Below are 227,032 nucleotides of genomic sequence, written 5' to 3'. Positions count from 1 at the left end.
GATTTTAAAAAGTATGCATAAATATATATATACACACACACATACAATGCTAAATACTAAATTAAAATTAAAAACGCAATCATATTAAACTGATAAAAAATTTATAAGTACATAAATATAAATACATGAAGTGACTGTATTTTTAAAATATTTTTTAAAATATATATTATTATTATTATTTTTAATAAAATGCACTGAACATACTGGAATGTTCTTCACAAAAACATAATTTTTTGATGAAAAACAATCATAAATAATGTAAAAAGTGATTTATATACTTTTTATGTATTACGTAATGTATAAATATATATAAATATAGTGTAAATACATGGATACAGTATATACTAAATATATAATATATAAATATAATATATAAATATATATATATATATATATATATATATATATATATATACATATACACATTAATACATATATTAATACATATATACATATATAAAATATATAATGTCTTAAACATACTTAGGATGAATTTGAAAAGTCATGAGCAACAATAGGTGGTCTAAATGGGACATGGCTTTGAAGGGTGTCTTTTTTAGGTTGCCTCCCCTTTGTGGAGGTGCGAAAAGCCAGACAGGGTGGGGGGTGTGGGTGTGTGTGTGGGAGGGGGGGATCAACTGTATATAAACCCTGAGAGACTCAGTCAGTCAGTCAATCAGGACGACGACACTGGCATCAGTAGATCAAGCATGGCTTTGCTCATCCAGCTGTTCATCTGTGCCGCACTGATCTCATTCACTGAGGGATTCCACCAGGAGGATATGAAGCAGGCCATGCTCCAAAAACTTGGACTAACCGAACTTCCCAGGATTCAGAAGAGAGATTTGGAAAACCTTGTCGTCCCGGCTCACATCAAGAACAAATATCTGTCCATGCTGAAACTCCACAACAAGCGTAAGAGGAGATCTGTGCCAAGCCTGGCGGGCATTCTCAGAGGCATCCATGGCAGTGCAGGTGGGTCACATTGAAATGAAACTGAACTGCTAAAATGTTTAAAAAATTGTACTATAGAATTTCATTCTGTATTTTAATATTAGTTAAAGTATTTGGTATCATGAACAAACAACAAACAATAATACATGCCACAAATAACTGGACCATGCACTAATTAACTTAACTAGTGTTAATATATTATTGTTGCAGCATTAATGTGTAAAACTTTTAAAGATAACAATGTATTACTATGTCAAAATTAATATTAACCAAAATTAATAAATTATTTAACAGTATTAGTTGAGTTTATATTAACTATTGCATTAACTAATCGCAAAATCTTACCAGTGAAATTATTTTTAATTAACTTTATACCTTGATATTGATTTTTGACTACTCTCAATTTACTTACTGATCAAGAAAACATCAAATATAAATGATCATACCAATTTACAGTAATAAACAGTGATCTAACGTATCCTCTGTTATCCACAGATATCACAGGAGAAATCAAGTACTCGGACACGACCCGTCAGCGTCTCGTGTTCGACATGGAGGCCAGGCTGCAAGAAAACACAGAGGTCACTATGGCCGAGCTCAAACTTTTCCAGACCGCGGCACAGCATCCAGCCAAACCTGTGCGGAGGCACCACAGGCCCATTACCAACGCCAGAGTGAGCATCTACTGGGTGGAAGTGCTGGGAGACGGATCCAACAGAACATCACTCGTAGACTCAAGGTATGTCCCGTGTCCAAACATAACAGAAATAATCCCAACCTTTCATTGTGTAATGCCTGAATGGAAACTCATTAGTCTATGTTATTTCAATAGACTGGTTCCTATCCATGAGACTGGCTGGAGGAGCTTTGACGTGACCCAGGCCATTCATTACTGGTCTAAATCCCAGAAGAAGACTTCTCTGCATCTGGAGGTGTGGACTGAGGGAGAGAGACCCGGGAGCTACGCGGCTGAGATGGCCAAAAGAGTGCGCTTCGCCACACAGGACCCGAAGGAGAACACCCTGGAGAAGGATACGGGTGCGCCTGAACTTGTGTTCTACACCTTAAACCTTGATGAATACGGGTGAGCACTGTTATTATTGCTTAGATCGCATGGCTTGCATTGAACTTCATACCTGTTTATCATATATTCATGAACTAAAATCATTGTTTTCCATGTCAACAGATCCCAGGGTAACTGTAACTCCAGCCCGAACAGCAGCAAGTGTTGCCGGGAGGAGCACTTCATCAACTTCCGTGAGCTGACCTGGACTCAGTACTGGATCATTGAGCCGGCCGGGTACCAGGCGTTCAGATGCGCTGGAGGATGCAAGCAACCCAAGCGCGGTTACTACGGATACGGGCAGAGGACCTGTGCGGTGATGGAGAGCGCGCCGCTGCCCATGATGTACCTGGTCAAAAAAGGAGATTACACTGAAATCGAGGTGGCAGAATTCCCAAACATGATTGTTGAGAAGTGCGGCTGCTCCATGGACAAAATCCCCCCGGTCTGAGACTCGCTGTGGTTTGCTCTCAGATGAGAGGTGGTGATGGTGTTTTATTTTGAATGTCTCAGTTACTGAACTGAGATCCACATGCTGTCAATCCCCACTGAGCACTTGAAAATAAAATTATTTATGAATTATTAGTTTATGTGATGCATCAGAAATGGCCTGTTGAGTGATGTGTTTTCTTAAAAAAATAAAATAAGTGAATTTATATCCATCAGTCATGTTTTCATCTCTTGTTTTCATGATTCGAATTAGTTTAAGGCTATACATTTATATTTAAAAAAAATATATGATTTACTTTTATTTCAAACAACAACAAAATAATATAAAATTCATAATATATATTGAAATATGTATATGGGCATGAGTGAAGCGTGTGACCGAGCCCTCTGGTTGTTTAATTAAGCGGGTGACAGAGACCTCTGGTGGAGAGAGGAACGCACTGCTGTGGAATATTAAACCACCCGTCACTGATTCTTGAGACACGAGACAAAACATGTGCCACAACTTCACCTGCCATTAGATTTTATATTAATTTCCTCTAACCAGAGAATCACTAGAATGTTCTTAACATTTAATTAGGGGCCAAGCACTGAAGGTGCGGGCACCTATTGTATCTGTTCCCGTTCTTATTCTTCTTCTTCCGACTGGGCGTCTATGGCAGCCCATAGAAGCGTATGCGGGAAAGTTGTTTTGGTTTGACATTCTGATAGAGGACATTCCCAACATCAAATACACCAATTTTGGTGTTTCTAACTCATTCCCTCTAGCGCCACCACCTGTCCAAAGTTTCAGAAATTGTATGCTAATAACTTTTGAACCGTACGGCGTATCAACAAAATTCTTTTTTCCTCTGATTCCTGAGCTCATGCCGATTCGATTGCACTCTATGACGTCATTTTCCGTCAAAAAAATATGTCCGCCATATTGAATTGTCCAAAAAAACTACTTTTGCGAACTCGTCCTAGACGGTTTGTCCGATTCTCACCAAAATTGCACCAGATCATCTTCAGGCAGTGCCGACAAAAAGTTATGGAATTCAAGTTGATTCGCTTAACCGTTTTTGATAAACGCACAAACAAATTTTACGTAGCACTTGCGAAAATAGACGTAAGGCTGTATCTCCGCAACGCTTTATCGTATTCAGACCAAACTTGGTACATGTCATCACAAGCATGACTTGAAGCTGCATGCTGCGTTTCGGCGCAGCGCCACCTACTGGTCCGGAGATATGAAAAATTGTTATTTTGGCTTATAACTTCTGAACGGTTTGTCCAAGAATCCTAAACGTGGTCTCGTTAGATTCAGGGCTTCATGGCGAGTCGACTGATATCCAATTTTTCCAGATCGGCCATTTTGTCTGTCGGCCATTTTGAATTATGTGCTAAAATGCTGTATTTTTTGAACGCATGAACGAATTTTTACGAAACTCGGTACGGGTCATCAGTACAATGCCCTGAAGGAGCCTGAGAAGTTTCGAAACAGCGCCACCTAGTGGATAATTTTTTTTTTCAAATGCTCATAACTTTGGGTGTGGTCAACTTATTCTCACGGGAGTCATCTCCTTAGACTCCTGAATCGTTGCCGAGTCCAACGATACCAGACTTGCCAGGTTTCGGCATATGGTTTGTGCAGCGTTGTAATTTAGCGCTTAAAAAACATTTGGCGATATCTTCGAAACCGCTAGTCCGATCGAGACGAAACCACCGTCAGAAGTTTGGAAACATAGGTCGATAGCCAGACGCCAATTCCCAAATCTCAAAATATTGATCGTAAGGGGTAGTAAAATTCAATCAAAGTCACGTGTCAGTCGTTTTTGACGTGTTTTTTCACATAAATGTCTATAACGTTGAATCTAATTGAGATATTTTCACCAAAATTGACACACAGATGCATGGGCTCAGTCTGAGGACACACAAAAAAAACTGTGGGATTGAGCCTCTTGGTGGCGCTAAAACTAAACAAAACATGAAATTCCCATTGACTTCAATGCAGTTTAGTGATGTAAAATGCTATACTTAACGAATGCATTGCTGTAACATTATGAAACTCAGTATGTGCCATCAACACCATGTCCTGAAAGTACTCAACAGATTTAAAGACAGCGCCACCTTTTGGTCAAAAGTTGTAACAAATTTTCACGAAATGCTAATAACTTTTGAATAAATTTGCCTATAGTAATGAGACTGATCTCAATAGATTCCTTGGGTTATGCTGAAAACATAGATACAAATTTTGCCATAGTCAGCCAAACTTCCTGTCCGCCATCTTTATTTTCTTTTAAAACCTACTTTTTCGAACTCCTCCTAGACCGAACGTCCGATTTTCACCAAAATCGGATCGTGTCATCTCCAGACCGTGCCGAGTAAAAGTTATGGATTTCGTGTCGATAGACGAAACCGTTTTTATATACCGCAGCGGCAAAGTTGAGGCATGATGCCAAAATGACTATTCAGGCTTTATATCTGCAATGCCTTGACATATTGACACCAAACTTTGTATGTGTCATTGTCACTTCACTCTGATCACATCACATCAGTTTCGTAACTGCGCCACCTATTGGTCGAAAGTGATAATCATATTTTTAGTTAATGTATGTGATTTTTCAACCATTTTGCCAAAATTCATCTTCAAATGTCTTTAATTGCTCCTTGCTGCAGTTTGTCTCACACTTTCAGCCATGTAGGCATATCTCGTCGTCTGCTTTTGCGCTTGGCCCCGTAATGGCTGCTTGCAGCTATATTATGATTTTGTTTTCAGAACTCAATACATCATAAAAATTCAAATATTTAATCTTAATTTATAAAATAGAGAACAACAAAGATATGCATATGCCTGGTTAGTAGGCTACTATGGCTATGTATGATTTAAAAAAACGCTAGGCCCATACGCCTACTTTTTTTTAAAACAACGACCGTAAAGATTTTAAAGATTTTTAACAATTGTATAGATAAATAAACACATTTTTGTGAGAGGATACAATGAATATATAATTTTATTGGTAACTAATAAACTATTATTAACTATTAGCCTATCATTAACTTTTTATTAAAATGGCTTTCAGGATTTGGAAGCAACAGGGGGGGGGGGGGGTATATAATACATAATATGTATTATATATTATGTATAATACATAATATAATAATTATTATAAATTAATACATAATTTAAAGGGATATTCACCCAATAATTAAAACCATAATTTACTCACCGTCACGTTGTTCCAAATCATAGTGTCAAGTCACTATCCTCTCACCATCATCTGGTTCCCGTAGTCCCGGACAGTGCGGAGGCGGACTACTTGTATTTTCTGTCTGCTTGAGGTCTGCTCGGTGAATGCGTTCCACACATGCGCAGTAGATCGGCTTGGACAGTATCAAGCACTTTTTTCCAGCGCATGTGCTGTTAGCTTAGTGGCCGCGCTGTCATAAAAAATTGGAGGCGCGCGGACGTCCGCAAGGAGCCTCCGCGCACAGCCTGCGATGATGATTTTTACATCACGTGGACCCTAGCTTTAGACTCTGGCTAGGCGTCGGAAAGCAGTCTTTCGTGAATGAAAGTTAGAGATTACAGTTGGTAAAGTTTTAAATATGGACATTTCTCTTACACAAACATCGTTCGCTTCAGAAGGTCTTTTTTTAAACCCCTGGAGCCGTGTGGAGCACTTTTATCATGGATACAGTCTTAGAAGAAAAGGTTCTATATAGAACCTTAAAAGGTTCTATAGGCGCTTTATATTTGGAACCCCTAAAAGGTTCTATACAGAACCCAAGAAAGGGTTCTTTCTTGTCATTATAGAACCTTTTTAGCATAAAAGGTTCTTTGGAGTTGAGTAAAGAACCCTATGGTTCTATATAGAACCCCAATGAACCCTTTTTTTCTAAGAGTGTAGAACCTTTTAGGGGTTCCAAATACGAAGCGCCTATAGAACCTTTTAAGGTTCTATATAGAACCTTTTCTTCTAAGAGTGTAGATGCACTTTTATGGACTTCAAAACAGAAACTGCCATTCACTGCCATTATAAAGCTTGAAGAGCCAGGACATTTTAAAATATAACTCTGATTGTATTAGCGGGGCTAATCTTTAAGAACCTCACAATACATTTGTTATAGAGAAAACAATATTTATAGTAAACAACGCCAAGTGTAGTGTGAAATGTGTTTTCATCCTCGCGTGTTGGATCTTGATTGACGTGGCAACAGTAACCCAGGGAGGCGGGGCTAATCTTGTTGTTGTTGCTGTTGGAAACGGTCGCGCCAGCAATGGCTGCTCACTGCAATCATTCATGGATCCTCTACAGCAGACATGATTTGACTTCTTCGCTACATTTACGGCATATAATGTACGTTTATTTCACAGACACCCTACACTTAACAGTAGCACATGTCTAATGAAATAGAGTCGCTGAATTTTCTCGCGAGAATATCAGAAACCTGTGCGCTAGCTGTGATTTGTGTGCATTGTTTTCAGCTAGCGCGTGAGATGTAAGCCAAGCTACAACATCAACAAACACTAAACATACTCATTTAGGCATTTCTATTATTTTCATAATCGATTAACAGATGTACAGATGTATTAACAGATGATTAACAGATGTAACCAGGGTTGTTTTATTAGCTTTTAGACCAGCAATGTAACGTTAGTCGTTTATGTTATGTGGCATAGAATAGCGGGATTTTAGAGGCGTTTCTGTGTTGGCGGTCAAGTAAAATAATCTATTTAACACAAGTGCTTGTAAGTGTAACTAAACTAAACCTATTATTGGTGATTGTACCTACATAAGCGAATAAAGACTGTCTAAACTTTTCAAACACTAGTTTTAGAAACACTGTTGTTCTTTGATTCCATCGTAATCTGTAATATAATATGGGGACATTTAATATTCAACAATATTATTGATCTGCCTTCAGGTGGAGGATGATGCAATTTTATTCTAGAAAGAAACTTGTTGTATTATTTTCATGTTATCACTGTGAAGCTGCTTTGATACAATCTGTATAAAAGTGACTTGACTAATATTTTCTGTTTTAGGATTGTTGTTCCAGAATGAATCTGTCTATAGTTCATCAGAATGCCCGTAGGTGAGTAAAGATCCCTCATACTTGATATATAACTACTCATTTTCTCTCACTGATTATCATAGATGATCTTACATGCAGATTTGTCTGTAAATCTCTGTTTGACAGGTCAAAGTGATGTGAGAGCTAAGACGAAAGCTCGCTTTGACGAGGTGTTGAAGAGATACACAAACCCTCCCTCTGAGAAAAAGAAAGCCAAACAGATCGAAGACCAGTCCCAGGAAGTTATTGTGGTTAGTAATAGTGAAATTTAATCCAAAAATATATGTAGCCTAATTGATAGAAGATAATTCACTGTGTATCCCATTAACTGTTATTTGAACTCCATTCTGATTTCTTGCAGCTTCAGACCTTGAAGAAGAACCTAGATTTGAGTAAAGACACTGAAGATGATGAAGCTATCCTCCATAACACATATGATCCAGCTCAGGGCAGCCCTAGATACACCAAAAACAGGCGAAGAGAGAGAGAGACATCTGAACAGACCAACATAAACAATGCTGTAAGCGATGAGGAGCCCACGCTGACCAGCGGGAAAAAGAAAAGCAAAAGGAGGCTACCACAACCACCACCCCCTGTTCAAGATGAAGACGGCAACGACAGGAGGACTGATTCAGAAATCAATGGAAAACATGCTAGGAAGTCTAGGAGAGGGAAGGATAAAAGTGGAAATGATGTCAGTCGACAGAAAGAAGAGACCGAGACGGAAGATGATTATCTACAGGCGTACCAACATCAGATCTCACAGGAGGAAGAGACTTCTGGGAAAAAGACGGCACAGAAGAAAGCTGTGGAGAAGTTTACGGAGAGCCAGATGCTAAACAATGAGCTTGAGAAGAAAAAGAAGAAAGTGAAATCAAGCAAGCATGATGGTGATAGAAGGTAAAAGATCACAGTTAATGCCAGCTATTCTTGGAAGAATTATGTTCCAGATTATTTATTCTTTTTGCAATTCTGTTTGGAGATACAAGAGCTATAGAAATGAAATACTTCAGCTTTAATTCAAGCTTTAACGTGGCCTTAACCAGGGGTTAAGCATAGTGTGAGATGCCTCTTGTAGTGAAATGTTTTTATTTCTAAACATTTCTAAGGTAATACGCATAATGCCTTTTTATTTATTGATTTGGTTTGCCTTTTTGTCTGTAGTCAGACTGAAGTGTCCGTGGATAACCAGACAGAAAATATCCTGGATGATGTTGTGGAGGAGTTCAAGGAGGACACAGTTAAACCCAAAGTGAAGAAGAAAAAGAAACAAAAAGAAGGTGATATGCTGCCTCATGTCATCACCATAAAACCTTTTTTTTTTTTTTTCAAACACACAAGTAGAGTATCTACTCTCTTCAATTTAAAGGGATGGTCCACCCAAAAAATAGAAATCTGTTCTTTACTTTTGAGTGACAGTTTCCACAATTTTTCTGAAGTCTAATATATCTGCAATATCCATGTATTATTTTGTTTGTCACCACCATTCAAACCCAGTAACTCTTAAAAATGTGTGTATGTTGTGTTTATTTCATTGTTATTTACATGTGTTATATGTGTGATTAATTGTGGTTATGCACTTTTGGTTGTAGTGATTGTTGAGGAGGAACAGGCAGAAGAAAAACTAGCGTTTGATGACAGTCTAGTGCTGGGAGTTTACATCCACAGGACAGACAAGCTGAAGACAGACCTGATGGTGTCTCACCCCATGGTCAAAGTTCACGTGGTTGATGAGGTCAATGGACAGTATGTCAAGAAGGAGGACAGGTTTGGATTTCACTTGTTTTGTTTTTTACCTAAAACCAAAACCTACTAGAAGCCATTTGGATGAATACTATATGCTGGTCATATAATTAGAATATCATCAAAAAGTTGATTTATTTCAAGAATTCAACTTAACAGGTGAAACTAATATATTATATAGACTCATTACATGCAAAGTGAGATATTTCAAGCCTTTATTTGTTATAATTTTGATGATTATGGCTTACAGCTTATGAAACCCACGAAATCAAAATTAGAATATTACATGGAATCACACAGTAATTACACAGTAATACCATGGCCATTGAACCAGGTTTTGGTTCTTTTGGCAGTGTGGGCAGGTGCAAATCCTGCTGGAAAATGAAGGAAGCATGAAGTGCTCTGAAAATGTCCTGGTATACAGCTGCGTTGACTCTGGATTTAATAAAGCACAGTGGACCAACGTCCTCTTTTCTGATGAGAGCAAATTTTGCATCTCATTTAGAAATCGCGGTCCCAGAGTCTGGAGGAAGAGAGGAGAGGCACAGAATCCACGTAGCTTGAAGTCCAGTGTAAAGTTTCCACAGTCAGTGATGGTTTGGGGTGCCATGTCATCTGCTGGTGTTGGTCCACTGTGTTTTCTGAGGTCCAAGGTCAATGCAGCCGTCTACCAGGAAGTTTTAGAGCACTTCATGCTTCTTGCTGCTGACCAACTTTATAGAGATGCAGATTTCATTTTCCAACAGGACTTGGCACCTGCACACAGTGCCAAAGCTACCAGTACCTGGTTTAAGGACCACGGTATCCCTGTTCATAATTGGCCAGCAAACTCGCCTGACCTTAACCCTATAGAAAATCTATGGGGTATTGTGAAGAGGAAGATGTGACACGCCAGACCCAACAATGCAGAAGAGCTGAAGGCCACTATCAGAGCAACCTGAGCTCTCAAAACACCTGAGCAGTGCCACAGACTGACCAACTCCACGCCACGCCGCATTGCGGCAGTAATTCAGGCAAAAGGAGCCCCAACTAAGTATTGAGTGCTGTACATGCTCATACTTTTCATCTTTATACTTTTCAGTTGGCCAGCATTTCTAAAAATCCTTTTTTTTTTGTATTGGTCTTAAGACTTAAGTAATATTCAAATTTTCTGAGATGCTGAATTTTCATTAGTTGTCAGTTATAATCATCAAAATTAAAAGAAATAAACATTTGAAATATATCAGTCTGTGTGTAATGAATGAATATAATATACAAGTTTCACTTTTTTGAATGGAATTACTGAATTAAATCAACTTTTTCATGATATTCTAATTATATGACCAGCACCTGTATGCTCATTTGCTGCGTTTGAAATGCCATGCCGTATTATAGTAGGTACTTCAGATGGTTTGAAACCTACTTTGTGACCATTAAAAAAGTATGTTCTATATAGTATGAAGGAATATCTGACGTGCTACATCTGCCATGTTCTGTCATGTTACTTACGACATCAGTTGCGCCCATTCAGAATCTCAGTGGAAGTAGTAGGTCATCCGGGTAGATTCTGCCTAATGTTTTTTGAATACTATGTATTCGGACATACTACCCTGTTGGTGTACTGTTTGTTTTTGCATAGTGTATAGTAGAGAAGTATCTGATATCAGACGCAGTCATAGTCTTTATACCAAATGTAGTCAAATTTATTCCCAATGATTTATTTTATTCACAGCCATCGCCATGTTTCATCCTTCTATGAGCAAGAAAACATCGAGCACATCCTACCCATCATAACTCAACCCTTTGACTTCAAGAAACACAAAATAACAGTTCCTGAGTGGGAGGAACAGATCATCTTCAATGAGCGCTTCGGATATTTCCTACAAGACGATGATGAGAGTCCGCATGTGATGCTGTTTTTTGAGGTTTGTGTCCTTGAATAAGTTTACAAGTATGTTGTCATCCTCTGAGCAAAGAAAGGAATTAATAAAACACTTTATGTGATGTTACAGATTCTGGATTTCATCAGTATGGAGGAAGCACGAGCAAACGTCTCGGTTGACCGTCATGAGCGGGGTTTCCGGAAGATTGCGTGGGCTTTTTTGAAGGTACCAGCTTTGATTTTACTGTAGTCTCCATTACCTTTGGTGTATTTGTTTGATTATTTTGTTTGTTAGCTCCATCTGTTTTGTTTTTTTAATGTAACTGTATCCTTCATTCCACTGAAATCAAGCTCTTCAATTACTTCCCCAAGCTTGTAGGAACCAATGGTGTTTTGAACGTTGACACCAAACTGCGTCTACAGCTTTACTGCCCTCCTCCGCGGGCAAAGAAACTGCCACAAACAGTTGAAGTGTTTCAGTGGTGGTCAAAGTACCCAAGAAACAAATACGCCTCAACCCTCTATGTCACCGTGAAAGGCCTCAAACCACCAGAACATGTAGGTTCACTTTTTTTAAACAAAAAAAAATAACTGTGAAAATACAAAAAATTTGAAGTCAATGAAGTTTGTTCTGGTTTGGATTTGTTGCACAGGTGGACCCCGGTATCCGCTCCATGATGGCTCTACAGCAGGAACGGGGCAGCACCTCCTACAGTGAGCTCAATACTGAGATGACCAATAAAACCAGCACCCAAATACTGGAGAGCAAATCCGAAACCATGAAGTGGAGCCGCATGCCTGGACAGGTTTTAGATACTTGCTTTATTGGCGTTAATGTTGCGGAGTCAGTAGCTGTGTTTGAAATCACCTCCTATACCCTCATTCACTATTCCCTACATTAGCCCACTAACATAGTCCACTTGAAGCAGTGAATGAAATTGAGTGAGCAAATCCGAACACTGAGTGCACTATAAGGGCTTTTGCATAGTTTGTGCTGCTGTTTAATGGTAGTTCCAGTAGTAATACAAATATTTATCTTGAACTCTGTCATGGAAACCATGTATAAACCTCAGCTCAAACAATATAAAAATTGAAAAAATGATTATACCTGTATGGTATTACCTATTTTTTTACAGTCTATGGGTATTACGCTGTAGCCACCTTTGACCAGCGGTTTGGGAAATGGATGGATGAATGATTCAGCTGCGGACGGCATCTTCTTATAAGACACAGGAATTTATTCTGCACGATCTCTCACAGTGCATTATGGGTATTCTCTAGCTGTTGAGCATACAATGGTTGTACACTCGTTATTGCGGTACATTGTGGGATTGAATGAGGCAATTCGATAACGTCCACTATGGTTTCAGACACCACTTCAAATTGGCTGTTCCCTCAAATAGTGTCCTATTTTAGGGTATAGGGGGCGATTTCGAACACAGACTGTAATTCGTTTAATTAGTCCACTTTTTTTTTCTTAATGATTGTTTAAACAGGTGTGTCGCATCCCGAATAAGCCAATGCAGTCCTTTCGTGGAGGTCAGATAGGCTGTTTTACTCTGCGTTTCTCCCATGATGGACGTGCACTAGCAGCTGCATGTGCAGATAGAGATTCATTTCCTATCATTAGTAAGTCATTTGTAACTCAGTTTCTTTACATCTTGTCTTTTGTCTGTACTGTCTTTTTTATTTTTGCTTACATTTTCTCACAAAAAACATGTAGCCTACTATTTGGCTAGTTAGTTGACATAAAATAATTTTGTTGAAGTTGAAATTGTGACATGATGTAATTCATTTAAAACTAATTGAAACAGAATTTATACTTTAATTTAATTTATACATTAATTCAGTTTTGATCTCATATTAATTTAGAGACTACATGGACTATTTGAAAAATGTGTATGTCCCACCAGTTCATTACCATTAAAATAAAAATAAAAAAGGCAAAAAAACGAGATATATGCATGCATAACATATACAGTAGTGGCTAAAAGTGATGTCCAACGTGAAAAAAATTGGCTTCTTTGCATTTAAAAAAGAAACTTTTATTAAATATCTCAGGGCTCAACACTAAGGATTTTTTTCTACTGGCCCAGTCGAGCCAGTGGTTCAAATTCTTACTTGCCTTGCCAAAATGTTCACTGGCCCAACCACACACACACAAAAAAAGCCTAGTTATTGTTTTAGTTGTTTTTGATCCATGTAAGCTAAAAAAAAAAATAAGGTTATGACACCAAAACCTACTAGCTTAACTTAATTTTTGAAATGTTGTTAAAGAGATTAAGTAATAAAATAAAAATAAATATTAAAATGACAAACAATAGCACAAATAAATACAACAGAACAAACATACAAATGAAATAAACAGTTCTTTTCAGGTTGTCCATGTATAAACTAGATTTACAGGTACAAAAATAGTAATCAAATGTCAAATATCACTGCATAGTCTTCACATATAGATTAACCCTTATTACAACCCTTATTTTGGCAAAGTGGTCATACCAATCTTGCACTCATTTTTCCCAGTCTAGCCTATAATTCAATAAATCACTATGTGGCAAGTATTAGATATATATTTGTTAGATATTATTTTGTGGTTGTTAGAGGAAATGGCTAGATGGAAGAAGATGTCCTCCCCAAAAAAGGAGGACACTGTTGAAATGGCTAAATCTGGTCAATCAGTTTTGGATATTGCTCCTGTGCAGGATGTGAATGGTCACAATGTCCACAGAATTATTTCAAAGCACAGTGAGACCACCACCATGCAGAATGTAAAGTGCTGTGGCTGGTCATGGAGACAAGTGAGCATTTTGACGCAAGGATACAATCAAAACGGGTTCTAAAGGCCTCCAATATCATTTTGAAATCTTAAAGTGGCCTCCTTGAAGCCATTGAACAGTGATTACATTGTAGTCAATATATGCTTTATTTCCTATGAGCTTTTTGTTTTTCTATGCCTTTTTTTTACATAATACTAAAACCCACATTTAATTATGTGCTGGAGTTTGCCCATTAATTTTATCATTTTAATTTCTTGACCAAGTTTATTGTATTCTTCCCAATATACATTTAGATTTCTGTATAGAACCTAATAGAATCCCCTCCGGACATCACTTTTGGACACTACTGTATAAGGGAAAGTCTGTATATATAATATTATATAGAATTACCCTTTCACATTCATATACATTTTAATCTAATGTAAAAAAAAAAAAAAAAAAAAAATGCCTATTTTAACCTCAAGTAATCATTTACATTTTACAATGAATCTCTGTGTCTTATTTTTAGTATATGATATTCCATCTGGGAAAGTTCTGGCGTCCTTTAATGGCCATCTGAGTGTGGTGTATGATCTCTGCTGGTCCAGAGATGATAAAGATTTATTAACTGCATCCTCTGATGGAACAGTAAGGTAAATATTGCTTTTTTGCATATACAGAGTTAGACTATAATAATAAGCAGCCCATAATTATGCCACAAATGAGTGAAAGTGTGGACCAAAATGTTTTGTTTTCGTCTTTCAGAATGTGGAATGTTGAGCGACTGCAGAGTCTTGCACATAAGACTCTTCCTCACCCTTCATTCGTGTACTGCGCCCAGTTCCACCCGCAAGCCCAGAGTCTGGTGGTGACGGGGGGTTACGACGGGGTTCTGCGGGTGTGGAACGTGGACATACAAGACGTGAATGGGCAACTTCTGCAAGAGTTTGACGGACACAAGACTTTCATCAATTCACTGTGTTTTGACCCAGAAGGTACAGAGGAAAAGTCGTTATAACTCTCTGGATGTGACTTTAAAGCTGGGGTTTGAGATGTTAGTGATGTGTTGGTTTTCTCACAGGTAGCAGAATGTTTTCTGCAGACAATTCCGGCCTCATTATTGTGTGGGGAACCAAGGTTGTGCCTGGGTCTCGCCGTGCACTGACCAGTCAATGGAGCATTGAGAGGGTAACAGAGTTCTCAAATACTACCTGGAAGAGCTATATAAATCCCAAATTACTAAAGGCTGAAATACACTACAGGACTGTTAAAAACTGATGCGCTTTTTCGACTTTGTAAATGGTAATGGAGAAAAACTGGGAATCATACACTACTAAACGACTGAGGATCACACAATAGCAGACTTTCAAGTCGTTCCGAACTCAACAAACTGACACATGACAAGTTAAACATTATATGTTCTAAAATCATCTCAAAATATCATACATGTTTGATATCCTCTAATGGGTGGATTTGAATCTGAAGCTAAGAAAAATCAGAGCGTGTGCCCATCATAGACTATTCCATTTTCTGTGAAATCTGGATACTCTGAATGCCAAATATCTGCAGAATGGCTCTAAATTTCAACTACTAACATAGACTCCTTCAGACTCTAAATCGGGCAAATGTCGAGTAGTGTATTCCAGCCTTAAGGGAACTCTCACAGTGAGAGTTATTTCAATATTTCTCTCACCAATTCAATATTTCTCTACAGGAAATTAAAGAGGCAGATCTGAGTGGAATATCCATCAACTCGTTAGAGGTGCATCCGAATGGAAGACGACTTTTAATTCATGCCAAAGACAGTGTTTTAAGGGTCATGGATTTGAGAATGTAAGTATCTATCTGTTTATTTGTTATTTAATACTATATAATATTATTACATTCTGTTAAAAATCTATTTAATGTAAATAATTTGTAATTCAGAATTGATAACGTGCACAGATGCATTGCACAGAGTAAGACTATATGTGTATTAAGAGTAAACGGGGTCAATTTAAATTTCATGTTGACTTTAAAAAAAAGCCAAGTCAGTGCACATGCTAATAGTTCATGGTGTTGATGGTACCAGCATGACAGAAAGTAATAAAAGAAACAAAGTGCAAATATATTGAAACAAACAATTGTTTGGCCTGTTATAGTCTCGCAGTGAAGAAATACATAGGTGCCACCAACTACAGGGAGAGAATCAACAGCACGTTCACTCCCTGTGGAAGCTTCATCTTTTCCGGCAGTGAAGATGGATTGGCGTATGTGTGGAACTCTGAAACAGGTTTGGAGATTGTTTTGAGGCAATATGTGTCACGATAAATACGGATGAACCCAAACGCAAACAGGATGTATAACAAATAGTTTATTTACTAACAAACAGGGAAAACAAAACCCACGAGGGGGCAAAACGTAGACAGAACACAAAGAGAGACTAAACTAGACTATGACTAACAATAACTAGACAATACTCAGGAACAGGAAACTCACAGGATATCACAAGATCTCAAAACTCACAATGATCACAGGGATGTAAGGATCACAATGAACCGACACAAGACAGCAAACACAAGGAGACTAAATAGGAGAACTAATAAAGGGAACAGGTGATGCTAACTAGACAATCATGACAAACGAGGATAACAAGGGGGCGGGGTAAAGTAACGAGACACACAAGCACATGGCCCAAACCAAAGACCATGTGTTGTACACAAACATGGGTCTGCCATGATCCTGTCTCAGAACTAGAGAACTCAAGGACTAGAGGACAGAATCATGACAATATGAGTCATGTGCAACAAACTTCTGTATTCTGTAAAACAGGTCACATCGCTTCCGGTTAAGGTCTTGTGTATGTGCTTTGTTTCATATGGAGCTGTTTTACTCTAGATGCCTTTAAAGGATCTACCAAAAATGAGAATGTCCAATGCATATGCAGATTGATATCTAAAAGGTTTTTCTTTTCTTTTTCTAACAACTCTAAAAAAAAATGCTGACAATATAAATAACTAGCTAGTGTATCGATGGCCAGCTAGTAAGAACTGTGTGAGTAAACCTCCAAATTTTCTCCAACAGCCCAAGCATACATACAGGCCTATAGAATGGTGCATAAAACAAATTCATATGGGAAGAAAATCTGTAAATAATAAATAAGCTCCATTGCGGATTCCAAGTGATCAAGGGCTTAGGGTGTTCCCTTTAAACCCATTGCAAGGGTTCCGCCAGTAATGGGCACATGTGCAATATAAGCAGTGACGTATATCAGAGTGAACGAGATGGAGGGAAGTTAACGAGGGAAAATGAACTTAAATGCAGCTCTACTAAGAGCTGTGCGAGTAAACCTCACTCCCATGGCCTCAAGAGGTTGTTGTGGAAATTATCAATATTCAAAACCCTGGATGAAGGAGACAAAGTCGATTCTCAAAAGTTTAAACAAAGTATTTTATTTCATGCATGAAATAAGACGTTCCCACACAGACAGCGTCTGATATGAGAAGGCCCATGGCATTCTCACGCAGAGAGCATCTGACATGAGAAGGCGAAGGCTAGTCCCTTTCGCCAATGTTATATACCCTAACACATCCTGTGTAAAAAACCTTTGTTACCTTAAAGCCAGACTTCTTAGCTCATGATCTCATGTGCTCATGATCTCATGTCCAACATTTTATTTCTATCTAGACAGAACACTTGTCATGTCAGCAAAAAGTTTCCTGCTTTTAGCTACAGATCTCGTGTGCTGATCGAAACTGCGCACACACATATTGTCAGCCTTCACATGACTCAGAGAACATTTCGTTCCTGAAAGTTTGTCCTAACTTTATACTTTCTAAAAGCTTGGTTTTATATCTTTAATAATGTGCTTTTTGCTTATATGATTATATTCCTTTAAATGCTCATGAGTAAACAATACATCTTCAATGCTAATAAAAGTTGTACCCATACAAAAGTAAAAGAAACACATCTAAATGTAAAATTTCCATAACAAGGTGCACTAGCGATGGACGCTAGAGGCTGCAATCTTAAGTCAAGTTTTTGTTAGCCGGAAACCCTAGGTTTCAGTGGTGCGAGTAGAACCGTTGCGGTTACACTAGGTTAGCTGATTACCTTGAAAGTCCATAGATATCGCTGTCAGTTCATACTGCTCTTAACTCTTGCCGACAAGCAGATGCGATGTGACCTGTTTTCGTGTTTGTTCATGTGACATTAGTTTGAACACAAAAAAAAAATCTGAATTTAAATTTCTCTTCTCCAGGTGACCAAGTCGCGGTTTACTCTGAGCTGTGTTATTCATCTGCAATTCGAGCTGTTGCTTTCCACCCTCATGAGAACATGGTGGCCTTCTGCTCCTTTGGCCAAAACCAGCTCATCCATCTCTATCTGTATGACCAGAAGGGTGAGTCCTCCAAATAACTCAGAAATCCACTGATTCAGATGTTTCCAACCAAAGTTGCGAAATTAACTTCTTCGCAAAATTGGAATATCACATAAAACATTAGCGAATAAAGCACTGTTTCCATCCAGCGAAACAAAGAGAACAAAATCTTTTTTTATCTTTGTGTCTTTTTTTTTTATACATTACATCATAAATGACTTGTTCCTCAGAGTGCGCAGACAAAACGCAATAAATGTGATCATGTTATCTTGTGTTCGGAGGCGGATGCCTGCTGTTTGGAAACGCTGACGTTAAAGAGATAATTATATCGAACCAGTTTGGTGACAGACTTTGGCTTTAGGCATTTCAGAATGACCAGAACAACATTTCACATGCTGTGCAATGAGATCGGTCTGCTGCTTAGTCCAGTTATGCCGTCCCATTGGTCAAAGTCAAATAACTTTTTTGATGTGCATCGAGTAAGTTTTTTTGAAAATGTGTTTCCATCGTAGTCTATGCGCATTTTGTTATTGGATAAAAAATGTATCCGCCTCAATTGAGCGCATACGGTTTTATAATTGTTTTATATTTTCATTTATGTGCATTTTGACATTTCCATCCAGCTTTTTAAATGTAATATCCAAAAATGCCAAAATCATGGCTAGTGTTTAGAAACACAAAAGTCACGTGATTGTTTTCTGTGTAAAGATGCGTGTTTTGTGCTCATTCGCAGTGGCTCAGATGGAGGTGGAGAGTTTGAGAGGGATGAGTCGTTCAGAGAATCTGGACAGTAAGACAGGCAGGAATTCATCAGAGGTCACGACCTTTCAGAGCACCTCTGCCACCGGCATGGACCGATTCGCCAGCACAGCTCGTGTGTCCCTAAAGATGCAGCGGGTCAAACAGAAACTAGACTCTGTACTGGTAAAAATGTCATTGATTATATTTAATAAATAATTGATTATTATCAACATTATAATATTTAGTCAATAATCAATCTGTATAATACTTTAAACCATTTTCTTGCAGGAGCCCCATCGTAGTTCCCCTGGTGTGGATATGTATGAACAAGGCAAGTGATATTCATGATAATGTTTATTCGACTGTATTTCTAATGCGTGTGCAATGAATTCTGTTGTAAATGAACACAATATGTGTGTGTGTTTTATTTTTAAAGGTGGCATGTCTCACCTGGGAAGAAGCCTAGAGGTGATTATGTGTATTTTTTGCACTTGGCTATAAAAGTTATACTAGCAACATAGCTTTTAGAGTTATGTTTAAAGACTTAAACCCCCTTTTGGTTGTAATAACATATGCCACAACCCATTTATTGCAGTGGGCATGTTTTGTTTGTCTCTTTTGGAGCTTTTGAACTCATTATACAATGATTACAAAATATTTGCAATGATGTTGACAATGAAAATTTTACTCCATAACATACAACATGCACCATCCTGTGCCCTGTGACACTAATCCTCAATAATAGGCTCTTGTTTTTGTGGTTTGTTTCAGGGCCTGTCCTCATATCTTCCTCCTCCATCTCTACTGTCCCCTCACTCCAAACTACAGATGTCCTCGTCTCTCAGCGCTCAACTCATTCCACAGGCAACTCTCAGCTCACACAACAGTACGTTCTCTACATTATCATATTATATAACTTAAACATGCATCTTCTTGAAGAGCAGGGCACACTGTAGAGAAGAATGAAAATTTGAGTATTTAGAAAACATTTTAGTTTGTTTCTAAAGTACTTTAAATGACATGTCATTAGGTTTTTAAGTCTTCCTCTCCTCTCACAGGTGGTTACAGTCCCGCTGGGCAGCCCATTAGAAGAGCTCCATCCCTCAAACTACAAAAAGTAAGATACTGTGATCTCTGTGTTTTTGTATTACACTACCATTCAAAAGTTTTAAAGAAATGAATACTTTGATTCAGGAAAGATGCATTAAATTGATCAGAAGTTACTGTAAAGACATTTATAATGTTACAAAATTTCTATTTCAAATAAATGCTGTTTTTTTTAAACTTTCTATTTATCAAAGAATCCTGAATGTTTTTTTAGAAGTTTCCACAAATAATATGAAGCAGCACAACTGTTTTCAACATTGATGATGATAATAATAAATCTTTCTTGAGCAGCAAATCAGCATGTTAGATTTCTGAAGGATCATGTGACACTGAAGACTGGAGTGATGATGAAAATGAAATGAGTAAAGAATGAAATTTCAGCTTTGCCATCACAGGAATAAATTAACATTTAAAATATATTCACATAGAAAACAGTTATTTAAGATTGTCAAATAAACGTCTTGGGAAGCATAATAAACTTTCTTTCAAAAACATAAAAAATCAAAGGTATTGAATATATATATGTATATACGGTATATATATATTTCATATTTTTGGGTTGTTTTTCAGTTAGTATAAACAAAAGAAGTATTTAGCACTGAAGAATAATCCAATTTTGCTTATGAACTATGGAAGAACCTACTCTATTAAATGAAGATCGTGTTAATGTCCACAGAGTTTACTGGATTATGAATTCTCTCAACAAGAAGAGGCAGAATTTGGGCAAATCTATCAGACGGTAAACTTTTAATTATTTGTATTATTTATGAGACAGTAAACTTTAATTAGTTTAATTCTTTATATCACCATATATTTAGAGTTACTTTGTTAATTTTTTTTGTTTATCTCTTGAATGAAATCGTCTCTAGGTTGTGTCATTGTACGAGTACAGAGCCAATCGATCGGATGAGCTGTCGATACGCCGCGGTGACGTGATCCATGTTCTGTACAAAGACAACGACAGCTGGTGGTTTGGGCGACTGGTCAGTGGGCAAGAGGGATATTTCCCTGCATCCTATGTGGCTGATGAAGGTACGCGAATGGGGGGGGGTTTGATAACCAAAAGCACATGTACAAAATGATCTTGTCTAAATCCAATCCAAATGTGTCTCCCATAGGGAATTTTGATGAGGAGCTTTCAAGAGCTTTAAATGCACAACCATCACTGTTAGATCAACATGGAGTTGAGCGTGCAACACCAGTCAAGGTAATGACAAATGATCATTAATCCCTCCCATCAAACAGATGAAAAAAAATCTTAAAATCTATAATTATGATGATATACTTTGTCCCTGATGTTCCTCCTGCAGCTGTCTGCAGCCATCAGTGCCTCTGGAGAACTGAAGATCATCTCAGAGCTGGATACTGACCCTGAAGCATCCTCAAACATGTATGAATTAAAGGAGGACCTATTATTCCCATTTACAAAGTCTTGATTTTGATTTTAGGGTCCACTAGATTAGGTTTTCATGCTTGAATGTTCAAGAAATTATTTTTCACATATTTGACTTAGTTGCAGCACGTCTCTTCCCAGTCTGTCAGTAACGCTCTGGGGTACGTTTCGCGAAAGTATCGTTAACCAACTATGGTCGTGAGTTCCGATGTTATCAGCGTAGTTCAACGAGTCGTTTTTTCCCGAAACCATCGCTCCAACGAACATTCGCAAACAGCATCGCAAAGTTGTGTGTTTGGAACGACGGCTTTTGTAGATAGTTAGAAGCATAGTTTCTTGTTTGCATGTCATGTGGACTCAATAAATGCTTATCTTGAGCAAAATAAGCAAGCTGACACTTAGTACAATCTGTATCTGTAATTTAACATACAAATGTAATTTACTTATTTTAGTTTGTCAAGAGATTTAAAGCGTCGTTTTTGAAGAGTGCGAACGTGCTTATGATTGAATCTGGAAATAAAGTAAAATAACAGAGAAAAATGAGAAATAGTCCTCAGATGCCATGTCTGTAATTTATAGCAAAACATCTAGAATTAAAGCTGAAGTCGGCAAGATTTTTTTTTATCATATTCACTGAAACCGACACTATGCTCCGAACAACATAAATCAGCCGGTTTTAGAAAAAAAACCAGTAGCACCTCACTGTAGTAAACGAGATCCAGGGGGCGGAGTTGGATCCAGATCTAAGGGGTGGAGATTGGTAGGTTTCTACCTCCACCTGGAGCCTGTTATTTGTTTTGCTAAAATCCACCGCTCCCAGTTCTTCTGGTCCAATCAGCGCAGGGCTGTGTGAGATCTGACTGTCAATCACAGTTCGTGCACTTGCCACAGATCCCCCCTCGCGCAGGTTACAACATCACATGCACACGCCTGAAGTTCGCAGGTGTGTTGGATTGTACGAAGCGTGATGACGGAGAGAAAAAGTGCACATGCACTGACGAGCTCCTAGAACTCGATGGGAGGGTGCTCGGTGGTAGTGGGGGAGGGGCATGAGAGTTGTAAACATAAAAAGTTTTGGCTAAGTCCACTCAATCTGCCAGACTTAATTTGACAGCTTTAATTCGATCTCAAACAGATTAATTAAAAGTAGTTATTACTTCACCACCTGCGTGACATCATTAACTAACGTGGTGGAACGACCACTTTGCGACAATATGGTTTCGGGAATCAGTCGTGACTAGCTAGTTGATTTCTTCAACGATGCATCGTACTATGGTAGTTAAGCAGCGAGTTACGTCGCTGTACGGGAAACACACCGTTTAGTTCCCGTCTCTATGAAGCCTCTCCTTCCAAAAAGTACAATATTCCCTGATATACCATAAATCAAGTGTAGCGTCAGTTCTGGCAGGTCACGTTAGTCATGTTCGCATCAGCTGATCCACATCTACCTTTAGGAATACGACGCCTATCAATATCCTTATATATATCCCAATATCCCAGCTCCACCTCTCGCCCAGTCAGGATTTGGCATTCTGATTCCCCTCGAATCAGAATAAATTCTCAAATTATGTTGTATTTTAAAATCTTGAATTTATGATATCTGCATACATTCATGTTGGTTTTGTTCTGTTTACCCTAAGGGGGGTTATTGCTGCTATGGGGAAAGTTACTTTTAAAAGTAATCTGTTACAATATTGCATTACTCCCTAAAAAAGTAACTAATTTTGTTACTTTTTATGGTAAGTAATGTGTTGCGTTACTTTTTCTCACCTGAGCTGGGCTTTGTTGTTTTTAATAACAAACCAAATAACAAAAGTTCTATTTTTGGCAAAAGGTCCTTTCACGCCAAAAGTGAAGTGAATAAGCTTTAGTCTGAAGGAAATGCAAATGTATGGCTGTACAGTAGAGGGCGCAGCTCAAACAAATGCTGCTATTCTGGATGGCAGGAAAAAAAAAGTTCAACACTCGTACTTTAGCAATAAAAAAAAAGAAACAAATGTATTCGTATCAAATACATATTATTCGTAAGTTGCTTTGGATAAAAGCATCTGCTAAATGATTAAATGTTTAAAGTCATTTTTACTTATTAGTATGGTTGAATTGGATCATCAAAGGTCAGCAACAAAGACAATGGTTCATAAAGTGACATTAAATACATAAAGTATATTTGTGCTCAACATTTAATTATTGCAGGTTTGCGTAATATTCTGAGTTTGCATTTCACTATTTTTATTTATTTTGAGGAATACTGAATCAAGTAAATGCATGCTCATATTTACTGTAGTCTAGAACTACAATAACATCGTTTCAAAAGCGCACACAACGCCTCTGCACTTTCTCCTGATTTGTCTCAACATGGGGACAGGACAGGTGTCAGTCAATATGGGAAAATGTTCTTTTATATGCGTTACTTTACTAGTTACTTGAGTAATTATGAATTTATTACTAAAAGTAATCTGATTATGTAACTTGCGTTACTTGTAATGTGTTAATACCCCCAACATTGATTGTGATGTGCTCCGTTCCCGGAAGAAAATTCAAGACTACCAATCGAAGCGTTTCAGGGAGTTCAGAAACTGATATAGAGAATAACTCCCTTTGGAGTGACTTTGTGCCTTTTTCATGCTCAATTTTTTTTTTAGCAATGGCCAATAGCATGTGCATATTGATCTTATAGGGTTCCCACGGGTCCTTGAAATCCTTGAAAGTTTGTGAATCGAAAAAAAAAGATTTCAAGGCCCTGGAAAGTTTTTGAAACCGATTATATAGATACAAGTCCTTGAAAGTCCTTGAATTTATTTTGTGCAAGAAGTTTTCTGGAAAAAATCCATATTATTCCTTCCGGTCCGCTAATGTGTTACTTCGGAAATTTTTTGTGGCATATACGTACTAGCTTGCTTGATTTACGTTAGTTACGCGCATTTACGCGCTTCGTTAAAAGTAGTTCACTTGAAAATGAAAGTTAGCCCATGATTAACTTCTCCTCAAGCCATCCTAGCTTTTATATAGGGAGCTACATTGTACATGTTTTACATACAGCAAACATTTTTTTAAAGGCTTCTACTTTTAATGTGAAATGTGAAAATATTTATATATATATATTAGTTTAAATGGGAAAAAAAATAGCTCATACATTTTTTATAAATATTGCGTAGTATCATAAAATCCCTTCAAAATTCTAAATAATCAAAACATATTATTGAACAAAAATGTATTACATTGGTTTTCCTGGGGGAAAAAATAAGTTGCATGTCAAGGCTTCGGTCACTTTTGACTGCGACAGAGCCAAGTGTGACCCCTAAATGAAGATGACCAGAGGGTTAGGTCCTTGAATTTAATGTTAACCAAGGTGTGGGAACCCTGTCTTATTTTCTTCACTCATTTTCTTTATAGAACAAAAAAGAAGAAGAAAAAGGTGAAGCGGAGTGAGGTTCCCTCTGTTCCTCCTCAGGTCCCGTCCTCGGGTCATGAAATGTCTTCCGCATTATCTAGAAGGAGACCCCTCCCCAGACTAGGCCAGGCCAACGGTGCGTTTGAAGCTGAAGGACCGAACTGACGTGATCTGATTTCTAAGACTTACCTCTGTTATGAAGGAACACAGTCATGTGTTCCCAAAAGAGTTAATGTGGAGCTATCTTTTGTAGTTGGCCTTATTTTAAAATATATATTTTGTAATTTTGATACTGGTATTTGTTATATGTAGTTTTACAGGATTGTTTTTATGTAAATACTCAGTTTTTATTTTATTGTTCATGTCATAACGTTTTATTTAAATTAATCTTGAATGTAACAATAACAACATCATAATGATCTTTTTCAAATAAATGTATTTTTCACACATCACAAAATTAACTATGCCATTTATTTAGCACCAGAGTTAATGAATACAATTGACTTAATATATTTATGCACTTCTATATGACACATTAATGCAAGATTTTACAACACACCAGGCAATTGTGAAGTAAAAGGGTAAACTTCTGCAGTGTTGGATGGATCTATATTTATGCTACAGCTCACATTGCAATGAAAAATACTGTAATGCACATTGTAAAATTGTACATTTGTTGAAGTTGTTTCCATCAGGAATATGGCAATAATATGTAAATCTGTAAATGCAGTAGAAATGCGCAAACTGAGGTTAGACGGGTAATCTATGTTAAGTAACATAGAAATACAAATCCCACATTCTTGCACTAGTCCAAAAGATTTATGAAACCAAGACCTCAGAAATAATCCATTGTACTGGTCTCAGCTCTGTTTGGTTGTAAACCTTGTTACAATTATTCATTAAACTTGAATACATATTGTCTCCTCTCTTAAGTCAATCTTCTTACAGGACTTTTAACATTTACTTTGTAAATGTTTACAGATCTCCTGTTTAAAGTTTCAATTGATGTGTCCATCTCAAAATAATACATGTATTGACCTCTGCGTTCTTCATTTGTCACCCTTCTCTCACATTCCACATCACCTGTATATAGCAGCAATATGATTTAATTTTGTTCTCCCATTTAAAAGATTTTAGCAGCTTATTTCAGGTGATGTCAACCCGGAGATGATCCGTCTTAGGGAGAAGAGGGGATTTTTCTCCTTGAGATGATGCCATTTCAACCTTTTTGGCCTTTTGTGACCTGAAACAAATAAAATATGATTATGCATATCTATATTTTTAGAGTAAACCACTTTTTTACCAGCTAAAAAAAAAAAAAAAGTGAATATATATATATATAAAAAAGTTGTAATATTTATTTTAATAACATTTGCTGAATAAAATTAAAAATATACTTACTTGTTTTGTATGTCCTCTATTGTGAAATATATTAATTGTAGTAAGGCCTAAGGAAATTAGGGTAAACATATTAGCCAATAAATTAATATGTACAAAACATATAAAATACATAACTGATAAACTTTTTCAAATAAGAAAAGAGAAGACTATTTAAAAAATGGTCTGTTATGCATTTATTTGCATATCTTTTGTTCTTACGGCGAGAAAGGCAAGTGCGCCTTGAACTCCTGCGCTCCATTCGAAGTTCAGTGTTTGTGTGATGTATCCTCCGATGGTCGGCCCAAAGAACATGCTTTAACATGAAAATTATAATTCAGGTTTAATGACTTAGAATTATAAAATATATTCAAACTTTAATACACACCCAGCAGACCACACTGCAGAGAACAACCCTGACACCAATCCCAGTGTACTCAAGCTCTCCTCAAAGCCATATTCACTGCAACAACAGGAATGTGTGCATCAAAACATGTTTTTTAGTATATCACAGGTTTGTATTGTGGCATTTTGTTCAGTTTCAGGTAGTGCTGGGAAGTATACCGGTTTCAATTTCGTGTTATATCGTGTTATAAAAATACGATATTTATTTTTGAAATACCGCCATGTCTGCGCCTATCAAACAAGTGCTGCATCTATTCAATAGCCACAAAAAGCGTTAAGTGGAGTGTAGACTTCTATTAACTGCATATCCTTCTTTCTAATGGTTATAACTTTAAAACACAACAATAAATCCACACAACTAACTCTTTAATATTAAAAAAATAACACGTAGAGCCCAATGATTTCCACGATGGAAAACACAGACGGAATCCTACATGATTTCCTGACCGCCAGAGGCTGTGTAACACTAGTGGTTTATCGCAGAGCCAGCCAGATATTTCGAGAGAATATACCAACGAAGTCATGTAGTGACGTATGTTGAGCCCTGGGGTTAATAAGCCACAGTAGCTCAGCGTTCTGGCTCGTTCACTTTCTTGCCTGGTTGAGATGACAAGCGTTTTGTTAAGTGATATTAACGCAGCTTACAAGAGCAGCGAGATATCGTCCTCACAAGCTGTGTCAGAGAGCTTCTAAGCCATTTTCAGCAGGTTTGACATTATTTCGCCAGCATTTGGTCAGTTTGTTTTTAATTTGATTTGCATTTGATGGTTTTTCGTCTGTAACTGTGCCTCTCGGTTCCTACATACTCTGTGCCCCTCGGTTCAAACCATCGACCATTGTAGATATATGTTTCTAATTTGTAAGATTTTAGTTGGAATTGCCTGTTGGTTCTACCCAGAGGAATATTATTATTAATTTTTTTGCTTCATTACCATCACTTGACTTAAAACCTTACGGCACTATCCGAAGAGTTGTTTATGAGTGACTATGGCTCACAGCTCGATTGCGAGGGGTTTCCCACTGACTTGTTAGCTGTGCCCTAATAATCTTCTCCCGGGCAATGGTCATGATATTTGTCCGTCGTGTTTGGGTATTCAACATCTGAGAGAGGCTCTCACGGACCCTTGTCTGTACTGCAGTCTTTTGCCCATTGTCGAGTTAGACTTGAATTCAACGGTAAAGCTTGGGCAGTTGATTTAGCCCCTCCACAAGTTCAGAAATGCAGGGCATCTTCAGCAGCCGGCGCTCCTAAGAAGAGGGCCACATCGCAAAGTGTAGAACATTCACGTCCTAAGGAAACTTCACTCTCTAACATGGTTGCTGTGCTTTCTTCAGAGATGGGATGAGATCAAATGTTTGCTTCATCCACTTCAACCTGTGAAGACAACACAGGAGGATGAGAATGGTCAGAAGCGGGGAGGTGGGGGAAGAGTCCCTTCATTTCTTGGATGTGCTTTCCCCGTGTGCTTTGAGTGTTTGTTTTTTTTTTGCGATCCTGGGTGTGCTGTAGATGTCACTGCACATCCTTCACCCCAGGATGTTTTCACCAGCGTTTCAGCAGCGGGGTCCAGTGGGGGATCAGTTCAATCATTGAGACAGATAGACTTTTTAGAGACCAGATAGAGATGGTTAGAGTTCCTGAAGGCAGGGGTGTCCCTGGGTGTTGTTACCTCTCGGCAGGTGTTGGTCACGACCGATGCTTCCCTCACAGGGTGCTTCAGAGATGAGCACTCACAGTCGCTTATGGTTTGCAAAGACAGAAGCATCCAGTCACTTGGGCCAGGATGCACTCTCACGACTGGCCAAACTGCCAAGTCTATGTGTTTCTACCAATCTCTCTGTTATGGGTGACGTTACACAGGATCTCCCTGTGCAAGCACAGCGTGCAACTCGAGGCACCATGATGGTCAGCCAGACCACGGTTTCCTTTGTTACTGAAACTTCAGACTGGCAAACCTTGGAAGCTTCCCCCTAGGAAGGACCCTCTCTCCCAGTTAGAGGGCAGCATCTGGGATCCATATCCAGCTTTGGGTCTGTCCACTGGGTTGAACCCTTTCTCTAGAGCAATGCGACTCTGTGGGTCTCCACAAAATCTCCAATGCGAGGGCTTCTTCCAGACGACACATCTTTGCTTTGTGTTGGAAGCTGTTTTCTGCATGGTGTCAAGTACATGGGCTCGATCCTGCAACATGTGACATTCCAAGAGTCTTAAGCTTTCTTCAACATTTACCGGATGAGGGTAGGGCGGCTTCCACATTGAAGGTGAACGTCACTGATATTTCTGCATATCATGTCCCAGTTGGGGGATCTTTTCTTGGATTTCAGTCTTGTCTGCAGTTTTCTGAAGGGTGCTTGGAATCTGCTTGCATTCCTTGGTTCATCTCAGTTTAAGCCCCTACAGAGCATTGACAATAAATGGATATCATTGAAGACTTTTTTGTGGTTATTGCTTCTGCAGAACATGTCAGTGAGTCGGTTAGTGCGTTGTACTTGCATTGGTTGCGAGATGGCTCTGGGGTGGTCCTACGACCCAATTCTTCTTCTGAAAGTCCTCTTTCCTCAGTTCATAAACCAGAGCATTGAGCTGGCCTCTTTTCAGACTTCTTCAGGGTCTGATTCAAGTGCTTAACTTTTGTGTCCCATTCGTGCTTTTGAGATGTTATGTGGAGACTACCACTCAATTCAGACAGTCAGACCAGTTATTTCTCTGTTATGGTGGTATTAAGAAGGGTGCTTCTGCGTCGAAGCAGAGGTTGGATAGTAGAGACGATTACACTGGCTGACAAGGCAGCAGGGAAACCATTGCCCCGGGGTCTAACTTGTTTTTCCACTAGGGCCATCTCATCTTCATGGGCTGCCTTTAGAGTATCCATGGTAGACATCTGTACTGACTGCTGCTACCTGGACATCTCTGTGCATGTTTGCCAGGTTTTATAAGGTCAATATTGCTGCCCACAATACATGAGTTCTGCGGTTCTTTACACCCCGTTTTTATAGCATCAAATAACTAACTACTGTAAAACCAGACCTATTGGAAAAACGAACACTTGAACATACATTTGCGTGAAAATAATTATCTAAAATGACAGAAACCATCTTTGGGAAAAAAATATTTGAAATTGGATTTTTTATTTTGGCTTGTGTCCCATTTGATTATGGAATGCAGGGTTTATGACTTGTACCACAGCCAGCCACCAGGGGGCTTGTGTAAAACCACCAGAATCTAATCTACCGTGATAGAGATTTTTGGTCATACTGCCCAGCACTAGTTTCAGGGTTAACTGTACTTATTCAAACCATTCCAGGAATCTAGTCTGACATAACGATTAAAGTCTCACTGTGCACAAGCGATCATCTCAGCGAAGGTTGGGATACAGGACATACACAGAGAAAAGCCCACCACGACCAGCATGAGGACGGTGAGCCAGAGCTGACTGGACAAACAAAAACATTTAAATTATTAGTAATGGATCTGTGCATTAACAAAACTTAACCTGTTACTTAACAGTTGGTCTCTTTTTAAAGATACTTAAATGATGTCACACAAAAGAGAGCGCACTAAAAGGTTTTAAAGAAACGTTTCGGTGTCCAATTTTAAAACAATTATGAGTGTTTAAGCTTTCGAATTATGAATTTCTGATGATTCCTAAAATATTTGATAAAGAAAAAGGCAATAAATAAGCACACTAAGTGTCATGCTACCTGGACATCGAAATTTAAAAAAACAATTAAAGTAATGTTTCACCTCCTAATATGAAAAACTGGAAGTGGGCCGAGGAAACAGAAGCTCACCGCTGTGGCCATTCCTCCAATCACCATCATCCACTTCCTAATTGACTGCACAGAGCATCATTTTACAGCCACATATGAAATTATTTCTTAATAAATATGCTTATAATTTATGCTTATGATGTATGCTTATATTTACCAAAAAATATATTTCAAACCAAAATATATATTAAAAACTAAATATCTTCAAAAACAAAATTCATTTAAATAAATAAGCAAATAAGTAGGAAGGTAGGTAACAGAATAAACCATCAAATGTCATTTCAAATTTCAAACAAATCTTTTTTTTCTTCAGTCGTCACTGTAAACATGTTGATAATTGTTTAAATGTTGACTTACAGGATATTTATCACTGATCACACCAAAGATGGGCGATGCTGCCCCATACGGCAGTGAAAGTCCAATCATGAGCAGCCCTACTGAACCAGCATTGAGATTAAGCTGCTCACACAAAACATTCACAAAGATGTTTTTTTATTATTATGGGAGAACTTTTCACATGAACATTTCTACAACAGTTTTAGATAGATAGATAGATAGATAGATAGATAGATAGATAGATAGATAGATAGATAGATAGATAGATAGATAGATAGATAGATATGTACTTAAGATAAACCTTTTCAATGGCAAATATGGACAGTGTTGCATCCAGGAAGCCCAGTCCTGAGCTCAATGTGAACACCACAAAGCAGATGAGAAGGATCTTTATTCTGGTACACAATCTGAGGAAGGAATTCTGGGAAGGAACAGCATCTATATAAGAATGAGATAAACAGGCACGTCTATCTCTATGGCTGGAGGGTAAACAATAACAAAATAAGACACATGGCAATCACATCCTTGTGACAAAAGTTGGAGTATGCTACATGGAATAGACTTTAAATTAAATGATTAAATCATGTGATATTCAACCAGTATGAAATCCGCACTAACCAAAGCTCGGTAAAATCCACATGTTGAGGGGTACTGTTGCAAGCAGAATACATCCCGTGAAAACAAATGGGATTTCATATCCGAATGACTGATACAACCAACCACCCAACGGAGGACCCAATATCAGGCCAAGCCCTGTAAAAATCTCCATGAAGCCCTGTGAAAACAAGACATTAATGATTTCACCTTCTATTAAAAACATAAGAATGGTGCAATCATTGTGTATATGCCCCAACCGTGAGAAACTAAACAACCAGACAGACTGAATAATCTAATGATGATTCTCTTGAGGAACAGCGTGTCTTTGTGACATGAGCAATAGTGCATCCTTTGTCAGTTTACTCCAAAACACTATTACGGCACTGAAAAACATGCACTGACCACAGCTCACCAAAACAGTTGCTATGTTGTGGGGGAAAACCTTTGCTGAAACCGCAAAAGACGCTGTGACAGCAGCAGAAAAGCCGATTGCATTTACGCTCCGTGTGACAAAACAGAGCGCGATGAAAACTGTACCATCAGACACTTGGTCAAGAAACCTGCAGAATAAATGATATTATTTGCAAACACAAAAATGGACATATGCTATGAGTAAAGGGAGGACTGTAACCTACTGTATTTTAAATTTTTAGACCTGGACTAAAAAGACACAAAACACAGATATACTCACCCGAAAAGTACAGTACATACGCTCGATATGAACAACCCTGCCACAATCATAAACTTAGCTCCTATCTGGACAATCTGAAACAGAGGTCAAATGCACTGATTGAATGTGTAATCCATTATGGAAAACTGTTGAAAAAGATCTTCTGAAATGAACATTAACTTACATATTTACCAAGTATCAAAGAGCCCACCAAAGTGCATAATGCATAGATTCCGAATATTAAACCAATCATAGCTTGACTGACACCTTTCTTCTTTGCCTAGAAAACGAATCATAAAAACATTATATTATACTGAAGCAGAAGCCTACTTTAAAAACTTTAAATGCCCTGAGCAAAGTACATAGAACAATGTAATGTTATAGTTTATTATGCAAGCCATGTAAAATACAATCAATGTATGTACCTCATTTGGGAAAAATGGTCCCAGAATGGAATAGCAGATCATTGAACTGAAGTTTATGGAGGCCATTGCAATAAGTGTTAATATCTGTTGTCTGGACATTTTAGTGGATGGAGTCTCTGGTGGTGGTGAAGAATCACCTATTTAAAGTTTACATGCATTCATTGATCAGTAAACACTGTAAACTGCTCGAGAACGAGAATGTCATGTTGGCAAACGTGCTATAAAGAGTCCGAATATTCATTAAAGGTCCAAAAGTTGCTAAATGTTGATCACTCGAAGATAAGTAATCAAATAAATGTATTAACTGTACATACCTCTATCTTCTTCATCGATATCCATTGTCAAGTCTCTGAGATGTTGTAACTCTACTAGCGCGTGTTCAAGCTGTCAGCTGGGAAACTCAACAGTGATGAATAGAGTCCGATTCTTCTTCTTACTACTTTACGGCGGTTGTGATGTCCGATTCTCAAAAGAATCATTATTTTGAACTGAGTCTTTTCAATGATTTAGTGTAACCGATTCGCAAAGTGCATGCGGAACACTCAGCTGAAATTGTTTTCGTTAACGAACTTGTAATCATTTTCGAGTCCCGGGTTCACTCGAGAATTTCCCAAGGAAATATTTTAATGACATATTATTTTTTTCGTCGACTCCCTCTGGTCGACTCAACAGCTTTGTAGCATCAATATAACAATAAAAAAGGAAACACAAATTGATGAACAATAACGCAATAAGATGAACATTTAAATAGTTAAACGATTTTTCTTTTTAAAAAAAAGGATAACAAAATAAAATCCCACATAATGGGGACAATAGTGAGTTGGTTGCTGAACTGGTTCATCATTAACATGAACCGATTCGCTAAGATGAATCAAACTAAGCACATTGTGAACATAATTCCACTGCGCCATCTAGAGGTCTGTGCAGTAAAACCCTCTGCATGAAGAAGACGCATACTCTCACTGATGAGTTCACTAATTTCACTTCAGGCTATGTTTGATTAATCTAGCATGTTTGTCACAGTAGAGACCAGGGATGATCTTATTTTATAATTGTGAACTCATAGGTCAAAAAATAGCCATTTGCACTGTTTTCCAAACCTGGCTGTGTTGACTTTGTGTTTATAGTGCTCCCTAAACACTGAACAAAATAAAATACATTGATTTGGTTGGCGGCTAACCAAAGCTGAAGCAGATGTAAATTATATATGCACAATTATATAGCAACATGCATCATAATTATTATTAAAACTGTTAACACAAATATGTAATGAGACTGAGATAATTTCCCAATATAAATAATCCACACAATTTTCATCAAACTAGTTTGATTTTATTTAGTGACTTAAAACCTACTCTGCACACACATTCTAATGCTTTTTCAAGACATCCTTGAATTACATTTTGTAAATGTACATTAGAATAATTTAGCAATAAAGCACAGTTAAAGCCTCACATTCCACATTATTTAAACTGAGCCTGAATCTCCCAGTACAAAGTGGCCAGAAATAACTGCAACTGCAAATCATCAAAGCATACAACATCAAGAATAATCAAGAAGTGCTTAAAACGTCAATCAACACTACCCCACTCTGAACCACTGTTTGGCTAACAACAAAAAATGTGATTAAAACTGATGAAATTACTGGAAAACATCAGAAACTAAGCAACAACAGAAAAAAAATGAGCCGATTTGCTATAGGAAATATTAAATATGATGCAGAATATTAAATATTAATACAGAAAAATAAATATTAAACCAATTAGACTAAATACAATAAAAAGATGTCCCTTCACATAGACCAAACTAAGCAATAGGGTTTGACTATTTAACTTAGGAATGCAAAAACTACATTTCAACTTTCAATTTAATTTATATTCCATTCATTGCATAATATAGAGTGTGTTAAATTTGATTTATATTTTGATATAAGACATTTTTGGCTAAATTAATGCATACTATATAGTCCGTGCTAAAGTGTCATAAACAATATAAGTAATTGTTTTTAAGTATATCTAACTACAGCACTTTTCTGTCATGTCACTTACATGATAATGACAGTATAATATAATATATTTGAAACTAATTAAAAAAATGTTCAAACTTTGATTTCTGTTACTTACTGTTAACATTTAAAAGCAAAGATTTGTTCAAAAAGGACATTACTGAGATTACTGCAAAAACACAGTGTGCAAATAATGCAATATAACTAAGACATTTTGTGAAGAACAAAGTTAAATCGATATTTTTAAACCATAAAAATGCATTCATTATGGCACAACTTGAAAAATATGATTATTACTGGAATATAGTCTCTGTTTTCACTTCATGGAAGTGAGTCATGGGGTGAATATTCAAACCGTTTTTACTTGAGTTACTTACTTGACACTGAGTTTGTGGTAAACAATAGTTAAAATCCATCACTTTACAAGGAGTATACATAGGAAATCAATTTGGCACAAATACATCTCAGGAATAAACAAAAGGAGGTGGGGACATCAGGGATAAAAGGAAGAAAGCATAATCTAACATCCATCTTAGATTTTAGTAATTACCTTTACATTTAAATCACACCATTATATACTAATGAAACACATGGAAAAAGGGAAATAAAATTGAATTAATGAATTAAATAATATTCCATCAATACATAAATAATTAACTTTTTTTTCAGATGTGTACCACCTTTGGATTCAGGTGGAATCTTAAATCAGCTTGTACCTCTGATAACAAAAAGGTACCTTAAAGCACTAAATCTATTGTCAGACCACCTGTGTACGTCTCATGTACGTTCTGCCTGAGAGTGACCAGATCTCTCGGCTACTAACCGGCAGGCACTGCACAGACATCATGGCAGCAGAGAATGTAACATTTTTCACAATCTGCAGTTAACAATAATCTCTTTTTCAGTCCATCTGTTCTCATGGACAAGATTGCTGGAGAGGTTTTCTATTTAAGTCTCTGAGTGACATTGGCCAAGGCCACAGCAAATGCCTGTACCGCTGAGAATGGATACTGAAAATCCAGGATGTATGCATTGCCATCGATTCTGCCAAACTGCATTACCTGTAACAGTGTAAAAGAAAACGTACGGGTTAAATGCAGGGTAGATGTTTGTTACTCAAAAGGTATTATGTATGGAGCTTGTTTTTTAGTGTGTCATTTCTTTACCTCTAGTGTCATGAAACAGAATAGCGAAAATATTGTTTTAAAACTGGTTTCCCATCCATAAATAAATAAATAAAATTGCTTACCTGGCGTCCATCAAGCTCAATCTGAAAGTTTTTGGCTGACTCCTGTGTCACCCGTCCTCCAAAGTCAAGCTGGTAAACCTGGGTGGCTTCATTCCACAATGGCTGCTTGTTGGCCATGACATAAACAAAGCCTTGGCTGCCAAGACTACGATCCTCTCTCTCGTTAGCTTTGCGGCACTTGATTTCCTCAAGTTCATTTGCCATACGCTGATTGCGTTTGCTCTTCCATCCTTTCTTGCTGCTCTGGCTTTGGTTCATCAACTCATCACCACTAATGAAGAGCTCAGGCTCACTCTCTGAGCTGTCCTGGAACTCATTTGAGGTCCTACTTAGTTTCTTGGCCTTGTTCAATGGCTCTTTCTGTCCTTTAGGCTTCTTCTTTTCCCTGCTGCCAAGTCTTGGGCTGGAGATCAGTGAATTGAAGTCAGAGAGAGTGCGACTTTCTTTTTTGGATTTCCCTTCAGAGACTCCGGACATATTGGCCTCTTCTGCCCTACTGTCAAGCCTCTTACGCCCCTTTTTACTGAACCTCTCTGCTCCTTGTGGACTCTCATTGAGAGAGGACTGATCTTGAAAGCTATCCCCAGATTCTGCGACCACCTCTGAGGTGCTCTGATGGTTCAGGTGTTCAACGGGTGGCGGAGGGGGAGGGAGAGGAGGTGGAGGAGGAGGTGGTGGGGGAGGTGGAGGTTGTGGAGGCGGAGAGAGAACGGGCTTCTCCAGGGCTTGATGGGTTTTACTGGGTAGTGTGGCGGAATGGTCTGGCATGGGAGGGCAAGTGCTATATGTGCTCCAAGGATGCAAGCTCATTGGATGCAGCTGAATGTTGTTGCAGGAGCTAGTCCCTGGGTACATGGGTGGCAGAGTGCAACAACCTAGATTGGTCAAATTAGCGGGATAACCTGGGGGTAGGACTAATGTTGGGTCTGGTTGGCTGAAAGTGGTAGATGTAACCATGTCATTGGGGCCACATGGTTGTGCAGGACTCTGCAAAGTCTGTAGTTGAGGTCCACCATGCCCTACCATTGTTGGGAAGGATGAAAGGGATAACTGATAGGCTGAAGGGAGGGTCATAGAATTGGGACTGGGGGAAGGCTTTGTTGAAAGGACAAAAGGTAGCCGGGTCATGTCTAAGTGCTGTGGTTGGCTAAGTATAAATGGTGGTGGCTTATGAGGTGGTCCTGGAGGTCCAGGCAATAAATTTTGCTCTTGAGGTATCCAGAGTTGTTCTGCTGCAGGAGAGTCCCATTGGTAAGGCGGAGGTCGTTTGACTGTTAAATTGACATCCCCTAGTGTTAAATGACGTACTGATTTTTCAAGATGGCAATGCTGACTTAATGTCTCGTCTTCCGTAAAGGCAGAGTTCACATAGACAGTTCTGTCTCTACTGTGGTCAATGGGACTCAGGAGGTTATAGGAGGACTGGGAAGCTAATGGCGATGAACTTTTGGAGTGCATAATTATAGTGCTGTGTTGGGTCCCTTTGCCAGGTGGGAAGTCTTGCCTCACCACAGTTCCTCCAGCAATTCCACTGCTGTTGGTGCCACCACCGGTAACACTTACACTAGTGCTGCTGCTATTACTGCTACACTGAGTGCATGTATACAAAGCCGTGGGTATCCTTGGCTGATAGGAGAGCGTAAGGGAACCGTTCATTTTGGATTTTGTTGGTAGAGTCCTCACTGTGTCCACCATTTGAGAAACCTTCAGGGTCAGTTCCCTTCGATCTCGACGCAAAGTGGCATGAATCAAACTGCTGTCAATCCTCTGTGTAGGACTTCTGATTGTGTTCATCTGGTTGGATGTGTCTGGATATGGTGGTGGGTCTCCGCTTGGTATAGAATATCTAGGCACGGAGAGGCGACTCAGAGTTGCTGAGCTGTACGGCAACTGGACTTTCTTGTTCTCAGACGAAGTTACTTTCAATGTGGCGGAGCTGCCCATTCCTTGAATTCCATAGGAATTTTGATTCCTTAACAGGCGTCTCCTTGGGCGACACACCTCTTCGACATTTCCGCTGCTGTCAAACGTGGTGATTCTTTCATAGCCTAATGGAGTTGGATACTGAAGCCCAATTGGATGAAGAGAGAAATCGTCCTTTGTTAAACATGGATCTGTTGTCAGCGTAGTGCCATTCTCATTGCTAACAAGAAGACCTGGAGGCGCTGTAGTGGGTGTGGCGGCTGCAGCAGAGACCACTGTACCTGGGTAAGGTGGTGGAGGGTTTATCTTGCGCATCTGGATCTCAAGAGTGTCAGTTTCAATGAATGACTGTGGTCGTGAGGGAACCTTCAGAGGAAGCACTTGTTCTGCTCTATCTGGTGGATGGTCTGGATGAGGAATTGGCGGCATCAGCTGTAACTGATGGAGGGACAGAGTAGCATACCCTGAAGGTGGAGGCTGGATGGTCATTTGCATTTTCAGTTGCTGTTGCATTTGCTGATGCTGTCTTTGCATTTGTTGATGCTGCAGCTGTATTTGTTGATGTTGCTGTTGAAGCTGTTGCTGCTGCTGCCTCATCTCCAGAATTTGCTGTCGAATTTGCTGCTGCTGTTGTTGCATCTGTTGTTGCTGCTGCTGCATTTGCTCATGCTGCAGCTGCAACTGGTGCTGCTGCTGTTGGAATTGTTGTTGATGCTGTTGATGAATTTGTTGTTGATGCTGTTGATGAATTTGTTGTTGATGCTGCTGCACTTGCTGCTGAATTTGTTGCTGCTGCTGTTGCAGTTGCTGTTGTTGCATTTGCTGCTGATGCAGTTGCTGCTGATGTTGTTGCAACTGCTGTTGATGCTGCTGTTGTAGTTGTTGATGCTGCTGTTGCAGCTGTTGTTGCAGCTGTTGTTGATGCTGCTGTTGCAGATGTTGCTGATGCTGCTGTTGCAGCTGTTGCTGATGCTGCTGTTGAAGTTGTTGTTGATGCTGCTGTGTTTGCAATTGCTGCTGATTCTGTATGTGTTGCTGCTGCAGCGACTGTTGATGCAGCTGTTGTGACTGATGTTGCAATTTCAGATGATGCTGCTGTGGTTGTAATTGCTGTTGATGCTTTGATGGTTGATGGTCTTGTTGTTGCGGTTGTTGCTGACGTTGTTGGTGGGGTTGTTGTGGCAGATGATTTGGAGGAGGAGGAAGAGTTCCATTCAGGATATTACTCATTTCCAGTCCGCTGAATATCACCTGTCCAGGGTTAGAGTACCTGGTCGGCACAGTGTACTGTGCGGTCACGGTGTCCTGACTGTGCTCTGACACAGTTGTATTAGCTGCTGTTGCTGCTGCAGCTGCAGCTGCCGCTGATGCAGTAGCCGTGGGATTGGTGAGGACATCAAGCTGAATATTCTGATTGGCTAGGAGAGATTGGACAAGGCCTATACTCTGTGTAGGTGACATAGCTTGCGCAGGGCTGTGAATTGGAGCAATGGGAATATTAACTGTGCAAGGAGGATTTTCGGCTGACACTCCAGAAGGTCCCATCACTAGAAATAAGCAAGAACATCTTGCGATAAATTTCTAAATTGTATTTACTTCTTGTCTTAGTCAAGCTATATAGAGACAAAATGTACACAACGTTCCACTGATTCTTACCAGGTAAATCATCTTCATCTTCACTGAACACATTAGGATTGAAGACTGGGAGACTCATGAAGTCCAAGGAAATTTTACGCACCTCAGGCAAATAGATGGTCATCTGACGAGGTTGCAGGTGCAGCAAACTAGTTTTATAAATAACTGTGACATTATGCATCATTAGTCAAAACATATTAAAAAAATACATTAGAATTATTCTTTAAAATAATTATGTGAAAGTGTTGATTTGTATACAAAACCTGACATACCTGCTCCTAAGTTAGCTGGCAAAAAGGAAGCTAGGCCCACAATCTTAAACTTTGTTCCCCAGATGTTAGAGGTGACCTGAGCTAAGTAATTATGCTACAAAGCAAATTGAGTGATAGTTATAGAAAATATTCAAGGTCAAAGTCGGTTTACTGTAATTTCTTTTCAGCAAAGCAGGAGATTAAAGAAAAAAAGCTGTCTACGGAGGTCATGGTGCAGAATATGTTACAAATGCATAGCAGTGTCCAGTAGACAGGACAGAAATACAAACACTTTTCCTATCAATAGCCAGGTTTCCATCCAAAGGTTTTGTTTGTGAAAAAAGGTTTAGCGCATCAAAACGTTTATCAATATAGCTGATGGAAATGCCAGTTATCGATAATTTAATAAAACAATTTAATAAATACAATTTATTAATATGTAATATAATTTTATCTCAAACAAAAATGTATCTCTGAAAAAAATTAGCAGCAATATAATGTTTTTGATAGATTTGATGTTATTGAACTCTGAAACCAGTTTGAATGATCTGAATATGCGCCACGTCAAACCGCGGCTGGCTTGACTGCATGTTCAAGGCTTACGTTAAAGATATAACGGAACATTGTACTGCCAATTGTCTCATTACTCTCTGCATTTTACAAAAAATTGGAATGCGAAATATATGCTATAATTTGCGATTAACACAAAGTTATGTATGGAAATTACTTTTTTTAGGCGTTATTTAGGGATGACGTCATTACGCACACCATTTTAGCGGTATAATGCCAATTGGACGGAAACAGGTTGGAGACAGCAAATTTAGCTTTTTTTTTTTTTTTTACCGCATTTTCACTTTGTCGATAACAAAAAAGTGGATGGAAATTTGGCTAATTCTAGGCAAGTAGAGTAATATAAAAATAATTCCCAAAATGAACTTGCAGATAAGATGTCAAGTACCTCACTAAAGCCATCAACTGAAAATTCCCTTCGAGAAAGACTTGGAGATCGAACTGCAGGCTTCTTTGGTAATCTAGGAGACCTAGACATTTCTTGAGATGTTTGAGCAAGTTTGGGAGACTTTCTTGATTCCATATTAATTCTAGACATAAAAACAAATATGAAAAATAGACAATTAAATTAAATGTTTTCTTTTACTATCAAGTCAAAAGTTGTTGATTTGTTTAGTAAATATTTTACAGAATAGTGCTGTATTGTGTTTTGTAAAGGTTGTGATGGAACAAAAACATTTCTGTTAAGTTTCAGGCACCCTGTAATATTGTGTGAATTTTATATCAACATACCTTATATGTTTAGAGTACCTAGGAAGCTTAGGAGACCTGTTTCCTCTGGAAAGTTTTGGCGACTTTCGTCCAACCCACTCATCGCTCAACTCAATATCGCTTGAATCTGAGCAGTTACAGCTGTCAGTCATATAGGAGATCATGCCATTTACACAGACCTCATCTGAAAGACAAAATTAAATTAAAGATCAGAAATCAGCTATCAAAAAAAAAACCTGTTAGGCTTTTTTTTATTTTACCTTTCCTTCAATATGTATATCTGTTTGTACATGTAAACAATCTGAACAGAGGATGACCAATCACAACAGAATGACCAATCAGAGGAAACTGGGCTTTTTTGGAAAGGTGAGCTTTAAGGAGACAGACATTAAAACAGAGATGCTGTGTCCTAATTCGCCTACTTCTACTATGCCCTAAAATGATGTATGTATAAAGAAAAAGTGCATAATTTTGTGTGTAGCAGAAGAGTAGACAAACTTTGGGACATACTACTTCATCATAACCATGACTTTAATGGATCGCTGTGCCGTTTAGTAATATGTATCCTGTCAGCGTTTAAACTGCCCTGTCAATCATCTTGTCACAGTTAAAATCCTCCAACATTCAATTTAATATTTAATTTCCTATTGTTTCGGAGAGAAATGTAGTAGCATGTTGATCTGCCAGTCGTTGGTCTTTCATCAGGAGAACTCTCCTCGTGTGTTTGCATAATAATGCATTTAAAAGTTATTCAATTACCAAATGTATCTTTATAAAGGTTCACAATACTGTTGCAGATGTAATTAAATTGAATAAATATCTTTTCATCAGGTTAGATACGGATTAATCACTCAAACCCTTTATCTAAACCTCTCTACTTAAAGTCCGCGTGAACCGGAAGTTGCAGATGACTTTTCTCAAGTGTTGTGACGCATTTCCGAGTGAAACGGATTATTGAAAAGAGGGCAGGGTTTTACTTTAGCGCTCCTCCTCTCCATCTCTCGCCCATAGCAGAGTAACGGTTTGAGGGGAGTGGTTAAGCGTTTAAGCAACCCAAGCCGTCAAGCCTACGTCATCAGAAAAGTAACCATTCCAGACCGGAAGTAACTTTTCAGACTTTGCTTAAAGATAACCACGGCAAACTATTTTTTTCTGTGTACTAACTTGCACGGATTAATTGTTCACCACAAGACTAGTAATATCCGCTAACAAAGTAAATAGGGTCAATTTTGATTTCATGCCGACTTTAAACACACACCCGCCATGTTTGTAGTTTTTAACACTTTTTATTCGTGTTTGTAGTTCTAATTAAATCCTAGTCCAATGGTTTGTGGGCAATATTAGCAGTTAGAGCGAGATCTGCACTTAGACCATCCGTATCTTTGGAATACTCATTTCAACATACTACGATTTGGGACACACTAATTCTAATTCCGAATACTATTAAGGACGGATAGTATGCAAATTGGAATGCAGTAAGAGTTTCAGGCAGAGGGTGAAAAGAGATTTTTTTTTTTACTCTAAATCATGAAAATGTATTCTAGCAGACCCCAAAAATAAAATTATAAACTTGTAAATAAGCACAATATGAGCACTTTAAAGAGTCACGATCAGCAATAGTGCTAACATACCTGCTTTACCATCCATTTTTGGATCCATAATGATAAACTCTGGTCGCAGTTTGCTAATGCGACGGCCCTTGAGAATAGGCACCAGACCTCCCAGGTGTTCCAGATAGAGGGTGTAACAGGGGCCTCCTGCCTCTGGGTTCTCCTCTGAACGCTTCATAGTGCAGTGCAGCCGTTCATTGCCTGCTGTGGGATAGCTCACAAAATCTCTAATGTTGTTCGGATCAGGGATTGGGGGCTTGTGATATGAAAAAGATTGTGCATTAATGCATATATTAGCATACATCAAAACTGTGAATACTTCACTTGCTGCTTCGGTACCTTGATCGTTGGAATGAATGCAGTGGTAACGTAGGAACAGAGGAGCGAAGGCATGTTGAGTTTTCCCACATCTCTCTCTTCTTTAAGAGCGCTGGCAATGCCTTGCTGACACAGAAGCTGCAGGCTGGCCACGCGGTGCTCCACACGCACTACATACAGGGCTGGCCCGCAGGCCAGAAACAGCCGCGAGTCTCTGTGACCCCAGCAAATAGTGGTGATGGGCCTCTAAAACCAAAAGATATTTAGATTATATACAGTTTATGTATAATTTATGCAAACATCAATATGTGATTAAAAGTACATTTGATATTGTGTTGTATATACTTGAAGCAAAAGCAGCCGATAACCAGTTTTCTATACTATTGCCATACTGTTAATGCATACAAATTTACACATAAAAAAAGGTTTATACAAATAGTAAATATGCATGTTTAAATAAAATATTTAATTTTAAAAATATAATTATTATATATAATTATGATATTATTCCTGTGAAAGTAGAAAATTCAGCTTTGCCATCATGGGAATAAATTACATTTTAAATATTAAAATAGAAATATTTCACAATATTACTGTTTTTACTGTATATTTGATCAAATTAATACAGCATTGGTGAGCATACCAATACTCTTTAAAAAACAGTTAAAAAAAATATTGTGTGTATTATATGTTCAGATTGATAAATGATGATTGGTCTGATGACTGGTCACAGCTCACTTGGGCTGGAGTCTCTAAAGTGTATATATGTTCCCCTTGGACATTGTAAAACTTGACAAGGGCGTTCCTCATTAAGGAGGCACAGGCTGAGTCAGCGGGTAGACCGTGTCTCTCCATCCCGGCCACTGCCAGCAGGTCTCCCTGAGAGCACCACTGTACCTCCACATCTGGAAAACAAAAGTCTGTCCAGTCAGATAACAGCATGTTATGTAGCTCTGTCATAATGAATCAACATTTATGATGTGTCATTAAATGGTTGAAAGGACCATTTTGGGTTATTTTTACTAAATTACACGTAAGGAGTAACCAGAAGCTCCTCAACCAAGAAAAGTAGCCGTACTTTAAAATGACGATTTATGCATTTTTATTATTGCAAGCATTTAATATATGTCCAGCCTGCTGCTAAACCTCCATTATAGGTGAATTTACTGTAAATGTTAATAGACAATATTGTCTCTAGGTAAAAAAACAGCATGCCATAGATGTTAAAAATAACTTCAATATTCTGTTAATAATAATCCAGTGGCAGTGATAAAACACGTACTTAGCAATTCATTTATTTCAAAAACAGCCGGGTTTTACCTTTCAGTCCTGAGCGTATGATGTTAGGTGAAAGGTCATCATAGTTGTTCATCAGACTAATGTCTCCCGATATGAAGCTGACCGTGAGCAGTGGTTTGAGATTTTGCACTTGAAAGGAAACATAGTTTTACAGTTAATAACATTGAAGAAAAAGTCAAATATACAGTACTGCCTTGCAATCACCCTTAAAAATGTATAAAATGTTCTATACCTTTAAAAGGTTTGAAGTAGTTTTTTTATTTTTTATTTGTGGCCATTTAGAAAACAGTCTATGTACTGGAAATGTACTGCTTGGAAAAACTCAGGAAGGCCTCACTTTCTTTCATTAATGGATGATGTATGCAATACACATGTCTTCAAAACCTATATCTTAATCTCAAAGAGTTTGTAATCTCCAAGAAAATCAAGAACCCTGTACAGTGAAAAATATTTTTTGATACCATTGAATAAGCTTTACCATTTTAGAACCACCTTTCTTTAAAAGGTTAGTTCACCCAAAATCACCCAATTCTGTTATTAATTACTCCTCCTCATGTTGTTCCAAACCGTAAGACCTTCGTTCATCTTCAGAACACAAATTAAGATATTTTTTATGAAATCTTGTCTTTCATCTCTTTATGACAAGAGATTTCTGATCCCTCGGCAACATCATTGCAACTTTCAAGGCCAAGAAAGGTAGTAAAGACATCGTTAAAATAGTCCATGTGACTCAGTGGTTCAAATGTAATGTTATGAAGCAACAATAATACGTTTTGTGCGCAACTAAACACGTAGACTAAACAGACTAAACATTATTGGCTAGCTCCTGCGTCATCATCACATGCATGCGTCGTGGTGCTCACGTGACCAGCGTCGGCCAATAGTGAGGCGGCATTCTGGCGTAGAACCAGGAAGCGCGCACCGTTTACACTACGCGAATAGCATAGGAGATCTGACACAGAAGAGAAGAAATTGTTGAATAAAGTCGTTATTTTTGCGCACAAAAATAGTTCTCACCGCTTCATAACATCACATTTGAACCACTGTAGTCACATGGATCATTTTAACGATGTCTTACTTTATTACCTTTCTGGGCCTTGAAAATTGCAATGACGTTGCAGTCTATAGAGGAATCAGGAAGCTCTCAGATTTCATCAAAAATATCTTAATATGTGTTGCGAAGATGAACAAAGGTCTTAGGGGTTTGGAAAGACATGAGGGTGAGTAAATAATGACAGAATATTCATTTTTGGGCGAACTATTCTTTTAAGAGTATAATGTACCTTGAGCTGGAGTAGAGTCATCAGAGTCTGTATCACTCTCAGTGCTGTCCTCCACCAGGAAGTTCGGGCAGTTCCAGGACATGCTGACTATGCCATCTGACTCATGCAGCAGAACATGGGCAAGCATACGGCCGTGGCAGTCCATCACTATGACTTGCCCGTCTGCTGTTCCAAAAAGCACCTAGGGAGAATAAACGAATGCAAACACCAAATTAGGGAAATCGGGCATCAGTCCAGGGGAATCGGTCCAAGTCATGTGTTGACAACAAATGCCTTTCAGACCTTCAATTCGATGATGCCAAACCAAAAAGTTACCTGCTGGTCATCAGGGGTCCAGATTCCACAGGTGATCTGGCTCTCCAAATTGATCTCAGATGACCAGTGTCTCTGACCACTGACTGATCCCACCAGGACAAAACCATCCCTGTAGGCGATTAAGGCCTGTGTACCATCATGTGACCAGGTGAAGTCACTCACCTAGACAACAAACCACTAGTTCAGTAAGCAGTTCATGTTACAATAATAGATGTTTTTTTCCGATTGCAAAATAAGTAGCATTTTTAATTAGCAAGAGTTTCATTAAAAGACACAAAATTGTATCCCTTTTGAAACATAATGGGCCCTATCATACACCCGGTGCAAAGTTTTTTTGCTAGTTTCAGCCCAACACAGTTATCTTTTTCACGTCCTGCGCCACGTTGTTTAAATAGCAAATGCATTTGTGCGCCCATGGTCCGAAAACGAGGTGTGTTCAGACGCATTGTTGGTGCCTTGCTATTTTGAGGCAACTGAAATAGACTACGGAGACCTGGTCTAAAGTCATGGTGCTCACGTGACCAGCGTCGGCCAATAGTGAGGCGGCATTCTGGTGTAGAACCAGGAAGCGCGCACTGTTTACACTACTCGAATAGCGTAGGAGATCTGACACAGAGAAGAAATTGTTGAATAAAGTCGTTATTTTTGTGCGCAAAAATGTTCGCAATATTTTTTTGTTATTTAAAGTAATGTTGTAGTATTGTAGTATTTTTTTGTTATTTAAAGTAATGTTGTAGCTGACAATTTAAAGTCATTTGTTAGTAATGTGCGCGCGTACACTTTGTCCCGTATATGGTCTGCATGCGTGCTTTAACTTCGCGCAGAAGCAGATCCGTTTCCTCACTAGAGAAGCGTTCAGTTTTTCCGCTAGCAAATTCCGCCATATAAATAGCGAATCCGCCATGGTGCGAGCGCAACTGGCTTTTAAAGGGAATGGGAGATGAGACTCTGATTGGTGTATTGCACGTTACGCCTAAAACACACCCATTACCCATCAAGAGAATAGGGACAACCCTTTTTGACAATTTTTCCGGTCGCTAAACCAGCAAAAGTGGTTTCGGACATGCCCTAAGTGCACTTGCACCATGTGCTTTAGACCATGTGCTTAGATCGTTAAAATAGCGCCCAACATATAGTTATGCATTTACTAAATAACTCTATATTTTTGTAGATTGTTCTGTTTTTCTAACAATGAGTAATTATGGACATCTGCACTCCAATGATGAATGACATAAAAAAATAGGTAAAAATAGAAAAAAGGAAAATAATAGCAATTAATTGAATTATTATATACCATACTTTATTTACATCGTCTTAGTTGGCCTTTTTGTGTTGGTATAATCATGCATTTTTTTATCAAAACATATTAGTAAGTTAATCAATCTTGACGTATCATAACAAATACATTTGCACTCTGCACACAGATGTAAAATAAGCAGTAAATATACATACCTGAGCACCTCTGTCATTCACCAGCTCTACGGACCATCTCCCTTCATACTGGATCCACACAAATATCCCTCCCTCCATGTCACACGTTGCAAGCTTCTGAAACGGTTCATTCCACCTAACAAGGACAACCTGTACAAGAACAGCACCATGGGAGTGAAATTCTAGGAGAAAGAGTACATTATACTCGTGCATAGAATGGTAAATTCAAAACTAGCCTTTTTTTGATTTATGAAAATAATTCTTTCTGAATAAACGTGCATGGTAGGTAACGAGATAATTAGATAAATTAAGTAGTATTCGGATGGTCAAGTGAGCTCAGTTTACAAAACATATTTTTCTAGTCAACTGGTTTTACTGGATCTAATATGAGTGCACATCATTTTAAACAGATTTATTCAAACATACACTGTAAATTATCGTAATTTTGAAGGTAAAAGACCAAAAATGCTACCTGTTAATTGGTTAACGGTAGGTTACCTTACTCTATGCGGTGAAAAGCTACAATACATCTAATGGGTCTTTTCAGTAAAATGCTGTAAAGTGAAAAAGAACAAGTCGTCTTGTAATTTACAGTAAAAAAATAAACATAAATTGACATTCCCAGAATTATCTGTGACAGCACATTGATGTTTGTTCTTGTTATATGGTTTCTTTTTTTTTTTTACATCGTATGTTGTTAAATTAATATTTATTGCATTCTTTTTGTGTTACCATGATAGTGTTTTGTGTTTGTGTGCACTTTCTATACATTAGTATTTACCTCAGCTTGTGGAAAAGCTACTTGTGATGAACTTTGACTCATCATGTGGCTTTTAAGGTGGTTGTTAAGGGTAAAAACAGATTTTTAGTAATTTGATATATTAACATTATTTCAGTTAATGAAATATAGATTTAAGGTAAAAAAAAAAAAAAAAATCAGTTAAAATTTAAAATAATGTAAAGTTCCGGCAACCATAGTTGCCGCTTTTTTTCCAGTAAATTTCCAGTATTTTTTCTTTTCTTTATTTGCTTAGGTTTAAAGTGTAAAACATTAATTATTACACCTTTAAATCTCGTAATTCAAACATTTAAACCAAAAAAAGAGCAGTTTTTGGCAAAACAAAAATCTTTAGGAGAGGGGAACTCCCACCTCACTGTTATGACCCCGTAAATTGAAGTTGATTCTTTGTGGGGTATTTCTGTCCCTTCTACAGTGACTAGACGTGAACGTGACGCCCACAACACCCCTGGCGTTTCCAGTGGCCAGCCAGCCCTCCTCATAGTAGCGTCTCCTGCACACCGGCTTCTCCTTCTCACTCTTGGGAACTCGCCCTTTCCATGAGAGGCAGAGGATGTTGGAGTCACTGCAGAGGACCGGACCATGTTCCACCGCAGCCAACATCCCTACAGACTGACCAGGCTACAGATGTAGAGAGAGAGGCAGTTAATATTCACATTATTTAAAACACTTGTATAATCTGCAATATCATTTTTAATTGTCACTAATACTAAACTACATTAAAAAAATGTGCATATTCATTCTGTATAGATGTGTTGGCAAGATTATTGGCAAGCGCTATATAAATGTAATGAATTATTATTATTATTTAATTTTCGGCACATCAGTACTTTGACCCCAAAATAGTTTTAAGCCAGTTATTTACAACTTTTGCTATAATGTGTCAGTAGAAAATCAGTTTACATTTCCAAATGTTCCTTTTGCCATTAATTGTAATAATCCAGTGGGATTTTTGTATGCACGAGAAGTCTGATAACAGTGATCTCATAATCACGGAGTCTGTCTGTGAATACATGAAGAAACAGAAAAAACTGAGATAGATTAAATCCAGAAGAACTGTGTCAACGTCACCAGGACGCCTCGTAGAAACCGTCCTGCAAAACTACTTGAAAAACTATGTGCAATTGTACATGGACGAAAGCTGTTTTAAACGCAAAGGGTGGTCACACCAAATATTGATTTAGTTAACAGAAGTCTATTTATGATGTTATTTTTGAAAGCATCCTCACTTTAGGGTATTTTTACACAAGTGTCTAAAACCTTTCACAGTGCTGTAGCTTTGAAGGCAGGTTTCTTCAAGCGTCTTGTCGCAGTTCTTCTGGATTTAGTCTGTCTTAGTTTTTTCATGTAATCACAGACGATGATGGTGAGATCAGATCATACGGGCTGCTGTCAGACTCATTTTGCATACAAAAATCTCACTGGATTATTACAATGAATTAATGTTCGGAAAAGTAAACTGATTTTTCATGACAAACAGCAAAAAGAGGAGGGGGGGGGGAGGGGTTGACTAAGACTTTTGCAGAGTTATATATTTTTTTATATTTCTGTCAGGACCACTATCGTCAAATACGATTGACAATTAGCATACAGTTAGGATTGGCGCTATGGTTCCGTTCTGGGCAAGAACTCCCTGCGTATCCATGCAGCCTAGCATGGATAAGAGCAGGGAGAGCAGCAATAACCCCCCTTGGGGTGAACAGAACAGAACCAACATGAATGTATTGCAGCAGATATCATTAATTCAAGATTTTAAAGTACAACATAATTCGAGAAATTATTCTGATTCGAGGGGAATCAGAATGCCAAATCCTGACTGACGAGAGGTGGAGCTGGGGATGGAGGAGGGTAATGAGCTCCTGAGAAACGCGATAGCTGCTGATAATACTGAAGGAGCTTATATATATGTATACAGTGATAGGCGTCGCATTCCTATAGGTAGATGTGGATCAGCTGAGAGTCAGCTGATGCAAGCTTGGCTAACGTGACCTGCCAGAACTGACGCTACGCTTGATATTTCGCACTTATATAGGTTCAAATAGGGGGGATGCTGTAACTGGTCCACATTGTAAATAGGTCTTTAGGTTTTTGCAGTTCACTCAACATGCAAAGAAAAATGTAAGACATTAATAGGTCGATTCAAAAATTATCAGCCATTTTGAAAATTATATTAACTTTTTTTAAATTCACATAGTGGCACAGAAATCACACACTTTACCTTTAAATAACCCTGCGGTGGGACATACACATGTTTAAAGCCAAAGGTACAAACATTCCTTGTAATGTCTTAATACAATAAATAAATAAAACTGCCTAAACATGGATAATAACTATAAAAGAATGAGAACATTTTTGTTTATAATAGTTTGGTGGAATGTAACAACTGACTGTATTTGACATTATGTGTCTAAAATAAACTACAACTGTATTAAAGAACATTATATTTTTCAATGCAGTAGAAAATATTATCATGGAATGCATGAAAATCGTATTTTTCTGGAGGTACTCACCTCTTCATAGTCCCTGGACATTATTAGTCCGAATTCCGTCTTTGAAGGAGTGCTCCATTTTGCTTGCTTATTCAAAAAAATGTGCAGTACAACCTGAGAATGCTTAACTGCAGATGTGTCTTAAGAAAGAGTGTGACTGAAATCAGGCCATTATAGTCTGTGACTAATGCACATCATGAGGAATCCAATTCATTCTATTTCTGTTCAATAAAAGGATGTAAATTTGATCTAAATCAAGTCAAGGCCTATTGCGGTTTATCTTCATTATACATAAAACCAGTTTTCAGCCTTTGGTATTCCAGGATTTCTATGCAAAGAGAAAACACACACACACACACACACACACACACACACACACACACGTATTGAGAAAGAATAAAGCATATGACACTAACACTGAAACAGATTATATCATTTGCAGATTGAAGAGCAAGAACAAGCCACCTATGAGACAAGCGCTGCATGCAGAATCATTTAAAGGCATTTCATTTCTCTGTCTGCACCCACACTTGAGTTGACATTGGTCCCTCATTACGTCACGGGATGTTTAAAGCCCCTGCAATTCAGGTTTATACTAAGAATAACGCTACAGAAATTATGCATCGAAGCATCAGTACAAAAAAGGCGAGCAAACGCGCAAAAAACATACAGAAAAATCATGCACAACTAAGGATGAGGCAGCTCGCAGGCGTCATGGCAACAGGGATGTGATGATGGCTGAATTTTAATGACACCCAGCCTAAGACTTCATAACTGCATTTATTCTCATTTCAAAAATATTAATTTATAGAATGCGTTTCTCCCAGGCGGATAAAGATATATAAAATTTCGTTCAAAACACATCTCAATGTTAATTGCTATAGAATCAATATAAAAATAACCATTAAGGGCTTCAAGATCATAACTGGCTCAGTTTCACACATCTGATTAAAACAATAATTGTGGCAGGTAATTAAGCTGGATGCAGTTTAAAATAAATCCATCAACTATGGTTGCCACCTACACTCGTGATATAATTACACAACGATCAAGGATACTACATTGACTATTATTGTGACATTCCAAATAAATCAAATGAGAACAATGTGAACCAAAAAGAAAACAATTCATTCGAGTACTAAAATAAGAATTCTGCATTCATTTCTACCAGCAAACTCACCTCTACCAACTCGCTCTCAATGCGTCTAAATGCTTGCCAGATGCTCATGCTGGATTTTACCCCAAAGCACATTAAAGTCATGCAGGGAGACGCAGTGCTTTGGCGCAAAAGAACCCTTGGACGAGGGATTTTTCGGCGTGCGAAGGCAACCCGCGCTCTGACGGAATGGTGCTTTGATCACATGACTGTCAACCCCATCCAGATAGTAGGCTACAACAAATGCGGTGCACGAGCAAACCAGACTGATATAAATCACCAATCTTCATTCTTATTTTGTCATACGTATTAAGATTCAGGAGTTTGCGAATAATATTAAGCTTCACTGGGAAAATAAAGTAGGAATTTCAAAGACGGTTCAATTAAAGCACACTACTAGAAAAACGATTCAAAACGCTGTCTTTCCTTTCAGAGCCAAAAAGTGAGTAGGCTATGCTTTCTCTTTTCAAGTTATTTTGCTCAGTTTAGTGTTTTATCACGCATTTTCTATAAAACCTATTTTTTAAAAACTCTTTAATAAAGTTGGATACTGTTCACCACAGTTCAGTTCGTTTTATCCCAAAAGGTGGCAACTGACAGGTGTTTAAAAGGAGTCATTGAATCAATCACTCAAACGACTCGTTAAAACACCGACCTTTTTCACGACCAAAACACACGATTTACCCTCAAATGACATAAAACAGATGTATCTATATTCTCCAATTCTGTACACGACTTTCATCAAGACGTTGTATAAAAACAACAACTGCATAAATGAGATAATGTTCAGTTGGTTCACGAATGAAATGTACAGGCTCAAAACTTAAAAACAGATTCGTTCAGTAAAAGGGGCGTATCGGTTTAGTAGTCCAACCAATACAAATTCTCCTTCACTGCCCGTAATCGAATGCTATTGGCTGGCTCCTACTACAGTCAGTCTTGAAGGCCTGAAAGCAGTAGGCTACTTCAAAGGGAGCGACTTCAGTCAGTGAAGGGAATACTATTGTTCACTTAAAAGATTCGTTCAAAACACCAAGCGTTGAACCAAACTAACCGGCTCATACTATGAGACAAGTGTCCTACAAATACAAGAATGTGTAATTAAAGGTTCTATTTTTTGCAATAACATGCATGAGTCCCTACAACCTGACAGATGCCAATGCAATAGGTGTTCAGACGTCTTTTACAGACTTTGTAAGCCAATGGTAGCACAGACTATTTACTTCAGAACTCATGGTAAGTTTAACCTGCTGTTATTACTTGTAGTTTTTTTTTTTTTTTTTGCAATATCCATGTAAAAAAGTCACTACAACCCGACCGATGACAATGAATAGGTGTTCAAACGTCTTTTACAGACTTTGTAAGCCAATGGTAGCACAGACTGTATTTACCTCAGAGCTCATAATAAGTTTGTCCTGAAAGTTTATTTGTTATAGTCTTACAAAAAAAAAATCTTGAAACCTTTTCTTCTGAAACCCATCTGTTGTGCATGTACTGATTCTGTTTTCTATTAGTGAAAAGTAATTTTACTAGCACTTATTTCCTTTACTCAGGCAGTCTGCAACAACGCTCAGGTCTCAGGAGAGACACTTCACTTTCGTCTCAGGAAAGACAGAACAATACCACATTGAAGAGATTCCCAGGAGGCACTCTGCTGTTCCTGCTGTTCCTAGTGTATGGTTTACTTTAGTAGACAAAAATAAGCATACGATGTTCCTTCACTTTTGTATGTAGATGTATTTTGGAGTAGGCCTACCATGTACTTACTGGTAGGCTATATGAACAAGGGAATCATTCAGTACCATGGTCTATGTCAAAGTACACATAGTTTTAGACAGCTATGTTTCACATTGAACGTTGAATACTGGATGACACTCGCTACACTTTATAGTAAGGTTACGTTTTCTAACATTAAAGTCACCATGAAATCAAAATGGACAGTTTTTTTTAATGGAAAATTGCAGTATTTATTATACAAGATATACATAATTATTTTTAAAGTCATGTTCCCCCGTAATCTCTTTTCAAAATAACTTCCCTTCCCTCTTGGAGCGAAATCTCTTCTCTTCTCTGATGATGCGCTTACTGGCCTAAATGGGGGGACAACCTGTCACTCACATGAGATCGACCAATAGCAAACCACATCCATCCAATCAATTACCCATGACAAAATGAAGTCCAGCCCTACATTGCTTCTGAGAAATAATGCATTAACTTACATTAACTAATAGGACCTTATTGTAAAGTGTTTCTGTTCTCATGAAGATAATAAGTCAAATTAGTGTCAGTATAGTATAAATCAGATCTCTTCTCAAATCAGAGCAAGGCTTGAGTTTATGTTTGGGGATTTATGTACAATCCTTAGTCTTTTGTCACAGTGCAGTCAGGGACAGGTCTCTTGAAAGATGTGAATGACGCTGTCATATGCAGGTGGCGGTGTCTGTCTGGGTAGAAATCCTCTTAGACTGCCCTTCCCCAGCCAGAAACACTCTGCTGGTTCTGTACTAAATGGATCGGTGATGTTAGGAATTAACGCAGCTTGGTTATCATCCTCTGTTTCATCACTAGCCTTGTTAGTCTTTTTTGGTGGTGGCCGAAAAGTGGAGTTCAGAAAGCTGGGGCTTCTGCCCAACAGCTCATTGGGGTCTACGGAGGTCTGTCTGTGGAGGTTTAAAGTCGTTCTTCCCGCATATTCACTGTTCTTGTCAAAACCGTGACTCTTGTAGTGTCTGAGGTGGCAGCGTTGATTACGTGAGCCTTTGGATTCTGATGACTGGTCTTGACGGCTGGTGATCCTGACCGAAGCTCTCCGTCTTCTTGACATCCATGTAAGGAGGAGGAAAATCAAGATCCCGATGAGCAGACCCATCAGTATCGACAAGCAGAACGCCAGGATGACCTCCTCTGGATGGAAAGGTTATTGAATTTTGAGTATGTTATATAAAAAATCATTATGAACAGTTGAAGGGTTTACAAGAAACTATTTTCATATTGACAGTTTAAATTGATTACAAATATAAGCCAGCTTAATTTGCCTAAGCAAGGCTACAATGGTAGTCAAACAAATGCACAGCAATTCTTACCAAAATCAATAGGTTTAAGTATTTCCCAAATCGCATTAGTTTCATTTGAAGCCATAATAGTTAGCAGAAGCATGTCAACATGCAGCCAGACTGAATCCAAGCCCACAAGGACTGTTCACTGTATTTCTCAGGGAATGAAAGGGAAGTTTGCATAAAGGGAAACATTGTCGTCATTCTTCCTGCCTCTTTACTTATAAAATTAGCAAATGCTCGGCTTATCTGTCCAGGACAGAAATCCAGGGGAACAGAGCGGTTTCCTCTTGCATCATTTCCTTCGTTTCAATGGATACAATACAATGGCTTCTTCACCCCATTATATTGTAATTTACCAACTTACACCTTTTTGTAGACCTTTCAGCACTTTCAATTTCCTACTTTTGCAGTAAAGTTGTTTTGAGATTGAGTGTGGATAAAAGGAAAATACGTAAGTAAAAACAAAAAACAAACACTGAACAATGCATCTATCGAGATAGTTTTGATTCGACACGGTTCCCACAGGAAAATGAAAACGCCCATGCAGGTGATAAGAGGGGATTTCCTTACTGCCGTAGTATCTTTGCCTTTTTGGCCTATCACTGATTTCACGATCACGGAACCAAATAATAATACTCTCAAAAATACCCATGCACCTAAAAATAGTAACTACCGGTATATCATTTTTTGCTAAGTGTCTAAAAATGCATGTCCTCTCAGAAGAAAAAGGAAGAGGATATAAATTCAACTGAATTCAACCAAATCCAGTCTCTGTTACCTCCTGGTGTACTGGCCTTTACAAATATTGCAGTGAAGAACATTTGTAGAAAACAATAGCAGGACCGCCTTGCTCTGGGTTTATTGCAAAAACAGGAATGGCCAGCAGATGTCATTATTCAACCACGTTGTTCTTGATGGAGAGACTGGGTTTCTATCTATCTATCTATCTATCTATCTATCTATCTATCTATCTATCTATCTATCTATCTATCTATCTATCTATCTATCTATCTATCTATCTATCTATCTATCTATCTATCTATCTATCTATCTATCTATCTATCTATCTATATATCTATCTGTCTGTCTATCTGTCTATCTGTCTATCTGTCTGTCTGTCTGTCTGTCTGTCGTTCCTCTCCGTTGTTTCATTGCACTCTGTCAAACGCTTTTGAACGCAAGAACGCGCCCTGTGTAAACGCCCCCTTATTCCCTTTAACACCGATAGGTGGCGGTAAAGGTCACATGAAGTAACACGGCCTTGCAACATTGTTTAAAGGTTTCCAAAGCAACCCGTCTAACAGATCTTCATTATCATCACATGAGACTAGAGCCCTGAGGGGAAGGAAGGAAGCGTCTTTTGCTCACGGTAATACACACACTACACACTAGTATACAAATGAAACAAATGTATTCCGATGAATTAGAACTGGTGTTCTTGTCAATTTGCGCAATAGTATATCCTGTTTAATCTTTTAGACTTCCGACTGTTTGTGCTGATATTTATCTTGTGTTGCTGAGTTTTCTTAGTCTTCACTTAGTTACTTGCATAACTTTGGCTGATATGCATGCAAAGTCCATGATGCGTTTCATGTGCAATAAGCATGTAAGATGAAAAGTTATCCCTGGTGGGCAAATACTTTAAATTATGGATGAGCTCTATAACTAAAGCTCTTTTCCATATAATAATAGAATTATATTCCATATAATCAGCCATTAAGTTAGATTATTATTATTACTATTATCGAACTGGAAAAAATTAAATAAATAAATAACAGCAATTTATGTGATATAAAAGGGACCCGGTCTGTGTGCAAACATATGCATGTACAGCATGACTACAGTGTGCATAGAGTACAATTGCACTGTAAAAAGTGGAAATGTGCAGTTTTCTACCTGATATTAAAAATAACGTTGTTTGTGTAACCTTATTTATTTAACTGATTTAGTCATAATTAAATTAATGATGTTTTTTTTTTTTAACTTAAGTTACACTTAGTCTATATGTTACCTCGTCTAAATCTTTTTACACCCGTGCTGTTAATTTTTCTTCTAGGTTCACTCACTAGATAGAAGAGGACTTGTGATTGGTCGACTACCTGGTTGGGCACCTAAATGAAACCTGCTTTTCTATTGGATCCTATCAAGTTCCTGGAGTTTCTGCATCAGAGTGAGAGAGAGCGAGAGAGAGCAAGAGGAGGAAAGAGAGTTGTAGGAGGGGCAGATGGGGATGCCCCTTAAGAAAGTAGTACAGTATCTACTGTCTAATGTGCCGACTGCATGAGTGATCAGGTGTCAGAGGAGCACAGGACTGTAGAAGAGGGACCATGGCTTCCCTAAGCACTTTCGGACGGTCCACCAAGGACATTATGAATGTGATGCAGAGGCTGCAAGGTAGGTGATGCTGTATTTCTGTTCTCCCAGCTCCCATGACTGTCCTCTGGCTCTATGAGTCAGGAGGAAATTTGCTGATTCAGTGCCTTCACGCAGAGAGTTTGCCAGATGCCTCTTGTTGAACAAATGCACCATATTTGATAGCACAGGAACTTACCCACTTGAGAAATCAATATTGATGCTTTATATAATGGCTATGCGTGTCCATCCATTAATCCTTTAACTAATGTTGTCATCAAATATAGCTTATGGCAGTGTTGCAAACAGAAATGTTTGTGCATTTGAACTGCCCTGAGGGAATCATGCACTATGCATTGTGATGGTTTACGGACGCCTTGCTTTATCAGCTGAGGGTTCGAATGAACTGGTTTTGTGCTGCGGTACTTGAGGAAAGGTCTGGATTTCAAATAGAGGATCTATTTGTGTCGTGATGCTTACTGTGTATTTTTGGACATACTGGTAATTGTGTCTGCTTGGTGCTGACATAAATTGGTAATTTAATTAAAATCACATAAATGGCATGTAATCTAACTACAAAAAGCTGTATTGTTAAATTGCACTAGTCATGGCTTTTTTTTCCCACAAAGAAAATTGATAAGCAATTGAGCATTTGGGGTAATCCATTGGGGATTAGATTTGTGTTTAAAATAAGTTTAGCCCATGAAGGTCATCATTTTTTTCTTACAGGAAGTTGGCCTTGACAAAAGGCCCTTATCAAAAACTTGTGTTGCTGCCACAGAGAATAGTTTTGTTTGACCTTTCTTGCTTGAATGATATTTACATTCTTTATGATAAGGTTGTTTTAGTTTACTGGAATGCAATGTCATGTCATATCAAATGCATTTGAGAGAGACACATTTCTGCCAATATGGTGCCTGCCAACATAATGAGTATGGCTTGTTAGGTGGCACAGGAAAGGTTATATGTTTTGCAATCATTTCTGGAGGAAGGCAAAATATAAAACCACCCTAAAGAAAAACATAGAAGCGATGATTGCTGTTCTGGGAGCAAGTGATGACGTTGGGATGCGGAGGCTCATGCTGGTAGGAAAATGTTTCCATAATCCAGCTGTTTTGCTGGGCAGCTAAAATATTATTCATCACCAAATCCACATGATTAAAGGGATAGTTCACCATTTACTCCCTCGTGTAATTCCAAATCAACAAAGAAAAAGAAAAAATGAGCATACTATACACAAGAGTGAATAAGCAAGAGTTGGTTGTTAGTCGCCAGCAGCAGCAGAACACCAGCTCCAGACAAACAATGACTCTCAAAAACTGTCCTGTTACAACAGCTAACATTACGACAACAGCATATCTTGGTTCTGTGAAATGTGAAAAAACCAGTGTTAAAATCAAAACCAGTGTTACTCACATACAGACCAGAAACAACTCAACGGTGGCCATTTTCAGGCCTTCCTGCTTAGGTCTCTACAGCGCTGGAAAGCTTTTCTAATATAAACGCTGGTCCCAAAGCTCTTGCCTGATCATAACCCTTCTTATTCCACTGATATTCCTCAGACCTTTTCTATTTTGTAATGTCTCTCAGTCATCTCTCTCTCTACAGTCTTTCTTCAAATCTCCCTCTTGCTCACTCTCTCTCCTCCCCCATTATGAGTGGACACGCCCCCTACCGCTGATTGGCTCACTCAACCCCCCCCATCATGAGTGGACACGCCACCTGTGGCTGATTGGCTCACTCTCCTCCCCCATCATGAGTGGACACACCCCCAATTGCTGATTGGCTCACTCTCCTCCCCCAGCATGAGTGGACACACCCCCAATTGCTGATTGCCTCTCTCTCTCTTCCCCCATCATGAGTGGACACCCACCCCCCAATTGCTGATTGGCTCACTCTCTCTCCTCCCCCATCATGAGTGGACACGCCCCCTACTGCTGATTGGCTCACTCAACCCCCCCCCCCCCATCATGAGTGGACACGCCACCTGTGGCTGATTGGCTCACTCTCCTCCCCCATCATGAGTGAACACCCACCCCCCAATTGCTGATTGGCTCACTCTCTCTCCTCCCCCATCATGAGTGGACACGCCCCCTACTGCTGATTGGCTACAAGTGTGTTGTGGTGCTCGGTCCGATCCACTCTCAACAGCGTTTCTCAGAAATAATTTACTCCACCTTTAAGCTTGCATCACTATTACTTTTCCTTGTAGTTTGAACAAACCCAAGAAAGGTTAAAAATCTAGATTATAATAAAACACCCTGACCGATATGCTGGATGCCCGTATATTGTTCAGTGATTTTGTCTAAGAGCTGGACAGGGACTCTAGAGGAGTAGGCTAGGTGGTGTGTGTGGGAACAGGTAGAACCTGACACCTCTTTGGAAGATGTCCTGTCCTTGGATCAGATCGATATTTGGACTCTCTGGCATTGTGTGCCCCCAACTTATTGACTGATGGCTGTTACTCACTGTTGGCAGTGGACAGGGGCAAGTCTATAAAAATGACATATTAGCTGTATTTAGTTCTGTGCCCATCTACATAGTTTGATGGCAACCCGCTGTTCGACTACAGCGAGACCTTTGAGAGCGTTAATCCCGTGACTAAGTGAAAGCAGATGTTTCCCTGTGGGCTTTCATGGAAGAGTAGCTAATAACGGCATCAGGCTGGTACAATTTTCTGCTCAATAATTGATTTAAGAATGATTTCAACAACTCTTATGACAATAAGCAGAGCAAGAGTATATGGAAAGATCGATAATACAAGCATAAGTGTTGTTAAGTCTAACTCCCCTTTTCAACTTAATAACCAGGCATGCTGGGTAACATAATAATGATCTATAGCAGGTGTGACCTATCTGGATTTACAGATGTAATAAAAAAAAAAATTCAGGTAAAATTGATTATCTAATTTAAAATAAGCATGAAACATTTTGCTTTCCTAATATGATATTTTGAGAAAGAATGTAGGATGGGACTTGATTTTATTAATCAAATCATTTGGATTGGATGGTAAAAAGTGTCTGTATGGCATGTGGTTGAATGTAAGAGAGTGGGATTTTTTTTCTTAAAAATAACACGCACTGATAAATAATGCATAAATAAGACCCTGAAGGTGATTTAAGAAAGTAAATATAGTGTCAGGTTGACATTAAGGTTTTATGTTTATTACTTTTTGAGGTTTTATTTTCACAGTAGCCTACTCAAACTCACAATCCTGTTCTGAACAACTCATAAAGTTCATAAAAAACACTCCTCATGAATAGTTAAAGATGCTCAGGGATGAAAGTGTGTGGTGCGTGTGCCTTTTCAAAGCCTCTAATGCATTTCCTATGTAACCTAGAAGATATTGTGCTACTTCTTTGTAGAGGATTTATGTTTATTGCGGATCACCATGGCAATGCCCACATGCTCATAGTCTTGAGGGCGAAACAAGAAGTGTGAATCAAGCTGCATAGAGGAACTTATTATTCAAGCACCCCAGGAAGGAAGTTGCATATACGTGATAACTGGCACTTCTGTTTTTACCGCCAAAATTTCAAGAGTCACATATGCAGGAAGTCTGAGTTTAGAATAAATTATGTCTGTTTTTAGTTGGAAAATATACCTACTTAACCCACCCATATATAAACCCACTTTAGCAACATAGCAACGCCCTAGCAACCATCCAAAATACCCTAGCAACATGACGATAAATCTTGCACTGACAAGCACCATTTACATATATTTGAAAAAGGAACAAAAATATTTATAGTGTGTGTTAAGTTTCCGATTTGGTGTGGCCTGTACATTTTCTAATGTGCAGTAGATTTGGCGTTTGATGTTGGCACATAAATTGCATTTATGGCGAATACAGTTGAATTGTTCATGCATGCCATGTGCTAAAAATGTATTTTGCCCCAGAAGAGGCGTTACCATGGCACGTCAACAGAAAATAAGGCGATGTGTGGTTTATGTGACAGAAGATCTGTGGTTTCTGTTTCAGAGTAACTTCTTTTGGTTTCCCCCTCAGTGGTGACGGCGAATGCCTATTCAGAGCGTGAGGGTAAAAGCATGTGCAGTCGTCCTTTCACTGGCACGAATGATTTTTATACAGCAGCCATTTCCTTTGGACTCTCCAACGAAGAAAAGAATGTTGTTTGAATTTTAAATCTGTTGGTGTTTAAGTATATTGTTAAAACAATGAGAAGCGGGATCTCGTGATTGGTCCGCAACGCTCAAATCTCACTCTTATCTGATGCTCTCTCTAATTAAAGACATTGCTATCATCACATTGAACAAATATACATTGTCATATACATTAATGCAATATAGATGTAGGCCATTTAATGCGGCCAGAGACTGTTTTAAACGGACAGGACACTAGAGGGCAGTATTTCGGTGTTCAATATTTTTTCTAAATATTTAAATGATTATAAATAAATCCTTATTTTTTTGCCTAATACATGAAATCAGCGTTTGCATTTCTCCCTAGCGGTCAGTTGAAACTGAGTGATGTGAAGAGTGTTAAAGACATTCTCCATTCTGCAGATGACGGCAACATCTGACCTGTTGCCCACGATATCATCTGTCCCGAGTTTGTGTTGAACACACTCATTTAAATTTCAGATGCTCCACACACTTGTTTCTCTTATTTCTATGTGTAGACTAAAAGTGACTGTATGTTCATTAATAAACTGTAATTCTTAATGCTGGCAATCAGTGCAAATGAACGACATTAGACATTGTAAGACCATTATAATCAAAGGCATCTGCATTGATAATGTGCACACTGCACACTTTGTGAGTATAGTGGGAACGATGCAGTTTGTCGTGTTGCATCACTAGCTTTGACTGTAAAACACCAATGATCATCTATTGACTGCTGATGGAGAACTGTGGGGCTTTTGCTAATTGTATTTGTGTTCTGCACTTGTATAAATTTGGTATAGACTTTTTTAAACTCAATATTGTATCCTGAAAAGCTTTACATTATCCGGCGATCACATTTCAGGACTGGACAGCTCCATAACATACAGTACAGATACAGTGTTGGGTCGAATGCGTTACTAAGTAATTAATTAAATGATATTGATGAATAATAAAAGAAATAATGAAATTATTGAAAAAATACTGTTCTTGAAAAAGTAAAGCAAGGGATTACTCTTAATTTTTCTGTAATTATAGTTATTTCTGATGTAATTGCATTAGATACTGTATAGACTATAGAACAATTCTATATATTCACAAAACAATAGTGGATTGAAACGTCAAAATTTAACATCTAATGTTAAAATGTAAGTTATGTAGCCTTGTATCTTTAAATAAGGAGAAGAACATTTTCAAGAATAATTTATGCAATTTGATATGATTTATTTGAAAGAATTAAAAGAGCAGTTTCATGACTATACTTGTATTGTTCAACTGGCCGAGGTTGATATGGGATTTAGAAAGTAAGTAATGCCATACTTTTTAGAGAGAGCAATTAGTACAGTAATCTAATTTACCCAACACTGTGTGCGTGTGTGTGTGTGTGTGTGTGTGTGTTAGATATAATAAATACCCTTTTCTTACCTTATTCTAGTCCGCACACTGTCTTTTGAATCTGTTTTAAAGAACACTGAGCTTTAACCCTGTTAACTGATAGAATCAAATTGTTTGTGACTCATTAGATGAGCATGTGTCATGTGATAGCACTTTTTTCAGGAATTGCATTATCTTCTGCGACTGAAAGAGTTTGAGGTACATTCCTCAATCTTTAACACAAAAGGCTTTTTGAGATATAAATACCTGAGATATAAATACCTGAGCTATTCTACTGTGAGTGAGCGGAGAATGGATTTTTTTTCCTCTAAGTGGATTTGCAAAGGAACAATTATATTTTGTAGATGCACTTACATTTGCACCAAGACACGAGATTGAATCAAGTAATTTAATAAAGGGTGTTTTATTCAACAAGACACGACACAAACAAAGCCATGCCTGGAAGGCTTAACATTGGGGATGTCCATTTATGGTTATAAGATGGTCTTATATTTGCACAATTCAAAATATATATCCGGACACAAATAAATATGTTGCCCGGTGGATTGGGTTTGTGTGGCTGATGGTCAGGAATAATAGAGTGATGTCACTGACTGCACCGTAGCAGGTGGCAGATGCATTTGCTCTAGCTGTGACATAAATGATTCAATACTTTGAGTGCAGTTTTCCCAGTTGCCTTATAGCCATTTGCAAATAATGCATACATTATTTAGCATGATTAAATTCATGCTGTGAATGATTTTTGCCGTACAGAATCAAAAAGACTTAAAGGATTCAATGTCAACATGAGTGAAATAGAATATTAAATGAGAAAATGTATCCATTGGGACTTTATTTTACTTATTAACTTGATATACACAGATTCAAAAGTTAAAAGTTGGTATATGTTTTTGAAAGAAGTCTCTTATGCTCACCAAAGCTGCATTTATTTAAACAAAAAAAAAAAAATTGTGAAATTATGAATATTATTACAATTTAAAATAAGTGTGTTTAAAATAAAGTATATTTGCGGAAACCATGATACATTTTTTTTTAGGATTGTTACAGAGGTGTTCTGTGTGGTTGCCAGGGTGTTGCTAGGTGTTTACTTAATGATTGTCCAAGTCAAAAGTGTCCACTTCGAGGTCTCTTTTTTTCTTCTTCAGTGTAAGTCAAAGGACACGTGACACATGATTTCAAGTATCATTTATGTCTGTATCCCAACTGCTGTAGGATAAATTACTTGCCAAAGTTGCATACTTAGTGTTAGTAGTTTGTTGAATCACTATTACTAAGCCGATTTTATTCAGTTAAATACTTTTTAAAGAAATTTAGAAGTGATATTATATTGATACTTCCTGCTCTTTTTGCGAAGCCTCTTCTGAAACTGTTGATCATTTGTTTTGGGAATGTCCTTTTGCTCGGCCTTTCTGGAATAATATTGATGCTCTGATTGTCCAAAAGGTTTTTTGTAACTTTTCTTTATCATGTAGACACATTCTTTTTGGGTTTTATGTCAAAGACAAGAATCTAATTAATGCAAGTTTTTGTATAAACCTTCTTTTATGCATTGGAAAGTTTCATATCCATAAATGTAAATATATGAAAAGTAAACCCCACTTTAGCTTTTTCAAAGAAGAATTGAAGATGTATTTAAATACAATTTCAACTTCTGTTAACAAGAAAGCAATGAAAACATCCAGAATTTGTGCCATGTTTAATATTTTCCCTTAATATGTTTTTCTTTTTTTCTTCTCTTCTCTCTTTTTTCTTTTTTAAGTTGCATTTGAATTAAGTTGAAATTTCTTTCACATTTCCTCTTTTAATGTATACTGAACCATAATTTTGTTTTTGTTTTGAAGATTGTTTATATTTCTTGTATGTATGTATCGACTTGTTCTGTTTGTTAATATTGCAATACAAAAAAAAAAACTATTACTAAGCTAAATTAAAAGTAATAGTTGCGTCATCAAACACCCCAATTATGTTTAATTAATAAATTATGCATAATTTTGATTTCTCATTGTAAAAACTACAAAAAAATCCCTTTCTATGTGCTTTGCATCTTACTCATGCAAACTCACACACACTCACAGTAATTATGTTATGTAGCCAATAAGTCCCTGGTTGCACAGCATTCTGGACTGCAATGAATCTGATTGTTTGCTAAGCCAGTCTTGCATTAGGGTGTCCGCAGTGCTTGTAGTGGAGGCCCCGGTGGAGTTCAAGCTGTGTAGCGCGAGTACTGACCCCCACCCACCCATATAAATCAGGATAACACCAGCTGCCAGGTGACATCACAGCCCCCCGCGTGCTGATTGGAGGATCAGTGCCATAGCCGGTTAGTATGGCTGCAGCTGTGGGATGCTGCTAGAACTAGAACAGACCTGAACGGAGCATCCACACCAGCACGACTCCCCAGCTCCGCTAACAACAGGAAGTCGCCCGGCTCATAAAAACTGCCCCCGATTATCAGCCTATCCACAGCGGAGGAGGAGAGAGAGGGAGACAACAGGAGGAGGGGGAGGTTCCATCCTCCAGCTCTCGGTCGCACTGTGTTTTCACACGGAAAGCTCCTGCTTCCCGGAGGAAATAAAGGATAGCTGATCTGGTTTTCCTCCCTGCGTGAAACGCACACAATATCACACATGAAGGACACAAAGAAACGGAGGGAATGCAGGGTGCACAATGGCTCACTTTAAGGACATAGCTGTGAAAAAGACCACGTCTCTGAATCTGGTGACGGGATTCTTTCAGTATCTCCGCGGTAAGTGGGACATCGATGTCTCCTCTCATCTGACTGGATATTTCAGGAGTGTGGGAGCCACTAGCTCAGATTCACATGTAGTCTGTGCTTCACTGGATGTAGGTGAAACAGATGCATGATCCAGATATGCAGTGACGCGTCTCTGGGTCATATGGCTCACTAGACATTATTGGGCAGCTGAGGTCTTCCTCGTCTTCCTCCTCGGGAGAGGTAATCACCGTGTTGGCACGGGTCACGGCTGCACACGAGTGCTGATGTTAACCTCTTTACAGCTGCGCATGTTGGATTATAATGGCTGTGGCATGCCATGTGTGCTACAGTACATGGATGCTTCTTAAACATGCTCTGTGCATTGCATTAGAACATGCATGCAAACATAGGATGTTGTCTCTTGTGAATATCGTTGGTCTGTCTGAGCCCATCATGCATAAATATGTCTGGTGGGTGTTTGTTGGTGACCTGGATGACCTTTTTTGTATCTCGTAATGCTCTGCAAGATGTGTATATTGTGTTAGCAGATGTCACACACTTTCATTACTGCTGTTTTGCAAAGTCAAACATCCCTAATGCTATTGCTCATATTTGGGGTTAATGATCTGAGCAGTAGTAAACAGTTACAGTATTAAACTTTTTCCACCTGGCAGATGATGATTTTTTTTAAATCAAATTATCAAAACACCCTAGGTACCACTCCACTCATAAACATCTTTATAGCTGCATAGCAACCTCATAGCAACACCCTTGAAACCACTTGCCTTGGCATTTGGTAACCACCTAAAACATCATAGCAACTGCATAGCAATGCCCTGACAACCCCTCAGAAAATCTATATGGCGGCATAGCAATGGCCTGGAAACCACTCAGAACTCCTTTGCAAACGCATAGCAACACCCTGGCAATCACTCAGATCATCCTTCTGAAGCAACTTCATAGCAATGCCCTTGCAACCACCTAGAACATCCTAGCAACCACTCATAACATCTTCATGACTGCATATAAACTTTCTAGCAGCTGCTTAGCAACACCCTGGCAACCACCCAGAATATCTTAACAACCCCTTAGCAGTGCCCTGACAGCCACTCAGAAATGCCAGGCTGCATAGCAGCAGCCTGGTAGCCACCAGAACACATTTGCAGTCACTTAGCAATGCCCTGGCAACTACACAGAACATCCTAACAATTGCTTGACAACACCCTGGCAACTGTTCAGAACATCTTACTGGCTGCATAGCAATGCCCTGGCAACCACGCAACATCTTTATGGCTGCATAGCAACCACATAGCAACACTTTTCAATGCCTTGGCAACCATCTAAAACATCATAGCAACTGCATAGCAATGCCCTGACAACCACTCAGAACATCTTTATGGCTGCATAGCAATGGTCTGGCAACCGCTCAGAACTCCTTTGCAAATGCATAGCAACACCCTGGCAGCCGCTCAGATCATCCTACTGTAGTAACTTTATAGCAGTGCCCTGGCAACCACCCAGAACATCCTAGCAACCACTCAGAACATCTGTATGACTGCATAGAAACTTTGTAGCAGACGCTTAGCAACCCCTGGCAACCACCCAGAACATCTTAAGACTTAACTACTCAATAGCAGTGTCCAGACAGCCACTCAGAAAGTCTTTTTAGCTGCACAGCAACAACCTGGCAACCACATTTTCAGTCACTTTACAATACCCTAGCAACCACACAGAACATCCTAACAACTGTTTGATAATACCCTGGCAACTGCTCAGAACATCTTTATGGCTGCATATCAATGGCCTGGCAACAACGCAGTTCACCTTTGCAACTACATAGCAAAAGGCTGGCTGCCGCCCAGAACACACTAATAAATTGCATAACAACACCCTGGCAACCACCCAGAACATTATAGTAACTGCATAGCAATGCACTAGCAACCATCCCATAACACCACAGCACTGTCGCGATGACTTATGCACAGACAAGAGCTATTCGGGAAATGTAAAAATCTAGTTAAATGAAGTCTTCTTAAGAGCTTGTGATTTGCAAAAATAAGAAGCATATCTTTGTTACCTTTTTAAAATATGAATTTATGTTTTTAATGTTGAGTATATACTATAGGCCAGATTTACTAACAGCTTGCACTAGCACAAACCCTCTCTTTGGCGTTAAAAAACAACTGTCAGGATTGACTAAAGTCACGCAGTGAAAAGTTAGCGCTGAAAAGGCCTGGACATTGTTAGGGTCATTTTTGCGGCTGACATTATTTGTAGGAGTTTCCCTTTCAGACGCAAAATTTATGGGAGAAGACTATTTAAATTGATCATGCAAGGTTTGCGCTAGTCTATTTGCTTGTATTTGCGCCATTATTTAACACCCTAAAAAAGCATGTTTTAAACCAGACGCTAATTTGGTAGATTGCGTTGGTCATTATGGAAATGATCCGGCTGCGGCTGTGTTCTTTAAATTTCGCATCGTCAGTATATCACGTGCAGAACTTTACACTCCCATCTGCGCTTTTATGGGATTGCGCTCTAATGCTAATTTGCCCTGTTTAGTAAATCTGGCCCTAGACCTAATGGGAATATTGGCCCATGTTTCTGATATCATGTCAATGTTTTTGCCCATGCCACATGTGGACTCTCTGCTCTCCTGTGCTGGTGAATATTTCCTCTCTCGCTTTGAACGCAGGCTTAATGAAACTGTACAATATTCAATATTAAATCCTCTTGAATGCTTTTATTTCTCACAAATATAACAAAATTAAATAACCAGGTGAGTCATGATGGTTTTGAGCAGAATGAAGAAGACAGGAATCTGTTTTGAACAGTAACATTTATCTAATCACTTATGTTGTTATTGTGTCTCTCTCTTCTGCAGATGAACAGGAGTCGGTGCAGAAAAGAACTTTTACAAAGTGGATTAATTCACACTTGGCCAAGGTAAGATGTTTAGCAGTCTTTTTCATCTGAATGGCACAACGTTTTGCTTCTGGTACTATTTACACGGGATTACAACACAACCGTGACTCCAAACAGTACCGGGGCACTTTTTGTGACACATTTTTATCTATGATATTTCCCCATCAGATTGACAAAAAAAAAACTTAATTTTGAAAATTAGTTACACTACTGCAAAAGAGATCTCAATTCGAATCCAGCGCACTGTTTTCTGTGCGTACACACAGAGCCGAGAAGACCACGCGGACACTGAATTCTGGAGGCGTATCATTATATTGGATTCGTACATTAGCTCTTAAAGTGACAGCAGCCTAATATACCTGTGCTGTCTGCGTATATCTGTGTATGTCTGTGCATATCTCATGTTTTCCTAATGTCTTAAACATCCAACACGTGGATGGGATGGGAATATGCATGGAAATGATATGCAGATGACGTTATGCATAATAAAACTAGGCGTTGTAAGCTCCATAAATGGTTATTTCGGCGAGGAGACGGGGTGGAGATGCGTGTATGCACAATCTTCCACTGACTGGGTTTTCTAAAGGGAATTTTGCGCAGGTACTGGCTTACGCAGGGTTTTACACAAAATCTAGCTTTTGTGCGTACGCACACTTTTAGGATGAAATCTACGGAAAATTGTATACATGAAGCCCCTAGTGAAATTGTTTTCATGTTGCAATATATATCGCAGAAAAACAAAATATCACGTCAGTTGTTTTCCAATATCGTGCAGTCCTAATAGACAGTCACTAACTGTGTATTTACTACTTAGACAGCTGATGTTGATTTTACTCTGAGGGAACACACCAGCATCTTAAGCAGTGATGGCTGTGTTACCGTCCTCCTGTCTTCCTGACCCATCATCCTTGAACAGCGAATGGTCCATGTGATTAGTTTTGTAGCCTAATGTCATAATGACTCTAAAGGGCAAATGTCTGTGTAACCGAGTAAAGCTCAGATGATTAAAGGCTGTTTGTTGTCTGGACAGTAAACAGTGAGTGAGGGGGCGTAATGCTGTAATACTCTAATAAAAATCCTGAAGGGCGCTGTTTGTTGCGTGTGCTTTGAGGATGAATGCTGTGTTGTGATGGCGTCCCAACTGCCATCGCCAAGACGAGTGGGTGATCTTGTGTTAGTACGCTGAGCATTAAAGACTCTGAAAAACTGCTCTGAATTTATGAAATGCTGACATAGTTGATTATTATGCATATATGGAAGCCCATTTCCTCCACATAAAAAACATGCTTTGGTAAATCATAGTGATAGCAAAAAAAGTAATGCCTAGTTATGACATCCAAAAGATGAAATTGACATAATTATGTCACCTAAAACCTAAAAGTCAAAATTTTGATGTAAAAAGTAAGGCTGCACGATATAAAAAAACTCATAATTATAAGTCACAATTATATGACATATAATAATAAAAATGTTATGTTATTATTATGACTTTATCTGATTTAGCATATATTTATGATGGTCATATATATAAAATATATATTTTGACCTCAGGGACAAAAAAAAAAGGGGTGTAACGATACTTGCATGTCACGATTTGATACATATCACGATACTGAACTCACGATACAATATTATTGCGATACTCCAAGAAATACGATAAAAGGTTAAGAAAAATGTTGCTGTTATTATTTGTTTTGATATTACATTGTGGGTGTAAATGAATAGGCTTTGACTTGGTGACACCAGAATAAAAATATTCATGATTCTGAAAATACATAATTATTTTAGACGAATATGCTTGCACTCTGTCACTGACTAGACATATTTAAAATAACATAGGCCACTTTTTACTGGTAACATATGACATTTGGCATTATTATACACTATATTCAACATTATATATAGTAGTTTAATGTAGTACTGACACTAAAACTCTGAAAACTTGAATTTTCTTTTTTCTCACAGTAATTTTTCTATTCTATACACAATACATATTGTCACTATCCACGATACATATTTTTGCATTGCGATATTTTGTGACACGATATATTGTTACACCCCTACTAAAAATATATGAGCACTTTTAGGGAGGATGCAGGTCTTTTTGTTCGTTTGCTACTTTTTTGCTTATGCTACTTCCTCTGTTGCAAGTCAGATACTCTGTGTTGACATGTTGTGTCTCTTGTTAAAGTTTCGGCATGGGACAGAGACTTATGTCTCACAGGTGAAAGTGTTTTAACTGGACAGAGACATCAACAGTGTTAAATTCAACATTGTGGATATATTTTCCCTGAATGCAACTTGCGTTTTGTGGAAATGTGGACTGAATCTGTGCTTATAGAGACGAGTGTGTTTCTGGGAAGTCTTGGACACTGTAGGTATGTGCAGATGGTCGTCGAGAGGGGCTGGAACAATTCTCAGTGGGAAGAAGCATGCTTCGCTCCTGAGGTCTTTGCCCGTGCGCCCGGTGATTTCAGATGGTGTGATTAAGAATCAACAGAGCATTAGCAAGATCGTTTCAGAAACAAATCATTCAAGCCTTGGTCAGCGTTATATGGGTGCATTTTACATTTTGAGAAAGAGATTCATTTGAAAAAGTTGTTCATTTCTGATTTCATATACGTCTTTTTTTTATGTTAACATGAAATGCCTTTGATATACAATTTACTGCCATAATGTGAATTATTTTAGGGGCCATTTACATGACACCGTTTTCAATTAAAAAATGTTTTGCTGTCCATTAAAACGACAATGGTGTTTTGGTGGTTTGAAAATGCGCAATTTTGAAAACAGGGTTTAAAGGGCAAGTTTTTGGAAAGATACCGTTATCGTCTCAGTGTAAACTACAAATAAACACACATTTGTGAAAATTCACGTCATGGTCATGAAGCATATTACATGTTCAGTCTAGTAGTGTTACTTTACAAAGTGACATCGCTAACTACTGGCATGGCATGGCATGGCAGTATAATACATAATTTTTAGTTGTTATTACGGATCGGCGTGAACGAGGGTCATTTTGATAATTTTAGGATAATTTTGTCTGTACACAAAACTTTTCAAAAACGCAAAAGAAAGCTTGTACGCTTTTAGTAAAAAAAAATTGTCGTGCAATGTACCCTTAGAGAGAAACTGGATGTCTTTAGAGAATTGAAAGAAAAGTCATAGAAGTTGCTGCATTTTAATGAAATTGAAAGACAAACGTTTCTCTAGTTGACATAAATAAATTGGGTCAATTTTGATTTCATGTTGACTCAGGGATATTAAATTAAATTTTGATATCTCATAATAAATTAATATATTTTAATATATTGGGTAAACAATATGCTTTGATAAATATTGAGGATGACCATTTTACAGTTGAATTAATAATTTTTTTAATAATAAATTGTTTACTATACAAAATCAGAAAAACTTTTTTTTTATGTTCATCCCCTACTGACAAACATAACAAAACAGATTAATTGATAATTCATTTTTTTTTTTAAGGAGACATTACAAATTAAATGGATGATGATGTCAATAAAAAAGACACATGGAATAATTTTTTATGAGATACTTATACAATTTTTATTATGTCAATCTAAATAAAAAAATATGCATATACAAAACAAAAGACATAAGACTAGCTTTTATTTCAAAATGTCTTTAAAAAAAGTGTATTTGCTAATACAGCGAAGAGAAGTTAGAAAACCAGGGTTTGTACAGACAAAAAAAAAAAAGGCATTGAAAATATGTTACCATATTTGTGTTGATGTGGTAACGGATATGGCTTTAATTGCACATAAATGATGAGTAAGTGAAGTCACATGGTTTTGTATAATGACCCACTAAAAGCGGAGCTGTTGTGAGACGCTGTGAGTGTTGTTGCCCCTCCCTCTCGCCTCATTATGCGTGATTAGTTGCTTTGGTGACGTGGCACTTTGCAGCACACAAAGAGAGGATAATCTGACACAAATGGTGGGTTTAAGTATTCCAGTCAGTGCAGATTGCACTGAGGGGCCTTTTGTTCCACACAATCTGCTGCACAACAGTTCAAAGCACGGTTATGAAGAGCTTGAAGAATCCCAGTAATGTGTGCAGCGAGTGGGTCCACTGCAGTCCACGCTGTACAGAAAGCACACGCTCAGTGCATACTAACTGAGCTGCAGAATACACTCCGTAATGCTTCATGCCTGCAATACTTACAGATTCACATCGGTGTGCGCGTGCGCCGGGTCCGTCTGCTTGTTGGCTTGTCTGTCCAGCTATTTTCTTGTAGTGTTTTATTGAATATCTTTTATTTTGTTCAACAAAAATAAATCTAGATTTACATTTCTACATTTCCTTTATTTTCTCATTAGTCAGCATGACCAAAGCAAATGTGTTTTTGCACATTACTTTCGTGATGGAAAGTTTTGTCTATTTTTGTTTGACCTCTGACTTCTCTGTTATCTTTTCCTATTGTGTCCATTTCCTTTAATATTTTAAAGCAGATTTGCACTTTATGATTTTTGTACAGGAGCAGCTGACTAGGGATTTTCAATCTAAGCTCCTACCTCTCTGAATCATGTCTACTTCAGGATAGTGCTAGCCCTTACACACATGTTACAGTAGCAGTATGATGATGCGGTTATTAGAGAGTAGTAGTATAATACATTGGTACACTAAGTTTGGTATTGGTAAGATTTTTGTTAATGTTTTTGAAAGAAGCCTCTTCTGCTCACCTAGACTGCATTCATTTGAACAGAAATACAATAAATACAGCAATATTGTTAAATATCTGTACATTTGAGAGTAATTGTTTTCTATTTTAATATATTAAAATTTTAATTTAATCTCTTTGATGGCAAAGCTGAATTTCCAGCATCATTACTTCAGTCTTCAGTGTCACATGATCCTTCAGAATCATTCTAATATGATTAATATGCTGCTCAAGAAACATTTACTATTATTATTAATAACAGTATGAACAGTTGTGCTTCATATTTTTGTTGAATCTGTGATAAAAAAAAATTCCCCAGGATTCTTTGAGGAATAGAAAGTTCAAAATAACAGCATTAATATGAAATAGAAATCTTTAGTACCATTATAAATGTGTTTTTTTCTGTCACTTTTGATCAATTTAGTGTGTCTTTCCTGAATAAACATCAGTTTATTAAAAAAAATCTGTAACCCTTTATTTTACAGTTTCTTTGTTACACACGTTACATGTAGTTACTATTGTAATTACTATAAATTGTGCTTAATTACATACATCTAACCTAAACCACACCCTAATCCTGACCCTATACTAAGTACATGTAGTTAATTATTGTTACTCAGTACTTAAATGTATAATTACACTGTAATATGGACACCTTAAAATAAAGTGTGACCAAAAAATCTTACTGACACCAAATATTTAAAACGGTATGCATATGATACTGAAAAATAAGTTTGCATGTGCTTTTAAAATTAAGTTTGTTTGTGTGTGTGTGTGTGTGTGTTTAGTTTCATCTGCCCACACAGCTTGTAGTTTCAGTCTTTGTGCGTTCGGATGCATGACAAGTTTGGTTAAAGTGTGATGTGAGAGAGAAAAATAAAAGAGTGTGTTTCAGTATTCATGAAGAGATAAAGACCCCTCATAAACTGACACTTTACCAACTCTTGTTTGAACCGAACACTTCTTCAATTGATCTGAGCTGCTATCAACATTCGTTTTATACGTCTACACTAATAATTCATTCAATCGCATCTATTTTTATTCCTCCAAAGGAATGTTTTAGAGACATATCTGTGACAACTTGTTATACTTTGTGTATGCTGAGCTACTGTATGAAATAGTATCTTCTGTGCAATAAACTTGAACTCCTCTGGGAATGAAGAGGGACTGACCTAAAAGCATTCATATGTATTTATTCAGCAGATGATCTAAACCGACTTATAAAGTAGAAAAGAATAAAGTAGAATAAATTATAGCGAGAACACCATAGCACAATGGCATAAAGCGTCCCAACACATTTGTATTCAAGAGTTTTTTTCCCCTCTTCTTTTTGTCCTTTTCCAGCACAAACCTCCGTTTGAAGTCAACGACCTCTTCGAGGACATCAAGGATGGGGTGAAACTGCTGGCTCTGTTAGAGGTGCTGTCTGGACAGAGATTAGTAAGTGATGCTGTGATGCAATATCTGCAGATTATCTCTTTGTGAAACCTCTGCATTGAGCACAGGAGCAGTTGGCGTGCGTCAGCCTACAATGTCTGTTTAATGCCGAGATGATGGGCTCATTTCTGCTCCTGATAAACCTCTCTTATTTCCCTGCAGCCATGCGAACAGGGCCGACAAATCAAAAGGATCCACTGGGTGTCCAACATCGGCACAGCTCTTAAGTTCCTGGAGGGAAGGAAGGTAGGTGACCCTATGCACACTGGTGATCTCTTCGGTCTCATTTAACTGCTCATCTGTCTTCATTAAATGGTGATATTCTGTGTAACACTCCCAGTCGAGTCATTCCTGTTTTACAGCACCTTTCAAACTCTGTCTTTTAAAAATGAATTTGCTTGCGCGTTAATTTAAAGGTACACTGTGTAGTTTTTAGGCTTCCATGTCGTTCCGCCATTTTGAAAAACTATAATAGCAGAGAGGGACAAAAAGCACTAGCCTACCTACGCGTTTCCACAGCGCGTTTTCGTTCAGAGCCAGCGTCATGTGACTGAAACCAGTAGAAGCGGACAAGGGGATCAGTGAGAGGCGCTTGTCACTGTCCCGGCAAATTTGAAAGGCTGCACTGCACGGTACTTCATAATGCAGGATCATACTTATGCCGAGCCACAGGAGAAGTTTGTTCGTTGTGTGTCAAGTTGCAGTTTGTTTGAAATAACGAACCTCATCACCCGAAAGAAAACTCGATGAAGTGCTATTGGAAGACATGTTGTCATAGCTTCTTGGTACATAACGGCTACCGTAGTTGCAACACGCATTTGAAAAAGCGAGGCGCTAGAGAGCAATATTCGTTTGAATGCAAAATACAATTTCACCGCTAGATGGGAGAAATTCTTACACAGTGTACCTTTAAAGAAGTATTTCTATAAACGAATATACCAGAAATATGCTCTGGTCAAAATCAGACAAGGACAATAATTGAACAGGATGGTAATAAAGAGCTAAAGTTAGTCATTGCTGAGTGAGGAATTGACAGAATCTTTTGAAATGTTGATATCAAACTGATTTGTGTAATTTGATCAATCACGGTAAATGTTTTAAGCCCCTTTCACACATTGATAATGTTTGATTTTGGTTCAGGATGCAACATGTAATGTCTCCGCAGCGTCTTAAGTTCGCTTATGAACTGTGAAGTCACGCTTGTTCATTTTTTTTCTGATTCTTTCATAAATTAGCGCATCACGTACCGTTCCACTAAGCTGGCGAACAATCTCAGCTTCAGCGTCATCACTTCGACACACCCTTTATGGCATTAGTCCCTGATCCCGGTAATGTTACTAGGTACCCATGTTTGCGTTCACGCAGAAGGCACTCTAGCAATTTTATGACAATTTGCTGGGATCAACGCTCTGTGTGAAAGGGGTTTTAGTGTGACACAAACCAACTAACACCACAAAACATCTCAGAATCCATCAAATCCATTGACAATACTGCATTTTTGTGTTTTTGTTTGTTAATTCCATTTATTTAAGGCTTCTTTATGATAAAGGGATTTTTATAAAAGATATGATGTGGAAGAAAAATATATGAATTAAATTAGAATTGCCAATTAGAATAATATTTGGTATTTAATAGATATTTGAAATATTTCCCTTCTTAATGTTGGCAACAACCACTAAAAAAACAAAATAGTGAAATGATTTAGAGGAACACGCTGACTTTTTGGGACTTTAGCTTATTCACCGTATCCCCCAGAGTTAGATAAGTCCATACATACCCTTTTCATCTCCGTGCGTGCCGTGACTCTGTCTGACGCACCCACCGCTAGCCTAGCTTAGCACAAAGACTGAAGGTAAACGGCTTCAGCTAGCATACTGCTCCCAATAAGTGACAAAATAATGCCAACATTTTCCTATTTACATGTTGTGATTTGTATAGTCACAGCATGTACAAATAACAAGGTCACATGAGACACAGCCATCTTCTAACCGTATACATACTGGGAACTATATTCTCAGAAGGCGAAGCTACTTGGGCGAAGTGATTAGCGCAACACTAGCGGGCTTCTCAGGTGCTGCGAACAAATCACTCTGCAGAAGTAGCAGTGCTTCGCCTTCTGAGCTTCGCCTTACAAATCACAACATGTAAATAGAAAAATGTTGGCGTTATTTTGTCACTTATTGGGAGCAGTATGCTAGCTGGAGCCGTTAACCTCCAGTCTTTGTGCTAAGCTAGGCTAGCGGTGGGTGCGTCAGACAGAGTTACGGCACGCACGGAGATGAAAAGGGTATGTATGGACTTATCTAACTCTGGGGGATACAGTGAATAAGCTAAAGTCCAAAAAAGTCGGTGTGTTCCTTTAAAATGTAACCCTATTTTATAAGAAACTAATATGATTTTAATCTTTGATTTTTTTTGTTTCATATTTTATCCAATATACTGTAGCTACTGTTCAAACGTTTGGGGTCTGTAATATTGAATGTTTTTGCAAGAATACAGTAAGATTGTGAAATATTATTAGAATTTAAAATATAACTCTTTTCAATTTAAATATATTTAAAAAAGTAATTTATTCCTGTGATGCAAAGCTGAATTTTCAGCATCATCACTCCAGTCTTCAGTGTCACATGATCCTTCAGAAATCATTCTTATATGCTGATTTGCTGCTCAAGAAACATTTCTTATTGTTAGCAATGTTCTAAATAGTTCTGCTCTTTAATATTTTTGTGGAAACCGTAATATTTTTTTCTTCAGGATTCTTATTTGATGAATAAAAAGTTCAAAAGAACAGCATTTATTTGAAATAGAATTTAAATGTCTTTATTGTTAATTTTCATTGATTTATGCATGCTGTAGTATAAATAAAAAATCAAAAAATCTTACTGACCCCAAACTGTTGAATGGTGGTAGTGTTGAACTGCACAGTATGAACGATACAGCCTAATCCTCAGTCATATCTGATCATTGAATATGTCCACATGTCCCAGTCTGGTATTTGTCATCATAGTGTTTTCCTAACTGTGTCCTCTTTCTTACCATGTCTCGTCTCAGTCTGTGTACCGAGGGTCTCCGGTCAGTACTTCTCCTAGTCAGTTCTCAAACACCTGCTCTTGTTACGCACACCTGCATTTGTTGATGCGTACCGTATGCAGTGAGCAGCTTCATTATTTACCGATCTCTGCTGTAGGTGCTACTGGCTGAAAGAGCTGCAATTCTTTTTTAGAAAGCTTGTTTTTTTCTACAGCAAAAAATGTATCAAAAAACTTATGCTGTCCATGACTCGCTGAACATGAGCAAATTGCAGTTTTCTCTATTCACTCACATGTTCCTCATATTCCCTGTGCATTCACGTTGGCTTATTCCTCAAGAAGTGAATAAGTCTGGCTGCTTGATTTGATTTAAGTCAAAATCAAAATGGACCCTATTTACTTTTCTTAATGCACGTTCTTGGTTTTGTTCTGCACGATTCATCAGCGGGTAGTGCTGGTTTAGACTGGCTTGTTTGCCTGACCTCAGATCTGTGGATTATGTGTATATGTTGCATTGGTATGTTTAAATGATTTATTTAGAGCTTCTAACCTGATAAATACTTATTTTACAGATCAAACTAGTCAATATAAATGCCACTGACATCGCTGATGGACGCCCATCCATTGTCTTGGGGCTGATATGGACCATTATCCTCTATTTCCAGGTAATGTTTGGGAATTATGATGGTAGGATCTGGAAAATTGTCACGCGTCTATGTATATCTGTATTTTAAGGGTCTGTCTTCGCAAACTTTTGCAGATTGAGGAGTTGACCAGTAATCTTCAAGCCCTTCAGGCTTTATCCAGCAGTGCGTCTTCGGTGGACAGCATGGCCAGCTCAGAGACGGGCAGCCCACCCATGAAACGCAAGGGGGTCACCAAGTTTCAGGGCAACGCCAAAAGAACCATGCTCAGATGGGTCCAAAACACAGCGACCAAGTATGTCATTTTTGGTTAATTGTGAATTTGAATATTTCAGAATAAATACAAAGCAAACTGACCATCTGTAATAGATCTGTTAACCAACGAGAACGGTGTATAAAAATATGCCTAATTGTTAATAAGGCCCCTAATAAGTCGTTATTTCTTCTTGCAAGGCGTCTTGGGATTGAAGTTAAAGACTTCGGTCCTAGTTGGCGCAGTGGTGTGGCCTTCCATTCTGTTATTTATGCCATTCGACCAGAGCTTGTGGACATGGACGTCGTGAGAAAAAGAAATAATCGTGAGAATCTGGAAGAGGCGTTCAGTATTGCGGAGAACGAGCTGGGAATACCGCGTTTACTAGATCCTGAAGGTACTGATACAACTTATTTTCCTCCAAATTCTCTCCAATTTCTTTTCAGATAGACAATGTCCACCTACAAAATTGCACCATGGTTTTTGGACATGGAAAATACCATGTTTTTTAGATTTTGTAATTCAAGGCAATTCTTTAAATTACGTTGGAGTACAATGCAAATACCATGGTATATTAATATGGGAATCATTCATTACTATGATATATACAGGGTTATAATAGTTACAGAGTGTCTATTTACACTAAGTGCAAATAGCCCGCCTTGTTGGCAGAGGCTATTTACACTAACTCCGCCCACTGACGTCTGGATGGGCCAGACAAAATGACGGAAAACGCTGAATTGTCAACAGTAGCAATAGTGTAGGGGTAAAGCATGTGATTTCATAACAATAATAACGTAGATTCAGTCAATGATCTGTTGTGCTGTTGAAGAGCCACTTATTTGTTTTGAGTTTGATGTGAATAGACACTGCATAATTATACTGGGGATCCGTCATCATCAGGTCTTATTACAGACAGACGCTGCTATAGTTTCTTATATAGGTCATGCTGCTATTCAAGCATTACATCAGGCCTGATCAGATGCAGAATAGCATGACATCATGGCAGAATGCCTTTGAAGAGGCTATAAAAAGCCTCATTTGGCTCTTCAGGTCAATGGATCGTCTAATATGACATGAAGTCTATGGGACACCTGATGATTCACTTTGTGTGTTGAACCAGTGAGTTACCTTTATAATCAATGCAAAGATTAACCATGTTCTATATCAACGGTGCATTTTTTTCTGTAACTGTTACACAATGGCACAATAAAACATTGCTATTTTTAAGATTTTTTTCAAAAATATTTGTTGAATGTTTTTGTTAGTTTTGTTGAATGTTAGCTTGAGGAAAGCCTTTTCTGAAGGATTATAGCAGCTTAAAAAGTCTTATGCAGTTTGTAGTTTGAATACTTGAGCAGATTTGATGTTTGAACGTTCTTCCATTAAGCATTACTATGGTTTTCTGATTCTTGCAATAGTAACCCTCATTCTGGGCAGTTTCTATGGCATTGTAAGAGTTTTGAGAATTGATGGAGATGATTGAGAACTAATTTACTATTATTATTTTTACTATGACATTTTTTCTTTTGTCATACACTCAGCAAAAGTTGGGGATCGGTAAGATTTGTATCTTCTGCTCACCACGGCTACATTTATTTAAATTAAAAATACAGTAAAAACTGTAAAATTTTAAAATATTATTACAATTTAAAATACCAGTAACTGTTCAAATTTCAAAATGTTTTTGTTTCTGTGGCAATGCTGAATTTTCTTCAGTGTCACACATGATCCTTCAGAAATCATTCAAGCTGTCATGTATTTTTTTCAGAATTCTTTGATGAATACTGTATAAAGTTCAAAAGAACAGCATTTATTTGAAATATAAATCTTTTGTACCATTATAAATGTCTTTACTGTCACTTTTGACCAATTTAAAAAAATCCACCAATTTTATTTTTGTTTTGATATTTTCCTCAACTGATGTTCATTGGTTTGCACTTTTTGGTTTTGCTAAGCTTCAAATCCTGTAAGAAAGAATACCAATCTACAATACACATTTACATTTGAAGTGCCAGTAAAGCACAGTAAAACTAAAACTAGCATGCATATGGATAGATAATTAGCACAATGCTAATACCTCAAGCATTTCCCCTTGTGGGGTTCAAACCTCCAACTTTGCGTTTGTTTTTCTTGCAGATGTGGATGTGGACAAGCCTGATGAGAAATCCATAATGACATATGTAGCTCAGTTCCTGAAGCACTACCCAGATCCCCACCAGTCCGAGACAGATGGACAGCAAGAGGAGGTACGATTTAGTGCTTATGCACAAGCTAAAAATACACTAGCCGCTTGCTGTTGTTATTTAATGCAGTCACTGCTGTAGTGCTTGCTCATTAGTCACTAACCATTTACTGTAGTCAATCACAATGTGGAATCCATTCAAGGAGCCTTTGACTCTCGCATCACACCCATAATGCATTGCTCTGTGTGCTCACCCTGTCTCTCTGTCTGTGTCGCTCACCGTGCGCAATTGTAGCTGGTTCGTTCCATTCCTACATTCGCTCTCTCTATCCCAGCTCTACAGGTAAGAGCCAATTTCGTCTCACCTGCATGAGGTTCATTTAGTGTACGGGACATTCTCAAGAAATGATGCCATATGTGCTATAAAATGATAGGAAACGTAATTACAACCCTACCGCAAAGTTATTACATTTCAAGAGTTTAAATACTAATAATTTTAAGTAAATTGAGTTAAAAAAAATCACATTACAGTGTGCCTTCCCCAACATAAAAACAACATGAATTTCACAAGTGCAAAAACACATGGTCACACGTGAAATAGATACTATGCACAAGAGAAACATGTGGTTTTGGATCAGTTCCCCTGTGAAATCCACGTGATCACATGTGGGAAACATGGAACATTCATGTTTTTTATTCTGTAAGGGCTATAATTCGCACATTAAAAATTGCACACTAGGAATAAAATGAATAACTCATGATATGTCTCTCAAAACATGCTTTTTGCTAACACTCTTACATTTTTTTTAGTGTTAAATAATAAAAAGATCAGTGCACAAAAAAATCTAATAATGGCCTTTGCACCACATCTTTTGCTTTTAGTATTCTGGTGCTTTTTCTGTAAAATACTGAAATTTTTTATATATACATATATATATATTTATGTATAATCTTACATGAACCAGTATAATATATCACTGAACCGTTGACTTAAATGACCAAAGGAATTAAATGACCAAATAAGTTCAGTATCATGTTAATTACGGTATATGAGTAGTTTAACACACAAAATGGTGATTATCAGTTCAACACAGTATTAGTTCAAGAATCAAATAAAAATATCGGATTGATATCGGTATCGGCAAATAGCCAAAGCTGCGGCATCGGTATCGGAAGTGAAAAGTGGTATCGGGACATCCCTAGTAGTAAGAATTGGATAAACATATAACACACAAATGTCACTGTTTCCTGAGAGTGGCCTTTCTGCGGTGGATGGATGCTCTCTGCTTGTTTCCTCTCTTTCTCTGGCTTATATCTTGCTAACGTCTTGACTGTGTTGTGTTTGCATCTCTTGATGTGCCTTTGCTCTCCTGGACAGTATGATCCACAAGATATTGAGCTAATGCTTGAGGTATGTGATATTAATAAATAGGGTCATAATAGCTCTGTATTGTGTGTTACAAAATAATACAAAATAGTTGAAGATCTTCCCTCTTCTTTGGGATTGGACTCTCTCTTGTTTTTCACTGTTTCACACTGCTGTGTTACTTGCTGTGGGTCTCTTGCTGAATACCTGCTAAACGAGTGATAAATCGTTGTTTCTTTCTGTCTGATGTGCACAGAAAGAGGAACGCAAGGTGCTGAGGGAGGTGAAGATCTGGCTGGATCAGCTAGAGAGAGAGATTCTGCGTGCACAGGGATCTGAAGAGAGTCTCACTGACAAATATCAGGTAAAGCTGACAGTTTTGCTTCTATGATCTTCAGAAATAAACAGGCTGTTTTTGCTGCTTTTAGAACCTCTACATGTAAATAAGATCTAATATGATTGGCTTAACTCTTTGCATTTGAAATGAGTTGTGAGTTTGCTGTCCGTTCAGATGTATTTAGTGCCGCCCCATCCTTCTTGTTTTGACTGCAGGCTTTTAAGAGCTTCCGTGTGCAGTACGAGATGAGAAAGAAACAGATCGAGTCTCTCCTGCAGCCGGTAAACAGGGACGGCAAACTGTCAGTGGATCAGGCCGTGGTCAAACAGTCCTGGGATCATGTGTCTGTCAGGGTACGTGCTTTGCCAAGTGTAATTAAAGAGTTTGTTCACCCAAAAATGTACATTCTGTCATCATTTACTCAGCGTTTTTCAATGGAATGCAAAAGGAGATGTTTAGCTTTATGTTTATGCCACATGTTATACAATGAATTGGGACAGACACCGTGGGACACCAAAAATGACATAAAAGTAGTCCAAAGTTGTACAATTGCTTTGTGTGACAAACAGACTTTTTTGTCCGATTTTGAGAAAGCACTTACAGTATTCACTCGTATGGACTATTGTAACGCCCTGTTTTATGGAATTGAGGCGAGATTTCTAGCCCGTCTTCAGAAAGTCCAAAACGCTGTGGCTAGGATGATCAAGACTGCAAAAAAGTACGACTCTGTTACACCACTTTTAATTTCCTTGAAATGGCTGCCCGAATTATCTTTAAGATTAACATAATTAAAGATATCTACTTTCAAACTGAGGTTAAAATCTGTTTAACTGTGTGGGTAATCTTCATTGAAGGGGGTTTGATTGCAACTGTGTCTGTTTTACAGTATGTCTTGTTTTCTATTTATTTTCTATATATATATTTTTTTCTATATATATATCTTCTTTATGTATTGATGTCATTAGTGATTGTAAAGCACTTTGGGCAACCTGTGTTGTAATAAACTGTGCTATACAAGAATAAGAAAGAAAGAAAGAAAGAAAGAAAGAAAGAAAGAAAGAAAGAAAGAAAGAAAGAAAGAAAGAAAGAAAGAAAGAAAGAAAGAAAGACTGATTCTCTTAAAATTTCCCCACCACAGCAGCTCTTATAATCTCAGGTTTTGTTTATGATACTGAATGGCTTTGGTTGTTGCATGTGCCGTATAACTAATTTCATTATTCCAAGTTTAGAAAATGAACACACATCTCATCATCTGAAGATAAAAAATATCACAAGAATCACTTAAATATCACTACTAATCATATAAAATTACAATAAATATTTTAAAATGAACATATTTATAGTATTGGTAAATGTTATTTTCTTACATAAAATCATTTAACTGCATTATGGAGCAAAAAGAGTGTTTGTTAATATTTTTATAGAACTCAAATTTCTAAAGGCAAATGAATGCTTTAACTTAAGCTGGAGATTATAAATATTAGCTCTTTTTTATTTGTACATAAACTCTCTATGATTTTGATTATGTCTGAAAATAGTTTGTACTTAAATTCTGAACTGTTGCTGCTGTGAGAATAAATGAGTGTGCACGTCTAGTTGTCATTAGCTGTAATTAAGTGTGAATTGGAGCGTAGACCGTGGATGTGGGGTTCATTACTGAGGAAAGAGGACAGCCACACAGAGACCGTTTTGTTCAAAGGAACAGAGAAGTCCATAGAGTGGAAACAGAAATATGGCCAGACTCTTGACAGCTTGAAGGGTCCTCACAAACAGTGAGCGGCATTAAAAACAGATCTCTCCTTTTGATTGTTGCTATGCATTTTTGTGCAGCTCTTAGACTGGCACATCCATCTGGACAAGTCTTTGCCGGGCCCTCTGGGAGTGATCGGAGCCTGGCTGCATCGGGCAGAACTTTCCCTGAGAGAGGACGTACCGATCCAACAGGCCCATGAAGAGACAGCCAACATCATCCACAGAAAACTAGAACAGCACAAGGTAGGTGCAAGAACTTATTTTTATTTCTTGAGGGACTTGCTCTGGTCACTGTTCTCCTAAAATCAGAAGGGGTGTGTTTTCTGTATAGGAGGTGTTGAAGAATTTGGAGGGACACAGACAGACATTTCAACAGATTCACAGAGACCGATCAGTAAACGGCGTCCCGGTTCCACCAGAGCAGCTTCAGGACATGGCGGAAAGGTAAACTCTGATGAACTTAGGTTTCACTGTTTATAGGCAACATGAAACAGCATTTGCATTGCATTGAATGTCCATTATGTGATGTAGAGAGCTTTAGAGCTCAGACCTAGCAACCACCCAGAACAACATAGCAACTACCTAGAGCATCCCTAGCAACCAAATAGCAATGTTTTCACAACATTTAGAACATGTGGAACAACTCTGCAGCCACACAGCAACACCCTAGCAACCACATAGTACCCCTAGTAACCACATAGCAATGTGCTCATGACCACTCAGAACATGTGGAGCAACTCTGCAACCACATAGTACCACATAGCAATGTGCTCACGACCACTCAGAACATGTGGAGCAACTCTGCAGCCACATAGCAACGCCTTAGCAACCACATAGTACCACATAGCAATGTGCTCACAACCACTCAGAACATGTGGAACAACTCTGCAGTCACATAGAAGCACCCTAGCAACCACATAGTACCCCTAGTAACCACATAGCAATGTGCTCAACATGTGGAACAACTCTGCAACCATATGGCAATGACCTAGCAACCACCCAGGGCACCCCTAGCAATAACATAGCAATTTACTCACAACCACACAGAACACCACTCAGAACATCAGCCAGATAATCCCTAGCAACCACCCAGAGTACCTCTAGTAACCACATAGCAATGCCCTAGCAAGCACCCAAAGTCTATCTAGTAACCACATAGCAATGCCCTAGCAACCACCCAAAGTCTATCTGGTAACCACATAGCAATGCCCTAGCAACCACCCAAAACACTCTAGCAGCATGCCAGAGTTTTACAAAACGACACAAAACAAAATCTTTTCATAGCTGAAAAAATGTCATCACATTTTGACGACAACAAACTACAGAATAATGCACAATAAGACCAGCAACATTTAGTAATAAATTATATTTTTTTTGTTTCATGTTGACTTTAAATACTAAGGTCTTAAATATCATTGATTACTGCTATATTTACTGCCATTTTATGTTTTCACAGGTTGAATTTCGTTTCCACATCATCTCACGTCCATCTAATTAAATTTGAATTCTGGGAGATGAAGTATCGTCTCATGGCTTTTCTCATGCTGGCGGAGTCAAAGCTCAAATCCTGGATCATTAAATACGGCCGACGGGACTCAGTGGAGCTTCTTCTGCAAAATTATATTGTACGCCCTCCAGCTTACTTAATAAACTCTTTTAAATCTGCTTTATAAAAAAAGATTCAGCTCACATATCACATTCCCTCATTTACTCACAGGTGTTCATTGAAGGCCACAAGTTTTTTGAGCAATATGAAACCACGTTTCGGACCCTGAAACAAGCTGCAGACACCTACTTGAAATCTGGGGCTTCAGGTAAGAAGACGCATCTCACTGTCATCCATTTTCCCCTGAGGCTGGAGATTCATGCAGCTTTTTAATAATCATTCCCTGGCAGCGATCCTGAACTCTAGCAGCCAAAATGAGCCTCTTGCTTTGTGATCAGGCAGCCTCATTCTGTCAAGCATCCTTGAAACATCATTTCAGTGGCGAAACACGTGCTCTGGACTAATAATTATTTCTCACTCGAAATTACACTTGACTCTCATTTGTCACAAATGAATGTTCAGATCATATTTCACCCCAAAATAAAGAAGAAAATAGTTATATTTTGCATAATGAAAACAAAGCCTATTTTTAGACCAATTACAGTTTTTTTTTTTGCGTTGTCGCATTATTCTCAGCATAAGCATAAGTAACTTCTTTCAGAAACATAAAAAAAAAAATCTTACTGATCCCAAACTTTAGAACTTTATATGGTATGTGTGTGTATATATACAGTAGTGGCCAAAAGAGGATATTTGTTTTTAAGGATCCTACAAATTAAACCATCAAAATATGAGGGAAATATCTTATTTTAAATATTTTAAATAAGGGAAGAACAAAACACTAAACTTGGTTAAGGTATTTATCTGACTACATTATTTGGCAAAAAAAGGCAAAAATATAGCTACAGGTTTTTTTTTTTACAACTATATATATATATATATATACACATTTCTTTAAAATGTAACATTGTCATAATATATTAGTAATATTAGCAAAAATAATATTGATAGTAATATTATCATTACTGTAGTGCTATATATATATATATATATATATATATATATATATATATATATATATATATATATATATATATATATATATATATATATATATATATATATATATATATATATGAATATATGAAGAGCTCTTATATATATATTTTAAAACGTTTATGTTAGATGCGGTTAATCATGAATAATTGATTTGACTGCACTAATATACATTTAAAAACGTTTATGTTAGATGCGGTTGATCGCGATGAATCGATTAGACAGCACTAATATATATATATATATACACACACACACAAACTTTTATGTTAGATGCGATTAATTGGGATTAATTGATTTGACAGCACTAATATATATTTAAAAAACGTTTATGTTAGATGCGATTAATCACAATTCTATGTATATATCACATTACAGTAATGATATGATAATATTGCTATTAATATTATTTTTGTATTATGATAAAGTTAGCCAGAGTATTCTGTAACACAGTGACTGCTTAGATAATGTGATTGATCTAGACTGACTGTGCACAAGTGTTTAACCTCACATTACAGTGATTTCACTTCTAGTAACCGCTACTGGCAGTTCACTTGAATTAGCCGATGCTCTAATCCGCAACAGTGCACATCCTCTTGACTCTAGGGATTGATTTGCACTTCTTGTGTACCTCAAAAATCAGATTCAGAAATGCATTTGTTTTATACATGGAATACTTTATTATTACGGTAATTAAGTTTTTTCATTCATAATGTGATTTTCATTCAGCTGAAGATGTAGAAGGGGTGAATAAGTTTCTGAGCGATGCAACGGCGCAGTGGAAGAACCTGTCAGTGGAGGTGCGCAGCGTCCGAAGCATGCTGGAGGAAGTGATCTGCAACTGGGAGAAATACAGCAGCACAGTGGCCAGTCTGCAGGCCTGGCTGGAGGACGCCGAGAAGATGCTCAACCAGTCAGAGAGCGACAAACGGGTGTGTTGTCAACGCTTGTGACTTTCAGATGAAATGCAAACAGCTGTTGCGTGTTTAAACAGTGTGAATTCTTCTGTAGGAGTTTTTCCGCAATCTTCCACACTGGATTCAGCAACACATGGACATGAACGATGCTGGAAACTTCCTCATTGAGACATGCGATGAGACTGTGTCCCGGGAACTCAAACAGCAGCTGCTCCTTCTCAACGGCAGATGGAGAGAGCTGTTTGTCAAAGTCAAACATGTAAGACGAGTGGCATCACATTTAAGGATTTCTGATCATAATTGTATTATTATATGTTATTTATATTCTTCAAGCAATGGTTTCATGACAGTTTTCCTAACAGTCATCACTGACTGTCTGTTGCGTCTGCACCTTTTATGAAATAATGTAGATGTTCATGTTGGTGTAAACTTAATTCTGATAACATGTATATTTTCCTTAGTATGCAAGAGCAGATGAAGTGGACAAACTGAGGAAGGATTATGACGATGGGATTGACGCTTTAAAAGCGTTTATTGACTCGGCCAATGAGAGGATGAACACACCAGTTCAAGTTTCGTTTCTGAACATAAGGACACATCTACAAGACGTTGAGGTAATCAGAGTTCACAAAGGTTACTACCTGGCTCTCTGAAATACTTGATTCTAATTGGTCAATTACAGAATAAACCCCTTTAGAGTGATACAATTTCTTATTTTTTGTGAGATTTGACTTATATACAATACTGTTCAAAAGTTTGGGGTTGGTAAGATTTTTAAATGTTTTTTAAAGAAATCTCTTCTTCTCACCAAGGCTGCATTTATTTAATCAATAATACAGTAAAACAGTAATATTGTGAAAGATGGTTACAGTTTAAAATAACTGTTTTCTAGTTTAATATATTTTAAAATGAAATCTGTGATGGCAAAACTGAATTTTCAGCATCATTACTCCAGTCTTCAGAGTCACATGATCCTTCAGAAATCATTCTAATGTACTGATTGGCTGCTCAAGAAATATTATTATTATCAATGTTGAAAACAGTTGTGCTGTTTAATATCTTATTATTCTCTGATAAATAGAAAGTTCAAAAGATCAACAGTTATTTGGAATAGATTTTTTTTTGTAACAGTCTAAAATTAAAAAAAAATGTCATTTAATGCATCCTTGCTGAAATAGTTTGTTTTTAAATGTTACTGGCCCAAACTTTTGAATGTTATAATACATGAATAATGTTAGTGCACATAATACATGAATAATGTTAGTGCACATAATACATGACTAATGTTAGTGCACATAATACATGAATAATGTTAGTGCACATAATACATGAATAATGTTAGTGCACATAATACATGAATAATGTTAGTGCACATAATACATGAATAATGTTAGTGCACATAATACATGAATAATGTTAGTGCACATAATACATGAATAATGTTAGTGCACATAATACATGAATAATGTTAGTGCACATAATACATGAATAATGTTAGTGCACATAATACATGACTAATGTTAGTGCACATAATACATGACTAATGTTAGTGCACATAATACATGAATAATGTTAGTGCACATAATACATGAATAATGTTAGTGCACATAATACATGAATAATGTTAGTGCACATAATACATGAATAATGTTAGTGCACATAATACATGAATAATGTTAGTGCACATAATACATGAATAATGTTAGTGCACATAATACATGAATAATGTTAGTATGAATTGTATGCAGTTTATATCACAAAGATTAATGCTGTTTGCTGCCGTATCATTGGAGCTAGAGATTATATAAATATCAACTCATTTCTCGTAGGACATCAAGCACAAAGTGCCGTCCATGGAGGCGGCGTACAAGTCGGCCACGCGTAACGCGCAGCAGCTGACCAAAGACCTCACAGAGGAGGAGATCGCTCAGATGCTGGCCAACATGGCAAACATCAAGGATGAGCTCAGCAAGGTGCCTGCCCTGTATTTCCCCATGAACTCCACATTAAACCATAATCACACCGTCTCACATTATACCTCAATGTCTGGTTCAGATTAGAGAGAGAATTCTGCCCCTGCTGAGGGACTCCCAGGCCATGCTGCCTCCGTTAGAGGAGATGGAGAAACATATCACTGGGTTCTACCAGTCGCTGGAGAAGGCGAGCCGCATCACTTCCTCCCGGGACTCCGAGGCTCCAGGAGACTTCAAGCAGAAGTGTCAGGTGACTTAAGGCCTATGGGTTGCATGAGTCATTATACTGCTTGCACTACATTAAAGCCCTGTAATACTGTTTGCACCACCTTAAAGGCCTGTTTACATTTTTAAAAAATGAATTGCAAGATTTTAAGTAATATATCATTAAATACTGAAAAGTAGCAGTTATTATAGTTAACTAAAACTAAAACCATAAAAAAAAAACATTTTTGTTACTTGAAATAAGATCATCGTTAGCCGAAATAAAATAAAATAAAAACTTAAGTTTAGCTTGATGTACTAAAATAACTCAAAATAAAAATGAAATAAAAATGATTAAAAATGACAAACATATAAAAAAACAAAAACTAAATGAAATGACAAAACACAACTAAATTAATTTAAAATTAAAAAGGAAACAAATAACAATTTTAATATATTAATACAAACTAATAAAAATAACTCTGGTAAAAACTGTTTGTGTTATAAAAAATAAAATATTTTACCCAACATTGACTCTAGTCAAACTATTTATTTTTTGGATATTTTGTGCCTTTGTGTCCTTTAATTGCATCCAAATCGGTGTGGACGGACATTAAGATTTTTAAAGCACTTAATATATTAAAATAATTCTCTCTCTTTGTATTTTCTCCGTTTATACAATTATTAGGAGCTGGTGACCTATCAGCAGAGCTGTAAAAAGTGTCTGTCAGTGATTGATAAAAACCATCAGGTCATTCTGAAATCATTGGAAACCAGTAAGAACATAAAACACCTGGACACGTCACTGCTGGAGAGGAGAATCACAGAGCTTCAGGCCTCTTCACAGGTGGGAACTGCACCGATGGAAGAAGAACATCATGTCTTATGCACAAGAATGACTATTGATTTGGTAGCTTGGTAAATCAGAGCATAGTTAGAGATCTCTTTTATTCTGAACGAAAATCTAAGGATCAGGTGAATAAGGCAGAAGTCATCCATTTGAGAGAAACAAGTGATTATGATTCAATTGTGCCTACGTGTGTTTTTGTATGCTTTATCTCACAAAGGGCATGGTAAAAGAAACCACAGAATGGAAGCGACACGTGGAGGCGAACAGCAGCCTGATGAAGAGATTTGAGGAGTCTCGTGTGGAGCTGGAGAAGGTTCTGAAAATAGCTCGCAGCTCCATGACTGAGAGAGGAAACCCAGAGGACCTTCTGAAAAAGCACACTGTGAGAAATTAATCCCAGCAGTCTATTCTAGTGCTCGGCAAATAGGCCGAAAGCAGAGTTTGAACATAATTTGGTCTCTAGAAATGAGCAGAGAAATTTTAAAGCTGACATGATTTCATAATGCTTCTATTGAATGTCCTGCAGGAGTTCTTTGGGCAGCTGGATCAGAGATTCCTCAATGCGTTTCTTAAAGCCTGTGATGAACTCACAGATATTTTACCAGAGCAAGAACAACAGAGTCTACAGGAAACAGTCAGGAAACTGCACAAACAGTGGAAGGTTAGAGATCTATCTATCCATCTATCTATCCATCCATCTATCCATCTATCCATCTATCCATCCATCTATCTATCTATCTATCTATCCATCCATCCATCCATCCATCCATCCATCCATCCATCCATCCATCCATCCATCCATCCATCCATCCATCCATCCATCCATCCATCCATCCATCCATCTATATCTGTCTGTCTGTCTGTCTGTCTGTCTGTCTGTCTGTCTGTCTGTCTGTCTGTCTGTCTGTCTGTCTACTTATCATCTATACTGAATTGTTTTTATTAAATATATTTTATAAATGGAACAGTCATAGTTGCATAACAACATTTACATACAATAATACTATTAATAATAATTATAGCTGCAAGCATCAATAATAATTAATAAATTGTAATAAATAAACCTGACAACAATAAGAAGGCAATAGGTATTGGCATCATAATCTGATTCAAACTTTTTAAAAAGTTATATGTATATAAATAAAATATATGGTGCAATTATACTTCAAATAATGCACTATATTATGTTACTTTATCTGCAGGATTCATACATTAACATACATTAAAGTTATTTTCCGATTGGTGGCCTATATATTGATAATATGGTTGCTATTATTGGCTTTTCACACCTGAAGGGGTTAACCAATGGTCATATTTAACCCAGACTCTGTAAAGCATGCTTATCTTTTTAAAAATGATGCTAACTCTCTTTCAAATGGTCAAACATTCAAAATGTCTTCAATTAGGTTCAATAAGGGTTTTTAAGTGGTCTGATGTGGCTATAAACTATAGCTTGAAAGCATGAGGAAAAAAAATAGTTGAGTTGAATTGTTGAAAATGCATGTTTTCTGCAGGATGTCCAAACAGAGATTCCCTATCACCTGCTGCACCTGAAGGTGGAACTGGAGAAGAGTCGTCTGATGACATCACTGCAGGAGTGTCAGGCTGAGCTGGCCCGCGAGAACCGCAGTTTGCCCAGCATGGGCAGCGAGAGGTTAATCAAAGAGCACAGGGTGAGAGCCACTTGCATTTAACACTCTATAAGTACTGGTTTTGTCCATCGAAACAGGGAACGCTTATGTTGGACATTTGTATGTAGATGTTTTTTAAGGAAAAGGGTCCTCAGGCTCTCTGTGAGAAGCGGTTACAGCATATGGAGGAACTTCTCATAAAGCTTCCAGAGAGCGAACAAGCCCGGCAAACCTTGGAGAACTCTAGGACGGCGTTTGCGGAGGTCAAAGAGGACGTGGACGGCACACTTCAGAAACTAATGCAGCAGCCTGATAAGTGGAAGGAGTTTAATACCAGGTGAACCTTTGGTCTTCTCTAATGAATACTATTTATTGGTTTATAAGACAATTAATGTTCAGTAAGGTTCGGATGAGAAACAAAATTTGAGCTGGATAATGACACTACTGTCTTGCTGTTATTGAACTGCATTGAATGAACATTAAAATGACTTGAGCTGACTAATGAAACCATTGCCTTCTGTAAAGCTGCTTATAGCTTGCTCAATCAATCAATCAATAAATCAATCAATCAAAGTTTATTTATATAGCACTTTTTTAAAGAAATCAATGCAGTTCAAAGTGCTTTACATGGAAGAACAAGCAATTGATACTAGAATCAAAAATAACAAATTAAAATAGACCTAAAATCATAAAATCAAATAAATTGAAAATCAATAATGATACAAAAAAACTGTATGTGAAGGAAAAATTAAATAAGCAAATAGTAAAAGCATGAGATTTGAGGTTTCTGTGTTACAGTATATTGAACTTTGCAACATTGATACAATTATTGAACTGAATCGAAAAAACATTGAACTAAAATGAGCTGAATAACGACAATATTATCTTCTGTAGAGCTGCTTTGCAGTTTCATATTTGATTGATTTTACAACATTAAGACTTTAAGGCTTTGCAACAATCTGTATTGTATTGTATAAAGTGCTATTTAAATAAATGTAATACATGTAATGTACGTGTATAAATAAAACATTTTAAAATAAAACACTATTGTACTGTCTGTTTTTTGTTTTTTAATCAAATCACTGCTGAATGATATACATTAATTTTTATTTAAACTATATTAATGCTATAATTAATTTGTATCGTTAATTATTAATAATGACTTTTTTGTGTTTGCAGGTTCTCTGAACTCTCTGCTTGGGTAACGTCGAAGGAAAGTCAACTCAGACTTCTGCGAAACAGGGCTGGAGACCCCAGCAAGTTCGGACAGGTCAAATCCACAATTGAGGTGAGAAATAAAGACGGAAAAGAAATGGAAGTGGAAAGAAAAGCGTGACAGCTGTGTGAAATGTTGACCGATTGTCCCTTCATGAATGGCAGAGTCTGAGAAACGATGCTGAACTGCAGGAGGGGAACGTGAGCTGGTTGAGGACGCGATTGGCCGCTCTGATAGAGGTTTGCACAGAGAGTGACGCTCAGATGCAAGCAGCCGCCCTCAGCAAACTCTCCACTGACTTTAAGGGTCTCCTCACCTCCCTTTCTGAGGTAATACATACTCATTTTAAGAACCATAGATCAAAATCATCTGCTATAGAAGAAAATATCAGCGTAAATCAGCTGTTAGCTGCTTGTAAATCAGTCAGATTTAGTCAGTCACTATATTTTTTCAGTCAGTTTTGCAGCACTTGTGTCTTGTTAGGCTTTTACCAAAAACCTAAGAAATACAACACCAACAAACAATCTAAAATTTGAATCACAGAGACCAATAAAAAATATATATAAAAACAAGTTAACGAGTCAAACTGGATTTTGTGCTACTGTACCTTTAAGACATCTGATTGAAAATGAAAAGTCCTGTTTTACAAGTTATGATGCATTTAAATATTGAAATAAAAATAGATCATTGTATGTGTGCGCTGCAATAGTCAGAGAAGGTCGTGCTGGCGGTGAGCGACTGTGTGCAGTTCAGAGAGGAGGTGAAAGCTACACTGGAGGAGTTGACGCAGGGTCAGCAGGATCTACAGTCAGAGATCGGCAAGATTTTAAACTCTGAGTCTGTCAGAGAAGCTCAACAGCTGCTGATGCATTATCAGGTACCACTCTCACTGAATCAATCACAACCCTGATAAAATAAAGCGGAAAATCATATTTTTATCCGACTTTTATCTAATGTGCTTTCCTAATGTGCAGCAACAACTGAAGCGTCTCCGACTGAAGAGGAAGGAAATGCAAGAGCAGATAAACCGTGGAAAACTGCTCCAGATGGAGGAGAGCCTGGAGGAGAGCTTACAGGAAGATCTGCAGAAACTAGAGACCACCTTGAGCAAAATGAATCAAAGCACAGAGTCACAGGAAAAGAACCTGGAGGTGAGGATGTTCAAGTAAAAAAAAAAAAAAAAAAAAAAATATATATATATATATATATATATATTTTACATTATAATATTGCTCGCACTTTATTTTACAGTCCGGTTGATATACATACTATGTACTTATTATAGTAATTGTAATAATTACTATAATAATTAGTTATAGTAATAATAACTAGGTACTAACCGTGAACCTACCCCTAAACCTAACCTTAACGGTAGTTACCTTATATTACCACAGTACTTTCTTAGGTAAGTACATTTAAGTGGGCATACTGTAAAATAAAGTGCAACTATAATATTGTAATTATATATAGAACATATAAAATATATAAACAGCGTTGGGGTAACGCATTACAAGTAAAGTGAGCTATGTAGTCAGATTACTTGTTTCAAGTGACGAGTAAAGTAATGCATTACTTTTAAATTTACAGAAAAACATCTTTTACTTGAGTAATGCAAGTTACTTTTTATGTTCTGTATATTTTATAGAATGTTAAATGAGGATGTTAAAGACAAATTAATATATTTTACACTAACTATTTCCCAATGATTATTCAGTTTCAGTTGGAAATCATATTACATTCAAAGTTAAATGTGTTGTGAATGCTGTTGCATTTTGACTTTTTTTAACTGAGCAAATGTTTTGTGACTGAAACAATGTTGATGAATGTCGCTCTGTGTTGTCAGGTGACCTTAGCTGCTTGGCAGGAGTTTGACAGTCAGCAGGCAGCGGTGAGGGAGTTTGTGGGTAAGGTGCGATCAGTCACAGAGAGAGAGATGAACTTCAGCAGTCCAGACAGTCTCAGCACAGAGCTGGAGCAGACCAAGGTGAGAACAACACCTGATCTCCACGGGCTCAGTGTAATGAATCACCTTTAATTAAACATGAGCATCTTTAGTTTCAACACAGAAGAGCTGCTAGAGTTTTACAACCCAAATCCTCATTAGAAAATGGTCTAGCAATACAAATCTGATTGAAAAAGTCTCACTACAAGACATTGTAACATAACCAGTATGTACTCAAATGTAACCTAATAAACAAAACAATTGTTTATTGTGATTATTTGGTGTATTCTATCTCCCAAACACAGTGTCACAGAAATATTCACTTCACCTGTTGCTGTTATTCCTATAGGATCTGTTGAAACAGTGTGAAACGGAGAACAGACAGGTGAACACTCTTCTCAAGAGGGCCGCAGAGATCCAGCTGGGCCCCAAAAATCAGTCTCTACTCCAGGATCAAGCACGTGCTCTGAGTGAACAAGTGGACAAAGTTGAGACTGGACTGAAGCGAGAGTAATACCCTACTTTTTTTATTTATTTAATTTCATAGACATATGCGTTAAGAATTATCTATCGATGCATAATGAAATTATAATATGATTACTGTCTGATTTTTCAGTGTGAAGACTTTGGAGGGAATGAAAGATCAGTGGGATTCTTTCGGGAGTGAGTTTGAAGCTTTTTCCACTTGGATAACAGAGAGAGAAAGACAAATGGATGCCTTGAAAAGCTCCAGCGCACCTTTGGACCAGCAGATCTGTACCATAAAGGTGCAATAATAAATGTATCATTAAATAAATGAACAAAGTGTCTTTTAAAATGCTTACTGAATGCCTTCTGTGAAAAACTTTTATACTTCATTTTATAAATAATCATTTGAATTCATTATATTCGATATATTTTATTGCATATTTACGGTGGGCAGACGATCAGAGAAGGTCTGCAGGAGAGGACAGCGGTCCTGTCCAATCTGGAGGAGAAGTCTCAAACGCTGGTCCAGTTCATGTCCTCTGGCGAGTCTGCGCGAATCAAAGCCCGTCTGACACAGATCGGCAGATACTGGGAGGAGCTTAAGGAGAGTGTGGAACACCTGGATGGACAGCTGGAAGAGAGCTCCTCCCACCAGACGAAGTTTAATGCCAATCTTCAGCAGGTATGTTTGAACATGCCGTTTAGTGCAGTCGTACTAAAGTTCTTATGTTGTCTTATGACATTGCATCCTTTTAAAAGGTACAATCTGAGGTTGAAGATATTCAGAAGAAACTTGACAGCCCTGTCACCTCTTGTGTGTCTTCATCTGAGACCTACAAAACTCTACAGAGTCACATGGTATGATACCTGCACGTCATTGTTAACATTTCTGATTAAGGGTGTGTTCACACTTGTAGTTTGGTTCTCTTGGTTCTTTTGGTCTAGACCAAAAAAATAAAAATTATCATGTGATTAGTTCAGTTCTACTGTCACTTTTAACACTGAACCTAGAGATGCAAAACTGTAAGTTTTGTGACAGAACTCACCGAACATCCAAAACTGGCGCTCGTTGTATGTGCGTTCATATGGTGGTTTACAAAAAAAGCACCAGGAATTATTCCGTTGCCCACAAACGAAGCTTTTATTTGAAAAGGTGGGTCTCGGTCCACTTGTTTGGTGCGCACCAGGGTTCGCATGGGACTTATTCAAATGAACCGCACTAACAGAGCAGTCACACCAGAGATCGTTTTACCCAAACCAAAACTTGTCAAGTGTGAACACACCCTTATTTGCACCAGTTCAGTCTAATAAGTGATTTGTTTGGTTTTCAGGATATGTTCCAGTCTCTGGAAAAGCTGAAGGCCACCCTGCTGTCTCTGTGTGCTGGCGCCCGCAGGCTCAGCGAGAGGGAGAAGACCGAGAAAGCTGTGGCAGCCCTACAGCAAAGTTATGAGCAGAGTTTAAAACAGGCCAAGGAGAAACAGAACCAAATGGAGAGCCTTCTGTCACATTGGCAAAAGTACGATTATTTTCACTGTCGGTATCTAATGTATTTACATCTCAAATCCTAAAAAATCCCTTTGTATGAGTAGATATTCCTTTAATATGAGTTATTTATTGAAATCGTTTGCTCATTTTGACTATTTCAGATATGAAAAGGATTGGTCTGCCCTGCAGTCATGCCTGGAGAGATGTGAATCCGTATCCAGCTCTGACACTCAGTTCCTCACGGTTGACAAACAAAAGCTCAATGGAGAACTGCTGGAATTGAAAGTAATAAACTAGAGCTACAACATGAAACAGCATTCGCAATGCATGTTACTTCAATAGTGTGACATATTTCTGTGTGCAACAGAATATTTAGCAAGAATTAATAAAAGGCGGGGCTTCATTTTATCAATAGGGATTTCATTTAATTGTGAAATGTAGGCTTATTAATGGTTAATGTTATTTTTTTGTTTCTGCCTTATTGAAAACAAGCGTTTTTTTGTTTTTTAAATGGGACATTGAGTTGATTTTCAACTTTCTCTGAACATGACACGTTTTAACATGAAAAAGTTACAAAGGACAAAGTCACTCCAAAGGGAGTTATTCTCTATATCAGTGCGCACTGTTTCTGAACTTCCTGAAATGCATTGATTGTAGTCTTGAGCCTTTTAGCCTCATTATTCCTCATTTAAATAATTCCCGCCCAAAGCACACGCAAAATAACATGGCGAGGCCTGGTTGAGTTGTGTAAGTAATGTGTTGTTGCGGTAAACCGTGTGACATTTCCCAAACACGCTCGAAGCGGTTGACCAATCGCAACACATTGGTCCAGCCAACCAATTGCGCTTTTCGTAAGGAGGGGCTTCATAGAGATGCGTTACAGACAGACTGAGAAGAGAGGCTGCAATAATGTAAAATATGGGGCAAATCATGTGTTTTTTAAACATTTAAGCATGAAGACCTTTTCTAGTAAAGCCCAAAAACAAAATCTAAACTTTCTAAAAGGGCATAATATGGCTTTTTATTTTGTTTCTTCAATTTCTTAAATATTGTTCTTTTAAAGCACCTACAGAGTGAACTTCAGTCTCTGGAGTCAGTTTACAACAGGCTGGAGGCCCAAACACCAACCCTTTACACCACTGCATCAGATGAACATGTGAAAACACTCAAAGAAGCCCATGAACAGCTCGAGAAAAGATGGAAGAGTCAGACCACAGCTATACCTAACAGGTCAGTCATAAGTTCTGTACAAGTATTTGCAGGCTAAATTCTACACATTGATTGAGTTTTACAGTATATGTTCCATGTTCTTTTATGTTCCTTTATAATGGTTTCTTGAAATTATGAATGTTAGAGTATGTGTAATATAGTACATCAAACTGTTACAGAATCCAAGTTCTTCAGGAGCACCGTTCTCAGGTGGAACAGTTTGATCAGGCCCTACAGAAGTTCTTCAAATGGGGAGAGTCTTTCCTCTCATCTTTAAATTCGTCCTCTCACATTGATGTCACGGATCTTCAACCTTCCACCAGTGATATCAAGGTACGTTCCATTATGAGAGCCTCCATTCATTGGGAACAATATAAGACATCTTTTATCTTAATTATGGACATTCTCAAACTCAAATTATTTATTGAAAACTGTTTTATGATCAATGTACACTACACTGTTACTTTTACATTGTTACAAAATATTTATTTAAATTGATTTTAAATAAATGTGTTCTTTTAAACTTTCTATACATAAAAAAATGGACATGGACATTAAGCACCACAACTGTTTTCATAATGATGTTGAAAATTTGAATCAAATAAATAAATACAATTTACAAATAATAATTAAATAATTATATATATATTAAATAATATTAATATATTAAATAATTATAAAATATAAATAATTATTAAATTAAATAATAGTTATATTAAATTCTAATCATATTTTACAATATTACTCTCTTTAAATGTAGCATTGGTGAGCATAAGATACCTTTTCATAAAAATCTTACTGACCAGTTTTGACCCAAACTTTTGAACAGTTGTATTTAAATCTAATGTAAATATTACGGATGCCAATCGAATGACATTTTTAATCCAATTAATTACACAATTTGAAAATGAATATGAATATTTGCTGAAGTAACATTATTGTGACAGATAAAAGTGTTGATTATAGGCAATAACAAAAAAGTTGATTGTTTTTAAAAGCAATTGTTTAATGTGTTAAATTGAGAACCCTAGTAAATATAAAATCAGGAGAACAGAATATGTTATTTATCGGCAGTAAGAGAGATTACAGATTTGAAAAGGCGGTAATGTTTCATAATTTTTCCCCCCAGGAGAGAAGAGATGGCCTGCAGAAGCAAAGCATTGTAAGACAGAGTCTTCAACAGCAAACAAAGGTCTTGTGTGATGTTTGTGAGCCTGCTGAGGTTCAGCAGCTTCAGGGAAAGTGGGAAAGCTCCTCGCAGCCGTACCTGGAGGCCCATCAGCTGGTTGATCTACGAGGTGAGAGTCTGGAGAAGCTCGAGGCCTTCCTACACACCCACAGTGTGGCGTCCGGCGTCCTTCAGGGCCTCAGACAGACTGTGGAGAGCGCTGGGAGTTGGGATAAAAGCCGTGTGGACGAGCTGCAGAGAGACCTGGAAGCCATCGTTCCTGATATCGGCCGCCTTGAGACGCTTGCCGTGAACCTGGACGGCAGCCTCTGTAAGGCTCATCTCCACCTGATCAATGGGAAGGAGACGCGCTCCTCGTGCCGCTCATTGGCCGACTCCTTGAGTGTTGAGCTTGATGCCGTGAGGAACCTACTGGGCTCGAAGCAAAGCGAAGCTGAGGCTCTCGGTGCTCTGTGGAGCTCGTTCAGACAGCGTAAAGAGCAACTGCTCAAAACGGTGGAGGACATAGAAGAGAAGGCAGATCAACAGGGCCTGAAAGAGCCCAATGTACATACTCTACAGCAGAGGTATGGATTGGCCTTTTTTTAAAAGGCTTGTTTGTACATGTCTGTGGCTGTGTTATAGAACTGCATCTTCTTTGTGATGTGTGTAGGCTTCGGTTCTTCAATCAGCTGGAAGACGAGCTCCAGTCCCACCAGCAGGAGGAGCAGTGGCTCAGGGATAAAGGTCAACAGCTGGCTCAGAGAGATGCAGAGTTGGGTGGTGAAGTGCTGAGGGAGATCAGCCTGCTTCAGACCTCCTGGGAAGACACCAAGAAACTCATCACTGAAAGGTGGGCCACCAGGAACGACCTATTGTACTTTTTTTGTTCGATTTTATTGGTATTTGCCACTCAATCAATCAGTCAATCATGTCCTAACAATATTATGGACTTGGACAGAAACCTAACAAGTGCATTTAATGTTTAAAGAATAAAAAAAAAACACAAGTCTTTAACGGGCACATGGTGACTGAGTTCTTAGTTTTGCAAAGGTGCAAATCTTTAGTATCTAGCTGACGTTGCTGCGTGATTTTGTTCCAGGCAAGAGCAGAGCAGCGCTTTGGTAGACCTTATGAAAGACTACCAGAGTCTGAAGTCTTCAATAAACACGATATTGGAGAGCGCTGATGCCATAGCCGACATTAAAGCCGTCCTAAAAGACCAAGAGGACACACGGAGATCCTTGTTAAAGGTAAAACCTGCCAGTCTGCAGGCAGAATGCAAAATAGCAGCTAAAACAGTTACTAGCTTTTTCTAACCAAGATAAACTTTAATGTTGGGCTTTAATTATCTTCCTCTCTGTAGCATGAAGCTGTAAAAGCAGAGATGGCCAGTAACCAGGATGTGCTTGAGCGATTCTCCAGTAAAGGAAAGAAGCTTTTAAGTGAATTAAACAAGATCCCGGAATGCGACACCCAGATTGTGAAGACAGAAATAGATGCCACAGTGGACCAGTGGCTAGATGTGAGTTTGTCCAATTGCCAATTATTAAATCTTCATTTAAAAAAAATCATAAAACAGAATCTAAGAGCCATTATTCTTCATATAAACACAGGTTTCAGAGAAAATCGAGGACAATCTCGAAAGTCTCAAGAGGAGCTCTGCTTTGTGGGTGGAAATCTACGATATCAGTGGAGAAATTGAAAGCTGGTCCAACAGCTCGGTTATGGATCTTACGGATGGACTCAATAACTTCAACGATAGCCAGAAAACCGCAAACAAACTCTCGGAAGTCAAGGCACGTTCCAAACGGTGTTGTTAAACACTGTTATAAAACCAGAGCACCAGTTGTGTAATATGTTATTCATTTTTCTGTGTAGGTGGATGTTGGCCTAAAAGAAAAGAAGATTGATGCTTTACAAGAAAAAGTTTCAGAGCTGAAACAGCTTTGTGGTGGCCACGACGTTCATGCTAAACTGCAGGTAAGGGCAAGCTGTATTTCTCAGACTACACAACTACGTTTCTTGTCATATGTTGGCATCTTGTCATAGCAGCACGCATACTACACAACACTGACGAGGTGCACAAACTACAAGACAATTGCTCAAAAGGCAGTCTCGACCCACAGTGAAAAAAAACAAGTTTTCTCACATAAATTCATAAAGTAATTATGAGATTTTTACGTTTATAGCATCTGCACTGTGTTTAGTTCCACCTTAACGTTGCATTGCACACACTACAAGATCACATGACAATAATATCAATCGCGATCCGGTGGTTTTGTTGCACACCTTGGTAATCTGTATGTGACAGCAAAATCCAGCCAACAGTCATGTAGTGTGAGCTTGCCTTAAGTTTGATCTCCATTTGATTCATCACCTGTACGCCATCTTCAAACCTTTGATATCTTCCAGGTCATGGAGACGGACCTCAGAAGGAAAATTAGTAGCATCGAAGAGTTATGCGATCAAGCCAAGAGCAACCTCCAAGATTTCTGCTCTCAGAAGAAGCAGCTGGAAGATTTCCTCACCCAGATGTCTGAGTGGCTGACGAACGTTGAGAGATCTTTAGTGGATTCACCCTGTGGAACAGCTCCTGAAGAGATCTGCAGAGTAAAGGTACAAAAAGTGTGATTTCTTTCATTTTAAGTGATATATATCACGATTAGCATCAATCTTCAATAATTTTATATGGAAGTTTTAAAAGCTCTAGGCAGGGCTCGAAAATAAGGACTGGCCAATGACCCAAGGCAAGCATGAAAGATGCTTGGTGGGACAGAATTGACTGCAAAAACACAATTTTTTTTTAGTGTGTATCCTTGAAAGCAGAGTCTTCAATGAGTTAGAGTATAAAATGAACGTAAACAGTCGAATAGATTTGTGCGTCAGTTCTTAAAGTGACAGCAGCCTTATAAACCTGCTGCTGTCTGTGTCTGTGTTTTTAAAAATCTTTGATGTTTATGAGTTAGGCTAGTAGTTCTTGTCGTGGTATAAAAATTGTGAAATCGAGAATTTTGCTGTCATGACAACCGAATTTATTCAAATACAATACATAAAAACCAACTAAAACAATATATTATAAAAAACAATATAATATTTTTTTGTGATGGTGGTGGGGCCAGTGAACATTTTGGGAGGGCTAGTAAAAATCTGAAACACACAAGAAAAATCCTTACCGTTGTTGAGGTCTGTCTAGGGATCAGAGAGAGAATGGAAAATGGTCAGATAATGCTAAATTATGACTGTTTTGCTTCAAGAACTCTTGACTTGCAATATAAATGCACTTCAAGAGAAAATAAATAAAAGGTTTTCTATGCATACAATTTATAGGAAATCCAGAAGGAGCTTCAAAACCAGCAGAGTAGCATTGACTCAGCCCGAGAAAGTTTGAACACACTTTGCAGAAAATACCCCTCAGAGGAACTAGCTGGTTTAGGTTCCTCTCTGACTGACCTCATCAAGAAATATGATACGGTCAATCAGCTCTGTGTTAAGAAGCTTGGGTCCATGCAGCACGGCCTCCAGCAGAACTTCAACGGTGAGAATCAGTCTTCCTGAATTAAAATGATCTTTCCTTTGATTCTAGGATAGACATTGCATTAAGATTACTTACTGTCCTCTTTGTCTTTTCTCAGATCTTGTGAAGGAGTTTCATACATGGCTCTCTGGACAGAAAGACATTGTGAGAGAATGTGCCGACCATTCTGGTGACATGAGCGTGGTGGAACGCAAACTGCAGAAATTGAAGGTACACCTCATCCTACATGTAACTGAGCATTTTGAAAAATGTTGCCTTAGAGTGTCAAGTAATCTTTCTGACCTCATTGAGAAGAAAAATGCTATGTAAAATGGCAAAATCACAGCCAATAAAATAAATATACAGCTATTTTGAGTGGGATTTGGACCAGTGTGGGCAGCCTTAAAAATAGATACCAAGCAAGCAACTGTTAAAATGTCTTAAAACAACACTATTGAAATGATGATTGTGACTGGGCAGAAAAAAAACATGGATAAGTTAGCTGGAAAATATGTCATTTGTTATATGAGCTGTAGTGAACTATTATGAAGTACTATTTTTAAATGGTCTTTCTTATGATTCTTCGAAGGATTTTTATTAATAGTTGTGCTTTCCCTGTGCTAAACTTCCCTGATTCTGTATATTGTTGTAGGAGGTTGTCGGGCATTGCTATGCAGTTGATAGTTGTTCTCTGCGGTTTCTAGGTGGTTTTTAATGAAAGAATCCTCTAATGTTTACCAAGACTGTTTATTTGATAAAAAATACAGTAAAAAATGTGAAATATTATTATTAATATTTTACATTTTATGAAATATATTCACATGGAAAACAGTTATCTATTTCTGTGATGGCAAAGCTGAATCATCACTCCAGTCTTCAGTGTCTCATAATCCTTCGGAAATCATTCTATTATGTTGATTTGCTGCTCAAGAAACATTTCTGATTATTATCCATGTTGAAAACAGTTGTGCTGCTTCATATTTTTGTGGAAACTGTGATACATTTTTTTTTCAGGATTCTTTAAAGGGTTAGTTCACCCAAAAATAAAAATTACTCCATGAATTACCCTCAAGCCTTCCTAAGTGTAAATGACTGTCTTCTTTCAGATGAATATCTAAGTAAAAAAAAAACAAAAAAAAAATGGTCTTACAAGCTTTATAATGGTAGTGAATGGTAAATGAGATTTTGAAGCCCCAAAAAAGTGGATTTTTATAACCCATCCATGATAAAAGTAATCCACATGGCTTTAGGGGGTTAATAAAGACCTCCTGAAGCGAAGAGATGCATTGTGTAAGAAAAATATCCATATTTAAAACTTTATCAACCAAAATAACTACCGTAGCTTCCGACATTCTGCCTATGCAAGTCAACTTAAGAGTAACCCTTGATGTGATGAATGACGTTGAATGTAGAAGTAGCGTTAGCTTAGACGCCTCTCACGGTTCAAACAAACATGGCTGTGCAATAAACTCAAGCTTCTCTGAGATTTCTCTTTAAAAATTCTCGTTTTAAACTTCTAATTTGTGACCGGTGTTTTGGTTTGCTCTATCCTCTGCGCCTCCGCAATACGTTATGTGTCAGGTCAAGGGTTACTCTTTCGCTGTAAATCGTTGCTTACGGCCGTCTGTTGGAAGCTCGTTATTTTAGTTTGAGTTATTTCAAGTTTTTAAATATGGATATTTTTCTTACACAAATGCGTTGCTTTGCTTCAAAAGGCCTTTATTAACCCCTTGGAGCCGTTTGGATTACTTTTATCATGGATGGATGCGCTTTTTTGGGCTTCAAAATCTCATTTAGCATTCACTGCCATTTCATAGCTTGTTCCTTCTTCAATGTAAGTCTGTCGGATTTTGCATCTTTTATCTGTGGTACAAACGAAGTTGTATGGCTTGTGTATGTTTAACACTTAGCACTCATTGTGGGGTCACTTCTCTGTCTCACAGGGAGCTCTGGAGCGGGTGGAGGACGGAGACAGCCGTCTAACACTGGTGTGTACAGAGGGCGAGAAGCTTCTTCTACACCTCCCCAAAGCCAGCGCTGGCCAGGTCCAGCAGAACCTCTCCTCTATCCAGCAGGACTGGGACAGCTATGTGGAGCAGTGTAAACAGAACCAGCAGAACCTGGAAGACAGCGCCAGTCTGCTCAGCGGGTGAGAACTGAACAGCGGCTTCACAGTTCGCACTGCTGCTTGCTGGGTTCAATATTACAGCGGCAGATTGTTTGAAATAATTCCTGCGGATAAACGGCTTTGCTGTGGAAGCGAGGACATGCTATCGTCTCTCAAGTTGGCCGGGGGGTTATTTGGCCCAGACGCTCTGAATTGAAATCTGTGCTGTGTCTTTCTAGCTTTGAGAGCTGTCTGCAGAGGTTGACACGCTGGCTGGAGCGTATGGATGTGAGGATGAGCACAGAGCTGCCCGAGGGGAGACACAGCGATCAGGAGAAAGTGACGCTGGAGCGCGTGGAAGAATTCCAACATGAAGTGCTTAAAGAGAGGTTAGCATATGTTAAACTGACAAATATCAAACTGATTGGTAAATAAACAGCCCTTTTTTTTGCACCAGCAAAACACTTTACAATAAGGTTCATTAGTTAATGTATTAACTAGCATTAACTAACAATGAGCAATACATTTGTTACAGTATTTATTAATCTTTGTTAATGTTAGTTATTAAAAATCCAGCTGTTCATTGTTTGTTCATGTTAGTTCACGGGGCATTAACTAATGTTAACAAATACAACCTTTGATTTTAATAATGTATTAGTAAATGTTGAAATTAATATTAACTAAGATGAATAAGTGTTGAAGTAGTATTGTTCATTCTTAGTTCATGTTAACTAAGGTAGTTAACTAATGTTAACTAATGAACCTTATTGTTAAGTGTTACCAATTATTATAAATTCTTTTTAAGCATGTATACCAATTTGTGAAAGATCCTAACCGAAACATTTAATATATGCAAAATACACACATTTAAATGAATAAATGAATGAATGAATAAATAAATATGAATAATTGAATAACTATTTATTTATTTAAATGTTTGTATTTTATTTTATTTTGCAGGTAAATATGACCTAAACTGATATGTTATTTAGCCGGTCTTATGTTTTTTTTTTTGCATTGTGAAATTATTTTCATGACAATTAAACATATTTCTTATTTGTGGGAAATGTGACCTGGGCATGTTTTCATGAGATTCTCATATTTACAGATCTAATATTGACATTTTATAATATATAAGTAATTATAATGTATTGATTTTTTTATTTTTTTTAAATGCAAATAATTTTCCAACCTGTTCTCCTGCAGTGACTCGTTTGAGAGTCTGTGTCAGGAGGCTCAGGCTCTGGGCGAGGGGGGTCACGGCAGTGGGGCGGAGGTGCGGGCGTCTGCACAGCTCCAGCTGCAGCATCAGGCGCTTCTCAAGGCGGCGAGGGAGAGACTGCGCGTGTGTCAGCTCAGTCAGCAGGAGCAGCAGAACTTCGAGGAGACGCTGCAGAGCACCTGGGGATGGCTCAGTGGCGTACAGGAGCGCCTCAACACACTCAACAGCACCAGCGGGAATAAAGAGACCCTGGAGAAGAGATTGGGCCTGGTTCAGGTCAGAAAACAGAGTCATGACACCCATATGAGGAGATATGAGGATTATTTTATATTTTAATATGCACTGGGCAGCACTTTTTTAAATTTAATTCCTCATACTACAAATAATATTACTTTTCACATTTTTCTGCAATCAATAATTTTATTAAATTAAATAAAAAAAAAATTTTTTTTTGTCTTATTAGTTAATAATACACACTTTTTTTTAGGATTCTCAAAAATTATATATAGTATTTTGATGCTATTGTTTCAGGACATCTTGCTAATGAAGGGTGAAGGGGAAGTGAAGCTCAACATGACCGTAGGGAAGGGAGAACAGGTGCTGAAGAATTGCAGTAGGGATAAACAGGAAGTTATCCGCTCTCAGCTCAAGAGTCTGAAGGATTCCTGGGCCAATATCCTCATGACCGCAATGAGCTGTCACAGGTGAGAGTTCCTGTCTCCTCTTATGAAACCTAACTTTGCAGAATTATATAATAATCATGTGTGTGTGTGTGATGCAGTCGCCTGGAGTGGACCGTAGCTCAGTGGGGCTGTTTTCTGGAGAGTAAAGCTCAGCTGCAGCAGTGGATGGAGATGGTGGAGCAGGAGGCTGGAGTGGCTCTGCCCCAGCAGCCCGGGCTGAAAGAGAAGGCCTCGCTGCTGGAACGCCTACGGGCTATTAAGGCTGATGTGGAGGTCCATTCCTCAGCACTGACCCGTCTGAATGAGAAAGCCTCAGAGATGTATGAGAAAACAGGAGACCAGGCATTCGCAGAAGGACCAAAATCTGAGTTTAACACACAGTTTACCAACATCACAAGTGTCATTAAGGTAAAAATATGCAATCTAAATATAAACATACAATTCAAACCACCTCCTGTAAGTCACTCAGGACAATACGGTGCGTCCGAAATTGCATACTGTCTGAGTAGGAACTAAACCGGTAAAAAAGGATGTTCTATATAGTTTGAATATGGCTAGTATGAATGAAATTAAGATGGACTACATCCGCCATGTTGTTACTGTCACATGACCTACCATCGTCAGTTGTGTCGCTCCACTGTTATTCATAAATCCTCTCCCATGTCCTCATGGGATAGTTAAGTGTCCATCGAAGGTTATCTAGGTACTTTTTGCCTAATGTTTTTCGAATACTATGTATTCGGACATTCGTCTCTTTTGGCGTACTGTTTTTTTGCCTACTATATAGTAGGGAAATATTCGATTTCGGATGCAGGAATAGTGTCTGCTAAATGCCTTAAAAAGAACACGAAACGCCTTTATTAGAAAAACTAAACATTTAGTGGGAAAAAATGTAGGATAAGAGTTAATTTCATCCACTGGGTTTTTATTTGGTTAAGAAAAGTACCGGTAAGCAATATTATTGCTTTAAAATATGTATTTTAGAAAAGTTGTCTTTGAGGCAGAGAAAATTATGTTATAATAAAAGACTATGAAACAGTAATAATAATAATCTGCACTGATGAATTATTCACAAAAAGACCAGGAACATTTATTAAAAAATGAAACGGTATCAGTTTTCTTTCTTCTGATGTGTTGTACATACTGTCTTGTGCTGTAGAGTAAAGTCCAGCAGATGGAGGAGATGGTCAAAGAGCATGAGCAGTACGTGGAGTCGGTGCGTGACCTGAACGACTGGCTCACCTCGGCTAAAGAGGAGCTCCAGCGCTGGTCAGATATGTCTGGTGACGCAGCTTCTGTTCAGAGGAAACTCTCTAAAGTCAGGGTACGTACTGTGTTTACTATACTGACACACGCTACCGTTCAAAAGTTTTTGAAAGAAATTAATACATTTATTCAGGAAGGATGCGTTTAATTGATCAAAAGTGACGGTAAAGAATTTGACATAGTTAAAAAAGATTTCTGTTTCAAACAAATGCTGTTCTTTTGAACTTTCTATTCATTACAGAATGCTGAAGAAGAAAAAAAAATACGGTATATACATGCACAAAAGCATTAAGCAGCACATCTGTTTTCAACATTGGTAATAATAAGAGATGTTTCTTAAATAGCAAATCAGCAAATTGATTTCTGATTTCTGAAGGATCATGTGACACTGAGGACTGGAGTAATGATGCTGAAAATACAGCTTTGCCATCACAGGAATAAATTACATTTTAGAATATATTCAACTCGGTAAAAGTTATTTTAAATTGTAATTATATTTCACAATATTACTGTTCTGTAACTTTACTGTTACTGATCTAATACATTTTGGTGAGCAGAAGAGACTTTCAAGTATATATATATATTTAAAAAATTTACAGACCCCAAACTTTTGAACGGTTGTATAAAATAAGTTTTTGTAATGATAGATATTTTCAGCTGAGCTCTCCTATAAAAAAGCTTGACATTATACCATTACTGTAACCTGTTAACATGTCCAAAAAAACATGGTAATCCGGTGATACTTTTAAGTGGTATTTATAGCGTATTTCCTTAAAATTGGACATTATCTGTTCATTTTTGTTCATTGTAAAAATTGGACATTATCTGTTCATTTTTGTTCATTGTAAATTAAATTTACTCCTGAAAAGTGTGTTATACACCACACCAAAAACAATTTGGTGAATGATTTACATGAATTTATGAATTTTAACTCCGAATCTGCTAGTAACTTTAATAAATAATTACAAAGAAAGCAAGTAACATATTGAATTAAACGTGAAATTTTTAAGTAGAAACATTTAAATACAAGTAGTATTTTCTTGTATAAAACATACTCCAATATTTTTGGGGGGCATATGCTCTGATATCTTATCATGCACAACAACAACAAGAAACTTTTATTAAAGGGATAGTTTACCCAAAAACGGAAATTAGCCCATGATTTACTCACCCCGAAGCCATCCTGGGTGTATATGACTTATAAATATGGGTATTCTGTCTTACAAAACCCCATGACTTCGATTCAGAAGGCCTTTATTAACCCCCCGGAGCGGTGTGGAGTATTTTGTATCATGGATGGATGCACTTTTCTGGGCTTCAAATTTTCTCCAGCCATTCACACCCATTATAAAGCTTGGATTAGCCAGGACATTTTTAATATAACTCCGATTGTATTCGTCTGAAAGAAGAATGTCATGTACACCGATGTCATGTACATGGCTTGAGGGTGAGTAAATATTGGGGTATTTTTCATGTTTGGGTGAACTATCCCTTTAAGGAAGTATACTGGGTCAGTTTCGATTTTATGTTAACTTTAAAGCATTGTAATTAAATTTTAGGGGCTGTTAGACTCCAAGAATCAAGGACGTGAGCGCCTGACCCGTGTGCAGAGCTGTGGAGCCGCCACACGGGACCACACTTCCACGGTGGGCTGTGAGGTTCTGGAGAGGGAGGAGTCCGGCATGCTCTCTGCCTGGGAACAGTGGGAGCGCGGAGCTAAACACGTGTGCTCTGGCCTGGAGGGCGTTCTATCTCAGATGGCCAACTCAGAGCAGGAGTTCAACAGCTTAGCTGCACAGCTGGAGCAGGACCTGCAGGAGTTCAGCAGCAAGCTGCAAGAGTGGCGCATCAAACTGCAGCAGGTGGAGGAAATGACCTCGGGGGAAGAGGCTGTGCAGGGCTGGCAGATAGCGAAGGTAAAGCCGAATTAATAAAGATGATTATTATACATATATATATATGTTCTTTTAATGTTGCTGTGCTTAATGTTTTTATAACTCAGGACACCCTGGAAGCACTGCTAAATGTGGAGCCCATGTCTGACAATTTGAAGTGTCAGCTCAATGACTTGTGCCGGTTCTCCAGAGATCTGGGCGCTCAATCTGAAAGAGTGTCCGCCCTCATTAAAGAATACAACAGGTACTAACTTATGACCAACATTTCTAGGTTTTACACAGAGACAGACCATTTTTGTTATTGTTAACTAAAAATAATTTTTGTTGATTTAAAATAATCCTGAGGTAAAATAAAATACAAACTATAGATAAAAAATAGGTTTTTAGCTGAAGTACAAAAATTACGGAAACTAAAATTGAAGTAAAAGAGCTTATAATAATTATATATATATAAAGCAAATAACAAAATTTCTAAAACTTAAACCAAAATTAAAGCTGAAAATTAAAAATAAAAGCTACTTCAAAATATTAATTAAAGCAATAATAGTACATGAATAATACTAAAATAAAATGGACAGACTGACCGATAATCACCCAATCTCTGAATGACATTTAAAACCACCAATAACCAATAGTTTGTTTTTCAGGGGTAGGCAAATAAAATTGACGAAAAACGATCCTAAAAATAGACCAGTATGCAAGACCGTATTAGTAAGTTGAGGGAATGATTTGTTAATTCGTGGCCACAATATACTTAACATATTTTTCCCACATGTCATGTGCGGGGCTCCGTACAAAATAGTAGCACAACCAGTTACTCGATTTTTATTCAGAAGCCCTTATTTTTGCAACCCTTATTGGTCAGAAATTGGTCTGGCGCTGGGTAGTGAGGACCCAAATGTAGAGATGAACTTCAGTGTTCTTGGTTTAGATGGAAAAAGTGAGCAAAATTCCAACTAAAACTAACCCATAGAGAAAGCACAGCAGGCAGAGCAGGGCTTGAGTACACGGCAAGTACACGGCAAGAGCGCACAGTGAGTGAATAATCACTCAACCCGTGCGCTCACAACAAGAGAGAAAACATAGAGCATGACTGTCTGAACAAAGACAAAGACAAGATGATAGGAGTGTTAGAGCTCTGTCACCAAACCAAAAATAAACCAGATCAAAGTGACAGAACCCTGACAGCATCCGAGAGTCTGCAAATGGTAGATGTGCCTTCTAAGACTGCATGTTGTCAGTGAAATCTTTTTCTTCTGCACTGTCGTTTTCATCTTCCGTCTTCACTGTAGCCTCAGTCTCCAGGCGTCCCGGGAGTGTCAGGGAAAGGAGAAGCTCCTGGAGCAGCGGTTCCGTGCTGCTTTTCGAGACTTCCAGCAGTGGCTGGTCAATGCGAAAATCAATACAGCCAAATGTTTTGATGTGCCTCAGAACCTGGCGGAAGCATCGTCCAGTCTGCAGAAGATCCAGGTTAAAATTGGTTTGATTTATTAACAGTTTTCGAATGAATTCCGCTCCAGTTTGGAACATGACATATAATTCATTGCATTAATGAGAGTACCGGTACATTTTTCTTATTGCAGGAGTTTCTAAGTGACCGTGAGCAAGGCCACGGCAAACTAAACACGGTGGCAGCCAGCGGAGAGCTGCTGATGAGTATCATTGCCAAAGACAGAGTGGAGTCAGTCAGAGCCAAAATAAACACAACCAGAGAAGACTGGAAAACACTCATGACAAATCTGCACCAGAGAGAGACCGCCTTACAGGTGTCCGACGCTATCATTTGATCATAAAAAAATTCACACACTGTTAATCTAATGACATCTGGGTTAGAGTCTGAGACTCTTCATTTAGGCCAGTAAACTACGTAACACAACTATGGAAGCTTGTTTCCGCCAGGGAATAAAGAATAAAAAAGGTAATTATGGCTTTTTATCTCACAATTTTGACTTTTAACTTGTAATAGCGAGTTTATATTTCACAATTTTGAGAACAAAGTCAGAATTGTGAGATAAAAAGTGCAAATAACCTTCTTCTTTTTTTTTTTTTTTTTGTGGCGGGGAAAAAAGATTCCATACAAAACAGCCATTGCATAACACAATAGTAACTACCTGCAACATCTAAAAATCTAGTTACATTTATTATTCATGTTATTCAATATTTCTTGCAATCTCAAGGCATACTTACGTAAATAATTTAGGACCTCAGCTGACAAAAAAACATTTTAAATTCCTGATCTAGCTAATCAATCGTTCTCTCTTTAAATGTAGCATCATTGACAATTTTGTTCCAGAATCTTCAGTCTCAGATGCGGGACTTTGAAACGAGCGTGGAGCCGCTCCAGGATTGGCTGAATGAAACCGAAGAAGCCGTACGGGAGAGCAGCAGTCGGCTACATGACCTCACAGCCAAGAAACAGGAACTGCACAGGTTACAGGTGTAGTACAACGTAATCAGTACCACCTTTATGCACAGCCATTACCAGAAGAGCCATTCACAAGCATCATTCTAGCTGATCGGAGTAGTTACGCTTCATGGCATTGCTGCTGAACATGAAACATTCACAACTCATTTCATTTCCATAATGTGACGTATTTCTCTGTCAAATTGGAAATTCAATGAGAAAAATATGTATACTTTATAATATGGTTGTAAAAAAATATGTAGGGCAGAGATTTTATGCATCAGAAGTTATTTGGCTTATGTAAAGAAGGCTAAGATAAATAGCTTTTTGGCTGCTGGATAACATTATGAAATAGCCTGCGTGGTCTTGGTGACATCATTCGAAAAGCAAAGTCGTTTTAAAGGCCAGCAAAGTTATTTTATTTTGATAAAAGATTATAAGACAGTTATAACGATTTGTGCTAGTGTTATTTTTGTATATTTTTGTATATTTTATACATTTTTTAGTTTTTGCAATTTTATATGCTGTTTAAAAAATATATGAACTTAATATATATTAATTTATTTTTATTTTAGGTTTAGTAATTTAGGTACTTCAACATTTATTTCATTTATTTCCATTTAATGTTTATATTTATTTCAGGTCATTTCCATTAACAAAAACTTTTTAGTTTTAGTTTTTTTTCAAGTAACAATAATTACAACACTGACGTGTGCGCAATACAACCAGGGATGTGTATTAACAAAGTAAGCAGGGTCATTTGACTTTAATGTCAGAATGTATGTTGTGAAAAAAATGATCAGTGCATGTGATCAAGTGTAGAAAACAGCTGCTTTCATGTCATGCTTTATTCTGCTTTTCTGTCATGCACATTTTCACACCGCTTATCCCCAGTCTTAACGTCTGTGCCGTTCATGTGCTGCCATGTTGCTTTATTAATCATCTGACTAACACAGGACTGTGTGCGATGCTTCTGTGTGCTAACGTGCCTGTGCTTTCACAGTCTCTGCTAGAGGAATTAGCCTCTAAGGAGTCTCAGCTGCACAGGTTGAGGGAGAAGGCCCAGCAGCTGTGGGACGGACACACGGCCGGAAAGGGCTTTGTGCACCGTGTCTCGCAGCTCTCAGCTCAGTACCTAGCTTTAAGCAACCTGACCAAGGTAACGTCCCATCTGTCTGCCCGATGGCTACCCGTCCTCAGTGCTGCAGGGGTCGACAGACTGTGCATACATAGGGCTGTGTCCGAAACCTTAAAAATGCGCTTTTATCTGGTGTCAAATAAAGATTGGAAGGCATCATGACACATACAAATCCAATGTTTATGTAAAGTTCTGTCAACATTAAAATGGTGTCTGATAGAGCAGTACATTAATTTATAAGTTTAAAAGAGTATTTTTTTATTTTTCATTTACCTGTCTGTCTGTCTATCCATCCATCCATCCATCCACCTGTCTGCCTGCATATCCATCTATCTATCCACCTGTCTGCCTGCATCTATCTATCATCTATCTATCTATCTATCTATCTATCTATCTATCTATCTATCTATCTATCTATCTATCTATCTATCTATCTATCTATCTATCTATCTATCTATCTGTCTGTCTGTCTGTCTGTCTGTCTATTTGTCTGCCCATCCATCCATCCGTCTGCCTGCATCTATCCATCTATCTATCCACCTGTCTGCCTGCATCCATCCATCCATCCATCCATCCATCCACCTGTCTGTCTGCCTGCATCTATCCATCTATCTATCCACCTGTCTGCCTGCATCTATCTATCTATCCATCCATCCATCCATCAATCCATCCATCCATCCATCCATCCATCCATCCATCAATCCATCCACCTGTCTGCCTGCATCCATCCATCCATCCATCCATCAATCCATCCACCTCTCTGCCTGCATCCATCCATCCATCCACCTTTCTATCCATCTATCCATCCATCCACCTGTCTGCCTGCATCTATCCATCTATCTTCTCTACCTGTCTGCCTGCATCTATCTATCTATCTATCTATCTATCTATCTATCTATCTATCTATCTATCTATCTATCTATCTATCCATCTATCTATCCACCTGTCTGCCTGCATCTATCTATCCATCCATCCATCCATCCATCCATCCACCTGTCTGCCTGCATCTATCCATCTATCTATCCACCTGTCTGCCTGCATCTATCTATCTATCCATCCATCCATCCATCCATCCATCCATCCATCCATCCACCTGTCTGCCTGCATCTATCCATCTATCTATCCACCTGTCTGCCTGCATCTATCTATCTTTCTATCCATCCATCCATCCATCAATCCATCCACCTGTCTGTCTGCCTGCATCCATCCATCCATCCATCCATCCATCCATCAATCCATCCATAAATCCATCCACCTATCTGCCTGCATCCATCCATCCATCCATCCATCCATCCATCAATCCATCCATCAATCCATCCACCTGTCTGCCTGCATCCATCCATCCATCCACCTGTCTATCCATCTATCCATCCATCCACCTGTCTGCCTGCATCTATCCATCTATCTTCTCTACCTGTCTGCCTGCATCTATCTATCTATCTATCTATCTATCTATCTATCTATCTATCTATCTATCTATCTATCTATCTATCTATCTATCTATCTATCTATCTATCTATCTATCTATCTATCTATCTATCTCCATCCATCCATCCATCCATCCATCCACCTGTCTGCCTGCATCCATCCATCCATCCATCCATCCACTTTTAAATTTCAAACATGATTAAAAAAAAAGCTAAATTTATTTATTTCAACCAAGAAATAAGCATTGGGAAATAAGCATGAAATGTTTGCCTGGATATCTAAATGATATCTGAAAAAAAAAAAAATCTTAATATGTGCTTTTAAATGTTTACGTCAGTGACCTTCGGTTTTGGACACAGCCCATGTGTTTCTTTTTAGGGTGAACACATTTAATCTGAAAACGTTGTGTGGAGTAATTAAGCTCATGAACATTTATTCAATTTCCAAAAGTATTGTTTTTGATGTTATATTCACATTGTATTTAGGTTCTCAATTAAGTACTCAATTGTTGGTCAAAAAATGATGTATTTCGGGCAGTGTAAGTATTGTTATGGCTTAAATACTAAACAAAAAACAAATCATATGGAATAATCATCCAGACTATTAAAAAGTGCTGTTGCTTTCCTTTTAACACAATGACTATTTCTAATAAGATGCTACCCCTACCAAATAATTGTTATTAACTGTATGTAATGATCATGTATGGATCATCACGCACATGTTATCCTAAGCAAATGATTCACTTTATCTTTGAGAAGTGATTATTTATCCGTTATGTTGTGCCTGTCTGATAGGAAAAAGCATCTAGAATCGACCGCATTGTGTCCGAGCACCAGCTGTTCTCGCAGGGCCTGAAAGAGCTGCAGAACTGGGTGGCTGATACCAGTCACATGCTGCAAACCTACTGCACTCCCACCGCAGACAAAAACGTGCTGGACAGCAGGATGATCAAACTCGAGGTGAAGAACACAGCCGAGAATATATGTCACCATAAGAACCATATTTACTTCCAAAATGATAACTGAATGCCACATAAATCAAACACAAAATAGAGTGAGCTCATGTCATGCAACATTAATGTAGCATACTAAATTCTATACTACTGACATGTTTATTGTTGAATATTGCATACTATTTCGCATACTACTTTTGTAGTGGGCAATATATACTATGCAGTATTCAGTTAGCACAGGAGTTCGGACCTCGTTCTGAACATTTGATCGACTTTGATTGTTTTTGGGCATTTGCATGATTTCTATGGTCATTTGATTTCATGGCCCGTGATAAGGTTTACATGTAATGAGAGGTTTTCGCATACATGTTACCCAGGCTTTACTGACGGCACGTCAAGAGAAGGAAATACAGCTGAAAATGCTGCTGACAAGAGGAGAGTCTGTTCAGAGGAACACCTCCGCTGAGGGTGTACATCTCGTCCGCCAACAAATCGAGGACCTCAAGGACTCCTGGGATGGACTGTTGTCAGCATCTATTCAGTGCAAAAGGTTAATGTGGTCTTATTAAAATTAGTGCAAAAGCCTAACATAAAAATACACTTAATATAATTAAATCTGTATTTGATGGATGTCATACAAAGTATATACACTGATATGTCATGGTAAAGTAATTGTATGTGGTAGCAGAGAATGGTTTATATTTTTTATTTTATATATACAGGTTATATACAGTATATATATATATATATATATATATATATATATATATATATATATATATATATTACATGGCTTGGTTGAATTCTAATGTAGAATGTGGTCTATTATTTCTTGTTATACTATGGTATAACTATGTTATAATTGTTATACTATTCGATTCTGATTGGCTGCAGGGTGTCCATTAAAAAGTGATGTAGGACACAGAGTTCTAAAACCGTCAGATTTCGATTGTAAAACTAATTAAAATATAAACTAATGTTTTAAAAATTTGCTATTTGGCAAGTGAACATGGTATAAGTGGGTTAATGCGCTTCGAGGTGTCCATTGTCAGGTATTAATGGACTTCGGCTGAGGCAAGTTCCCTTGGCCTTTGGAATTAAAATAGCCCCACATCATCATATACCCTTCACCATACTGTACCTAGAGATTGACATGGGGTACTTTCCACAGATCATCTCTCAATGCAAATCAAACCAGCTATTAGGCTAACTGAAATAAAACCATGCCAGTCTCTAGGTATGGTGAAGGGTATGTGATGATATGGGGCGATTTTAACTCCAAAGGCCAAGGGAACTTTATCAGGATGCATGGGTGTCTAAACGTATGCATAGCACTGTATATAGCCTGTACACACACACACACACACACACACACACATATATATTTATTTATATTTATATTTGTATATATCGTATAATAATAACATTTTCCTTTCATTTCTAAACTTTAATTGCCATAACGTTTTCAAAATGATAACATTTTTTTAGAACATTTAAAAAAACTAGATGTTTTAAACATTCAGAGAATATTCAGAAATAACGTTTTCATATTTTAAAGGGATAGTTCACCCAAAAGTTAAAATTCTGTCATCCTTTACTCACCCTCATGTTGTTCCAAACCTGTACGAGGTTCTTCATTCTGTTGAACACAAAAGAAGATTTTGAATGTCAGAAACCAGTTGATGGGCCTCGTTTAATTCCATAGTATTTTATTTTCCATACTATGGAAGGCAGTGGAATGGTTAACCATATTCTTCAAAATATCTTCTTTTGTGTTCAGCAGAAGAAGAATTTAATACAGGTTTTTTTTTGGGTGAACTATCCCTTTAAAGGGAATGTTTGCAAAACGTTTTTAGAACACATTTTTGTTAGCTTGGCAAGAGGTCTGATTCCTTTTCCTAACAAATGAATAATAAATCTGAAATCATTGCAAAACAGCTTCTCATTGAGATTAAAACAGAAGACTCAAAACTAGTACAGTATATAGCGAACTCTAGAACCTTGTACAGACAAAAAGTGGTTGTTAATAAAAAGAGTGTTCTTTGCTGAAGTTGAATCAGCTACTATATTAAAGGGTGTTATGTTTGGGTTGGAACAGTCAACTGGAGGGCGCTCTGTCACAGTGGACCAGTTACCAGGAGGACGTGCGTCAGTTTGTGAGCTGGATGGAGACTGTGGAAGAGACTTTAAACTCTGCAGACAAACAGTGTTCTGAGATGAGAGACAAAACCACCAACCTGGGCAAAGCCAAAGTACGGTGTTATTGTAAATGCTTTGAGTCTCTGAATAATTTGTACTTGTATTCAGTTCTGTCTTACAAACATTCTCCTCATTTCAGTTGCTCTCAGAAGACGTTTTAAGTCACAGCAGTGTTCTGGACGTCATATCCATGAAGGGATCCAACATGGCCGAGCACTATGTCACCCAGCTGGAGATTCAAGACTTGCAAGAGCGCTATAACATTGTCAAAAATAAAGCCCAGGTATAATGCATCCCTCATTGGTCACCATATTGAATATTCAGCACGTGTTGATGCAATCACATGTTTCTGCCACAGTGTGCAGTTGCCAAAGCGGAGGAGCTGGTGTCGGCCCATCAGGTGTACCAGCGCAGTCTGCATGAGTTTAAAGACTGGCTGGAGCAACAGCAGGAGAGACTGAGCTGCTACACACAGCTGGAGGGAGACGTCGAGACTCTAGAGGACACACTGCGCAAACTACAGGTCAGAAGACAGGTCTTGAAGTGGTTATTGTGAGGGACATTATATGCTGAGAAAGTTTGACACCTTATTTGTTCATTTTATCTTTCTTAACTTTAAAACATCTTGCAGGACTTTTAATTTTTCTTTTCTTTTAATGACTAATGCTTTATATATTTAGTTATTTTTAGAAAAAGTATTTGCCAGATAACTGATTATGTCATTAACAAACATAATGCTTAAGTTAAGATAAGTAGTAAATAACACGTACTGTACTGTATATTCAAATATAATTATTTATGACAAATATTAAATATTAATCAAATCAAGACTGTCTAACTGTTGAAAATTAAATTTTGTTTTATATATATATAAAGATGAGGATTTATAAGATGAATATGTATAAATCTTCATTGTTTATCTTTTTGACATTTTATTTAAAAAAATGCAAAAATCTAACCTTTCATTGAAGTAAAATAATTGAAAGTGGGGGGAAAATCACATTATGAAATACATGTTTTTCTCCAAAACACATTGGGAACAATTATTTGCCCCTTTTTATTAAATACTTTTTGCAACCTCCTTTTTCCAAGATAACTGCTCTGAGTCTTGTCCTATAAATCCTGATGAGTTTGGAGAACAACTGACAAGAGATTAGAGACCATTCCTCCACACAGAATCTCTCCAGATCCTTCAGATTCCCAGATCCATGTTGGCACTTCTTCTCTTCAGTTCAGCCCACTCATTTTCTATAGGGTTCAGGTCTGGGGACTGGGATGGCCATTGATATAGCTTTTTTGGCAGTAAACACTAAATATATGGTTTGGTGCACACAGGGATAAAAAAGTACCCCATGTGTAAAATGAAATACTCTGCTGTATCTTTACTGCTGTGGGCCTGATTTTCTGGTCCTCGACATCTTGTTCAGATACATGGCATCATGGATCCGATCAAATACCAACAGATAAAAAATCTAAACCTGACAGCCTGTGCTAGAAATCTTATAACGGGCCATGTTTGGATCTTCCAACAGGACAGTGATCCAAAAACAAACATCAAAATAAAAATAAAAATGGGTCACTGAGCACAAAAGCAAGCATCTGCAATGGCCATCCCAGTCCCAGACCTGAACCCTATAGAAGATGAGTGGGCTGAACTGAAGAGAAGTGCCAACATGGATCTGGGAATCTGAAGGATCTGGAGAGATTCTGTATGGAGGAATGGTCTCTGATCTCTTGTCAGCTGTTCTCCACAGTAACTCATCAGGCATTATAGGAGAAAACTCAGAGCTGTTATCTTGGAAAAAGGAGGTTGCAAAAAGTATAAAAGGGGGCAAATAATTGTTCCCAACGTGTTTTGGGGGAAATATTTATTTCATAATGTGATTTTCAATTCTTTTACTTCAATGAAAGGTTAGATTGTTGCTTATTTTTTAAATAAAATATCAAAAGGATTAACAATGCAGATTTATTTTTATAGCCATCTTTGATCATATGTACCAAGGGGGCAAATAATTCTGACCAGCACTGTATATTAACGTATATATATATAATTTTTTTGTAATTACCTGCTGAATAGTTTGATTACTTGGTATTTTAATATAAATATGCATTAGAGAAATAACTAATATCCGTCTCCAGGAGCTGCAGGTGCACTGCACAGAAGGTCACGCTCTGCTAAACACGCTGCTGGTGACCCGAGAGCAGGTGATTCCCTGGGGCGTCCCACAGTTAGAGGACCGATGCTTGGAGACGGTCCAGCAGGAGTGGGGCTCGTATCAGGCCCGGCTGGGTGATACCAGATCTCACCTCAACAGCGCTCTGGCCAAACTCCGGCAGATTGAGCAGAAGTTCCAGCGGCTGGATAACTGGCTCAAGGGGATGGAAACTAAAGGACAGTTACGCTCCGGCCGTCGCTCTGACAGAGGAACAAAAGAGGCACAGCTACATCTCCTGAAGGTTGGAACAGGAAACATTCAATAAAAATGGTGTAGGATTTACTTAGAAATTGCTAGTAAATTTCGCAAATAGTCACAAAAAAGCGAAAATCAACGCATTGAAATAAATGTGTAATTTTGAAGTAGAAAGACTTTAAGACTTTAATGCTCACCAGTAATCTGTTTTATTTACAACTTAAATAACTTTTTACATCGTAGTTACCATAAATCTGGATTTGTACGCTAAAGGTTATAGGTTTAAACCCAAGATTAGGTTATTCACGAAACCTACAGTTGCTCCAAGAGAACTGTTCCAGTAGAATATGTCAGTGATATATTGTTGTGATTGTTTCTTCAGGGTTGGCATGAGGAGGTGCTGGCCTATCAGGAGGAGATCGAGGGTCTCAGTGTCCTGGCCCAACAGGTTTTAGAAGAGATGCCCATAAGCAGCAGAGTCAGTGCTAGAGCCACACAACTGACGTCCCGCTATCATGCCCTGCTGCTACACCTGCAGGTACACTTTAAACACACATTTACCTGGCCTATTAAATGAAGACCTATCATTATAAACCTTCTATAAAGTGTTCATACATCTAATTGTAATCACCTCAGACTAATCCTAACCCTAATAAACAGTATTTATTCTATTTATGAATAATCTTTCCAAGAGGGGTTGTGTGAGATTTAGCTACACGTAACTTCTTGAGGCAGTTTTGTACCCAAAGTATAGAAAAGTAAACCCACAAAAAACATTAAGATGGCTTTCTAAATGGGTGGCTTATCATATAATTATTTTGTTTTTGAATAAACCCATTTATAATTGTTGAAAGACTAATCATAACTCAAACCTTACCCCTAAAAGACAACCTAAAAAACATTATTTACTTACATTATTTAGCACTCTTTCCACCAAGGATATCTTGTCACAATGAAGTCAGATTAAGCTCATTTTTTGGGATATTTTGTCTTTAAAGTAATGATTTGAAACACACATACTATAAATACAGCACAAGGCTTACAATGCTGAATTGAACTATTCTTTTTATATGTATTTGCAGGACACTGTCAAGCAGCTGAAGGAGGAAATGTCCATTATTGAAGAGTCCCAGAGTGTCTTTAGCACCTTCTCTGATTGGTTGAACACAGCACAAAAGAACTTCAGTAGTGTGACCACTACTACCATTGATGTGGTTGATCGTGTTTCCATGGAGAAGAAGATGAAAAAATTAGAGGTATGACAAATATGATCTTTGGTTATTAAGATAGAGCAGCTTTATACTTTAACATGTGCAAGTTTACACTTCAAACCATGCAGTAATGCAGTCAATAAATTTTTTTTGTTGACAAAATAAATGTATTCAGTAAGGATGCATTAAATTGATCAAAAGGGACAGTAAAGACATTTATAATAAAAAAATAAATAAAAAATGCTGTTATGTTCTATTCATCAAAGAATCCGGAAAAAAATATCATGGTTTCCACAAAAATATGAAGCAGCACAACTGTTTTCAACATTGATGATAATAATAATAAATATTTCTTGAGCATCAAATCAGCATATTAGAATGATTTCTGAAGGATCATGTGACACTGAAGACTAGAGTAATGATTCAGCTTTGCAACACAGGAATAAATCAAATTTTTTAGATGGTTATTTTAAATATTACTGTCCTTGATCAAATAATTGCATCAGAGCACAAGATACTTTTTAAAAAGTATGTAAAAAAATCTCACTGACCCCAAAGACTAGTGCATATCCTCGTATTAAGTTTTTTTTTTGTATGTCCCAGGCTCTGCAGGGTGATATGGAGCTGGGTCACACCTTCCTGAAGACCATGCGTGAAAAGACTGATCGTGCCATGACGTTCCTGGAGGAACCTGAGGCAGAGCAGCTCAAGGAGGAAGTCGACACCCGACTCTCCCAGCTGGAGGCGTTGATCAGAGCTCTGCGGTCAGAGCTTAGTGCCACAGAGAAATCCATACAGCTCTCCAAAGACTTCTTGGACAAATACAAGACTCAATCACAATGGCTCACAGAGACAAAATCACTGCTGGCGTCTCCTGCGGAGCCAAAGGCTGAACTTTACCAAAAAAAGGCTCAGCTAGCCAAATATAAGGTGAGCAAAACATACTAGCAACATTCAGAGAGTGAGGAATAAACAGGAACAACATGATAAATCACTTTTGTATGAGCATGAACAATTATGCATAGCTTCTAATACAGCCGTCTTCAGAGAGTCATGTAAACCCTTTTCTATGTCAAATGCTTCCTTTGTCCGCTTCAAGACAATCCAGCAAACCATCCAGTCCCATGAGTCAGCTGTCAAATCGGTTATAGAGAAGGGAGATGCACTTCTCGAAACGATCCGGGACCCGTCTGTCAGCGAGAACATTGGCAAGCTAAAAGCAGACTATCAAGACTTATGCAGTAATGCCAAGGTACTGTCATGCATAAAACAAGACCCTTTGAAAACGTGTCTCTGCTACCTGTGTTCCATGCGTTTTGCTGGTCTGTTGTAGGTTCATGTTCAGAGTTTGACGGAGAGCGTAAGAGAGCATGAGAACTATAACAGTGAACTACAAGAAGTAGAGAAATGGCTGTTACAGATGTCTAGCAGGCTGGTCACTTCTGATTCCACGCAAAGTGGCAATTTAGAGACGTCCACACAACAGCTAGCCAGACACAAGGTGTGTGCACTGTTATTATTTATAGCTTCCAGATATCCAATGAACAATAGCTTTGCAGCAACTTGCAAGCCATAAAACTACCATAAAAATAAATAACAATCCATGCAGAAGTCAAATAAACTATTTCATAGTCTGTTTCCTCTCACTGTTTTTTTACATATTTATATTTTTAGATACATATGCATAAACATATTTTGTTTGTAACTACTGACTTTTCTTAGCTTCATTTTTGTCAATTCTATTTCTGATTTTGCCTGTTTCTTCTCAGGCAATAATGGAGGAGATTGCTGGTTTTGAGGAGCGTTTGACCAGCCTGAAAGACAAAGGCGAACATCTCTCCAGTAGCTGCACGGAGCAAGTGCAGGCCAAGATCAGTCAGCAGATCCAGGCACACCAGCAGGGAACCAGAGACAGTTATTCGGCTATCTGCAGCACGGCTCAGCGTGTGAGTTAATAAAGGATTGGATTATCAGAAATGTCGCCTTATTTATTTCATAGTCTAATGTTTAACGTTTGGCTCATCAGGTGTATCAGAGTCTTGACCGTGAGCTCCAGAAGCACGTCAGCCATCAGGACACCCTGCAGCAGTGTCAGACGTGGCTGTCCACCGTTAAAGAGGAGATCCAGCTGCAGACGCAGACTCCTTATGGCCTTCAGGAGGCTCTGAAACAGGTAGATGCCACAGAGCAGGAGAGTGATTCTGTGCTAACTGTTACAAACCAGCTTAGAAGGTGTCTGAACAAATTTATATATGTCTAATATAGATATATATATGTCTAAATTTGTACATAAATTTGAACTTTTTCAAAGAATTTTTTATAAATTGGCAGGACAGGTAGCACTTGACAGGTCTGAAAACTCATAAAAAAAGTTTAGAGACGTGTGTATATATATATATAATTTATATATAATGTGTGTATATATATATATTTTTTTTTTTTAATGTTTTTCATTAAGGTAAATATATATATTATTTTATTAAAAAGGGGAATTGCATAGCAATTGTTTACAGCCCTCGTAGAGCTATTGTTGTTGTTATTATTATTTTTTGCACATATATGTTTTAATGATATTTAGTTACATTTTGACTACTTACTTCACAGGTGAAGCACTTCAGGGCCCTACAGGAGCAGGCCAGTACATATCTTGACCTGGTTTGTTCAGTCTGTGATTTATCTGACGAGTCTGTAAGGGCTACAGCTGCCAAAATACAGCAAACCAAATCAATGGTGAGTTTGATCACGCAGACTTAACTAATGCTGTTTTGGGATGTACAATTAATTCTAGTTAATAATAATATGATTGATATCGTCAATTCTACAGATTGAGGAGAGGATGACCATTTCTCAAGAGCTGTCAGATAGCTGGAGGGAGATTAAAGAGCAGAAACAGGAACTCGCAACACTTTTCCAGGACATGGAACAGCAATTGCAAAGTCTCTCCAGGAGACCTGCGGAGCTGGAGCCCAAGATTGCTCAAAACATGCTTGATCAAGCCAAAGTAAATATATGTGTCTGATCTTGATTAATGTAACATTTCTATATATTTTAAAATGTTATGTTTATCATTTTAAAACAAAAATATTATATTATATATCTATATTATGAATATACTATATATTGGTAAATGTAATGTGGGTTGAGGAAAAGTTGGCTATGATTTTATTGGTTAATATTATTTTTTACCTACCCTGGCCTTGATTTCATCAGCAGAACATGAACAAAAGCTAAATGTTTCAAATGTGGAGAAAGTTATTAAATTTTAATGACAGATTATGACAACAGACATTTTAATTTTTTAGGATAATGTGAATTCTGCACAAAAAGACCAGGGAAATTTATTTATAACGTAAAAGAATTTTCATTTCTCATCTTGTCTCTCTTTTTATGCTTGTCTTATCCTCTGTGTTCATGTTGCCTGTAGGAATTTGGCCAGCACCTTCAAAGCAGACAAAGCACTCTGACTAAAATGACAGAGCTTGTGAGTAAGCTGACAGAAGGGAAGGAGTCTCCTGAGCATACAGACATTGGTCGATTGAGTCATGCATGGCTGGAACTGTGTCATCAGGCTAACAAACTGCATGCTCAGAGAGAGGAAGATCTGCAGAGGACTAAAGAGTATCATGACTGCATTAGTGCCATGGAAGCCCTCTTTGAACAGGTGTCCAAGGAATGGGATAACCTGGCCAGGTAGACCTATTATTCTGGATTTAGTGTATTTTATTTGTTTGACACGTTTAATTAGTGCTACATTGAAAATGTCATTTGAGACTTATATTATTCTTTCATGATTTTGTAGAACTGATGCTGAGAGTTCATCTAATCATTTGGAGGCTCTTCGGAAACTCTCTGTTGTTCTTAAAGAAAAGATAAACACACTTGATGACCTCAAAGAACAGAAGCAAAAAGTAATGTATCACTTAAACCTGGATGACAAAGAGCTGGTGAAGGAGCAGATCGGCCACTTTGAACAACGATGGGCCCATCTAGAGAGCCTCATTGAGAGGAAGATCCAAGACTCCATTGTGACCCTTGAAGACATGGGCCAAGTTGAGGCCCGTTTGAGGGAAGCTTGCGAATGGGCCGAGGAGCAGCAGCCTGCCCTGTCCGAAGCCATGAAGATGAGTCCTCCACCTGAGCTAGCACAGAGTTTCCTCTTTGACCATCTCACCATATGCAGTGAACTGGAAGTCAAGCAGCTTCTGCTGGCCCAGGCTATGAGCGATGCAGATAGGGTTTTAGCACATCTTGGGCTAAACGAAAGACAAAGACTGCAGCAGCTTATCTCAGAAACTCAAGCAGAAGTGGAGTCCTTGAGCGTCATAGTGGCTCAACGTAGGAAACACCTAAGCAAAGCCTTCACTGAGAGAACCCAGTTCCTGTTGGCTGTGAATCAAGCTATCACCTGGGTCCAACAGAACGAGAAGAAAGCACAAGCAGAGGATTATATAGCCCTTCTTCCCGATGACCTATCTAAGCAGGTGAGGACATGCAGGAACATCCAGAGTAGCTTGAGGGCCTACCAGAGTGAGCTGACCTCCCTGTGGTCCCAAGGTAGGGATTTGATGAAAGATGCCTCTGAAGAAGAGAAATCAGAGATGTTGAACAAGCTCCAAGAGCTGCAGAATACCTTTGAGGTTGCCCTACAGAAGTGTAGCCAGAGGCTTCAGGAGCTGGAAAAGGTGTTGGTGGCTAGAAAATATTTCAAGGTAGATCTCGAGAAGATATGCCAGTGGTTGAAGCAAGCTGATATTGTGACCTTCCCTGAGATCAACCTCATGAATGGAGATGCAGAATTAAGCTCGCAACTTACAAAATACCAACAAATATTGGATCAAGCCATGGAATATGAGAACCTTCTGCTAACTGTGCAAAGAACGGGTCAAGAAATACTTCCCACTCTGAATGAAGTCGACCATTGCTACTTAGATGAGAAATTGATTGCTCTTCCTCAACAGTACAATAATATTTTAGGACTAGCCAAAGAGAAACAAGAGAAAATACAGCAAGCTATTCTTGCCCGACAGGAATATGCCTCTTTTATTGATATCACCCACAAAGCACTTAAAGAACTTGAGGAACAGTTCTACAATTTGGGGACGCAGTCTGTCAGCCTTAAGACTGAGGAAGTTGTCAGTCTTCTGGCAGATTATAAAGCCCTCCTAGAGGAGTTGACCAATCTTGGACAAGCTGTCAGTGAGCTTAACCAGAAGAAAGAGGGATTTCGAAGCACTGGTCAACCTTGGAGACCTGAAGAAATGACTCAACTTGTTAGCCTTTACAACGGACTTAAAAGATTGATTGAGCAGAGGGTAGAACATCTCGACGACACTCTAGAATCTTTCGAGGACCATCAAGCCATGGCTATGCAGGTTGATTCCGAGCTAAAGGCCACCAAAGAGCAACTGGTGAAAGTCAATGCGGAGACACAGTCCGCTGAGGAGAGATTGAAAAACTATCATGGCCTGGCCGCTAGTCTTCAAGGTGCCAGCTCTCACCTCACTCGACTCATGGAGCAGATGGATAACCTGGTATCCCACATGGATACCGCTGCACACGAGGCTTCAAAGCAGCGGGTGACCTCTTGGCAGGAAGAGCTTCAGTCATTACAGTCAGCTGTTGGAGAACTAATTGTCGAGTGTGAGAACAGGTTTGTGCAGAGTAAAGACTTTGAGACCGAAGTCAATCGGACCTTAACTTGGCTCCAGCAAATCAAAGATGAACTTGGCTCTGAGGTGGTGGTAGACGTCAAGATTGAGAAAGTCCAGGAGGAAATCCGGAAGCAACAGATAATGCAAGAGGAAGTGCAGTCGAGGCTGAGGATAGTGGCGGCTCTTAGCACCAGAGAGAAGCAGAAGTACACCAGTGCCAATGAGCTCGTTCCTGCTCACGTGGACTCAAGTCTACAAGAGATGGCCAAGCTGGAGGCTGATGTTCAACGTGCCCTGAGCTCTAAACAGGCAAGTTCTATTAAAACCATCAATTCAACGAAGACTATCAGTTAAAGCACAAAAACCTTGCATATATCTTCACCATTACAGTATGTCGTGTTTTAGATATTGTGCCCCAACATGGGATTCTGGTGTGCCTACCAGGCCTCTTAATAAGTTAAGCCTGCAAGAGTTCCTTAGTCAACCAATGGTTACCCTACACTCTTAAAAATAAAGGTTCTTTATTGGCATATATGGTTCCGTGAAGAACCTTAAATGACCATGGAACCTTTCCATTGTTCAAAAAGTTCTTTATAGTTCTTCACACTTAAAAAAAATGGTTATTTTAAGAACTGTTCCATGAACGGTTCTTGGGTGAATGGTCATTCTACAGCATATAAAACCATTTGAAACCTTTATTTTTAATAGTGTAGCTTACTATTAACTAATGATTCCAAATGTTTCTCTTATAGATTACATTAGAGCAAGCTCTTGGCTTGTGTCAGAAGTATCACTCCAGAATGCAAACAGCATGTGAGTGGCTGGAGGACGCTGTGGGCTTCTTGCAACAGGCCAGTCTCGGGGTGGACGTGGAGAACTACGAGGAGTGTTTGAGGCAACAAGAAGATATCATGGCCACTGAACAGGATTTCCTGGGTGTTCTTGAGGAGCTTGAATCGTTGCCACCTCAACTTGAAAACCTGGTCAACCCTACATCCAAAGAGCAGCTTCGACTTAGTGTGGAGTCTGCACAGCAGAGAGGTGTGGAGGTCAGAGACCAGCTGCAGTGCCACCAAGACATTTTAAACAGGTACAGTTTGGAACACAGCAGTTGCCCAGAACATTTGAGCTCTTAGATATATTAAGGGTTTGTTATTGTAAATTGACCCAAGTTTGAGGCCAATAAAGACTAATTATTGTAGTTATAATGTGACCTTTTCAGCTGTGTTGTCCAGTGGACTTTATATCAGGAGGCCAGACAGACAGTCATTGAGCTGATGAATGAGGCAGAGAAGAAGCTAACAGAGTTTTCCACAGCCAAGGCTGCAACGGGCCTGGAAGCTGAAGAGAAACTCAGGAGTCATAAGGTGAGTTAAGTATGCCATATTGACTCTCTATTTTGAGAAAATAAACGTATTCAACTGTCTATATGATGATAAACCAATTCAAAATGTCTTCATCTTTGGCCTGCAGTCGTTAGTATCCATGGTGAACAGTTTCCAAGAAAAGTTGACTGGTCTGGAAGAGCAAGCATCCCAGTTAGAGCTGATTGGAAGTGACGCCAGTAAAGCCACCATAAGTCGATCCATGACCACAGTATGGCAGCGCTGGACCAGGCTACGCAGTGTAGCACGAGGCCAAGAGAGGGTGCTGGAGGATACGGCTCATGAATGGAGAACTTTCAGGGAAAAGGTGCAGTTTCACTTGTGGCCAAATTTTGTTGGGACTCCCAATTTCATTTTATGATGCTCTGTCCCTACACAAATTAAGGAAATGTTTTAATAACATTTAAATCACAAATCAAATGGTTTGAAATTGTTTATTAAATATATATTAAATTGAATGGTACAATTACTTGGGTTAACAGGTTAATGTCACAAATAATTATATAGTTTTTTAAACAAGACAACTATGTTTTTCAGATGATGAAGGTCAGAGCTGTAACAGAAGAGCTGAAGGGCCGTGTTCCTGATTGCACCGCTGAAAAAGCCTCCAAAGCAACATTGCAGTCACATCTGGACCAATACGAGCTGGTTGGTCAGGACTTAGAGAGGGAGCAGTCTTCTCTAACTCTCCTACGACAGTATGCTCTCAGCCTGCTACATGATGTGGAGGTGTCTGTGCCAACTGCTGATCATGAGCAATTACCAAGTCTGAAGGAGATCAAAGCCGTGCAAGATAAGCTAGAGAGGTGTGTAATCTTTCTCCAAACCAAAATATTATTATGTACAGTGCAAAATATGCTAATCTGTTTAGTACTTTTAAAACCTGTCAACGAAAAGAGTACACTTTTTTTCAAGCATCACTAAGATTTGCTAATACCAATATGATGACATATATTTTGTACAATTTTAGTTAAACTATTAATTCAACTGTCTACAGTAACCAATGTATCTGTAGCTTGTGCAAATGGTAAAAAGTGATTGATTGCTAACCAGTTTACCGCCAGTGTAGTTTTTCTTCCGATTAATGGCTTGAACAGGACAATTCTGATTATTAGCCTGTACCAGCAATATTGACTGAATGCTAATTTGTACAACCTGTGTCTCTTTTAGTTTCCTGCAGAAGGCCAGGACAGGAAAGACTCGGGTCCAGCAGGAATTATTGGACAGGGAAGGTGTGGAGAGAGGACTGAGTCTGGTCAAGAGCTGGATCCAGGACTCCAGAGAGCTCCTGCTGAACCCCACATCTGATCTGGATATTCTCACACAAGAATTGGAGGTGAAAAAAAATGAAACAGTATTTAGTATCCAACTATATTTTTTTCAAACTTCAGCATGCTACAGTATTGACACAATTGTGCATGTTTAATTAGGTGAAGTTGAGCTCATTGCATTGTGGGATGCAGTACCCAATGCAGTATTTCTTGATACTACAAGAAATGTAGTGTTTCTGGTTTTGCATGCATATAGAAGATTTTCATATTGTTCACAGTATACATATAGTGGTAGTATGTAAATATAATGGTAGAATGAATTTGCCTGTCTTAATTGTATTTTAAATTTGTGCAGGTGATGCATGGAGAGCTGATCACTCATCGTCAGAACGTGGACAAGCTTGCAGAGCAGCAGCAAAGTAAATACTTGGACCTGTACACTATTTTACCATCCGAGATCTCAATGCAGCTGGCTGAAGTGTCCCTGGCACTAGGATCCATTGAGGACCAGGTACATAATTACCCTTTTTTTATCGTTTTCATAGTGTATTAATTGGCAGTTTCTTACTAAATCATAGGAGACCAATGTTTTGAACAATATTACCCTTTTTACTAACACTTTTATTAATCCATACCTTTAGGTTCAAGCCAAGGAGAGAGACATCCAGAAGACCAGAGTTATCAAAGAAGAGTTCAACTCCAGAATTCATGATGTGTCTGAAAAGTTGAAGGCCATCTCTACCACTCTGAAGGAAAAGGCCACTGATATTGACCAGGCCAAAGACGAGGCCAGAGTAAGTGTTTTATCCTAATTATCTTTATATTGATAACATTTGAATGTGTTTTCTATAAACAAATGCTCACTGCCTTGAATGGCTATAAAGTACTTGAACTCTGTATTTCTAGCGTCTCTGTGATGAACTTGACGGCTGCGGAAGAAATCTCGCTGAGCTAGAAGCCGCAGTGCAGGACTTTGGTCGCCGTAACCCTCTGATAGCCAGACAGCTAGCTGATGCAATTGCCAAATTACGAGAGATCCATCATCACACTCTTCGACTGGCTGAATATAAGACTATATGGTTGAAGAAGGTAAGATGCATTGCTTTACTAATAGACAAAATGAACATTCAGCTAATAACACAGAATCTCACTGAAAATGAACCTACTCCCTACAGGTTATTTGCTAATTTATTACTTGTGTTAGAGTCTTTCAAACATTGTATGTGATGTGATGCATTTTTCTCATAAGGCGGATGCACATTTAGATGAGTACAACGAGATGTTTGAGTTCATAGTGAAGTGGTCAGACAGAGCCAGGAGCCTGGTGAAGGCCAACATCATCTGGAACTCCTCCTCGCACTTGCAAGAACAGATCAGGATGTATCAGGTGAACTTCCACGCGCACAAGTCAATGTGTATACAACATTTAAGTCCATTTTGGTGCAATTATCAGTTGTCTACTGTAACAATTAATAACCTTTTGCTTTTAACCCTGCAGTCTGTTCTTCGTGAGTCGCGTGAGCTCCATGGTGACATGGAGGCCATGCATGAGAAGGTGGAGATACTGTCTGAGACGCTGCAGGTGGAGGCCATGGGACAGCAGGTGTCAGAACTGAGCCGTCACACCGAGGAGCTGGAGCAGGGCGTCAGATCACGACTGCAGAGTCTACAGGACGCAGCGAAGGTTTGAGCGATTTCCTCCTGCCTCAGATTTAAATATATTTATTCTGTTAAGTAGCTCAGCATGACTGACTTTGTATTTTCTTTTAGGATATGGAGAGGTTTGAGAATGAAGTGAAGGCCCTGCATGTGTCTCTGGAGCAGGTTCAAGCCACTCTCACGTCTCCAGAACTGGCCCGACTCAGTCTAAAAGAGCAACTGACTCAAAGACAGGTACATTTATCTGCTTTGATCCGGAATACATCATTTATTTGAGCCCTATTATTCCATGCACAGCCTACTTGACTGCATTATAGATGTTGTGTTCTTGATATGTGTAATAACATTTATTTTAAGTTTAAATTTAGTTATGGAGCAGTGGCTTAGTAGTTAGTTTAATCCAGCGTGATCCTGTCCTTCTTCCTCTTTTCCCATGCTTTCTTAAATGTGTCTGGCTGTAGTTTACATGGTTAAAGATCTGGCAACAGAAAAGTTCTTTTGCTTAATTTTTGAGAGCTTTCCGTGAACCTGTTTTTTGTTACATACTGTAAATACAGTATTTTAGTGTGGAAAGAAGGGAAGCCATTTTTAATCTTAGAATGGATTGTTTTGTTTTTTTAGCGTTTGCTGGCAGACATGGAGAGCTTCAAGCAGCAGGTGGAGGACGTGCAGGAGTGTCATAGCGCTCTAAGAGTCCCTGAGGAAGTGGTGACCAGTTTGTCCATCTGTCGCACTGCTCTGAATCTGCAACAAGAGGCCAGTCAGCTGCAGCACACCGCCATCCAGCAGTGCAACATCCTGCAGGTAAGTCGGAAAACGCACCCAGGCAAGCATTCGTTGTGCTTGCTCTTTCGGAATACAAACAGTATTTTGGACAGATAATGTTGGAGAATCATGTCCAAAGATAGAGGTCGGATAGTACTGTATGCACTTTATTGAGACACAGACAAACAAAAGTGCTAATAAACAATATATTACTACTGTTTCACTACTGTTGATGCACTGAACAGCTATTTTGGATTCTGAAGTTGGGGTTGTTGCAGTTTCCGAGTCGGAACTCAGACTTGAGGGGGCGTTCCAGTTAAATGTTCTACTGGGAACTCGGAATTTCTGACTTCCGAGTACATATAGAACACACCATACATTTGCCTGAATCCTGAGTGTTTATAGCTTATTAGGCACAACTGCTGTCTTTGTTTTATGATCTGTAAGGATTCTAAATTTGGGATGTATCACAGGGTTATTTTTTAGAATGGGTCAGGTTTTGCTATATTAAATGACCCCACAAACACCAGACTAAAATCTTTAAGTCTACATGATGTAACAGCTTCGTAAAGGAACTAAATGGTGTATTAATTTGCATTTAAATATTTCAAAGGTGTCTGAAAGAGGTTAGTTAAGGGGTAAGGTTAGGGTGTAGTAATTAACACAATTTAAGAACAATAGAAGTCCAGTAGGACTCATGTAAGGACTCATGTGTTTGATATCTGTTTTAGGAGGCAGTGGTGCAGTATGAACAGTATGAACAGGAAGTCAGAAACCTGCAGGCCATGATTGAAGATGCTCACCGGGTCATTCAGGACCAACCTGTGAACACCAGCAACATTCAAGAGCTGCAGGCACAAATTAATCATCATGAGGTGCAGTGATATTTTTCTATTATTTATACTATTATAGTATTTACTGATATTACTGTCATAGTGTTTATTAATATTTTGAATTAGATTTTTTTTTTTTTTAGTTTCATTAATCATTCATGTTTTTGTCTTTTAAAAAAAAAATATTTCTATATAGCTTTATTTTTATTTCAGTTTTAGTTTTGGTAATTTTAGTACTTACACAAATTTCTGTTTATTTCAGTCAAGGCGACATTTCTAATTTTAATTTAAGTTTAGATTTTTCATCTAATATTTATATTTAATTTATTTTAATTTTAATTTTATTTCAATTGCCAAAACATATTTTAATATTTTTAGTTTAAAATCACATATTTTAATAGCCACACTAGCTATGTTTCCATCCACCTATTTTTAACAAAATTTTTGATTATAGCTTAAAAAAACCTGGATGGAAATGCCAAGATGTGCATAAATTCTAAAAATGCACATAAACAAATTTTTTTTAATCTGATTAGAAGATATGCACATAAACTTTGAAAGAAAGATAACATACCCGTATTTGTTGCGTTTCATCTGCGTGCTCTGAGGCGCAAGGTTATGATGAAAAAAGAGTAATTGTAGCAACTTTCATTTATATTAAATATATTTTACGCCAATTTCCCAGGAAGTGACGATTTAGTCCTCTTGAACACATGGGGTGGAAACGTTGCTTTTAGGGCTGTAACGATTAATCGCGATTAATCGAAATCCAAAATAAAAGTTTGTGTTTACATAATAAATGTGTGTGTATTGTGTATAATTATTTTGTATATATAAATACACACACATGCATGTATATATTTGAGAAATATTTGCATTTATATACTGCATATATATTTTTATATGATTTATATTATATATAAATATAACTAATTTATATATAAATAACACATTTTTATTAAATATACACATGCATGTGTGTGTATTTATATATACAAAATAATTATACACAATACACACACATGTATTATGTAAACACAAATTATTATTTTGGATTTCGATTAATCACGATTAATCGTTACAGCCATAAATATTAAAGTTTTGCATACAAGTTAAATTCACGACTTTGAATGGAAACATAGCTACTGTCCTCAAATCTCATTTGTGTTGAGTTCTGTTTGTGGTTAGCCATACTGATCTTTCCTTTTTGTTGCATTAACCTAAAGGGCGGCTAAATAACATCTTTTGTCATCTCTTCTGTGTTTATTTTAATCTAAACAGGAACTGGCCCAGAAAATTAAGGGCTACCAGGAGCAGATTGCATCTCTGAACTCCAAGTGTAAGATGCTGACGGTGAAAGCTAAACACGCCACCACGCTCCTGACAGTGAGTGACGCAGAGGGTTTAACCGAGAGTCTGGAGGAACTGGACGGTGATGCTATTAAAAGAAAGACCCAGTCACAAGTTTCGGTACGTTATTCTGAACGTGGGCGTGCCAGTATAATCGTGGGATAAGCAAACAAACTAGAGTAGTAAACGTCTCAAAAAGGGATTGCTTATTTGTTCTTGTATTCTAAACAATTGTGTGCACTACAAAAGCCATTTTTAATCATATTTAATCATTTAATCAGAATATTTGTCTTGTATTAAAAATATGGAATCATCCTTAAAACAAGGTCAATTTAATTGAGGAACTAATAACATAAGATATTAAGACTTTTAAGAAAAAATGGATCTTTAATATCTTAAGTTTATATTTTATATTTTAATGACTATAATAAGTACAGTTTTCACCATGAAAATAGCCAAATGGCTTAAAAAATATATATATATATATATATATATATATATATATATATATATATATATATATATATATATATAACATAAATGTCTTGCCCTTTTAGCAGTTCTTGTTTTAAGCATAAATCTAACCAAATTTAAGCCTAAAACAAGAAGAAAAAAAAATAATTATGTGAATATATTCCTTGAAAACAAAGCATGCATTATTTTACAGTTTTGCTTTTAAAATATATTTATTAAATGTAAATGTAACTTATTTTAGATATTTTATAGGGATAAGGACTGAGAAAAAAAAGAGCAAAATAAGAGATTAAAAAATGACCCTTTTAGCTGAACGGTCTTTATTTACTCATCTCTCAGCGATCTTTGCATGTCATAATCACTGAACGTTACAGCTCTGTGAACTGACTAATATCTTCTGCTCCGTGATGCTGTCAGATGTCGGCTGGTCGCTGTCAGTCTCTCCTGTCTCCTGTGACAGAGGAGTCTGGGGAGGAGGGCACCAGCAGTGAGATCTGCTCTCCTGCTTTCTGTCGATCTCCCTCTCCTGTCCCTAACACTGAAGCAGCCATTAGCAAGGTATTAGCAGTAAAAGCACTTGGTGCTTGATCTTATTATTTCTCGCAGACTTTTCCCTGCAATTATCTGTGACAGACAGCAGTGCAGTGACTTTTGTAGCACATTAACATCATGTATTTTAATTTGCATTGTTTTTACTGGGACTGTCCTAAATGTAGATGTCCATGGGAAGAGCCACTCTCACAAGAGCTCCCCTCCAGGAGCTGTACAATCCCACGCTGGAGTCGGTAGCCAGTTTAGATGATCTTCAGCGCTCGTGGGAGACCCTGAAAAATGTGGTATGTTGGTCTTTTGTGTTCAACAGTTAGATGCACCAGTATTTAAAATCTGGTCTTTGAGTTGGGATTATCTTCGTGTTTTGCAGATAAGTGAAAAGCAGAAGACGCTCTACGAGGCTCTGGAGAAGCAACAGCGCTATCAGGGATCTGTACAGTCCATCTCTACTAAGATGGAGTCCATCGAGACCAGATTAAACGAGCCCCCTATGCACGATCTCAGTCCTGACAGACAAATGGTCCTATATCAGGTGAGTCAATTTCTGAAGGATTTTCTCTGTTGCCTTTGCTCCAGCTGTAGACTATAGGAGCTTTATAAGAATATGGATGCAGAACAAAAACAAAAAACGTCATACTGCCATATTCCTCCAGAATCAGATGGAGGAAATCGTCCGACTGCAGGATGATATAGATGGGCTTCAGTCCAGCTTGACAGAAGAGCTGATGTCTGATGTCGTGGACTCGGACTCTTCGGATCAATTGGCCATGCAGTCCACACTCACTGTGCTGGCGGAGAGGATGGCCACCATACACATGAAGGCTTCAGGAAAACGCCAACTTCTTGAGGTATACCTATATATATATATAGCTTGGTTTACATTCTTGGTTTACATTTAATCACTTAAATTTCAAAACTACACAAGATACAAAGAAATAATGTTATAATGTAAAATAATATATAAGTTATTTGACAAATAATACATTTTATAATAACACAACTGTTCAGAAGTTTGGGTTGCTAAGATTTTTTTACTTACAGTATGTTCACCACGGCTGGTGAACATCAAAAATACAGTAAAACAGTAATATTGTGAAATATGATTACGATTTAAATAATCTTTTTCTAGTTTAATATTTTGAAATGTAAATAATTCCTGTGAGACATAGACTAATGCAAAGAAAACGAGGGGGTGGAGTAAAGACATGACAAACAAAGGAGCACATGGCGAACATAGCAACAATCAACCACAAAACACAAAAAGACAGGCCCGGCTGGGTGGAGAGTCCTGACAGATGCCCAGTAGATATTCATAGATGTTTATGGTGACGTGTGTAGGAGCGACAGTGTGAACGAGTGGAAAAGCAGCAGCAGGCGCAGGCTTTACAGAGCTACCTGAACCAGGCAGACCAGCTGGACCAATGGCTGCGGAGCACTCGTGGTGACATCACTTCCTGCTCTCAGGACTCGGAAGACATGGAAGAGCAACTCAGCGACTGTCAGGTTAGAGCACCCTCTACTGCCGATTACTATATAATATATAAATTATTTATGATTTACTGTTTAATCTAAAAAAGAAAATGTATTAATTTGTGTTCCCCTGTGAAGCCCACCTTCCCTTCCCTTTTCCTCTGTACAGATAAAATTAGATCAGAATGATTCCAGTTCGCATGGATACATGGAAACGACAAAAAAATCTGTAATATGCATGCCAGACAAGTCATTTGCCAATGTCAATTTGTAAAGAAAGACTACGCGCCTGCACATATATATATTCAAATGTGCATACAGTAGCTATCTTGCACCCAGCGCAATTGACTTTGTAATTTGGTTGGGTTTCTCCCATCCCCAATGTCACTTCTCTGTCTTTTACGGCCCTGACGAGAACGTCGGTCTTCTCGGCTGTGAACTGCTTCTGGCGTGCGCTGGCAAACCCGCCGTTATAATAGCAATCCGCGTTGGAACAAGCGTGCGGGCTCTTAAAGGGAATGTGAGAGGACGCTCTGATTGGTTTATTTCACGTTACGCCCAAACTACACCTATGAATAATGGAGCTACTTCAGACCAACCCCTTTTAGATTTGCGCCAGGCGCAAGAGGCATTTATCCCGCCGGGAAAATAGCAACAGCGCCCAAGACCCGCCCACAAAGTTACTTGCGCTTTGCGCTTTGACACTTGCGTTTCAGATCGTTAAAATAGGGCCCATAATATGCATGTGCACGCCGTCACCGTTTTCACAGATTCACGTTTTTTCACAAAGTTTTTCAAAACTCGCACCTTGGAACCTATTACAAAGTTTGCGTTCTCGAGCCACCAAACACTGTTGTCGTGCAAGTGAACGGCCAGAACGCATTAAAAGTTTTCTGTTTTCAGTTAAAACAGTGTCGTGTAAGCGGCCCCTAAGTTAATTACTAATGATCTTTGCAATGGAAGGGAATCAATCAAAAACTAACTTTAGCTGGACAATAACTTTATTCTAGACCTGCTGCTAAATCTGAAACAATCACTGTTACTTTCATTTCCTATTTTCACTGTAAAGCTGCTTTGAAACAATCTATATTGCGCTATATAAATGAAGGTGACGTGACGTGACGTGACTTGACTTGACTTGTTATCTATCGACATTAAGGCCTGCTTTGTGTTTTTAAACGAATGAGTTTTTGTTAATTCCTCTCAGAGAACAGGATACTTTGTTATCCGTAAACAGCGGTATTAAAAGGCCTTTGAGCGTTCAGATGGATTGATTCTTAAGCGTCTGTGGCACGAGCCATAATCAGATTATGCAAATGTCTCAGCGTAACACTGTTCACAGTTGGCTTTGAGGATATTAGAGGATTCCTGTGAGAGGATTGGTGCTCACTTGAAGTCTGGTCCACCTCTCATTGCATATTCATGAGGGTGACTGCAGCATTAGTGGTGAAAGGGGTGGGGCTTCGTTTGACTTCATGGGAAGGTTACAAACTGGCAGATGTCCCAATGCGGAACACCTTGAATTTTTTTAGTAGCATATGCACTGTTGAAAATGTTCAAGTGAATTTTGGATATAACTTGGAAGTACTTTTATACATTCTTGTTGTTATCCTCAAGATTGCATGTTTACTGTGAGCATGGCACGTGAGGGATTATGGATAATGTACAGCGCTGTAGGTGTTGGTAAGGTCCTGGGATGAGAGCTGCAGAACCATGTTTGAGCTGGCCTCTCTTCTGTTGCTCCTGCAGAACATGCTGCTGGAAATCGAGGAGAAGGTGCTGGCTCTCTCCGAGCTCTCCAGACACAGCGAGAATCTCCTGCTGGAGGGCCGGCCGGAGAACAGGGAGGACTCGGAGCAGCTCTCCAGGAAGTTGCGTACGCTGAAAGGCAGCCTGCTAGAGCTGCAGAGGATGCTGCAAGACAAGCAGATCAACATTCAGGTGACTGGACCTCTGAATCAAGCCTGGACACTTTCACATGTTTGTTTTAGAGGTTCATTTGGAAAGTACGTAGGCGGGGATGTTAGTGCTATATTACTTTGATATATATGTTATAATACTGAAGGATTTCCTTATGTATATACTATCATATCATACATATCATTGTATTAAATGGTACTCCAAATTCCTTCCAAGTTCCATGGCCAAAATATTATAATGGTACATAAAAGTAATAATAATAGTAATAGTAATACATTTTATTTGTATAGCACCTTTCATAAAATAATAATAATTAAAATTGTTAACACCATCTCTGACAGTGAGGAGGATTGAAACAAAACCATTATTTGTATTATACAATCTTATATTAAAACATTATTTTTTTTTGTAAGTACAGTTAAATCTAGGATTAAAGTAAAATTAAAGTAATATTTTGGTAAAACTTTACTATAAGATTTAATTTGTTAACATTAGTTAATGTATTAACTAACATGAACTAGCCATGAACAATACATTTCTTACTGTATTTGTTAATCTTTGTTAACATTAGTTAATAAAATATACATCTGTTCATTGTTTGTTCATGTTACTTCAGTGCATTAACTAATGTTAAGAAATGCAACTTTTTATTTTAACAATGTATTAGTAAATGTTGAAATTCGCATTAATAAAGGATAATAAATGCTGTAGAAATGCAGTTCATTATTAGTTCATGTTAACTAATGTAGTTAACTAATGTTAACCAATAAAACCTTATTAAGTATTTTATTATAATAAAATTACATTAAATATTAAAATAAAATAATAGCTTGTATTTAAATAAATAGATATTTTATAATTAATTTGAACATAATTTGAGTAAAATTTGACCCTCTTTTTGTGAGATTATCTAAAGGTTTTGTCTTTTATTTCCTGCAGGCGACTTTAATTTGGGAGGAGTTGAAAGGCCTTCAAACATCATGTGTAATAATGATATATTACATCATAGTTTTTTTTTTATTGTCACTCCATGTGCAGAATAATTCAGCAGCACTGGGTTCTGGGTCTGAATACCACAATCTCATGCATGGCTTTCTCTTTTCCTGCTGTTATTCACAAGAATATTGCAGAATATGAGAATAATGACTGATGATTTGATTCATGAATCATGATTGTATGATCTTTTGATTTTATTGCAATTCAGTTCCAACAAGGTATTTACGGTATTCAAAACTATTAATCTGCTGTATGTACTCGTGTTTGCATTGTCCCTCTCCCGCAGGATTCCCTTCAGGAACCGTCAGACTCCAGTGAATCAGACTCCAGTCTCTCCCAGAGTCCAAACATGCAGGACTGGCTGGCCCAGGCCCGCTCCACACGCAGCCTACAGCACCAGGACACCCTCCAGAAACAGAAGGTACATAACATTTCACAAGAAGAAGAGGGATCAAAATATCTAGAACAATCAACAGTGTGTCCCCCAGTTGGACTGAACCTGTAGTAGGTTGTTTTAAATAAGAAAGCATCTACTAAATGAGGAATTATAATATATTATGTTCATTCAGGAGCTTGAAGAGCAACTTGCAGAGCAAAAGAAGCTGTTGAAATCTCTAGCAAGTCGTGGAGAGGAAATACTCACCCAACAAGCATCACCCGTCAGAGCCAGGTACCATTAAAGCTGCAATATGTAATTTTTTTCGCCGCTAGGGGTCGCTAACCTCTTACAAAGGCGTACGTTGATGACGCAAAATTCCATTGGAATTATGGAACTTGTCGTCAAGCTGATGGATCTAATAATGTTTATGGAGGAGTGAATACATTGATGTTTTTAACATGACTGTGGGATAAAGTAGGGCGCGATTGCTAATGAGAGACAGATATCAGCGCCACACGCGAGTCCCGCGGATATAAGGAAATAAGGACCCGCAAGTGCTGTATTAATACTCACACAAGTCAGTTTATTAGACGAATGCAACTTGGGAGGTTACGCAGCGCTGTTTCACTTGGTCTACACTATCACACTAAATTGCATTTGAGTGTGTTGAAAGTTATAATGTTATTCTGTGTTAGTTTGTTGGCATTATGAGACTAGCAGTAAGCTAGATCAACATTAGAATAACATACAGATCATATTCTTACATATCATCATGTTAAACTATATAACATTGATTAGTTTTATGTACAATTGCTCACCTGTCTAATAGAATACATGTAAGAGTGGCGTCTCTTTGTCAAGTCGAAGTTTGTCACGGACGCAGATATTACGTCATTGACACAGGCAACAAGTGAACAGGGATTCCGGGGCGGCCCAATATTTAAAATTGGAATTTCTCTGAAATTAAAAATCTTTGGGAACTTTAGGGATATTTGGGAACTTTTGTGTATAAGTACACAACTGCAGGAAATATATCACACCGTGCAAGTGATTTTTGGATATGTTATTCTTACAGATTGTACCTTTTAACCTGCATTTCTCTCTCCCGCACTGCTCACTGTTTCCTATCATTTTGACCTCAAACCTTTTCTGACTCTCTCTTTACAATTCTGTCAAATCTTCTGCAGTGCGACAGAGACCCTGTCCCCTGATGTAGAGCTGGAGGGAGACAGTCAGGCCGTGAAAAAGCAGAGGAGAAAGAGATGGGAAAGTCTGAAAAAAGACATGGTCAATAAACTACAGCTCCTCATGAACACCCTGGAACAAGACAGCAAACAACCGGTACGCTAATTACTTTACAGTATCCACATCACTCAAATGTAGAGTAGTTAACCAAAAACATAAATATTTTAGATTAAAATGCATATTTTAGGTCAGCAATTTTTAATCACCTTTCAATTTTTTTGCAGATTACCTGATTAGCTATAAAGTGTGAGAAATTAATTTCTGAAAGTGCATTCATTCAATGCAGTCTCTCAATTAATGAGTATACAACTATTAGGGGTGGGAATCTTTAGGCACATCAAGATCCGATCCGATTCTGGGAGTCACGATCTAAATCCAAGACAAATCTTGATCTGCTTTTTTTTATTTTTTATTATTAATTAGTTTACAACTTAGAAATCTCAATCTCTTTTTAATCTATTTAATTACATATGTAATGATAAGTACTTTTCAAAATGATTACAAATTAAAAAATGTGATTAAACAATTGTATGCTAAAAAAAAATTATATATACACTAATATAGCTTCAAATCGTAAAACAAGTACAGTAGTACTTTACAGTAGTAGATTTTACTCTTTCTCGGCTTTATTGCTGTTTGATTATTAATGATGACATAATAGACAGAGGGGGATCTAATAAGCTGAATTTCACACTAATGCACAGATCTCTTTTGAAATATAACATGTTTTTTGTCTTGTCGAATCCCTTACGACATAACTGACTGTGTTTACATTAATTTCGTGTCATAAGTACATTTAACAACTTACACGGAGTCGCCCACTGCATTCCAAACGACGTAAATGATGCCTTCGTACAGCATTGTAAGGAAAATAACGGCGGGCGAGACCGCACACTGCAAGCGTATCACATCAAGCAAAGCCCACGTTTCTCACAACGCATATCCTGTGCAATGAAGTCCGAGAATGTCCTTGTAATTCGCTTCAACCTTCCCGAAGATTATTTCATGTAACGTTTGTGTGTGTGAGGAATTGGAAGCAAGCAGTCTTTCTAAAGTACACTCAGGGTCATGCGCATCTGCGGTTAAAAACTATACTCAGAATCAATCCTGAATCATTGGAGAGAGAATCGTGATGCATCTATATATTTTTTCTCACCACACATAGGCGTCGATTTCGTCATGAGTCATTTTGTACCCACCACTTTTTTTTTTGGAAAAGCTTAACGTGGTTTACCTAAACAATGATCAATGATCAACAAATTTCTCTCTCATATTGCTCATCATAACCACTTAAAAATGTCAAATCTAACCAGAATTTTGATGATCACTGATCGTTGTTTAGGTACATATTAAACCATTAAGCTTTTTCCTACAATAGCCTAAATGAAGCAGAAACGCTTAATGTCAGATAATGTCCATAATAATTGGACTTTGGGTTAGATTTTTTAACCGTTTTCAGTGGTTATGAGGAGCAATATGAAAGAGAATTTTGGTAATCATTGTTTAGGTACATTAAACCACGTCATGTCATAATGTCAATATGGTACTTATGAAGCAGAATAGTGGGTCATATGTCTAATGCTTTTTATTCTTCTTCATAAAACGAGTCGGACATCATCACATTTTTGTATAATTTTCTATTTATTTACATTAGTAAGCTACAGGACATCGTCTTTCAAAACATGACCTGCGCGAAAGAGAGAAAAAAAATGCGTCACTGTACCCAGCACTTCTGAAAATGCACTTCAGAATACGTCTCTGTCCCCAGCACATTTCAAACCAAACTGACGCCCATGCTCCCACACCTAACAACTATACATTTACAACGTGTACATTTACATTAATGCAATTGGCAGATGCTTTTATCCAAAGCAAATTACATTGCATTTAAGGCATAAATTTGATTAGTTTCCTGGAAATCAAACCTATGACCTTGGCATTCATCTCATAAATCTTTTTATCAATCTATGTTGCATAATACTATCAGTCTCTCTTTCCCTTTTTCTGCATTTGGGTTCTCAACTATCATTTACTTTAAACTTTAGCACTATTCTTTTTGCAGCCTAGCTGCCTTCAGGGAATGCAAAAATGATTGCTTAACTGGAGCACAGTTGTAATACTCGTAAACTCTCTCTGTTGGTGGAGTATTTCGTAAAAGTTTTATATTTTCTAACAGTTTTACTCCAGAACTGCTTGTGTGAAGACTGCCGCCCCGGTTTATAAGAGAGAGACTCACGTCCAGGACAAGTCCAGCCTGATGTCCCTGCACAATGGATTCAGTCAGACAATAAAGGAAATAACCCCTAAGGTAGACACATTTATATAAAGCAGTTCTGGTGCTTTGATGCATGCAGTTGTGACGACACAACAATTGAGTATTGAATTGAATTTTATTAATGCACCTAGTTCCTTAACAGCCTTAACACTTAGGCTAAAGAACTGTAGTACTTGTTATGAATGTTTACACACTTTAACCATGGTAAAATCACTATAATGCACAACCTGATGATTAATCTTAACTTGACAGCTTATCATATCAGCATGTGTGTGTGTATCCTAAACAGTGTATAATGTGTTATTGTTTCTACAGGCCACAGAGCGCGAGGTCATTGTGATGGAGCAGCAGCTTTATTCAGCAGTCACAGCTTCTTGCTCTTGGGTGGATGATGTGGAGAACACACTGTTTTCTGGCCCTGCGCTGCTGGCGGAGAACGCTGAGACACAACTGTCCAATTATGAGGTCTAAACTTTGAGCGGCAAATTTTGCTAGATAATATCTGGTTCCTATCTGAGACATCATATTCGCCCACATTCAGTTTTCCAAATGTTTGTTTTATATAAAATACATTTTACACTAAACAATACAATATTATATATCCTCATATATATATATGACTTCTGGACAATAATTTAAGCCTGAGAAACTTACATTTACATTTTATTATTTTATTAAATAACATTTATGTTTTATATTATTTTAATAAAAAACTAGTACTGTCAAATTGATTAGTCGCGTCTAACATAAAAGTTTTTGTTTACATAATTTATGTGTGTGTATATATATATTATTGCTCTGTGGTATGTATATATATATATATATACTATATATATATAAAATATACACTGCCATTTTAAAAGTTTGGTAAGATTCTTAATGTTTTTAAAATAAGTCTCTTATGCTCTCCAAGGCTGTATTTATTTAATAAAAATAAATAAATAAATAAAATAAAATAGTAATATTGCGAAATATTATTACAATTTAAAAGAACTGTTTTCTATTTGAATATATTTTACAATGTAATTTATTCATGTAGTGCAAAGCTGGATTTTCAGCATCATTACTCCAGTCTTCAGTGTCACATGAAATAATTATAATATGCTGATTTGCTGCTCAAAATACGTTTATTATTACTATCATCGATGTTGAAAACAGTTATGTACAAAACATTTTTATATTTTAAAAGTTAATATTTTGAGTTATCTTTTATATTTTCGATTTTCATGTTCGTTTTAGTTTTAGTAAATTTAGTACTTCAGCTTATTTATTTGATTTTGTTGCCAAGGGAACATTTCTCATTTAAGTTTTTTAACAACACTGCCAATTGTAAACTAATACCAAATTGGCAAATAGTAAAACTATACATGTGGATAGAGCTTTAGAATGAAGTGAAACACATTTATAAATATCTTGTCTATATTTTTTGCTTGCCTCGCAGACATTGGGAAAAGAAGTGACGGAGGTGACCAGAGTGTCCAGCCACAGCCAGGGCCTGATCGCCAGCTCTGTGGGTCTCTCTGAGGAAGAGCAGACCCTGATGAAGGACACTCTGGACTGCCTGACGCGACGCCTGGGAGCCCTGGACTCGGCTCTGGACCGCCGCTGTGACACCATGCGGAGCAGAATGCGGGAGCTCACGGCTTTCCAGGTGGGAATCAGGTCTGATGGGTTGGGTACATGAATGCAACGCTGCAACATCATCTCAGTTCCTGTTTCTTTTCAGACCGAGTTGCAGCATCTCTTTACAGCGATTAGTGAAAGCAAGTTCCAGGTTATCCAGAAAATGGCAGGAGTTCTTGACCACACAACAACTAAACAGCTTGAAGTAAGAACATTTTTTGATTATTAATTAATGCATTGGATTAACAGTGATTTTAGTTGTAAATTTTAGTTAACAATAACAACACAGTAGCACATTTTTGTTCTGACAGACTATTGCAGAGGTAGAAGAGACACTGAAAGACTTTGAGCACAGAATAACAGAGCTGAAAGCCAGAGGGGCGGAGCTACACCCGGACCAGTTCTCCACCAATGAGCTACTGAAGCTACAGGTACACGACCAATCATTGGGCAAAATAAACACTTTTATTCTTACATTCACTTTTGTGCACTATATTATTATACAAAAGAGAAGCAGACAATATAGTCTTAAAATATAATGGTTAGGAATTGAAATAGCTGGGTCTTCTCAAAGTTGTCCATGTGTGTGCTGGACAGGATGCTTATGAGGAGCTGGTGATGACGGTGGGCTCTCGGCGGAGTGGGCTGAATCAGAATATGGCACTGAAGAATCAGTATGAACGAGTTCTGCAAGATCTTGTTGATCTGGTGGACACGGCCCAGGATAAGATGACTGCTGACCAGAAGATGATTGCCAGCTCAGTAGAGGACGTGCACAGCCTTCTAGACAAACACAAGGTACACCTAAACACATCTTGTGTGTCTGTGTGTGTGAAAAATATGTATATAACCTTACTTCAACATGTGTCCCTAAATGCTTAATTTCCAGGAATTTTTCCAAGGCTTGGAGTGGCACATGGTCCTCACTGAGACGTTCTACAAGAAAATTAGTGCCTTTGTTTTGCCACGTGAGCGCCAGACTCTGGAGGAGACGCTAGCTCGCGCTCAGGACGTGCTCAAGCATGCGCACAAAAAAGGAGTTGAGCTGGAGTGCATCTCAGAGGTAACATCATTATTATTCTGTATATATATACACACTATTGGTCAAAAGTAAGGTTTTGGGGCTTCAGTAAGGTTTTTTTAAAAAGTCAACATTTACAAACATTTATAATGTTACAAAATATTTCTATTTAAAATAAATGTTCTATTTACCCAAAAATGTTGCACAGTTTCCACAAAAAATATGAAGCAGCACAACTGTTTTCAACATTCATGTTGAATGTTTATTGAGCAGCAAATCAGCATATTAGAAAGATTTCTGCCGGATCATGTGACTCTGAAAATTCAGCCTTGCCATCACTGGAATATGCATTTTTAATATATATTTAAATGATAACTTAAATTTTTTAATTGTAATCTCATTTAACAGTATTACTGTTTTTTACTGTTTAGGTGAGCATAAGAGACTTTTTAAAAACATAAAAAATCTTACCATCCACAAACTTGTGTGTGTGTGTGCGTTCATCATGCAGTTTAATTTATCATGTGAAGATATTACGGAGATATGACTGACAGGATGATGTCAGAGGATTGGTGCGCAACAGATCCTTAACGTCATTTACAAATATCTGTTAATATTATGATTCAGTAATATATATGATTCATGTGATCGCGAATAGGAAAGTGAAATTTGTGAAATGTGTCATTTCCTTTTAACACATAGTATGCTACTTCGGGCACATCCCAAATATTTACAAATAAAGGCATGGTAGCATTTATATTTTAAAGTATGCAACTGTTTCCTACATATCTGTTTGTATGTTTGTGACTTTATCAGACATGGAGTCGTCTAGTTTTGGACTATCAGACCCTGCACCGTTTGCTAGAGGCCGTGGAGGGCAGTCTGCCAAGGGTCGGCCTGGTGGAGGAGACAGAGGAGAGACTGAAGGAAAGAATAGAGCTTTATCAGGTACACAATAAAAGACCATACAAAAATGGTATGATTAGTGTATTAGAATAGATAATCTAATAATACCAGACTAACTGTATGTGATCAACTTTCCACATTGACCTTCCATGATCTTCACCTAAGGCCCTGAAGGCGAGTCTGATGGAGAACCAAAACAAGCTGCATCAGGTGCTGGAGGAAGGGAAGCATCTTCTGTCAGATGTGAGCTGCTCCAGCCTGGAGAACCAGCTCACTGTTTTGGGCGAGCACTGGCTCAACAACTCCACCAAGATTAACAAAGAGCTACACAACCTGGACTCCATCCTGAAGCACTTAACTAGGTCAGGAGCTAAGACTGAAATTACTTTTTGACTGAAATGCATTGTTTTATTCTATAATCTTCATGGTGATATGTGCTTGTTATTTGTCACAGGTATAAGCATGAGTCTGTTGAACTGAGTCACTGGCTACAGGAAGCTCTGGAACGCTTGGAGTTCTGGAACACACAGACTGTCGCTGGTCCTCAGGAGCTGGAGACTGTTAAAGACCAGCTATCGGCTTTTCTGGTTAGTTAGGCTTTCTTAATGTTAATAAATCACAAACATTGGATGTTTTTGGGATGTTGATGCATTTGGTAAACCAATATCACCAGAACAACCATACTGGCCCACACATCGGTGAACAGAATGCTGAAATATTGATGAACAGAATGCTGCTGCTGATTTATTGTATTTTTTTATTTGTTTTTTAATTTTTAATTTAGTTTTGTTTAAAATTTTATTTTTATTTTATTTTATTTTTATTTTATTTTATTTTATTTTATTTTATTTTATTTTATTTTATTTTATTTTATTTTATTTTATTTTATTTTATTTTATTTTATTTTATTTTATTTTATTTTATTTTACAGGACTTGTCCTGTGTACAGTTGTGGGGATGCCTGAGCCTATTTATTTATTTGTTCATTTATTCATTTATTTTCCATCCAACCACCAATCTATTAATTTATTCATTCTTCAAACCACTTGTCCTGTTGGTGCCTAACCTAGCATCTTGGGACATATTTATCATTATTTTTGTATTATATAATAATATTCCCAATTTAATGTTTTTGCCAATAATAAAATAGTTTCAATAGAAGCTTTAATTAATAATTATTAATAATGAAATATTTATCATTATTTAAATCCCTGCATGTCCATTATGGAAGTAATTCTGAAAGCCACAACATACATGTGTTGTCTTCTCTTGTGTTCAGGAGTTCAGTAAGGAGGTGGAGACTCGCTCCAGTCTAAAGGCCTCAGTGCTGAACGAGGGAAACCAGCTGCTGAGACTGAAGAAGATGGACACCGTGTCTCTGCGGTCTGAACTCACCCGTCTGGACTCTCAGTGGTCCGAACTGCTCGCCCGCATTCCCATAGTTCAAGAGAAGCTCCACCAGGTACAGACCAGCACTTCTAAACAGGCTAATCTGCTCCAACAAATAGGATTACTTTCCTAGTTCCTGTCTGATCTTTCTTAGTCTATTGTCTTATAAAGATATATTGTTCATTTGTTTTCAGTCTCAGATGGATAAGCTGGCATCCTGTCACGCTATCGCTGAGCTTGTGAACTGGATTTCACTGATGGAGAGAGTGATAGAAGAGGATGAGGAAAATCTCAAAGGGGCTGTTGGGTCAAAGGTCATCCAGGAGTACCTGCAGCGATACAAGGTGACATCATTTTTCAGTTTTAGCCCTGTTAGATTCATCAGATGTGAAGTGATGTGTTCCATGCTCGGAATTTGTGCTCTGCATTAGACGATAGTCAGAAGACTAAATGCAAATGACTAGCCCAATTTGTGTGGAGTGTATGTTTTTACATACTGTTGTTCTTCTCTACTTCTTGTAGGGCTTCAGAGTGGACGTCAACTGCAAACAGCTGACTGTGGACTTTGTGAATCAGTCAGTGCTCCAGATCAGCGGTGCGGATGTGGAGAGCAAACGCAGCGATAAGACTGACTTCGCTGAGAAACTGGGCGCCATGAACTGCCACTGGCAGATACTGCAGACACACATCACAGAGAGAGTGAGACTTCAGTTTATACTTCTCGCATTGCTTTACACTGATTAAATGTTTGCCATTCAGAATCACCCTTAAAAAGGTTTTGTAGATGTATCACGGCACAGGAATGATTCAAAATGGCATTACCATTTTTATGTGCCATGATATTTACACTACATGTTACTACCACGAGATACTTTGAAGTATATTACCAAAAAAATGAATGGCTATATGATGGTACACATCCATATAATGTATTACAATCAATACTAACAGAGCAGTGGTTATCAATCTTTTTGATTTGAAGGCCCCTCCAACACAATATTCAAACGCTCCCTACATAATATTATCGACAGAATTAATAATAGGTAGGTAGGTAAATTAATAAGTAATGCGTAAATAGGAAAGTTGATAGGTAAATAATTTACCTATCAACACTCCCATACCAACTCTCTGTCAGGTTAATACAGTGTATAAATATTGAATTCATTTTGTGATTGTATACATATGGAATCACAAAATGAATTGTGGTTAATACAGTATATATATATTTCACCCTCAATAACTATTGTTTTTTATTGAAGAACATACAGTTCTTGAAACTTATGGAATCGCAAAATGATATAAATATATATATATATATATATATATATATATATATATATATATATATATATATATATATATATATATATATATATATATATATATATATACTGTATATATATTACATATAAATATATACTGTACAGTATGTGTATATATGTGTATATAATAAATTATTAATACATTATATAACTTAATTAAAATGCTAAAAATCAAGTAATCAATGTAAACTAAAATAATATTTTTTAACCACTCAATTTACTATTGCTATTGTATGTTCTTCAATAAAAACAATAGTTATTGAGGGGTGAAAAATATGATTGACTTTCTTATCTTTTTAATAAATTAATTAATAATTTAATGAATAATACATTATTATTTTGTTAGTAATTATATTCATATGAATTATATAATAATGGTAATTATAATTTCAATACATGATTAGAGTAATTATATAAATAATAGTATACATGATTTTAAGTCATCCTGCCGCCCCCTTGGTTGAGAAACACTGTATAAAAGTGGCACTTTTTTGCGTACTAAATTGTGATTATATTCTGATTTATAATTGACTGTTTTATTTGCTGTTTGGTATATAAGATATTATTCTGTAAAATAGCATGAATGTGTCATTTGTTACATTTCATTTGTGCTGTTTCAGATGCAATATCTGGAAGGCTTGTTGGCATCCTGGGTTGAATATGAGGGTAAAGTTCAGGGTCTTCAGGCGTGGCTGAACGCTCAGGAGGACCGACTCAAGAGAAAACACAGGATTGAGAATTTATCCTCTGTACAGAACGCACTCAAAGACTGTCAGGTTTGTCTCATTTTATTCAACATGACCTCTGTGAGGTGGCTTTCCCCACCACCGGAAAACAGATAGTTTGTTGTTTTATCTTATATGTAACAGGAGATGGAGGAGATGGTGAAGGAGAAGGAGAGAGAGCTGGAGAGAGTGGAGGAACAAGCCTGTGCTCTTGTCCAAAACAAGACAGATGAGGCTTGTGCTGTTGTCATGGAGTCTCTACAAGCCCTGAATAACACATGGGCTAATCTGGACCACCTGGTATTACTATTTATTTCATTTGTATTTCATTTAAATTAGACCATAATTAAGTAATTAAGTATAATTAAAAAAATAAGTAAATTAAGTTTTTGAACTGATGTATTTATATGTTTGTTTGTCTCAGATCGGGCAGCTCAAGATCAGCCTGAAGTCGTTCCAGGACAAGTGGAGTCAGTACAAACAAGCATCTGAAGAGATCAACGGCTACCTGACGGAGGGACGCTACTCTGTGTCCCGCTACCGTCTGCTCACGGGATCTCTGGAGGCTTCACGGCTGCAGGTGGAGAGTTTACAGGTAAATCAAGTTCCTGCTCGTCTATTACTCTGCAAATTATGAATCTGAAGGCGGGAAATGACTCCTATTCTTTCTTCTGACGTCTTTAGAACCTGCAGGAGGAGCTTGAGAAGCAAGAGAGCAGCCTGAGAAAGTTTGGATCAGTTACACATCAGCTTCTGGAGGAGTGTCACCCATCTGTGTCTGACACTCTCAACAACACACTAAAAGACATCAACGCCAGGTGCATGTGGTGCTAAATTTGATGCTTCATCAGTGTTTTCTTTTCTATCAATACAATAACTCTCTCTCTCTCTCTCTCTCTCTCTCTCTCTCTCTCTCTCTCTCTCTCTCTCTCTCTCTCTCATATATACTCGCCAAAAGTAAAGGCGTATGAGTAATTTTTGTATGTTTCATTTCGTCAGCTTGCCAAGGGTGAATTTATTTAAACTAAAACACAGTAAAAACAGTAATACTGTGAAATAGTATTACGGTTTAAAATAACTCTTTTCTATTTTGATACATTTTCAAATGTAAATTATTCCTGTGATGACAAAGCTGAATTTTCAGCATCATTACTCCAGTTTTCAGTGTCACATGATCTTTCAGAAATCATTTTAATATGATGATATGCTGCTCAAGAAACATCTCTAATTTATTAATATTCTTTGATTAATAGAAAGTTAATAAGTACAGCATTCATATTCTTTGAAATATAAGTCTTTTGTTACATTATAAATGTCTTTATTGTTTGTTTTATCTAAAAAGTACCAAAAGGACAATTCAGTTGACAATTTTTGAACATTAATCATATAGTACTTTGGTATTTTTGAAAGGATCATGTAAATAGCATGGCATACTAATATGTTAATGTTTTCTGTGTGTGTTTTGTGGTATGCAGGTGGAACAGTCTACAGGAGGAGATCGTGGAGCGTCTGAAGAGCAGTAAGGGTCTCCTGCAGCTTTGGCAGAGCTACAAGGACCTTTATGGACAGAGTGACTTCAGCGTCCAGACGCTCGAGGAGAGAGCAAACCAGATGCTGAAGACAGCCAGCCACAAAGACATCACTGAGGAGGAAGTGTCCACCTGGATTCAAGACTGTGCTGTGAGTGAAACTCAGATTGCCATTCTTTGTGTGTGCATGTGAATATGAGTATGTGGACTGTGGTTACACTTTACAATAAGGTTGCATTTGTGAACATTAGTTAACATGAACTAAGAACGAACAATACTTCTACATAATTTATTGTTTTAGGTCAAGTTAATCTCAACAGTTACTACAACATTTTTAAGACCAAGGCCTAGTTTCACAGGATTAGGCCTTAGTTCAACACGTCTATAAAAGTAGCTTTTATAAACGTTTCTTCGTAAAAAACTTTGAGACAAAACAATGGCACTGACATATTATATGCCAGTGCAAGCTGCTTTCAGTTTAAACATCTCAAACATACATTTTAGTCTGGGACGTGTCTGTGAAACCAGGGATATAATTGTATCTGTTAGCTCTTAATCTACCATTGCAGAATTCAGAAATGGTCTTTAAAGTGTGTACTAATGCACTAATCTAGTGCATAATCATGAATTCTGAACAGCAACTACTCCTGTAAAGTTTTATGTTTTATATTCACCCTGATTAAGAATGTAGAAACATTTTCCTCTCATGTTCCCTCAGGAGCTGCTGCGCTCTCAGGCTCCCATCCAGGCGTCTCTGCAGGTTTTATTGGAGCTGGGAGCGCAGCTCAAACAGCAGGTGGACACATCGGCTGTGGCCTCCATCCAGTCTGACCACCTGTCCCTCACCCAACGCCTCAGTGCCGTGGAGCAGAGCCTGAGCAGACAGCAGGTGGCGCTGCAGGTGAGTGGATAGGATCACAAATACCAGAGCGCTTCAGTGCCGTATGAGAGAGTGTTTGGTACTGAGGGTTTTTGTTTTCTCCCCAGGCTGGAGTTCAGGACTATGAGACGTTTAACGAACAGTTGGACTCTCTGTCCCGCTGGATTGTGGAAGCTGAGGAGGTTCTGAAAGGCCAGGATCCCAACGGTTCCTCTGACCTGTCACTGATCTGGAACCGCATGGAGGAACTCAAGGTATGCAAGCTGGGATGGACAAATTATGCTAATATGTCGAGATCAGGGCAGAGTGTTGTGATAGTTAATTAAAACTAAAAAAAATGAAACTGAAATAAATCTGAAATAAAATATAAATATTCAATGAAAAATGTAAATAGCTGGTAACTAAAATAAATAAAGTTGAAGTACCGGTACTAAAGTTACTAAAACTGAAATAAAAATAAAGCTAAACAAATATTAAAAAATAATTAAAAGGACTAAAGCTAATACAAAATACTAAAATGTAAACTAAAATTAACAAGAAAAATAGAATAAAAACAAAATTAAAATATCAATAAATAAATACTATAGTAGTATATAAATAATACTTAAATAACCCAGGGTCAGGGTGGTCCAAGACAAAATACTGGATGCAATTGACACTAATTGTTGTTATGTTAAAGACCTTTTGATCTGAATGCTTAAATAGTCTATATTCTACGTTTGTCACTAATTATAATAATCCATTTGTGTTGCATTTTATAGTTTTGATGACTTTACTGTTATTCTAAAATGTTGAAAATAGTAATAATAAGAAATGTGTATGTCCACACTTCTTACTTTATAATAACATAAATATGTAGTGTACATAATAATTGAATTATAGCAAATGAGATATACAAAGAAATTGAATGAAAGTTTTTCACAATATTTCCTAAAAAAATAACAGAAAATCGGAAAACGGAAAGTGTGCAATCTCTTAAATTCACCTGGCCAATATGATGATTGACCACCAGTGTCTTTTTGCTGTGTTTTTGTGTGCAGAAACAAATGCTGAAGTTCAGCAGTATGTCTCCTGATCTGGAGAGACTGAGTGAACTGGGTTACAGACTCCCTCTCAACGACTCTGAGATCAAACGCATGCAGAACCTCAACAGAAGCTGGTCCACCACCTCAGCTCAGACCACTGAGAGGTTCAGGTTAGCTCCAGCTCATTATAAAGAGTACTTCATTCTCATAACCCGTTCATCCTGACGGATGAAATAACAGTCAGAATTTTTTTCTTTTTTAAATGAAAGTCAGCTTTCCTGTAGCTCAAACAGTTGACCGTTGGCACTCGCAACGCCAAGGTAACGGGTTTGATTCCCAGGGAAAGCAAGAACTGAGAACTGATAAGAATGTAAAATAAAAATTACCTTGAAATGCAATGTAAGTTGCTTTGGATAAAAGCATCTGCCAAATGCATAAATAAAATCATTTTTAATGAACCTTTAGACAAGCTCTAAAAAAAAATATGAGATTTTATGGCTCGCATATAGGAGAATATCGAGCTCCCCATAATTGTTTACAGAAGCAAAACATTTGATCCAAATCCAAAAAATTAAGATGAATAATAATGATAAAATTGTTATATGACCAAATTATGTTTCTGCCGGTGGGTGCCCACATTCCAAATAATTAATTATACCTTCCATATTTATGGGAATATACAATATATTATAGTAGATAATGTCAAGTGTCTGTTGACCATCTAAAGTATGTAAATTCTCTTCTCAGTAAACTTCAGGCCCTCATACTACAGCAGCAGACATTTCTGGAGAAGTGTGAGACGTGGATGGAGTTCCTGGAGCAGACGGAGGAGAAACTTACCGTGGAGATTTCCGGAAACTTCCAGAGCCTGATGGAGCAACAGAGAGCTCATGAGGTGAGCTGTGTGAACTGAGACATACAAAAGCAATTTAGTTGTTTCAAATCTTGTCTAGATACTAATAAAGGACCAATATGAATAAACAAAGCTGTGTTTGTCCGTTATAGCTGTTTCAGGCAGAGATGTTCAGCAGACAGCAGATCCTTCACTCCATCATCAGCGATGGACAGCGAATGCTGGAGCAGGGACAGGTGGACGGCAGGTGAGGGACATCATCATCCGAAATGTGCTTATGCAAGATATCAGCATACTTCATTTGAAACTCACGGTGAGCGTATTTTCAGAGATGAGTTCAAGCTGAAGCTGGCTCTGCTCAGTAACCAGTGGCAGGGGGTGGTGCGACGCGCACAGCAGCGACGGGGCATCATAGACAGTCTCCTGCGTCAGTGGCAGCGCTACAGGGAGATGGGGGAGAAGCTTCGGAAGTGGTTGGTGGAAGTGTCCCATCAGGCCGTGACCCTGCAGGCGGGCGCACCTGTCCCACTACAGCAGGCACGAGCCATGTTGGACGCAGTTCAGGTAAATATCATTTGACTTCTGAGAACCTCATAAGTCTCTTACACACCACACAACTAACACTTTTTTATAAAAATAATAAATAAGTCGGCGCCAATAGCCTCGTGGGCAGCTCGCCGACATAAAGCGCAGTTCGCTTCGGGCGTCCCGAGTTCGAGTCCTTTCCCAATCCCGTCCCCCTCTCTCTCTCCAACTTCGCTTCCGGTCAACTAACTGTCCTATCATAATAAAACGCAAAAACATTTTTTTTTTTTTTATGTAATAAAAAATTATTACAAATAATAATAAATAAATAATAATAATTTTATATACTAACATATATTACTATTTTTCCTTGAAAAAAAAAACTAAAAAGAAAATAATTACACATTAGTGTTATTTTGTTATCGAGATGTTATAGTTTTTTTATTTATTTTAAAATCGTTTTTATTTGTATAAAGTCTATATAGTTTTTATTCATTTTAATTTTTTTTATCAAATTAAACTACATGAAAATGCTGCCTTTGCAACTAGCTGATATAAATATATACTGTATATATATATTACAATTACATTTTATAAATATAACAAATTATTATTATTATGTGTACGCCAACAACAAGTGTTTTATTTTAATTAATGTTTATATTATTTCAAGTAACACCTTTTTTTTTTATGGTGTTAGCCTTAGTTTTACTTAACTATAAGAACCCTGCTGCCTATTTATCTTCACAATTTTATAAATGATGTTGAATTATTGAATTCCAAAAATTCAACATCATTTATGAAAATGTGAAGATAAATTGGCAGCAGGGATATTATGGTTAACAAACTAAAACCATAAAAACATTTTCATTCATTTAAATAAACTAATCTGGTTTTATTTTAGTTAGTTGCCAAAGCAAATTTTCTCATTTTCATTTAGCTTAACTTGATGTAAAAAAATAACTAAATCTAAAACTGAAATAAAAATTCATAAAACCTATATAGACATATTTTTTAAAAAAGAGAGAAAACATGTAATATAAAATGTAATATGTAATTTAAAAAAATAAAATAAAAACACAACAAAATTACTAAAATGAAATATTTGTAAAAAATTATAATAGTATCTCAATGATGCTAAAATAACGCATTAATATAATTATATGCACAAATGAGCAGCGCAAACATTTGTTTGATGATGAGTGCCGTGCTCCTAAATCATGAAGAGATATTTGTGGCCATTCTGTAGGCGAAATTGAATGGCTTTGAATCACTTTGCGCTTGATTTAAAAATAATCTGCAATTTATTAAGAGGGATGAATTTAGAAAAATGTTTGTGCATACAGTTGTTTTTTAAACTGTTAATAGGAACATATCAGATGTACGTACACATTTAGGATGATTATACGCATACCTTTCTGAACGGTTGAGGTTTTGTGATGGCTGATGCTCTGTTGTTCTGCAGCTGAGAGAGAAGGTTCTGCTGAGACAGCAGGGCAGTTATATCCTGACGGTGGAGGCAGGACGACAGCTGCTTCTGTCTGCTGACTCACGGGCCGAGGCGGCTCTACAGGACGAGCTGCTCAACATACAGGAGCGCTGGAGACACGCCAACATCTGCCTGGAGGAGCAAAAGAAAGAGCTGGCCGTCCTGCTCAGGGTAGAGCTCTTTATGTCACTGCAACACCTGTTGACTTCATTTGCAGTCATTATTGCCTGGATCATTTTAGTGATTTGTTTCTTTTAAAAAGATTCTTCATTTTTTATTCATTTTTAGACATTTTATTCATTTTAGTCATCCATACCACGATCGTGGAAAACCTCACAATATCAGGGAATTTTTAATTGTAATTTCCAATTCTGGAAATAAAATCCCCCAAAAAAAAAGAAATTCTATAGTAAAAAGACTCCAATTATCAGTTATGGAAAACTATAATTATTTGTCATAGTCATCATTTATTGGTCATAAAAACCCTGAATATTACCCAATAGTGTTCCTAGAAGTTCTTCCACTTAATTTTTTTGTGTTATTGTTTGTGCCTAAGTAAATATATAGTTACTAAATATAAAATAATTTTATAAATATAAGTATTATAAATTACACTATAAATAAAAATGTAAATATAAAGATAAGTTAAATAATAACAACAATAATAATCATATTAATAATAATAATAAAATATGAAGATAATATTTAAATATTATTTAAATATTTAAATATTATAAAAAGTACTATATTTCACTATGAATAGTTAAATAAATAAAAATATATAAATAAGGGTGTTTTAGTTCATTGTAAAGATAATTGTGGTGTTTGATGCTGTCACACTCATTTTGTTAAATATTGCTTACTTATAGTTTCATATCATACACCTTTAATTTTGCTCTCAAACAGATGTCTCATTTATTGTTCAATTTTGTACCAAAGACTCTACATAGAATCGGCTCACAATAATAATTTGTTTGTAAATCAGACGTCACTACATTAGTTTTCAAATGATAGTGCACTGCATGATACTATAATTGTTCAGAATGTGATATATGTACCCAGAAAGCCTTTTGACTGGATTCAAACTCTGTGTAGGATTGGGAAAGATGTGAAAAAGGCATCGGAGGATCTCTGGAGAAACTGAGAGCATTTAAACGACAGCTCTCCCAGACGCTCCCAGATCGCCACGAGGAGCTGCAGTCTGAACAACTGCGCTGCAAGGTATGCAAAGTTCAGATTCACGTGGAACTGAATAACAATGAAATGAGGGGAAACTAACTTTACTCTTCTTTCAGGATCTGGAGAGCAAGTTTGACGGCTGGAAGGAGGATCTGACCCATCTGACTGTGTTGAGAGAGTCTCTGTGCAGTTACATCAGTCCAGAGGATCTGCGTGTGCTGCAGGAACGCACTGAACTCCTGCACCGGCAGTGGGAGGAGATCTGTCACCAGGTACGCAGGCCTTTAGGTGGCGCTGTTTCACTACATATGCCCGTCATGAAGGGCAACTCTCCTAGACATCATAGGCACATGTCGTTTGCTATCTGCTCCGTAGGAAGCTCATTGGGTTTTAAAACGCATCCACAGATAGTCTTCAAAAACACATTCTTATAATTAAATATTGGGCAAATAGAGTCAATATTTGATGTGCAGCTTTAGTTGCATTTCCTTTTTCTAACATTACTGCATCATAGTATATATGTATATATATATAATTTTTCTTAGTAGAGAGTAATGCAAAGCACCAAGCACCAGCATTTGGCTGAAAGTGAAACTCGAATGCAAAGCAAGTATGATTTATTTATGCACGCTCTTTGTGGCATCCGGTGCGTGAGCTGAGACACCACAGGATGTGAATGTACGTTTGATATCTCAGTAGACAGAGTTAACTCTAGATTCATACAGACCGTCAGAAACTCTTCTCTCGTGCTGTATTTTTTAATGATGCTCTGGTCTGATCATTTTCTTTTACTTTAAAGTAGTTTTGGGCATGTGTAACAGTGCGTTTATTTACACTTCAGTTTTGCACATTATGAACTAAATATATATTTAAACTGGTTGATTTAAACCTAAATTGAGCTTAAATGCTCAGCCATATTTGTAATCGCTGAAGGCCTATGTTTTTGTGTGTTTGTCTGCGCAGTTGTGTCTGCGCAGACAGCAGGTGAGTGAGAAGCTGAATGAATGGGCCATCTTCAATGATAAATACAAGGAGCTGTGTGAATGGCTGACACATATGGAAAGCAAAGTATCCCAGAATGGAGACGTCAGCATCGAAGAAATGATTGAGAAACTACGAAAGGTAACGGTTTAATCAAATCTTTGACTTCGTTATGCTCATCACTAAAATATTGATTTCATTTTTTACATTTGATATATATACTGTGTATATATTATACATTATTTTATTTCATATTATATGTACAGTTTGTTAAATTATAAATTATTACTGTGTATAATACATTATATATATACATATTATTATATATTATAAAATATACACTGCCCTGCCTAAAAAAAGTCTGTTTGGATTTAAATTGGCAAATGTTTAAGAGTCTATGACTGGATCATTATTGCAGTGATTATTATGTTTCTAGCATGTTGTATGTTCGGCTAAGTAGAGTTTACAGAGTTCTTGACTCTTGCATTGTCAATACAAGATCTTGACAAACAATTTATGCACATTTTGATGGAAATAAATATTGTGATGTTATTTCCAATTGTATTGACAATCCAAGAGTCCAGCACTCTGTAAAGTCTCCTCCAGCACATCCCAAAGAATGAATGAATTTAAGGTCTGGACTCAGAGGTGCCGATACATGTGTGAAAATAATTCTTCATGCTCTCTCCCAACCATTTTTTTCACAATTTGAACCTGATGAACCTTGACATTGTCCTCCTGGGATATGGCCATGATGTGTCTTCCTACATGCTTGTTTAAGAAATTACAAGCTACACACTCCATCAATTAGAGTTAGAAGAACTGTTGCCAAACATATAACATAATAGAAACATAATAATCACTGCAATAATGATCCAATCATAGACTCTTAAGCATTTGCCTTTTTAAATCCAAACAGTGACTTTTTCTTTTGACCAGGCAGTGTATATTTTATTTTATAAGTTGTTATATATTTTTTTAAATTATAATATTTAAGAATAAATGCTATAATTATATTATACATACGTTTATTTTATTTCATTTTACTTTATTGTTTTAAGAAAGTTAGGGTTGCCTAATACTTAATATAGTATTTACAACAAATGTAGTTCATATGGTGTGTTTTGGACCCCTTTTTTGTATGAGGTGTTTGTAACAGCATAACGATAGCCACTCCTTCAAAAGCAACTAAAATTTAACTGAATTTGATCAACTATAACTATAGTCAGTTTAAGAATGCTTGTCCATGTCTCTGTCACTGTCTCTCAGGACCATCAGGAGGAGGTGGCGGTGGCTCAGGAGAATAAACATGAGCTCACGCAGCTGGGTGAACGTTTAGCTCGGGCCAGTCACGAGAGCAAAGCCTCTGACATCGAACACAAACTCAGTAAAGTCAGCGAACGCTGGCAGCACCTGCTCGACCTCATAGGGGCCAGGTAACACACACCGCGTTGTGGCTTGGTTGGCATTATCCTCACTATCTTTCACAATATTTCCTCAAAATGACTTTAAAATATTGGAGAGCACCTGTCCAGTCACGTTGAGCCATGGTGCTCATGAGGGAGATGCAGGTTTGAATACTGTATGCATTGTGTGCGATTACTGTACATTTCCTCTCCCTACCTTTTTAAATGATATGTAATATACGTTTGAATATTAAAAGATTTTTAGTTTAATGTAGTATGCTGTACATAGATGTTGATTTTGTGTACAAATTTGTGAACATTTCTTTGTCTATACAGAGCGAAGAAGCTCCGGGAGACTTTAGTGGCCATTCAGCAGTTGGATAAGAACATGAATAGTCTGCGCACGTGGCTCGCCCACATCGAGACCGAACTGTCCCGTCCCATCGTCTACGACACCTGCGACTACCAGGAGATACAGAGGAAACTGGATCTGCAGCAGGTACAAAAACACATGATGCATTCAAAAATAAACCCGTTAAGTTTATGCGTTTACTTCGGATAAAACCTCGTTTTTGTTGTTCCTCCAGGAGCTGCAGAGAGACATCGAGAAGCACAGCACAGGTGTGGCGTCTGTGCTGAACCTGTGTGAGGTTTTGCTGCACGACTGTGATGCCTGTGCCACGGATGCGGAGTGTGACTCCATCCAGCAGGCCACACGCAGCCTGGACCGCCGCTGGAGGAGCATCTGTGCCATGTCCATGGAGAGGAGACTCAAGTATGTCCAGCTGATGGAGCTCATGCACATATCCTGCATCCCAATTCGCATAATATCAGAATAAGTATAGACTAATATATTAGTATAGACACTATAGAATTAGTGTGCCAAATCGTAGTATGTTGAAATGAGTATTCCAAAGATACCCGGATGGTCAACTTTTCCCGGTTAGATTCATACACACTCTAACAGCTAATATTGCCCACAACCCATTGAGTGTTGGACCAGGATTCGATTAGAACTACAAACACGAATAGCAAGTTTGGGACGCAGCAATAATTTGTTTGTAATAGAATACTTGCAATACTTCTGACTGAATACTCTGCACTATTTACTATATACTACCTTTTTTGTGCATTGAGTAAGCAGTTATTTTGCGTTTCAGTTTAAAATGTGTATCTTATAATATGGTTGATATTACAATCTCTTGATTTTTTGGTTTGAAAAAATTTGGCTTGATCATCACTCTCAAGATGTAAAGTCAAGTTGAGCGCATTGCTTTGTGGGATACATTATGCTCACTTGTATTCTGCACATTGTATGTGCAGTATACAATTGAGCATGATGTATCCTTTTTTTGCTTTTTTTTTATATTTTCAGTTTTCATTTTATAATTTTATGTGATTTTTTTTTTAAAGCTTTTTAAATATTTGCATTTATTTTTAGTTTAGTTTGTTTTAATAATTTTTAGTACTTCAACTTTTTTAAATTTCAGTTAGTTGCCAAAGCAGCATTTCTAATTGTCGTTTAAGCTTTTTAAGTTTTTATTTTATTTTATAAAAAAATATTGCGATAATTGCGCTGTTGAATATGTGTTGCTCTTTTGAAAGGATTGAGGAGACGTGGCGTCTCTGGCAGAAGTTTCTCGATGACTTCGCTCATTTCGAGGAGTGGCTCATGGTGTCGGAGAAGACGGCCGCGCTGCCAAACTCTTCAGGTGTCCTTTACACTGTTGCCAAAGAGGAGCTCAAGAAATTTGAGGTGAGATTCATCCAGACTGAATGAATGTAGTATTAGTGAACAGATTTATGATATTAACACTCATTTATGTGCTTTTACAGACATTCCAGCGGCAGGTGCATGAAAGTTTGACGCAGCTGGAGCTGATCAATAAACAGTATCAGCGACTGGCACGTGAGAATCGCACTGACGCGTCCTGTAGCCTGCGAGAAATGGCCCACGATGCCAACCAGCGCTGGGATAACCTACAGAGAAGAGTGCCCTCGGTCCTACGCAGGTTAAAGGTACAGAGACATTTGATTCGTTTTAACTGACATTTATACAAATATGACAGTCATCACTATATATTATAATAAAACTCATTTTATTTTCATGCTAATAAAACATTTAAGTCATGCTTATTAACTGCTCATTGAAATTAGACAAAAGTTAAAGTTAAATTAAAGTTAATTTAACAAATGCATAACTGTATCCAGCACTAACTGTAACCATTTTTGGAACTGAAACTATAGACATAAACAAATGAAAGCTAAGCTTTAAAAGTTAAATATTTTGTATTGAAATATACAACAGCTAAAGAGAAAAAATGACCATGAAGATACACGTATAAGGTGGATTATTATTTAATAATAAACAACTATAAACAACTATTTAAATGTCCACCACAGCACTTTATATGTCAGAGAGAGGAGTTTGAGACGGCGCGAGACTGCATCCTGGTCTGGCTGACTGAGATGGACCTGCAGTTAACCAACATTGAGCATTTCTCCGAATGTGACGTCCAGGCCAAAATCAAACAGCTGAGGGTACGTATCTGACCTTTAGACCTGCACATATTCTCCCGTGTCATTCTCTTATGGAGGTTTTCTGCCCCATCCAGGCGTTCCAGCAGGAGATCACTCTGAACACAGGCAAGATTGACCACATATTTCAGCAGGGCGAAGCTCTTCTAGAAAAGAGTGAGCCGATAGATGCTGCTGTGATCGAGGAAGAGCTTGAAGAACTGCAGCGTTACTGCCAGGAAGTGTTTGGACGTGTGGAACGCTACTACAAGAAACTTATACGATTGCCGGTACATTAAATACATCAGATGCCTTTTCTGACTGATATTCTCTTTTTTAACATTCATTTCATTTCCATATTTATTTATAATTACCTTTTTATTTTAGATTTTTTTATGCTTAGCTTGTTAATTTATTCTTCATTTATTTATTTTATATGCATTTTTCACATTTTATTTCATCCACTTTAATAAATGTAGTCAATGTTTAGTCAAAGTTTCAGTCACCAATGATCATAACTTCTATATGCAGCTCACAGACGATGAGCATGACGTCTCGTACTCGGACCGGGAGTTTGATCTGGACGAGCCTGGTGACGTGTCCAGCTTTCCGTGGATCGAGCGCCTGGGTGACGGTTTCCTGTCCCCTCTGCCCTCCTCCAGTCGCTCTGCGTCGCTGGCAGCTCCTCTACGGGCCGAACGGTCGGGTCGGGACACTCCGGCCAGTGTGGACTCCATCCCTCTAGAGTGGGACCATGATTATGACCTGAGCCGGGGTTTGGAGAGCGCCAGCAGAGCCTTGTCCTCCGAACCAGGAGATCAAGGAGAGGATGGGTACCTGCAAGGCTCAGCATCTGCCCTCTCAGGTCAGTGTGGGCTCTTTACAAACATTTCCTAGCTAGCAGCTTTGAGCCTAGATGAATAAACAAGTTAGAACAAGACAAGACATTCAAGGCATAATGTAGTTTTAAGGACTAATGAGGAAGTTTTGAGTTCTGAAACTTGTACAGTGACATCTTATGTTAATGACCCCTTTAATAGTTTCAAATTTACAGTAAATACAGTCAATAACTGAGACACAATATGGCACCAGCTTAGTTTAAATATAACTAGAGCGCGCGTCCTCATTTTGATACAAGAGACGCGAAAGAAGCGTCAGCCTCAAATACCAGGATGAGCCCTCTTTGTACGCACTAGCGGCGCCAAGATTTTGATTGTAGGTGGACCTCCAGAAAACTGGATGGGCCAGTTAAAATAAGCCACAAAAAAAATCGCCATTTCAGCACTTTTCTGCGGCACTGAGGACAGCGACTCAGTAGATTTCAAAATTTATGATGTCCATCTACTGAAGCCAATAATTAATCAAAATAAGATTATTTGTATTATTTACAAACTTTTGTTTTGTCATGTTTTCATAGCCTACCTCAATAGCGTGCCAACAGACTTCGGTGTGCTCAGATGTATGCACGTTGCAGTTGCTAGGAAACACAGACACGCGCGGACATGGATTTCTGTCGCGCGGGTCAGCTTCTGTTTTGGTTAAACTGCGTTGCTTTTACAAGCGTTGATTGTTTTATTACTGCGTTGCAAATAGATAATTTCTATTACCCTATAATATAATTTCTATTAAATACACTGACAAATCAAATAAATTGTTAAACTCAAACTTCAGATTTACTGGGGCACAGCAGATTTATATGGGTCCAGCAACGCCCCTGGGCCCGGTTCAAAATGGTTGGCGTCTCTCTCGTGAGAGCACAAGTTGAATTTGCTCATTGTTTTACTCGTGTCGAGTAATGATGCTCATTAAATATGCCCTTGTATCTGAGCTGCACCAATCACATCGGGTTATCTGATATAGGCGGGCCAGAGGCGAGATGACGACAGCGATGCGACGTCGAAGTCATTAGTAATCATTGCAAGATGACTATGGATGAACACCAGTTGTTTGAAACGGCTTTGGGCGCTACAATGAACGAGTTAGACTTGGCTTTTTCTCTAAAAGAGAAACAGAAGAAGGCGATTGAATCGGATACGGCAAGAGTCTAATCTACCAGTTAGCTCCGCTGGTAGCTAAGCGTATGCGGCTTAGACTGTGTGATTGGTCGTAGTGTTATCCAATTGCGTGCAGTGAGATTTTCAAATGCATGCTTGGTGCCGCCCCTCGAGCTGGCCGATTTTCATTAGGCGACGCCAGACCATTAATCTTTCAGGGATTTCCAGGCTAATTGACGACGGTCATTGTTGGGGAATGCCGTGACTGACCAATCAGAATCAAGCAGTTCAGAAAGCCAAGTAATAAGAGAATATAAATGAATCCTGTGAGATTTTAAATTGACCTGAAACGTTTTTAGTGTGGTTCAGCATTCATTCATGTGTTGTACTGTATGAATGTATATGTTTCTTCCAGATGTAGTGATTCCAGAGAGTCCTGAGGCATTTCTAAAACTTACTGAGCAAACTCTGAGGTCCAGCGCTGGTAGGCAACAGCAGTCACAGAAATCTGGGACTCCCTCACTAGTCTGTTGCCTGATCTTTAGTTTCTACTCACAAGCCGAATCAAAGCACAGATCCTCGTGCTGCGACCATCGGCTGCATTTTCTAACCCTTCTCGTTTGGTTTGTGTTTTCACTGAGTGTGTATTATCAGTTTTCCAGTGTTTGCATGTAGTGTCACAGGTTGATCCACACTGAGTTCAGTCTGGTGTTTGTCCTTGGTTTCTAATGCTTTTGGATTTCCAAATAAACAGCATTACTCAAAGTATTTTACAATCAGAGCAGACTGTGATTTACAAAAAAAAAATGCAAATAAACTATTGTTTATCATCTAATAATCTATTAAAATCAATTGTTTACTCTGAGTATTATTGGTCGACTGATATGTTTTTTGTTTTTTTATGGCCGATGCCAATATCTAGCGGTCACAGGGTTCAAAATGGGTGGGAATTTTATTTTTGGATTCATTTATTTGTTTATTACTTATTTTGTTTATTACTTATTCTCATTACTGTTAAACATATGCATATTTTTTGTAATTAGATTCTCATTCTTATTTTTCACTGTATCACACTAAATACAGTAATCCAAGCAATTTTGTTTAAATTAGTGTTATTTTAATATTATCTAAACACTTTTATAGTATTTATTAACATTTTGAATGATCTTTTTTGTTTTCATTTTAGTAGCTTAAGTTGTAGTCATTTTGTTGTGTTTATGTAATTTGCATTAGCTTTTTTTATAGGCTATATATTTCTATTTAACTTTAGTTCATTTTATTTAATTTTTGCTTTAGCTTAGTACATTTTATTACTTTCAACTTATTTTATTTCAGTTAGTTGCCAAGGCATCACGTTTTTAAGTTGAAGTTTTTCCATCTAATATTTATACTTTATTTAATTTCAGCTTTATTTCAATTAAAAATATTTTTACTTACCAATAACAACACTAGTTTAAATATGAGATTTATAAATTCTACACAATTTAAATCATATTTTTTTGCATTACAGTAATAATAAGAATTGATATATTTTATTACGCAAATGACAATTCTGTGGGGAAATATGTTTAATTGCCTTGAAAATATGATCATAAGCTTGATGTCGACAAATGCCGAATATCAGCCGATCAGTCGGTCCATAGCTATCAAATCTCCATTATGTCAAGCTGAAAATATTTCTTAATTGACTACCCCAGATAAATAATGCTGAACAAATAAACAAACATGCAATATTATATTAATATTGAAGAGCAGTAATCACTCTGATTGTAAACTGCTTTGACTAATGATCAATTTGATTAGAAGCTCCTAGTATGTTTGACTAATGAGAAAGCAATGTTGTGATGTCTTGTCTCTTGATCATGCACTGCATCAGGCCTGAGAACGACAACACAGTTCCACTGCGACTTCCTGTTGCTCCTGCAGTAATAAGCGTTTTGGTGTTCCTCTACAGGTGACACTGGCTCACTGGAGACTCACATCAGACAACTGGATAAAGCTCTTAACACCAGCTGCTTCCATCTGCAGCAGACGGAGAACATCATACGCAGCCGAACTCCCACTGGCCCGGAGCTGGATGCCACATACATGGGTTATGTGAGTGAAAATCCTACAGGAATATATTCACTGTAGTAAAAATGTGCTTTGAATTAGAAATAGATTGCTAGATGAATACAATGACTTGCTTGTTATATGTTATTTTCTCAGATGCGTCTTCTTGAAGAATGCCGTGGCAGTATAGATGCAGTAAAGCGAGTGGGATTTGAGCTGAAAGACGAGGATGACAAGACATCAGGCTTTGTCAACCCCAACAGCTCCGAGTCCCAAACCTCAGGTACCATATCATACATTGTGCCGGGCACATAAACACTCGTATTCTTCAAACTTCTCATTGAAACTAATGCTGGTAGTAGCCTATATACTGTAGGCAATAGAGCAGAGGGAAAAAAGCAGAATATGTCATTATAAATGTAACAAAGTTCGTTGATAAGGGAAGAAGGAGGCTGGAACCGGCGAACGCTCAACACACTTTCACCCTCATCCCTCCCTCGCATTCTGTAACAAATCCTGTCCTCATAGGCCAAAATGACCTGAAGCCCTAAATGTATACTTAATTATTTTTTTTGTCCAGAAAGATTATTTTATTTCATTTTGATAATATTTTTTACATTTTTTAATGAAATTTTTTTTGGATAATTTTTTGTTATTTTTAATTTGAGTTACCTTTAAAGGTGCATTAAGCAACTTTTCATGTTAAAAATACCTGTTTTCTAACCCATACATGCTTAAACAATTGCCTGATGGGCTGAATGAGCCCTTCTCTGATCACTGAGATTGTCTCTATAATCCTGTAAAGTAAAATAAATAAGAGGGATTCGGGCCGGAATTTTAGACTGGGCGTGACGTCATGCGCGTTCACGGCTCGCTCACATAGCTATGTCTGGCAGGTTTGTGTATTCGCCGGCATTCTCCGTAGAAGATGGATTGTAAGAGACCTGCTTATAGTTCATTTCAAACACCAACGCAAACTCCACGTAAGATAAAAAAAGAAAACTTTTGTCTAGTGCAACCAAAAGGGCCAAATTGGACTTGAGAGTAAACATAGGGAAGGCTTTCAACAAATGGAGAGATCTCCGGTCTGCTCTAGGGCTCAAACGTGTTTCCATAATAATACAATCATAAGTGGATACAGTAAACACATAACACAGTTCAACATGGAGATAGATGGAAATAAAAAACGAAGTTTTCTACTACCCCCGTTTTCCCCTCACACATAAGTGTGTCATTTACTCAATTGCCTTTCCTTTCACATATTTAAAATTACTTGCAGATTTATAACTTTATTACCTCTGAAGACATTATGATTGTAAACAAAAGATTTGTGGCTGATGCTCCTTTGGTTATGAACAGCTCGTGCAAGCGTGCGTGTGCGTGTGGTCCATGAGCGTGCACATCTCTGGCTGCAGTTTCGCTTGCCGCCAGAGGTGGCATAGTTCTGCAAAAACTCAGAATGTTGCGCTATGCACCTTTAAATTACTAGATTTGATCAATAAATAATAAATAAATAAATAGTAATTCAAGCACATTCCTCACATTCTTTCAACTTAAATTCAAAATAACTCACAATTTTATGCATAAACCTTTAAATTCAGCTTAAAATATCTTACAATGGGTGTGTTTGTGCGGAAAAAAAAAAATATATAACATGATATTTCATGACTCTAGCCACTAGATGGCTTTATAGCTCTATTTGGAGCAAATGAGCTGTTCTGCTGGGTCCTAAAGTCAGTTTTTCTTCAGTATGCGTTCAGATACACATGTAGACATTATAAAATACTTTTTTGGTAAAGTTTTAGCATTTTTAGTTTGCATTTTGAGCATTTTTTGTTTTTTGTATGTGTACTGAAGTATTTCTCACATTCCATTCATTCTTATGGGGGTCGAGGGAAGGATTTGTTACTTTTTTCAATTTCAACCCCAAAACTCCTTGAATCCATTACTTTTTTTGTGTGTACTCGTGGTTCAAGTGCGACAAAAGTCCTGGGGTCTTGGACCAGTGATGGTGCAGTGATGCAGATGTTGTGTTGTGCAGGTGTGATCGAGCGCTGGGAGCTGCTGCAGGCTCAGGCTCTCAGTAAAGAGATGCGCATGAAGCAGAACATGCAGCAGTGGCAGCAGTTCAACACAGACCTGAACAGCGTCTGCAGATGGATGGACCAGACAGAAGAAGAGCTGGAGCTGCAGCGGGGACTGGACCTCAGCACCGACATACACACCATCGAGCTGCGCATCAAGAAACTCAAGGTCAGTCACTCACAGACACAGTTAGTATTGTTCTTTACTAAATTAAATAAAACTGAAATAAGATATAAATATTTAATGAAAAACTAACTGAAATGCATTATCACTTCACAATAAGGTTTTGTTTGTTAACATGAGTTGATGGGGATGTCCTCAACTGGGGATGTCGTCGGACGGTGGAAGGAATACTTCGAGGATCTTCTCAATCCCGCCGTCACGTCTTCAATTGAGGAAGCAGAGGCTGAGGGCTCGGAGGTTGACTCATCCATCTCCCAAGCTGAAGTCACCGAGGTAGTCAAGAAACTCCTCGGTGGCAAGGCACCGGGGGTGGATGAGATCCGCCCTGAGTACCTCAAGTCTCTGGATGTTGTGGGGCTGTCTTGGCTGACACGTCTCTGCAGCATCGCGTGGCGGTCGGGGACAGTACCTCTGGGATGGCAGACTGGGGTGGTGGTCCCTCTTTTTAAGAAGGGGGACCGGAGAGTGTGTTCCAACTACAGGGGGATCACACTTCTCAGCCTCCCCGGGAAAGTCTATGCCAGGGTACTGGAGAGGAGATTACGGCCGATAGTAGAACCTCGGATTCAGGAGGAACAGTGCGGTTTTCGTCCGGGCCGTGGAACACTGGACCAGCTCTATACCCTCTACAGGGTGCTGGAGGGTTCATGGGAGTTTGCCCAACCAATCCACATGTGCTTTGTGGATTTGGAGAAGGCATTCGACTGTGTCCCTCGAGACAGCCTGTGGAGGGTGCTCCGGGAGTATGGGGTCCGGGGTCCTTTGCTAAGGGCTGTCCGGTCCCTATACGACCGGAGCAGGAGCTTGGTTCGCATTGCCGGCAGTAAGTCAGACTTGTTCCCGGTGCATGTTGGACTTCGGCAGGGCTGCCCTTTGTCGCCGGTTCTGTTCATAACATTTATGGACAGAATTTCTAGGCGCAGCCAGGGGCCGGAGGGTGTCAGGTTCGGGGACCACACGATTTCGTCTCTGCTCTTTGCGGATGATGTTGTCGTGTTGGCCCCTTCAGACCAGGACCTTCAGCATGCACTGGGACGGTTTGCAGCCGAGTGTGAAGCGGCTGGGATGAGAATCAGCACCTCCAAATCCGAGGCCATGGTCCTCAGTCGGAAAAGGGTGGCTTGCTCACTTCAGGTTGGTGGAGAGTTCCTGCCTCAAGTGGAGGAGTTCAAGTATCTTGGGGTCTTGTTCACGAGTGAGGGAAGGATGGAACGGGAGATTGACAGACGGATCGGTGCAGCTGCTGCAGTAATGCGGTCGTTGTACCGGTCTGTCGTGGTGAAGAAAGAGCTGAGCCGCAAGGCGAAGCTCTCGATTTACCGGTCAATCTACGTTCCTACTCTCACCTATGGTCATGAGCTTTGGGTCATGACCGAAAGAACAAGATCCCGGATACAGGCGGCCGAAATGAGCTTTCTCCGCAGAGTGGCTGGGCGATCCCTTAGAGATAGGGTGAGGAGCTCGGTCACTCGGGAGGAGCTCAGAGTAGAGTCGCTGCTCCTCCACATCGAGAGGGGTCAGCTGAGGTGGCTCGGGCATCTGTTCCGGATGCCTCCTGAACGCCTTCCTGGGAAGGTGTTCCGGGCACGTCCCACCGGGAGGAGACCCCGAGGAAGACCTAGGACACGCTGGAGAGACTATGTCTCCCAGCTGGCCTGGGAACGCCTCGGTGTCCCCCCGGAAGAGCTGGAGGAAGTGTCTAGGGAGAGGGAAGTCTGGGTGTCTCTGCTTAGACTGCTGCCCCCGCGACCCGGCCCCGAAAAGCGGAAGAAGATGGATGGATGGATGGAGTTGACTACATTAGTTAAATGAACATTGAACAATACTTCTCCTACATTTATTAATTTTAGTTAATGCTAATCTCAATGTTAATTACTAATGTTAAAGATCAAATATGCCTGCTAACATTATTTAATGTACTGTGGACTAAACTAAACAAACATTTGTGATCTAAATCTAAAAAAGTTTGTATATGTGGAGTAAAAGCACCTCAAAATTATTCAGAGGCTCAAAACTGAGAAAAAAATATGCAATTTGGTATAGCGGCTGATATTTATATGGTTAAAAGCAAAAAGACACATGACCTATGACCTGAAAGTACAATTATTATAAAAGGCTTTTTACTTGCTAAACAAGTATAAACGACCAATCAGACGAAAGAAGCCATGTAATAGATTGTGTTTTTATCAAAGTTTTGAGCATGTTGATCATTTAGATCATTAAAATGAAACCATCAGAATAAAAGCTAATTAAAAGTTATAATAGCATCAAAATAATACTAAAATATCACTAATGTCATATATTCGTTGAACGACTTAATGTCTTTTTTTGAAAGCGTTATCTTTTTTGTTGTTGTCTTTGTTCATTATTGACAATTTTCCTCTGTTGACCTTTGACCCCACGCAGGAGCTGCAGAAGGCTCTGGATAAGCGTAAGGCCATCGTGCTGTCCATTAATCTCTGCAGCGCTGAGTTTGTGCAGTCGGACAGCGAGGAGGCACGAGACCTGCAGCGCCGGCTGAAGGAGATGAATAACCGCTGGGAACGTCTGAGCGGCTCTCTGGATGAGTGGAGGAATGCTCTCCAGCACGCTCTCATGCAGTGCCAGGCAAGAAACACCCCACCAACAGCTCATCTCGAAGCTGTTATAAGAAGATGTACACTTTCAGAAGACATTCATAACGTCTGCTTTCATAACAACCATGCATCTTGAAAGAATTCTGCTGATTTGCAGAAAACATATCTGATATTACCTAATTTAATGATTTTAAGTTTAAAAATATCAGTAAAAAAAAACAAAATAACAAATTATATATCAAGTTTCAGTTTTAATGAATAAAAGTAGGATTCAAACTGTAATCTGCAAAGAAGTGGAAAAAATTTTAAATACTCAATTGAATGTCAAAGAACTTTACAAAACGTTCTCTCACGGCTCTCAGCCCCTCCATGCTTGCCACACTAAGAAATGCACACTACTTTGTGACAAGTATGACGTGCCAGAGCAAAACAGGCACTGCCTTTGAAATCAGATTCCAAAAATGAGTAAGAAACAAGTATTGGATTTCATTTAGCAAATGTGATGTAGGGCGGTGTAAATGTTTAGGTGCTAAAAACACAGATTATGTAAAATTGTCACGGGGTGGTTTATAAACACACATGAAGATGAAGACGAAGATAACTAGATCATATTTAATAAATCCAATGGGTAGTCCAAACAAGATCAGAGCAACATACAACACATCCACTAAAGACGACACCGGACACAAGAGGACAGAACATATATACTGTACAGGTGATGATGATGGTGATTAAAGAATAATTCCGGTATTTAACACCTTGAGTCTATATTGTAGTTTGTTTTGGACGAACAAGAGTGGTGGACAACATTTTTTTGACAATGGTTCCTCTCTCGAGTTTTTGACTATAATAGAATTGGCCATGGACCCATTTAACATTGGAGTCAATGGGCATGTCCGAAAATGTCATTAAAACAGCCAATAATGTTCGTTTACAAAACTGTTAAACTCACCGAGTGATTAGTGATGTTAGTTGATGTTCCAGAAACAAAAAGTGTTGCGAAATACAGTTTCTGTCGTGTTTTATTTGTCATTTTGTAAAATCCCATTGAAATCTGGTCAAGGACTGAGTGCTCATTGATATAAATGCGCTACCGGTAACGGAAAGGGGGGTGTTTACATTTGGTCGATGTAGTCTTTTTGCTCGCTTCCGTTTCTCATAAGGCTAGCGAGCAGAGCAACTGTGCTCCGGGAGAGTAAGCGAAATAAACAAACAAAACCTTCATTAATTGTTACTTGTAATATGAAGTTGAACTCGACTGTGACCGTGAGTGTCCCGCGAGACATAAACATCGGTTATCGCCATCAAGTGGTCGGGAGTGTGCTAACGCTTCAGATTCAAATATTGAGCGGAAGTTACACAGTTGTGAAGTGTCTGAAAAAATAGTTCCACTATAGCAAAATAAACGGATTGGAATCATATATTGCGACGATATATTGTTTATAATCATCAACGAACACCACTAACCACTCGGTGAGTTTAACAGTTTTGTAAACGAACATTATTGGCTGTTTTAATGACATTTTCGGACATGCCCATTGACTCCAATGTTAAATGGGTCCATGGCCAATTCTATTATAGTCAAAAACTCGAGAGAGGAACCATTGTCAAAAAAATGTTGTCCACCACTCTTGTTCATCCAAAACAAACTACAATATAGACTCAAGGTGTTAAATACCGGAATTATCCTTTAATGAATGCACAGCTGAACATAATTAGTGTCCGTGACAACAAATTAATGATTAATGCAGATGATGACGAAACACAAAAAGTCCAAACAAACGTGATTGTGATTTTTGCTTTTCCTACTGCTCAGGACTTCCACGAGATGAGTCACGGTCTCCTCCTGTGGCTGGAGAACATCGATCGCAGAAGGAATGAGATCGTCCCGATTGACCACACTCAGGACAGCGATACACTACAGGATCATCACAAAACGCTTCTGGTATTTTCTGTTTATACAGCATATTTGGGCTACAACTTTCTATGCTTGTTTTGATTCAACACGATTGTTCCACAGCAAATCCGCCGAGAGCTGCTGGACACACAGCTGAAGGTGGCGTCCCTGCAGGACATGTCCCTCCAGCTGCTGGTCCACTCGGAAGGCAGCGACTGTCTGGAGGCCAAAGAGAAGGTGCATGTGATCGGGAACCGACTCAAGCTGTTGCTGAAGGAGGTGACGCGAGACATTAGAGAGCTGCAGAAGACCCTGGACATCACCAGCAGTCAGCAGGTTAGTTACCAACTATGTCACAAAAACATGGATGACACCAGTTTGCCAGTTTTTGACCAAAATAATATTAGTGCCTGGAAATTAATTAACTCTTTCCCCGCCAGACATTGACGAAATTTTCCGGCCATGTTTTTACTATTATTATATCGTATTACGCAAGCTGGCGGTGAAAGCTTTAAATTAATCAAATTCAATTAGTTGCAACAATGAACCGGGGTGCCGAGTTTTAGCAAACATCCCACGGGGGTCACAGAATGACTTCAAATTATTGAAATTGTAATTATTAATATAAATAATAATATTAGTAGTAGTAATATATTAAAACAATCTTAACTTAATTTAAAAAAAATCTTCTATCACCTAGTCCTAGAACATACATTATTTAAACTTTATATGAATTGTGTTTAACTAATTAAACTTATTGATTACATATAATCTATGTTGATTAATAAATAAGTATATACAGTATATTACATCGTATAGGGGCCTTAGAATATTGTGCTGGAATTCAAAAATGTTGAGAATCAATGCTCTAAATGAATATTTGATGTGCTGCAGTGTTATATTATTACCACTGATAATACTACTCTATTATAGTTTTAATTAATATTGTGAACTTTTATTTCCATTTTAGTTTTAGTTATTTTAAAACATCAAGTTAAACTAAATGAAATTGAGCAGCTTAAGCAGCTTAAATAAAATACGCTTTTTAATATATATATATACATATATTTTTTTTTATTTAAAGGGATAGTTCACCCCAAAATGAATATTCTGTCATCATTTACTCTCCCTCAAGTTGTTCCAAACTTGTATACATATCTTTCTCCTGCTGAACACTAAAGATAATTTGGGGCACCATTAACTTCCATAGTTTTTTCCCCCGCCATACTATGGAAGTCAATGGTGCCCAAAAACTGTTTGGTAACAAACATTCTTCAAAATATCTTCCTTTGTGTTCAGAAAAAGAACATTCATATAGGTTTGGAACAACAAATTTAAACAGTAAATTATGACAGAATTTTAATTTTTGGGTGTACTATCCCTTTAAATATTATTTTATTTAAAGTAACGAAATAGTTTTTATGGTTTTAGTTTTAACTCTAATAACCCTGATGTGCAGTACTAAACTTAATCCAGTTTTTATGTCTAGTTTAAGTTTTCTCACACTCTTTTTCCAACCCTCAACACACACACACACTCTCTCTGTAGGACTTGTCATCGTGGTCGTCTGCTGATGAGTTGGATACTTCGGGTTCCCTGAGCCCCGTGTCTGGACGCAGCACTCCCAGTCGCCAGCGATCGGTAACACATCACCCTCATGTTCTGTTGAGCCCTCCAAAGATCAGTGTTTGCTTGTCACGTTGAGGCGGTAGTTTGACACTTGAATGTCCCTGAAACTTGGCCTCCAAAAACACACTTGACACCTTATTAGCATATTGCTCAGAGTTCCTCCAAAGCTCAGAACCTTTCCCAGCATGCTCTCCTCTAATGCAAGAGCCGCATCAGGACTGGAGATGTGATTCATCCCTGTTGTGTTTCCACATCCCAGTGATTGATCCAAGTGCGTTTTACATCCTTAAAACAACTAGTCACCTGTATCACACCCCTAAATTCTGGTTTGGTTGGCTCCTCTATTCATTTTCCCACATTCATGTTTATTCTAGATTCCCACACTTTAGTCTTCAAGGAATACTGGTTCTATGAAAAAAATATATATATCATATTTAGGTCCAGGTCATATTTAACCTCAAAATCAAAAAGAGGAAGTGTAAAATTATATTTAGCATGAAGAAAATTATGCCTTTTTTGGACAATTCTTTTTGCATTGCAACATTATTTTCATGACATTTCAGCACAAGTTCCCTTTACATCTTATTTTTATTAATAAGAATTCCGGTCAGATTCTCATCACAGTAATACGATGATTTTAAATGACATAAATCAACAAAGTATTACTGTAATGTAAGAATATTTTAATAAATAATATGTATCATAATATTTAATAATAATATAATATTGTATATATTATAATATAATATTTTTTGCATTATAATGTACATACTGTATAATGAATATAATATAATGAATGATTTTTGGGCACACTTTAGATTAGGGTCCAATTCTCAATATTAAATAACTATGAACTTTTGCCTACTAAATTAATGCCTCCCAATTACTACTTATTAATAGTTAGTAAGGTAGTCGTTAAGTTTAGGTATTGGATTTAGAATATGGTAATGCTGAATAAGGCATTAATATGTGCTTTATAAGAACTAATAAACAGCCAATATCCTAGTAATATGCATGATGAAAAATATGCATGATAGTAGTTAATAGTGAGAATTGGACCCTAAAAAGAGTGTTACGGAGATATTTAATGAGAGATAATGAGAATTTGGTTGGATAAAATATGCTTACTTATCAAAATAACGTCGAAATGAAAAAAACAAACATCTAACATCTTTATGAAAAACATAACTTCCTGGCTGAAATATGACCTTTGACATGCAGATTTCGGCACTCTCAGACAACAAGCCATTTGTCCTGTGAAAAAAAAATGCATGAAATGATCTTAAAAAGTCTTCAAGGCTTTTTAAATATTAAAGGATCGCTTGTTGTCTAGGTGATTTTTCTGAGAACGGTGTCATGAAGAACCAGTTTCTTTGTCTCCTGTCCCCCCCCCCATCATTTGATTTTGTTGGTGCTCTTCTTTTTTGGGTTCTTTCATCAGTAGCTTTGTCTTTATTTGCCTGGACTGAAACATTCTTTCTTTCTTTTACCCCCCTGTTCATTGCAAACAGCCACGGGGCAAAAGTAGTCTGTCACAGCCGGGAGCCTGTGTGAGCAGTCCACTTCACAGGTACCTTTCTCCTGGTTTCTAGAACACTCGGAAGATAATGGAACTCAACCCATGACCTGACCGCAGGCCCCTAGCGCTAACGGGTCTGGGTTGACCCCTAAGTGGACAGTGTCCTAAAACAGCACCCTTGCAGTGGCCCAGCGATTGAGCATGATATACATGCAGACAGGCTCATGCTGATGACTTCCATCATCTTCTGTGTTTCTAGACACTGCTCAGGTTAGGGAGCTGAGATAGACACTACGAAGGGAGCTCGTGCACCAGGCACAACACCTTAAAAAAACACATGCTTGTTTATGTATTTTTCATCTGATACTTGGCTGTAAATATGAATACGCTAGGCTGCTTTTGCTGCTGAGCCATTCATTTTCTTGTCTATTCAGCAAGCGTCTGCAATGAACAATCTTGGCTACAGTTTCTCTCTTTTTCTCTCTCTGGTGTGTTACATCTGCTCTTTCACCGACTAATCAATCATCTTCTCCCTCCTCCGATCTGCCGTCCGCGCAGTTTGAGAAACATCACTGTGCCGCACATACTGTAGACTCAATGTCAACACACAATAACATATTTCAGTGGTCCTCAGCTGCTGGGACAGTTCTGAAAGGAGTGACAAAGCCCTGTTTCCCATGATATGTCAGCATTAAAGGTGGTTAGTCACAAACTGATGTTTTGTATTCAGGCATGGTGAAATTACACAATTTTTTGTATTATAAAATGTTTAAAGATAATTAAAATAATCTGGTTTCCTATTACAGATGAAACGCGGAAAATTTGAATATCGTGCAAAAGTTTATTTCAGTAATTCAACTTAAATCATCAAAATGATATCAAATGAAGGCTTGAAATATCTCACTTTGCATGTAATGAGTCTATATAATATATTAGTTTCACCTTTTAAGTTAAATTACTGAAATAAACGAACTTTTGCACGATATTCTAATTTTTCACCTGTTCATGCCAGCATTGAAAATGGTTAGTCACTCACAAATAGTTGTTTTGTTGTAGGTCATGGTGAAACTATAAAACATAAAGATGCATATTCACAATGAAATGACCACATTGTTATAATAAACATATTTTTATTATAGGATGTTAAAAACATTTTTTTATAAGACCATTATCCCATTATGTCCCCTTTAAAGATGTATATTCACAATGGAATTGCAACATTTTGTTTTAATTTATATTTTAATAAAAGATAATTGTTAAACAGAGGGGAAACAAGTACAATATTCAAAATCATATAAAGAAAATTGAGTTTGCGCAGGATGATAGATAATGAAATAATATTGTTCTATATTTTGGAGACTTCTCAGATCAATGCAACATTGAACTGCAGGATTCAACTATTTGAAGGTATTTGAAGAGGGGTTTGCATTTCTAGTCACGTTCTACTAGTGATCAGTGTTTCAAGGAAGTCTAAATTAACATTATTACAGTCATTTGTTTCTAAATCAACAAGTCAGTTTGTCTGCTGTAACCTAGATATAAGTATCTTGCTCAGAGTTGGTGATCGTTCATGGATTGCACCTTGTTGGGTTCGAACATAAAACATTTAGTTTCATCCAGCATATTTCTTTAACCATTAGGCCACAGCACCCGCACACAGATATTAAAGGGATAGTTCACCCAAAAATTAATTATTTACTCACCCAGAAGTTGTTTCAAACCTGTATGAGTTACTTTCTTCTGCTGAACACAAAAGAAGATATTTCACCCGACAGTTGACGGACACCATTGACTTCCATAGTAGGGGAAAAAAATACCATGGAAGTCAATGGTGTCCGTCAACTGTTTGGTTGATGGAAAGAAACTCATACAGGTTTGAAACAACTTGAGGGCGAGTAAATGATGACAGAATTGTTATTTTTGGGTGAACTATCCCTTTAAGGAAATCTCTTTGCCTTAAACTGAATACTTGTTGAGCTGTGCTTTTTTTCCGTTAGCATTCCGTCTGTTTAACAACGCTTTGACAAAAATGCATATTTATAAAGAATAAAATGTCTCCTTTGCTTTTAAATGCTACTGAGGATTTCAAACTAACTCTTATCTGTGTCAAGCTTGGGCAGCTAATGTGTTTACAAGTAACAAATATGCATGGAGAAATGATTCCATCCAATAAATATGAAAGCCTATTTAGGGAGAAACTACATATGTGAATCTACACAAAAATCCGTTTACAGTTTTAGAAATAGCTACACAACAAATGTCATTTCTCTTATGTACCTAGTTGTGCGTCTGAGCATTTCCACCTCTTTGTGCCATCTTGTGTTCAGCAGGTCTCGCAACGCCGCTGGATCCGGTTCCTCCCGTTCTGAGGAGGAAGAACCACCGTCCTGGTGCAGAAGCTTCCTGAAGCGTGTCCTGTGGGCCGCTCTACCCCTGCAGATCATCCTGCTGCTGGTGGTGGTCGTGGCCTGTCTCGTGCCTACGTCTGAGGAAGACTACAGCTGTGCCCAACTCAACAACTTCGCCCGCTCCTTCCAGCCCATGCTCAGCTACACCAACGGGCCTCCGCCCATATGAAGTGAAGACGCCAGCTCAGCATTGGGTTTCTCCCTAAATTGGCAGATTACATACGAGTTTGGCAGCCAAAGTGAATTATTACCGTGTCCTTGTACAGCTGCTAATTTTACAGTACGTCACTGAGTCTCGTGTAGATGTTTGAACAAAGCCTATTGCACTGAAAACTGCTGTCGGGTGTTGTTAGTGCTACTGATGTTCTTCCATATTTGACCTGAGGGAGGAAAATCGAGCGTAGGATATTAACTCTACACCGGGACTGTTAATCAGAAGAGTTAATCAGGTCTAAAGGCCTTTTTTTAATCATGCGAAGATCGAGTTTATCGGAAAAAAACTTAATTGCTTGTATCAAATTAATAACTTGTAAAAAAAAAAAGAAGAAAAAAGAGAGAAGATAAAAAATTTATTGAATCTATATTGCAATTATTTTTTATATGTATTTTTGGCATGTGGTCATCCTTTGGTTTTAAAACGATCGTTGATTTCATCGAATTAGTTGTTGATTTTTCACTTTTGATCTTAACTTACCTGCTCTAATATTCAAGTTAACTGTCATGAATATGCTTTACTATATGTAAACCACTGATATCAAAGAAAAAGATATTTATGTATGTACAGTTTGCTAAGGCCTGAGAAACCTTCGCAATGAAAACACGCATATGATATACACATATACTGCTGATTAGTATTTTTCATTAAAATAAAAGATTAAATGACAGTAATCTAAATTGTGAATCATGATTATTTTCTTACCAAAAGAAATGTCTGCTTAAACATTGAACTGATGTGCACATAACATTCACAGGGTTGTATTAAACACTGCCATTCATTGTCAGCATACTTCCATTACGGTAGGTGGTAGGAGTCAATATTGTTCACAACAAACATGGTAAAACGTTTCATTTTGCCCTTTTGTCAAAATACACAGCTACTTTTGAATGTTTATATACTGTATATATAAACACTTTTTGTTCCCAGAAAGGTCAAGTTAAAGAATCTACTAGCAGATATTAACTGACACTTGCTTGCCAGCTAAAACTGGAAATATTACTGAAAGAACCATCTTAGACCAGCTGGTTTGGTGCTGGTGGACTGGTGTAGACATGTTGTTCATCATAGCAAGCTAAAGCTGTTTAACCAAGGGAATTGTGCAGGTTAGGCTAGTTACGAAGCGTGTTGGGGATACCAGAGCATCAGAATCCAGCTACAGTAGGATGAACATGCATCTATAACTGGAGGTTATTATCACCGTGGGCCGCTGGTCTCTCAGATGATGTGCTAGAGGGAGCTGGCAGAGCCTGGGGTTTGAACTCATGAGAATGAGCTACGTTTATGGGGGGAACTGGACTTTCCCAGATGCGCGGCGTGTGATGCTGGTGCAGATGAGCAGCGCAGTGACGTGATTGGATCAGAACCTCCAGCCTTCTGAGAACTTCATAGTTCGGCACGCAGCCTGTGCAGTCGACACCCAACATCTGAGACACCACTGTGTAGAAGTCCAGCAACTGCAATGTACACGCATACTTGTTACTTTTAAAAATGATAATGCATTTCCATGTTCAGATATACATATACAGTGTGTGTGTGTGTGTATTTCTGTATATTAACTCAGCAAAAAAAGAAACATCCAGTTTTTCAGGATACTGTATTTTATAGATAATTTTGTCAAATCCAAATCAGCGTTACAGATCTTTATTGGATATGCACAATACACCTGTGGAACAGTCCTTAAGACGCAACACAATTAGACAAAGTGACAGTTTTAATAACTTAGCACACTAAAGAGACCTTTCTAGTGACTCTGAACATCAGGAGAAAGATGCTCTACACATTAATACATTTTCTTGGGGGAAAGCAGCTGAAAGTGAGAGGATGTTTCTTTTTTTTTTCTTTTTTTGCAGTTACAGTATATTATTACCATTCAAAACTTTGGGTTAGGATATGTGTGGTCACACTCTGTACCTGCTTCTCACTGTGAGAAAGATCTGCTATGGCACTAGACTGCATGTCCAGGAGTCTTTGGGCTTGTTGGATCTCATCTCTGGCTCTGAGTTCCTGGTTTTGCAGCTCGGACTTGATGGTGGTCAGCTTCTTCTCAGTCTTTACCTTGTTCTTCTCAAGCTTTCCCAGATTCTTACTCTTCTCCTCTATGGTTTGGTTTTGTTCCATCACTTTGATCTTGTTGCACCAAAGACAGCAGAAACTGGGCATTTATAAGCATCGCTACTCTACACAATTCACCCAATCTATTTTTTTAATCTTATAGTGAACAATTCATCCATGCATTGTTTCATCTTTTAACCGGATAAATCTGAATCCAAATGTCATAACTCAATCTTTAAGTGAAAGATATACTGTGTTTCTTTTTCAATAATCCAATTCTCTCAATGGAATGTCACAATATGGAAGAAAAGATCTGTTGCTACTTCTGTTCTTTTGTGATTTTTATACATAAAGGATTGATTTATATACATTTATGGAACATATACATTTATGGATTTGGCAGATGATTTAATCCAAAGCAACTAAATATAAATTCCGAAACTAAAACACTGATCTGAAGAGCATATAGTGCTGTATTGAAACATGAGCATTTCTAATCTCTGAACAAACTTATAGTCAAATCAAGAACCCTATACAGAGTTGGTCATTTGATGCCCTCAAAGCATTCTTAAGATAAGCAGTTTTGTATATTTACAGATTCACATTTGTATCATTAAAAAAATTGTCTTATTTTTTCGTATTTTATGCTGAAATGACTCTGTTTGGTGAGGGTCTGTGGGCCAGGGCTCTTCCCTGTACCTTGAGCTCATTGGTGTGGGACAGCTGGGCTTTCAGCTCGGTGTTGGAGAAGCGTAAGGTGCTCAGCTCCGCCTGCAGTCGATCCACTCGCTTCTGGAGCTTCTTGCAGGCCAGAGCAGCGTCATCTTTCTCCACCGCCAGAGCTGAGCGGCTCCTCTTCTCCTCCTCCAGCTGGACCACCTTCCTCCTCAGCAGCTCCAGGTGAAGCTCTTTACTTCCGGAACGCTCCTTCTGCTCTTTAAACTGTAGCCATGGATGGAAATGATAGCCAATTATAATAAGTAATCAAATAATATTAGAAATGCTGCATTGTTAATATTTAAAAACTAATCAAGATTTATATTTAAGATTTACATTTCTGTCGTGACAACTTTTAGAGTGTTTGGCATGAAAATGGATGACACTGTTGATATATTTGTTCTTGGAATAGATCTGCTACGCTGCTGCTGCTGTACAATGTAGCATTCATGAATGGGCCGTAGCAGATCTACAGTATACAGGTGGAGCTGGGGAAGGTGGAGGGTTTCTGAAAGCGTACTGCAAATGCTAACAAAGGTTGAGCAACGAGCTTATTGGCTACTTATACAGCGGGAACCAATCAGCTGTGCTCTATAGATGATGATGTGATTGCAAGCAGATTGTTAAAGACCTATCAGCCTGTGCCATATAGTTTCATGACAGAACTTTTGATTTTACATTTAAACTTAAAAGTTATATATATATATATATATATATATATATATATATATATATATATATATACAGTAGTCAACATTTGAAGTGGATCAAAACCTTTCATCAAAGTAATACATGGCTTTTCAACAATACCCGTTCTTGTCTTAGGACAACTTTGATTAACTTATTTGATCCACTTCAAATGTTGACTACTGTATATATATATATATATATATATATATATATATATATATATAGTATAAGAAAATACAAATCTGACAAATTTATTATAATATGAATTTGAAGAATTTTCCTTCTGATTGAATGTTTAAATATATTTCAAATTAAATGTCAATGGTTTTTAACGGGGGGGGGGGTTTTATTGCTATTTTTTGTTTTGATTAAACCATAAATATTACAAAACTATACATTTGGAAATTGCACAAATTTTCATTTTTATTTTACTTTTTAAATGTTTGTTACAATGAATTTTCAAAATGTTGTAAATAGATCAGTAAAATCTGACACAATTGGACAGTAATTTGTAATATGTTTTATTTTCCATTCAGAACCCCTTAAATGTATGCACCAAAACATTGAACTAAATTTGTTAGGCTCATTACTGCCCTCTTTGACATGTCTGCACCTTTCTCTGAAGGCTGTAGATGTGTGTCCTGCTCTCCAGTAACGCCGTCCCTTCCTGCCTGGTCAGCTGTTGTGCTCGTGTAAGAATGGCCTCGAGTCTCATATCAAATCCCAGATCTGCAGCAACATGATCCACTTTTAACTTCTCTGAGAGCTGCTCCACAAACCGCAGATACTACAGAGGAAGAAGAAGACATTACTGAGAGGTCATTTTAGGACATTTATGATGCATTCTGATTATGATCAAATCCACTTGATATCCATCTTAGTTTTAACGTGACAGCGGGCACTGCTATTTGTAACTTAATTGTGCAAGGCTTCCTGTGTCATTTGCAAGTTATTTTTTAGCTATACACAACGGCATGTTGTGCTGGCTGATATTACAAACTGGTATTTCTTATGATTTTATACTTCATGTCAACTAGCAGTCATTAGAGTATTAGTAGACTATAGAGAATATCTCCTAACACTTTATTTTGATGCTCCCCAACCCAGGCAGCAACATGTGTCGGCCCAGATCAGGGTCACATCTGGTACATGTATATTAGACGCGTACCAGATGTGGGGCCGGATCTGGGCCGACACAATGTTGCTGTCTGGGAACAGACGTTCTACTGACTAGAAGTAACTTTCCAACTACTGTACATGTCAACTAAAGCGCACGGCACAAGTGCAATCACGGCGTGTCCGAATCCACTTTAGCTAGTTTAACGGCGGGAAAAATGCTAGACGCACGGTCTAAACGAGTTGTTCCTATTCTCTTAAAGGATAATTCCGGTATTTAACACCTTGAGTCTATATTGTAGTTTGTTTTGGATGAACAAGAGTGGTAGACAACATTTTTTTGACAATGGTTCCTCTCTCGAGTTTTTTACTATAAAAGAATTGGCCATGGACCCATTTAACATTGGAGTCAATGTGCATGTCCGAAAATGTCATTAAAACAACCTTTAACATTAGTTTTCAAAACTGTGCAACTCACCGAGTGATTAGTGATGTTAGTTGATGTTCCAGAAACAAAAAGTGTTGCGAAATACAGTTCTCTTACGAGAGATACTCTCGTACTGCGTTGTCGTAGCAACGCATTGGGGAAAATCCTTTTCCACGAGAATACTGAAGCAAAAAATTATCCTTAATTTTGTATCTATGTAAAACGCTTTGCCACAGCATACAGACCTAGGCGAGACAGCTCGCGCGCCTATTGGCTGCTGTGCGGCAAAAGCTTAAGCCAATCGAGCGAGCCCTTGAGTGACGTCACACCCAATGAGGGCACTTCGCGCCCTCCCGCGTCACGTCCCGCCGAAACGGGCGTGGCTTAGGGCTATATATTTCGCTCACAGGCTTATGAACTCTGATTTTTTATCCTTCAGCGAGGACAACTCATCGCTGATCCGAGTGAAGAAGCTGCGCCGTCGAGAGAGCACCTCAGCGGGAGAAGTCACGACAAGCTGCTGGCACCGCCGCCTTCGTCGCCTTCCAGCTGCGCGTTCCGGCGCCTATATATCCTTTCACGTATTGAGTGTGTGTGAGGTCGCCGGCGCGACTCACACTTGTTTTACTCTGTTGTATCTCAAGCGGCGTCTTTCTCAAGATGCCTCTTTGCGGTTCGTGCAAACGGACCACGCTCAGCGACGGGGACCGCCACGTGATTTGCGCTTCCTGCCTGGGCGAGGAACACGCGGCTATCGCTCTTGCGGATGGCGGCTGCCATCACTGTGAACTTCTGCCTCTGGCGACTCTGCGGACTCGCCTGGCGTCGTTCCAGGAGCCCGTGTTCTCCGCTGTTGTGCCGCACCGTAAAAAGCGCCGTGCACAGCGGAACCCGGAACCTCCGGCAAGCCACCCAAGTTCGCCGGCGCGCCCGCGAACTGTGTCTCCGGCTTCCTCAGCGTCGATACCCGACGGACAGCGACCGCAGATTGCCGCCGCTTCCGTCGACGACATCGATGACATCGACATCGACGCCATGCTGAGGGACGAGGACTCGTGCTCGGTTTTGGCTTCCGGCAGCGAGTATTGGGCGAGCTCTGCGGATCTCGCGCCCCCTGCCCCCACGCCAAAAGGAAAGAGAGCGAGCATCGAGGCGGAGCTCATGCGCGTTCTCACTCAAGCCACGGCGAGCCTTGGCCTTGAGTGGGTTTCGCCCGAGCAGCCCGCTAAAAACCGGCTGGATGGCTATTTTCTGCCCGGGGAGAAGTCGACGCCTGTCTCAAAGCCCGCCCCCTTCCTTCCTGAGCTTCACGAGGAGGTCGCGAGAGCTTGGACTTCCCCGTATTCTACGAGGACGAGGTCATCTGTTTCTCTAGCGTTCTCCGAGGTCGACGACGCTAAGAACAGAGGTTACCTTTCCCTCCCGCCGGTCGAAGAGCCTATCGCGGCCCACTTATGCCCACCCTCCGCTGGACGGCGGGCTAAGATGGCGCTGCCTTCAAAGGCTTGCCGCATGACGTCATCCCAGTAGATCTAAAAGACGCGTATTTTCAAATACAGATTGCGTCACAGGCGATTTTTGAGATTCGCCTTCGAGGGCCAGGCATACCAGTACAAAGTCCTGCCGTTCGGCTTGTCTCTAGCACCCCGTACATTTACGAAGTGCATGGACGCAGCACTCGCTCCCCTCAAACTGCAGGGTGTTCGAGTGCTGAACTATTTGGACGATTGGCTCATTCTAGCCCAATCTCATTCAGAGATAGTGGCGCACAGGGCCCTGCTGCTGAGTCACCTCGAGAGTCTCGGTCTCACAGTAAACTGGGAAAAGAGTTCGCTGTCCCCCAGTCAAAATATTTCTTTTCTGGGACTGGAACTGAACTCGCTGTCGATGACAGCGCAGCTGTCACAACAGCGCGCGCTGCGCATCCAGCGCACAGTCAGCTCATTTCGCTGCGGTGCTGTTCTCCCTCTGAAGAGCTTTCAGAAAATGCTAGGTCTGATGGCCTCAGCATCTGCGGTACTGCAGCTGGGTCTGCTGCGCATGCGCCCGCTGCAGATATGGCTCAAAGGGAGGGTGCCATGCAAAGCATGGGCCTCCGGTCGGCTTCGCCTCAAGGTCAATCAAGCTTGCGTTGCAGCTTTGAAACCATGGAGGTCAAAAGACTGGTACCTGTCAAGTGTAAGCCTAGGGACTTCCTCGAGTCTGAGGGTGGTGTCTACGGACGCATCCAACGCAGGATGGGGAGCGCTGCTCGAGGGCAGACCGCTGTTTGGCCTTTGGTCAGAGCGAGAGAAGCTCTTCCACATAAACTGCCTCGAGATGTTAGCGGTGTGCAATGCGCTCACTCGCTTTCGTCCCCTGATTATGGGCTGCCATGTACTGATACGTTCAGACAACATGTCAGTGGTGTCATACATAAATCGCCAGGGCGGCCTCAGGTCCCTGTCATTATACAGGCTGACCAAACGCCTCCTGATATGGGCCCGCTGCAACCTCCTTTCACTAAGGGCGGCGCACGTGCCGGGGCACCTGAATGTTGGACCAGACGTACTGTCCAGGAACCGCGTTCCGGCAGGAGAATGGTCATTACACCCACACACAGTACAACTGTTGTGGAAGAAATTCGGCAGAGCGGAAGTGGACCTCTTTGCGTCCCCAGAGAACGCTCACTGTCTAGAATTTTTCTCGAAAAGCAAGGACGCGCTGGCTCATCAGTGGCCACGCCGCCCCCTATATGCTTTTCCCCCTGTCTCCCTCCTGACCCAGGTGGTGGAGAGGATCAGGGAGGAAGGATGCTCAGTGCTGCTAATAGTGCCGCTCTGGTCGAATCAACCCTGGTTCCCAGCTGTGATGCAGTTAGCCAGCACCGCCCCGTGGCCAGTGCCTCTGAGGAGAGATCTACTCTCTCAAGCGAGTGGCTCGATTTGGCATCCTCACCCGGAGCTATGGTCCCTTCATGTGTGGGCCATCAACGGGTATCCGCTGACCTCCCTCAGGGAGTGTTAAACACGATCACACAAGCTAGAGCTCCGTCTACACGACGGCTCTATGCGTCTAAATGGTCTGTTTTTTCTGGCTGGTGCACGTCTCGCGGCGTGTCACCCCCAGACTGCGGAGTGACAGAGGTTTTGTCCTTCTTACAAGAGATGTTGGATAGCGGGAGATCCCCTTCCACACTCAAGGTATATGTGGCGGCTATAGCGGCTTTTTCTGAAACCGCACACGGCCAGTCCATAGGAAGGAACGATTTAGTCATTCGGTTCCTTAAAGGAGCTAGGAGACTTAATCCACCCAGACCTCCCACAGTTCCCATTTGGGACCTTTCCACGGTGCTGGACGCCATGAAGGGTCCTCCTTTCGAGCCTCTTCAGGAGATTGATATGAAACACTTGTCGCTCAAGACGGTGTTTCTCCTGGCTCTCGCTTCAGTGAAGCGCGTTGGGGACTTACACGCGCTCTCAGTGAGCGCGTCGTGCATGGAATTTGGGCTTAATGACTCCAGAGTCGTGCTCAAACCTAAGCATGGTTAAGTTCCAAAATCCCTAAACACACCGTTTAGGGCGCAGGTTATTTCCCTGTCTGCCCTTCCGGTCATCGGGGATAATATGGACGAAAACTTAATCTGCCCGGTGAGGGCATTGAGAGCTTACGTGTCGCGCTCGTCTGCTTTCAGGCAGACAGAGCAGCTTTTCGTTTCGTTTAGTGGGCGTCTCAAGGGACTGGCCACTTCGAAACAGAGCCTATCCAGATGGATAGTGGACGCTATAGCTCTAGCGTACGCATCCAAAGGCATTCAGTGCCCTTTGGGTGTTAGGGCGCACTCCACGAGAAGTATGGCTTCTTCGTGGGCTTGGTCGAGTGGGATTGCCTTACAGGATATTTGTATGGCGGCAGGCTGGGCCTCACCGTCTACATTTATCAGGTTTTATAACCTCGAGGTACCCGCCTTACAGGCCAAGATAGTATCGGTTTAAATAACCGTATTTGTTAGACTGACATTTCAGTCGTCTATTATGGCACTTTTAATTCCGTACTGATCTGCTATGCGCAGTGTATTCTGTACTGATCTGCTAAGCGCAGTCAATTCTATACTGATCTGCTAAGGCAGTCATTTTTGTGAGAGATGGTGGTTAGAGCCCACCTCTTTCAGGATTCTCTGTGAGTCCTACAGGTGATTATGTACTATATGAACCCCAGCTCAGTGCTCTGGGTCTATGGTGTCGGATCACTGCACACACGGCGTCTTACAGGGTGTTCCCCAATGCGTTGCTACGACAACGCAGTACGAGAGTATCTCTCGTAAGAGAACGTACTCGGTTACTAACGTAACCTCGGTTCTCTCTAGAGAGAGGAACGAGTACTGCGTTTCCTGCCGTGTATGCGCTCTGGTTGTTTCGCTGTTAAAAATCAGAGTTCATAAGCCTGTGAGCGAAATATATAGCCCTAAGCCACGCCCGTTTCGGCGGGACGTGACGCGGGAGGGCGCGAAGTGCCCTCATTGGGTGTGACGTCACTCAAGGGCTCGCTCGATTGGCTTAAGCTTTTGCCGCACAGCAGCCAATAGGCGCGCGAGCTGTCTCGCCTAGGTCTGTATGCTGTGGCAAAGCGTTTTACATAGATACAAAATTAAGGATAATTTTTTGCTTCAGTATTCTCGTGGAAAAGGATTTTCCCCAATGCGTTGCTACGACAACGCAGTACTCGTTCCTCTCTCTAGAGAGAACCGAGGTTACGTTAGTAACCGAGTACGTTTCTGTCGTGTTTTTTTCGTCATTTTGTAAAATTCCATTGAATTCTGTTGAAGGACTGAGTGCTCGTTAATATAAATGCACTACCGGAAACGGAAAGGGGGCTGTTTACATTTGGTCAATGTAGTCTTTTTGCTCGCTTCCGTTTCTCATAAGGCTAGCGAGCAGAGCAACTGTGCTCCGGGAGAGTAAGCGAAATAAACAAACAAAACCTTCATTAATTGTTACTTGTAATATGAAGTTGAACTCGACTGTGACCGTGAGTGTCCCGCGAGACATAAACATCGGTTATCGCCATCAAGTGGTCGGGAGTGTGCTATCGCTTCAGATTCAAATAGAGCGGAAGTTACACGGTTGTGAAGTGTCTGAAAAAATAGTTCCACTATAGCAAAATAAACGGATTGGAATCATATATTGCGACGATATATTGTTTATAATCATCAACGAACACCACTAACCACTCGGTGAGTTTAACAGTTTTGTAAACGGACATTATTGGCTGTTTTAATGACATTTTCGGACATGCCCATTGACTCCAATGTTAAATGGGTCCATGGCCAATTCTTTTATTGTCAAAAACTCGAGAGAGAGAGGAACCATTGTCAAAAAAATGTTGTCTACCACTCTTGTTCATCCAAAACAAACTACAATATAGACTCAAGGTGTTAAATACCGGAATTATCCTTTAATGAGTAATGGGTGTGTTTTGGGTGTAACGTGCAATAAATCAATCAGAGTCTCATCTCCCATTCCCTTTAAAAGCCAGTTGGGCTCGCGCCATGGCGGATTCGCTATTTACTGAAAAACTGAACGCGTCTCCAGAGAGCAAACGGATCTGCTCGCGCATATTACTAATGTGCCCTTTAAATAACAAAACAAACACTGCGCCATTGACCTTAGACCAGGTTTTTGTTGGTTAATGGCGCAGTCTATTTCATTTGCCTCAAATGCATTTGCCATTTAAACAACGTGGCGCAGGAAGTGAAAATGATAACTGCGTCGGGCTGAAACTAACAAAAAAGCCGCGCCTGGCGCCGCATTGCCCCAGTTGTATGATAGGGCCCGAAGTCTCCCACATTCAAAACAACATTCTCATTACAAAATAAGGGTGGCACAGTGGCCAGAAAAGTTTTATAATGTGAGCTCAAGCTTTGGCGGTGTGAATCTACTTCCTCACATGCTGTTTGTCCTGATTCATTCCATCTTTGCGGACTCCAGCAGTCAGCAGCTCATCCTCCAGACTCTGTATTCTGTCCAACAGCTCCTGTGTTCTCCGCTCAGAGCCGTTCTGATGCTCTCTGTGTCTGGACAACTGCTCTGTCACCTCCGCCAGCCTGCCTTCCATTTCCATCTGAGACTAGAGCACGCAGAAAGCACTGGTTGAAAAATAAGAATGCAGTCTGTTTTATAATAGTGTGGAATGCAAATGACCTTTCGTGCACTTTTCTCCCTGGTACAAAGAGCTGTAAGTGCCGTCAATATGTCGTTCTCTGTGTGTGGAACAGGAAGAGACTGATGGTCCAGCAGGGCTTCCACATTCTTCATGAAGACCTCGTGGTGACTGTGAGACGCCTGAGCTTCGTTCTGGCAGCCGTGGAGTTTATTTTCCAGATCTTGAGACAGATTGTCATAGTGGCGGCAGCGCTGCTGTGCAGACGCCAGCGATAGTTCAGTCTCCTGCAGGGAGTTCTTAAGGGTCTGGTTCTCCCGCTCTAAACTTAGTTTCTTCAGGGAGATTAGATCCAATTCCTGGCAAAACATACAGTATAGTGCTGATTTATTCTCAGTGATTTTGCTTTACAGGAAATATACTTAAAAAATAAAAAATTAAATCCCCCCCCCTTATGCAAAATATATTTACTTCTTCTTATGAAGTGAAATAAGCTACTGGTCAAAAGTTTGGAGTAATTACGGTTTTTAATAAATAATTTTTATTTTAATGATTTCTGAAGGATCCCAGCTAACATTCTCAGAACTGTTAACAAGAACAAGTTATGAAAAAACATTCATCAAGTAAAATTAATAGAATGTTCGTTCAAAGTTATCTGGTCTTTAATAAAGTTTCTGAAATGTTAGCACAAAAACTTTATTTTTTACTGAAACGTTTCTTTTTTTAGTTTGCATAACTAAGCTTAGTTTGCATAACTAAGCTTAGTTTGCATAACTAAGTTTTTTTTTTTTTTTTTTTTCTAACAGAAATGTTAGAAAAATGATCTTACAACATATTTTTGTTAGCTGGGATCATGTGACACTTGAAGACTGGAGTAATGGCTGCTGAAAATTCATTATTATTATTTTAAATGTTTCCAATTTATAATAAATGCAGTCTTGGAAAAACCTTGATGATTCCGAAAGTGTATAATAATAACCAAGACATATTCTGCACATGTTTTGTCAGATTCACCCTAAAAGATGCTTGTGTTGCTACAGTTGTGTGTTTAATTGCATTATTGATCTGGAAGGATACCTGTCTGTTAGAGTTCAGCTCATTTGTTCTGGAGGCGGAGAGTGTCCGTTCGCGGTCTACATCAGTCGCCAGTCTCTTTACTGTTTCTCTGCTGGCTTTACACTCCACCTCATACAACTTCACACTCTCCTCCAAAGAACAATTGCAGCTCTTCAGCCGATCTCTGTCCTTGAAGCACCACCATCCACCTTATCATAGAGAGATATGTTAGAGATCAGGAGAATAATAAAGTAGTGGCAGAAAGCATATGTCTAAAACACTCACCACGGATACAATATAATCCATAGGATCCACCTTTCCTGCCACATTTACACAGGCTTTGTTTGCTAATGTTGATATAAACTCATCACATCTTCTCTGGGTCTCGGCGGCTTCCTGTTTTGTCTTGTTGCATTCTGAAAAATATTGTCTGAAAATTTGTACAGAGATTATTAAAAGAAAATGATCCATGGAATAAAATCAAATACCGATGATGCTTTAATTGATCTAGGCAGGCGGTGCTGGGGAGGCGGAGGGTTAGAATAATAATTTACATTGCGTGCAGAGATAATGCATTCGTTTGAATGCGTTTAGTTTATAAAGGGGAAATGGGTGATGGATACATGAATTTGATTGTCTGGAAACTAGGGCTGTCCGTTAAACGCGTTATTAACGGCGTTAACGCTAACCCATGTTAACGGCGGCAATTTTTTTATCGCGAGATTAACGCCTAGCAAACTTTGTAATTTTTTTCACATGCTTTTGCAACAACTAGTAACGTTAATAAAACTACAACACCACACCGGATCTAGCTAGACCAGAAACAAAACAACAGGCACGGCGCACACACTTGCTTGGGCTTGCGAACCCATAGATGTGCGAACCGGCCAAAGAGAGGACGAGAAGCGCAGCGCCGAGCCGCGTCTAGGACAACTCGTTTCGCACATCGGACGCACGCTTTCTCAGTTTATGGCCAGCAATAAAAATGCAGAATGGCGGCGCCGGTGTGTGTACACTCATAGAGAATAATGTGTTCGGTTTTTAAATACGCGGCGCTGCGCTTCTCGTCCTGTGTGCCACTGCGACCCCCTGTAACGTTACGTTTTGAGTGGATGAATGATGAGAGCGAGACGCCGAAATGGATGCCAATAAGATTCTGAATGGAAAGTTTACTTTTCAAAAGATGCCAAATGGTTTAGTTGACAAGACCAAGTGATCTGTGTGTTGTGTCGTTGTGAATTGAGCAATCATCGCAGCACGTCCAGTCGGAAATACCACTCGATGGTCAAGCACACACACACACACACACCGCTGAACAAAAAGAAATCAAGACATTTAGAATAGATAAAAATGTGCGATTAATCGCGAGTTAACTATGTCACTAATGCGATTAATCGCGATTAAATATTTTAATCGTTTGACAGCCCTACTGGAAACGTTACATTGAATGAACATAATTTCATAACTGAACTATTCAAAGCCATTTGTATATATCAAACACATTGATTGTATATCATGCAATTAACGCAGCATCCGTTTTTTTTCTGTAATCTTTTGGCTAGCGTTACAATATATGATCACGCTCTTATTCAAGCAAATGCTTTGAAACCATTCATGCACGGTAAGACAAAATAGAAGATATGTGTAAATCTCCTGTCTGTGTGACACATACACACTCGTGCGCACCAGAAAGCACTTCAGACAGCACTTGTACGGACAAAAACACACAAAATTATGCCAAAAGGGCCGTTTTGTCAAGTATCCTCGCAGTCGCAAGTCTTCTTAAATGTAAAGAGTTGTGTGTCAGATCCGCATCATGTGCGGCAGTTCTTAAAGTGTCAGCACCTGCTGCTGTGATGTCTGTCATTAATGAGAAAACTACTCACTGCTCTTGACTGAAAAATGTTTGTAGCTTTTAGACGGATTAATCTTAAGCACTGTTTGCAAGGTTACATGGGTCAAAAACAATAAAAACAATAACTTTTTGTGCAGTTTGACAGGGCAAGTAAAAATCTGAATGGCCGATAGAAAAAATTGAGCCCCAATATATTGAAGGGCGCAGGTAAATGTGCCATTTATTATGTGTTTATGTGAAGATTGTTTTAAGTTCACTTGAATTAGAAGTTGTTATATTATTTAAATCCTAATAAATGTTAAGAAAATTATATCTTTCAATTATACTGAAATGCCTATAATTAAAGGCTAAAATTGAGGGGAAAAAATCTATTTCCTATGGACATCAGTAGCAGTATTGGTATGGTGATACTGGCCTTCATTCATAAAAAGATGCATTAAACATATTTAAAATATAGGCTGTCTTTATGTAGTGTCTACATTCATTTGGAAATTATTACAATATAATAATAATAAAATTATACTGAAAACGTTAATATTAGGTTTTATTAATCCCAAGTTTTTTTTTTTATTGATTGACAGCACTAATAAATAGAAAAAGCATCCCAGAATCCACCTTATGACGTAGACGAGACGCAAACTTACTAAACTGTTATTCTAAAATGTAGAAAATAGAAAGAAAAAAAAAGAAAGACTAGGTGTGTGCAAACTTTGACATAGTGTACTGTAAATGCTCACTTTGACTTGATATCGAGTTCCATTATTTTCTCCTTGATTTCCTCGTTCTCCTTCGTAAGTGTCTGTATTCTCATGTCCATGATGCTTTTGGAGGAGGTGATGGAGATCATCTCTTGCTCCGTGTTGTAGCTGCGTTCTCTGAGCGAGCTGACGAGAGACTCCTGTCTCGCCTCTTTCTCTTTATGTCTATCTATAGCATCCTTTAAGCTCTTCAAAGTCTCTTCCTGAGATGCAACTTTGGATTGGCTCTCCGAAAACTGTTCAAAAGAAATGTGTTATTATTTCACTAAGAGAATGTGCATCCAAAACACCCTGAACTGCCAGTGAATAATATATAAACCTGTGACTGGAGGTTGCTGTGTTTGGCCTGCAGGACGGCCAGCTCCTCACGGGCCGTCTCAGTGGCCTGTTTATAGTGTGTGAGGTGCTGCTGGATCACAGACTCCTCCATTGCGAAAACACTGTCAATCAAACCTGAATGTTGACAGACAGAACAACCTGATGTATCCATAGCAATAGTAGCATTCACAACGAACCTTCATAACTTTTTATAATAGTAATAAATCAGAGAGGGGATCTGGGGATATTATTTAACTCTGAATTACAAACAATGCAGTGCTACTTTATTAATCCACAAGGGGCAATTTGATTATGAATTAACAGCAAAAGCACATCTACTATGATCACAAAAGATACATTGAAAGCTGATTAAAATGTGATGTTTCAAATTGAAATATATCACGTTTTAATCAGCTAAGTTAGTCCTTGTTTGCATGTTTTTAGTCTGCTTTATGACAAGTTCTGAACATGTTACAGCATTTTATTGATCCTGACAAAAATATAATTATATAGGCCTATGGTTATAGCAGTAGGCAGTGACGTCAACTACTCTTTTATGAAGAAAAGAATTATGAGAATGTATCACTCTATAAATTAGCACAACGTACAAAAACTCACTTGTCTTTGTTGCTCCACGTCGATGTATCAAACCATCTCTGACTAATGCACAGTGTTTTGTAGATTATGTCGCTGTAGTTTATCAAGTATCCAAGCAACACAACAACATTTAACGTATTAACCGATAGGGGGCGCAAAATCCAATATTACGTTAATACCTGGTTAATTCAAGCGTATTTTACATTCACACATTTATGCATTTGTATGCTTTAATCCGAGCGACGTACAATGCGTCAGTGTAGTTTGATCTTTAACTCATTTTTTATTTTATTTTAATTTACTGGCATTATGGATTTGAAGCATTTTATGACAAATAACATAAAGTCTCCTACCTCCTAGTCTAGATAAATATATGCTATTTAATAAAATTCAAAGAAGCATTACAATTCTCCTCACTTAAGCGTTTTTAACTTTGACTAGACAATTAAAACATAATATGTTTTACAGTTTTAGTAATTAGCACAAAAAGCTGAATGAAAGGACACAAACGAAAATTAACAAGCAAAAAAAAATAAATGACCGCACTTTCGAATCCTAAACTTCGATTATATTCTCTTTATGGTGTGAAATATGGTCTAATCTCGATTTCTTATTTTTCCTATATTTAAGAGAATAAACCACATTTGGTTATATATTGCAACATGCTTTACAAGGAAATTACTAAATATTAAAATAAAATTCACAAGCTCAAAATGTGTAGTAGGCTACGTCTCCACAGGGGCGGGGCAACATTACGTCTGAAGTTGTCGTCACCAAAATACAGGAAGTGGCCGCATCACTCGTGCTGTTCGAACTGTCAAATAAACTTTATGTGAATCTGTGACAATGTTGCGACATATGTATCTACAATGTAACAGTGTCTGTCACCGAACGTTCTAATATCTGGCGGGAACCGGGACGGCACGCGGCAGGTACGCTGAGGGTTAAGACGACTGAATTAAATAGAATTATTAGAATCAATTCTAAATTAGTGTGCAGATTGTGTTGACAGTAGTGTCAGAAATATATGCACAGCGGATCTGCTTTATGTCAGCTGATCAGAAAGAAGCAGACGCGTGTTCTGTCTTTCTTTGCATTTTCTTCTATGTACAATTTATATTGAACCACAAATAGGGTTAGATAAGACCAATGCAGTGTGTTGACATGCTTGTCATTCAAGGTCAGTTGAAATGGGCCTCTTGGCCACTAAAAGTAGTGGTACTTTCTGGTCAGAAATAGACCTAATTTAAAGTGTTTTAATGCTGAAACTGATTGATTCTTACAGGCATGTCTCTCAAGATTCTATGGAGGTTACATCAACCCTTGAAATGGACACAAGCCCCAGGATCTGCTCTCAGAACAGTAAATGGATTAAACGGTGTCAGCAGAACCATGAGGTTAAACTGCTCAACACTGGCATCCAGTGCACATACACAACACATTCTCGAAGACCAGAGCAGCTGTCACATCAGCGGACATCACCATAGATACTTATTGCAAAGAGGATTGTTTCAAAGACCACACTTTAAAGTGCTGACTCCGTTAAATGTAATATCCAGAGCATGGAGTATACAAATAAGGTTGCAGTCCACAACAACCGCCACCAAATCGGTGCTGAAACAAGGAGGTGTGCCTGGAAAAAGGACCTTTAAGGGACCAAGAACAAAACAGCCGTCACGGACCACTCAGCCCAGTCTGGGGGAGGTGTGTGACTATTGTGTGTTATGATCAAATCATTAATGACATATATAAATAACAGTTTATGTATTTAATTACATTTTTCAGGACATGATGCAGTGCATTGCATACGCAACTGCAGACCAGTACCATTTACCAACACTCTGTCACGATCTCATAGCTAATGGCTTCAGTGAAATCAAAGAATTTCCCAGAGGTCAGTTCATCTTCATCACTTTTTAATGTTTCTGAGCTGGCATAAAAAAAGAATGCATTGCGTGCTTGTTTGAACACAGTCTCTTATTTGTAGTAAATAAGTGTTGTGGGTTTCAGACGCTTCTAACGTTTTGGTGATGGGAACAGAGAATACTGCAAAAACAAATGACACTGGCACAATATTCTTCTTCAGGTATGTTGAATGATTTTTTTTGTCACTTGAATTTCTGGGTTTTGATTTCTGATTTGTAGTCTTGTAGGTAATTCTTTGTGTTTACCATTTTAGAGAAGGCTCAGTGGTATTCTGGAATGTTGAGGAGAAAACTGTAAGTATAAATATAACTCACTCTGAAGCAATGGCAGATTTTCTAATAGACAACTTTCAATTCGAAACTATTCAAAAGCTGTATTCATTTATTTTAAAAGATCGGAAGCTGTATTAAAGGCAAATGTTGGTAAAAATGTTGGTAAGTGATAGTTCACCCAAAAAGGAAAATTCTGTCATTACTTACATTAAGATCTTTTTTATCAAATCTGAGAGCTTTCTGTCCCCCCATTGACAGCTCCGCAACTGACACTTTAACGCTTTAAAAAGTTCATAAAGAGATTGTAAAACTAATCCATATGAATTGAGCAGTTTAGTCTACATTTTCTGAAGAGACTCAATCGCTTTATTTGATAAACAGATGGAATTGGTGTTTGGCAAATATTAAAAGGCTCTTTCACAAAATAAAAAATCATGCTGCAAATCATGCCCTGCTGGTGTATTGTATACTCAGGTAAAGGCAGTGATGAGGATACTGGAGCAGCATGAAATTCAAGCCTATGAAGTCGCTCTGATCCACTGGGAAAATGAAGAAATCAATTATTCAGTAGGAGAGTCAGTCACAAATCTTTCATTTCTTAATACAAAATGTGCAAAAACCATTAATACTCCTTGAAAGTTGATGATGGTACTACTTTAAGATTTTGCCTTGCTTTTATTTTTGTTTATTTATTTGTTCATGTTGGTTCAGGGGTCATTCAAAGCTCCATCATGGAATCTTCTTCTTTAACGGAGAACTGGATTATGAGCAGGTTGTTCTGGAGAAGTTTGCATTTTCCAATGCTTTATCTCTGTCAGGTGGGGATTATGTTTGCGTTTTCACACATTTTTATCAAACATTGTGAAACTAGTTATATTTTGATGCTTGCAATAATTCATTGCTTTTAACTTCAGTTAAACTGGCGATATGGGAGGTTTCGCTCGACAGTTTTGTTGAGTCCATCCAGTCAATTCCTGAGGTAGATCCACTTATGTACTCTTTCATAGGTAATACCAGCCAGGGGTGCCGCCAGGAATTTTGGGCCCCATGACAAAAAAATAACATTGGGCCCCCCCTGCACAGCTGTTGTCACCAGATCTCTAGGACATACCTGTCCCATCAGATGCTTTACATAACTCTAATCAAATGCTTGCAACTGTCTTGCTTCTTAGTTCAATACTAGTACTAGCACAATATTTACTGCTGGTGATTTGTAAATGCAAGTCTGCATACAGTATGCAATTCATTATTTGATGCAAGATTAAAAGCCACCATAAAAATGTCCTTAAAGCAATCCTTTACAGTCTCAATGTATTTTTATTGTAAAATTAATGACAGATTAAAAAATAAATAAAAAATGAAAAAACCTAAATATAGCCTATATTAAATTTTTAATCAAAATAAATGAACATCATCATCTCAAAAGAATAAAAACATCAGATTTTTTAACTTAACTGCACATATATGCCAACAACAAAATAAAGTTGACGTGTAAAACGGAATTTCCACATCATGGTTATTATAGTGCTACAAAACAGTGTGTGTGTGTGTGTGTGTGTGTGTGTGTGTGTGTGTGTGTGTGTGTGTGCGTGCGTGCGTGCGTGCGTGTGTGTTTGTGTGTGTGTAAGCTTCTAAAAATAAATTGAAATACACCACTATTCCTGTAATTCTTTTGTCTTATGAATTTAATAAACAACTCGTCTCGTATTCTGTCCGAACACACCGCACCATCTACATCATGTGAGTGTAAATGCGCAAAAAAACGTTTTCCATTGCAGTTTTGCGAAATACTTATTTTTCAAAATTGCCTGAAAAACCACCTCATTTCAATTTGCGCAATTCGAAGGGTAATTGAAACACGGATGACGGTGTTTAGTTGCCAGAAACACCAAACCACAAAGTTGCATAGTAAAAGAAAATCTGGTTTTCAAAACAACGAAAGAGAGAAAATAGAGAGAGGAAAGACAAAAGAAAGGGTGTCAATCTGTTAACGAATTACAGGAATACTGGATTCTAAACCTCAAAGAAATTATATTTAGATATTTAGAAAATAAATCGCAAAAGTTCTGCGCAAATCTGTAATAGAAACGCGGCTACTGATGAGTGTGCTAAGGCAGGACCAAACCATTTCATGCAGATACAGGGGGGTGGATGTTTACTTTTTGGTCAATGGGGATATTTAACTTTTATTGCCAAAATAAGTACAATCAAAGACATCATTAATTTTATTATTATTTGAAATATACTCAATGATGATGGTTTATATAATGTATAATATAATAAAAATTTAAATTACTTTTTACGTATTTGTTGGGGCCCCTGTCAGCCAGGGGCCCTTGGAATCGTCCTAACTTTTCCCCCCTATACGGCGCCCATGATACCAGCAGTTGCTGCTTTTTGAAAGTTTAAATAGTTTTGTATATTGAATGTGAATTTTTTTTCTGAAAATGCTTACTATACTCCTATTTGAGTATATTAAACCATAAACCTGTAGCCATAAACCTTTCTAAACAGATGCTGAAGTCTGGACAACGAGTGAAACTGTCCAGGGCGGAAGTTATGCAGAAGATAGGGGAGCTCTTTTCCCTCAGGTCAGGATCCATATGCAGGACTTTATCTGGTTTATATTGCATGAGATAATCTACTGCTTTGTTTAATTCTCACAATATCGTTCCACTTTTACAGGCACTGCATAAACCTCAGCTCTGACTTACTCATCACGCCTGATTTCTACTGGGACAGAGAAGATCTCGAGCAGCTCTATGACAAGACCTGTCAGTTCCTCAATATTAACAGGAGAGTTAAGGTTAGTGAAAGCACTTGCAAAAATATGAATGGATTTGACATAAATATCCTGATCAAATAATGGAATTTGTTTTCTAGGTTGTGAACGAGAAGCTACAGCACTGCACTGAACTAACAGACATGATGAGGAATCACCTCAGTGAGAAACACAGTCTCAGACTGGAGTGGATGATCGTCGTGCTGATCACCATTGAGGTTAGAAAACTGAATGCTCACTTATTTAATATCATCCAGCCAGCTCACTTTCCTTTTGAATATCAGTTTAAGTAATAGACAGCTGCACTGTCCAAAAACAGCTTTTTTTTAAATGTCTGCATCATATCATGTTCATATGTTTTGCAAATGCTACATAAAAACACTTATTTTCTTCTCTCTCAAGGTGATGTTTGAACTTGCTCGTGTAATCTTCTGAGGACCCACAGATATAGTCTTTCAAGAGGACTTAAATATTTTTTTTAAACCAACAAATCATTTTGTTTTCTGTAAATTAAAGGGATAGTTCACTTTAAAATTAAAATTCTGTCATCATTTACTCACCCTCAAGTTGTTTCAAACCTGTATTAATTTATTTATTCTGCTGAACACAAAGAAAGATATTTTGAAGAATGTCAGTAACCAAACAGTAGTCTGTACCCATTGACTTCCATAGTATTTTTTTTTCCTACTATGGAAGTCAATGGGTACAGACTACTGTTTGGTTACTGACATTCTTCAAAATATCTTTCTTTGTGTTCAGCAGAATAAATAAATTAATACAGGTTTGAAACAACTTGAGGGCAAGTAAATGATGACAGAATTTTAATTTTAAAGTGAACTATCCCTTTAAGTTGAAGTACTCATTGATCTCTTGTTATTCTTAATGTGAAATTGAGACCTGAAATAAAGTTTTCAAAGGACCCACTTATAGTGGATAAATAGTGGCTCATTTGGTTCTGTCTCCTTTATAAACTCTGTGGACAAATTTACTCGGATCAGTTTATTCACATGCTATTCACATGCATTATTCACAGGCCTTAGTTCAATAAGGACATTAAAGGTGCTCTAAGCGTTTTTAGGCCAAAACAATTTTTTTCACATACCGCAAACATCTCCTCACTATCCGCTATCTGCCTGTCCCCTGAACACACTGTAAAAAAACGTGGTCTCTGCAGACAGCCCAAGCTCCACAAACAGCAGCAAAAACAAACTGAGCAATAAACAGAGCGACCCGCACCACGAAACATAACAAACTGTTCCAGCCAATAACCGACAAGAATGATGTGGGGTGGGGTTTGGGGGGTTAGTGCGCGGATGAGGAGGAGGGAGGGTCTAGCTAGCCTCCGTTTTGTTTGATAATAATTCAAACATCAACAAGAGGTTACGCCAACCGAGATTGCTTAGAGCACCTTTAAGTAGCTTTTATAAACATGTCTTAGAAAACCATTACCGGTGTGCATCTTGAGACAAAGCAATGGCACTGACATATTTTATGATATGCCAGTGTAAGTTGCTGTCAGTTAAAAGAGCTCAAATATGCGTTTTAGTCTGGGACTATGTTTAAATCTTGTCTGTGAAACCAGGGGTAAATGTTTGTGCAAGATCACGCCTGCACTCATGCACTAAAGGTTTGAACGACTTCAGATTTTTATGAAAGTTGACACTTATGTGATGAAAGTTGAGTTGACTAGTCGCTGATGACGTCAATGATGAACAAATAAGTCTGAACCTCGAGCTGGCATACTGTACACATAACACAAAATACGAATATTGTTCACCAAATTTATTCAGATTCTAATCTCATCTGATTCTCATTCTCTCATTCAGGTTTTAGTTGTTTATGACCATGTTAAGATAGAAAATCATCAGGAAAGATACACTGATAGCCCTCCTCAGGAAAGTCAGCCTAAGTAATATTTAAATAGCTCTGAAATGTGCACAACTCTTCAGATGCTGCCTTGTTGCCAATGGTGTGGAACTTGGTATCATAATGGGGTTGTACTTTCGTCATCTCCAATACTGCTCAAATTTCTCCACTGATTTTTTACTTCACAAAAAGCTGCGATAAACTTTCTAATGTGGTCAAGCTGGTTTTTTGGAACATTGCAACACAGATAGGCCTGCCATCATAAACTGGATTTTCCAGCAGGGTGTTTTATGTTTAAGACATTTATTCACCATTATTTCACTAGTTAATGCTGCTCAGATTTAACTTCTAACAAATACACCATGGCGTGACGTCATGTGATGTTCTAATGCAGCTGATTGATCAGCCTCTTGTGATTGACAGCCGTTCGATCCGGCGCGCGCTCGTGTCATGTGATTCAAACTCTCCGGAAAACAGCAGCGGATCACGACTGACTTGACGCGCACTGCTTCGGCGAAGAAGCTTCCTCCGTTTTTCAGCCAACAAACCAAACTGAATAAGGCATTAGATTTCTTGAAAGAACGGTAAGTGACGCCTCAATTGTCTTATTTGAAACAAGTGTTTAATAAACCGGTTCTCGGCGTTTTTACCCTGGTAACGAAGAGCACTATTGATTACTCACGGATCTTGTCTGAAAATGATTATAATTTGACCGTTTTCTTCTTCACGTGGCTTTCGTTATCGGAAAACGAACCATTTTTAATCCCTCTGATTATTTTCGCTCATTAATATGTGTAACGTTATTTTATTGGGTCCATTGCTCGAGCGCGTGTTTCCTATTTGTCCGAGAAAACTTTTGTACTCGGAATTCACCAACATGGGCGGGGCCTCAACAGTCAACACACACACACACACACACACACACACACACACAGTAGCCTCAAAACCTATTTAGACACTTAAGCCACACATAATTTAACATGTAAAATATGACATTATGAAGTCCTCAAGATGTTTTTACATTTAAAATATTTTGCAGGTGAGGAATGTCCTGACAGGTAGGTAGGTTAGAGAGAGGCAGTGACTGAAATGTTATAACATATTTAATGAGGAGCAAGATAAATAGATTGATAAGGAAAAATCTTTTGAAATCCTGATGATTTTTTATTTTATTTTTAATGTGTGTTTAGGTGGGAAAAAATGGACTTGGCACATCATGGTCTTGTGCTTCTGAAGCGTCTCAATGCTCAGAGAGAGTTTGGTTTCCTCTGTGACTGCACTGTGGCCATCGGGGATATACTTTTCAAAGCCCATAAAGCCGTTCTTGCTGCTTTCTCAAACTACTTCCGTATGCTGTTCATCCATCAAGACAGGTAACGTGAACTTGATTGCAAAAAAAGTTCTAGTACATTAATTAAATTATTTCAGAGGAGACCTGGATTTAAATGACTTTCTGCTTCTTTTTTTAGTGACTGTGTTCGACTGAAGCCTTCAGACATCCAAGCAGATATCTTCAGCTACCTGCTTAACCTAATGTACACTGGAAAATTTACCACACAGCCCATTGACCCCCTTCGCCTTGAGCAGGGTGTAAAATTCCTGCATGCTTACCCCTTATTACAGGAGGCAAGTCTTCTTATAAACCCAGAGTCCCAGTATGTACCTTTGACAAACTCACTTTATGGTATACAGATACCTGATCAGACATGCAGCCGACCCAAAATAAAATCCAATGGGGATGTTTATGCTAACAACTGTGAAATCGCCGGCCAAGAGTTTTCTGATATGGATTATAGATCTCCACAACCTGTCGGCATAGAGTCACCCACCCAGAACCCTGCAGCCACAGTCGTCCAACACCTCACATATGGCATAATGAGTAGAAGTGCTTCCTCCAGAAAAAATTACGGTTGCAATTATTGTGGAATCCGTTTTAACCAGAGGTCCAAGTTGAAGGAGCATCTACTTGTCCACACCAGCCAAGCAACTGAGCCACCGATACCGTTCATGCAAAATGGTCACACTATTGAGCTTGAAGATCAGGAAATGGAGGAGGAGCTTTTGCATGCTGACAGTGATGTTATTAGTGATACCGATCAACAGGTGTGGATGGAAGACACCCCACCGCCCTCTGAAATTGCTGATATAGACAACCTGGAGGGCACCGAGATGGGTCGTGAAATGAAACGGCGAAAATTTGAGTGTCCGACCTGTGCTCGCAAGTTTATTCAGAAGAGCCACTGGCGTGAGCACATGTACATTCACACAGGGAAGCCGTATAAGTGCAGTGCTTGTGGAAAGAACTTCTGTCGAGCGAACCAAGCGTCTCGACATGTTTGTTTGAGTCAGGACGTAAACTCGTACATTATGGTCAACAAACAGAGTTTGGTTCTGTGTGGTGGAGAAGACAACAGTCAGGTGGAAGCTCTCTTCCAGTCCTCAGAAAGACCCTATAAATGTAGCATGTGTGCGGCTCCTTTTGCAAGTCCTTCAGAGGTTCCCAAACATCAGTGTTTGCCTGAGAGTGAAGCTGTACCATTGGCAGAAAATTCAATGGGGGAAAATCAAAATAAGGACTTAGAAACAACTACTCCAGAGGTGACCAGTCCTTAAAATGTCCTGCTCAAACAGGAGTCTGTTTCAGTGACAATGTTCAACCTTTTTTGTGTTTAAAGGTCCACTGCATTTTTCTTTCATGTTTATTTTTGTTGTTACTAAAATGTTGTTTGGTGAATTTGTTTGAAGCTAATAAAATGCCAAAACTATATGTACTGTTTCCCCATCAAAAACAATTCTGAGTTGCTCAATCCTGTTGCACAAAGTTGAAAAATAATCCAGCGTTTTAGCGAGTTGTCTTATAAATCATAAACCAAACATTGGTGAAGTATATTTTTTTATTATATTTTTTTATAAAAACTTGAAATATAATTTGTATTAAACCATACATTTTGAAATGTTTCAAAACACAAGAACAATACCATACTCTTGTATTTAGTTGATTGTTAATATTACAGCTTATTCAAAGATGCATATCCTGTATAGTCAGTCTGTACAGATGTTTCAAACACTTCCTTCCTAGGAATATATTAGAATAAGTTAAAATGTTGATATCAATAACTTTAAGGGCTTATTATGTCAGGCCAGATGCTTTCAAACCCTCATAATACAGCAAGCCAGCTTGTATAATATTAACAAAAATGCAAAATAGTTTAATGATCATATGGAGTACAGTGCATTGATCTTCATTATATGTAACATTTATATAAGTGCTTCTCTGGGGGGACAAGCCAGTAATTGCAACATTAGTTTGCATGCTTTTGATGCTAACAATAATCACACTTTCTTGAATTGGTTGTTTCTGTAAATTAAACATAATTTGTAACAATAGCATATTGCAATGGACAAAAAAAAAATAGTTTGATCAGATTTTGACTTTGTAAAACAAATTAAACAATCTGTCAGTTACAGATTAAGTGACTGATTCTGACCAAATATTGTCTAAACCTCTTTGATCAAACGTGATTGTGAAGTTTAAAATTTCAGTGCTTATAGCTTTGGTAAAGTGTACATCATGTTTAGAATATCATAGAAATTCCTTCCAGAGGTATAACAAGAGGCATATAATGGTTTAAAATAAATTGACCTTTGACCTCTTTATTATTTAATTAGTACATATCTTAACACACCAAGCAACTGCATTTGCCTTCAACAATGACAATCATTTCCCTAAATTAAACATGCCAAACTTTCAGGATGTATTGCATGTGTACAAATGTTTTATATTTTATATCAAAACTTTTAATTTTAGATATGCGTGATATGATGTGTGATAAGCTTACTCTAATGTAAGAATCAGCATATAAATAATGCATTGACAAATATGCTTAGTATGAATATGACAAAGTAGCTGCTTTTCAAGGGTTTCATATGTTGACATATTTTCTGTCAAAGAAAATAAAAAGTGTAGTGATTGATCAAAGAACAGCTTATCTACTGAACAGCTAAACGTAATAGAAATGTAATGATGCAATTTTATTTCTCTGTGGTTTGGTCATTTCTTTGTTGTGAGAAATGTCCCAGGTGAGCACACATCCTTTTCCAAGAGTAAAAAGTTATTATCTTTCCTTGTTAAATTTGCACCTGAAATCATAAAACCATTGTTATTAATTTCAAAGAAAAAAATTCCTGGCAACTTAATGCATTACAATGAAATCACTTACTAGCTCATTAATATCTTTCATTTGGTTTAGCATGCCACTCTCAAATTGCAGCATCAGATGCTTGTTTAGCAGCCGTATCTTGGGGTGTACCATCTGTGTGTGTCACTAGACCCTGGGAATCTCCAATATTATCTACAGCATCCTCCCACACATCATCCTCCACCTCTGATTGAGGTTCTGTTGAAGTAACAGGCTCGTGCTGCAAGGAACCTGTGGCATTTTCTTCAGGTAAAATTGGTGTCTTTACCTCTTTTGCTCCCACAAGTGGTGGTTCAACATCTTCAGACACAACTGAAGGCTCTGCCTTTGCTTCCTCTTTTTCCTGTTCAACCACCTGCAACATTGCTTCCTTTACCTCTGGCGTCACAACAAAAAGCGCTGCAGCTGCCAGCCCTACAACTGGGTCAATAGCTGGTGTCACCATCACAGGGGCTAAAGCAGATGTCTGTGTTGCTGGTGTTTCTTCAACAGTAGTCACAGGAGGTGTCTCTATCACAGTCACAACTGGTGTCGCTTTTACCAAAGGCACGACTGGAGTGGTTGGTGTCTGTACTATCTGCTCTACAACCTGTGTCTGCACGGCTGGGGTCACAGCAGGTGCTACTGGAACTACAGGCACTGGTGTCTCTGCCAGAGTTTCTACTGTTGTACTTACAATTGATGTTTCTGCTGCTGCAGTCACTGCTGGTAGAACTAGAGGTGCAACTGGAGGTGCAGCTTCTTTTACAGTCACTGAAACCAGAGCTGGTGTCTGTACCACCATGATCGTAACAGGTCTTTCTACTACTGTATTTGCAGTTGGTGCTCCTACTATAGTTTCTTGTACTAGACTCACAACTGGTCTTTCTGCTATTGGAGTTACAGTTGATGTCATCATCGCTGGGGTCACAACTGGTGTCTCTGTCAGTACAACTGAAGTTGGTTTTACTACAGGAGTTTCAACTGCTGGGATCACAGCTGACGTTTCTGCTGCTGAAGTTCCTGCTGGTGTAACCGGAGTTGCTGCTTCTGTTACAATTACTGAAATCTGAGCTGGTATTTCTACCACTGGTGATGTCTCTGCCACTGCAATTGAAGATACAACAGGTGTTTCTGCTGCTGAAGTCACTGATGAAACAACTACTGGAAGTGCAATCTCTTCTACTGTCCCTAAAACCTGATGTGGTGTCTGTACCACTGGAGTCAAAACTGGTGTCCCAACCACTGCAAGTGGAGCTGACTTTAACACTGGAGTTTCAACTACTGGTATCACAACAGGTGTTGCTGCTGCTGTAGTCACTGCTGAAAAAACTACAGTAGGTGCAGTCTCTGTTACCATCACAGAAACCTGACCTGGTGTCTCTACCACTGGGGTCACAACTGGTGTCTCAACCACTACAACTGGAGTTGATTTTACAACAGGAGTTTCTACAACTGGGATCACAGCTGACGTTTCTGCTGCTGAAGTTCCTGCTGGTGTAACTGGAGTTGCTGCTTCTGTTACAATTACTGAAATCTGAGCTGGTATTTCTACCACTGGTGATGCCCCTGCCACTGCAATCGAAGATTCTGCTGGAGTTTCTACTACTAGGGTAAAATTTTGTTCTGATGCTACTAGAGTTACAGCTGATGTAGCTACTACAGAAGATACAGTCTCTGGTCCTGTCTCTGGAATTATAGCTGGTATCTCAACGACTGGTGTCTGTGTCACTGCAGCTACAGTTGGTTTTACTGATGTGATGGAAGCCAAAGGAGTTTTGATGACTTGGCTCACTGTTGTTTCTGCAAATGGGGTCACATCTAGTGTAACTTCTTCTAGAAGTACAGTTTCTGTCATTGAAGCAACACCTGGAGTCTCTGCCACAGATTTTACAGCTAATGACATTATCGCTGGATCTACAGTTGGTGACTGTACTGCTGGGATCTCTACTAGAGGGGGCACATTCGTTTTCTCTATCACAGCTGGCATCTCTGCCATTAGAAGTGGAGTTGATTTTACAGCTGTGAAAGAAACAACTGGTGTTTCTACATCTGTGCTCATAACTGCTGCTTCTGCTACTGTAGTCACAACTGCTGCACTGCATACTGAAGATGCAACCACTGTTACTAGCACTGAACCAAGATCTGATGTTGCTACCACTGGAATCACATTCTGTATGTCTACTTCTGGGGCCACAGCAGTCCTCACAATCACTGATTCAACATTTGGTGTTTCTGCTGCTACAGTCACAACTGGTGTGTTTTCCACTGGTGCTACAACCATTGACTCTTTGCCTAGGGTTACAAATTGTGTTACTTCATCTAGAGGTGTAGCTGGTGTCACTACCACAGAAACAACAGTAGGCATCTCCTCCACTTGTTCTTTGATCACTGTTGTCAACACTGACATGTCAGTGTCTATGTTTTGATTCTGTGGAGTTACAACAGAATTGAGAGTATCAGTCGTCTTTGCCATAGATGTAACCACTGGCGTTTCTACTTCAAGCTCTGTAACCACTGATCTGACAATAGGTTTCTCCACTTCCATCTCAGTTACAACAGCTGTCTCTACATTAACTTCTGTTACCACTGGCATTTCAACCTTCGGTTCTGTCACTTCAAGTGTCGCAGCTCTGAGTTCACTCATTACTTGTGTTTGTATCTCAGAAACAGAAATGTCTGGCATTTCTGCTGTAACTTCAGAGCTCAATGGTGGTTCCTGTGCTATGGGCGTTGCTTCCGTTACTGCTGGAATTTCATCTTTAATTTCTGCCTTGTCTAACTGTAACTCATTTGACAGTGTCGTTTCTATCAACTGTTCAAGAGGTTCACATTTTGGCCTACCCTCTTCATCTGCTTCATTCATGTGTTCACTCACATTACTAACTTCCATTTGTGTAGCAGTATCGTTTTGTGCCAGCACTGTGGTTGCATCCACTTCAATCACAGTCGGCCCTGAGTCATACCTTTCTGGATCTGATTTGGAAGCAACAGTCATCATAACCTTTTCTTCTGGAACTGCTGTTTCTTTCATTAATGTTGATGTCATTGCTGAGGCCTGGTCACCATCTATTGCTTCAGCATGAACTACAGTCGTTTCAGATGCATCGCCCTCTTGTTCTGTTGCCTTCGGTAGCTCTGATATTGTGAGTGCCTGTGCTACTGGTTCAACCACTGTAAGTTGTTCTTTCTCTGACTGTTTTGTTGTGTTCTCAATAATGGCAACCATCTCTAAAACTTTACCAGTCTTAATATTATCAGGGTTCACTGGTTCATTCTCTTTGGGCGGTTCTGAACTATGTTTGGTGTCTTCACTGCTCTCCTCTGTTTGAGAACCCACTATTTCTATTGGTACAGGTCTTGCTTCAACTTCTGGCAATGCTGTCTCTAGAGGTGTCAGTATGACTTCACAACTAGGTTCAAGCTCTGATGGTGTTTCTGTGTGCTCAGATACATCTTTTGAAAACCTAGGAACAACTGTGTGTTCTCTAATTTCATGAACCGTCTCTCCATTTTCAGTATCCGCATCAACAGTTATTTCAGGAGATTCATCAGTAGTATTTGTATGAGCAGAAACATCTTGATTGTCTGTTTCATTGCTTGCAGTATTTGCTAAAAGTTGCCCTTTTACAGCAAGTTCCTCTACCTCTTTCACAAAAATCATGTCCATTCTGTCACTTGCACTGTCATCCACTTTTTTACTATCCATATCTGTATCAATGTCTTCTTTATAGATCTCTTCAGCCTGCTCAATTGATACAGATTCTGGAAGTGACACCTCCTTGGCTGGCATCTGTTCTCTGGCTAATGATTCATCTACAGCTTCTGGAATGTTTTCAGCCATTTTCTCACTGATGTCCTCTACAGTCACGGCTGAATCACCTGCTAAAAAGACTGCATCCTCTGCGCCAACTTGTATTTCACAGACATCAACTTGTATTGAAACAACTTCTACTTCTAAATTGTCTTCTAACTCCAGTGTCTCTGCTACTATGTGATCTGAACTTATAATACTCTCTTTGCTTTCCAGACACTCCTCCACTGAGGTAATCATTTCAATTTCTTCCTCAGGGACATCTGAGGCTTTACTTGTAGTGGTGTCAGAAATGTTGTCTACAACGCCATGTGTCAAAGTGTCAATTACTTCAGTGAGTGCAGCTTGCTCAAACTCAGCAGGTGACAATTCAACATCTGGTAGCTTCAGCTCTTTTTCAGGTTTAGCAGCTAATGATGGTTGTTCATACACAGGTTCCTCTAACTCTGGATACAATGGACATTCTGGTTCAGGACCATGGGTGTAGTCTGACATAACCTGGTACACCCCAGCTTCACTTTGCATTGTATCAATCATTTGTCCGAGTTCAATACCAGTTGTACATTTCTCTCTTTTGCCCTCCATATGAGTCTCCTCTGATTCTTCCACTAAAGGCTCTGCCACTAATTGAATGACTTGCTCTACGTCCAGCTGAGTTTCAGTGACAGGTTCTTCTTCATTCACAATTATTTCCTGATACTCAATCTTCACATCCTTGATTTCAGCTTCATAGACCTCATATGTCTCATGTCCTGCAGCTTCAGGTTCATCTGTAAAGTTATCAGAAACTAATTCAGTTGGGACAGCATCGCTCACTTCAGGTATTGCCTCCACTAAGTGTGCAGGGAGATTCTCTTCAACAGACTCTATTTCTTGAGATACTAGACCTGTACATATTGCTGTTGCCTCAGTTTTCTTATGTGCAACAAAAACCTTTGTTTCCTCTGGTGTGTATGACTCTACAATATAAGGTGAACATGACACGGCCAGAGATTCTTGTCTTTCATCTTTTGTAGTTACTGATTGAACACTTGGAGTCATGCAGATAGATTGAATAGCTTCCTGTAGGATCACATCTGATGTTTGTACACCATATTCAGCCGACACTGGTGTAACATGTCCAGATGTCCAGGGTGATTCAGATAGTTGCGAGACTGCCGAGACCATTTCAGTAGTGTCATCCCCAATGAATTGTTCACTTGCTGATTCTGGGGCAGTGACCGCATCAGCTGTCAACTCCACAATGTCCTCAGATAAGGTGTCATCCTGTGTTGTCCACTCTGCAGATGATACTGGTGTTACAATGCTTTCCTCAATGATGCCTTCCTCTGGTATATCACTCAGTTGTTGATGTTTGCTCACAAAATCTGTGAGTTCTTCAAAGTCCTCTGATAGACCGTGTATGACTGTTGGTCCAGTGTTACTTGAAATTTTAGCTGCAATTTTGGGCACTAAGTCATTGGATGTGTCCTTTTCTAACACTTGTAATGTCATCTCTGGCTTGTCATGTTCTATTGTTATTTCAACTCGTTGTTCATTCACCTCCTTCAGACTCTCAGGCTCAATTATTTCATACTCAGACAGGGGAATGATAGCTGGGGTTTCATCATCTTCATCATCTGTTTCATTATCCTTAGAAGCCTCATCGGAGGACGTTTGTTCTTGCCTTGCTTCAGATTTTATTTTTTTATGCCCTGGAATAAGTTTCTTCATAGAAAATGAATCGTCTTTGTTCATCTCACTGTCTGAAGGTATCTGCTCAGGGGTACTACTTTCTCCAGTTCTGACCTTTCTCTTTGGGGTGACCATTTTTTTAAACATTTTCCACGTGGATCCCATTTCTCCCTCTGCAGGACTTCCTGTTTGTTCATTAGATGATGTGAGATTATCATTATCACCCTCAAAGGAACTTTCAAGAGGAGAGTCATTTGTTTTCTCATTTTCTTCTCCTTTGTCTGCCGTTTCATCCTCATTTGTTTTTCTAGCCCTTTTTTTAGAGGAGCCACCACAAATCAGTGCCTCCCAGGAAACGGTGGTTTCAGATTTCTTTTTGGACTCTTGAGGGCTTACATCAGCAACCAGCTCCTCTTCCGCAGGTTTTGGTTCCCCAGTCACTGGTTCCTCCACTTTCCCTTGCTCTGTCAATTCCAAGAATGGCTTTGGCTGTTCAGAGACTTGTTCCTCTGCCTCGATCACCTTTTCTGCAGCTTTACTTTCTCTCTGCTTTCTTGTGGAAAATTTCCTAAAAAGTCTTTTAAGTGGACTTCCTTGTACCTTATCTTTCTCTAGAAAATTCAGAAGCTCTCCTTCAGGTAACAACTTGTCATCGGCTTTCTCCACTCCATCCTTTTCTTCCTCTGATAAAATATAAGGGATATCAAGACACATGCATTTACTGTCCTCATGTTCAGCCTCATCTGCATCCATTTTCTCAATTCTTTTGAGTTCCTCTTCCTTACTCTCTTTCTGTATTTCCTCTTCTTTCTTTCTTTTTCTTAAACTGGCAAAGATACCATGTGTAAAGAATTGCTTGATTGGTGACAATTGTTCCTCCGGCTCAGGACTTTCTTTTGCCATTTCTTTATCAGGTGTGTCCCCAACATGATGTTCTACTAACTTTATGTCCGGATCCAGCTCCGTTTCATTGTCTGTTTGTTGAGAGGGTTCTGCTGCATCAGGCTGAGAAAACGCCTCACTTTTGTGAGTCTCGTCAGTCGTGTTTTCATTTGCTGCAACTGCACTGTTCTCTTGAGTGTCACTGGAGTCCTCTGAGGGACTTGCAACTCTTTCTTCTTGCTCATTTGCTTCAGTCTTTTCACATGTGTCTTTTTTTAGGGTAAACTTAAATCCAACAAATCTGAAGATTTTTTTGAAGCCAACTTCATTGATATCATTGACTTGGTTGTCCTCCTTAGGTTCTTCACCATCCGCATTGACCATCTCTGTGGTCTCATTCTTAATGTTTGGTTGAAGAGCATCAATTTCCTGAAGGTCTTCAGTTGTTTCTGTGCCATCTTCTCTCACAGTGACAAACCCTGAGCCAACTAACAAGAAAGAAAGAAAGTTCAAGAAAGTTGAGAGTGTATGCTATAAATATATATATATAGTATCAAGTATTTGTTATTGGATATTTACTACTATATAAGCACGGTTTTCATTTCAAATTGGAAACAATGAGGGAGACAATGAATTGAATAGCAAAAACATAGTGCCACCTACCATCTGCAAGTACTCTTTCCTCAAAGTGGCCATTTAATTCATCTGCATGACTCTTTGTCTTTACATTCAAATTGGAGATCTGTCCATTGTTCTGTAACAACTAAGCAAAAGACAGTACAAATTAAGGAGTGACCAACAAGTTAAACAATGGATTTAGCTATCCATCCTTATGACTCATAAAGGAACAATAAATAATGTTAATTTACATTGTACAAACGTTACACACATTCAAATAATACACAATGATGCTATAAAAATTTATTAAAGGGGTCATGACATGTTTTTTTTAAGTTTTTTTTTATTATGTTCCCTTAGGTGCAATTATAGTATTACTATGTTTTTTTTTTTTACAAAAAACTTTTAAAATTTAGTGATTTATGACCTTTTCCCACCCTGTTTCTCATCCTCTGATTCAAACAGTCTGTTTTGGGGGTGTTTCCCCTTTAAGAGTTCAGTGTTAACGCCCACTGTTATGATTGGCTAACGTCAGTGCCTATGCATCAATTATTAACACCCCCAGTCGGAACATTTGCGGATTCGGCGCAACTGTTTAGTAGCGGGTGATGCATGCGAAGCGATGGCTCTTGCAATGATAAAACCTTATATGTTTGAGCCGGAATCAGAGGAAAATGAACCATCACCACAACAGCGAAGACTGGATCAGCCCGTGTCCACATGGAAAGTGAAACTATTTTGAATTAATAAAAAAATTGTAACCCGAGACACTTGAAACCGGATTATTGTTGCATAAGTATCCTATAGCTTAATTTGCTAACAGTTTAACATTATTTAACTAATTCTAATGAAATGATAGGGTGTACCCATAGACAGTATATAAATGGGTGTACCACGGACAAAAATGCATGCACAGGCCATATTTGAAGATGCAGCATTGATAAGGCAACATTTTTAATTTTCTATCACATGTAGGCCTACTAGAAAGGCGACATATTTTCAAGATTCTCTTATACAAATGTGTTTATATTAGCCATGATAAAAAGTAAGTTTGCGTCGTCGTTGTTGAGCCCAGAATAGTCGGCACGGACTTATCTTTGAGCAACAGTTTTCTGGCAAAGCCAAGCATCATATTGGGATTTTTTTTCTCAAAACAGTCATCCTTAAATGTATAGAACAAACGCTTAAATTAACACTGCCGTGACTGGGATGTCCGCAAAAAATAAAGTGCATCCATTTTTCCCTGACGACTGGATCTTTCGGCAGCGTATTCAAAGATGTTGTTTGTCCACAGCCAGGACCAGCACATCTGCGGCATCGTAATTTCCCTGTACACAGACCCACTCGCTGTCCGTCGACTGAACACTTGTGAGGCGCGCGGCGATACGAAATGAGCGTAGTTGTCTTGCGCTTAAAGCGTAGTTGTCTTGTGCTGGAGGCGGTCATATGCAAACGCTGGTACGTCACTTCGCATTGGACGTCACTTCTTACCATGGATCCAGAACGAGCTGTATTTAGAGCTTGATTAAATAAATGATTAGTTTATAATGGGGAGGACGTCTTAAGCTATGAAACTTGCAGGACGTTTTCATGGTACAAAGACCTCTTATATACCAAAAGATCAAGGCACATTTGGTTTCTCATGTCTCATGACCCCTTTAATGTCTACTGTATCATAGTATATAGTATAAGACAATGAATAATGCACAACAACATACTCAAAAGGTTATGGTTAAAATCAGTTGGCTCAGTCAGGCCAAAAAAGTATTTGGTGACAGATTGAAGTTAAGAAATTATCCAAACATTTTTCAAAGGTTATCACAATATAATTTGACTACATTTGCTTAATGTTAACCACCTAATCACAATTTAGTTTGAAGGAGAGGTCCCTTGGGATAACTAACAAAACAAAATAAATGAACACATTCATGGAATCCGAGTATCAGATAGCTCTCCTTTGACTAAAAGCCATCTCACAGACTTCCTGTTAAACCATGGCTGACCTCATCATGTTTTACATGGAAAATCAATGCACCCAGTACAGTAAGGGAAAATTCCATCAATCCTTTGGGAATAAGAGCACTACAAATATCCCTATCCATTAATGGACACAGATTAGTACAAAACAACTGACAAACCCAAACAGAGTTGTGATATGTTGAAATAAACCGTCTTTCAAAAAACAAAAGGAAATTGCATTTTAAATTCTTAACCTACACTTTTAATACAATAAAATAATTCAGATGAACAAGAAAACAAACATCAAAGGCCAAACCAGTAATTCAATCCACATGATAAGAAGCAGTGTAGTAGTCATGAAACACTTTAAAATCTAATTTAAAGTTTAGAGTCCGAGTGTAAAAGAATATACCATATCCTTTGCCAGCCATTGGGCTTGGATCAATTATTAGGGTTACTGTTTTATTCTTGCGACTTGGCAGATGTGTATATGTGTGTGAGATTTTACCCAAATATGTCTACTCCTGCAGTTCTCATGCCACAAGATGACAGATTCTACCTCATCAATGTCTTTCTTGAAAGTAAAGAACTAGCCAAAATAAAGAAAATGTTCCATAGAATTTTCCTGAATCTGAATTCACCACAGAGAGATTTAAAATATAAACATATATGATTTAACATAAAATTAATGCAAATCTCAATAATTTGCTCTCTTAAAAACTAAGATAGACTATTTAATCTGAACTGCATGTTCACCAAACTCAGTGTATTTAGGCCAAACACCTATAAATAGGACAAAGTCACCTAATCGTCTTCCTTTCAACTTTTGACTTACTGCAGTTAAATAGCTGCAAATGAGGATATTGGATTTCTGATATTTTGTCATTTATTTTTACATAAATGACATAAATAACTGTCCCATAAATTATTTAATGGGACAGTAAAATAAACTGTGTAAATAACTAATACATTTAGAACATCAAGCAAAACACTATCATTATAATATAACTTATTTCAGAGGCATAAGAAAATCTTATCTGAAAACATCTGAAAATAGTGAGCTGCTTCCCTGTAAGAAAGATTCTCTACTAGTATGTACAGTATACAGTATGACAGTATGTGTAGCTATATATATATATATATATATATATATATATATATATATATATATATATATATATATATGTGGGTGGGTGACGTGACATGGCAGTTTTGCTGTCTTCAGTGTCAAACATGTATGAATACAAAATATATTTGCCAAAAACATTCTCAGTATTGTGCAGAACATTATGCTTTATGTGAACATATTCAACATTAAAACAGTTCATCACTGATTTTTTCACAATTTTCAAACAAACATATCAAAACTCATATGGTGTGACTGTCCGGCACTTGTTTCTCAAAGTGAGAACTTGAATAAAACTAAAAAAAATAAATGCAAAAATTCTCAAAACAATAGAGAAAAATAATACAGATGTCTATTTGTGAGCCTACTCTTTTCAAAGTCCAAGCATAATGTTTTGAGTCAGTTCTAATCAAAAAGATTTTGTCACACAAATCAAAATCATATGGTGTGACACTATTTTGGGATATTTGAACGGGCAACTGTTTTGACACCCTTGGGAAGGAGAGGACCTTCTTCAGCAATGTTGTACAGAACTAGCAGTGTTTTGGTACTGTTCAATCTGAGGTGAGTCATCATTTTTATTTTTTACAATAAATCAGACATTGTTGGCACTCTGACAAAAGTCCCACTTCCAGATGTCTTTTGGTGTGACACATTTTTTTATAAAAATGCAAAAGGAATGTTATTATTTTGTCTTAATTATATGTAAATCTATGCTGCTTTGTTATAGCTAGCATGTTGTTAGTATGCTAATGTGTAGCTACAAGACTCAAGGTTGTGCTAAGTGCAGAAAACATCATATGGTGTGACACTTCATCATATGGTGTGACATGTCTGCCTGTCACGCCATATGATTTGATTGTCACACCATATGATATGAATTGTAATTCCCTGCATATATAACAATAAATAACAAAGTCCAATGTATGTTTTGTCCTTTTAAACATTTATTTGGGTCCATCATCACATAAAAGCTGTAATTATCCACCATCGATTGTGTTTAGTTTAGTTTAGTTTTATTCGGTAATACAGATTTCTAGTTCATCAGACAGACACACAGGCTTGCCCACTAGAGAGCCCCAAGCCCAGTCAGTATAAACCCTACATATTTGTAAATTGGGCAAACCCAATTTGATGGAGTAGAAGCTAGTTATTGCAATCACTGCAGACAGTCTTGCCACTAACATATAAATCTGTCCTTTTGAAGCTCTTCTCAGGTGCTGTATTCATGTGCCCAATCAAGTGCATCAATTGGAAAGGCCCAAGCTGAGGGTTCAGACACCACATCAAGATCAGGAAGTTGTTTGTGGCTTATCACAACCTCAGCAAGGCAGTCGGTTTAATAATAATAATAATAATTTGTTACATTTATATAGCGCTTTTCTGAGACCTCAAAGCGCTTTACATAGAAGGGGGGAATCTCCTCAACCACCACCAATGTGCAGCTCCACCTGGATGATGCGACGGCAACCATATTGCACCAGAACGCCCACCACACACCAGCTTACTGGTGGAGAGGAGACAGTGACGAAGCCAATTAGTATATGAGGATGATTAGGAGGCCATGATGGACAGAGGCCAATGGGCATATTTGGCTAGGATGCCGGGGTTACACCCCTACTCTTTTTCGAAGGACATCCTGGGATTTGTAGTGACCACAGAGAGTCAGGACAGGACCTCGGTTTAACGTCTCATCCGAAGAACCGCGCTCTTTTGACAGTATAGTGTCCCCGTCACGACACTGGGGCATTAGGACCCACACAGACCACAGGGTGAGCGCCCCCTGCTGGCCTCACTAACACCTCTTCCAGCAGCAACCTGGTTTTCTCAGGAGGTCTCCCATCCAGGTACTATCCAGACTCAGCCCCGCTTAGCTTCAGTGGGAAACCAGTCTTGGGCTACAGGGTGATATGGCTGCTGATCTTGATATGGCTTTGCTACTCTCTCCAAATTTGACTGGCTTATGTACAATGGAGTCATGATTTATTTGTGGATCCACTCAGCTACACTGTATGTTCACGGTTCATATGATATAAAAAAAATGGTTGTTTTACTTATATTAACCAGTTTTGACCAGTTTTGAATTGAAATGAAATTTGATACACAAACATATGTCCACATGGTTCATACAATATAAAAAAAATGTTTGTTTTATTGTTAAATATCAAATAAATCAATACAATTTGAATATTGCCTTCCAGAATTTAAGAGTGGTTAAATATTTCCTGCCATATGAGTGATCAGTACTCACCAATAATTAGGATAATACATGGTTTGCATTGACACATGGCGACATTATCATATGGTGTGACACTATATCATTTGGTGTGACATTCCATATTGTGAAAATAACATACCTTTATTAATGATAAAACCTGAAAATGTTCATGGAATACATAGAAAATATTATCAGCAAGAGTCACAAATATTTTTATAATTTTCTAGCCAGGTTTGTCAAAATAAATTGAAAATATGTTGAAAGACTGACGGCATAGATCTCACATTGAGCAATGTTTTAGAAAATAATACACAAATTTAATTAATTTTCACAAAACTATAATGGATCACAGTTTAGTTATGATAAATGACTTTGATAAAGTGAGTAACTTAAGAAAGGTATAATCCATTTTCAGTTTATATACAATTATTTTCATGTCACACCAAATGACGATTGTACGCACTAATACAACAAATTGTCACATAAATTCTGATTCCAATTGAAAATTTTGAAACAACATATTTTTCTATAAAGATGAGAGTTAGTAGAACAAAAGTCAACAATTTTTATGCCTGTTATTTGACATTTTTGAAAAAAACACTTTTTATGGTACATATGTCACTGACCCATATATTGCTATCAGGTGTTTCTTCTAAACAGCAATGAGATTGAGATCAAATGGAGATTATAGCTACAGTCTCAACATTTTCTTATGAGAAAAGCAATGTCACAAGACATGTGTCCACTTTACAGTTTCAGAATAGATGTCAACAATGTCTCAAACTGTGCTCAAATTTGCCAAAACACCAAAGTCTGCAATCAAAACTCATATATGAAGTCACATTTCTCATTGAATGATCAGGACTAAATGAACTGCTATCCCGGTTCATTTTATGACTCTATAAATGTACTGTCAACAAATGTCTAAATTGAGTGTATTGTAGCCTATCCCTCAAGGAGAAACAAGGATAAAACATAACTGAGAAATCTCTTCTCCTAGGGTAAAAAAAGAGCAACCACTGAGCAATAATTTGATCCTCTGTCTACCAATCAAACATTCTTAACATCATATGCATGTTCTGCATTACCTCAAAAATGCTATCTAAGCAGCTCGCTATGTATTGAGATGCAGCCTGTGTGTGTCCTTAGATTCAGAGATCGTGCCTTTGAAAGTTTGTGAAGCATTTCTCTGGAAGCAGGACAGGAGACTGATTTCATGTAGCCTATTCTACCTTGTCATCGGCACTGCCGTCCCCCTGAGCCTCGCTCGCTGCTGCAGTGACAGCGAGTTCCTCCGCCTCGTCCTCCTCGCATCTGCTGCTGGATGATGCCGTAGCTCCCATTTCACAACCCTTCTCTCCTTCTCTTCGATTTCTTCCCTTTCACCCAATGTAACTGCAAAGCGAAAGGGAGGATATCCAAAGATGAGTGCTGAGCGGTGGTCGCACTCAGAAGTGATGCAGTTTGGCTCGATACAAACTCTTTTAGGACGCATCCTTCCTGCATCACATGAACACACTGGCACGCCTCGAAGGATCAATGGGAGAGAGAACGAGAGTCCTGGGATGACCGAGGGACAACCACTACAAAGAACGTATTTATCTCGTAATTATGCTTCTTCATCGCATGTTTTTATACAGTCCAATATTGGATTAGGGCGAATTAAAAGCTTGTAAAAACAAATAGCCTAAATAATATAGGCTATAGAATAACAGCCTAAATGCTTTTTAAAAATAAGACAAACGTTAAGTTCAAAGTTGAAAAAATGTGTTCTCGTGTTAGCCTACCCTTTGAGGAAAAAACACTACACAAATGTATTTTTTGGGGTAGCCTATATAATTTGTTTTTAAAGCAAATACATTGCCAATAAATATTTTAATGTCAATGTCTTAATATTAAATCCAATTAAGTAGGCTAATTAATAAGAGAACTAAAACAATCGAAGGTCAAACCAGAAATTCAATTCACATCATTCATAAATGAAAAGGGCAAAAGTATGTGGACACTCCCTAATTATCGGTTTGTAATCCCAGTGAAACTAATATTAATACTACATTGCTAATTATGTGCTTCTGATTTTCTGTTGTGAATGACAATGAGTGAATGATGACAAAGTTAGGTCCATGTAGAAATTATTAGGGCTCATGGTTCAGTTTTATCAAGGTTTTGGTACGGTTTGGAATGTGCTGTGTTCAGGGAATAAAGGACTATCAAATTTTTTTTAGGTATCATATGCACGAAAAACTTTTTTTTAAAATTTATATATATATATATATATATAACATTTGTCGTATAGATACGCACTTTCATGAGATCGGGCTGGCAGAACCGTGGGTGGAGAATGGTACGGTTAGATTTTTTACAGAGAACGTTACACCCCTAGTAGGCTATATATTGCTTGTCAAACATTTAAAAAGCATGAATTTCTCCCTTCGCTGCCATAAAAGTTTACACTCTCCTGGGAAGGCCTTCCACTAGATCTTGAAATTGGATGCAGGGATTTGATCCCATTTAGACTCAAAAGCATAAATTAAGGAGCTTGCAGATGATCCTGAAGGTGTTCAGCAGGGTTCAGGTCTGAGCTGTGCAGGCCAGTTAGTTCCTCTACTCTAAAGCATTTTTATTATTGCCATGCTGGGACAGAAACGGGCCTTCCTGCTTAATAATTAAAGCCCATCCTCTAATATTATATGATGTATAAGATATGTCCTCACAGAAATTTATTGAATAATCAAACTGCTCATTATAAGGGGGTATCCATATACTTTTCACTACATACTGTATGTGGCTCAAATCTAATAGGCCTACTATTAGACAATAACTTTTAAACAACAACTTACTGGTGGTAGAGAAATATGATGGTTGAAAACAACATGATGCTGAGCTGCTTTCCATCAGCAGAGTCCGGAGACAGCTTGTGAAATGGATGGAGCACCGCATGAACCAGAACATCTACAACAGAAAACCCTTTTCTGAATGCTGAGAATGGAAGCTTTTTGGGAGAAAGTTATTTCAGTAATCCCAAACACAAGGTAAAATAAACATTGGTGTGGCTCAAAAACAATGAAGGTGAATGTCTTACAAAAGCCCAGCCAAAGTCCTGATCTTAATCTAATTGTAAATCCATGCAGCACTATTTATGGATGTAGGATTTATTTTCAGTGAAATAAGAAAATTAAATAAAGGTCTGCAAACGTCTGCAAGACATTGTATTTTGTCTGAATTAAAATTTTAATCAATGTTTGTACACTGGAAAAAATAATAGTATATATGATTAATAATTCATGGCAACATATGTTTTTACATTACTTTAAAATTATTTCTACTTTTTTTTAAATAGTTTTTTAAATATATTTTTATAGTTATATGAGATTCAACTGGATTTTCCAAGTCAAGTCAATTGAATTTAATATAATTTAAGATTATATCACCCGTACAGACAATTTTATTATACAAATATTATATAACTTAAAATATAACTATAATTTTAAGTTGAAATATAATTTTTTAGTGAAAGCATTCAGTAATCCACCAGAAAGCGATGCTTTTTGTAAATGGACGTTACTAAGAGTAATGTGCTAAACTGAGTTTAACCTTTACCATAATATATCTGTTCTCATAGAGAAGATATTGTGTACTATGCACAATGATAGAAATGATTAAGAGTTATCATTATTATTACCTCAGCCAGTGTGAATATGTTGGAATATAGGCACAGTAAAAGAAGATTCTGTGTTCTGATGTGGTCAAACAGGGTTGGAATAACTTATAGCCATTGTAAATGGATTATGTATAGTAAGCGAAAAGCCTGTTAATTTGGGAGGAATGGAATTAAAGATAAAAATATAGATTTTGAGGCAGGCATTTTGGGCAGCACATACCCAAAAGCGGTAAAGCAGAAGGTCTGGGCAGAGGGTGAATTAAAATCAACTGACTGGTCAAATGTTATTCTGAGAAGGAACAGTCTTTATCATAATGCAATTTGAGATTAAACGAGGCCATGTGAACTCAAACATCACGAGTGTGACAAACAACCCCACATAAAACACTGCAATGGTTCTCTTATGTTCTGGATCTCTCAAAGATTTCCCTCGGAAGGCATGTTCATTAATTTCAAAGGGAGGTTTGACCTTTCACGAAAGTAGGATAATTTAAATTTCCAAAAGGAAAGACCAAAAAGACCTCTGTTGTTTAGTACCTTGACATGAATTTTGACAACTTTTAAAAGAGTAGTTCACCCAAACATTTACCCACTCTTGTGTAATTTTGAAACCCATATGAGCATCACAAAAGGATAACATGTATGATGCTCTTTTTATACAACACTGTCAAGCTGCAAAAAGGACAGGAAAAGTTACATAACAAAGTTCATGTTGCACACATCCAATAACCTGGCACAGTCACAAAGCACATGAGAAACAATGGTGTGTGGCGTCATGTCATTATGCACCAGGTTCATATTTACTTTTATGCATTTAAGCAAAGAGACTTTGCACCTCATGGTATGCATTTTATCAGTACATATTGGTTCCTCATTGGTTCTTGCTGAAGCTCAAACGTGCTGCGTAACACGAGAATGAACCTCATTGGTTCTTGCTGAAGCTCAAACGTGCTGCGTAACACGAGAATGAACCTCATTGGTTCTTGCTGAAGCTCAAACGTGCTGCGTAACACGAGAATGAACCTCATTGGTTCTTGCTGAAGCTCAAACGTGCTGCGTAACACGAGAATGAACCTCATTGGTTCTTGCTGAAGCTCAAATGTGCTGCATAACACGAGAATGAACCTCATTGGTTCTTGCTGAAGCTCAAATGTGCTGCATAACACGAGAATGAACCTCATTGGTTCTTGCTGAAGCTCAAACGTGCTGCATAACACGAGAATGAACCTCATTGGTTCTTGCTGAAGCTCAAACGTGCTGCGTAACACGAGAATGAACCTCATTGGTTCTTGCTGAAGCTCAAACGTGCTGCGTAACACGAGAATTAACCTCATTGGTTCTTGCTGAAGCTCAAACGTGCTGCGTAACACAAGAAGAATGAACCTCATTGGTTCTTGCTGAAGCTCAAATGTGATGCGTAACACAAGAATGAACTTGAGCTTCTGATGTGTTTAACATAACTGATGTGTGAGTTGATGAATGTTTGATATTGATGATATGTGAATAAAAGCCTAAATTGAATCTGACTAAAGCGATTGTGTCTCTTTAAAAAAATTGGACTAAACCACTCAATTCATATGGATTCGTTTTACGATCTCTTTATGAACATTTTGAAGCATCTGTGGTATTTGCATATTTGTAAATGGAGGGACAGAGGGCTTTTCATTAAAAAGATCTTCATTTGTGATGAACGAAAGTCTTACGGGAATGACATGAGGGTGAGTAATTAATGAATGAATTTTAATTTTTGGGTAAACTATACATTAAACACCACTGGATCATAAAACAACATTTGCTGTGATGCCTCCTTTTCGACTTCTGTTATTTAAAAAGAAATTGTGATCAATCCCAAACAAAAATGCAACCTATTTGAGACGCCCAACTGGGCCGCACATAACAAGATTGTTTTAACCAACAGAGTGAGTTTGAGGTGGGACTCAAACAGGGACACACTTCATTAGCAACATAATGAACATCAACATGAATTACTGTTGGGCCTGAAGAACAACATAATGCACATATCTGATAACTGACACATCAAGGGCAGAATAAATGTCAGTCTGCAAGCTCATTTCCTGATGCATAAATGCTATGGATCAGCCTTTGGTCATCTTTTGGAGAGAGAATTACAACATGTCTGTGGTCTGATCCCACCGAACCCAAAGGTATTGGACCCAAATCTCACAGGAAACTTGTGTCTTTCTTCAGAGCAGGAAGCGACAGTCCTGTTCAAGCTGTTCAATAACCTTTTGACTTAATCACATTCCAAAATCATGTATTTAAAAACAGAGTCTTTACAAAAAATCCATAAACATAAGTTTAAACATAAGTTGTCTGATTTATAGGATTACTTTATGTTCTTAAATGCAACATGGAAGAATATACAGCAAAAACAGACCTGACCATGAAGAATAGCATACAGTCGTTGACTTTGGAGAATCAGCAATTAAACACATAGCAACAACCCAAAACACCTTAGAAACCATTCAGCAACACCCTGGCAATCACTGAGTATTATGATGGCGACTTTTGCCCATGCAAACGCCATTAACCTTAAAAAATAATTGAAATTTAGTTTTCTTTTAGTGTTTCTGGGGAACTTCTAGATGTAGTTTGATTTATCATTGTTCATTTGAATAGACTAACCGGAGAGCTATTATTATATCTGAGAAATAACAAATTATCTATGTTTTTGTTCCTTTCTAACTGAAATGGACAGCAATTATTGAGCCAAGAAAGATGTCCAAACACATGACAAACATGAACGCTAATTCAATCAAAGGTCCTGAAACACTGAAACTGCTGTGGAGATTCTCATACTAAGTTAACAGGATCAGTTAATTTGAGTCACAGCCTGGCTAACCAAAACCAGCTGATGTTTTCTTCAGGCATTATACAGTTTAAAAGTCATTCACAAAGGATGTGAATAAACTAGGCATGCATATCTCTCTCATCGTTCGATTTTGTCTGTCTGTTCATGCAACCATGTTTTGCAACCTATTTGTTTGTCAATCACAGATTTAACATGTCGTGTTTAAAAGACATTTGTTATATTTGCATAAGTACATGCAAGCTGAAGAAATGGAATGGAAATTTCCCAGCTTGCAGGATGTTTGATTGCATAATTGTGTGTTGTGGTTCCTTGTTCTTAATGGTAAGTGAATCTTATTTGGTGTAATTGGATGCAAACTTACAGAAGGGCTGAGAGCCAGAGGACCTTTAAAGCGGTCATATAATGCCATTTTTTGTACAAGCTAATATGATTATTTAGGGTCTAAATTAAAAGTTTGTAATATACTTTAATTAAAAATTCTCATTAGTATTGTAAGAAAACACTCATTTTACCTGGTCAAAAACAGCTCTGTTTTCAGCACGCCGTTTTAGTGCATATGTCTTTAAATGATAATGAGCTTTGCTCACCCCGCCCCTCTGTTCTGTGGTGTGCTTTTTACACAACACATGTGGAGTGTTGCCTTGACAACAGTTGAGGCTATATTTTGAAGAATGGCAGCGGGAGTCTCTAAGGATAACATAATAACTATAACGCATTGTTCAGTATAAACGTGGAATTATTCATTATATTGAGAACGTCGTAAAAACATGCCGTAATGTAACGTTACCCTGAGTGTAAACATTAAGTTAGCCGCATTCATCGTGAAGCGTGCTAGCGATTTGCAAAGATTAATATAAGGATTAATATAAAGGTTAATAAAACGTTACACTCACTTCTTCTGGAGGTTCAGCAGGAACACAGATTCTCAGATTCACACTCACAATAGTTGGTACAGATTCTTTTTTCAGGAGCAGCTTGCTACCCTCATTTGTAAAGCAGTCTGGTGAAAAATGATTTGCGCAAACAAAAAAACATTTGTTCTGGGGAATATTCCCTTCTAAAGCAAAACTCAGCCACTGCGTCTTCAGCGGTTCTGATCTAGGAACATTAAAATGACTGCTGTGTTCCTTATTGCACCCGAGAACAGAACACCACAATCGCTTAGACGCCATTCTGCTCATAGACAGTGCTCCAGCGTATATCAACAATGACGCGCGGACTATGATTGACAGCTCGCTCACGAGCGAGGGCGGGTCTGTGTTGAAACGCTGCTGTCAATCAACAATCGTGGGAGGGGCGTCGATTTTGTGACGTCACAAAATCGAACAGCTCAATTTGAGACAGGGTAAAACATATAAGGAGATTTAAAAAAAAATACTGGATGGATTTTTATCATTTTATGATGGTTGTGTACAGGCACTGCCAACACACATTTCAGTGCAATCAACTTGTAAAAGTGCATGTACCATTATATGACCCGTT

At 38.3% G+C, this 227,032-nt stretch overlaps 10 protein-coding genes across 12 annotated transcripts; 5 read left to right on the top strand and 5 right to left on the bottom strand.

The window, feature by feature from the left end:
• Positions 1-691: 691 nt before the first annotated feature.
• On the top strand, positions 692-2,555 carry lft2 (lefty2). The gene is made up of 3 exons (XM_079633026.1): positions 692-975; positions 1,450-2,038; positions 2,141-2,555. The coding sequence occupies exons 1-3, from the start codon at positions 711-713 to the stop codon at positions 2,466-2,468; spliced, it is 1,182 nt and encodes a 393-aa protein (XP_079489152.1). The 5' UTR covers positions 692-710; the 3' UTR covers positions 2,469-2,555.
• A 4,083-nt stretch (positions 2,556-6,638) lies between these two features.
• ahi1 (Abelson helper integration site 1) lies at positions 6,639-25,801 on the top strand. 2 transcript variants are annotated; one of them, XM_079633614.1, is made up of 27 exons: positions 6,639-6,807; positions 7,497-7,546; positions 7,652-7,776; positions 7,887-8,425; positions 8,690-8,805; positions 9,118-9,292; positions 10,980-11,172; positions 11,260-11,355; positions 11,502-11,687; positions 11,783-11,935; positions 12,626-12,758; positions 14,418-14,541; positions 14,654-14,883; positions 14,970-15,076; positions 15,603-15,721; positions 16,030-16,160; positions 18,129-18,269; positions 18,982-19,172; positions 19,278-19,320; positions 19,426-19,457; positions 19,761-19,875; positions 20,048-20,106; positions 20,773-20,835; positions 20,966-21,128; positions 21,215-21,303; positions 21,407-21,486; positions 24,883-25,801. In XM_079633614.1, exons 2-27 carry the CDS (start codon positions 7,537-7,539, stop codon positions 25,043-25,045), a joined length of 3,576 nt encoding a protein of 1,191 aa, XP_079489740.1. In that variant the 5' UTR covers positions 6,639-6,807; positions 7,497-7,536; the 3' UTR covers positions 25,046-25,801. The 2 variants fall into 2 exon arrangements, with proteins under 2 accessions (XP_079489740.1, XP_079489739.1); XM_079633613.1 differs by having other exon boundaries at positions 6,701-6,807; positions 7,625-7,776.
• Positions 25,534-32,934, bottom strand: slc18b1 (solute carrier family 18 member B1). The gene is made up of 14 exons (XM_079633615.1): positions 32,776-32,934; positions 32,462-32,598; positions 32,221-32,316; positions 32,058-32,131; positions 31,779-31,926; positions 31,388-31,544; positions 31,071-31,207; positions 30,791-30,892; positions 30,408-30,499; positions 30,001-30,096; positions 26,646-26,720; positions 26,480-26,573; positions 26,282-26,328; positions 25,534-26,123 (listed from the first exon to the last, which is right to left on the bottom strand). Exons 1-14 carry the CDS (start codon positions 32,798-32,800, stop codon positions 26,027-26,029), a joined length of 1,377 nt encoding a protein of 458 aa, XP_079489741.1. The 5' UTR covers positions 32,801-32,934; the 3' UTR covers positions 25,534-26,026.
• An 841-nt stretch (positions 32,935-33,775) lies between these two features.
• tulp4b (TUB like protein 4b) lies at positions 33,776-50,677 on the bottom strand. The gene is made up of 15 exons (XM_079632698.1): positions 50,371-50,677; positions 48,212-48,481; positions 47,083-47,211; positions 45,631-45,792; positions 45,316-45,496; positions 44,054-44,161; positions 43,472-43,638; positions 42,755-42,979; positions 42,437-42,671; positions 40,827-40,989; positions 40,483-40,624; positions 39,546-39,639; positions 39,295-39,438; positions 35,716-39,185; positions 33,776-35,527 (listed from the first exon to the last, which is right to left on the bottom strand). Exons 1-15 carry the CDS (start codon positions 50,389-50,391, stop codon positions 35,411-35,413), a joined length of 5,628 nt encoding a protein of 1,875 aa, XP_079488824.1. The 5' UTR covers positions 50,392-50,677; the 3' UTR covers positions 33,776-35,410.
• A 2,757-nt stretch (positions 50,678-53,434) lies between these two features.
• On the bottom strand, positions 53,435-54,732 carry myct1b (myc target 1b). The gene is made up of 2 exons (XM_079632697.1): positions 54,589-54,732; positions 53,435-54,409 (listed from the first exon to the last, which is right to left on the bottom strand). The coding sequence occupies exons 1-2, from the start codon at positions 54,659-54,661 to the stop codon at positions 53,889-53,891; spliced, it is 594 nt and encodes a 197-aa protein (XP_079488823.1). The 5' UTR covers positions 54,662-54,732; the 3' UTR covers positions 53,435-53,888.
• A 1,145-nt stretch (positions 54,733-55,877) lies between these two features.
• syne1b (spectrin repeat containing, nuclear envelope 1b) lies at positions 55,878-180,690 on the top strand. Its single transcript, XM_079632146.1, has 144 exons — positions 55,878-55,930; positions 56,631-56,955; positions 68,034-68,095; positions 74,103-74,198; positions 74,358-74,441; positions 77,797-77,889; positions 77,985-78,163; positions 78,322-78,518; positions 80,261-80,370; positions 81,929-82,036; positions 82,225-82,362; positions 83,840-84,004; positions 84,093-84,205; positions 85,218-85,386; positions 85,479-85,575; positions 87,093-87,295; positions 87,375-87,539; positions 87,742-87,894; positions 89,110-89,253; positions 89,336-89,503; positions 90,146-90,304; positions 90,525-90,689; positions 90,834-90,968; positions 91,822-91,980; positions 92,067-92,275; positions 93,118-93,226; positions 93,319-93,483; positions 93,864-94,031; positions 94,129-94,305; positions 94,998-95,138; positions 95,446-95,606; positions 95,713-95,863; positions 96,019-96,246; positions 96,324-96,422; positions 96,896-97,083; positions 97,214-97,337; positions 98,116-98,282; positions 98,441-98,594; positions 99,391-100,016; positions 100,103-100,282; positions 100,532-100,682; positions 100,796-100,954; positions 101,046-101,228; positions 101,311-101,412; positions 101,845-102,048; positions 102,760-102,967; positions 103,065-103,177; positions 104,890-105,095; positions 105,293-105,442; positions 106,260-106,551; positions 106,807-106,979; positions 107,057-107,366; positions 108,118-108,282; positions 109,784-110,140; positions 110,227-110,363; positions 111,412-111,589; positions 111,703-111,885; positions 112,413-112,556; positions 113,527-113,682; positions 115,884-116,048; positions 116,419-116,591; positions 118,140-118,293; positions 118,380-118,523; positions 118,599-118,763; positions 120,380-120,697; positions 121,034-121,189; positions 121,734-121,907; positions 122,466-122,792; positions 122,962-123,114; positions 123,196-123,363; positions 123,632-123,808; positions 123,889-124,035; positions 124,467-124,592; positions 124,687-124,863; positions 125,287-125,552; positions 125,662-127,822; positions 128,266-128,603; positions 128,736-128,880; positions 128,987-129,205; positions 129,436-129,704; positions 130,069-130,234; positions 130,525-130,680; positions 130,811-130,963; positions 131,076-131,258; positions 131,419-131,556; positions 131,668-131,853; positions 131,940-132,062; positions 132,450-132,632; positions 133,325-133,468; positions 134,708-134,896; positions 135,668-135,808; positions 135,967-136,086; positions 136,173-136,334; positions 136,456-136,650; positions 137,141-137,305; positions 139,022-139,213; positions 140,475-140,609; positions 140,758-140,858; positions 141,755-141,908; positions 143,989-144,120; positions 144,403-144,552; positions 145,529-145,738; positions 145,814-145,915; positions 146,022-146,141; positions 146,308-146,508; positions 146,600-146,773; positions 147,548-147,679; positions 147,803-147,999; positions 148,092-148,224; positions 148,917-149,099; positions 149,221-149,370; positions 149,549-149,725; positions 150,969-151,124; positions 151,218-151,373; positions 151,498-151,668; positions 151,758-151,891; positions 152,549-152,753; positions 153,321-153,503; positions 153,590-153,736; positions 154,523-154,677; positions 155,255-155,402; positions 155,513-155,607; positions 155,690-155,924; positions 157,351-157,545; positions 158,470-158,595; positions 158,670-158,825; positions 159,517-159,675; positions 160,804-160,970; positions 161,277-161,439; positions 161,528-161,715; positions 162,546-162,696; positions 162,777-162,959; positions 163,344-163,481; positions 163,556-163,747; positions 163,989-164,322; positions 167,406-167,548; positions 167,660-167,786; positions 169,545-169,756; positions 172,178-172,378; positions 174,164-174,292; positions 174,368-174,580; positions 175,793-175,885; positions 177,385-177,443; positions 179,720-180,690. Exons 2-144 carry the CDS (start codon positions 56,889-56,891, stop codon positions 179,967-179,969), a joined length of 26,280 nt encoding a protein of 8,759 aa, XP_079488272.1. The 5' UTR covers positions 55,878-55,930; positions 56,631-56,888; the 3' UTR covers positions 179,970-180,690.
• Positions 180,691-181,056: 366 nt separating this feature from the next.
• ccdc170 (coiled-coil domain containing 170) lies at positions 181,057-195,880 on the bottom strand. The gene is made up of 11 exons (XM_079632696.1): positions 195,763-195,880; positions 195,146-195,279; positions 194,806-195,062; positions 192,495-192,643; positions 192,235-192,422; positions 191,199-191,516; positions 190,945-191,124; positions 184,090-184,263; positions 182,769-183,011; positions 181,929-182,144; positions 181,057-181,471 (listed from the first exon to the last, which is right to left on the bottom strand). The coding sequence occupies exons 2-11, from the start codon at positions 195,254-195,256 to the stop codon at positions 181,193-181,195; spliced, it is 2,115 nt and encodes a 704-aa protein (XP_079488822.1). The 5' UTR covers positions 195,257-195,279; positions 195,763-195,880; the 3' UTR covers positions 181,057-181,192.
• Positions 195,881-196,463: 583 nt separating this feature from the next.
• Positions 196,464-201,702, top strand: rmnd1 (required for meiotic nuclear division 1 homolog). Of its 2 annotated transcripts, none has more exons than XM_079631975.1 (12): positions 196,464-196,673; positions 197,027-197,445; positions 197,527-197,635; positions 197,752-197,827; positions 197,921-197,960; positions 198,414-198,514; positions 198,651-198,757; positions 198,854-198,918; positions 200,454-200,530; positions 200,625-200,745; positions 200,823-200,939; positions 201,124-201,702. In XM_079631975.1, the coding sequence occupies exons 2-12, from the start codon at positions 197,029-197,031 to the stop codon at positions 201,154-201,156; spliced, it is 1,263 nt and encodes a 420-aa protein (XP_079488101.1). In that variant the 5' UTR covers positions 196,464-196,673; positions 197,027-197,028; the 3' UTR covers positions 201,157-201,702. The 2 variants fall into 2 exon arrangements, 1 of the variants encoding a protein (XP_079488101.1); XR_013799905.1 differs by having other exon boundaries at positions 196,496-196,673; positions 198,854-198,946; positions 201,124-201,663.
• A 1,265-nt stretch (positions 201,703-202,967) lies between these two features.
• zbtb2a (zinc finger and BTB domain containing 2a) lies at positions 202,968-205,354 on the top strand. The gene is made up of 3 exons (XM_079632083.1): positions 202,968-203,171; positions 203,778-203,960; positions 204,057-205,354. Exons 2-3 carry the CDS (start codon positions 203,788-203,790, stop codon positions 205,198-205,200), a joined length of 1,317 nt encoding a protein of 438 aa, XP_079488209.1. The 5' UTR covers positions 202,968-203,171; positions 203,778-203,787; the 3' UTR covers positions 205,201-205,354.
• A 111-nt stretch (positions 205,355-205,465) lies between these two features.
• akap12a (A kinase (PRKA) anchor protein 12a) lies at positions 205,466-220,663 on the bottom strand. The gene is made up of 4 exons (XM_079632082.1): positions 220,289-220,663; positions 213,799-213,898; positions 206,808-213,623; positions 205,466-206,727 (listed from the first exon to the last, which is right to left on the bottom strand). Exons 1-3 carry the CDS (start codon positions 220,397-220,399, stop codon positions 206,848-206,850), a joined length of 6,987 nt encoding a protein of 2,328 aa, XP_079488208.1. The 5' UTR covers positions 220,400-220,663; the 3' UTR covers positions 205,466-206,727; positions 206,808-206,847.
• Between the last annotated feature and the right edge of the window lie 6,369 nt (positions 220,664-227,032).

Source organism: Phoxinus phoxinus (genome assembly GCF_949152265.1).
Source record: "Phoxinus phoxinus genome assembly, chromosome: 13".
Classification (NCBI taxonomy): Eukaryota; Metazoa; Chordata; class Actinopteri; order Cypriniformes; family Leuciscidae; genus Phoxinus; species Phoxinus phoxinus.
Note: the sequence above shows the minus strand (reverse complement) of the source record. Positions and strands in the feature narration are given on the sequence as shown.

Bases quoted from the DNA above. Each gene is read 5' to 3' on its own strand.
- tulp4b (XM_079632698.1), bottom strand. From the start codon at position 50,391: ATGTCCAGGGACTATGAAGAG. The intron at 40,625-40,826 runs GTATGTTGATAT...TTTTATGTCTAG, and splicing joins AGGTACTCTAAACATATAAG to AATTAATATGGAATCAAGAA. The intron at 39,640-40,482 runs GTACTTGACATC...TTTGCTTTGTAG, and splicing joins CAGTTGATGGCTTTAGTGAG to CATAATTACTTAGCTCAGGT.
- slc18b1 (XM_079633615.1), bottom strand. From the start codon at position 32,800: ATGGATATCGATGAAGAAGATAGAG. The intron at 30,500-30,790 runs GTAAGTCAACAT...TGCTCTGTGCAG, and splicing joins TGATCAGTGATAAATATCCT to TCAATTAGGAAGTGGATGAT. The intron at 26,574-26,645 runs GTGTGTATTAAA...TTCATGTTAAAG, and splicing joins TCTGCAGTGTGGTCTGCTGG to CATGTTCTTTGGGCCGACCA.
- akap12a (XM_079632082.1), bottom strand. From the start codon at position 220,399: ATGGGAGCTACGGCATCATCCAGCAGCAGATGCGAGGAGGACGAGGCG. The intron at 213,899-220,288 runs GTAGAATAGGCT...TCTTTTGCTTAG, and splicing joins ACGGCAGTGCCGATGACAAG to TTGTTACAGAACAATGGACA. The intron at 213,624-213,798 runs GTAGGTGGCACT...CTTTCTTGTTAG, and splicing joins GGAAAGAGTACTTGCAGATG to TTGGCTCAGGGTTTGTCACT.
- myct1b (XM_079632697.1), bottom strand. From the start codon at position 54,661: ATGCTTCTGCTAACTATTATGGCTTCAAATGAAACTAATGCGATTTGG. The intron at 54,410-54,588 runs GTAAGAATTGCT...CTTTCCATCCAG, and splicing joins ACTTAAACCTATTGATTTTG to AGGAGGTCATCCTGGCGTTC.
- rmnd1 (XM_079631975.1), top strand. From the start codon at position 197,029: ATGTCTCTCAAGATTCTATGGAGGTTACATCAACCCTTGAAATGGACA. The intron at 197,961-198,413 runs GTAAGTATAAAT...TTGTATACTCAG, and splicing joins GGAATGTTGAGGAGAAAACT to GTAAAGGCAGTGATGAGGAT. The intron at 200,746-200,822 runs GTTAGTGAAAGC...TTTGTTTTCTAG, and splicing joins ATATTAACAGGAGAGTTAAG to GTTGTGAACGAGAAGCTACA.
- ahi1 (XM_079633613.1), top strand. The intron at 9,293-10,979 runs GTTTGGATTTCA...TTTTATTCACAG, and splicing joins TATGTCAAGAAGGAGGACAG to CCATCGCCATGTTTCATCCT. The intron at 19,173-19,277 runs GTAAAAATGTCA...ATTTTCTTGCAG, and splicing joins AGAAACTAGACTCTGTACTG to GAGCCCCATCGTAGTTCCCC.
- zbtb2a (XM_079632083.1), top strand. From the start codon at position 203,788: ATGGACTTGGCACATCATGGTCTTGTGCTTCTGAAGCGTCTCAATGCT. The intron at 203,961-204,056 runs GTAACGTGAACT...TTCTTTTTTTAG, and splicing joins CTGTTCATCCATCAAGACAG to TGACTGTGTTCGACTGAAGC.
- lft2 (XM_079633026.1), top strand. From the start codon at position 711: ATGGCTTTGCTCATCCAGCTGTTCATCTGTGCCGCACTGATCTCATTC. The intron at 976-1,449 runs GTGGGTCACATT...TGTTATCCACAG, and splicing joins AGGCATCCATGGCAGTGCAG to ATATCACAGGAGAAATCAAG. The intron at 2,039-2,140 runs GTGAGCACTGTT...CCATGTCAACAG, and splicing joins TTAAACCTTGATGAATACGG to ATCCCAGGGTAACTGTAACT.
- syne1b (XM_079632146.1), top strand. From the start codon at position 56,889: ATGGCTTCCCTAAGCACTTTCGGACGGTCCACCAAGGACATTATGAAT. The intron at 80,371-81,928 runs GTACGATTTAGT...TGATGTGCACAG, and splicing joins CAGATGGACAGCAAGAGGAG to AAAGAGGAACGCAAGGTGCT. The intron at 118,524-118,598 runs GTATAATGCATC...TTTCTGCCACAG, and splicing joins TTGTCAAAAATAAAGCCCAG to TGTGCAGTTGCCAAAGCGGA.
- ccdc170 (XM_079632696.1), bottom strand. From the start codon at position 195,256: ATGGAGGAGTCTGTGATCCAGCAGCACCTCACACACTATAAACAGGCC. The intron at 192,423-192,494 runs GTGTTTTAGACA...CTCTATGATAAG, and splicing joins TTATATTGTATCCGTGGTGA to GTGGATGGTGGTGCTTCAAG. The intron at 191,517-192,234 runs GTATCCTTCCAG...ATGTTTTGCCAG, and splicing joins AGCTGAACTCTAACAGACAG to GAATTGGATCTAATCTCCCT.